The sequence below is a fragment of the Theropithecus gelada genome, chromosome 4 (genome assembly GCF_003255815.1).
Source record: "Theropithecus gelada isolate Dixy chromosome 4, Tgel_1.0, whole genome shotgun sequence".
Classification (NCBI taxonomy): Eukaryota; Metazoa; Chordata; class Mammalia; order Primates; family Cercopithecidae; genus Theropithecus; species Theropithecus gelada.
Genome location: NC_037671.1, coordinates 86,088,626 through 86,344,589, shown reverse-complemented (window position 1 = coordinate 86,344,589; position 255,964 = coordinate 86,088,626). Strand labels below are relative to the sequence as shown.

General features: G+C 38.9%; 4 protein-coding genes, 1 long non-coding RNA gene and 2 pseudogenes across 7 annotated transcripts; 2 read left to right on the top strand and 5 right to left on the bottom strand.

The window, feature by feature from the left end:
- Window positions 1-7,541: 7,541 nt before the first annotated feature.
- On the bottom strand, window positions 7,542-10,185 carry LOC112623755. The gene is made up of 2 exons (XR_003119197.1): window positions 8,937-10,185; window positions 7,542-7,847 (listed from the first exon to the last, which is right to left on the bottom strand). It is a non-coding gene; the product is annotated as an uncharacterized LOC112623755 (long non-coding RNA).
- Window positions 10,186-42,633: 32,448 nt separating this feature from the next.
- On the bottom strand, window positions 42,634-63,284 carry C4H6orf163 (chromosome 4 C6orf163 homolog). Its single transcript, XM_025384364.1, has 5 exons — window positions 62,895-63,284; window positions 59,201-59,295; window positions 57,602-57,709; window positions 51,009-51,211; window positions 42,634-43,129 (listed from the first exon to the last, which is right to left on the bottom strand). Exons 1-5 carry the CDS (start codon window positions 63,040-63,042, stop codon window positions 42,694-42,696), a joined length of 990 nt encoding a protein of 329 aa, XP_025240149.1. The 5' UTR covers window positions 63,043-63,284; the 3' UTR covers window positions 42,634-42,693.
- A 2,541-nt stretch (window positions 63,285-65,825) lies between these two features.
- Window positions 65,826-79,567, bottom strand: SMIM8 (small integral membrane protein 8). Of its 2 annotated transcripts, XM_025384366.1 has the most exons (4): window positions 79,529-79,537; window positions 77,476-77,496; window positions 71,138-71,295; window positions 65,826-67,993 (listed from the first exon to the last, which is right to left on the bottom strand). In XM_025384366.1, the coding sequence occupies exons 3-4, from the start codon at window positions 71,276-71,278 to the stop codon at window positions 67,835-67,837; spliced, it is 300 nt and encodes a 99-aa protein (XP_025240151.1). In that variant the 5' UTR covers window positions 71,279-71,295; window positions 77,476-77,496; window positions 79,529-79,537; the 3' UTR covers window positions 65,826-67,834. The 2 variants fall into 2 exon arrangements, with proteins under 2 accessions (XP_025240151.1, XP_025240150.1); XM_025384365.1 differs by lacking the exon at window positions 77,476-77,496 and having other exon boundaries at window positions 65,826-66,914; window positions 79,529-79,567.
- A 14,791-nt stretch (window positions 79,568-94,358) lies between these two features.
- Window positions 94,359-96,041, bottom strand: LOC112622622 (annotated as a pseudogene).
- Window positions 96,042-102,845: 6,804 nt separating this feature from the next.
- On the top strand, window positions 102,846-110,872 carry GJB7 (gap junction protein beta 7). The gene is made up of 2 exons (XM_025384474.1): window positions 102,846-102,901; window positions 109,783-110,872. The coding sequence occupies exon 2, from the start codon at window positions 109,810-109,812 to the stop codon at window positions 110,557-110,559; it is 750 nt and encodes a 249-aa protein (XP_025240259.1). The 5' UTR covers window positions 102,846-102,901; window positions 109,783-109,809; the 3' UTR covers window positions 110,560-110,872.
- Window positions 110,873-131,530: 20,658 nt separating this feature from the next.
- Window positions 131,531-237,432, bottom strand: ZNF292 (zinc finger protein 292). 2 transcript variants are annotated; one of them, XM_025383459.1, is made up of 9 exons: window positions 236,931-237,432; window positions 236,534-236,730; window positions 177,883-178,037; window positions 177,610-177,688; window positions 175,276-175,411; window positions 160,080-160,282; window positions 151,720-151,856; window positions 149,708-149,849; window positions 131,531-140,583 (listed from the first exon to the last, which is right to left on the bottom strand). In XM_025383459.1, the coding sequence occupies exons 2-9, from the start codon at window positions 236,699-236,701 to the stop codon at window positions 133,429-133,431; spliced, it is 8,175 nt and encodes a 2,724-aa protein (XP_025239244.1). In that variant the 5' UTR covers window positions 236,702-236,730; window positions 236,931-237,432; the 3' UTR covers window positions 131,531-133,428. The 2 variants fall into 2 exon arrangements, with proteins under 2 accessions (XP_025239244.1, XP_025239245.1); XM_025383460.1 differs by lacking the exons at window positions 160,080-160,282; window positions 175,276-175,411; window positions 177,610-177,688; ... (1 more) ...; window positions 236,534-236,730; window positions 236,931-237,432 and adding an exon at window positions 146,019-146,173 and having other exon boundaries at window positions 151,720-151,858.
- Window positions 217,748-218,997, top strand: LOC112622128 (annotated as a pseudogene).
- Window positions 237,433-255,964: the final 18,532 nt, after the last annotated feature.

The following is a 255,964-nucleotide window of genomic DNA, read 5'->3' as shown; positions in this document are numbered from 1 at the left end:
AATAAAAACCTTGTGTTTCTCTTATATTTTTTAAAAGCCAAATGAAAAATTTATATATAATATGACTTAAACTATATTGACATACATATAATGCACAAAAAGTGTATAAGTCATTTTTTCAAAATCACAGCAAGGAATTAGATCTAAGGATGGAATTATAGGTAAAGTATTTTTATTTCTTTATACTTTTCTGTTTTTTCTAGATTTTTCCATAATGAGTATATATTGTCTTATGATCTATAAAACAAAATTTTAAAATACTAGGGAGATGAGAACTGGCTATTTGTAGAGAATGAGCCCAATTTAGATATACAAATATACTGTAAGTATACAAGGTAAAGCAACCAAAGGAAGGTGAGATAGCAAAATTTTAACAGTGGTTGTATCTTTGTAATGGCTTATGGCTGATTTTTCTTCTTTGTACTTTAAGATAGCTACCAAAATGTCTTCCATGAGCATATATTATGTATTAGAATATTAAATATTTTTTAAGATGGTAAGAATCATATCATCATATTAAGTATAGTTTTAAACTAATGGGCAAATTCTGGCACAAATACTCCCTATGCTTGATACTGTTAATTCCTACTTAATGTCAATGTTTTCTTCTCTTTTTATTACTAATTTAACCCTGTGTTGGGAATGACAGTGTTCTCTTAAAAAAAAAAAATCTCTCAACCTCTTTCTCAGTGAGCGTGGCCTGTGACATGGTCTGGCCAATGAGATGTAAGTATAATCTCTGGATGAGGTGTACTTCCATTTTATGTCTGTTGCCTTTCCTTTTCTTCCTACTTGAAATGAGAATATGTGGCTGAAGCTCCAGCAGCCTTGTTGTGAACATAAACATGAGGGTCACATCTTAAGGATGGTGGAACAGAAATGAAAAAGGAACCTGAGTTCCTGGTAATGTCACGGAACAGCCCTATCAGCTTCTTGACTGGCTATCTCCAGACTTTGCATGAGAGAAGATAAACCCCTATTTTATTAAGCTACTGTTATTTGGGTTTTCTGCTACATTCAGCCAAACTGAATCCCTGACTGCCACAATGGGTATGACTTTGGAAGTATTATTGAGCGTTTTGTGCTACATTGAATTACTCTACCTAATCCTTCATGCCTCTTAGCATCCACACCCTTGCCATGGACTTTGGTGGGTTATACTTCCCCAGTCCTTGATTTTGAATTTAGCTGTGTGACTTGCTTTGACCAATGGGTTGTGGTGAAGTAACAGTGTGCCAAATCAGATCCAAGGCCTTAAGAGACCCCATATTTCTGCTTTCTCTCTTGTGCCTGTGTCATTGCCATGAGAAGTACATACCCTAGCAAGCTCTTTGGTCCCAGAATGACATGCATATGGCACAGAATTGCCTGAACCGATCTTTTAGTAAGATGCAGAGATGCCCAACTGGGGCCCAGGCCTAGACCCGCCAAACTCCAGTCAACCTGTAGATGTGTGATAATGAATGAGTATTGTTTTAAACCAGTGAGTTTTGGAGTGGCTTATTATACAGTATAATTGTGGAAAGAGTTCATTTATAAACCTTTCAGTGATCTAAACTTCTCATTTATGAAACAGAGAAAACAATGGCATCTATCTCACAGAGTTGTGAGAGTAAAATGAGATAGCCCTCATGAAGCACTTAGCACAGCATCTGACATAGATAAAAGGATTCATAAACTTTACATACTAGTATTTTGTGACCTTTATCATGGTTATTATTGACAACATCAACTATGACAATATATTTTATACTCCCATGGTTTATTGGACTTCTAGTCTTTGTAGAACTAATTATTCCTAGTTTTAACATGGCAGCAATGGCATTTAATTAAAAAACATGGAGGAACCAGAGTGCATCCAGAGAATGATAAGAAAAATGTTGTCAGAATAAGATAGAATTGGATATATTTACCTTGAGAAAAAGAAGGCATGAGAACTCGTCTCAGTTTTGTTAAAAGAGAAACCAAGCTTTATGTTGTTTCAGAACACCAGATTACAAATCTACATAAAACAGTCTTAAAATACAATTGTGATAGAAGTCTTTCTAGAAGAAGTGAACCCCATTTTATCAAATGTTTTTTATCTAAAAGCTGAAAGATTGCCTTTAAGAATATTGTAGAATTAATTTCTTCTGATTAAGTGACTTTAGTATGTCACAAACTATTCAACTTTTAAAGAGAGAGTTACATATTTTTCCTTTTCCTAAGACTTTAAGAAGTTTTAAGCTCAGATGAACTGAGCTTCTTAGCATGTTTAATAATTTTTTATTGAGTCGGACGCGGTGGCTCACGCCTGTAATCCCAGCACTTTGGGAGGCTGAGGCAGGTGGATCGCCTGAGGTCAGGAGTTTGAGACCAGCCTGGCCAACATAGTGAAACGCTGTCTCTACTAAAAATACAAAAAATTAGCTGGGCATGGTGGCGGGTGCCTGTAAACCCAGCTGCTCAGGAGGCTGAGGCAGGAGAATTGCTTGAACCTGGGAGGCAGTGAGCCGAGATCGCGGCACTGCACTCCAGCCTGGGCGACAAACCGAGACTCCGTCTCAAAAACAAGCGGCAACAACAACAACAACAAATAATCATTTTTTAATTGAATACTGGACATTGTGAATTGCATCCTTGTTGAGTGTCTGAATTTTATTGTCCCCCTTTAGGAAGGTTGTGCCTTTTTTTCAGCCAGTTATTTGTGGATGAGTTTGATTCATTTGAGGACTGTTTTTAAGCTTTATTAGGGTAGGTCTAGAGTAGTCTTCATTCCAGGAATAATTTGGCCCTACTACTAATTAATAACTGCTCAGAGGTCTTCAATGGATTCCTTGGTTTTCACTGAGAACTTTTCACTCTGGCTGGTCAGAGCTCAAATGTCTTCTCATCCTCTGTGAGCTCTAAGAATTATTTAGCTTATACTCCCTGGTCATTCTGTGCTTGGCTGTATGGATTGACAGCTTGGCTGTATGGACAACCAAGTACTTAGCAAAATCTCAGACTACCAGTTTTAAAATTTTATTTATTTATTTATTTGTATAGCTTCATCCTTTCCAAAACTCTGCCCTTCAATTTCCACATCTGTGAACTCTGATCTCTGTCTCCTCAACTCAATAAAGTTCCTAGACACTGGGTTTACCTTTCTATGCCCAGGATCTGGAAACTGTCTCCAGGCAGAAATTTGGGGGCAATAATAGCAAACAGTTGTTTTATATATTTTGCCCAGTTTTCTAGTTGTTTGTGGCAGGAAGTCCAGTCCTTGTTATTCCATCATGGTCAGAAGTGGAACCTTGGGTAACCTTGGAGAGAGCCTAATAGGAAATACTCATCTAGGAGGGTAGAAAAGTGGGCTTACTAGAAAATTTCAGTAACTTTCAGTAATTACTGAGAAGTAATGAATGTGTATCTGAATGTCAGGATCATGAATTTAAAGTGAAAGCATTTTGCCATGTTAAGTGATTTTCTTTGGAAATTATTCAGCAGCTCAGGAGCAAGCATGATCTTGAAGAATATATGGTTGGCTTGGCCAGGAACTAGTGTATTGCCAGACTAGCATTATCATGCTAGACCATACATTTAAACCAATGTAGAGCAACAAAAGCAATTTACCAGTTGTTTTTTGTTTTTTTGTTTGTTTTGAGATGGAGTCTCACTCTGTCACCCAGGTTAGCGTGCAGTGGCACAATCTCAGCTCACTGCAACCTCCGCCTCGTAGGTTCAAGTGATTCTCTTGCCTCAGCCTCCTGAGTAGCTGGGACTACAGGCATGTGCCACCACGCCCAGCTAATTTTTATATTTTTAGTGGAGACAGGGTTTCACCATGTTGGCCAGGCTGGTCTTGAACTCCTAACCTCAAGTGATCCACCCACCTTGGCCTCCCAAAGTGCTGGGATTACAGGCATGAGCCACTGGGCCCAGCCAGAAGTTCTTTAGATATTGAAAAGACCTACGCTAAATTTTTCAATTGCTAACAAAGATAGATAATTAACATTTGAAAGAGTACTTTGGAGCTTACAAAGCTATTTCACAGATAGATAAACTCATCTGTTCCTTAAAACAGCCTCATGAGAGTCAACATCATTATTTCATTTTACAGATGTAGAAATCAATATTCAGCGAGCAAGAGGCTAGTCTAAGACGGCAAAGCTACTAAGTTACGGAGCCGTCTTAAGTCTTATTGCTCTAATAAGTACTTAAAATGAGGGGAACTCTTTTAAGCTTCTGAAAAGTTCTAGACTCTTTTTCCCAAAAAATTCATAAAGCCTCTAATTTTAAATATAATTTCAGATAATTCACAGATTCCCTGAAGTTCATGCAAGTGGCAGTGTACTCTTGGTTTAAAATTTCTAATTTTTTCAGCACTGTAAGACAGGGTGGGAAAAAAAAGAAAAAATTTCTAGTTTTTAACTTGCATCTAGACAGTAGTTATATGGGTATTCACTTTATAATTTTTTTCAACTGTATATATATACATATATACACATACACACATATGTATATATACATATAAACATATGCATATATACATATACACACATGCATATATACATATACACACATATGCATACATACATATACACACATGTATATATACATATACACATGCATATATATACATATGCATATATACATACACACGCATATATACATATACACAAGGCATATATGCATATACACACACATATATATACATATACATATGCATATACACACACGTATATATACATATACATATGCATATACACACACGTATATATACATATACATATGCATATACACACGTATATATACATATACATATACACATACACACATGTATATATACATATACATATGCATATACACATACACACACGTATATATACATATACATATGCATATATGCATATACACGCATGTATATACACATACACATGCATATATACATATACACGCATGTATATACACATATATACATGCATATATACATATACACATATGCATATATACATACACACATGCATATATACACACATGCATATATACACATATGCATATATACACACATGCATATATACACATATGCATATATACACACATATGCATATATACATACACATATATAATATGTGTTACATTGACTTGTCAATGTATATGTTTTATCATAAAAAATAAAGGCTCAATAATGTAGAACTTCTCTACTTTTAGTTGTGCTTTGTGGATGTTAAGCATTAAAATAGAGCTGTATTTCTAAAAAAATCCTGAAAAGTTAAAAAAATACTGTTTACTTTGTTTTCCTTGTCCTTCTCCATTATTATCCATATGCTTCACAACAGTTCTCCTATTGTAAAAAAAACACAACCTGTATATTATATGTAGTGCATTGATTTTGAAACTGTGAAAGTCAGAGTCCTAGAATTAGCTGACAATCTCCTTTTCCAGTTTATCTTTCCTTCTCCACAAAAAGGCTTGATAATGGAGAAGGAAGTTGAGTTTTCAGGTCAATAATGAGAAAGAAATTTTGGAACAAGCAAGACAATGCGAGTCACCCTTATTTCCGTTTCTCTTAGGATAAACATGAGCTATTTTCATGTACTTTCCCATATCCTTTTAGTCAGGAGTATCCCAAGATTATTCCTTAACCATCTTCTCCATGCAGATTCTTTTTCAGATGTTACTTACATGGGCACAGATACAAAAAGGCAGAAAAAAAAGAAGATAGTTTCATTTCCTGATACAAACATAGCATAGCTTCCTGAGTTGAAGGGTCCTGTCTGACCCTTAAAAATCTACTTTTCTTTGTAATTATCAAGAATCTTTTTCTTTTTTCTTCTCTTTTTTAAGAGACAGATTCTTTCTTTGTTGCCTAGGCTGGAGTGCAGTGGTGTGAATCATAGCTCACTGCAGCCTTGAACTCCTGGGCTGAAAGGATCCCCCTGCCTCAGCCTCCTGAGTAGCCGGGACTACAGGTATGCACCACCATACCTGGTGAATTTTTAAATTTTTTTGTAGAGACAAAGTCTTGCTATATTGCTCAGGCTGATCTCCAACTCGTCGGCTCAAATGATCCTCTCACCTTGGCCTCCCAAAATGCTGAGGATTATAGGCATGAGCCACAGCACCTGGCCAAGAATCTGTAAAGGTAAGATGAATGATGAAAGAAAGCCTTAATTCTTCATTTTCCATCTCTTTCTCCATCGCATGAATCAGTCAGTGGAGAAATAAGGGACCTTAGCATTGGATTTTCACAACCTAAATCAGGGAGGGTAATTGAGGCATTTAAGGAAGATAAACAAGCATAGGGATTTTTTATATATTACAAAAGAAATCAAAATTATAAGAGCACAAAAATGAAAAAAAAAAGAATCCGTGATTTCTACTATAATCATCAAGCTTCTATAAAAAGTGGGGGCAATAGTGGTTCTTCTTTCTTAGAATTATAAACCAGGTGCAACTTCATATGCATACCACATGGTCCTAATTAGGAAAACAGGATTGAAAGCATCAACATCTTCGCTACTGTAGCATGTGTGGCAATGATTCTCAACTCTAGAGAGTGAAGGACAGCATATCAGCAATGCATTGGCAGCCCACCATGAGCAACTCTGATAATGTGCTACTGATATATTTTGTATATGTGGAAAATGTCACTGTGTAGCTTTTCTTAAAGGTGAATATCTCCCTGTCTTTTGCTCACCCACCATCTACCAATCCTTAACTAATGACTAAGTCTTTATTAACTTTTCTTGAACCAACTTGCTTTCTCCATTCCCACTTCTTCCACATTCATTAAAGCAACTGTCTTTTCTTGCTTAGATGACTGCAATAAACAACTAATTGAGCTCCCTGCCTCCAGTGTTGTACTCCCCCAATTATTTGCCTATACTCATCTTTCAATAGAAATCTGATATAGAAATCTGAAATAGAAATCTGATCGTGCCATTCCCTGCTCGACACCTCGTAAAGGTTTCTCAGTGGTCTCTGGGTAAGTCCAGACTCCTTGACATGGTATACAAAGCCCTTTATGTCAACCTCAGCTCTCACAACTGCATCTCCTCTCCTCGCAGACCGCACTGTTGCCATTCTCTGGCCATGTTGAATTAACTTCCAGTTTTATCTGGCCTCCAGACCTTTGCCTAGAGGTTACTCCATCTATCTCTGAATGTCCCCTTTCCTCTTCATCTGATTAATTCCTCCATGTCTTCAGAAGCCATCTCTCCTATGAAACTGTCTCTGACCTGCAATATTGGGTTTAGGGTCCTAAATTTTTACCTCTAACTAGTTCTAAAACATTTATCACCACCCCAAAAAGAAACTTCATACTTATTAAGCAGTAACTCCCCATTTCTCCATTCCCCCACTACTTACACCTGACAAAGCTCTCAATACTCTATGGAAGTCTATTTTCTTGTCTGTCTCTCCCACTAGACTATAGCTCTTTGAAGACAGGGAACATACCTTGTTGGGTTCCCCACACCTAAGAAGAGAGCCTGGGATGTAATACTCACAGTTGACCATTAGTGTTAAAGAGGTGAGTACAGAAGTGAGTGGGTTAAAAAAGGGGGCGGGGGGAGAAATTTTAAACATCTTTAAATGTCTTTACTAAAAGGTTAGAATGATTTCAGAGGGAAATTACAATTTTGAAGGGAAAGGAAAAGACATTGAAATTACAGGTTTCAGAAGAAGAGCTTCCTTTGACTCCAGCTTTGGCTCTTCTGCCTTAGTATCCCCAATCTGCCCCCAAGCACCCTTATATGCATTCCTCAGGAAAAGGGGTGTTGTTCTCAGTCTCTTCCTCTTCCCTCTGTGCCTCAAACTAGCAGCTTCCAGTGGTGCCCTGGGCTTCAGAAGGTGGCCACTGAGCTGACCTCTAGGCTTGCAGGCTTCTTGGGAGAGCAGGTAGTGGAGGTGGGTATGGGGGGTGGTGACTGGGCTCCAGTTTGAATTTCATCTTTATGATTCCCTCTTACTATGGGGAGCATTACGGCATGAATCCCAAGGACAAATTTTAATTTGGGACCGTCTAAACCCTTATTAAAGTCATACTATTTTCTCAATCATCAAGAAAACTGCCTTTCTCTATAGTCCATAAGTCCTCAATTTTGTGGGGAGGAATTTATTTTTTACTATTATTTATTTATTTATTTATTTATTTATTTATTTTTTTGAGAGAGTCTCACTCTGTTGCCCAGGCTGGAGTGGAGTCGTACGATCTCACTGCAACCTCCACCTCCCAGGTTCCAGTGATTCTCGTGTCTCAGCCTCCCAAGTAGCTGGGATTACAGACACAGGCCACTATGCCCGGCTAATAATTGTATTATCAGTAGAGACAAGGCTTCACCATATTGCCCAGGCTGGTCTCAAACTCCTGGCCTCAAGTGATCCCCCACCTCGCCCTCCCAAAGCACTGACATTACAGGCATGAGCCACCGCACCCAGCTAAGAAGGAATTTTTTGGATCTCCTTCCACCTTTGCTGAAATTCTAAAAAAGCTGCATTCCACTTTTAGCAGCTGTTTTGTTATGGCTGAATAAATGCCAGAGATGCCATCAGATTATTTTAATTCAATTGTCTCTCAGTTGAGGAGGGCTAAACTGTCAGGTTCCTCTTGGCACAATGCAAGTAGAAAGGTAAGTGATAAGCGGTCTGGTGCAGTGGATCATGCCTATAATCCCAGCAATTTGGGAAGCCTAGGTGGGTGGATCACCTGAGGCTAGGAGTTCGAGATCACCCTGGCCAACATACAGAAACCCCATCGCTACTAAAAATACAAAAATTAGCCAGGTGTGATGGTGTGTGCCTGTAATCCCAGCTACTCAGGAAGCTGAAGAAGGAGAATCACTTGAACCTGGGAGACGGAGGTTGGGGTGAGCCAAGATCACGCCACTGCACTCCAGCCTGGGAGACAGAGCGGGAGACTCCATCTCAAAAAAAGAAAAAGAAAGAAAGAAAGAAAGATAGTAATAACTCACCTGAATTTCTCGTCGGCACTTCAGGATCATGATCTCTAACGCTCATCTTCCCTCTGTCATACTTAGGGTTGGGGTCCAGCCCCAGCTGAGGTCTGAGGACAGTGGGTGGATGTGGGGCAGGGAACTGGAAGAACACTCAAGAGACAGCAGGTAAATGAGACATGGCTTTGTTCAGCAGCCCCTTCACAGGGTCCGTGTTACATTTATACACTACACAAACATTAGTGGCTGAGAGCCAGGTGGGGAGCTTCTCTATGTTGTGTCTACATGGCTATGATTGTATAAGACATGGGGCTGTGTACTTGCACCCCAATCCTGCTGAATCATCAAGGCTGTTTACCTCGGCCTGTACTTGCTTCTCTATGCGTGCTTGGTGACAGCACAACCATGTTCCTTACACTCTCCAAACCTGTCCCACTCTCTGCATTCTTTATGGGATGAATTGGCATTGATTTAATAGCTGGCTCAAACCTGATCCCATTTCCCCCACTCCCTCTCCCCTCACACTCAGACCTGTCACAAGCCTGCCCAGCCCTTCTCAGCAAGCCTCACATCCATTTCCTACCTTAATTACTAATGCTCTCACTCAGGCAGGTTATGGGAATCTCCTAACTGTATTATCTGCTTCCAGGCTGGGGCACTCCCACAGGTAAAGCTGATAATAGTACTGCCTGTGTACAGCCCTTTCTGCAGGCCACAGAAGGCCCTGCAGAAGAAAATTCAGTCCTCCTCAATGCATTGCAAGACCCTCCTGCAACTGGCCTCTATTTATCTCTAAACCTGCACTGTTCAATATGGTAGCCACTAACTGTTGAAGCTATTTAAATTTAAATTAACTAGAATTAAATGAAAGTTAAGATTCAATTCTTCAATTGTACTAGCCAAATGTGGCTGGTGGCTACCGTATTGGACCGTGACGATATAGAACATTACCATCATTGTAGAAAGTTCTGTTGGATACTTACCTTACCCCTACTGCATCTGAACTCAAACTTTCAAATGACCCACACCTTTGAGCATATGGTGCTTTAGCTGAGGCAACCTCCTTTAATTGGATTACTTACCTTGCCAATTATGCCCTTCAAAACACAGATCAAATGTCATCCTATTCAGAGAGACCTTTCCAACCAGGCCTCCTATTCTTGTGCAAGTGATCACTTCCTCATTTGGATGCCCATTGCACTCTCTGCAGACTTCTACCAGAGCGCCCCTAACACTCCATGTCATCTAGTGTTGATGTCTGTTTCCCTTTACTACAGTATGAGCCGGGGCTGGGGGCAGGAACCCAGTCTTATTCATTTTTCTAGCCCCAGCTCTATAGTAATGCCTGACATATAGGATATGCTAAGAACTATTTTTGGGAATGAATAAATATTACCAATAAATATTCTAAGGTCAAAATTTTATCAGATTTCAGAAACAAGAGAATGTCCCAAATCAAATGCCTCACTGACAGGTAAAAACCTTGAAAAAGAAATATATTTTCAGTCAAATCAACAAAATACTGGATATGCTCTTTTAAATCGCAATCTCATGCTAGAGTTGTGTTCCATTTACAACTAACCCACGAGAGGCATGACAATTGGAGTGGATAATTGAGGTGGTTTGACAGGTATAGCAAGGTGTGGCTGACTGCACACGAAGGAAATTCTGGCTTCAGCAATTATTAGATACATCCCTGTGATATTAAAAGCATGAAGATTTGGCTAGTCAATTCAAATATTAAGTGTCTAGGCTTAAAAATAGTTTATTGGGACATTTTCCATTATAAAAATAACACACTCTCTTTATGAAAATTTGGGAGTACAAATCCACCACCAATAGTTTCATTAACAAAGGATTAATATTGTTAACATATTCATGTAATGACTCATTCTATTGTACCTTATCTACATTCTTACCATATCTTCTGTTACCCTTTTACACTTAACATTACAACGCAGACATTTTTATATCTTATTATTGACTGTATTTTTAATAGCTGTATAATATGCAATTGAGTTCATGTGTCATAATTTACTGAAGTATTCCCACTATTTTGTAGCATATTTTCAAGTTTTCACTATTATAAATAACACTGGAATTATTTCAGTATAAGAATTTTTTGTATTGCATGTAATTTATTCAGATTCCCAGATGTGAAATATCTGAGTTTTTAAATATCTGCTTCATTTGCTACTTTATTCCTAGTACCTAGAACAATGCCTATCACATGGTAGGTATTTTATTAATAATTGTTGAATGAATATGAGATGTTAATTACGTGCAAAAAAGCTGGCTTGATATGTAGACACCAAAAGCATGTCATAGGCATGTCTTGTGATAGGTTCCAGGGAAGACTTTGTCCCTACTTTTAAAAAAATTAATGAATTTTAATTTTTAGAGCAATTTTAGGTTCACAGCAGAACTAAGCAGAAAGTACAAAGTTCCCATCTATCCCTATCCCCACACACATAACCTCCCTGGCTATCGACATCCTGCACCACAGTGGCACATATGTTATAATCGATGAACCCATCATTATCACCTAGTCCATAGTTTAGGATTCACTTTTGGGGCTGTGTAATTTATGGGTTGGGACAAATGTATAATGACAGGTATCCACCATTACAGTGTCATACAGAATAGTTTTACTGCTATCAAAATCCTCTGTGCTCTATCATCCCTCCCTTCCCCCAACCCCTGGCAATCACTGATCTTTTTACTGGAGTAAAATTGTTGAACCACATGGTAAGACTATGTTTAGTTTTGTAAGAAACTGCCAAACTGCTTCCCAAAGTGGCTGTACCATTCTGCATTCCCACGTGGCAGCAGAGAAAAAGAATTCCAGTTTCTCCACATCCTTGGCAGCATTTGTTGTTGTCAGTGTATTGTTTTGGCCATCCTAATAGGTATCTAGTAGTATTTTGTTGTTATTTTAATTTGCAATTCCCTAATGACATATGATGTTGAACACCTTTTCATATGCTTAATTGCCATCTATATATCTCCTTTAGTGAGATATCTGTTGACATTTTTTGCTCATTTTAAAAGTTGGGTTGTTTGTTTCATATTATTCAGTTTTAAGGGTTTGATTTGGGTAACAGTCCTTTATCACATACGTGTTTTGCAAAAATGTTATCAAAATCTGTGGCTTGTGTTTTCATTCTCTTAATGAGGTATTTTGTAGTGCAGAAGTTTCCAATTTTCATGAAGCCCAACCTATCCATTTTTTATTTTAGGGATGATGCTTTTGGTATTCTATTAAAAAGTAACCATCAAATTCAAGGTCATCTAGTTTTTTTTCTGTTATATCCTATAGGTTTTATAATTTTGTGTTTTACATTTAGGTCTGTTATCATTTTGAGTTAATTTTTGTGAAGGGTATAGAGTTTGTGTCTACATTTTTTTTTCTTTTTCTTTTTTTTTTTTTGCTTCCGGATGTCCTGCTATGCCAGCCCCTTTTATTGAAAATATTATCATTTCTCCTTTGGATTGCTTTGCACCTTTTTCAAAAGAATTGACTATGTCTGTGTGGTTCTATTTCTGGACTCCTTATTCTGTTCCACTGATCTATTTATTTATTCTTTGGCTTATACCACACTGTCTTGTAGCTTTTTAGTAAGCCTTGAAGTCAGGTAGTATCAAGTCGGTACATTTACTTTTCATGTCTTTTCCCTCTCTTACTGTTCTAATTAAAACTTCCAGTTCAATTTTGAATAGTAGCAGTAATATGTATGAGTTCCACTAGCTTAAAATAAATGCTTGCATTACCCCTTTAAGTATGACGTTTGCTGAAAATGAAAAAATAAATATCCTTTTTCTGGTTAAGGACATCCCTTGCTCTTTCTTTTTTTTCTTTTCTTTTTCTTTTTCTTTTTTTCCTTTGAGACAGAATCTCACTTTGTCGCCAGGCTGGAGTGCAGTGGCGCCATCTCGGCTCACTGCAACCTCCGCCTCCTGGGTTCAAGGGATTCTCCTGCCTCAGCCTCCCAAGTAGCTGGGACTACAGACATGTGCCACCACACCTGGCTAATTTTTTGTATTTTTAGTAGAGATGGGGTTTCATCGTGTTAGCCAGGATGGTCTCATCTCCTGACCTCTGATCTGCCCACCTCAGCCTCCCAAAGTGCTGGGATTACAGGCGTGAGCCACCGCGCCCAGATGAAAATTTTCATTTTAACAAGCATTCCAGGTTATTCTAGTGCAGATGGTCCAGGGGTACACACTTTGCAAAAGTAGCTAATCTAAAATACCATGTTCAGCAGGCACCTTTCCATTTTTCAATATTATATACACATTCTGTCTTTGATTCTGATGGACAATGATACATGTGTGCATTAGGCATTTAAAAAAATAGGTTACCCTGTCAGCAACTTAGTAATAAAAATGACTTGAAATACCAAAAATGAGAGCATAGTTTATTGATACTTATAAACTTTTTAATCAATGTAAGTGTTGCAGACTAATTCGTATGATCTGATCATAATTTAGTCACGTGGGACTGAAATCTGCAGTGGCCCAGATTTGCTCCATTTGTGGATTTTCTCCAACAGTACCCCAGAATAGAGGATTCTGGCAAACCTCAGATCGATAAGGAGAAACAGTATGGGACAACGGGTCCAACTGGCCAGAATGGAACTGAGATTACCAGCTATAGAATTTCAACAGGTCCACTTGATGGAAAGAAAGAGACTAACTGGTGTTCTACTTATTTCTGATATGAAATGAAGCTGACGTCTGTGGAGTCTAAATATCAAGGAATGGTAAAATGAAAAGGTTCCTGGTGGGTTATCCATGCCATTACTACAGTTGTAGCATAATTTTGTAGTAGTTAGAAGTCCAGATTGTGATGTCTACAGCATGTATGAATGAGGTACTGTTAAAGCTGAATGCCAATCTTTATGAGAGAAGTTGAGGGAACATGTACTGCCAAGGATCTGACCTTTACTTCCAGAATAATAATCAGATTGTCAACCTCAAGAGGTAAGGATAGGTCCTAAGAAGGAAGAAAGTTCCTTCTGCTGCATTAATGTCATCTTTCATACAAAAATCAATGTGAAGAATTGCCTCCATGTTCAGCCTCAATGATATACAGTATGTGACAATTACTCAAGTGACTGAAATGACTTCCTATACAGACCACAGTGCCACTTTTCTTACATATATGTAAGGGAGCCACCTACTGTCAAAATAGGATCTTACAGCTACAGATTCTCCCATTGCCCCACCCCCCAACTATACAACTGCATAAACTTAGCCGCAATAATTTAAATGAGAATTTTGCAGAATTCAAGAAACTGACATAAAATAATTTTGGGGGTGGGAAGAACAATCCACACTGCCCTGTGTTCTTTACAAGTTGGAAAATATTCATTAAGCAGTTACCTGTTATGCATTGCAAGTCTCAAAGAGAATCCTGGTATGCTGGAATTAGTGAGACAGTTTGTAGTAACAAATGCCCCTGCCAATTTCTTTCTTAGTATTTTTGGTAATGCTATTTCTTCCTGAACGTGTCTTTGCCTGTCTCAAGCTTACCTAGCCTGCAAACTCAGCTAAGTCTTACCTCCCCCATGAAGACTCTGCATATCTCCAGCCTGTTGCAGCCTCTCCTGCTTGGATCTCTGTTGCTCTGCTTCATCCCAGAGGCACAATCCTGTGGGCATTTCCTCATACATACACTGCTTTGTGGTGATAGCAATAGCTAGCATTTACCATATGTCGGCACTGTTGGACCACTTTCCTTCTATTAACTCATTTAATTATCATATTAACTCGATGACGTGATTACTTTTATAATCCCCATTTTTTAAAAGAAGAAACTGAGGCCTAGAGAAGTTTAAAAAAACTTGCTCAAGGTCCTTAAGGTTATTAAGCAGTAGTGTCAAAATTTAAACCCATGCATCTGCATTTCCAACTTATTTGTAAGCACTTGGTGGACAAGAACTATGTTCTAAAATTCTTTTGAAGTTCCCACATTGCCTAGCCTAGTGCTGTGATCTTAGGGACTGAAATTCTTAGTTTTATTACAGTTTACTAATTTTCCAGGAAATCAGAAGACCCAAGAAAGAGGATAGTTTTCCCCCCATTAATCAGGCTGATAAAAAACAAGTTTGACAAGATACTACAGCAATAATAGGGAACTTGTATTAACCAGGTACTATAAGCCTGGCACTGTGCTAAGCATTTTTATATATTATTTAATTCTTACAATAAACCTTTTCAGAGAGGTACTATTATATATATATATCTTACGGATGAGAATGCTGAAGCACAGAGAGGTGAAGTAACTTGCCTAAGGTCCCACAGATTCTAGCCTATGTCTAACCTATATGCTATCATCTCGCACCTACTGTGTTAGAATGCTTATTTATGGCGGGGACAGTGGCTCACATCTGTAATCCCAGCACTTTGGGAAGCCAAGGTGGGTGGATCACCTGAGGTCGGGAGTTCAAGACCAGCCTGACCAACATGGAGAAACCCAGTCTCTAGTAAAAATACAAAATTAGCCAGGCGTGGTGGTGCATGCCTGTAATCCCAGCTACTTGGGAGGCTGAGGCAGGAGAATCGCCTGAACCCGGGAGTTGGAGGTTGCAGTGAGCCAAGATCATGCCACTGCACTCCAGCCTGGGCAACAAGAACAAAACTCTGTCCCCAACCCCCCAAAACAAAACAAAACAAAAACCTATTTACAAGGGGGTTTAGAAATTGCCGTGAATACACCATGAGGAAGATGGCCTTCTCCCATAAAACAATGACTCCTAATTTTGTAGGATTGGTACAGGAGGGCGAATGTCCACAGAAGGATTGTATATTCCCAACTATTGATGTCTCTTTCCCTTGGCGAGTTCATGAGTTACTGCTGCCATCACAGAACTGACCTCATGGGGGCACTGCTCCCAAACCCACAGCAATCCTGAGGCAAGGCTGGAACATTTGAAAAAGGATTTACTCAAGTCCAGGGTAACAGGACAAGTACACAACATAGAGCACCACAATCTGGTTACAAGATGTGGCTCGCTCTCCAAGTCTTGAACAAAATAAATATTTTTGATCTTCCTTCCTGCAGTGGCTCCATTCTTATGTTTATGACAGAAGAGCAATCACCTGGCACCTTTCTCTTCAGTCAAGCCCCTAGACAGCTGGGTACAGGAGGAGGTGGAAGTTTCCAGTGGTGTGAGAATTTCTATTTCCTTTATCAAGGCCTGGCACTTCTACATATGATGGCATTGTAGATGACCACTCTCTTGGGGAGATGCCTCCCCCTTCAGCTACTAGCTCCGGGAATGAGACCTGCTCTTAAGACTTGCTCCTTGCTATGGTCTGAATGTTTGCGTCTTCCCAAAATGCATATGTTGAAACCTAATCCCCAAGGTGATGGGTTTAGTTAAGTAGAGTCTTTGGGAGATGATTAGGTCAGGACGGCTGAGCCTTCATGAATGGGATTGGTACCCTTATAAAAGAGACCCTAGGCCAGGCACAGTGGCTCACACTTGTAATCCCAGTACTTTGGGAGGCTGAGACGGGAGGATAATTTGAAGTCAGGAGTTCAAGACCAGCCTGGCCAACATGGTGAAACCCTGTCTCTAGTAAAAAATACAAAAATTAGCTGGGCATGGTGGTGGGCGCCTGCAGTCCCAGCTACTTGGGAGGCTGAGGCAGGAGAATCGCTTGAACCCGGGGTATGGAGGTCACAGTGAGCCAAGATCATGCCACTGCACTCCAGCCTGGGTGACAGAGCAAGACTCTATCTCTAAATAAATAAATAAAAGAGGCCCCAGAGAGCTGCCTTGCCCACTTCTACTATGTGAAGACACAGCAAGAAGATGCCATCTATGAATCAGAAAGTGGGCCCTCATCAGATACCAAATCTGCTAGTGCCTCGATCTTAAACTTCTCCAGAACTGTGAGAAATAAATTTCTGTTCTTTATAAGTTTCTCAGTTTATGTTATTTTGTTATAGCAGCTGAAACATTAAGACATACCTCAAATGGACACCATAATGTCTAACTAGTCTATATAACATATTTACATGTACAATAATAGGTACAAGTAATAGCTGTCCACAAACCAACTCCTGTGGACAGGGTTTCAAGAGATGAAAGGAATCCTTGCACCCAGATGTCTAAGAGTTCAAGAGAAGCCAATAAGGTGAAAGGGCTCTTGCTAGGAGCACATCCTGACAATGCCGTATGCATGTGCACATGGGCCTGTGAGTGTGGACGAGAAAGGTGGTACATGTATTTTTGTTTCAAGATATTGCCTCTTGGGGTGCTAGTGACCGGGAGATCACTGAGAAGACTGCATGTGGAGACAAAGTGGAGGACAGTGCCTTCGGGATCCCTTCTGCTGCCCTCCAGCTGCCTTCTTTCTTGCCCATTTCTCTTTTTCCTCTTGTCTTTCCTATTTCTTTCTTCCGTCTTCCTGCCCGCACTGCGCCCATCTTTTCCTCCCTCAGTTTGGCCTGAAGGACATTACAGGTTGAGCATCCGCAATCCAAACCTGTCTGCCTACTAGTGCCAAGAACCTGACTACCTTGTGGAGACCCAGACCCATGCTTGTAGGAGCTCAAAAGGCTATTCACTGATTTATATTAAGTGCTTGATTGATGTTTTTATTTTTATTTTAAAAAATAAACTATTTCTTCATTAGGCAACAATGCTTTACCTAGAAATTTCTTTTCTAGAGCTTGACTTTGGCATCAGTTTGGTCTTTGCCCTCTACTGAATCCTCAGCTCAGCTAGCCTTAAAATATAAAGATTCTTACATGCTCCAGCAATTTCTTCTGATAATGGCACACGTCAAAACTATAAGGCATTGTAGGGTCAGTGGTCATTGGTGAGAAGAGACAAAACAGTTTGTTCCACTTGAAAAATATTTCCTTCCTGATCACTTAGATGGGCCAATCATCAACAAAGATATCAGTAATATCTTCAAATAGAGCAACATTCCACAAACCAGCCCCTGCCTGTTTCTGTATGGCTTGCAAGCTAAGGATGATTTTTAAAAATTATTAAATAGTTAAACAAAATTGAAAAAACAGTAATATTTTATGATATGTGAAAGTTATATGAAATCCAAATTTCAAAGTCTGTAATAAAGTTTTATTGGAACACAGTCATGCTCATTCATGTATGTATCATCTCAGGCTGCCTTTGCTCTATAATGGCAGAATTGAGTAGTTTTGACAAAGACTGTGTGTCCCACCAAGCCTAAAATATTTCCTATTTTGGTCCTTCACAGAAAAAGTTTGCTGACCCCTGACATAGTGTAACAGACTCTCCTGTGTTGATACATGTGCTATGTCTTCATCCTTTTCTCAAATCATCTCAGTGGTCTTATTTTACAGATGTAGAAATGAGAAGCTCAAAAAGGTATAAACAGTCTGAATAATACAGAGCCTGAACTGAAGCCCTTGGCCAGATTACTTCAGCTCACTTAGCTTTCCCTACATCACTTATCAAAAAAAAAAAAAAAAATAGTGTTGACCTCATACAATTGTGGTAGAGATGAAAAAAAATAAGACCATAAGGGGTTTAGTGCAGTGTATGGCATGCCATAAGTGCTTAGTAAATGCAGGTATTTTTGTTAACTAGTAACATTATTACTATTAAAATTCAGATACTCTGTTTCAGCCCAGTACTCTTTTCACTAAGCTAAATAGCACATCTCTTTCCCACACTGAAGAAAAAAAACAGGAACAGGTTATATAATGACTGATTTAAAAATATTATTGGTGTTTTATCAAGACTAAAGGTGGTTTTCACTCACTCCCCAGACATCTGACTCACTCAGATCCTCAACTTTTTCTTTCTTCCTCTTTCTTTCTTTCTCTCTTTCTCTCTCTCTTTCTTTCCTTCCTTCCTTCCTTCCTTCCTTTCTTTCTCTTTCTTTTCTTCCTTCCTTCCTTTCTTTTCTTCCTTTCTTCCTTTCTCTCTCTTTCTCTCTCTTTCTGTTTTTTTTTTTTGTTGTTGTTGTTTTTGAGACGGAGTTTCGCTCTTGTTTCCCAGGCTGGAGTGCAATGGCGCGATCTCGGCTCACTGCAACCTCCACCTCCACCTCCCGGGTTCAGGCAATTCTCCTGCCTCAGCCTCCCAAGTAGCTGGGATTACAGGCACACACCACCACGCCTGGCTAATTTTTTGTATTTTTAGTAGAGACAGAGTTTCATCATGGCCAGGCTGGTCTTGAACTCCTGACCTCAGGTGATCCGCCCGCCTTGGTCTCCCAGAGTACTGGGATTATAGGCGTGAGCCACCGCTCCCGGCCAGATCCTCAACTTTCTACCCAGATGACATCAAAATGGCCACAGATGATCCTTTGGGAGATGGATATCCCTTACTTAGGAAGGCCTTACAGCCATTTTATCTCTTCTGCTCTGTAAAATGAAGATAAGAATGTTCATCCTACGTAACTGGAAGCTCAAATAAGATGACAGATATGAAGGCACTTTAAAAGTGAAGTGTCCTTGCAGTAAAATTATATATGGAGAAAGCCTTTTGCAAAAGTAGATAATTCCTAAGATCATTATTCTTTCATAGGCTGTTGAGAGTCTTATCACCATGTGAATCAAATACAACCTTTAGGTTCTCTTTATTCTGCAAATCCTTGCTTTGTAGAGGAGCAAGCAGTATTCAGCTCCAAACAGTAGAGAATGTGCCAGTGATGGAATAAGGGAGAAAGCTGTCAGAGAGGGAAGTGAACAAATGAGAAACCTTGGGAAGCTTCCTGCTAGCTGTATGTCTAAGCATTGCCCACCCCCGTGTCTCTCTCCTGTGAGCCCTCTCTGCGGCCCTCCAGCTGCCTTCTTTCTTGCCCATTTCTCTTTTTCCTCTTGTCTTTCCTATTTCTTTCTTCCATCTTCCTGCCCGCACTGCGCCCGTCTTTTCCTCCCTCAGTTTGGCCTGAAGGACATTACAGGTTGAGCATCCGCAATCCAAAAGTCAAAGCAAAGGCCCACAACACAATTTATTCAGCATCCCCAAGGGAAAAAAGACCTTCAGCTGCAATATGTCTTTTCTGTGCATACCAGATATGTATGTCATATTTTTTACTAAGTACTTATGTATAAATAAGTATATGAAAATGATTATCAGCAGCGTATAATTTTTTTTTTTAAAGACAGAATCTCACTCTGTCGGCCAGAATGGAGTGCAGTGGTGCGATCTCCACTCACTGCAACCTCTGCCTCCTGGGTTCAAGTGATTCCCCTGCCTCAGCCTCTCAACGTAGCAGGGATTACAGATGTGCGCCACCAGACCCGGCTAATTTTTATAATTTTAATAGAGATGGGGTTTCGCCATGTGGCCTCAAACTCCTGGCCTCAAGCAATCCACCTGCTTTGGCCTCCCAAAGTGCTGGATTATAGGCATGAGCCACCGTGCCTGGCCTGAGCATATAATTTCAGAGTCAGAAATGATGGCGATGCCAAACAACCACAGATTGTCCAATGGATGGCTGAGATAGTGATGCGGTTCCTTCCTCAATGTGTACAAACTTTGTTGCATGCACAAAATTACTTAAAATATTGATAAAATTACCTTTAGCCTATGTGTATAAGGTATATATGAAACATAAGTAAATTTTGTGTTTGGACTTGGGTCCCATCCCCAAGATATCTCATTACTATATGCAAATATTCCAAAAGCCAAAACAATCTGAAATCTGAAACACTTCTGGTCCCAAGCATTTTGGATAAGGTATATTCAACCTGAATTTATTATAGTTTCTATGTGGATAAAACATTTCTGTTCCATGTCCTTAATGTCATATTATTCTTCCACTCATGTAAATTGTTTCATGTTACTTGAGAAGAAATAAATTAAAAAGAAATAAATTAAAAGAATAATAATTCACAAAGCTTTTTCATATATTATTTCATTAATCTTTCAGTTCTCTCAAACCTCATTTGAAAACAGCTCCAAATTACAACAGTGGACAAAATAACAAAAAGCTTTCATTCCCCCCTGCCCCCTGCTTTTTTTTCTTAATAGGCAAGTATCTCTTGACTGAACAAAGAGCTTCCTGCGTTGTGGATTTGCAGTATGACTTGGTTGATTTAGTTCTCTATTTCTGATTTTACTGTGGACATCTCTCGGGTCCATTTTGAAGGTGTTCATGATCATGTTGCCTGGCAAATAAATTCCTAATTCTTTTTCTGTTTGATTGTTTGTTTTTAAGAGATAGGGTCTGGCTCTGTCATCCAGGCTGGAGTGCAGTGGCTAGATCATGGCTCACTGCAACCTTGAGCTCCTGGGCTCAAGCGATCTTTCCACTTCGGCTTCCCAAATTGCTGGGATTACAGGCATGAACCACTGTGCTGGGCCTGTTTCCTAACTCTCTAGCATGGTATTGGAGAGCCTCCATGATTAACCCCTGACCTCTCTTTCCAGTTTTATTTCTCACCACCCCCTTTTATGTATCACTCTAAATTACATTTTCCTAACTGTACACTTCCTCATACATTTCTCTCTGGTTAGATTACCCCATCTTCTCACCAAATCTGTCCATTGAAACTGGAATGGTCCTTCAAGTCCCAGGTCAAAACTAGCCATTATGTTTCTCTGAACTCACACAGTCCTTTGTTAATACCTCTACTGGGGCATTCCCCAGATTTGGCATTGTGCTGTTATTGTTTTGTTTTGTTTTTTAATTTTCTATAAGTACTTTTATTTGCCACCACAGATAATGCTACAGTGAGCATCCTGTATGCATACTTTTATGTATCCTTGCTGGTATTGTACAAAATAGATTCCTAGATGTGGAATTGTTAAGTCAAGGGGTATGTTAAGATTTTTTTTCTCTGTTATTTCTTTTTTTTTTTTTTTTTTAAATTTTACTTTAAGTTCTGGGATACATGTGCAGAACGTGCAGGTTTGTTACATGGGTATACATGTGCCATGGTGCTATTATTGTTATTGTTTATGAACCTATCATCTCTTACTACTGTCTGATATATCTCTGTAGCCCCACAACCCTAGCAAAATGACTACACATAGTAGGTTTTCCATGAATGCTTATTGGATGCCTGAGGCTACTGTCTCCAGCCTGAATTCCCTATTTAAGACCTGAAAAAATCAGGTTTTTTAAAAGTTTCATTCCATTTAAGAGTTAAACCATTTTTCTTATTTAGTGCCAGATTTTTACTTTAGCATATATGACATGATGTTGGATACACCACAGTTCCATTTCTCTACCTCAAATCATAGTTCTGAGAAAATGAAAAATGTCTGCCGTAGGCACTTACTCAAGCACTGCGACTCGGAATCTGACGCCGACCACTAGAATGGCTTCAGGCTTTACATGACCTAACGCACGACCTCAAAGCTGGCTTTCCGTTTAAATGCCAGTAGTCCAAAAAACACTTTAAATTATTTATTTCTCCGCAGTGGGTCATAAAACGTGACATTAATGTTATAGAAAAACATTACATTTGAATCTATATGTAGCTGAAAGAGAATATGGTTGGCGGTATTTTTAGGAAGAGCTCTTCCTAAAGAAGAGCTCAAAGAAAATAGGAATAGGTTATATAATCACTGATTTTAAAATGTTTTTATTATTGGTGCTAAGATGTCTTAGATCGAGACATCTCATCGATTAGTGTTCTCAAGTGACATCATAAGGGCCCCTTATGGTCCTTCAGGAGATGGGTATCACTCAGGGAAAAAAAGCAGTGTATTTTCAGCTCATATTTTTTAGCAACACAGGAAGTTAATCTTGTTAAAATTCAAAAGCCATTTCCCCTTAAGGCTACTGGTTTGTCCTTTTTCAGGTTCAGCAAATTTGCCCCAAACTCAGACTTTTTCATATTCCTGTTAAAGATTGTTATAACCTCTCCTTATAACCATTTTATAAAATGGCAATCCTTCATTTCTCTGATAGGACTTTTTATGTTTAAATGGAAATAAATTTATATGGTAGCCAAAATGCTCAATGGAATTTATGTAAAAGAGAGACCAGCGAAGCAAGCTCAGTGTGGCCTTGGCCCTGGGATTACATGTACAGATGTGTCCGTGGTTGAGGAGAAAAGCACTGTCATCTTTCCTATCTACTCAATCACTTTTCCCTCTGCAGGGAAACTCAGAGTGTACTCCTGGTGATATCTAAGCACAAATGCAAGTGTGATAGTTGTCAGAATCAAAATGGAATTGCTAAAGTTAAGAAAACCCTGACAAATAGAGCTGGGAAGGCCACAAAGAGAGGGTTCTCATTCATGTATGTCTGGTAACAAAAACTGTCACAAAAAACTGTAAAACCCACAACCTTGCACAAAGGCCATTGCCACCTTACACAAAAAAATACCTCTGCAAGGACACCTGTCCCACAACTGCCTGTCCAACCTCAGGCTGGCATCACCCTTGTTGTTGATCTTTATAGCCAAGGATAATTATTTCAAAACAATGATGTAATCCTCCTCATTTTTTTCCTTTAAAAACCTTTGTCTTTCTTTTCCTCCTTGAATACTCACATAGTTTACTATGGCATGCATACTGCCATTGCAATGCTCTATCTTTAAATAAATATCCTTTCTTTTAGAGAGTCTGTCTCTGGTTGTTATTTAAGCTGACACAAGTATTCCTAAAACAGGGTCCCTGATGCTATCCTTTTAAGTAAAAATCAGGGTAAGTATTCAAGAAATATGCCTCTAGCTGAGTTCCTGGTTTCTCAGGAGGGATGAAGCATAGGTTAAAGCTCAGAAATACCACCTGTGAGTAAAACAGGTTGATTGATTATTCATTAAAAACCATGCCTGAGTTCTTCCTTCTCTTCAGTTGCAGCCTTTCAACACCCATTGCTCTGCCTGATCCCCCTCAACTCTTGCCCTCCCTTTGCATAGGTGAACAGCCAGATGCACATTTAAGTTTTATCACAGCATGAGGGGCATTTTTGATGAAAATTATATATTTGAAATAATTTAGAAGCTCACCTAATGGAGTTTGCTGGGGATTTTTAAAGCTGTAACACCAAACTATTCCTTCCAGGTACTCCATATCATCACTCACTCTTTTTGTCAATGAATAGTTTTAGGTTTTCAAGGCCAGTCAGTTTCTCTGAGGCGCTCTCTCTGTAATTCTTGCAGTTGCACACCAGAGTAGTGGAGCCTGATAGAAAACACAGGTTCACATTTTTTGTTTTGTTTTGTTTTGTTTTGTTTTTCTTGAGACAGAGTCTCACTCTTGTTGCCCAGGTTGGAGTGCAGTGGTGCAATCTTGGCTTACTGCAACCTCCGCCTCCCAGGTTCAAGCCATTCTCCTGCCTCAGCCTCCTGAGAAGATGGGACTACAGGCACCTGCCACCACGCCTGGCTAATTTTTGTATTTTTAGTAGAGATGGGGTTTTGCCATGTTGGACAGGCTGGTCTCGAACTCCTGACCTCCAGTGATCCACCTGCCTTGGCATCCCAAAGTGCTGGGATTACCAGCGTGAGCCACCATACCCAACCTATATAGATTTCTTATTCCTATTACAGAGATTCTCAAACTTTCTTGGTTCCAAGCATCTTTAGTGTTTCAGTAATGTTCTCATGGAAACTCTAGGCCAAAAGAAGTACCTAATTGTTCTGGACCTAGGCCAAAGCAAGTGCCTAATGGGTCTAAACAACTTAATAACAGCAATTTGTGTGGTAGCTGGCAAATGTCACCGTGTTCCCCTTGAAATTTAAAAATGTCTGGTTGCCTCCCTGTGAGTTCACTACAGTGCCCTGGAGCAACCGGTGGAGAGTTTGGGGGCGCCATCTTTATGTTTTAGGGCAGTTAGCAAACATTCCTTTTCCAATTCATATATGATGTCCTTATAAAAAATAAAAATTGCTATGATTTCATGTCTCTCTAGAAAATAAAACGGTGACATATGTCAACATGGAGAGATCAAATGCAATGTTAGGTAAAAAAAGGCAAGTTGCAGAATAATGTGTAGAAAAGAATAGCTTTTATTTAAAATTTATATCTTATCTATGCTGGAAGGATGCACACTCTCTCTAGGAGAGTGGTTATCTCTATGGAGGAGAAAGAATTTGACTGGAAGGAGAATAAAGAAGACCTACATTTTATCTGCACCATTTTAGATGTGTTATTAAAATATGCAAGGCAAACATGAACAAATGTTGACATGTGTTAATTCTGGGTGGTGAGCTATAGGTGTTTCTTATACTAATCTTTGGACTTTCCTATATTAAAAAAAAATTTTTAACCCAGAAAGTATTGAGCAAGAACTAAAATGGTAGATCAAGTATTAGTTTTCTTTTCTACATATGATCAACCCTTATAGCTATTTAATTTAGTTTGGGGTCATAAAATAATTCTAAATTTTTTCTGGGGTCAGAAATAGCCAGATGATGAACTACATACTATGTGTTCAAAAACCCCAGCTGCTGTGTTTTACAAAACCAGCTGCTTGCTAATCCTAACAAGGTGTAACTTTTGCAACTAATTAGTTCCAAAAGGCAAATTTAGATTTACATTCAGATTCAACACATTATCATGTCGAAGAAGAGACCACATCATGTAGGTTTTTAAAAACTTTCAGTATCTTGCTGGGCGTGGTGGCTCACACTTCTAATCCCTGCACTTTGGGAGGCTGAGGTGGGCAGATCACCTGAGGTCAGGAGTTCGAGACCACCCTGGCCAACACAGTGAAACCCCGTCTCTACTAAAAATACAAAAATTAGCTGGGTGTGGTGGCGCGCACCTGTAATCCCAGCTACTTGGGAATCTGAGGCAGGAGAATCTCTTGAACCCGGGGGGTGGATATTGCAGTGCGCTGAGATCGTGCTATTGCACTCCAGCCTGGATGGCAGAGCCAGACTCCATTAAAAAAACGAACAAACAAACAAACAAAAATTCAGTATGTTATATATGGTAGGTATTCAATGAATGCCTTTGGAATTAGTAAAATTAATTTATCTTTACTTAGCATTTTAAAAAAATTAACAATAAAAAACCATTAAGGCACAGCTTTGTGGCAGCTTTATAATGTGGCTTATAATTATTATTATTATTATTATTATTATTATTTTTTTTTTTTGAGACGGAGTCTCGCTGTGTCGCCCAGGGTGGAGTGCAGTGGCCAGATCTCAGCTCACTGCAAGCTCCGCCTCCCGGGTTTTTACGCCATTCTCCTGCCTCAGCCTCCCGAGTAGCCGGGACTACAGGCGCCCACCACCTCGCCCCGGCTAGTTTTTTGTATCTTTTAGTAGAGACGGGGTTTCACCGTGTTAGCCAGGATGGTCTCGAACTCCTGACCACGTGATCCGCCCGTCTGGGCCTCCCAAAGTGCTGGGATTACAGGCTTGAGCCACCGCGCCCTGCCAATTTTTATTATTTTTTAATGCTATTTTAATTTTAAAGTTCATATGGTTCAAAATTAAAAGATTTAAATCGATATGCCATGAAAAATAAGACTCCATTTAACCCTCAATCTCCAGCCACTCAGTTCTCTGAGAGGCAACCAAAGTGACCAGTTTTTGTGTCTATGTTTAGAGAAGAGGCATTATATATATATACCTATATATGTATTTTATATATATGATATATACGCACATGAATATATATACACAAACAAACATAAAAATTTGTTTTTAAAATAGTAAATATATGTCATATTCATGGCTCTAAATACCATCTATGGATGACATTGATTAGATAATCATTTGGATGTCTAATAAATATTTCAAATTTTATTTGAAACAAACATATTTCAAATAAGCTCCACCTGTAGCTTACGCATTCAGTTGATAGCAACACCGGCCTTCGGGTTGTTCAGGCACCCTTGACTCCTCTCTTTCTTTCACGCTACACATCTAGTCTGTCAGGAAAGTCTGTTGATGACTTTGAAACATTTCCAGAATCTGGCCTCTGCTCACCACCTCCTCTGCTGTCACCTAGTCCTGGCCACCAGCATCTCTCACAGGGACCACTGCCTTACCATACTCTCTACTTCCACCTTGTCTCTCACAGTCTGTTCTCCACCAAGCACAGAGAGAACCTTTTAAATTATAAGTCATAAATGCCACTCCTCTCAAAACCCTACAATAGACCCAGTGCAGTGGCTCACACCTGTAGTCCTAGCACTTTGGGAGGCCGAGGCAGGTGGAACGCTTGAGCCCAGGAGTTAGAGACCAGCCTGGGCAACATGGTGAAACTGTCTCTACAAAAAAATGCAAAAATTAGCCGGGCATGATGGTGCCTGCCTATAGTCCCTGCTGAGGAGGGAGGATGCCTTGAGCCTGGGAGGTGGAAGTTGCAGTGAGCTGAGATTGCACCACTGCACACCAGCCTGGGCAACAGAGCAAGAACCTGTTTCAAAAACAAAAAGCAGGCTGGGCACAGTGGCTCACGCCTGTAATCCCAGCACTTTGGGAGGCCGAGGTTGGTGGATTGCTCGAACCTGGAAGTTCAAGACCAGGCCAGCCAACATGGCAAAACCCTGTCTCTACTAAAAATACAAAAAATTAGCCAGGTGTGGTGGTGCGCACCTGTAGTCCCAGCTACTAGGGAGGCTGAGGCACGAGAATTGCTTGAGCCCGAGAGGCGGAGGTTGCAGTAAGCCAAGATGGCACCACTGCACTCCAGCCTGGGTGAGGTGACAGAGCAAAACGCTGTCTCAAAAACAAACAAACAAAAACAAACAAAAAAAAAATACAAGCAAAACCCTATAATTGTTTGCTTTTACTCAGAATACACTTCAAAGTCCTGCATTGATGAAGTCCTGCATGTAGGCCCTGCATTGATCTGCCTGCTTTATCTTCCTTGCCTTCATGCTCTGATTCTTTCTGGCTCACTCTGCTCAGCCTTGCTGGCCTCTTCTGTTCCCTGCATTCACCAGACACACTCCTGCCTTAGGACCTTTTCTAGCTCTCTCTGCCTGCAACTCTCTTCTCCCAGATCTTCTTTTGGCTAACTCTCTCATCTCCTTCAAGTCTGTGTTCAAATCTTGCCTTCTGAGGCCCAACCTGACCACAGTTTGGTTTTTTTTTTTTTTTTTTGAAACGGAGTCTTGCCCTGTCGCCAGGCAGAGTGCAGTGGGGCAATCTTAGCTCGCTACAACATCTGCCTCCTGGGTTCAAGTGATTCGCCTGCCTCAGCCTCCCCAGTAGCTGGGACTACAGGCACATGCCACCATGCCCAGTTAATTTTTGTATTTTTAGTAGAGACAGGGTTTCACCATGTTGGCTAGGATGGTCTTGATCTCTTGACCTCATGATCCACCTGCTTCGGCCTCCAAAAGCGCTGGGATTACAGGCGTGAGAAACCACACCTGGCCGACCACAATATTTAATAGTGTCTTCCCCACAGGCAGCACCTGGATCTCCCATGGCCTGCTCTACCTTTTCTTTTAATCATAGAACTTACCAGTTTCCAATATACTATATATTGTTCATGTTTGTTGTTTATCGACTGTCTCCCTTAACAAGGTGTAAGCTCCACTATGGTTGAGACCTCTGACTACTTTACTTATAGATTTATCCCTCCAATGTGATGCTTGACACATAGCAGATGCTTAAAGGTATTTGTTGGATATGTGAATGAATAAATAAATTATACTCTGTATATTGTTTTGTGTCTTTTTTTCACTTAATGATGTATTTATTCAAAAGAGGTATCTTGAAAATCTTGGAAATTTCTTATAAGCACATTGTCTCAGTCTATTTAGTACTGTTAGAATACCTGAGGCTGGGTAATTTATTTAAAAAAAGAGATTTCTTTGGCTTACAATTGTGGTAGCTGAAAAGTTCAGGATTGGGCAGCCACATCTGGTGAGGGTCTCGTGCTGCTTCAACTTGTGGCAGAAAGTGGAAGAAGAGTGGGCATGGGCAAAGAGATCACATGGTGAGACAGGAAGCAGAAGACAGACACCGAACTGAGGAAGCCAGACTTTTAACAACCTGCTCTCTCTGGTACTCATCAATTCCTGGAGAGGAAGAGCTCACTCATCCCCATGGGAGGGCATTAATCTATTTTTGGGAGTTCTTCCCCATGACCCAAATACCTCCTACTAGTCCCCGCCCCTCAACACCCTCACATTGGGGATCAAATTTCTTTCTTTTCCTTCCTTCTTTCCTTCCTTCCTTCCTTCCTTCCTTCCTTCCTTCCTTCCTTCCTTCCTTCCTTCCTTCCTTCCTTTCTTCTCTCTCTCTCTCTCTCTCCTCTCTCTCTCTCTCTCTCTAAGGTCTGGCTCTGCTGGAAGTGCACTGGCATGATCTGGGCTCACTGCAACCTCCATCTTCCAGGCTTAAGCCATCCTCCCACCTCAGCCACCCAAGTAGATGGGACTACAGGCACGTGCCACCACCCCAGCTAATTTTTGTATTTTTTTGTAGAGATGGGGTTTCGCTATGTTGCCCAGGCTGCTCTCAAACACCTGGGCTCAAGTGATTCACCTGCCTCAGCCTCCCAAAATGTTAGGACTATGGTTGTGAGCCACCGTGCCTGGCCTGGGGGTTAAATTTCAATACGAATGTTGAGGGGGACAAACCACATCCAAACATAGTACACATACTATTTTTTCTCTCTCTCTTTTTTTTTTTTTGTAGAGACAGGGTATCCCTGTGTTACTCAGGCTGGTCTCAAACTCCTGGGCTCAAGCAATCCTCCCACTTCAGCCTTCCAAGGTGCTGGGATTATAGGTATGAGCCATTGTTCCCAGCCCATTCTTTTTTTTTTTTAATAGAAACTTCTTATTCCACCGGAAAGTTGTATCATAATTTATGTAACTAGCTATATTTAAATCGTTTAGTCCTTTTTTTTAAACAAATAATACCATAATGACAATCTAGTCCATATGTTATTCTGCATATGTTAGAATATCTGTAGGATAAATTCCTGGAAGTGGAATTTCTGGTTCAAAAGGTATATATATGCCAAAGATATTGCCAAACTGAATTCTATACTTTCACCAACACAGTTTTATAATACTATTTTTTGCCAGTCTCAGATTTTAAAAAGTCTTCTCAGTGTAGTTTTAATTTGCATTTATTTTGAGTGATTGAAAAATCTTTCCTATTCTTCAATGATGTTTACTTATTTTTATATTTTCTATTTAAATTTTAATCTACTTTCCTATAGGGTTGTTAATCTATTTTTTATTGATGCTTAAGAGTTCCGTATATAGTCAAGAAATAAGCCCTTTGTCTGTGATAGGAAATGCAAATATTTTTCTCAGGTTTGTGGTTTATCTTTTGACCTTGCCTGTAGTTTTTCTTTCTTTCTTTTTTCTGTTTTTAAAAATTTTCTTTTACAGCAACATTCCACTGAAGCCTATGATTTTTGACCTAGACGCTTTTAAACAAATTTTTATGAAGTTGAAGTCATCAATTTTTTATTAATATTGTTTCACCCCTGGGTTTTGTGTCAAAAATAGACGGTCTTCCTCAATCTGATTTATGTAAAAATTCTTACATGACTTCTTTTCATACTTTTGCAGTTTTATTTTTACTTATAAACTTCGATCTAGTTGGAATATATTTTGATGTATTACGAGAGAGGATTCAATAATATTTCACCTCAATAACTCTCCAGTTGCCTTCAAACCATTAACTGAATGTCATGTTTTTTTCCACTACTTTGAAATGCCATTATATTGGTTTGTTTTCTGTTGCTTATAACAGAATATCTGAAACTGGGTAATTTATAAAGGAAAGGAATTTACGTCTTACAGTTTGGGAGGCTGAGAAGTCCAAGGTTGAGGGGCCACAGCAGGTGAGAGCCTTCTTGCTGGTGGGGTTCTCTACAGATCCCAGGTGGTGCAGGGCTTCACAATAGCAAGTGGGCTGAATGTGCTGTGTATGCTAGCTCAGATCATTCTTCCTGTCCTTTTTTTTTTTTTTTTTTTTTTTTTTGAGATGGAGTGTCATTCTGTCTCCCAGGCTGGAGAGCAGTGGGGCGATCTCGGCTCACTGCAACCTCCATCTCCTCAGTTCAAGCGATTCTCCTACCTCAGCCTCCTGAGTAGCTGGGATTATAGGTGCCCGTCACCACGCCAAGCTATTGCTCTTCTTTTAAAGCCATCAGTCCCACTCTCATGCTAACCCATTAGTCCATGAGTGGATGATGAGATCGCTCATCATCTCCTCTTTTTTTCTTTTTCTTTTCTCTCTGTTTTTTTTTTTTTTTTTTAAGACAGAATCTCCCTCTGTCACCCAGACTGGAGTGCAGTGATGTGATCTCGGCTCACTGCAACCTCTGCCTCCTGGGTTCAAGAAATTCTCCTGCCTCAGCCTCCCAAGTATCGTATCTGGGATTACGGGTGTCGACCATCATGGCCAGCTAATTTTTGTAGTTTTAGTAGAGATAGGGTTTCTCCATGTTGGCCAGGCTGGTATCAAACTCCTGACCTCAAGTGATCCACCCGCCTCAGCCTCTCAAAGTTCTGGTATTACAAATGTGAGCCACCGTGCCCAGCCCCAATCTCCTCTTAAAGGGCTCACCCTTCAATGCTATCACATTGGGGATTAAGTTACCAACACACGAAATCTGAGGGACACATACAAACCACAGCAGCGATCTTTGTCATATACTAAATTAATAAATGCATAAGTGTATTGGTATCTCTTTCTGGAAATTCTATTCTGTGCCACTGATTCTTGTGTCTCCTGCCCCACAACTACTGCTTCCATTTCTATTGGTCTATAGTGAAAAGGCTAGTGCTCTATCATTGCATTTATTGTCAGAATGTCTCCAGATATTCTTGCTGCTTATTTTTTAACCTGAAATTTATAATCAGCTAGTTTAGTACCTTGCAAACAATATCAATACCAAAACCAAGATAGAGACAAAGACTAAGACCAACAAAAGCAACAACCACAACGCTGTGGTATTTTGTGGGTTCCTATTATATTCATACTCTTCAGCTCCAATCTTAGCTATCGCCTTTAGCATATTTGAATTATGACAAACAAAGTCGATTTCTGTTTTGTCTCTGAATCCCTCCCTTTCTTCCTTCCTCCCTCCCTTCCTTTCTTCCTCCCTCCTTTCCTCTCTTCCTCTCTCTCTTTTTCTTTCTCCCAGGCTGGAGTGCAGTGGTGATCTCAGTTCACTGCAACCTCCACGTCCTGGATTCAAGTGATTCTCCTGTCTCAGCCTCCCGAGTAGCTGGGATTACAGGCCCAGGCCACCATACCCAGCTAATTTTTGTATTTTTAGTAGACATGGGGTTTCGCCATATTGGCCAGGCTGGTCTTGAACTCCTGACCTCAGGTGATCCACTTGTATTGGCTTCCCAAAGTACTGGGATTACAGGCATGAGCCACCACGCCTGGCCAATTCTTTATTTTTTTCTTTTTTTGAGACAGTGTCTCACTCTGTCTCCCAAACTAGAGTGCAGTGGCAGGATATCGGCTCACTGCAACCTCCATGCCTGAACTCAAGCCATCCTCCCACCTCAGCTTCCCCAATACCTGGGACTACAGGTGCTTGCCAACACCGGCTAGCTTTTTAAATTTTTTGTAGAATCAGGGTTTTGTCATGTTGCTCAGGCTAGTCTCAAACTCCTAGGCTCAGGCAATCCAGCTGCCTCAGCCTCCCAAAGTGCTGGGATTACAGGTATGAATGACCACACCCGGCCCGAATTAATTCTTTCTGAATCAACTTCTGGTTGTGGCTGCTCTCTTAGTTTCTCCTTCATCATTGGTTTGGACTGTTGTTCTGGGTTCTGTGCTTCAGCAATCCTGATATCCTTCTATTCACTTTTTCTCAGTTCATGCTATAGCATAATTTAAAGCAGTTTGTTCAAAATTGTACTTATAAAGGACTTACCAGAACATACCTTTCATTCGCTTCTTTTAGATAGAATTCTTATACTCTTGAAACAATCTTTCAGTCATTTCAATTCAAACTGGAGTTTGTGATTCTAACCTTTACATTTTTAAGTATGCTTTCCACTTGAGTTCTTCAAGATTTAGACAAACAACCGGTTTCTATGCAACCACGCAGGTGAAGGGCATGTTCTATCTTGCAGCTTTCCATTCCTTAGCAATGTGCTTCCATCTGTAGTCAATAAATATACTCCACAGGGAAAAAGAGAAAAACATGAATTGTCTAAAATAATTCTTACATTAAATGTCAGCAGGCATTTTATAAGATTAATTTTTTAAGCTAAAATAAAAGTTCTACCCACCATTGACTAAATATATTTTAAAGCCTACAGGCATAAACTATACTTCACAGACATCTACATGAATACATAAAAGACTGAAGAAACCAAACATGATAAAATTGGCACATTTTAAAAATTAGAATAAAAGCCTGGAGAATCTGCATGAGAAATGCAGAACAATATATGTCTTGTGGGGATGAAAAATAATAACCAACAGTTGGTGTACAGATGCTCCTTGACTTATGGTGGGATCAAGTCCTGATAAATTCATTGTAAGTTGAAATTATTGTAAGTCAAAAATGCATTTAATACCTAATACACTGAACATCACAGCTCAGCCTAGCCTACCTTGAATGTGCTCAGAACACTTCCATTAGCCTGCAGTTGGGGAAAATCGTCGAACACAAAGCCTGTTTTGTAATAAAGTGTTGAATATCTCAGGTGATTTATTGAATATTTTACTGAAAGTGAAGAACAAAACGGCTGTATGAGTTCTACGGAATGCATATTGCCTTTTCACCATTGTAAAGTTAAAAAGTCTTAGTGTGAACCATTGTAAGTCAAGTACAATGCTAAGCATTCTATTGAGTCCATGTCACGACCCTGTGGACCAGGTGCAATTATTATCCTCATTTTGTAAGTGAAGAAACCTGAGGCTTAATAAGCACTTTGTTGAAAGCCAGCCACTTACCAACTGGTAGACCAAGATTCACACGTAAGCAGCCCAATCCCAGGTCACTATACTGCTACTATGCAGAAATCCCAAAGTGCTGGGATTACAGGTGTGAGCCACCGCTCCCGGCTTATGAATGATTTTTTGAAATCAGCTTTATTCGGTTTAATAGACATAAAATTCACCAATATTCAGTGCACAATTAGATGCATCTCAAAAGTACACAGTAGTGTAATCACCACTGAAGTCGTAATATAGAACATTTCTGTCATCCTGGAAAATTCCCATGCCCCTTCACAGTCGGCTTCTCTCCCATACTCTCTGACTCTTGGCAACCACTCATTGGTCTCTTTTCTGTCATGAGAGTTTTGCATCTTTTAAAATTTCATATAAATTGAACCATATGGTAGTAGTCTTTGAGGATGAATTTTCAAATTTACATAATGCTTTTGAGGTTTATGACGTCACATGTATGTTACTGACTTTTAAAAAAGAGACAGGGTCTTGTTCTGTTGCCCAGGTTGCAGTGCAGTGGCACATCATAGCTTTTACTGCAGCCTCAAACTCCTGGGCTCAAGCAATTCTCCTGCCTCAGCCTCCCAAGTAGCTAGGACTACAGGCATGTACCACCACATCTGGCTAATTTGTAGAAATTTTTTTTTTTTTTTTAGTAGAGATAGGGTCTCACTCTTTGCCAAGGCTGCTCGTAACTCCTGGCCACAAGCAATCCTCCAGATTTGTCCTGTTATTCTTTTTTATTGTTGAGTAATATTACATTGCATGGGTGTGCCACAATTTATTTATTCACCAATTGATGAGCATTTGGGCTGTCTCCAAATTGGGGCAATTATAAATAAGGCTGCTATGAACATTTGTATACGAGTCCTTGTATGGACAAATGTTTTAATTTCTCTTGAGTAAAGTCATACTAGAAATATGACTTCTAGATTCTATGACAAGCAATACAAAATAGTTTTGTAGGTGAAAATCATGAGGATGGTATGCAAATAATTGCCTTTTGTTAACTGATCCCCATGAGCCTACGAAACCATATTAATGTAAAATGACATCTTTTATTTCAGTTAATTATTTCAATGATCACATCTTTTATTTCTTTCATTTATTTGTAGTTAAAAGATACCAAATTACTTTTTAATTAATTATCCAGAAATCAAGGGATAAAATTGCAAAACAAAATGTCAAATTTCTAGGTGGACCTTGACCCTCTTGAGATCCCTGGAACTGGTGACCACAATTGTAGGAATTTTTTTTTTTTTTTTTTTTTTAAATCTCCCAAGGCCCTTCCCAAAGAGTCTGGAATTGTCTGCATTCCAAAGAACCCAGAGGTAGTATTTTCTCAGGTACAAACCTATTGTCCTGAACCAATAGAGGAAACAACCATTATCCTGACCATCTGAAATCTTGAGAAGAACAAACATATGAGAACTAGGAAAACTTGTCTTTGACACGGTAGAATCCACTTTGTATGCTGAAATCAAATTTTGAATCAAGCCATTCCTTCACTAATGTGGAGAGGACTTAGCACTAAGCCAGAATAAGTTAGGCTAGAAGGCTACTGATTCTAAGTGTTGGCACCCACCAGTATAGTATAATATCAACTAAGTGGTGCTACATGCTTATTATTGTTTTTTCTCCAGCCCTCAAACATAATGATATGGTTTGGCTCTGTATTCCCACCCAAATATCACCTTGAATTGTAAGAATTCCCACGTGGTCATAGGAGGGACCCAGTGGTAGGTAATTGAATCATGGGGGCAGATTTTTCCCGTGCTGTTCTTGTGATAGTGAATAAGTCTCATGAGATCTGATGGTTTTATGAAGGGGAATTCCCCGCACACACCCTTCTGTCTACCATAATGTAAAACGTACCTTTGCTTCTCCTTTGCTTTCCACCATGATTGTGAGGCCTCCCCAGCCATGTGGAACTGTGAGTCCAGTAAACCTCTTTCCTTTATAAATTACTGAGTCTCAGGTATGTCTTCATTAGCAGTGTGAGAACAGACTAATACACATAACAAGTGTGTTCACTGTCTTACTATCCACTTCATTGAGTTCTCTAATTGTAAGGACTACTCCTTATTTTATGTACTATGAACACAACCATCTTCACCTGACATATGGTAGTTTGCTTCTTGATGCATGTTGAATAAACAAAATCAATAATTAATATCTCATACATCGAATTAAAAGCTGCAATATAAAATTAAAAACTATAATGTAATTAAGAATGACATCTATAGAATTAGCTAATTCTATTATGTAACTAAATAATATCTTTAAAATAGGCAAATGAAACAAATAGCACCACTTGGAGACACTGAGTTGGGGTGAGGGGATGAGGTATACCTGTGCAGCATACAGTAGTATATCAAGAATACTGCCTGGTCTTGGGGTTCAGTTTGGGTCCTCAGCAGAGGAAGTCCCTTATGGTCTTAAAGTCCAATGATGGGAAATAGATACCCAAAGTAGGTAAAATGGAAAGTTCCTAAGGTAAATAAGAAATACTGTATGTGGTTAAGAGTAAGGCAGACAGATGGGCTTGAATTTTGACTTTGCTACTTACCAGCTTACTGGGCTTAGGGAAAAACACTGAGCCTCTTTGTTCCTTAGTTTCTTTATCTGTAAAATGGGGGTTATAATTGTACTCATGTCATATAGTTGTTGCAAGGATTAAATGAGTTAATATAGTATATGATAAATACCTAGAGTGCTTTGTCCATGTAAGTACAGAATACATATTAGCTTTTACAATAAATACAGAACAATATAGAGCTAGAAGTACAGGAGGATATTTGGGGATGGCATCCATCATTTTTCAGCTGTGTGACCCTAGGTAAGTTAATCTTGATAAATTTTAATTTACTTCTGTATAAAGCAAGAATAATTAATTCTTACCTCTGAGGATTGTTGACAGAATTGCAGACAATGTGTGTAAAGCCAGTGCCTGATGTGAAGCATTCAACATATAGGAGCTATACTGTCCCCTCTTTTATGTCTAAGAATGTAAAATTTGAGACCTAACATGCAGTTGCTCTATATTAAGGGATACTTTTAACTTTATTCAATTCAATATAAAAGTGTTTCTATTCAGAACTAACTAGAGAAAAAAGAACAATTTTCAATGCTGCAATTTAAACTCAGAAATAGTTGGTTCTGCAATTTTCAAACAGAGTGGCAGAAATTGGAACCAGGCAGAATACTACCCTCAAGTGCCTGAATGCCTTTATCTGGTGGCTGTGATGCAGCAGTTGAATAATGCAGGTGGAGCACTCACATGCTGTCTGGCTTACTATTAGCAGACAACAAATGGCAGTACTTTTTTCCTTCCTTTTCTAAGTGATCCCAGACAAGCACAAATAAAACTTTATTAGAGGTAGCAGAGTGTCTAAATCCTCTCTCTGTAAATGAACCTAACTTTTGCCAAATAGTGTCTACATGATGTCAGTGGAAATAAGGCCCCTAAAGCTAAAATATGCAAGTTTTATTTTTATTTTTTTTAAGACAGGGTCTCATTCTGTTGCTGTTGTGGTTTGACTGTGTCCCTACCCAAATCTCATCTTGAATTGTAGTTCCCGTAATTCCCACGTGTTGTGGGAGGGACCCAGTGGGAGATAACTGAATCATGGGGGCCATTTCCCCCATACTGTTCTCATGGTAGTGAATAAGTCTCACAAGATCTGAGGGCTTTATAAGGGAAACCCCTTTTACTTGGTTCTCAATTCTCTTTTGTCTGCTGCCATGCACAATGTGCTTTTTACCATTCATCTTCCACCATGATTGTGAGGTCTCCCAGCTACGTGGAACTGTGAGTCAATTAAACCTCTTTTTCTTTATAAATTATCATCTCAGGTAAGTCTTTATCAGCAGCATGAAAATGGACTAATACAGTAAATTGTGCTAGGTAGTGGGGTACTGCTATAAAGATACCCAAAAATGTGGAAGCAACTTTGGAACTGGGGAACAGGCAGAGGTTGGAATAGTTTGGAGGACTCGGAAGAAGATAGGAAAATGTGGGAATGTTTGGAACTTCCTAGACACTTGTTGAATGGCTTTAATCAAAATGCTGATAATGATATGGACGATGAAATCAAGGCTGAGATGGTCTCAAATAGAGATAAGGAACTTGTTGGGAACTGGAGTAAAACTATGTTTTAGCAAAGAGACTGGTGGCATTGTGCCCCTGCCTTAGAGATCTGTGGAACTCTGAACTTGAGGGAGATAATTTAGGGTATCTGGCAGAATTTCTAAGCAGCAAAGCATTCAAGAGGTGACTTGGGTGCTGTTAAAAGCATTCAGTTTTAAAAGGGAAACAGCATAAAAGTTTGAAAAATTTGCAGCCTGACAATGAGATAGAAAAGAAAACCCATTTTCTGAGAAGAAATTCAAGCATGCTGCAGAAATTTGCATAAATAACAAGGAACCAAATGTTAATCACCAGGACAATAGGAAAAATGTCTACAGGGCATGTCTCTAGAGATCTTTGCGGAGCCCCTCCCATCACAGGCCCGGAGTTCTAGGAGGAATAAATCGTTTTGTGGTCTGGGCCCAGGGATCCCCCTGCTCTGTGCAGCCTAGGGACTTGGTGCCCTGCTTCCCAGCCACTCCAACCATGGCTAAAAGGGGCCAAGGTATACCTCAGGGCATGGCTTCAGAGGATGCAAGCCCCAAGCCCTGGCAGCTTTCACATGGTGTTGAGTCTGCGGGTGCACAGAAGTCAAGAATTGAGGTTTGGGAACCTCCACTTAGATTTCAGAGGATGTGTGGAGATGCCTGGATGTCCAGGCAGAAGTTTGCTGCAAGGGCAGGGCCCTCAGGGAGAACCTCTGCTAGGGCAGTGCAGAAGGGAAATGTGGAGTTGAAAGCCCCCCACACAGAGTCCCCACTGGGGCACTGCCCAGTGGAGCTGTGAGAAGAGGGCCACCATCCTCCAGACCCCAGAATGGTAAATCCGACAACTTGCATTGTGCACCTGAAAAAGCTGCAGATGCTCAACAGCAGCCTATGAAAGCAGCTAGGAGGGCGGTTATACCCTGCAAAGCCACAGGGGCTGAACTGACAAAGGCCGTGGGAGCCCACCTCTTGTACCAGTGTGACCTGGATGTGAGACATGCAGTCAAAGATGATTTTGGAGCTTTAAGATTTGACTGCCACACTGTATTCTGGACTTGCATGGAGCCTATAGCCCCTTTGTTTTGGCCAATTTCTCCCAATTGGAATGGCTGTATTTACCCAATGCCTGTACCCCCATTGTATCTAGGAATTAACTTGCTTCTGCTTTTATGGGCTCAGGTGGAATGGACTTGCCTTGTCTCAGATGAGATTTTAGACTGTGGACTTTTGAGTTAATGCTGAAATAAGACATTGGGGTACTGTTGGGAAGGCATGATTGGTTTTGAAATGTGAGGACATGAGATTTGGGAGGGGCCAGGAGCAGAATGATATGATTTGGCTGTGTCCCCACCCAAGTCTCATCTTGAATTGTAGCTCCCATAATTCCCACATATTGTGGGAGGAATCTGGTGGGAGATAATTGAATCACGGGGGTGGTTTCCCCTATACTGTTCTCATGGTAGTGAATAAGTCTCATGAGATCTGACAGTTTTATAATGGAAACCCCTTTTACTTGGTTCCCAATTCTTATCTGCTGTCATATAAGATATGTCTTTTGCCTTCTGCTATGATTGTAAGGCCTCCCCAGTCACGTGGAACTGTGAGTACATGAAACCTCTTTTTCTTTATAAATTACCCAGTCTTGGGTATGTCTTTATCAGCAGTGTGAAAACAGACTAATTATAGTTTTTCAGGCTGGAGTGCAGTGGCAGGATCACAGCTCACTGCAGCCTCAACCTCCCAGGCTCAATCAATCCTCCCACCTTAGCCTCTTGAGTAGCTGGGACTACAGGTGCACACCACCACACTCAGCTTGTTTTTTGTACTTTTTGTAAAGAAAGGGTTTCACCGTGTTGTCCAGGCTAGTCTTGAACTCCTGGGCTCAAGTGATCTGCCCACCTCAGACTCCTAAAGCGTTGGGATTACAGGCGTGAGCCACTATGCCTGGCCTAAAACACACAAGCCTTAAATAAGTCAGATGAAATCAGAGTTGGAGAAAGAAACTATCAGAGTGACTTCTTGGTGATATAAAAGTCCAGTGATTACTAAACTGCCCAACTCCTTGTGCTTTGTGATTAGGATGGAGGCTTCTCCATCTGTCCGAGTGGTGCTATACATCTGTTTCGTAGCGCACAAGTTCCTTTACTGCAAAAAGAAAGTTCATGTCTTGGTAGCATAAATTCCAGAAAATTAAACTGCAGTAATTTCTTAAGAGTCCTCAGTCTTAGAGGCCTTCCCAGATGGCCTCCAGGAGTTAACACAGCTTCCTAATTACCAGAAACCATGTGAACTGCATGCACTCTTACTGTACAGGTAGCATCTAAGACAACTAAGATAAATGGACTTCTTTAAGTTCTCTTTAAAGTAACTCTGCAAAATGTTTACAACTTTAATAATTTATATGGGGCATAGTATCTAAGGTCTATAATGGCCTCTCTAGGTATTGTACTCAAAGGAGAGTTATTATTGTTCTCTGTCAAATTATGCTAAAAATTGGTTCACTCGGGGAATTTTTTTTTTTTTTTTTTGAGACGGAGTCTTGCTCTGTCACCTGGGCTGGAGTGCAGTGGTGCGATCTCAGCTCACTGCAACCTGCGCCTCCTGGGTTCACGCCATTCTCCTGCCTCGGCCTCCTGAGTAGCTGGGACTACAGGCACCCACTAATTTTTTAAATATTTTTAATAGAGATGAGGTTTCACCGTGTTAGCCAGGATGGTGTCAATCTCCCGACCTTGTGATCCACCTGCCTTGGCTTCCCAGAGTGCTGGGATTACAGGTATGAGCCACTGTGCCCAGCCCACTCGGGGAATCTTTTTAAAAATAGTCTGACTTAATCTCTGTCTCTGTCAAGTTTCACTTGAAAATCAGGCATGAGGGTCCCAATGAAATTTCAAAAATATAACTCATTTTCAATTTTCACTTGACTTTGCTATTTCACTTGACTTTGCTATTTCACTTGACTTTGCTACAGGCAATTAGTCTCTCTCCAGAACCCTGAGGGCAAATCTGTCTTTCCTGACATTAGGATGGTGGGAGGGAGCTACAGAGTGTACCCCTCCACACATTTACCCGTGAGGCTTGGCATCAGGAGAGTACATCCAGCATGTTCAGGGAAGGGCATCCAGTTCTGCTCCCCATCATTCTTGGCTCCCTGCTCATGTCTGCTGGAAGGGTTAGGGTTCTGAAACCACTTTTGCAAAACTTATGACAGTGAGAGAAATCTAACATAGCAGACTCCATCTTGCTTCTAACCTCACAAGCTTATTGCCCTTGCTCATTCCTGAGTGTAGGCCAAGCTAACTATGGGAGGAATTTATTGTTTAACATTAAAGCAAGGAAGATAATTGCCCCTTCCCAAAACTACCCTCCTCCTAGTTCAGGCATTAAAACCACCTTTGCAAACTGAATGAAAGGCCAATATGTTAGAATTATGGGAGGAGCCTGAATTCTGCTAAGACGTATGCATAGTTCAGTGATAACCAGCCATGTTCCCTAGCTTGCTTACTACTCAGGAGTCATGTAGCCAGAGGTCACAAGAGTTGTAACTTTCTCAATTGTTCCTACAGATAACATCTCTATTGTAAAACCTAAGATTGTTGTTTGAGATCTTTTTCAGACATTTGCATTCTGATGAACTGACACCACTTGGACCCATGACTCATACCAAGGAAATGAATCAACTGGTCCTGTAACTCCCACCCAGAAGCTGACTCGGTGTGCGAAGACAGTTCCAGCACTCCTGTGATTTCGTCCCCAACCAATCAGTAGCACCCATTCCCCAGCCCCCTGTCTGCCAAATTATCCTTTAAAAACCTTACCCTCTGAGTTCTCAGAGAAGTGGATTTGAGAAATATCTCCCACCTTTTTTTTCTTTTACAACTGGCAAATATAAGTGAGTCTGTAGCCATACCAGACCAATCTGACCCAACTTTTATGTAACAAAGTAGTACATTGTTTTCCAGTTGCCATGGACCCTCAGGTCATGTAACCTGAGCATGCCCAGATGGACCAAGTGTTCAAACACAGAGGGAACTAATTGCTCAGACTCAGGAGTGGGAACTGAATTAAAGAAGTGGACATTGCATGGCAGGATCCAGAATCCAACTGGAGTGAGCTTTGACATCACCCCATGGCAGGATCCATTTAGATCATGCCTTCCGACATCCCCTCATTACAAGATCCAATCAGATCATGCCTTATTACCCTATGCTTATAAAACCTGACCCAGCCCCCTGCTCAGGGAGACACTGCTTTGGGGACTATCCCTGGTATTCTCCTTACTCCTTATAAATAATAAAATCCCCTTGCTAAATCTTCCTTGGTTGTGGTCATTGGGTTGACACCCACCAAGTGACCAAACCTGCCTGTTGTGTGGGCAATAAGTCCTTCCTGAATTACTTTATATGGGAGTCCCAGCATTTAAATTTTATCCTACTGTATGTGAGAGAAATTGCTTTTTTAAATTCACAATGCTACTGCATTCACCAAATGATAATCTCTCTACTGGAACTTAGCACACCTGCCCAAAACAGGAAGAACCTAAGGACACTTCCTTTACTTGTTTTCTATGGCAATAAATACTGAAATAATTAATTATATGTCTGATGTAGAAATGAATAAAGACAGATACAGAAGCGTGTTTAGGCTTCATCCAAGAAACCTTTCCCCTCTTAATCAGTTTGCTCCCTCTCACAGTTTTTTCTTCTCAGACTTGGCTCACTATAATCTGGAACGTACTTTTTAATATTTTGGTGTTCCATGAAAAATCTTACAGCCCAATAGTACCCTGCACAAGGCTGGGAAATCAATAAATGGTTTTTGTAATGAGTTAATTTATTTAGTCTAGAATGATGTCTTTTGCAGTGAAATTTCAGTTGAAGACTTCTAATCAAGAGTTGTTTTGTTCTCCTCAATAACAAGATTAGAAGGTGTTTTCTTTCTTTCTGGCAGAATAAAATCTGCATGTCCTGGTGAAAGCTTAGGAAAGGTATAATTGATGTATTTTTGAAATGCCATCCTGGTTTCCTGTAATTCCTCCTCTAGGAAATCTTTCCAATTTGTCATGATTCCCAGTTGTTTTGCTATAGACAGCAGCTCCCCCTGGGTGTTGGCCAGTGTATCCATCACATTGCCAAGAGTGGCCTGATGTGTTTTCTCTGCTTCTTGAAGCACTTCCTGTACCTCTTCTTGCTTCTGCCTCTGAGCTATGCCATAGAGGACGTTCATTTCATGTTCTTTTTCCCTCATCAGTTGGGCCACACTGGTCTTCTCATCCTTAGTAACTGTGATACCAGTATTCACAATTTCCTCCGTGGCTTTGCTACAAAGGATAATATGGATTTGTAAGTTAGATGGATTGGCCACTAAAAACAAAATAATTTCATCTTTAAACACAGATGACTGAGTAATTGTTGAGATGAGCCACCAGCCTGAGACAGGCTGATACAGATGAGCTTTTGGATTGCATTAGCTGTTAACAAACAAAACATGTTTTCAGAGCAGGGACGCTTCCTATGTACTTACCTGCTGTGGGTTAGGGTGAGGCCACAATCTAACATCTAATGGCAACTTTAGAAACCTGAGACCACCTTTTTCAGGAAAATATACATGCATTGTGCTTAAAAATGAGGAGATAGGATCAGAGTTCCAAACTCTGTAGAGAAAGTATTTCTTTATATTAATCCAGCTGCTGACCTTTAGCCAGAGATGAAAAAACTTTATACTCACAGGATAGATTTAGCTTTAATCTTGATTTTTATCTGAGAAATACTCTATGACAGTCACCTCAAACTTTTTGGTCTCGGGAACTCTTTACACTCTCAAAATTATTGAGGAAACCAAAGAGCTTTTGTTTATACGAGTTATAGGTACTGACATTAACAGTTATATAAACTAAAAGGGAGACATTTTAAAAATATTAAAAATCTCTTATGAAAAACATTTTCCAAAACGATGAAATATTTCATGAGAAGAATGGTATAATTTAACTTTTTTTTTTTTTTTGAGACAGTGTCTTGCTCTGTCACCCAGGCTAGAGCACAACAGCCTGACCCTGGCTTACTGCAACCTCCAGTTCCCAGGTTCAAGTGATTCACACGCCTCAGCCTCCAGAGTAGCTGGGATTACAGGTGTGCATCACTACACCCAGCTAATTTTTATATTTTTAGTAGAGATGGGATTTCACCACGTTGGCCAGGCTGGTCTCGAACTCCTGACCTCAAGTGATCCACCCGCCTTGGCCTCCCGAAGTGCTGGGATTACAGGTATGAGCCACTGCACCCAGCCTAATTTTAATTTTTTTTTTTTGCAAAACTCTTTAATCTCCAGCTTAGTAAAAGCTGAATTTTCATACTGTTTCAATTTATTGTGATATCACATATCACAAAACCCTGGAGAACACTATTTTATATTCATGGGAGACTAAGAGTGAAAAAGGCAAATAAAGTCTTAGTGTTATTAAGAAAATAGTTTTAATCTCATGGACTGCTTCCATAAAGAGTCTCAGGGACCTTGAAGGGTCTCTGGACCACACATTGAGAAGCACTGCTAAATGATTAATAGACTTCTGGCTATAATGTAGGGAATTATATATAATTTATAGCAGCCAACCATGTTGACCTCTTACCATGTCCAAGCAGGTTAATGAGCATTCTATGCCTACATTAATTCAATGAATCCTCAAAAACAATTCTGTAGTGTGGTTCCATTACTATGCTCTTTTTATGAAGAAGACATTGAGCTCAGGGAGTTAAGTAATTTGTCTAAGTTTGCTTAATAAGTAAAAGAGGCAAAATCTGCAACACAACTCAGGCAGTCTGAGTCCAGGACAAAAGCTCTTAGCCACTGTGATACATTTCCAGTGGATTTCTGCAGTTAACACACTCTGAGCAGAACCTCAAAGATTTGAGGTTTTAAGATCTCAAATGTATGATTGTTAATAAAAATCCTCCCCCTCTGCCTCCCAGTCTAATACAGCCTTTCCAAGATTTACCACTGGCCCAATCTCCTACGTTCCACCCTCCAAGATGCAATTCTCTCATCTTCTCTGAGTCTTTCCACTTGACTTTCAAACCTGACAGACTTCCCTAGTCTTGAAGTAAATCACATCTTTCTTTAGCCTCTGTAGCCACTAAACTATTTCTCTTCTTCCTTTTCCCACCAACTATTTCCAATATTAATAACAAGGGTAATGATTATTGAGTGCTTACTGTATTGCAGGAACTGTGGTAAGCATTTTACATGCATGATATCTCATTTAATTTTCACAATAACCCATTGAAGCTGATATTTTATTTATTTATTTAGAGATGAATCTTGCTCTGTCATCCAGGCTGGAGTGCAGTGGCACCATCTTGGCTCACTGCAACCTCTGCCTCCCAGGTTCAAGTGATCCTTCTACCTCAGTCACCCACGTATCTGGGATTACAAGTGTGCACCACCACACACGGCTAACTTTTGTATTTTTAGTAGAGACAGGGTTTCACTATGTTGGCCAGGCTGGTCTTGAACTCCTAACCTTAAGTGATCCACCCTCCTCGGTCTCCCAAAATGCTGGGATTACAGGTGTGAGCCACCGTGCCCGGCCTATTTTTATTTATAACCTGTGACTATTCCCTTGTAACAGGTGGGAAATGGAGGCTTAGAGAAGAGTGAGTTGTTCAGTGTCACACAACTGAGCAAGCTGGAGAGTTCCTGCCCTTAATCATTACCTGCTTCAAGCTCGAGTGGGCACTATAAATTTTTTTGTCAGGAGGGCAGCACAATGAAAATAACATTTTAGACTTGTTATTCAGGTAACAGTGGGTGAACTGAATCTTAGTGGGGTGAGCTAGAGAGACCAATTGTATCATTTCATAATATTCTTGAGGTGCAACGATGAGGGTCTGAACTAATGACAAAAGAGAGGGTTGGGAAGAGGAAGAGAAAGGGTTAAGCCTAGGAAATATTAAAAAGTCATAGCTGCCAGAATCTGTGCCTGCAAAGATACAGGGGATGTGGGAAAAAGAGGAATCAAAACCAACTTGCTAATTTTCAACCTGGGTCACAGGGGAATGGAGGTTCCATTAATAGAAGTGATGCTGTGTATAGAGTGGGCAGTGTGCATCGACACACATTCTTAGGATTTAGTCTGATGTCTGATAACATCCTCAGGCTGTCGATGAGATTGTCAGGGTGATGACCAGGGACCAATCTCCAAAGAGGAAGCTGTGCTCCCTGTGTCCTCTGACACAAGCAGGCATGAGTTTCCTGCCAGGTGGGGCTGACTTTCCTCTCACTCAAATGGGAGGTTTCATTTATGGGCTAACTGGAAGGCTCTACCAGAATTGAGCTCAGGTAAAACTGATCCAATAACGTATATCTCGGATGACTCCAGCTCCCAGCCTCAATGACAGTCCCTTTCAGACTCCCTGATATCAAAATATCTTACTGCTATACAGAATCTGGTACTTTAAAAATCTTTCCAACTTTTCTTTCTTCTCGTTTTTTTGGTTTTAAACAGGGTCCCACTCTGTTGCCCAGGCTGGAGTACAGTGGCACCATCTTGACTCACTGCAAACTCTGCCTCCTGGGCTCAAGCAATCCTCCCACCTCAGCCTCTGGAGTAGCTGAGACTACAGGCATGTGCCACCATGCCCAGCTAATTTTTGTATTTTTTGTAGAGACAGAGTTTTGCCATGTTGGCCAGGCTCGACTCAAGTGATCCTCCTACCTCGGCCTCCCAAAGTGCAGGGATTACAAGCACAAGCCGCCGCGCCCAGACCCAACTTTTCCCAGCCTGCCTTAGTGCTTGAATATTTGATCCTTTGGTTTAAGGTCTGAGCGACTCTGAATTTCATTCTGATGAGTTCCCTGAAGTTGTGGAATTAAAGCCAGGAGTGGTGTGGGATGCAGTGCATCGAGGGTGTGACCTGGAATGTCCATTTATCTTTGTATCTCCCCTGCCTTGCGTGGTGCCCGTTGTGGATACAACAGGCAATCAATAAATGTATGAATGAATAAGTGGGTAATACAGATGAAGTTCTCTCTAATACATGTTGTGCTGAATAACACTAAATTTTAAAGCAGATATGTTGGAACATTACAAAAGCTTAAAAGAATTCATGAGGCTGGGCGCGGTGGCTCACGACTGTAATCCCAGCACTTTGGGAGGCAGAAGCAAGTGGATCACCTGAAGTCAGGAGTTCGAGACCAGCTTGGCCAACATGGAGAAGCCCCATCTCTACTAAAAATACAAAAATTAGCTGGCCATGGTGGTGAGTACCTGTAATCCCAGCTACTTGGGAGGTTGAGGCAGGAAAATTGCTTGAACCTGGAAGGCAGAGGTTGCAGTGAGCAGAGATCGCATCACTGCACTCCAGCCTAGGCAACAAAGCAAGACTCTCTCTCAAAAAAAAAAAATCATGCTTAAAAAGGATTCTTAACATAAGCGAAATATTTGCCATAGGAAAATAGCCAATTCTTGGGATATGTGTAAAATGTTTTTCAATGTACATAAATTAGTCTACCTGTATTTTTTTTTTTTTTTAACTGAAAGAGGGCCTAGAAAGCTTATCATACGAGAAAGAACTGTGAAAGAACTAGGTATTAGTACATTTTGGTTTTTCCTTCCCTTCTTCAAATTAAATCTTGGACATATTCTCTCTCCTCAAACATTTGAAGGATCACCATGCACAGAGGAGCAGCAGGGCCAGAAGCCAAGGGTAAAGGTGAGGCCCAGAGTTTCTGGATCCACATAAGGAAGAACATGACAAGTAGAGGTGTTCAGCATGTGGACCAACCACCTCAACCAGCAACATCAAGGAGGCTCACCAATGACTGGCTGGCGGAAGGAATGGCATGTCCAGCTCCATAACCCCCCCAATGCCCATTCCGACGTGAAGTGAATGTCTATGCTTTCTGTAAGCAGTGAGGTTCTTCTGCCATCTCTATCTTTATGAGGCTGTACACTTGTAATTTTGAAATACACACCGTATTTCAGGGTGGCACTGGCCAGAAAAGTAACTATTTTCAAAATAGTTGTAGTGTGTGTCCAAATTTACAGGATTCAGTCTGATATTTTATAAAACAGACTCTTGGAGAATGAAAACAAGTTACTAAATAAAATCATAATCTGATATGTAATAACTCAATCTTAACTGATAGGGAAAAAATAAACCATGGAAAATCCATACTAGCAATTGATCCTTTGCCTGGTTAGTCTGTAAATAAGCTATTAATCTACTTTTCATTAGAACTATAGGACTGTTAGCACTATTTCAATCAGGTACAAGCATTGTGCTTACCAGTAACCTATATTCTGATTTTCTACCTGGGACATGGGGAACTCCTGGCGCTCTGGTCTGGCAGGAGGCTGCAGGCATTTCAGAAGTTAGGTAGGTGAGGGACATCTCCAGATGCCAGCATTCAGCAGTGCATTTCTATCCCCGGGTTATTAACACTCTTGAACCTCCCCTTGGTGCTGCCTCATTATACATCACGCTTTCTCCTTCCATGTCTTTGCTCATTCTGTTCTCATTCTTTTGCCTCTCACAGGTGGGACCTCCTACCTTCTCTCTAAGGCCCAACCCATGACAAACTTCCTCCAAAAAACCGACCTCACTACATACCCCACCCATACTGCTTGATCTTTCCAGGACTTTGAACTCTTCCAGCACCTATGTGCTATTTGTACCAGTCCATCCAGCCTTGCTTGTTGGGGGCAGCCATGCTGTAGTGATTTTACACAGTGTTGAGAAAGAGCCCTTAATTTGTGCCACATCCACAGAAGGTACTTGAGGAGCTGTGTTGAAGTGAACAAACCCTCTAGAAAACTCACATAGCTTCTCTATCTCTAGAGCAGGTAGCACAATGGAGGGTCATAAGCTTTGACATCATAAAGGCCAGGGTTCAAATCAGGCCCTGTCACCTCTTTCCTCTGTGACCTTTGGCAGTTTACTTAGTTTCCCTTTAAGGCCTTAACCCTCCAGGGTCTTTGCCTGAAGATATGTAGGATGATACAATCTCCTAGGAAGGGATATGCAGATACAAGAAGGAGTATACAAAAGGCCTTGCATGTGCTGGGTATTGAATAAGGGAAGCTGTCAGTAGGAATTACAGCCATGACCACAAAAAGTCCTGAGTGGTTATTTCATTCATGCCTTGCCTTGGGCTAGAAAACAATTAGAACCTTTACAAACAGAGACTTTTTTTTTTTTTTTTTTTTGAGAGGAAGTCTCACTCTGTCGCCCAGGCTGGCGTGCAGTGTCGAGATCTTGGCTCACTGCAAGCTCCGCCTCCCGAGTTCACGCCATTCTCCTGCCTCAGTCTCCCGAGTAGCTGGGACTACAGGTGCCCGCCACCACACCCGGCTAATTTTTTTATATTTTTAGTAGAGACGGGGTTTCACCTTGTTATCCAGGATGGTCTAGATCTCCTGACCTCGTGATCCACCTGCCTTGGCCTCCCAAAATGCTGGGATTACAGGCCTGAGCCACCGCCCCCAGCCTTTTTTTTTTTTTAACTTTAAGAGAAAGAGTCCAGTGTCTCCTGGGCAACCTGTTTAGAATCTAATCACCTCAATCCACAAAAAAGTTTTCCGTATAGTTAACAAATTTCTCATGATATATAAGTGTTCTGAATCCTTAAGTCTTGATGAAAGTTTATAAGATCTGGTGTGCTGAAGAGTGGCTTCGACTAACTGCAAGAAATTTAAACCATTTGTTCAATAAATATTTCAAGAATGCCTACCATGTGCCAGACTTTCTTCCAGGCACTTGGGAAACATCAATAAACAAAATGGGCATTCTAGCTGGATATATTTTAACACCACACATGGCAGTTCCTTAATCCTAGTCTACGGATTCAATAAAAGGCAGACATTGAAAACCTTCCATCAAACCTCACAGAGGAAAGGGCTGGAGGGGGTGCAAAAACAATCTAGCAAGAGAGGGAGGAGACCGCAAGTGTGTGTGAGGAGGGGACCCAGAGGGTCCCACGGGTGCCTGCAGAGCTCCTGCAGATGCCCGGCAGGAGAAAAAGGAAAAGAGGATCCACCTTCCAGTGCATTGAGCCACGACTCATTCCCTAACCCCCTCCTGGTATCCCCTCTCATCTTCGTCTTCTACCTCCACAATGACCTGTAGTCTATGCAGGAAGAGAGGTACCAGTTAAACTGTCACAGCTGCAGCTCTCATTCTCATTTATCTGTACCTCCTCCAGGATCTTACCTGTGTCCCTGTTCTAAAGAGTTCTAATGAAAAAGATTTTACCCATTAATTATATAGAAATGGATTTGTTTGTTAACTCAAGCAGCAAAGCAAAAGGGACCAGTCACAAAGGCCAAATAGGGAGGTCTCAGTCTCAGCTCTGCTGCTACAAATCAGTGATCGTGGGCAGGTAAATGACCTGGTACAAAAAAATCTGGAAATTACGTTTTTTCTCTTGCCCCTGACAATCCCTGAACTCCTAACTGCTGTCCTGTTCCAGCAAATAATCATTACATATATAGAAATAGTTACCTTGGTTGTCTTAAAATATATATATGTGTGATCTGATCTGTGATTATGCACATACATATGGCTGTAAACACATCAAAAGGGCATGGAAGGATATAGACTCTATTGTTTAAAATAACTGTCTCTGGGAGGCAGGGAGGGTGCAGGGGAAGAAATGCATCAGGACTTGCAATTTTGCTCTATGTATTTCCATAATGTCAATTTCTTTTGCAACATATATTACTTGTATAATAAGAAAAAGACCAAAAAGTAACACAAACATAATAGTGTATGATCTAGGCTAGAGAATGTGAAGATTGATTTTAATGATGTGTTTATGGGAAACGATTTCTTGATTCCTGTCCTTGGTTTCTTAAAACTGGTGATACAGAATGAAAAATACCATATTTAGAGAGTAGCTATCTTTCAAGCAGGGACAAGAAGGAGATATGATTGAGGAAGAACACATGAGAGCTTTAGAAAACAGCAATTTTCAATCCCTTAAGCTGAGTGGTAGGTTTTTGAGTATTTACGTTATTATTTTTCTTTAAGCCACACACATACTCTACAATATAAATTGCTCCCTATGTTTGGTATTTTCCATAATAACAATGTAAAAACACAAAAACTGGGCAATATCTACCTATGTGCTGTAACCTTATCTGTTTCTCCAGGTTGATTTTGATAAAGGAAGATACTAATTTGCAAATAAGTTCTCTGGAATACCTTTTCTGGGCCTGGATTGCTTTCTGGGCGATGAGTCTTTCTTCAGCCCTGGCTTTCTCCACAGCTTCCACCTTCTCTCTGTGGCATTCCATCATAATCCTTTGGATTCTGTGGACCATGCGCTGTTCTGCAGCCAAGTGCTCTCTCTTCATTTCGTCATCCATGTTTTGATACATCTCTGTCTTAGTTTTAGCTGTCACTTCCTGAAGCAATGGCAAAACTAGGTTTAGCTATTACAGATTTGATGTCTAAAACCACACATTAAGAGGCTATTTAAACCATAGTTTTATCTATCTGCTGGCAAGTGTACCTGTTAACACTGATGATTTAAAAGAAGAGTGTGTATGATATGGAAAACTTTTATTTATATGATGTTAGGTAGAACCAAAAATATACAAACAATGTAATATAAATATCTACATAGATAATATTGAAAGGGAATATGGAAAAAAGAAAATAGTTGGGTTAGAGGGGTAGGGTTAAAGGTCTTTTTTCTTGATTGTTCAAATATTCTAGTATCATAGTATCATTATGCATAATTACATAATGCAATTCTGCTTTAGTAAGCCAGTCCTGGAAAATGGCAGAAATAATTATTATGCCTCCTGAGTGTCTCCTGGGTGGGAGAGAACCTGAGGTTCAGGCAGAAAACAATTGCACGATATTACAGTCACAGGAATCTGCCCACCTGTCCCCACCATTGTTTCAGCATTCCAACTTATTAGTGTTGAGGGGCCATTTCTCCTTCGCGGAAGGGACAGGAATAAGTGCTCCATTGTTCCAGGAAGGAGGACCTGAGGAGGGCCTTCAACCAAATAAGTAGACGAAGCACTAGTCAAACCAACACCTGTGGAAAACAGACCCACAAATTGCACTCAAGGAAAACCCTGCCACCATTTTGGAAATGCCTACTAATACCACAGTGTGCCTGGCACTCCGAGGCCCAGATGCTACATACACAAGAAGGTGGGGATCTTGGTCCTCAGGGGATTCACTGTCTAGTGGAGGAGGCCAACAACCTAATTGTGCAATACATGTTACAGAAATATAACAATACGTAGAAATATAACATTATAAAGAGGAGGAGCAAATCATTCTGTCCACGTATTTTAAAATTTTCACTTAAAGGTAATTTTTTTTTTTTTTTTTTTTTTTTTTTTTTTGAGACAGGTTCTCATTCTGTTGCCCAGGCTGGGGTGCAATGGCACAATCACGGCTCACTTCAGCCTCGACCTCCCAGGCTCAGGCAATCCTCCCACCTCAGCCTCCTGTGTAGCTGAGACTATAGACACTTGCCACCATGCCTGGCTAATTTTTCTATTTTTTGTGGAAATAGGGTTTCACCATGTTGCCCAGGCTTGTCTTGAATTTCTGGGCTCAAGTGATCTGCCCATCTTGACCTCCCAAACTGCTGGAATTACAGGCATGAGCCACTGTGCCTGGCCCAAAGGTAAATGTTTATCTCTATTTGGGAAGACATCAAAAGAACATAGAGAAATTAAGTTATTTCACATAGCACATCAATGGAAGAACTAGGGATAGAAGCCAGGGTTGCTGACTGCCAGTTTCTCACTTCATTCCTGGCTGCGATGCTGGAGTCTTTCAAGAGATTCATCAATTGTACAGTCTTGTAAGACATAGTACAGTGGGTTTTCTTTGGTTTTCAATAGCTGCAGAATCCCTTCTTTAAATGAAATCTTACCCAGAATAGAAAGGAATAAAACCAGTAAGAGTTCTCCTGGCTGAAGATTGCTCAACTCCCTTTAGCACCATTTCTACGGGAGCCCCTGAGAGAGCCAGCTGTTTACAGTGTCCAGAGAGATTCCTCAGCTGAAGCTGAGAGAAAGTCAAGAGAACTCTAAATTATAATGGAAACTGAAATTGCTTCAGCTTCTCAGAAGATTATTTCAACAATTAAAATATTTGTTAAGACAGACCTTTCAGCTTTTTCAAGAGAAAAAGTTCTCAATTTCTCACTTTGGCTACTTCAAGGGTGAAAAGTTAAAAAATGAAACAGACACCAGAAATCAACTTTAAGAATCTCTCCAAAGTGGCCTCAGTTGATATATTTAGAAAATCATTTTAGGAAAACATTGGCCATTTAGAAATGCTAGCTGGGTTTCCTACAGAAGGCTTTGTCTTCCGCTAGCAGAAGGCTTTGTCTCTTAAATTACTAAAATTTTTTTGGACAAAATATTTTGAATGGAAATGTTTCTAAATGTCTTTAACACCATAAAAAGAACATTATGAAACAATCTAACACTTTCTTGATGATCCAGGCTTGGTAGATAAAGATGAATGGTTGTACTGGGCCAAAAACTTCATGTGGCATTTAATAATTGTTGAAGTTCATAGAGCCACTTGTTATCTGTCATAAATGACCCCAGATTGTTTTGCTTTTTGAAATTTCATCTTTGTTCCTTGTAGGTATCAAATCATATTTTTCTTTTCTTCAAAGAACAGGAAGATTACTTGCCATCAGGCTGAGGATGCTGCTGTAGCTGCTATCAGTGAGCCCCTTTTTGTTATTTTTACTTTCCAGTATTTAATCTATTTCCAATTTGAAAAATCAAGCAACCTTCCTGGGTGTGGTGGCTCATGCCTATAATCCCAGCACTTTGGGAGGTTGAGGAGGGCAGATCATTTGAGGCCAGGAGTTCAAGACCAGTCTGGCTGCCAGGCCAACATGGCAAAACCCTGTCTCTATTAAAAATACAAACTTAGCTGGGTGTGGAGGTGCACACTTGTAATCCCAGCTACTCGGGAGGCTGAGGCAGGAGAATCACTTGAACTCAGGAGGCAGAGGTTGCAGTGAGCCGAGATCGCACCACTACACTCTTGCTTGGGCTATAGAGAGACTCCATTTCAAAAGAAAAGAAAACAAAAGAAAAATCAAGCATCTAAGTCTGTTGGGTTTAGGTTGTCAAATAAGCATAATGACATCTGAGTGGGGGTGAAGAGGTTCTGCTATGTGTAATAAGCCTGAGTTACTCTCTTGTAGTCAGAGGCCTTTATTTAATTCCTTAGGGAGATATTTTAACTTACTTCTGGGTTTTCAAGTACATTCTCAGTAATTCAGACTGCTGGGTGATGATTGAGCTTAAGACAGGTGAAGTACTACCACAATATATTCCTATATGAATCATTAATTTTTTTCAGAATGAAATGTATTTAATAGAACTCTTGCAAACATCTGTTGAAGAAGGAAAAAAAGTCAGTGTCAATAGGGTGGTGTGAGACTGTTGTATGCCTGAATTTTTTTGGCACAAAGTGATTGTGTTTTTGTTTTTAATTTTCAATTTTTGTGGGTGCATGAGGTATTTTGGTATAGGCATACAATGTGTAATCATCACACAAGGTTAAATGGAATATCCCTCACCTCAAGCATTTATCCTTTCTTTGTGTTACAAACAATCCAATTATATTCTTTCAGTCATTTTTAAACATACAATAAATTATTGAATCATAGAATTTAAAAATGACATTCCAGCCCTTTACTTTGGCTGGGTTCTGAAGCAGGTATTCAGATAATTAGAAATTATCTGATTCCTAATTACTAACTAGGAATTCAGATAATTGAACTCAGTCCCTCTTTTATGTAATGATTTAATAAAACCGAAATTCATTTACTGTCTCACATAGCATGTGGAATATATATTTAAAGCTCCAAAAATAATTAAGTAACCTGCTGTTTGTTGGTGTTCTTATTCAATGTAAGGAGGCCTTACATTGCTTTTACTTTTAATGAAATGCTTTTACTGAAATGCATCTTGAGTGAGTCACCCCACATTTTGAGATATTGTAAGAAACAGATTCATGGACTCCATCGTATTAACTGTACAGATGTTTGACAGGCATTTTTACACAATGTCCCCCTCAGGAGATACTGCTCTGAGGTTTCATAGCCAGGAATATCTGAGCCTCTCAGGTGCCTAATTTGTCTGTACCTTATGGGCATGGTGAGTCACAGCATTTCCCTCTTTGCATTGGCTGCCAGAAAGCTCAAGGTCCAATCAGTGATAACTGCACAGGACATCATGGCATATATACATTTTTAAGTTTTAAATTTACCTATGACTTTATTATATTTTCTACTCTAGTTTTTCATTTATTTTTCCTTTAGCTTTCATCTTCTCATTTACTTTTTGATATTATTGTCTTTCAATAATATAAACACCTTTTCAAAACATTACCTATCCATCAAATAAGATCTAGAAATTTTATCTAACAGCATGCATTTGAAACACACCAAACTCCTTTTTTTTAACACTTTAAAAACTTTATTTATATAAAAAACTCATTTGTTTTAAAAAGCATTAACAAGTCAGAAAGAAAAGAGAAAAGGTATGAAGCAGAACACAGGCCCCTTAGCAGTGTTCGGTGGGAAGGTGGGATTTTTGGTTCTCTGGAATTGAATGTTTAGTGTTTTTATAAACAAAAGAAAAAAAAAAAAGTTAAAAGTCCCCAAAAGCCCATGGCTGTTCTATTACCCACACCCCACAAGAAAAAAGAGCACCAGGAAAAGAGCAGAAGAGGACAAAAGAACTCAACAGTGGAGCCAGGTCTGGATGGGGCAATTTCCCCTGTGCAGGAAATACACCAAACTCTTTAGAGCAATCCCTGGTGGTCTCGACACATCAGAATTGAATATTTTGTTCTAGAGGAACTTGGTTTTCTGCTATATATTGGTAATCTCAAACTTTAATATGTGTGAGAATCACTTGGGCTGCTAATGGAGTCGGTAGGTCAGAATGAGGCCCAGGAATCTGTATGTCAAGCCCCCACGTGAATAGATTCTGATGCAGGTGGTTCACAGACAAGCCCTGAGAAGCAGTACTGATGTCTGTGTCTTAGTATCCTGCAGATATAACAGGCTGAAATAACCCCACACACTACTCTAGACTAATCATTCCTTCATAAATAAAAAATACCTGAAATGGTGGTATAAATGTAAATTCCCAACCCCTGGACAATTATTTCAGGAAGGTCAATCCCCCTTTAACTATCTACCTTTAACTTTTCTTAGGGCTTCTTTCTACTGAAGCACTAAGTGCATCAACTCCACTCAAAGGCTATGTGGGGTACAATAACATTATTTAAAGAAAGACTTGCATGTGAACCTTGAAACAGGCATCACATCTTCCTCATGTCTTTACAACCTAATGCCAGGAAGGACATTCAAAATGTGTATCAACCAGCACAGTAGGGCCCACCTATCTGAATGGCCTCTGGCTGCAGCATTATAGCAGGGAACTAGAGCCCCTTGCCAAGCCATGAGTTATCCTTTTTTTTTTTTTTTTTTTTTTTTGGAGTTATCCTTTTAAATTGCTGGATTGGGAGAGGTCCAGGAGTCTGCTGGGGAAGCAACCAGGGTGACCAAGGTGATAGAGGGCTTAGCGGGTGACTAGTTATCAACTGATAGAGAAGTATTTTAATACTTTAATTGCCAGTATGGCCATACTTGTACATAGCAACTGAAGAGCAGGCCTGACTAAGACATGCCATAAGTGCTCTTCACATTTTAACTGAAATGGGGAATGGGCAGTGGGCCACCACAGCCAACCCCTCAGGCACCATACCAACCCTGGCTGAGGCAGGCCACTGGAGCGAAGCCTTCAGGAGCCCTGGGGAGGAGCTCCCCTTCCTGCCAGCAAGTCCTCTCTGGGTAAAGACAGTTGATTTTTCTCACCTGGTACACATCTAGTATATGGTAGGTGCTCGTTGTTGCAACAATGAATAAATTGGCCTGCAGTCCCTGAACTGCATTAGTGTTCTTAAGTTAGGCCAAACCTGGGGCTGGACCTCTGCCACTTTCCTCCAGCTTCTGCCCATGTATTGTCATACCTGTACCTTATCCTGTCCTGTCCCTCCCTTGACCAAAATGTGAAAATAGATCTGTAACCTTTTCCTTTGAGCAGATTTTGTAATCCAGTTACTGAACTAACAATGAATACTAGGGTCTCCACCTGAAAGTTTGTAAGTTACCTAGAGTCATGTACCTGAACAGGCTACAGGTTAGTATCCTTCATCTGTGACATCTGGCCCTGCATTAAATTCTTGAGGGACAGCTCAGATGTCCCTCTTGGCAGCACAGTAAGTGCAAACTTTAGAAAAAAGGAAGAAATCAGAGGAGAACAGCCTGCTTCACTTGTTCAACTATTTGAGCACCTACCAAGTCAGGGAATTATGCTGGGCACCAGGGCTAGTCCAGTGATGAGACAGACACCCCTGCTGAAAGCTGCAGTCATGTGGGGGAGTCAGACATTCAACAACTAACCACACAATCATTTATTTAATTACAGTGAAGACTGCTATGAAAAAGATCAGGGTGTCATGGACAGTGTGTGGGTGGCAAGGCAAGGCTGGTCAGGCAAATCTTCCCTTGGGAAGTAAGCTATGGGTTCTTCTTCACCCATTCATCACTGCTCTAGAGAGCTCAGCATCTCTTCTGAGAACCTCCCAGGGATCCCAGCTAATGGCCATGAAACACCAACCTAGATTTTCTTATTATTTTTTTCTCATTCCCTTGCCAACTTTTTTTTTCTTTTTACTAATATAATTACTTTTAAAAGACAACAAGCCACTATAAAAACCTGTAAATCTTTTTGATGTTCCTCTTTCAAAATCTGAATTTCAATTTTGTGTCTGTCATTTGCTTCTTCAAGTGCTTTCTCCACTGCTTGTTTTTGACGTTCATTAGCCTTTGAAAGAAAGAGTCCATTTATCTATTAATGTAGCAGAATAAGCACAGGGCAACTTGGCTTATTCGGGATGTTAGTAAATCAGGTTTTCAAATTTACTGAAAATTAGCAACCACCATGGAGTCCCTAATTTCTTGCCCCATTCCCATCTCAAACCTCCCACATCAAACTGTCTGCCTTAGCCAGAGATGCTCTAACGCATCCCAATCCAGGGCTAGCCTTGCCGTTTCTGGAATCGCTAAAGGCAAGGCAGCTTTACTATACGTAGGCTGCTGGGTTGCCTTTTCTCTTTGGCACTTTATTTCTTGCTTGATTGACTCTCAAAGTAACATATGTGCATTGTGGAAAATCTGGAAAACACAGTGAAGTGAAAAGATGTACAAAGCTAGAAGGAGCCGAGTAAAGAGGCAGAGTACCATCCAGGTCCCCCGCATTAGGTCCTCAGAAAGAACTTCAACTCTATTTGAAAAGAATACACAGAACACTAGACCAACTTACATTCAAATTGTAGACTATTTACAAAAGCATCACCTTGTATAATTGATGTATAATTGATGGTTCACAATCAGTTTGAATTTTACCACTAATAAAAATAGATGACTACAAAGATTTTGAGATAAATCAAAATCTGGGGTATACAGAACTGGAGTATTCATACAGAACTGGAGTATTATGTATGTTCAAAACATTTTCATAACAAGCTTTTGCTGGCATTAATACTGAACAATGCTAATACTATTTGCTATAATGTCTATTTTATAAAGAAACTGAGAAACATTGTTCTAAGCACAGTGGCTTGTTCTGCTCTCAAGAAGCTGTAATTCTCTTTAGGAAGTTATTGATGTCATTCTATGATTGGAAGAAGTGGGGCTACAGGATTGAGGCTTTGCTTCAGTTTGATGCCTTGGATCCCAATGTCAGCCCTGATATTTAAATTGCCCTTATAGCGCTCAGCAGTCGTATGGACAAGGTATTAAGGATTTTGGAGAGAGGGGAGGAAAAGGGGAGTAGGCCATAGAGAAGCATTTGAAGAAACAGGAGTGTTACATGCTCCACAAATGGATAGTCTATATATTAAATGTTAGGCCATAAGAAACAACTATCAACAAGGAGTCTTCTTAGTTATTTTTTTTTCTTTTTAGTTCTGGTTTCAATCAAATGAAAATAAAGGGAGCAGGAGTCCTCCATACAGAGAGGGCAGCTGAGAAGGAAGGAAGCTCCTGATGATGCCAGCTTCTTACTAATCATCTACTGTATGCCAGGCATATTATTTCATTGAACCCTCCCAACTATCCCACGGAATGGGTACTATTATTCCTCTTTTACAATGAAGAAACCAAGACTACAGAGGTTGTAGAACTTGCCCACGGTCCCACAGCTAGCCAGGATTCAGTCAGTTCTGACCACTACACTATACAGTTGTTTCAGACAAATCCAAAATGTGAAAGAATTGTAAAGATGGACTTTGGGTTGACATGTAACTTCTTTTACCTGAGCCCATACTTCAGCTTCTGCTTTTGCAATGCGTTCTCTGAGTATATCTTCTTGAAACTTCTCTTCTTTTTTCAGAATATTTGCCCCAATATCTGTGTATGTGAAGAGCAATGGTCACAAACCTCTACCGATTGCTTCCTGGCTTTCCTTTCCACCATTATGTAGTTATTTATGAGGGCTACTTAGGAGATACATCCTTTTAGGAGATGTCAGTATATATATTTCAAAGATACCCATTGAAAGAGTAAGTTTTTCTCTAATTAGGAGGGAATTCACAGCACTGTCAGGCCTGGATAGAGTTGGTCATTCCTCTCATCACAACCAGTCCACAACCAGCAGACAACTGGGGAGGTGAAATAAATGCCCTGAAGAAAGGGACACATTTTGTACACTCAAAGTAGAATGATGAGTGAATATTCAAGAGGTCTTAGCACATTATACAGCTCTCTCTCTCCCCCTGTTCCTATTTGGGTGCTAGTGCTAGCATCAGGAGAGGCGAAGTGGAATGCCTTCAACACATTACATGCCTTTCTTTAGTCTGTGGTTCTTTGTGGGTTTAACTGCTTCAGTATGGAGTGAGCTAAGGGGTAGAAGTTTACTATTTTTCAGCCAATGATCTAATTTGATTTCCAAATAATAACGTTCCCATAATATCCTCTCTACCCAGACAAGGTAATAAAAGTCTAGAGGAGGTTAGAGGACCATGCAATATCAGATAGCCAGGTCTTTCTCCACTGGTATTTCTTTCTTTTTCTTTTCTTTTCTTTTTTTTTTTTTTTTTGAGAGGGAGTCTTGCTTTGTAGCCCAGGCTGCAGTGCAGTGTCGCAATCTCAGCTCACTGCAACCTCCGCCTGCCGATTCAAGTGATTCTCTTGCCTCAGCCTCCTGAGTAGCTGGGATTACAGGCGCCCACCACCATGCCTGACTAATTTTTGTATTTTTAGTAGAAACGGGCTTTCACCATGTTGGTCAGGCTGGTCTCAAACTCCTGACCTCAAGTGATCTGCCCACCTCGGCCTCCCAAAGCGCTAGGATTAGAGGCGTGAGCCACCGTGCCTGCCCTTCCTCTGGGATTTCTATGCTGAAGGTAATAGATTCTTAGAGCTATCTTGATCCACATTCCTCCTTTCCCAGCGGCTGGAGTAAGTCTAGCTGCAGCAGTAAACCATTAAGCCAACTCACTAAAAGGGTAAGCATGGACAGACTGAAAGCCTTGATGCCAGATTTCCCTTGGGTTTCTCTGTTAAAAGAGTCAAGAAATTCCATTTTATGCAATCTATTCTGAGTTAATGTTTCTGTCACTAGCAATTAAAAGTATATGTTTGATGGCAGAGAGTCTCCTACTAGTTCATCAGTGAATCTTAAAAACACAGGGCAGCATATATTACAGTAGAGATGGACACATACTGCAAAAGCCCAACATTGTATAGAAATAATTAGAAAAGATTTTCTAGGACAAAATGTGACTAAGCATGGACCATCAATGTATTGAACTTCATAAAAATGTGATACAGGCGTAGGCTACCGCTATCGTCTTTCATGTTTAAATCCCATTGGTTTTATTAGTTGTTTTCAACCCTGATTGTACAACAGGACTCCTGCAAAGCTTTTAGTGCACGTACTGTAAAAGGAAAAAACTATTAATAAACAACTTGGATGAATCTCAAGGGCCTTATGCTGAGCGAAGAAAGCCAATCTCAATGGGTTATATAATGTATGATTCTTTAGATAGCATACTCAGTGATAAAATTATAGTGATAGAGAACAGATTAGTGGTTGTCAGGGGTTCAAGTTTGGGGAGAAGAGAATGACAGCTAAGGGGTAACACGAGGGAGTTCCTTTGTGGTGATGGAACAGCTCCATGTTGTGATTGTGGTGACGGTTACATTAACATACACAAGTGATAAATTTCATAAAACTATATGCCTGGGGGGAAAAAGTATACATAAGGTCTGTACCTGAGTTAACAGTATTGTTTCAATGCCAATGTTCCGGCTTTGACAAAGTGCCAGGATTACATAATATATCAATGGAAGCTGGATGAAGAGTACAAGGGAACTCTGATATATTTTGCAACTTGTGAGTCTTAAACTATCTTGAAATAAAAAAGGTTATTTAAACATGAAGGAAAAAATATACATGCTTAATCCTGACTGTAGAGGTCCTAATTTAGTGGCTCTGTGTTAGATTAGTATTAAATCCAGTGGGTCTGTGTTTGGATATCTGTATTAATGTATTTTTCAAAGTTCTATATAGTGCACTGCCAGGATTGAGAACTATTGTCCTATGAAATACTCACTAGCTCTTCTATGGACATTTCAACATGCTTTTGAACTTACTTATAAAGAACAGAGAATTTCAACTTTTTTTCTTTTTAACTTAAAACGGTTCAGCGACAAATAAAGGTCACTGAATAGAAAAGATTAATTTCTAACAATAGATTTAACTTATCCACTTAAGGTTTGGGTTAGATATTCCATAAGGCACAAGGAAATCAATCATTAAGGTATATCTAAGAATGGAGATACACTGTCCTGGGTATGAAAAGTCACTTTAGAGATTATAATGAATCATTCATACTAAGCATTTACTAAATGCTAAAAAACAATTTTGGTATTGATGTTTTTAGAGGATGATTCCAATTTGATCTCCCCCTACATTTTAGTTTTTTTTCCCAAACACCTCTCCAGCTTCTTATATTTTCAAATATCAGAAGTGAAATGAAATCACCTCAGTTTACCATTTTAAAGGAAGAGAGGATCAGAGGAGTATTTTGAGAGTCCTTAGGAAAATACTTACAAGGCTCAAGGTCAGATTGAAAACTCTTATGAGAATAAAAGAGAGACGGAAACCTATAGCACAATTTGATTTGCTTATGTATTATACATATGTATATACAGTAAAAGTCCTCATGTTATCTATATGTATCTACTTTTATGCCACCAGCTACTATTTAAAGGTTATAGTTTCTTTTACCCATTTATTAGGGTACTGTAAATTTTTTTTTTTTTTTTTTTTTTTTGAGGCAGAGTCTCGCTCTGTCACCCAGGCTAGAGTACAGTGGCGCGATCTCAGCTCACTGCAACCTCCACCTCCTGGGTTCAAGCTATTCTCTCACCTCAGCCTCCCGAGTAGCTGGGATTACAGGCACATGCCACCATGCCTGCCTAAATTCTTTTAGTAGAGACGGGGTTTCGCCATGTTGGCCAGGCTGGTCTTGAACTCTTGGCCTCAAGCGATATGCCCACTTTGGCCACCCAAAGTGCTGGGATTACAGGTGTGAGCCACTGTGCCCATCCAATTAGGGTATTATTTAGAGATAATATTTCCTCTCCTACACATACTGAAAGGTGCCCAAGTATGGCCAAGGGCAAAATGAACTCACATTTACTATTATGTGCTAGGATTTATAATAGATACGAATACTTCATTAAAGTCTCATAACAATCTGTAAGACAGGTATTAGTATCTTTATTTCCACATAAGGAAACAGATTGAGAGACTAAATACCCTGCCCAATACACACAACTATAAGTGGAGAAGCTGTATTCCAACCCATATTCTTCTCAAACATCCCTGTACAGACAAGCAACTCTGAAGAGAAAAAAGCTGATAAAAGTCTGTGTACCAGAAAGAATGACACATAACGCTATGAAGTGTTACAACAAAGGAAAACAATAAAGTCACTTACCTAGTATGTCTTTGTGAGTGTAAAAGCGTGTCTTCAGTGGCTTGTATTCATGGATCCGTTTGAAGGTTTTTCCAAAAGGGGCTGGTGGGATTATTTTATTACAAACAGCACAGCAAACAAAGCTGTTGTAATCTGAATTTCTGATCATAGTTAAATTTCAGATGTCTTCTCCTATTTACAGTTAAAATAATCTTAGAATCAGAAAAAGTCGTTTCAAGAAAAGCTGACAGTTTAAGAAAGCTGGAAGAGTTCAGGGTTTTAGGATGTTAGAGGCTGGTAAGGATTAAATGGTTCACATGATTAGGTAGTGGTTATGTGTCTAACATTAAAGAATGGTACTAAAAGCCCCTGCCATAGAAGGTATGGGCACCAGATTTGGGAAGATTTAAGCAGTTGCTCCTTCCCAAACTCTAGCATTAAGTTGTTAACTTACTTAGCAACTGTTGCTAGGTAAGACAAGCTTTGCTCATAAAAGCAACTTCAAATAATGACAAAAGGGAGCATGATACAGCCATTCATTTTCCTGATACTTTCTATATTAGTTTCCTATTGCTGCTGTCTTACTCTGTTTTCTGTTGCTTATAATAGAATGCCTGAAACTGGATAGCTTATAAAGAAAAGGAAATTATTTCTTACAGTTTATGGAGGCTGAGAAGTCCAAGGTGGAGGAGCTGCATCAGGTAAGAATCGTCTTGATGGTGGGAACTCACTGAAGAGTCCTGAGGTGGTACAGGGTATGACATGGCCAGGGGCTGGGCTCACATGCTAGCTCAGGCCTCTCTTCCTCTTCTTATAAAGCCACCAGTTCTCCTCCCACGATAATCCATTAATCCTTTAACCCATGAATGAATTCACTCACCTCTTAAAGGCCCCACTTCTCAATACTACCACATTGGGGATTAAAGTTCAACATGAGTTTTGCAGGGCACAAATATTCAAACCATAGCACCACTGTGACAAACTAACACGAACTTCATAGCTTAAATGTAACACAAATTTATCCCCTTGCATTTCTGGAGATCAGAAGTCTAAAATGAGTCTTAGGGGCTAAGATCAAGTTGTTAGAAGGGCTGGTTCCTTCTGGAGGCTTCAGAGGAGAATCTCTTTCCTTGCCTTTTCCAGCTTCTAAAGACCATCCATATTCCTTGGGGTCATGGCCTCGCATCACATAGCCTTTCCCCCCAGTGCTTCCATAGTGACATTGTCTCTTCCTCCGATCTTCTGCCCTGCTTTAAAGACTGTGGTGATTATATCAGCCTCATCTAGATGATCCAGGATAATCTCCCCATCTCAAAATCCTAAACTTACCCGTATCTGTAAAGTCCCTTTTGCCATATAAAGTAACATATTTACAGGTTCCAGAGATTCGGATCTGGACATTTTTGCAAGAAAGGAAAGCATTAGTCAGACTACCACACTTTGTTTTAAATTGGTTTTTAAAGAATTAATTTCTTTTAAGGCCAGCAATGGAGGTAGCTTAATTTCTTTAAGGTTTTTAATAAACGTGATGTTTTGGTGCCATGGTAATAAAACGGGGAAATACCATGGTATCTTGAAGAAGAAATTACTTTCATTAAGTCAGCATTCAAAATTACTAAGCCTGGTTTTAACAATCACGTGGTTAACTAATTTGTTCTTCTAATTTTAGATAAACAGCCATAGAAATTCTGCCTATCACAAAAATCTGTGCAACTGATTACACCAAATAACTGAATTTTTAAAAATTGCCTGACAATGTCATATGCTGCAGCTACTTGGCAGGACTATTTTATAATAAGTGAATACCATCAGTGAAATTAATTTCAACAATAGGACTCCCATAAGGCCCTGAGCTAAGTGTAGCACAAGTTACTCTATAATTTCTATTGACACATATAGCCTGATAACTGGCTGAGGACCTTAAGTAACTATCAAATTGTGCCAGATCTGACTTCAAGAAAAGGGTTACCTGGGACTTGGAGAGGAATTAAAAACAAAGAGATGAATTAGTACTAAGAATGGGGATTACTGCATCCACACAGTTAATTATCTGCATTGGGAACTGAGGCTACTTGTGCCAATGACTTTCCTATCTGTTACTAGAAATTCTTGCCCAGATGAGAGGATAACTAACTGGCCTTGATTTGCCTGGGACTGTCCCTGTTTTAAACTGAAAGTCCTGAAGAACTTCCTTAGTGTCTGGCAAATTGGAAGAGTTGGGCCCCTATGGAAGATAAGGCTGTAAAACCAATAAGTAATTTCAGTGTTTGCCCTAGGAAATCCTTGAAAACAAATTTATCAACTGGACAGCTTGCTGATCTAGGCAAAGAGCTCTTCCATCAGAAGATTAGATTACTCCCCTGGGCAAAGAGCTCACTTAACATTTATTGAACAATAGCTTACTAATCAAGACTTGCTTCAAGATCTAATCTATTATGTCAGGTGTCTTGCCCATTCTCAACCAGATTCCTGCATTGAAAGACCCTTCTTTATCACCTGAACTCAGACTTCAAAACACGTTAACATCTTCCCCTGACCATCCCCTTCTTAAATACAGCTAACTTTGTAAAAGTGGTATTTCCCCTTAGTGCAGTAGATTCAATAAGCTTAGTTTTGTTTGATCATCAGGTTGTTCTGATGGTCTTTTGAGGGAGCTGGCAGTTAACAATCCTTTACATAATTCTGTTTTAAAGTACAGGAGTGTTTCTCTACTTAAGATCTAAACTTATTTTTAAGAGCTAATGTGGCTGCTTTATTATTATGTGGACATTTACACATAGGAGGTGGTATAGTATGGTGAAAAGATCCCTAGACTTTAGAGCAAGAAGATACAGGTTCTAGTCCTGAATCACCATGATCTTTGGTAAATCTCTTAGCCATTCTCAGCCTATTGTCTTAACCATAAACTGACACGACTGGATCAGGTGAAGTTCAACGTTCAGAATCTTCGGACTATTTGAAAGGTATTTTATTTTTGATGGTTATACCCTCATTCAAAAGAGAAAGGATGAAAACATCAACACATAGCCAGGCAGCCATTGACATCAGCACACACAAAAACTGTCCTACAACTTGTAGCCATTCTGTAAAACGTATCATAGTCAGGTACTTGTTCCTAAAATTCAGTATGATTCTTTCCTCACACTACTTTTCACAGCTTTGTGTTTGACTGACTCTAGTTACTTTGGCTGATTCACACAAATCTTACATGAGTTAAGTCTGCACCTTGTACAGTTTCTGTTGCCCTCCTGCACTGCAATCTCTTGACAGTTCACGCAACTAATATCTCCTCTGCCACCAAACATCAACTTATTCTGTTAAATAGTAAAAAATTCTAAAAGATGGCAATGTGTCATTAAATGCATAAGTTAAAAACAGAAGAACCCTAGTTTTTTGACAGCCAAAATACACAGGGAAACCAAAAACAAAAGACAGTCTTTAAAAGGGATTTTGTATCACTGAAGTGCATTTTAAACTATATAAAGTACATTATACAGAGAGGCACAGCAAATAAATATTTGGGGCTCAGTAGTAAAGATTTTATTTAGTTGCATGTAAATTCAATTAGCTAAGTTCTTTAACATCTACAAATCACACATAATTACATATTCATATACCTTACAAAACGACAATGAAGTATGATAAATTAAAAACAACATTATGATAAACTCTGCCTGTGCTGTTATTATTACTTGGTAATATTAATAGCAACTGAAGCAAAACTTTAGAGGTGAGATTTACTACTGAGGCCCAATTACAATGATTTGGAGAATTAGGTACATATCTAGAAATGAAACAGGTCCAGAACCCTTGTGATAAAGATTTGAATTCTATAAGGCAGAATCTGGCCAGACACCGGGGCCTAGCCTTGACCTCTGTCCTAGGCCCCTGGGCCAGGTGCCAGGACAACCAAGGCCATTCTGCTGCTCGGTGCTGACAGTGGGGCTCGGCTTTGTTTACACTCATTTTTACCCCCTTTTCTGTCCCCACTTCCATAAAAGACACTTCAAAATGCTGATGCTTCAGAGAATAAGAAACATTCTGAAAAGAAAAAAAACAAAAAGGCCTGCTGGCATATAAACTTCAAAAGAAAAAAAAAGCATGTAAGGTAAACCTGGTACAATAAGGAGACCTTATCTATTTCTTATCTATTGAGTAGTTGTAGTTTTTAAATAACTATAAGAACACTTGGTCTTATGTTTACAACATTACTGTAACATTAATTTACAAAAACTAAAATAGATAACATTTAGTTGTAGTCAAAATCATCATACCTCAGTAAAACATACTTTCTTTTTTAAAGAAAAACTCCAATTACTCTGGGATATTCTTATTTAATCTTTATTTTAGCAGCTGAGTGGAAGGATCTTTTCCATTAAAATAAAATTCTGCCCCAAAAATAGCTAAAATGGAAACTGAAATATATGAACCATTTGTGATACTATGAGAACTACTTGTCAGAGCCAACTCAGTTTCTCATATCTCATATTTTTAATATTGACTTCAGGCTTTAAATTTTCTATTTATCTTTCTTTAAAAATATAGGTTCTATGCCAGGGACAACATGAACATTTCCTTTGCAAGTAGCAAAACACAACTAAACTTTCACGACAGCTGCACCAGCATAATTCATCTTAAATATTTAAAACATCATGCAAATTTAACAGCATGGGTACTTTTACTATACAGAATTTAATAATTAACAAAGACAATTTCCATTCTCATGGCACTTTTATAAGAGGCAAGGAAAGAAAAATATTATGAAGCTCGCTCTGTGGAAAAAGAATGAGATAACGGCTGTGAAAGGACAAAATTTACGACAGTTGTCTGGTTGCAACTGCTATCTTCTGTCTTCATTAGCATGTTCTAGAACAAGAAATATAATACTGTACACTCACAAGGTCTTTCAGTTGAAGATTTCAGAACGCTTAATAAACGTCCATCTGCAGTAACCAGCACTACTAATCCCATTTGGATGTTTTCCGCCTCATGTAACTGTGCCCCTCACTATCAATAGCTTCATAGAGGTCCTTTTTATTCTCTTGTGTTGCATGCAGATAACCAATATATGCCACGCAAAGTGAAAGAGTTACCAATCCGAAAGCCATTACAGGTTTGTTCTGTCAAAGAAAAAAAAAAGTATAAAGCTTTAGTAAGACTAACAATTTGAGGAGACCCAAATATCAGTTGCATTTTCCTCCTGACATGCCACATCTTTATTACAACACTAGCATTACCATGGCAATATTTCAACTATAATCATTTATTCAGTTCTTTATTCAATTAGCTAAACTACTGATTATCCAGAGATTATAGAAGACTCTTGCTTCTCCTCTCCAGTCTTTCTCCCATCTACACCCTGGACATCTCAGACCTCTACCCTCAGGAAGGTGACAGCTGGGAAAGGAGTGGGGCAGGAAAACTGGCCTGGTACCCAGAGTTTTCAATGTTATCTGTGTGAAGTGGAGGAGCTGCTTAACTTCCTGGGTCCTGGGCCCAAGTCCCTCCATTTGCAAACCTCAAATTAGTTCATTTTATTAGGAAGTGAGGATTGAAGTACACACGCTATTCTTCTTGCCCAAGTCATGAATAACTGGCAAAAAACCTTTTATATATTAGGCACAGAAATGATGATGATGTATACACTCTTCGCTGGGAACCTACTCCATAACCTCAAGAAATTTAGTGACTGGAACAGCTATTATGCTGTTAACCTTGATTTACTCTTGGACAATCCAAGACCATAAGAGGCAAAGTTATGTTTTCAGCTTCACACACACACACAGAAAAGCTGTGTTGTTGTTGTTGATGTTAAGAGACAGGATCTCACTCTGCTGCCCAGGCTGGAGTGCAGTGTGCAATCATAGCTCACTGCAGTCTCAAACTCCCAGGCTCAAGTGATTTTCCTGCCTCAGCCTCCCAAGTAGCTGGGACTACAGGTGTGCACCACCATGCCTGGCTAATTTTTTTGTATTTTTAATAAATACGGGGTTTCACCATATTGGCCAGCTAGTTTCAAATTCCTGACTTCAAGTGATCTGCCCACCTCAGCCTCCCAAAGTGCTGGGATTAACAGGCGTAAGCCACTGTGGCCAGCCTAATTTTAAATTTTTTTGTAGAGATAGAGTCTTGGTATGTTGAACTCTTGGACTCAAGAGATCCCTCTACCTCAGCCTCCCAAAGTATTGGGATTGCAGACATTAGTCATGATGTCCAACCCCCACACCCCCCCCAAAAAAAGCTTTTAAATACAGGAAAGATGTTCACAACTCCAGAAAAGCATTTTTGTTATTCCTGAAACTGTACCTTAGACCATTTTCTTTGCACGTTCACACTCAACGAATTGGCCTTTCTTAGGTCAATGTAAATGCACAGTAGTGATACAAGTAATAGTTTCTGCTTCTGTCACCTACCTGCTATACCACTACTGAGAAATAAAAGAAACTCTTTAACTGAGGAATGTGAGCCCCCTTTAAATTATCAGGCCCAGAGAGGCACTGGAATGAGCTACTAGTCACGTCTTGAGCTAAATAATAATTTTGAAGCCCTTGCTATTTGGGCTCTGGACTGACACCACCAATAGCTATAAATTAACCTTACAATGCCATCCACTAGACATTATAACTCATACTCTGTAATTCAACAATGTATAGCCAATTACTAATCAATGTCATTTCTGCAAACCAATGAAAATTACTGAAAAGCAACTTTTGTACTTGCCCCCTCTCCTGATTCACTTTTTTCCTGAAAAATTCCACCCTCTCCTTTGTTCTCCAGAGTGCTTCGCAAGGTTACTGTGAAGTGTTTCCCAGGTTGCAGTCCTCAACCTTGGCCCAAATAAACTCCCTACATATCTTAATTTGCCTCAGTTTATTCCTTTAGGTGACATTTCTATTTCAAAATAAGGGTCAAACTTTTTCACTTAGATGAACACCTAAGAAAGGACACGGACTCAGAGCAGTTTAAATTTATAATTCTTGAAATGCTTTTAGCAATGAAAAGAACACATTACTTCAAAGCTTTTAAAATATTTTACCTTGGGCCGGGCGCAGTGGCTCACGCCTGTAATCCCAGCACTTTGGGAGGCCGAGTCGGGCGGATCACGAGGTCGGGAGATTGAGACCACCCTGGCTAACACGGTGAAACCCGCTCTACTGAAAATACAAAAATTAGCCGGGCGCGGTGGCGGGCGCCTGTAGTCCCAGCTACTTGGGAGGCTGAGGCAGGAGAATGGCGTGAACCCGGGAGGCGGAGCTTGCAGTGAGTGGAGATCGCACCACTGCACTCCAGCCTGGGCGACAGAGCGAGACTCCGTTTCAAAAAAAAAAAATTTTACCTTGATTTAATGATCTGATTAAGTTGACCTATTTAACAGTTTACACTGGTAACTGTGTTACTAAAATTCTAATCAGATTCAACACACTTAAATATTTATCATATTTTATTTTAACTTGATTTTACATTTATTTTAAAATAGAATCTACATTTATTTAAAAATAAACTCAGCCAGGCGTGGGCTCATGCCTGTAATCCCAACAATTTGGGAGGCTGAGGTGGGAGAATTGCTTAAGGCCAGGAGTTCAAAACCAGCTTGGGCAATATACTGAAACACCAACTCTACAAAAAATTTTAAAAAGGAGCCAGGCATGAAGGTGTGCACCTGTAGTCCCAGCCACCCAGGAGGCTGAGGTGCGAGGATCCCTTGAGCCCAGGGGTTTGAAGCTGCAGTGAGCTATGATTGTACCACTGCACTACAGCCTGGGTGACAGAACCTCTAATGAATAAATGAATAAATGAATTTCATCAAATCAAATGTTTTGGAATTTTTCACAAAGTATCTGTAATATTGCTTAGATAAAAATATTACCTACAGGCTAGAATTGCAGTATGTAAGAATGGTCAGATTTTCATTTTGGTTTCCTTGCTTAAATGGAAGGTCTTATTTACCTAATAGTACTTGATCAAACAACAAAAGTTGTCTTCAAATTAATGCAACGATTAAAATAGTACTTTAGATAGTTTGAGAAGCCAATCCATTAAAGTGCAACCATTTTCCATTATAACTCTCAAATGCCCTTAAAATATTTTTATATGTGTATTTATATGTGAAACAGCATTTACAATCGTCCTTCCACCTGCTTTTATTCACAGGGAGGTCTTGTCAACATAAAATTTCCATGATAAAATCAATTACAAGAAAATCAGAACTTCCTGACAGTCTGGTTAGATTAAAAATAAAGTCTTATCCTGGATATATTTCTTACAGGTTTAATGAAGAGCTCTGGATTCACAGCACGAAATAAGGTTGTTGTGCGCACCCGTCTGAGCCCCGGGCTTTGAAAGTCTTTCTCTTTGGGTGGTTCCTTTTTGAATGCTGGAGGCTCAGGTGCTGAAGACATCTTCATCAATGATGAGTTATTATCTAAAAACAAAATAATATATTTTTTCCCTTCATAATTGTGCTTCTCTGATAAATTTCTTTAAAAAGTCATTCTTAAATTCTTTCTTTGAATTCCAACCCAGATACATACCAAAGGTGATTGTCAGTTATCTTATTACTTTGTATTATGCACTTTGTAAATGGTGTTTTAAGTTTAATTTGTTAATTTCATTCATTATTTTAATTTTCACCTCAAAATAAAAGCTGTGGGCAAAGGTTGTTTTCCTACTTTTACAGAAGACGGGAGAATTGTTTTTTGGTCTGAGTCACGTTGTATCATATGAAACCAGGACTGAGAGTAGGTGAGGCCAGTAGGTTATCTGTTCCTTTCTTTATTTCCTTGTTTTCACTCCTCCTCACCTTTCAACAGCCCCTCCAGAACCCCAACCTGAGGGAAGGATCAGCATTCCTTTGCTCATTATCTTCTCCTACAGATTCACTCCTGGCCAGTTTCCTCCACCGCTCCTCTGTCTTCCTCCATGACCACCCACGAACTCATTTTCCCAAGCAGTAAGGATAAGGAGCTGTTTGTACTCACTCCTCCTTTGCCAATTAGCAACTTTCTGGGTAGGACATGCCCTGCTATCTCCTTAATCTTAATATCCTTTTTTATCTTAGCTACTCTAAATCTATCCTATTAAATCCAAGTGTGTCTTTTGTCTTCTTGTTTTCCTAGCTGAAATGTCAGCACTTTGGGAATATTTTTCTCTTCTAGGTATTATTAGGCAAAAGCTTAGTTTATCATCTCTGCCATCTAATGCTGGCATGGGAGGTGAGGGTTGAAAGAGGGGAGGTAGAGAAAGAAAGCTTCCAAAGATAGACATAAATGACAATATAGTAAAATTATTTGGGGGAAATGCTGCAATCACTGTACAGTAAATGTTATTGGGGCTTTGTTTGTACAATTTTTTTTTTTTGAGACAGAGTCTTACTTGATTGCCTAGACTGGAACGCATGTGCAGTGGTGTGATCATAGCTTACTGCAGTCTGCAGCCTCAAACACCTGGGCTCAAGTGATCCTCCCACCTCAGCCTCCCAGGTAGCTAGGACTACAGGCATGCACCACCACACCTGGCTTTTTTTTTTTTTGGTAGGTCTCACTATGTTGCCCAGGTTGGTCTCAAACTCCTGGCCACAAAGCAATCCTGCTTCTGCCTCCCAAAGTGCTGGGATCACATGCATGAGCCACCACACCTGGCCAGTATAAGTATTCATTAAGCTTACTATTTTATAGACGTTATAAAATCAATATTTTCACAACTTCATAGTTAAGGAGAAAACTAGGAACTTGGCTTTTCAAAATACATTGTGTTGCAGTAGACACTGAATGTTCATCTATACCACTTGATCAGGTACGCACCTCAAGAGGAACATCTGCTTGAAGAGAAAGGAATGTTCTAAGCACTTTCTACACTTGCAAAGGCTTCAGAAATGTTCACTCTTGCCGGTTCAATCACTTATTCCTCATGCACGTCATGATTATCATTGTTGCCTTCTTCATCATTATCACCAACTTTCCGGTTCAATTTTTACATCAGTTAGCACTCCTGTAGCAACTTCAGGATTTGGTAACTTGGGAAATAAACTGCTATCTGTAGCCACACAGTCTTCAAAATCAAACTGGTTTGAGACATCAATGACAGTAGTAGTTGAGTGCTAGATTGGTTCAAACACCACATTTGGTTGCAGCCTTCTTACAGGAGGACCTCAGGGGATCCCACAGGAATCATGCCTGTGTTTTGCTAACATTTCATGACTACAGATAACTTTATAGACCACCAAGTCTCTGCAATCATGTCAATGGCTTATTCATGTTGCTTTTCTCCATTTTCTCTTCATTCTCTACATTTAGAAACTGCTTTCAGAAGTGAGCTTTCTCTGTGCCAATTACACCCTGATCCAATGGCTGCAGAATGGCTGTGTAGTTCAATGGGAAAAGCTCAACTCCTACATGATCCAAGTGTGGGAGTATGTTGTGGGCAGAGCAATTGTCTATCAGCAAGAGGATACTGTGGATTGCTCCTTGCATTCCCTTGTCAATCTTTATCAGTCATTCAGTAACACATTTCTCATTATTCAGGCATGTGTATTGGCTTGGTAATCACGGGGGGAACATTTCTGAAGTACTGATAGTTAGCTGACTTGCCAAAGACAATTGTTCCAGAATGCATTACAGTAGAATACACCAATCATCAATCTGTTTATTTCCTTTGCAAAGTCTACCTTTGGCATGAAGCATATGATAAGGTAACAAGAACATCTGTTTCATCAGCATTTAAAACACCATTCAGGCTGGGCGGGGTGGCTCACGCCTTAATTCCACTATTTTGGGAGGAAGAGGTAGAAGTACTGCTTGAACCCAGGAGTCTGAGACCAGCCTGGGCAACATAGCTAGACCCTGTATCAAAAACAAACAAAGAAACAAGCCATTGAAGCTGTAACCAGCAATTTTTGTTTTTGTTTTTAAGTTTCTCCTGCATGTAAGTTAATAATTTTCTCTACCAAAACAGTGTTTTCTTCACTACAGGCAACTTGTGAAACAATTCCAGAATATGCCCGAAGTTTGTTGAGGCAGCCCCCACTTGCTTGAAACTCACCATGGCTGACAAGCTCTGGATGTTTGTCCCTTCTAAATCTCAAGCTGAACTGTAATCCCCAGTGTTGAAGGTGGAGACTGGCGGGAGGTATTTGGATCATGGGGGCAGATCCCTCATGAATGTTTTGGTGCCATCCTTGTGGTAATGAGCAAGTTCTTACTCTACGAGTTCATGTGAGATCTGGTTATTTAAGAGTGTGACACTTCTTCCCCCTACCTCTTGCTTCCTGTCTCACCATGTGACATGCCTGCCCCCACTTAATCTTCCACCACAACTGAAAGCTTCCTGAAGCCCTCACCAGGGGAAGATGCTGGCACCATGCTTCCTGTACAGTCTGCTGAACTGTGAGCCAATTAAACGTCTTTTCTTTATAAATTACACAGCATCAGGAATTTCTTTATAGTGATGGAAGAAGAGACTAACGCAATGCCCAAGGTTGACAAAAATCCAATGCTTTCTATAGCACAGTTACATGCCCATTTCTTGCATGAACCCGATACCATGCAGAAACAGTGTTAAAAGGGGCCTCACATTCACTTCTGCTTTAGTCCCAGAATCCCTTTATAAATTTTCTCTTCAATCTTGGCTCAATCTTTCAAAAATGTGAACAATGTTGGGGTCGTGGTGTTAAATTCCTTTGCTATTTCTCCTTTATTGTGGCAGCAATCTACTGCTTCCATTACCGTCATTTTTTTCTTCTAATGAGAACTGCTGGTGTTTCATTTTTCTTCTCTTAGCCATGATGGTGTTTATAAAGGTATTTAGAATTTAAGCAACAAATGTTGGCCACCAGGTGCCTATACCAGGTGTCAGTGATGTTTCTCCCTGTGCTAAAAACTTGTTTGAGTATAAACGTGGGTACTATAGTTTGGATATTTGTCTCCCAAACCTCACGTGGAAATCTGATCTCCAATGTTGGAGGTGAGGCCTAGTGGGAGGTGTTTGGGTCATGGGGGTGGATCCCTCATGAATAGATTAATACCCTCCCTGAGGGAGGGTGGGGAGCAAGTGAGTTCTCACTCTATTAGTCCCCTGGAGAGCTGGTTGTTAAAAACAGCCTAGCACTCCCCTCTCTTTCTTGCTTCCTCTCTTACCATGGGTGGAGGCAACCTGAGCCCCTCACCAGAACAGATGCTGACACCATGCTTCCTGTACAGCCTGCAGAACCATGAACCAAATAAACTTCTTTTCTTCATAAATTGCCCAGCCTCAGTATTCCTTTATAGCAACACAAATGGACTAAAATAGGGAAAGAAAATGCAAAATGAAGCAGTCATTAAAGTGGAAGGAATATTATAGTCTGTCAACAGACAAACCTATAAGAAACATTAGGCAGAAAATAGTTAACCCATGGCCATGTTATTAGAACTGAATCTCAGCCTCAGAGTGTGCCACTACATGAAACTGAGGCATTAGAATAAAAATACTATAAAGGCCTGAAAAAGCAAATTCACAAAGGTAAAAGTCATTCTAAACAGAAACTGACATAAACAGCATTTTTCCATTTATTATTGGAAAACAGCTGCATGTATTTAAAACAAAGATAGCCTGTGGAAAACAGATTAAAGTTGTTCATTGGGAAGAAAAGGTAATGGAAAAGATGGGTATAGAAGTTCATATTGCAGAGCACAGAAGGGTCCTCAGAGCATAGTTTATTTACATATACTTTGTGTGGATGATAATGTGCCAGGAATTGAGGATGATGAACTACTCCATACCTGATGTCCAAAATTAAATAAAATTGTTATACATAATTATATATTAATTATAATATATGTAATTAACATAATAAATTATATATTAAACAATAATTTATTATAATATATAATTTACATTATATATTATTATTACTCTACTCCTGGTGTATATAAAATTATACACTGTATATAATTTTGGACTTCAGGTGTGGAGTGAGTTAATCATCCCCTCAGGGAGGGCATTAATCTATCTACAAGGGATCTGCTGTCATTTATATATATATATATATATATATAGGGAAGAGGAGAGGGGGAGAAAGAGAAAGAGAGACTAGTTACAGCTAACAAAAATGTCACTATTTTAAAATGAAACGGATGCAGTGATGCTGAGTGTTATGAAATTCAACCTATATGAAATATGTCTGTAAAAAACTATATAGCTAATTGTGATGACTTAAAGTTGTAAGATTGCTTGATCTCCTTTTTTCCTTAGCAGAACCTATATTTCCTTTACAATGAATCAATAATCAGGGTAGTATTGGTTATATTGCAAGTCCCAGACACCAAATTTACCTTAATAATTCACTGTTTATGTTAAACTCTTTGCTAGAAATGACAAAGAATATTTTGACTGGAAACTCACATGTATATTTTAAAAGATTTAATATACCCCAATTTCCACTGTTATTGACACTTTCTGGAAAGTATGAGAGTAACATTTTCTATTATTTATCATTCTTTTATTAGAAGTGGGATAAAACAGCTCAGTTTTATTGCTGCTTCTCCTTTATGAGCCACAGTCACTGATGATACAACAGTTCTCCCAAAATTGCATGAACTTATTCACACCATCTATCAAACTAAGACTTTTTAACAACCATCTATACTTTGTTAAAAAAAAATTCAGATTACTGAGACCAGAAAGGGTCTCAGCAGCCAATAATTTGTTATATATAACTATTTTAACAACAACAACAACAACATTTTCTACATAGGAGAAAATTCTTCTGTATTTGTTCACATGCCGGCCCACAGAGCTGTACAAGTATGACTGAAGCATAAATTCAAGACGTGCCAGTTGAATAAATAAAACAGGTAGAATGCAAAACCTTAAGTCATTTCTTCACAGATGTGTAAATTGTTTTGGGGAAAAAAAATCTGTATTTTAACAAGTAAACTTTTAATCCTGAAGTTTAAGTTGACTAGCTATTTTCAAGTACAAAACTAATACAAGTTCCAATTTTAAAAGCTGCAGAACTAATCATAAGGTCAAAGCATGGCAATAACTTATTCTGACATTACCACTCAGGTGAACTGCACCTAAGACAAAACCAGTTAATGTCTAGCACACTTTCATCAGAACTAGTCTTCCCACTAGTTTCTTCACCTTCTTCCCTTACTCTTTGTTTCCATTACAGCTGTCACTCACTTACTTACAGATGATATTGACCAATCTCTAGTTATTATCACTTTGAAGATCTATTTATTTTAAGCTGGATTTAAAAACCTCATTTACTGCGTTAAAACAGTAATCACATAAAACATACAGATTAGCAGGGATGCTGGGAACCTGGCATTACACTGCTCTTGGCTAAGTAATTTTGGGATTAATTTGTGTGAGGCCCTACCTGCAAAATAATTAAGCAGGCACCCCTGGCTGTGTAATCTGCCCCACTCTTATTTCTTCTTCATTTTTCCATCACCCACTTCTTGTTCCCTTTTCTATGCATGATCAAGAAACTGCTATTTATCTTTTCTTAAAAAAAAAAAAAAAGAGGAGAGTAGAACATTTCACAGCTGCCTGTATAAAAGGTCTAAACTACGCTGTATTTACTTCATTTGTTTCTCCCTGGTAACATGTTCTTTACCTTTTTCCCCTGTCCATCCTCCTGTGATGGAAGCGTGCAATGGAAAAAGAAGCGAAGATAAAGGACTGCCTATTTACCCAACTCCGTGAGAGTCATTTACATCTCAAAGCATAAGAATAGTAAGCCCCTGAAATTAGTAACACACAATGTGAGAGGTTGTACAGATGGTCCTACACCGAGAGTCAGGACTAGTCATTTTTGAATGATTTTCCCTCCTTCAGTAAAAGTCTTGCTCAGGGAGTTATTCCAGAATACATGACTACCTATTAATATATTGTACATGCAAATTAGACCAAGATATAAAGAATATAAGAATTACTTCAAGGGAAACAATCTTCAAATATATATTTTAGAAATAAGCACCTAAATAGAAGACAAAACAAAATGACCAGAATCATAAAATGTTAACAAGCAGGAACCTTATTAATAATGAAAGCCTTTCCTTTAAAAGACAGATAATTATAAAATGGGCAAAATATTTTAATGAAAGTATAATACACTTCTTAATAGTTTCACATGCCACATTATCTTAATACTTAAGAAACTAACTTGAAGTTTGGGGCAGAAAACCTTAAAAATAATTTAAATTAGTTTAAACAAGTTTGGGATAGAATCAGAGGACTTCATGGCTTGAGGGAATTAGCATAACCTCAAATTCTCACTTTGCTACTTATAACCTGTGTGTCTTTAGGTGCCAACTCTGATTTTCAGTTTCCATCTTTATAAAAGGGGCACTACTATCTATTGCATAGATAGGTACTAAATGTGTGTATTAAATAAGACGAATACATTTTAAAGGATGCAGATGTTCAATGAATGGTAGCTACTGTCATACTCACCACTTTGTCTAACTCCCCCTTCTACATCCCCTTCTGAGAAACCCAGACCCAGGGAGATGTCTTTACCAGGAGGGTGCGATCACCTAGGTCTCCCAATTTCCAGCCCACCAATATTTCACCACCTCACCCCATCTTACTTTTAAATTGATAAAAGGCCTTTGCATATATATTACAATATTTAAGAAACAAAATTATAATCACTTGTTTTAAAAACTGATTATATATATGTTGTTTTTAAGGTAAAATATACTTTTTTAAAAAGTATCTTTCCCGCCAGATTACAGGTGGCTCACGCTTGTAATCCCAGCACTTTGGGAGGCTGAGGCGGGTGGATTGCTTGAGGTCAGGAGTTGGAAACCAGCGTGGCCAACATGATGAAACCTTGTCTCTACTAAAAATACAAAAAGTAGCCGGGTGTGGTGGCGCACATCTGTAATACCAGGTCCTCGGGAGGCTGAGGCACGAGAATCCCTTGAACCCGGGAGGTGAAGGTTGCGGTGAGCTCAGATCGCACCACTGCACTCCAGCCTGGGCGACAGAGTGAAACTCTGTCTTAAACAAAACAAAACAAGACAAAACAAAACAAACAAAACAAAGCACTTTTCCATCTCTTGGATGTACTACGGTCCCTGAAAAAAGCAGAAAGGCTTTGCTGGCGACAGCCTGAGGACTGACAATCTGAGTCTTATCTGGCTTCCCCCAATGTCATGGACTACTGTTCGCTGCCGAAGGCTTACTCAAAGACGCACTGGAAGCCTCCAGAAGAAACTTCATTCAGTTAAGTTCTACACATTGTGTTGCAGGGCTGAAAAAGTACGCGTGTCCGCACAATGACAAAAGAAAAGGGGCATCTCCTGAAAACACCACCATGCTCCCCTAACTATGAGTCTGGTGAGCCAGGACACTAAGAAACTGGAGGAAACGAGAGAGTTCTAGGGGTGGGGGAGTCCATGGATGAAGCACCGAACAGACTGGCGCCCGCAAGATGAGTCCGGGAAATGGGATCTGTGGGGCCAGAGAGCTCCACCGACTTGGGGTGCGGGTACAGGGCGTCCACCGAGAGGCAAAGATTTGGGCTGCCCGAGAGGACGCTCCCTCCCTGGGGGGCCCGCAGGGCAGCCAGGAAGGGCAGAGACGGGAGCGTGATGGTGCGACCGCCCGGTGCCCTCCAGGCCGGCGCCCAGCCACTCCGCACCATAGCCGCCGCCGCTTACCTTTTGCGGGGTCACGTCCTCTCAGCGCCCGAGACGCCCCGCCCCACCTCACCGCCCCACCTGCGAGAGAGAGCGGTAGAGCGCGCCCGGCCTGGCGCCACAGCGTCCCCTATCTTCCGGAGGTTGCAGCGCGGGGCTGCAGGAATCCATCCAGCGCTCGTCGTTCCGGTTCTGAGGACCTCGCGCCCGTCCTTGAGGTCTGCGGGCTGGAGTTTGCAAGGGACGTTTTTGCTTTCTTCCCTTTTTGACCTTTAGTTTTCCACCTCCCAACTTCAAATTACCTTCCAGTTCCGTGTGTATGTTTGTATAAATAAAAGGAGACATCTCCTAGAAGTATGTTTATTTCATGAAAGTGGAAAGCATTCTGATTTGGGAAAGAAAGCTAGATCTGATCTCCTCCTACCCCTACTTTAGGGGCACAGTCATTTAAGTGTAGAGTTAATACTCTGCCATTACGTTAGGGCCTTGAGAGTCCAAGATGCAGATGTATGCAGGTGCAGTTGAGACAAGAATAGATATAGGGATGCTGGTTTGCACATACTTTGCTGATGTTTAAGTTTGTTGGGATACACGTGAAAACTGATATGGTTTGGCTCTGTGTCCCCACCCACATCTCATGTGGAATGATAGCCCCCTTGTGTTGAAGGAGGGCCCTGGTGAGAGGTCGCTGAATCATGCGTCAGACTTTCCCCTTGACGCTCCCATGCTGAAGTTCTCAGAAGATCTGTTCGTTTAAAAGTGTGTAGCACTTCCCCCTTCGCACTCTCTCTCTTTCTGTCTCTCTCCTGCACCATGGTAGGACGTGCTTGCTTCCTCTTCTGCCATGATTGTAAATTTCCTGAGGCCTCTGGGGCCATACCTCCTGTACAGCCTGTGGAACTGTGAGCTAATGAAACCTCTTTTCTCTGTAAGTTACCCAGCCTCAGGTGGTTCTTTCTAGCAGTGTGAGAAGAGACTAATACAAAAACCAAAAATAAAATTCTAAGCACCACCACCACCCACCTACCCCCAAAAGGAATGGACCTCTGTCTTGGCCAAGGTAATCTCAAAAAACCCTGAAAAATGAGTTCAGGCCCTGATGGGAAGGGGTGGGTGGTTGGACATGCCTCATTATACCCTCCTCCCATTGGAGTTTAGACACAACTGACCAGAATTAACATTAAAACGGAGATCTTAAGACTGATAAAATATACTGTAGCAATAAGAAAATTCCAACCTGACTCTGGAATAACATCACATGACACATAGTGGGACCTGAAAGAAATAAAAATATGTTACCCCAAAATATATTTATTCAACATATTTTGAAATGGCCTTGAAAAGCTGTCTCTTCCGGGGAAAATTTACATTCTATACAGAATCACTTTCCCTTACTAGTTTTTTTTTTTTTTTTTTTTTTTTTTTTGAGATGGAGTGTGGGAGTGTCACTCTGTCGCCCAGGCTGGAATGCAGCAGCATGATCTTGGCTCACTGCAACCTCCACCTCCTGGGCTCAAGCAATTCTCCTGCCTCATCCTCCCAAGTAGCTGGGACTGCAGGTGTATGCCACCATGCCCGGCTAATTTTTGTATTTTTAGTAGAGACAGAGTTTGACCATATTGATCAGGCTGGTCTCGAACTCCTGACCTCAGGCAATCCACCTGCCTCAGCCTCCGAAAGTGCTGGGATTACAGGCATGAGCCACTGCGCCTGGCCCCTTACTAGGTCTTTTCCAGAGAGTCTGACATCTTCTAAGGTCTGATAACAGATGTTCACATCTATTCTCTGAAGCCAGCTACCTGGAGGCTTTATCTACATAATGAGAACCTTGGTTGCCACAACACCCCCGCTTACCTTAGCTCAAGCTGGCTTCACATCTTCAGGCAGAGCTTAACTCTTTCAACTAATCGAAAACATGAAAAATTTTTCAATTCACTTTTGACCTGGAAGCCCTCTCCCACGCCCGCACGCTGCTTAGAGATGGGCCAAACCAACGCATACCTTACATGTATTGATATATGTCTTTGCCTGTAACTTCCATTTCTCTAAAATGTATACAATCAAGCTGTAGCCCGATCACCTTGGGCACATATTCTCAGGACTGTCTGAGGCTGTGTCACAGGCCATGGTCCTTAACATTGGAGAAATAAACCTCTAAAATGATTGAGACCTATCTCATAGACTTTCTGGTTTACACAAGTTATATTAAAATGAACAGAATAGTTGGAATGGAAGGTACCCATATTTTGGCATGGGTTTATGTAAAGTTTTGGTAAATATGTTTCGAATTTAAAACTTGTTCTCCCAAGCCAAATTAACTTCACATTTGATTTGAGGTTTAATTTTTAAAAAATTTTAATATTTATGTGTATATATTTATGGGGCACGTGAGATATTTCAATACAAGCATACAATGCATAATAATCACATCAGGGTAAATGGGGTATCCACATCGAGCATTTATCATTTATGTTACATTCCAATTATACTCTTAGTTATTTTTAAATGTACAATCAACTATTGCTGACTGTAGTCACCCTGTTGTGCTATCAAATACTAGATCTTATTTATTTTATCTAACTATACTTTTGTACCCACTGGAAATCCCCATTTCCCACTCCTCCCGCCCCCACTACCCTTCCTAGCCTCTGGTAACTATCATTCTACTCTCTATCTCCATGAGTTCTTTTGTTTTAATTTTTATCTCCCACAAATAAGTGAGAACATGCAAAATTTGTCCTTCTGTGCCTGGCTTATTTCACTGAAAATAATGTCCTCCAGTTCCATCTATGTTGTTGCAAATTGTTTTTTATGGCTGAATAGTACTCTGTTGTGTATATGTACCACATTTTCTTTATCCATTTATCTGTTGATGGACACTTAGATTGCCTCTAAATTTGGTTACTGTGAATAGTGCTGCAATAAACATGGGAGAGCAGGTATCTTTTTGATGTGTCGATTTCCTTTCTTTTAGGTATATACCTGGCTTGAAGTTTAATTTTTAAAAGTTCATTGACATCTGGTATTACAAGGCAATCTTCTGACAGAGTAAGTTAAATTTCAATTAAAAAGCTGTTACTGCAGTAGCTAAAAACAATTGCAAGGCTACAAAATATTATTATGTTGCATCCTAAGCAGACCCAAACTTTTTTCTTATCCCTTAGGGTTCTCAGTAATCTGTAACATGTCAGATGTCACTATGGAAACAAAGTACTTTTACTGTCATGATCAGTAGAAAGTGATCAGATGAAAGAATACAAGAAACATAAAAATGTGTAAGAAAAGAGCACAAGCCGTAGGTAAAGATAACAGAGAAAAGCCTGAGGGCCTTGCCCATTTCATGGATATGAATACAATGTGAATGATATGAATGATTTTGTTTATAATTCATTCCATTTTATGATGCTTTTAAGAAATTACTTTGAAGAGTGATGCCAATTGGATTCGGCTTTTGTAATCTTCATTTTGAGCAGGGCCATCAATATTTAATAATATTTCCAGGGGATTTTGCATTTGATGGGATTGCATAAAGCAAAGTTTAATCTGTGTGAAAACACATTCAGAGGGACCAACGATATCTATTTTAACCTGGGGTTCCCAAAGTGTGCTCTGAGAACAACACTGGCGGTCTGGGAGCCTTCTCAAGGGATCACCGATGCCACTAGTGCTTTTTAAAATTCAGGCAAGAATAGTTGATTGACAATATTTAATAAAAATCATACATGACTGGTATTTTGTCAAAGGCAGTTCTTTTTTTTTTTTTTTTTAAATAATAACATAAATGCTGGCGCTTGTTTTTTTTCCTAGCAGAAAGCCAAGCCAAAGCAGTTGATATGATCAATGTGAGCCAAGGATATCTGACTCCCTTGAATGAATTATTAGTTGACAAATGAAAAAATTAAACATGTTGTGGTAATTTGAAAAAAATCTTCCTAATCCTTCACCCCTCCCTATGTCCCACCTTTATCCATGCTCTCCCGCTCTGACTCTGGGGGGGTCACCCTTGTGATTTATTTTTGCTAACATGATATTAGCAAATGTGACACGAAATAAGCTGGAAAAACACCTGAACTGGTAAACATACTCCAGCTAGCCTGCTGGAGATGAAAAACATACAGAGCAAAGCCAAGTCATCCTAGTTATTCCAACTGAGGCCACTCGAGATTGACCAGTTAGGTGTGCACGCCTTGAGTGAGGTCAGTCAAGCCTGCCCAGATCTGCTGAACTCTGCAGATTTATGAACTTAAATATGTGTATTTTTATTTGCCACTGAGGTTCAGTTCGTTGTTGTGCAGCATTATGGTGCCAATAGAAACTGATAATATGCCCTCCATTGTAAATTCCTTGGAATCAAAGAGTATTTGCCTGGTAGTTTAAGGAGCGGTCTGTTTTCTAGTGGTGCTTGTAAGAAGGACAAACATCTTGCTATTTTTGAAAACTATGTAGTTGTCTGGCATCACAAGAATGTCTGACCTGGGAAGAAAATGAAATCTATGAAATGCTATGAGATATAAATTAGTAAAAAAAAAAAAAAAAAGAATGGGGAACTGATATTATTAGAGGATCACAATTCATTACTGTTTTTCTTCCATATGATTTTAGCAGAACTGTTTTTAATACTTTTCATGTCAGGTCATCATGTATTTACTTCTCTCACATTTTGAAATACTGGAAATAATAATAATTTATTCTATATTATTTAAAGTCTTGTGTGTTTTTTTTGTTTTTTGAGACAGAGTCTCTCTCTGTGGCCCAGGCTGGAGTGCAGTGGCGCAATCTCAGCTCACTGCAAGCTCCGCCTCCCAGATTCATGCCATTCTCCTGCCTCAGCCTCCCGAGTAGCTGGGACTACAGGCACCTGCTACCACGTCCGACTAATTTTGTTTTTGTATTTTTAGTAGAGACGGGGTTTCACGGTGTTAGCCAGGATGGTCTTGATCTCCTGACCTCGTGATCCACTCGCCTCGGCCTCCCAAAGTGCTGGGATTACAGGGGTGAGCCACCACACCGGCCTATTTAAAGTCTTAAAGTACCTTAAAAGTGATATGAGATGAAAACATTTTTATCCTAACTGTTATTCTTTTGAAAAAAGCATAAGTTTATTATCAGAGTAGTTAGGCTCAGGTTAGCAAGAAAATTTTTGGTTCATTCAGTGTGGCACATGCTTTCCTGGGCACCAGGAATTAAAAGATGATTAACACATAATCTTTGCCCTTAAAACTCTTAAAGATTAGTGAGGGAGGCCGGCCACCGTGGCTCATGCCTGTAATCCCAGCACTTTGGGAGGCCGAGGCGGGCAGACCACCTGAGGTCAGGAGTTCAAGACCAGCCTAGCTAAAATGGTGAAACCCTTTTCTACTAAAAATACAAAAAATTAGCTGGGCATAGTGGTGCGTGCCTGTAATCCTAGCTACTCAGGAGGCTGAGGCAGGAGAATTGCTTGAACCTGGCAGGCGGAGGTTTCAGTGAGCTGAGATCACGCCATTGCACTCCAGCTTGGGCAACATGAGTGAAACTCTGTCTTTAAAAAAAAAAAAAAAAAAAAGAAAGAAAGAAAAAAGAAAAAGATTAGTGAGGGAGACAAATATAAAACAGATAATATCTTGTGTTTTTGTTTGTTTGTTTGTTTGAGACAGGGTCTAGCTTTGTCACCCAGGCTGGAGTACAGTGCCGCGATCTCAACTCACTGCAATCTCCGCCTCCCAGGCTCAAGCAATTCTTGCACCTCAGCCTTCTGAGTATCCGGAATTACAGGCGTGTGTCATCATGCCCGGCTAATTTTTTTTTTTTTTTTTTTTTGTATTTTTTGTAGAGACAGGGTCTCACCATGTTGGTCAGGCTGGTCTTGAACTCCTGATCTAAAGTGATCTGCCCTTCTCAGCCTCCCAAAGTGCGGGGATTACAGGCGTGAGCCACCACACCCAGCCAGATACTTTAAATATAAAGTGATTTACACAAGGTTCTACAGAAGCACAGAGAATTATATGTTGTTTGGCCTGGATATACCACAGAGGATGGTATGTGGCTGATGACTGAGCCCAGAATCACAGTCAAAGTGATAACCAAGGCAAGGAAGTTAGAAAGGATGTTTCAGGTCAGAGGAGACAGAATGAACACAAACCTCAAAGCGTGAAGCCATATAGTGTGGTGTGGTGTGTTTCTTATTGCTAAAGAATGGATAATAAAATGGAACATAAGAGAAAATGACAATGGAGAAACAGATGGGGGCAGTCTAGGAAGGCTCGTATGCATCCATGTTTAGGGAATGAGTAGAGCAGAAGGAGACCACGAAAGGGTTTGAGAAGAAATGGTCAGAATAGAGTGAGGAAGATCAAAAGAGGAGTGTCTTGAAAGCCAAAGGAGTCAAGATGATTAAGAAAATTAATGCCCCAGTGGCTTTGCCACCAGCCAAGCTCCCCTACAAGCTATTGTCCTCCTTTCTAGAATACACATCTAATCATGTCACTCTTCGGCTTCACACTTCCTGATGGAACACTCTTTCCTGCACCTGTCCTTTGCCTCACTCCTACTTATCCTTCACAAGGATAATCAGGGGAGGCATCACCCCCACAGCTCAGCCCTGCTTGGTGTGTAGGAACTATATTTTCTGGGAGCTGACTTTTGGAGAACTGGAGCTATGCAAGAAAAAGAAAAGGCTAAGAAACTGAGATAATTTTATGAGGAGGGGACTAGAGCAGGACAATCCTGAGCTCTTGCAGAGACTGGGCACATGGATCCAGCAACTTCTGCCCCCACCCATTCAAAATATCTAGTGTCTATTGTAGGAGTTGATAGGAAAGGAGGTCGTTTCTTTCTTGGTTAAGCGGGAGGGAAGAGAGTTGTACATCAGCTCATGTATACAGAAGAAATAGAGAACAGCAAGTTTTCCTGTTCCTTGGCCAACTGAAAACAAGATCTGATCCCCGAAAGGGATGGTGAGCAGGAAGAAGCTGAAGAGAGAATTTGTTGAATATAGGGTCTTGAAGACTCAGCACACACCTGTTATTTCAGTTGCAAATGACAGAAACTTGACTGAAACTAACTCAAGTTCAAAAGGAGTTATGTTACCATATGTAATGGGAAGTCTACGGAGGAAATAGGTTTCAGCAGTGAGATATGGGACATCTGAACATGTCAATAGGAATGTCTTGTTTCATGTCTCCATTCTATTTCCTTTCTCTTCTCTTCTCTTTCTTTTTCTTACTCTGTCACCCAGGCTAGAGTGCAGTGGTGCGATCTCGGCTCACTGCAAACTCCACCTCCCGGGTTCAAGCGATTCTCGTGCCTCAGCCTCCCAAGCAATAGTAACTACAGGCACACCCCATCACATCTTGCTAATTTTTTGGGTATGCTTAGTAGACATGGGGTTTTGCCATGTTGGCCAGGCTGGTCTTGAACTCCTGACCTCAGGTGATCCACCCGCCTTGGCCACCCAATGTCTGGGATTACAGGTGTGAGCCACTACACCTGGCCTCTATTTCTTAAATACACTGATTTCATATATTGGGTACATCCCTGCTGGCAGCTCCAGGTTTCTATCCTGTTACAATACATCCAAGTGGAAAGGGAGCCTTCCCTATCATCCATACATCAAATATCATACGACTCTTTCGGCCTTGTTTGGGTTATGTGCCCTTTTTCAGGCAAATTGCTTTGGACAGGAGGAAAGCTATCACTGCTGGACAGGCCAGGGTTAAGGTCATATTATCAAAATTGCGGAGGTGCAGTTCTCCAGCAGTTGGGTTGGGAGACAGATGCTGGGAAGATGAAATCAACAGATGCCCACTTCACACAAGGGGTCGGGGGGAGGAATATGCTCCTGAAAAGCAGCATCCACAAAACAGCTCTTTTCCAGTGAGTGGTGCTTTTGCCACATGTTTGTGGAAAAGAAATGCCTTCTTCCAATGGCAGCTAATTAAATGAAGAGGCCAGAGTGGAAAGATAGCTGGGCCTATCTTTGCTCTGAGTACGCACGAGAGAGCTATTGTCTCTGAGTGCACAAGAGAGATTCCTGAGGGACTTAAAAAAAAGTTTACCATTTCCTGACATTATATGATTTATTTCTTTATTGTCCATCTTCTCCATTAGAATGTCAGTTCTGTGAAGGCGTGGATGCCCCAGGAAAGCTCCATGGAGCTCCATGCAAGCTCCGTTCCTAAATGTGTAAGTTTTGCTTACAGCTGGATTCCCAGATATATTGAAGAGTTCCAGAAATATTAATTGAAGGAATGTTGAGTAGACTAGGGAGATGTTAAGGAAGGAGGTGGGGTGTCATGGCGAAGTGAAGTTAACCAATGCATTACTTTGAGTCCGTAGACCCTGAGGGGCCAGCCACTTGCCTAGAATGAGGGTAGGAGTGAGATAATGTCAAAGAGGGCCAAGTGGAAGAGAATGGAATTGATCAGGATGGGCCTACAGCCTCTATCCATGTCCTAAAACATTCCGTAGCTTCTACCCACAGCACCCAGGGCTACTGAAACAACTTGTCTCAAGGTACTGAGGCACAGGTCTCTTATTTCTTCATAAACTTCATCCCATAACTGAAATAAAAACACAAAGAAACCCCTAAACTCACCCTTCTTCTCACTCTTCTACCCTTGCCCAAACCCACTTCCCAGAAAGAAGGGAAAACAGGGGGCCTCTGAGATAGAGAGGGGCCCACGTGAGGCTTTGTTGCAGATCTTTTGCACTAGCCACACCCTTGGGTAGGGAGGGCTAAGGTCCTAAAGTCTGCAGGGAGAGGCAAATAAGTCAGTGAAATGCCAGTATCAATGTTCTAGTGGCCTTATATTTACCCAGATACTAGAAAAGCATGGAAACATTTAGGTTGTACTAGAAATTGCTGCTCACCATACAGTGCCTGTGAAATAAAACAACTTTAATGTAGACATAAAAAGCTGTACATTATGAAATGTATAGCTATTTAGGGGAGACGTCCCGGAGCTTAACAGATGAACTCACAAGATTTCTTAGTGCTTCTGAAGACTTGTCAATTGGTCCAAAACATCCACATCTCCTCAGCATTATCCTACATGAGGAGTTCTCAAACTTGAGCATGCATTAGAATCACCTGGAGGATCTTGTTAAAACACAGGTTACAAGATCCCATTCTGAGAGCCTCTGATTCTGTAGTCTGGAGTGTGGGCCTGGGAATTTCCATTTTTAAAAAGTTCTGAGGTGCTGCTGCTGCTCCTCCAACCCCACTTTCAGAAACACTGACCTACATGATAAGGCAATTTTTTTCCTTTTCCATTTGCCAAATAAGACATAATTACTTTTTATTACCTAGTTTCTACTTTGGGGAGAGAGATGTGTGATATTTTAACTCAAGAGAATTCTCTGAAGATTTAAATTTCTGACCTAGTGAAGCCTCCAGCACAACAGACATAACAACCATTTCAGATGGTTGAGATCTGAATGTGATTAGAGTTAATAATAAATCTTTATGGATCAGGAATGGGGCAATTTTATTTGAATACAGTGACATTTATCCTGAGAACATACTTCACAAGACTTACAAGAAATACAGAGATTTTGGGGGAGATTAAAACTCTATTTTTAGCTCCATCCTTTTAGGGCACAAAGCAAATAACTGAGTTACTTAGATGCATTAGCTATAATAAAGTCCCTCACTGTAACAGTCCTAAAAGAGTGTCCCCTAATGCCTCAAACGAAACTGAAAAGTCTTAAGTTCAATAAGTAGTAGGAAGAATTCCTTCTCTTTTATTTTTGTCTATCTTTTTATCCCCTTTCTTCTCCTGTTCCTTGATTCATTTGAAAACTTGTGAGGTTTTCCTCAAATCATTGAGAAGTTGTTACACAATAGATGACACACAGGCAGGGTTATTTTTAGATTACAGTCATTGTTTTATTCACAGCAGAGCTGTGAATGTACCAAATTAAGATAACTCAATGCTTTTCTTGATTAATGATAGAAGTTGTTAAAAATGCACAGTGAAAAGACTGAAATCTCCAGGAGAGGACAGTCTCACATGGTAACAGGACTTTTGGGTTTTTCTAATCTGAACAAGATGCTCACCTTATTTCTGTTTCAGATCACTAAACCTCTACCACTCACTCCAAGCAACTAGGAATGCCCTGTCTCTTTCAGCCATGGCTCATAAACATCATATATTACACATTTTCTTCCTGAAGAAAGTAGAGCTTTGATCAATACAATTTGAATAGGGAGGCAGGTAAAGAAGGCTCTGCCATTTGCCCATGAATGTCTGATAAAATAAGGCAAAGTGGCAGCAGGTATGCAATAATGCAAACTGGGTGAATCAAGGCAAAAGGGATAATTGGATTGTATACTTGTGAGAGATTCTCATCTTTTGTTAAAATGTTCTTTAATACTGTTGTTGCACTTATTTTCAATAACATACTTAAGGTATAAACTGGTGCTAGAACTTAGGTCTTTGCCTTGACCAACTCCAGTTTTTAAATAAACTTTTTGTTTAATTGAAGTATAACTTATGAATGGAAAAGCATACAAATTCCAAGTCTACTGCTTGATGGATTTTCACAAGTGAACATACTCAGGTAACCAACATCCAAAATAGGAACTGGAATATCACCAGCATCCTAGAATCTCTCATGTCTCCTCCCACTCACTATCAATTCCCTCCCCTGGGAACTGACTTTTTTACTTCTATCACCACATACTAGTTCTTTTTTAATTTTAGGTTTTACAATTATTCATATTGATGCATTATTAGTTCATTATTCATTTCCGTTGATGTCTAGTATTCCACAGTATTGAGAATCAAAGGTACTTGCATCAGCCTGAACTTAACTATGGGACTGAGAGCTGAAATCACCTGTGTCAATATTACTGCTTTTATGCCTCAAGAAAGTCTTGCCAGGGAAAATGTGATTGCAGAACAATAAAGTACTATACTATTTGTATTGGGAAATTCTGCAAACCAATTTGTACAATCAGTTTGCTTACTTAGGTAAACAGCTCACTTAATCAGGACAATAGTTTGCTCTTCATAAAACTCATCTCCAGACTGTCGCCTTACTATGTCCACCAGTCCTAAAATACTGTGTCATGAACTTCACACATTCCTATCAATTCCCCACCTGGAAACACTTGCCTTAACCTTGTGAATCCAGAACCCCAAAGTCTGTATATATTCCTCTCTGATTTCTCTTTTTAGAGACACTAAGACTCTGTAAACTTTGCTTGGTCAACAGGTTTTTCTGGTGGTCTTTGTGAGGAGGTTGACAATATGAATATTTCCCAATGTATCTACCCATTCTAATGTTGATGGGCATTTGGGTATTTCCAGTTTGAGGCTATTATGAATAGTGCTGTTGTGAACATTATTGTATTTTGATACACATATGTATATATTTGGGATCGGAATTTCTAAGTCATTGGTAACCATATGTTCAATTTTAATAGATTCAATAGTTTTCCAAAGTGATTGCACCAATTTATACTCCCAGCAGAAGCAAATGCAAGTTTGTTTCTACATCTTCTCACCAATACTTAATAGTGCCAGTCTTTTTGGTATTAGCCATTCTAGTGGCTGTGTAGTGGTAGCACATTGTGGTGTAATTTGTATTTCCTTGATGATTATAATTATTCTCTTTTCATATGCTTATTTTTAAACATTTTATTTTGAAATATAGACTTACAAGAAGTTTATTCCTTATTTTCTCTTTGGCTCCTGCTTTTGGAATCATCTCTAGGAACTCTGCGTATCCCCAGTTTGTGAAGATTTGTTTCTGTGTTTTCTTCTGAAAGTTTTATAGTAAAATAACAGGTTTTACATCCAGATAGACGATTCATTTTGAGTCAATTCTTATACAAAGTGCGATGTTTAGGTTAAGGTTCAATAGTGTGGTGGTTAGTATCCATTTACATGCTTATTTTCCATTGGGTATCCTTTTTTACAAAGTACCTATTTTTTGGCTGTCTTCGATTGAGTTTCTAAATTTTTCTTGTTGATTTGTATGAATGTTTTGTTTATATTTTCCTTTTTTACTTCAATATGTTTTGGGGGAACATTACATGGCTAAGTTCTGCAGTGGTGATTTCTGAGATTTTGGTGCACCCATTACCCAAGCAGTGTACATGGTACCCAATGTGTAGTCTTTTATCCCTCACCCCCCTCCCACACTTGTTGTATTTTCTTATTAATTTGTATGAATTCTGTATAGGTGCTGGATACAGTTTTCTTGTCAGACACATGTATTGCAAATATCTTCTCCCATCTTCTGATTGCCTTTTTACTCTCTGATGGTGTCTTCTGATTAACAAGTTCTTAATTCTAATGAAATTCAAGTTATCAATTCCTTGAAACACTGAAATTCAATTTATTAGGCCTTATGATTAGTGCTTTTCATATCACATCTAAGAACTCTTTTCCTAAACCCTGGTAATGAAGATATTCTTCTTTGTTATCTTCTAGAATCCAGAAACTTTATTATTTTATCTTTCTTGATTATATCTACAGTCCTTCTAGAGCTGTATTTTGTGTATCATGTGAGTTAGCAATCAAGATGAATTTTTTTTCCATATGGATTTCCAATTGGCCCAGCATTGTTTATTGAAAAGACCATTTTCTCCCCAATTACACTGCAACATCACATAAAAAATTATGAACTATATAGGAAACGAGCCTGTTGCATGACAAGAGTGATGCATCTTGATGCAAAATTACCATGATGACTGATGTTTGACTCTTGCATACCAAGGTGTTCTGCAGCAAGGTCTTTAAACAATGCTCATAGCACAGACAACCCCTCATAAAGCTGCTTCTCTGACCTCTCCAGTAGTCACAAGTTTCAGCAAGAAAGTCTGAGGTATGACCAGCTGTACGTCTTACCATAAAAGCTTCCATAGAAAGGATACTTTCTAGAGGGTGGATGCAGGGATTTATTGTCTTACAGCCACCAGAAACATGGTTTCTGGTTGTAAGTCCCTATTAAATATTTTCTTTTTTCTTCTCTGATCAATACATCTCAAAACAGAAGGAAAAAAAAATCAATATTTTCTCTCTGAGAAACTGGTTTTTTCAGCCTCTTCCTTCAGCCTTTCAGCTCCCTTGGCCTTTGGGGGTAGGTTTGCATATACCTGCTCACCACGGAAGGGACTGTGTATGTGTGGGTCTGTTTCTGAGCTTTCAGAGAATTGGATTGTGCAATTGCGGGAGCTGGTTGAACAGTCTCTGTGAGGCTGTTGTCTCCACGTGTGATACTGGAGTGGAAAGTCCACGAGGCAGGCAGTCAGGCAGGGAAGACTCTGGAAGGCTGGAACTCAAAAGCACAAGCTGGAAATCCACAAAGAACTGAAACCTTTGTCTTGTTGCCTCTGACCTTGGTGACAAGGGTATCCTGCCGAAGCTTGTGCCCTTCATTACAAAGCTAAACACGTACCTGACCCAGGAGTCAGGGAAGATGAAGGAGGATCCAGGAGAACGTAGAGCAATTGCAGGCCCAGTTGCTGCTTCACACCAACAAGGTGAATTAGCATGACAGCAACAACACGTGTCAGCTGCCAAGGCTGTGGCTTGTCTTCCAAACCTCCCACATCTCTCCCTGACTGTCCATGCCAATCAGAAACATGCAAGAAAGGGAATTCGGCCCAGCCAGAGGGACACTTCCAGTATTTGTTACAGATGATTCATAATATCTTTGTCTTTTTTTGTCAGGAAAAGGAGATGGAGATGTGTTCCCTATACGATTAGTTTAATTTGGGTAAAGAATTTTAGGTTGCACTTCTTTTCTTTCAGCACGTCACATATGTCATTACATTGTTTTCTGGAGTCCTTTGTTTTTATTAATTTAATCAGCAGTTAGTCTTATTTTGTTTCTTTAAAAGTCATGCATCTTTTTATCTGGTTGCCTTTAAGGTCTTCTCCGTCTCTGGTTTTTAGTAGTCTTATTATGATATACCTCAGTATGTTTTCCTTTGTATTAATCCTCCTTGGGATTCATAAAGATTCTTGAATTTATGTCGTGATAACTTTCGCATGATTTAGAAAATTCTTGGCCAATAATCAAATATTATTTCTCCCTATTTTCTCTTTTCTCTCATTGTGGGACTCTAAGTATTTATATTTTAAACTTTTCATTATGACCCAAATGTCTTTTTCTTTTTTGTTAAATACATCTTCATCTTATTTTCTCTCAGTGCTTCAGTAGACATTTTCTACTGATTTGTTTTCCAGATTAATGAATCTTTTTTCAGTTAATCTGCTGTTAAAGCTATGTTTTGTAGTCTTAATTTTAGTTATGGGACATTAATTAGAATCTCTAATTGATTTTTTAAATGTATTTTCATCCTCTGGTGAAATTTTCTATCTTGTCATGTATTTTCTTGAATACATTAATAGCTATTTTAAAGTCTGTATCAACTAACATCAGTATCTGGATGCTTGTCAGTCTGTTTCTTTTATTTTTTTAGTTTAAACAAATTTTTATTACACAAAGTTGTCACATAATTGGATATTTTCCTACTTTGTATACAATTCTTACTCTCTACAGAAAGGCTGCTTAACTTTTCATCTGGTGATAGTAAGCACTAAAATTCTGACTTATAGAATAGTAAAAATACCTCTGTGATTTAAGTTGAAAGAAGTACATTGGTACATGGTGGTTGCACCCAATATCAGGAATGCACAAATGTCCTTTTATTCAAAAATACAAAATAAATTATCTGTAGGCATGGACAATGGCAGCAGTAACCCATTATATATTGTCAACTGAAACCAGTAACTGATGGTTATAGTGATTTTCTTAAACATCAGCCTTCAGTCATTTTCTCCAACTGACTTCTCTGAAGTTATTGGTGAGGAACACTGCCTTGAGCTTCCTGTTGCAGTTCATTAATAAAGCACTATTCTAGGAATAAGAACATCTCACCTCCCATTCCACCCACTGCACCCATTCCAGGGTTCTTCTCTTCTTTAGAAATTTCTATAACTACAACTTATGATGTAGTTAACAGAGAGTCCACCCCATTAGCACCCAGTAAAGCAGTTCTCACAATCTTTGTTGGGTCAATTTTTCCTTTTTCCACTATATTCATAATATAGCATCATCACCAACTGCATAATTTTCTCAACTATCAAAAATCCTTCAACACTTGCATGCTTAGCAACAGTAACTTCAGGATTTTTGAGTGTTCTTTTAATAACTTCTATACCAATTTTTAAATCTTCATTAGCTGGAGTTAATGAATCCAAGGCTCGAATGCCTTGGAGCAGGGCACAACCCCCTCCCAGAACAATGCCTTCTTCAACAGCAGCTCTTACAGCATCAAGGGCATCCATAACTCTTTCATTCATTTACTTTGACATCACCTGTCCCACCAGCCTTCAGCATTGCTACTCCATCTGAAAGTTTTGCCAGACATACATTGTTTTTCCTTTTCATATTCACTAGTTGTAACATCTAACTGCTCAATGATTACTTGAATACATTTTTTAATTTGAGCCTTAAAAGAAAAAACCTTTTCCTTTTAAAAGCATAGCATCATATTTGGTCAAAATGACCTCTCCATTTTTTTCTAAGTTACGAGGCTAAATAGCTTCAAGATTGAGGGCTAACCCCTCTTCACTAACCACTAGACCACCGGTAGCAATAGCTATATCTTCACGTTGGTTCTTTCTGTTGTCACCAAAATCTGGAGCTTTGACTGCTATGATCTGAAGACCAACTTTTAGCCTATTAAAAATGAGTGTACTTAGAGCTTCTCTATCAATATCTTTAGCAATTATGACCAAGGACTTACAGTGAGGATTGGCAATTTCAAGAGCACGTACAGTGGTCTGGACACTAGAAATTTTCATTTCATTCAATACAACATAGGTATCCTGGAATTCACATTTCTAATCTTTTGATGTATTGATGAAGTATGGAGAAATATAGCCTCAATCAAACTTTATGCCTTTAATAATTTCTAATTCATCATTCAGTGTTTTTGCATCCTTTACTGTGATGACACCCTTTCTTCCAACCTTTTATTTGCATCAGAAATGATGTTGCCAATTTCTTTGTCTCCATTTGCAGAAATCGTAGCAACCTGAGCAATTTCTTCAGGGGTTGTCACAGTTCAGACACCTTCTTAAGTTCAGCAATTACAGCATCAACAGCTAACATCACACTTCTGATTTCCACAGGATTAGCACTTTCGCTAATCTTTTCAAAGCCTTCCTTGGCAAAAGAGCATGCCAGTACAATAGCTCTGGTGGTGGCCTCCCCAGCTTCCTCATTTGTGTTATTAGCAACATCTTGAACAAGTTTAACTCCAATATTTTTATGTTTATCCTTTACATCAATTGACTTTGCAACAGTCACACCATCTTTTGTTACTTTAGAACTTCCCCAGTTGATCAATCATTGTTTTTGGCCCTACTGTAACAGCTACAGCATCTGCTAAAAAGTCTACACCTTGAAGAAATAAGGCTTGGGAATCTGCAACAAATTTTACATCTTTGGCAAAATCCCAAGTGAGATAAGGGGCTAGTACCCTAGACATCGGTCTCATCTGGCAAAAGACTGTGGGTAATTGAAGCATTTCTGTGGGATGGCAGTGGGGCGTGGGTGCGGTGAGGCAGGTCATCAGTGGCGAGTGAGGGATGAGTCTATTTCCATGTTTTTTATTAAATGGCTGAAATTATGCATTTTACACTATGGAAGTTCTTTCTAGATAATGCTGTTTTCCTCTTGAGAAGTATTTTTTTGTTTTGTTTTGTTTTTAGCTTGTGAGACACAGAGTAGGAACATATCATCTTCATCTGGTAAGGACTCCGTGTGATTTAGAGTTGGATTTCAGCCCTTTCGTTTCTTATTTGCCTACTGAAATTCTGGGGTGTATACCAGGAATTCTTTACGTTGGCAAATCCTGAAGACTAATTTTAACTCACTAGCACCAAGAGATGCCAATAGCTCAGCTTCAGTTCTCAACCTGACAGTATTCACTTTCCTCTTGGTTCTCCTCTTCTTGGCCTGTGCTGCTTCTATATCAGTGAAAACCTAAGGGAAATAGAGAAAGGGAATGTTGGGTTGGCTTCAGTGAATTTTCTTTCTCTCAGTGATCTTGGTTCCACAATTCCTGGTTACACTGGTGGCTCTCTGATGCCTTCAGACAATTTAACTTTGTTTTGTTTTTGTGTTATATTAGCCATTCTAGTTGTTCTCAGCTAGAGGATTGATTGGCCACAAATCTGTCATAGCCAGTAGGAGGAGACCCCTCCATTCCCTTTGATTCTGTCTCTGACTCCAGCCAATACCTGCCTTCAAGGACCAGAACACTTTTACTTACTTTTGATTGATCAAAACCTCTTTAATTCTGTTGACAGAGTTGTTCAAACACTCTTTATCTCCTCCCCTTGTCCAAGGCAAGCCCTTCTCTGGAGGATCATCATAAGAAAACCAAAGAGAAAGATGGCCCTGCATTCTAGGGTCAAGTGAACTGTTTACAAAATCCTTAAGTCCTCAAACCCAGTCTCCTCATTTGCCCTGACCCTGCCCGTCCAGGTGGAGTGAGGAGCAACACTAACTCAGTGCTCATCCTACTAGAAGCTCCTGCCTCATGACACTGTAATCATTTGTGGAAGCCTAGAAATGTTTCTATCATTTACTAGACTAAATTCCTTAAGGAACTTTTATTGTCTGTATATTCAATTGCCTTTTCATGTGACAGTAACTTTGTTAAATTTTCTCTAGAGAATCAACAAAGATAATTCAGTCATTTCTCTACTGTAGTTGTTTAAAATGTGCTTTTAATTATTAACAATTTTTAATTTTGTATTAATTTCTTTTTTCTGATTACTTTTTACTAATAGTATTTACACTGGAAATGATCAATTTGGGGAAAACTTCCATTAAGTTTCTCCATATTTGTAAGGTTTTTCCACAGACTAATATCTGCCTTGATATATTTCTCTTCCAAGCTCACATCCTTTTGATGCTGGGTATCACTAGACACATTCAAACTGCAATACGACATTGATCTCTGCTCCTTTGGTTACAACACTGGGTGAGTCAGCACAATGGGAGGTAGGATGATTCTTAGAAGCCACCCCCATACCATAACACATAGCCATAAATTAACTGTAAACATAAATGAATGTGAACCACACAAGTACACCTCACTAAATCAAAACAGCCCAAATTAGCTTACCCAAACCCTTAGCTAGGTCCTGTGGCCACTCCAACTCTATCTGACAGGAGGGGAAGTGCAATGAAGGAAAAATTACAGTAGAAACAGACAGCTGTTTTGACTGATTATGGTTAAAATGTATTTGCAGATTTTACAGAAACATGTTACTATGAGAACATACTGCCCGGGCCCTTCCCAGGGCCTTACGGGGGCCATGAAGCTTAAACTTCATTAGCTTCAGGGTAAATCTACCTTGTATTTAAATATTATTAAAGACCACCCCCTGCAAAGAGTTAACTAATTTAGAATGTGGGCTCTGAAATAATCATGGACCAAGAAAAGAGGGCTAGGTCTTTTCCCTTTATATAAATTCATACATAAGGTCTTGGAGAGATTCAGTACCACATCAACCCCCTTCCCCTAATAGTCTTATATCAATAGGACTTCCCAAGGGAACAAAAGAGCAATAGTTATTCCCCAAATCCTTTCTCTCTTTCCCTCCAAGTCTTCAGTCCAATACACTTGTAATATTATTTAATACTTTGCCTCTTTAACCTTAAATGGAACTAACATTCATCAAATACCTATTACCTGTCAGACGCTGTTACCCAATATCTTCACATTATTGCCAGATAATTAGGGCAACAATTCCTGAGGACATAATGAAGGTATAGTTGCAATGAGTCAATTCCAGTCACTGTAGATGGGAGGTCATTACTTATGTACATATTTATGTTTCATATATTAATCTACAGGTTATGTTTAAAGTATAAGGATTTATATAAATTTTCTAGAATAGGATTCTATTGGCTGTGTTTATGTCTTTATATAAAATTTAACTCTTAAAATAGGATTCTTCTTGGAGGTATGTGTGAAAGTGATTAAGAATTGTTTATTTGGTAAAAGTTGGTGGAGATCAGTTTGTTGTTTGTTTCCCAACACCTGCATTAACATCCATGTGCACACAGTTTTTTTTAAAGCAAATTCAAATAAGGAAGGAGCAAGATAAAATACTAGATTTATCTATCACACGACTATAATAACTATTATACTGTATATACAGCAAATACATAAGTCAGCTCTAAATGTTTTCTGATACTGCACACTTGTTTTCTTAAGATCCACAAAATGCTGATGAGTGAAATATGGCTTTTTATTTGTTGACTCAACAACCAGAAAACTAATTAGGGCTAGAGGCACATGCATTCATCAACTTAGAACCCTGTCAAACCCTGAAAGGTCTGAGGCAGTGGTAGCTAAATTGATGTTAGGAATATGTGAGTTCTTCTTTCTTAGGAAAAATAAGATCTCAAAACATTTCTTGGACATGGAAATTGCTTAGAACATATTTAATGCTTTAAGTGCAAATATTGAAAATGTTGCAATATTGAAATTCTATTACCGGGGAGGAGACATGGTATCTGGCTGGGACCAGAGTGGCGGCTCTGCTGATGGTCAGCTCTGGTGTGGGGCAAAGTCCTTCACCATGCCTGGCACCACTAGGTTGCCAGGCAGCAATGAACTGTGATTAAAATCAAGAAATCAGGACTCACATTTTCATTGGAAAAAGGCTGAAAACTCACTTCAGATATAGAAATGGTGCTAAAATGTGACCATTTCTATGCCCCTCAGATATTCTGTACCCACAGAGTATTTTCCCTCCATTCTTTCCTACATCAGTCAGAAGATGGATGAACCACCTATGGCACCAGAAAAGGCAGCAGCTGAAGGCACAGAGCCCTTCACCCCATTCTTCCCTGAACAGGAAACCTCAAAAACACTTGTCATTTGACAGAGTTGATGTCACAAATGTCAATCATTACTAAGTAATGTTTATTGTATTCCTGGAGTTGCTCTAGATGCTACAAATCATCTGTTACTACTGGTACAACTGAGAATTGCCAGTCACTTCCTTCTTCATGTGGGTATCTTATGTTTCCAAATTGTACCAAGAAGTAATTGTTCTGACATTTGGAGGCAGCCCTCCCCACAAGTGTTTTGCTGCCCAGTACAAAAGATAGTTGTGGGTTTTTTCCCCAAATCTATGCATACTTCTCTTATTTCTTATGCCATTTTTTTTTGGCCAGGAAATTATACAACCCAAGGTCAGTGTTGCTTTCAAAGATAATCATAGCTGCCATGTATTGAGCAGCTATTGTTTTGTTTAACCATTATAAAAACACTGTGAAGCAAGGAATCCTTTTCCCATTTTGAGACAAGGAAATGGAAGTTCAGAGAAGTCAAGCCTCTTGAGCAAGGCTACAAAGTAAGAAATAAGTCCAGGATTCCAAGCCCAGTTTGTTTGAACTCAGAGTCTATGGGATGCATAGATGGATATATATTGTGGGGGAAACAAACAAACAAACCTGGAATTAGAAATGACACCAAATTCTATTAAGTAACTCCCCTGTACCTTGCCTCTCCGGGATAAACATCTCAAATTGCTACAATCCTTCTTTCTATGACATAGTTAGAGATTCCTCATCCCTCTGGTCACTGTCTTTTAGACCTACTTGAGTTTGTCAAAGGCCCTATTCAGGCCAAAACAAAACACAGTGCTCCAACTGCCTCTAACCAGTGCAAAAAAGACCAGAACCCCCGGCTTCTCTTGGGAGGGATACTGCTGAGAAATAAAGGTCAAGTTTAAAGCACAGTTCTACATGTGTGATGGTTCCCAATGCATAGTAGTGCTTGTACTTTCATCACTGCAGCCAGCTCTGGTGCTAATGCTTAGAACCTTGACCATGTTCTTCTCATATGGCAGCTGCATTCAACACAACTCTGTGGTCTTTCTCAATAGAGTGATCACTCAGATGTGTCTTCCTGCAGCCCCCACCCTTGTGTAGTTCATTGAGGGGGACACACCAGTCATTCAATGGCTCTGGCTTACACTGCCTTTGTCTGCTCTGGGCTGTGCACTTTCTGATTATCTTGCAGGGTCACTTATTCACACTGAAGAGGCAGCTATTAAAATTGAAATCCAAAAGGGGCAGAGAAGAATGAGGCTCATAATATTCATCGCATTTCTCCAGTTCTGCTGTTCTTATTTCACTTTACCCTTAGCCTTTTGACTTCAATATGGTGTTATTTTCTATTACAATACTCCACTGTTTCTGTGGTCATTATTATATTTGTTTCTCCCAAACCAAAGATGGAGGTGGGAGAATTAAATCCCTTTGTCAAAAGTGTAGCAGAGGCACTGTGTCCATAACACGCCCATGTTCATGCCTCTCTTTCCATAAAGATCCAACTTGTATCCTGCTCTCCATAGAACCTCTTCTGATGGCCCCCAGCCCCTGGTAATTTCTCCTTCTTCCAGCTTCTGTGTGCGATACTGCGAGATACTGGAGGGATCTTTGTCTGGAAAATTACACCTCTGTCATACTGGATTCTTGCATGCTACCTTTGTTTGGGTTAGTGCTGACATTTTTAGAAGGCTGGGATCCTCTGAATCATCAGCACCTGGGGCTTCAGTACAGTAACCTTCAAGGTTGTGGCAACAACAAACGTCCTTAGCCCCGCTGCTCCTAGCAGAAGGTGTCTTAGCACAAACAGGTGATGCTTTAAGTTCACGGATAAAGTTTGGTGAGTGCCAATAATGAACAAAGGAGTGGAAACTGAAAGGGACGAACAATTCCAGAGACAAGACTTTGGGATCTTATCACGATGGTAACCCTTTGGGAACTGGGAACTGGATCAATATTCTGGGATCCTGGGATCTCTGTAAAACAAAACAAAACAAACAAAAACAAAACAAAAACTCAGAAAACAAAGCAATATTTGCTTTACTGGATATGGAGAAAATTTATCTAGCAATTGCCTAGTAACATAACTAATAATATAAATTGATGATTAAAAAAATAAACTGCAGGCCAGGCACAGTGGCTCACACCTGTAATCCCAGCACTTTGGGAGGCTGAGGCAGGCAGATCACGAGGTCAAGAGATGGAGACCATCCTGGTCAACATGGTGAAACCCTGTCTCTACTAAAAATACAAAAATTAGCTGGGCGTGGTGGCATGTGCCTGTAGCCCCTGCTACTCGGGAGGCTGAGGCAAGAGAATCACTTGAACCTGGGAAGGGGAGGTTTCAGTGAGCCGAGATCGCACCTCTGCACTCCAGCCTGGCGACAGAGCGAGACTCTGTCTCAAAACATAAATAAATAAATAAATAAATAGAATAAAAGAAAATAAACTACATTCTCCTTTGGATTTTGGATTGCGTATATGGATATATGGAATAATTCCAAGGGCTGTGAATATGAAGAGCAACCAGAGAGAACCTGCGCTGAAACTCACATGGTTTGTGGATGTGGATACCACAATGTGAAGAAAAGAGCCCTAAGACGTGGGTTTCATCTAGCTTCTTTCTATACTTTTCATGCTGGCTCTCAGTCCTAAAGCAGGTCACTCTCTGTGGTTATGTTTTCTCATCTCTAAAATGAAGGGATGAAGGTGTTAAATTTCATGCTGTCTAAAACATTTCCAACTGTAAAATTCTCTTTCTAAGCTATTCTCATTCCAGCAGGAAATCATTTTGTTTTCATTTCTACGTATCTTTAATTTTAGATAATCTCACGCCTAGAAATGGTTCCATAAAAGGATAAAGTACTTGAAATCACTCTCTCTCTCATCTGTTTTTTGTATACATAGAAAATGTCTGTTATCAGTGATTTCTGGGGTTGGGAAAGTGATTTTTACTTTTCTCTCTACTGCTGTGCTATTAGATTTTTTTAAAATAATAGCATACATTTATTAAAAATATGAAAATGAAAACTATGCCCTTTTACTTTCTGGATTTCCAAGAATAGGACATATGAAGTGAAGTTAAATTAAGCTCATCAAAGATAAATTAACTTAAATTGTTATTTTGTTGATTGAATTTTTGTAGGTAGTTTTTGATAAAATGTTGGAAAATCATTTAAAGAGATGAAACACACCCTCATTGTTCCAGCTTCTTTGTGTAGATGATAGCAAGGTTTTATAAAAAGGAATATTCAATGAACTGTGTGTATATGAGTGACTTTGGATTTTTTCCAGTTTCAGTTCTCTTTCAATACATATTGAAAACAGCAGAGACCCAGGAATTCTTATCTAAGTTCTGTGCCAAAACAAACGATCAGGTTACACCTGTTTGGCTTACACTACCTTGGAAACCACCGGGCTTAAAGCACTAGTTTGCTTTCAGGGAAACAATATAATCAACTCATGCTTTTTTAAATCAAATGAGTAACTGACTGGATCTCTTATTAATCTCCACATCTGTGTCAAGAGGTAAGTTAAGCTTATTTTTCTTACGATAGATTTTGTCTATTTAAAGGGAAAATTGCATTTCTTGTAATTGGGTAGTCATTACTTCTTTTTAAAAAGTTTCAGTGACAGAAGTTATCCAAATTATTGCAAATCTCATCATACTGCCGTTCAGTTTTGTGCCGCATCACATGTGCTCTTTCTGGATAAGCTGCCACGAAGTAAGGTTGCCTATGTAGAATGTGTGGTTGACTCTAAAGCTTTCAGAGAGTGTAGCTAAGAAAGAATGCCGGACCTGAGCAAAAAGTGTGAGGGCTGATGTGAATGAGCAGGACAAGGGGGCACAGAAGAGCAGTCCAGGACCCTCTAGGGACATTTTCTGTGTGGATGGAGGGCAACTTCAGCACTGTTTCTAATAGGGGATTCTCTAAAAATGACAATGCTTATACAGGAAATTTAAAAACCTTGCAAGTGGTGTGTATACACATATGTCGGCCTGTGTGGGTACTGTTCTTTCTACTCAGTATTTCATGGATTCCCAGTGTCAAAAATTATTTTGTTAAATATACAATTATTTACATGTATCAAACCTAAAACTGCATGTAGATTTATGGCTCTTATGCATCTACATTTACAAAATAAAAATTGAACATTACAAAACCAATACAATTAAAATAAAGTTTAGCAGACAGAAGATATGTTGCTGAAACTAAATCACTACTCATTGAGAGAACCAGCTACTGACTATAGAAGCCTGATTCTTTGAAGCTGGGCTCACCTGTTCTGTGGGCCAGGTGATGGCTTGTCTGTTGTCTACCACTTGTCTCCAATCAAACTACTAGCAGGCTTCATTCCTGCTGTACATCTACCCATCGTGCTTCATTTATTTGGCTTTCTCTTGAGCATACCCATTATGTGTTGTTTCTCATAGGCTGAAATAATTAAAGTTCTGGTACTTGGTTCCAGTATGATTTTAAGTACTATGTAAATGTTTTATGCAAAGGGCCAGATAGTAAATATTTTAGGTTTTGAGGGCCATCCTGTCTCTGTCGCAACTACTCCACACTGCAGTTCTAGCATGAAAGCAGCCATCAACAACAGTAAACATTTAGGCATGGCTGAGTCTCAAAAAGTGTTATTTACAAAACAGGTGGTGGACTGGATTGGGCCTGAGTGCTGTGTAGTCTGCAGAATGCTCATAAATATGAGTGCAGAAATGCTGACATCCTTTGGCAGTCCTGAAATACGAGCTGGTCATTCAGCTTTTTTGCTTTTCTGTTTGTTTTTTAAAAGCTTAGGAATATGAACGTACATATAAACGTCTTGTAGACACTTGAGAATATAACAACAAACCCTCAGGGGACCACAGATTGGGAAACAATGTTTTAGGGATTTTCCAAATAGGCCATCTTCAAAAATAAAAATGCCTCATTCAAACAGGGAATTAGAGTTTGCTAGCGTCAGCTGACACAACAGGACTCAGAGATGGAAAGATGCCTGTGGGAGGAAATAGTTTTCTTCAGGGGTTAGATGATTTGTATGCAAGGCAGAACAGAGTTATGAATGGACCAGAGAATCCAGCACTCAGGGGACAGCAGAGACTAGCCATGTAGAACTAGGGTTCTTCTACTGCTGGATTTGCTAGTGACTTATTGGGAGTGTTGGATGAGTCTCATACCTCTCTGAGTTTTTCAGTTTTTCCATCACTGAATTGAAGGTTGTACCATACATCCTGCTCACTACTGAAGATGGAGGTAAGCATTGGATGAGATGCTGTGAAATGCTGCAGAAATGGTCAAGTGCCCAAGGGTGAGCATTATTGTTACTAAGAGGTGAAAAGAGCTGGGTATGAAGGCTGATGGATTTTTCAGGGAGTGTCGCTGGCGTCTGCAAGGCAATTGGAAATCCAGTGCTCCTCAAACACAAGTTTCAAACCAGCACTTTTGGGGAATGACGAAGCAGCTCTCTGGCTCCCAGCAGTGCAAGGGCTTTTTGGATAGTATTTATGCAGGTAGCCTTGCCTGTCTTCCTCCCAGAGGCCAGCTTGACATTGCCTGAACCTCGCAGGAAGTAAAGCCTCCAGTGTTGGGCGAGAAGTTGCTGGTGTGGCAAAGCTCATACTGCAATAAAAGAAGAAAAGTGGGTTGCTCAACAGGGGTCTCAACAGTGTCACCACAATCAGAACTGGCACTCAGTTCCAAAAGTTCAGAAAGTCAGGCATATTGTTTACTCAGAGTTCAATCTATTCTAAGGGATTCATCCACATGAGCCAAGCCCAGGGACCTGATTTATAAAATGCATCTCCAGCAACTGGAACTCTTGTGTCTAATTTCAGGAGGACTTCCTTGCATAGCATAAACCATTTCAGCAAGAAAAAAATTATTACTCAGAAGGCTGCTTGCTAAATTGGCATAATGAGAATCAATTATTTTGTGTAGTATCTGAAATTCAACATTTCCTGTGCATTCTACACTTTTATTTGCTTCATCTGGCAACTCTAGTTCCTTCTCTTAAAGAACATGTGGTCTGTAAAGACATTAATCACAAAACAAGTACATGATTACAACTTATAAGTGGCATGAAGGAAAAAAGCCAACATAATGAACAAGAATACCAAGGAAGACCTAATTTAGATTAGTGGGGTCAGGGAAAGCCACTCTGACTCAGATTAAGAGGACCAGAGTATTGTAGGAAGGAGGAACAGAATGGATGTACTGTGTAAAGGAGAAACCAAAAGAAGGAAAGCATGTCTGGAATTCAGTATCCTTTGGAGATATGTAAGACAAGGTTGGAGATGCAGGCATGGGCACAACTACACAGGCTTTTGTTGTCCAGAAAAGAGTTTGGCCTTTTTCCCCCTACCCTCAATGCAACAGAAAACCATGGTAGGGCAGAGAAATGAGAATACACAGTCTGCATTTTAAAAGTTAATCTGAATGGATAATGGGTTGGAGGGGCAAGAATGAGAAAACGAGTGACAGCTAGAAAGCTGCTATGGTGTCTAGGCAGGAGATGAAGGTGGCTTGGATTAGAGTGGTGCAAGTGCAGATGAAAAGAGTGAAAAGTTTTGCTATGTATTTTAAAGGTAAAAACTTTGGCCTTGAATGTAGATTAGATGTGGGGTTTGAGGCAGAGAGAAGGATGAAGAATGACTTCCAAGTTTCTGGCTTCGACACTTGGGTGGATGGTGGTGCAATTTACTGAGGCAGAGAACACTGAGAAGGATCATTGCTTTGGCTGGGAGGCAGAAAGTGAAGAAAGTACTGGCAAGATTTCACTTCTGAATATTTTAAGTTTATGAGATGACATCCTAGTGGAGATGACAAGAAGGCAGCTGAAAGTCAGAGATGAGAGGTCTGCACTGGAGATACATGATTTGGGAACATTGACATATATGTAGAGGCAAGAAAGATTTAAAAGGATTCACTATATGATTTTTCTACATGGTAATCTTCCAGATGTCTGTTAATTGGCTTGCTTTGTAAACATTATTCTATAAACAGCTTTCTCCAATTGTTACAAGAACCAAATATATACGTATGAAAGAGTGATAGGTCTCTGATTTCATAGTGTTTCTTATTAGGTTTTCTTCAGATTTAATTTTTATATTCTTATTGTAAAGGATAAGAATGCCATTGTCTTTCCATCAGCAAAATATCTGAAAATAGGGGCCAGGCATGGTGGCTCATGCCTGTAATCCCAGCACTTTGGGAGGCTGAGGTGGGCAGATCGCAAGGTCAGGAGTTCGAGACCAGCCTGACCAATATGGTGAAACTCCGTCTCTACTAGAAATACAAAAATTAGCCAGCCATGATGGCAGGCACCTGTAATCCCAGCTACTCGGGAGGCTGAGGCAGGAGAATCGCTTGAACCCAGGAGGCGGAGGTTACAGTGAGCTGAGATTGCACCACTGCACTGTAGCCTGGGCAACAGAGCGAGACTCCATTTGAAAAAAATTTTTTTCAAATAGGATGGACACTTACCAGATAAGTCATAATTATGACATTTGATGCCATCATCCTCTGATTCTATTCAAAGATCAGTCACTTTTTTTTGTTGCCTTTCTTTTAGCAACACAGTATCTTACCTTCCTCCTACCTCTAAAATGCCCAACAAGGTACTTTCAAATGTTCAGTAAGATTACATAAATATCCTCTTGAGTAATATGGACAAACGCCCAGTGATACATGTCATGGGGAAACATAATATTTTTTTCCTTTTTAATCTTTGGGGCTTTGTTTTAATAATTCATAAAGACATTAACCTTTCCGGTAGGCTTAAGAATCCTTTTAATTTAATACAATTTTGTTTGTGTCCTGAAAACAAGGACATTGAAGTATTTATTCCCTGCTGAATAGGGCATTGTGTACATGTAGCTTTGTTTTCCCTGAAAATACCTCTTAGCCTTCATGTGTCTTCTCAGGGCTCTGGAATGTGGGCTTGCTCTATATTGCTTCCTCTGTAAGAGAATATGTATTATGCTCCCAACATGCATGCTGTTGGAACATCTCAGTTTTCTTAACTCCCTGTTTCCCCTCACATCACCATTTCCATGATTCTCTTTTGGCTGAGTCTATGCAGAAAACAAGTAGTATTAATTATTGTAATAGGAAACACGAGCTGAAAAGGCAAAGCTTTCACCTGAGAAATTATAAAGTAAATTAGTGGCAGGCCTGGAGCTCTAGCCCATATCTACTAGTTATGGTAGAAAGTTTAAAAAGTGGCTCTCGACTGGGAAGATTTTGTCTCCTCTCTCCCGGGAACATTTGGAAATATATGGAGACACTTTTGGTTGTCACAGATGGTAGGGGAGCTGGTTTCTAGCTGCTAGCGGCCAGAGATGCTGCTAAACTTCCTACAATGCATAGGACAGCTGCTGAAACAAATAATTAATCAACCCAAAATGTGTATGGTGCGAATGTTGAGAAACCTTGCTGTCAGATAATGGAAATTAGACTTGAGCCCTGCTCTGCATCTTACTTTGTGACCTCGAGAAAGTGGCTTCATTTCTGAGTCTGCCTTTTCATTTGCAAGACAAAACCACCACCATCATAAGGCAAACAAAGACAAAAAACAAAACAAAACAAAACAAAAAACCACCTTTCGGAGTGGTTTTGAGAGATCAATTCAAAAGCACAGAACAGAGTTCTGAGCATATCATGGACCCAACAAACAATGAATCAGGCCCATCCCACGGAGTTCAATGATAAGATGGAAGCAGTCAGTGCCAGAAAGAAAATGTCACTGAAATGAAAAAGAAGGCTCTTCAGATCCTTATTAGCTTTTATTGGGAAAAGAGCAAGAGATGCAAAGAAGTTTAAGAGAATTAAATAGCATCGAGGATGTACTAGAAGGTGAGGGGAGGAGATGATGAGACTGGAAATAGAACCTAGTGACAGTTGTAGGAGTGATGAGATTTCAGCAGTGACCTGGAGATGGATTTGAGATGCATTTAGGAGGAATCTGAAGAACTTTGTGGACAATTAAAAAAGGGTTATGAGAGAGGAGTCTAGGATGAATATGAGATTTCTGATGGGTGCTTTGATGTTGGTGATGCCATTCAATAAGAATGAAATCGAAGGGCAAGGAAAAGAACAAATTCAGTTGTAGATGTATCAAGTTCAGAATTCTTGTGGGACATTTAGATGATCACCACGAGGCAGGGAACTATGTAGGTTTATGGAGAGTCAGGAAGGTGAAAGCAGAAGTCGAATCCATGGGGATGAGTGAAATTTTCTAGGGAGAGCATGAAGAGTAAGAAAAGAGCAAAGGACAGAATTCTTAAGAGCTGGACAACAAAAACGAAGATGAAAGAATCAGGAGGAGTGAAACAAGAAGAGAGGGTAGAGTGGTGTAGAACTCAAGTCTGAAGAAGTTTCAGGAACACAAGTGCAGGCAACAGTGTCAAATGTTACAGGAAAATTACATAAAATTCAAGTGTCCACAAGATTTGGCAGTTGCATGACGGTGCTAACTTTAGCATAAATGTTAAGTACAATAATGAACAGAAAACCTAGACTCAATGAGTTGAGGAGTAAATAACAGTTGAGGAAGTAGAAATGAGGGATAAAGGAAGAAAGACTGTCAGCAAGATAAGCTATGAAGATTCTCCCTCTCCCCCACTAAAAATGGACACTTAAGCATATTTGTAGGCTGAGAGGAAGGAGACAAGGGAGATTGAAGACCACAGAATACAAAACAGGGAAAACTGACAGATCAAGAATGGGATATAGAGTGTGAATGATTATTTTGGGGCAAGAAGAGGGAGACTCTCCCTCCAAACTGGGTAAAGAAGGTAAATTGGGTGTGAATATGTCAGTCTGGAGGGTGAGGGAGAGGAAGTTTGTATTGGAGAGCTTTACTTTTCATTATCAAATTGGTGGCAAGCTGAGCTGCTGATATGGGATATGCGAAACAAGAGGAAGTAGGAGCAGGTAATAAACCTCAAGGATTGGGAGGGGCATTAACGAATTAGAGAAAGTGAGTAGAGACTACAGTGTCAACAATCTGGCATGTGAAGGACATCTCAAGATACCAGGATCACCTTGATATTCATATCTCATTATCTTCATATGAGTAACATGACCCATCCATCTTTAGAGGGAAGCAATAAACTAGAAAGATTTTGCCAACCACAGAATTGTTTGCAAATGGGGTAGTGGGCAGTGGGGTAGATGACCAACCAAATCTCAAATTAAAGTGGACATGGGATTAATTATGTCCATGGACCAATTGTATCATCTCCTTATATGTAAGCATATCCTTCGGGATTCTTGGAGAGCCCTAAACCACCAGAGTTGTTGTAATGCAGAAATTGTAATTTATCTTACATAATCCCTCAAATAGTAGAAATGATCTGTAGAATAGAAGTAAATGAATCCTGATGAAATTGTTTTATTTTGCAGAGTCTTGCCTTCTTTTGAGCCTAAGTCATGAGTTGGATGTTCCTCAGAGATCTCCTGAGTGGAGTAAATAAATACTCCACTGGGATTGGACGGATTTGGCTGGCTGTCGTGTTTGTCTTCCGTTTGCTGGTCTACATGGTGGCAACAAAGCATGTGTGGAAAGATGAGCAGAAAGAGTTTGAGTGCAACAGTAGACAGCCCGGTTGTGAAAATGTTTGTTTTGATGACTTCTTCCCCATTTCCCAAGTCAGACTTTGGGCCTTACAACTGATCATGGTCTCCACACCTTCGCTTCTGGTGGTTTTACATGTAGCCTATCGTGAGAGTAGAGAGAAAAGGCACAGAAAGAAACTCTATGTCAGCCTAGGTACAATGGATGGTGGTCTATGGTACACTTATCTTATCAGCCTCATTGTTAAAACCGGTTTTGAAATTGGCTTCCTTGTTCTATTTTATAAGCTATATGATGGCTTTAGTGTTCCCTATCTTATAAAGTGTGATTTGAAGCCTTGTCCCAACACTGTGGACTGCTTCATCTCTAGACCCACTGAGAAGACGATCTTCATCCTCTTCTTGGTCATCACCTCATGCTTGTGTATTGTGTTGAATTTCATTGAACTGAGTTTTCTGGTTCTCAAGTGCTTTATTAAGTGCTGTCTCCAAAAATATTCAAAAAAACCCCCAATTCCTCAGTGTGTGAGTGCCACAGCCTCAGACATGTTGAATGTGGTAGGAGAGGGATCCTACTCCAGAATCATCATTCACACTTGGCCATAAACATACTCCCACCACCTGAAGCAAAGCTACTTGGTGACACACAAGAGGGTTACACAAAGAAAACCTGCATCCCTCCTCAGCAAGGCCTAAGCTGAGTTGGAAGACAAAGCATGTCAGCCTTAGTATCATTTGGGAGGATTTTTTTTACATTGTCAATATGCTTTCAGTTATGAGCACTAGACAGAGGTCTCATTGTTTTGTTGTAGGGTTCTCCAGTATGTGGATAACATTAGTTGTTTTAGAATAGGTAATTGCAAATTAGTCTGAAGAAATCTAACAGGATTCTTTTAAGAGCTTAGATTTTTCAAGAAAAAACAAAAAAAGAAACCCTGTGTCAGTTTTCTGTTTTTTCTAACTATCTCATTACAATTTGTGCACAATGAACTGGAAAACATTAAAAGTGACACTTTAGACAAATGTGATGGCCTTCGAGCTGAAATGAAGGAACTGGCAATCTTTCCAAAGTGGCAGCCAAGGCCCCACTCCCTGTCCTACTCAATCTCTGTAGGGAAAAACTGTGGGATAGGACATTAGCCAGATGGAGACACACAGAGGAACATTCAACAGGAAGATCTCCAGGCCTTTTTCCGATTCAGGGATCCTTGGATGTAAGAGGACTAGAGGAGAGGGAGGAAAGCTATCATTTCAGTGGTCTCCAAATTAAGTACAAATATTACTGGGAGGTATCCCACTTAAGCCTGAACCAGCAGATGTTCAAAAGGGTCACTCTAGAGTCAGAAAGGCAGGTCCCCCAGAAGGCAACACATTCATAGGAAATGGAGGCCACAGAAAAAGAATGTGCCCACTTGACAATTACTTAAGATTTCTATTTAACCAAAAGAACATTGAAATACTTTGTAAATATTCATATTGTTGAATCTTTCGTAATCAGGAATTCCCTATGTACTATATAGTATGTATGTCCCAGTTTGCCTATAATTTAGTAGTATATCTCCCTCTAGGACAAACAGTAAAATGTGTACTATGTTGTTACAGTGGTGCAAAAATGTTTAAAAAGTTTATCACCTGTTTTGAAGACTAGAACTTTCTTTACTTTTCTTTATTTTTCTAGAAATTCACAGATACATTCTCTTTGGATTTAATACTCTTATATACACTTCTTCAGAATAAAAATAAAGGTATTTCACAATGCTCTTTGGCTGTCATTGGTATCTTTGCTAGACTGTAGTGGGTATAATTACTCTGTGAAATAAAACATGTTCTGACAACTTTAGAACAGGATTTGCAACACTGCTTGGTAAAGATAGCTCAGAAATTCTTCTTCTCCCTTGGGAATTTAACAGAAAATCAGGGCATAAAAATGTAATTTTAACTAAAGACCAATTATGTCTTCCATGCCTTGCCCTCTTCAGAATATAATCTCATTACAAGTCATATGCAATGAGGGTTATTTGGGTGATTACGTGGTCTACAGACTATGTCAGCAGCAGTGGTCATTATCTCTATCTTAAAGACTGTGTTCTAGACAATGGAAAGAAAGGTGAAATTTGTGGTTTACCCCTTTTTTCAATTTATAAGACAGATCACTGCTGGACTTGAGCTTACAACCATGTACTTTATCATTGAACATGAAAACATCTACCCTGCACGAATGCAGGTAATTATGAATTTTGTGTGTGTATGTGTGACAATAATAGGTGGTTAAAAGAAATTTAAGGTTTTTGAGACCCTGATTGTGGCACAGAATCTAGAAAACAGGGTTTCAGAATGCAGAACTGGAATGGAAACAAGGGATTTTGTCAGTCTGAGGATGAGTTTGATGCCAAAAATGTTTTGGGGGAGCTCAGTCTCTTCATACCAGTTATGGCAAGTTCTGCCTAAGCAAAAAAGTCCAACTGCTTGGCCATATATTCTTTGCATTTCCACTTTGTATAGAAAAGAAACTGAAAGGTAATGTGAGCAAGGGTAATGGCAGCGTAGATGTTTAAATAGGAAGGTGAGTGATTTTTGTTCCTTGAGTCTTGCTGGTAGTACCTTAATTTACAAGTAAGTTTCCTATGAGAACATTCTGATGAGTTTCTTGGGGTCAGTGAGGACCCAAAGTATTTGATTGAAATTGGCAGTTAATTTGTATCATATTTATTGTTTCTCTTGTTGGTAAATTAATATTTATTGAGCACCTGGGAGCAAGACACTGTGCTATGTACCTCCCAAGATTTAATGCATAATTCCTGCTCAAGAAAATGTCCACTTCTGTTAAGGGTCATGGAGGATGGAGTATCTTACACCTGTGTCTTGGTCTCATTGGCCCACCTCAACTGTTTCACCCTGAAACCTTCTGGTGCCCATAGAGCAGACAGTAACCTTGGAGATGAGGAAAAAGCAGTCACTTTTCTTCAGGGACATGCAACTAGTACAGGCAGACTGAGCAATCAACCATAGGTCTTCCCAGATCACTAAACAGAGGTCTCCCTAATTTCATTTAAGCCACTCCCAGCTTGCAGTGATTATTCTGACTGCTCCACACTTGTCCCATACTCTTTCTAGTTACAGACCTTGTTCCTGGCCACAGGAGTTCTCATTAGAGCTGGCAGGAAATGTTTTCAAGCACTTGTACAAAAGAATGCCCAGAGCTCTAAGTGGTTGTAGTTCCAGTCTTCCCAGTGGAATGAAGCCAATCTAAAAACAAGACTGTGAAGATGAGAGAGGAGGGGGAAAAAGGCAAAGACTTGAGGATGTTTGAACTCCTCAATACCATTGTCCCTGAGCCTGGCTCTACTCCTAACCTTTCTGTGGTTAGTCACATGAAAGATAAATTCCTTTTTCCTTAAGCTGGTTCAAGTTGGATTTCTGTGTCTTATAACTGAGAGTCCCAATAAAGCCACATTCTTCATAAATTTATTTCCTGTATAATACAAAATTTTAATAATTTAAAAGCCTATAGTACCCTGCCTCTCCTTATTCTAGCTCATATCTCATCACATACATGTAATGCTTTTCTTAAATACTGATGCCATTTATTTCTAGTTTGTTTGTATATTTAACACTGCACAGAGCACAAAAGTGAGGAGCACTTCATAGCTCTTTAAAAGACTAATTAGAGGGCAAGTGCAGTGGCTCATGCCTGTATTTCCAGCACTTTGGGAGGCCAAGGCAGGAGGATCCCTTGAGCTTCGGAATTCAAACTTGAGGTGGGCTATGATCGTGCCACTTACTGCATCCAGCCTGGGTGACAGAGCAAGACCCCGTTTTTTTTTTTTTTTTTTTTTTTTTTGAGATGAAGTCTTGCTTTCTCCCCCAGAGTGGAGTGCAGTGGTATGATCTTGGCTCACTGCAACCTCCGTCTCCCAGGTTCAAGTGATTCTCCTGCCTTAGCCTCCCGAATAGCTAGCATTATAGGCACCCACCAACATACCCGGCTGTTTTATTTTTAGTAGAGATGGGGTTTGCCATGTTGGCCAGGCTGGTCTCGAACTCCTGATCCACCTGCCTCAGCCTCCCAAAGTACTGGGATTACAGGCCTGAGCCACCATGCCTGGACAAGACCCTGTATTAAACAAAACAAAAACTAATGAGGAAAGAAAGAAGCAGTGGTGGAGCACGTAGAGGCAAAACATGTCAGAATTCAATTCAATTTTTATAACAAAAGCCCAAGGAAGGTGTTCTAGGTCTAGAAATACCTGCCAGAAGCACTTTCTCTAATATAAATCGGGCTTCTTTTCACAAAGCAAATCTTCCTTTGGCTGTAAAAGATATTGGTGACTGTGAGGAGCTCTGAGAATTTTCCACAGACCCATCTTGTTTCCCCAGTGTTAGACAGTCTAACAACTTTCTGAGATATCTTTTAAAAATTCTATGTTCCCAAATATTGTTTGAAAGCAAAGTAAAATGAGTTCTGGATTTTACTGACATAGGTCAATATTCCCATCTATTTAAAGGTGAAGTATCAAATCCTTCCCCGGCTACAAAGAATTTTTAATTTTTTTTTCTATTAAAAAGGAAAAATGGGCTGGACGCAGTGGCTCACGCTTGTAATTCCAGCACTCTGGGGGGCTGAGGCGGGCAGATCACGAGGTCAGGCGATTGAGACCATCCTGGCTAACACAGTAAAACCCTGTCTCTACTAAAAATACAAAAAATTAGCAGGGCGTGGCGGCGGGCGCTTGTAGTCCCAGCTACTCAGGAGGCTGAGGCAGGAGAATGGCATGAACCCAGGAGGCAGAGCTTGCAGTGAGCGAAGATTGTGCCACTGCACTCCAGCCTGGGCGACAGAGCAAGAAAAAAAAAAAAAAAGGAAAATGTTGTTCAGAAGAAATATGTAATTTCTGTTAATACTTTATCTCAAAAAACCTTCAGATAGTAATGCCTCCTGTCAAAGTAAAGAGAGAGAATGGTTGTTGTGTAGAATTGGGGATGAATCAATCACAGGACACTGAAAAAGTGGACTTGATTCCTCTTCTTTTGGAAAAGGTCACCATTAAACTCTGTGCTGTGGATTGGGGCCAGAGCAGACAAATATTAAGCAATACAACTACCATATTGTTGGTATAAAAATGTTAACGAAATAGATGATAAGTAATCTCCTGTGATTAAAAGAGGTATTAATCACTAGGTTAGCCAAGCGTTTTCATTCATGTTTATCTCAAAGAAAAGTGCAGTAACTTGAGATCTGACTTTCTGTGGAAGATAAGCAAACCTGATAAACCAATCCTCTTAGAGATTGCTCCTAATTACATTAATTTGATATTTAAAATTAATGACTGTGACTACGATCGACTTTGTCTTATTCATCTCTTTATACCCCTATATCCCCATAGGTTAGGTTCCTTTGTGCTTAGGAACTCAAAAGTTTCTTGGAAAAAAACGTTGTGTTCCTCTTCCCTCTCCACTTAACCCTGATTTTGTTGGGGATGTCAATGTGCCCAGCAAAAAAGGTATATTTTAAAGTCTCCTCTGCATGTAGAGATAGCTGTGTGACTATCTTCTTGTCAAAGCAACAGGGTGCTTTGGGGAAAGTTGCGTAAAAAGTGTGCTGACCTAGTTTGCACGCATCTTTTTCCCCATGCCCACCCCTTCCTGCCCGAAACATCATAGCTTAATGTTGCCGGGAACATCTTTCTGCCATGAGGTGACTCTGAGGATGGATGTGAGACCTTCTGAAGAAGACAGGCAAGCTTCTGGGCCACTGATGCCATTATGAAATTGCCTTATCAGCCTCGAACTGCCTATTCTCCTACTGTCTGCTTGTTATTATGTGAGAGACAACTTAACTCCTACCCCATGTAAGTCACTAACTCGTTAATTTCTTTTACTTACTGCTCCAAACAGTTCCAGAGTACATTCACATTAGTGACTAGGATGAAGACACAGAAGGCATGCCTGTATCAACTGAAGACAAAAGAAATGCCTAGTATTTGAAACATTTAAAAAATTGAATTGAAACATTTAAAACTGAAACATTTATAAAACCTCAGCAGGGGAGAATTTTGTGCAGAATTTAAGTCAGGTGAAATGGAACAAGCAATCATTCTGCACCAAGATTTAAGATTTTAATATGAGACCAAGATGATATTAGTTCACAACTTAAATACCTTGGAATTTTAGCTGTCCACCACCTTAACATGAGCAAAGTATAGTATGAGACTTTTTTTTAAAGTTCATTTATACCTGTATTAACAAAGGTTTGTGTCCAGACTATAGTGAATTATTTTCCCAATGCTTCAAAGACAAATAGCTTATTTTGTGTTTCAAAGTTGTAGAACCAGGACCAATGGCTGAAAATAAGAGAAAAAGATTTTTAACTAATATTGGAAAGTTGTATTAATTTGAACTGCCTCAATAAAATGGTTGCCAAATAAAGTGGTGAGATTCCCTAACATTGAACAAGGTGTTCAATATTATTTCTGGATTATATAGAAGGTATAGCTAGATGATCTCCAAATTTCTTTTAAACTCTTCAAGATCCTATGGTTCTAGTAACTAAATATTGGGCAATGGCAAAATAAGACTTTGTATTGGCGGTATCACTATATAAACCTGAGTCCACAGAAAGATCTCTGATGAACAGAATCATCTTTAAAAAACAAATTTCACGTGTAATGACAGGACAGCTCATTAAAATAGACAATTTAGGTAGTCCCAAAGAACTGGTTATAATAGGATTCATCTTTAAAATCATGGCTTTATAGTTAGTAACTGTGAGGTACTTAATATTTTGTGTAATTTAATTCTTCTTTTCTCCACCTTGAGAAATTGTAAGGCTTGGATCAAATATTTCATCAGAGAGCAAAATGTGATGTAAAATGAGGATAAGTAAAATACATATCTCACAGGGCCACTGTACAGATTATATGACTCATGCCAAGCATGGCATGTAGAGATTATTTTAAAATGTTAGGTATTGTAATTAACAATACGTGGCTTTATCATATCACTTATCTCTATGTTATTTGCTTATATATTTGTATCTCCCTCTAAATGGTGAGCATTTTGAATGCAGGGAAGAACTATGTCCTTCATCATTTTACCTTCAGGGGTTAACCCACAGTAATTGCTCAAAAACAATGAACACATTTCTGAATTTTTCAGCATAACTGTGTTGTATGAAGTAAAAAAAATCACAATATTCTGGAATTGGAAGAAATCTTAAAAATACTTACAAATCAGACTACAACCTAGAGTGATACAGTGACTTGCCCAGTTACCTGAAGCCACTGAGCAAGAATTCAGTTTTTTAAAAGTTCCAAATTCAGTCTTCCAGAAGTTTCCTGTAAAACATTTTTTCAAAGATCTTTGGAATACTGGCATATCCACATAATGACCAACTGTGTTACTTTTCTTTAAACCTTATTAGATAACTAAATATGTATAATCAAAGCATGATGGATTTAGCCTGTTTTCATTATGAAGGCTGATCTATTCATCCTAAAATGGACCAATAGCTAATGTGTCAGTCATCTCCCAATTAAAAAAAACTATAATTGTTTAACTTATAAGTACCCAAAAATATAAATGACTACCACATATTAGCCCGTGTCCCCTGTAAAGTATAAATAAAAAATAATGGGACGGTAATTTCTGGTTCAATTTTCAGACCTTAACTGTACATACTCCTTCCCAGTGTCAGTTTGCCATCTTGTGGCCTCTTAATCCTGTGCAATTCAGTAACTAAGTTAGCCTATGAAACTGATGAGCTTTATAGGCTCATCACACACCTCCACTTTTAAACCTACTTCATATGCAGCCATGTAAGCTACTGCACTTCCAATTTCACTCCAGACCAACTCCAGCTACAAGTGAAGCAAATCACCTAATTAAAAAATATTCTGAGAAAAATGCTCAAAGAATATCTGAATATTTATTGATTATGCCTACATGTTTGCTGAAAAGGAGTGTATCTAACTTTTTTGACGAAGCCAATACGAACATGGCCTCTGATAAAGAAGAGAAAGCAAGGTAATAACAGGATTTGAATGTAAATTTTGCCAAATGGTGATATGGTCTTTCTCACTAACCTGACAGGATTGTAAAATCTACCACAATGTTTGCTTTGTTGAAGGTGTGTGTATATAGTGTGTATATACACACACACGCTATTGACTACTATACACATTTTCCTTCAAGCAGTATCTAGGATTGTTAACCTGACTCAGCAAGAAAACACTGGTCTCTTGGAATAGTCAGATGGTGATAATACAAATAAGACTGAGTTACCTCCAGTGGTAGCGAATTCCTTTCTTAGTTATGAGAAACGAATTGCCATACAAAGAGCTCAGAACAGTTGCTGACACATAATGATTTATTAAATATTACCTATTGTTCTATCTAGATAGAGCCAGTCCTCAGCCTTGGGCTTCCCAAGCTTCTCTTCCAGGATCTTTGAGCTCAGCACTTTGTAATCGAGAGCCCAATTCTGTGTATGAGACTTGAAAACTCTGAGAGAGCATGTCTGCCCTTTGCTTCAATGTTGCATTTCTGAGGAAAGCTGCCTACCTAGAGGTTATAGCTTGGTCAGTAAAAATAAAAAGAAGAAGAAGAAAAAAACAACAATGTAGCTAGGCCACAGGAATGCCGGGTTCCAGGTTATAGTTTTAAAATCAAAATTCAGTTTTTCTCTCATTGTCAGGGGTATCAGCTTAGAGAAAGGCAGGCCGAACAACACACACCTAAAGCTCAAGGATTACACAGAATCAACCAGCCTCTATTTTGTGCTGCTAAGGTTACATCATTATCACACAGAGCATTCTAGGTTTCTAGTCTTTTCACTTCTGGCAGAGCAGATATTGCCTTTCATACCAGTCTCGTCTGCCTTGGCTGGGAGCTGCTATGGGAACAAGATTTTGTGGAAAGAAACTAGAATTACTTCAGTTTCTCATTTTATAGTGGTAGACTTTTTAAACTGAAGACATCAATGTATGACATGACATAACTTCTAATTTTGCCATATTTACTGAAATGAGAACTGTATTGCACTACTTCCTGTATTTACAATGAAAACCTAAGAACCTTCCCTATATATTTCTGACAATCTCAAGCTTTATTCTTCTGCCTTGAAATAAATGGCAATACAGTCATCAACCAGGACAATGGAGAAAACATTCTGAACTAGGGGCCAGAGACCTATTTTATAGGTTTGCTGTTAAAAGTCTTTAAATTTTGCCATGTCACTGTCTTTATAAAATGGGGCTGCTAATTTTCCTCTTCTTATGGGGCAGGGGTGGTTTTGACGATCAAATTTTAAACTGCATAAATGAACACCCACCTGCCATACTTGATCAGAAATTCTCTTTTGAGAGTATACACGCTTGAGAGAAAATTTTGTAATGCCGCAGCTAAGGTTTTAAAATCTTCAAATAAGTAAATCTAATGAGCTGATCAGTTTTAACAGGGTTGGAAGTAGCAAACAAGGATTGCCAAGAATGACTTAAGCATTTGGATAATGTAAAAGTGTACTGAAAAAACGTAAAAGATTCTCTGTATATCCTTCTCCCATCCAAATCTTAAGTGTTAAGGTGTTGGTTAACATCTTAAAGCTGGCTGGGTGCGGTGGCTCACGCCACCCAACACTTTGGGAGGCCGAGGCGGGAGGATCACGAGGTCAGGAGATCGAGACCATCCTGGCTAACACTGTGAAACCCCATCTCTACTAAAAACACACAAAAAAATCAGCCGGGCATGATGGCGGCTGCCTGTAGTCCCAGCTGCTCGGGAGGCTGAGGCAGGAGAATGGCATGAACTTGGGAGGCAGAGCTTGCAGTGAGCCAAGATCGCGCCACTGCACTCCAGCCTGGGCGACAGAGCGAGACTCTTTCTCTAAACAAAACAAAAAAGAAAACATCTTAAAGCCTCCATATAAAAGCAGCAAATCTGACTTGGCAAGAAGGGGGCATTCCTCTTGTGAGGATGACTCACAGACATCTGTTTCCAGTGAAGAACTGCCTGGTGTGATCTGCTCCTGAATAGTTTGAAACACACTTGTGTCTTCAAAAGCCCAGTGGCTTCTTGAACACCTCACTGCTACAGAGGGACCTTGGGACATGAGGGCCATTATCATCCTTGTGTCCACTTCTTTTCTCCAACTTACCCAGAGGAACAGGGGGATCCAGGAGACCTATGGGTGGTAGCACTAAAGACAGTGTAAGTGCAGCTTGCACACTGAACATTCTTTTGCCATGTTCATAGCTATATTGGGGAAAAAAACAACCTGGTAGCAAACAAAACCTCTGACTACAAGTTTCAATTATAACCCTCCAAATACAAACTGACTAGAGAATTCTACTCTAGTCAGAATCCATTAAACTCCTGCATACTTGCTTCTCATTTCCGTTTCTCTCTTGGCTTCTCTGGTTTAAGAGTACACACTGCAGTGCAGATCTTCAGTAGTGCAGCCCCTTTGTTTTATGCTCCCTACCTTCATCAACACAGCCACTTCCTTCATGGCTCCAGAAGTTTATTCTTTTTTATCTTTGGAACCAATGTTAACTAAACCATAAGCGAAGGTGAATAGGTATACATATATACATGCACACATACATATTAGTAAATACTTGTTATTAAGGATAGTTTTGAAGTTTTCAAATAATCTCTCTCTCTATATATAAAAACCTGTGGGTCTTAAAAAAATAAAAATCACTTATTAATCAGCTCCTGACACTGCTTCCTAATCACCTAGAGATAATTCTTTTCTGATACTAGGATAATTTTTATGGAACCTCACAGCTAAAAACACTGAGCAACCTATTATCTCATTTGGCTAAGCTCTGGACTGTTTACCTGGTTTCAACTCTCAGCTCTGCCACATACTATCTGTATAACCCTTAGGTAAGACCTGTAGCCTTTCCTCATATTACTCAATTTCCTCATCTTAAAACAGGATAACAGCACTTAACTCTTAAGAGTTGGTATAAGAATAAGCAGAAATACAAGAAAAGTTCTCAGTGCAGCGCCTAGCAAATAGTAGCAGTCAACAAATGTTAACTATCACTAGCAGATCCAATGCACAGGGTCTAGGCAGGCCAGATTCCCTGGACTTGAATAATTGTAAAGTTTATCTTTTCTTTTGGCCACAAATACCCACAGTTTTTGTTACCTATCCTCCCATTCCTACTATTCCAATTCTTCTTCTCTGACTTCCTCGAAATATGCCTGCCAACATTGTTCATTATGCTCCCTAGGGTTCCCTCTATCCTCTCTAGAACTCTTGTTCTTTACTGCTTCACAGACTTATATACTGCAATTTCATCTTAACTGAACCTGGATCTACCAAGATGATACTCTCATGAAGCTGCTTTCCCAAACTCCTTACCTGTACCACACAGCCTATAGGTATGCTCTTAATCAATTATTTTATTTTTATTTTTATTTTTTGAGACAGGGTCTCATTCTGCCACCTACCCTGGAGTGCAGTGGTGTGATCACAATCCACTGCAGGCCTGAACCCCTGGGCTCAAGCAATTCTCCCACCTCAGCGTCCTAAGTCATTGGAATTACAGGGATGATCCATCAGGCCTAGCCCTGCTGAAGCAAATTTAGGACTTCAGTACTTCTTACACTGGTTTCTACTAAGGGCATCTTCTGCGTACAGTCCATCCAATAAAATGGACCAAAGTTAATCTACATCGAATTCAGGAATCTATTTGTATGGCCATTTCCAGACACTGTGAGCTGTATTACTCCTAAAATCATAAATTTCAATGTCCCAGTCTTTCATACCTAATTTTTAGCCTTATTCCCACTATCCCCTCTTTGTCACCATTAAGACCTCCAGTTCCTTGACCACTCCCTTTTCATGTGTCCTCTTGGCTGTTTCCTCCCCTATCCAGACTCAATTCATCAACATGTTACTTCTACCAGGACTACACAACCACCTCCCTCTTCCATCCAACTGAGGAACACTATCAGATATACCATGTAATCATGCAGAGGGTGGTACTAAAATATTATGCTTTCCTAAATCAGCTGGGCCTTGAATGTGAGAAACAGCATATATTAGCTGATCAGTAATCCTTTCATATCCCCTACTCAGCTCTTCCTCCTATCTTTTGTTTCAAATGTTCACCATTCAAACCTTCATTTTCTACTTTCCTAAGGCTTGCTGTTGAGCAGCAATGTTGTTTCTTTCCTTCCTGACAAAGAGCTCAACATTTCTACTTAACAGACTTAGTCTAAGAGGTATCCTTCCTACTTTGTAATGCTAATACTCCCAACCTGTGTTTTTGGGACCAGGTTCCATCCACGACTTACCTACCTACCTAAGTAACAACTACCTGCTTTTACTTCCTTAGTTAGCTTATTCAATTAAACCAGAAAATAAACAGTATCTGGCATTATTTAAAACTTCTCTAAAGATCAATGACCACCAACAGTTAATTCTGGTAGAGTCTTTATCTTACTCTTAATTGATCTCTCAATGGCATTTGGCATGACCACTGACACTTTACCATTCTCCCTCCTCTGGCTTCCATAATGCTCTGTACACTCACCCCCTTCCTAGTTCTCACCTGACTCTTCCTTCCCAAGTCATCTTTGCTGGTTTCTTCTGCATACTAACTGTTGGTGTTCCTCAAGACTTTCGCCTTGGCTGTATTTTCCCATGTCCTTTCTGGGCATGCTGTCTTTTTCCTCAAACTAAGGTTAAAAATGGCTAACTCTCAGACTTGTACATTAGATTTAAAGACTGATTTTGCTTCTTCCTTGAGTTCCAGTAAAATGTAATAAACGCTAACTATACCCCAGATCCTGAGCTAAATGCTTTGGAGATAAGGCAGGCCACTTGCCCTCAAGAAATTTAAAATCCAGAACTGTAGTTTCAGAGTCTCACATAAAGTACTGATCACTAATTAGGCTTTAGCCCTGGGATGCAAGGTTGCTTCAACATTTGAAAACCAAAAATGTGATTGATCACATAAACAGAACTAAAGGCAAAAACCACATGATTATCTCAACAGATGCAGAAATGCATTCAATAAAATTTAACACCACTTTCATGTTAAAAAACTCTCAATAAACTAGGCATTGAAGGAACATACCACAAAATAATAAGAGCCATCTATGATAAACCCACAGCCAACATCATACTCAATGGTCAAAGGCCGGAAGCATTCCACTTGAAAACTGGCACAAGACAAGGATCTCCTCTCTCACCACTCCTGTATTAGAGTATTAGATAGTATAGTATTAGAAGTCCTCGCCAGAGCAATCAGGCAAGAGAAAGAAAGAAAGGGCATCCAAACAGGAAGAGAGGAAGTCAAACTATTCCTGTTTGCAGACATGATCCGATATCTAGAAAACTCCACAGTCCGGGCCCAAAAGCTCCTTAAGCTGATAAACAACTTTGACATACTCTCAGGATACAAAATCAATGTAGAATAGTCACTAGCATTCCTATACATCAACAAGCCGAAAGCCAAATCAGGACACAATCCCATTCACAACTGCCACAAAAATAATACAATATCTAGAAATACAGCTAACCAGGGAGGTGAAAGATCGCTACAAAGAGAACTACAAAACACTGCCCAAAGAAATGATTGCCCAAAGAGATGATTGGGCTGGGCGCAGTGGCTCACAACTGTAATCTCAGCACTTTGGGAGGCCAAGGCAAGCAGATCACCTGAGGTTGGGAGTTCGAGACCAGCCTGACCAACATGGAGAAACCCCGTCTCTACTAAAAATACAAAATTAGCTGGGCATGGTGGTGCATGCCTGTAATCCCAGCTACTCGGGAGGCTGAGACAGGAGAATCCTTTGAACCCGGGAGGCGGAGGTTGTGGTGAACTGAGATTGCGCCATTGCACTCCAGCCTGGGCAACGAGAGGGAAACTCCACCTCAAAAAAGAAAAAAAAAAAAGAAAAAAAAAAAGAAAGAAATCAGAGATGATACAAATGGAAAAATAGTCCATGTTCACGGATAAGAAGAATCAACATCGTTGAAATGGCCATACTGCCCAAAGCAATTTATAGATTCAATGCAATCCCTATTAAACTACCAATGACTTTCTTCACAGTACTCGAAAAAACTATTTTAAAATTCATATGGAAACAAAAAAGAGCCCAAATAGCCATGGCAATCCTAAGCAAAAAGAATAAAGTTGGAGGCATCATGCGACCCAAATTCAAACTAGACAATAGGGCTACAGTAATCAAAACAGCATGGTACTGGCACAAAAACAGGCACACAGACCAATGGAATAGAATAGAGAGCCCAGAAATAAGGGCACACACCAAAACTATGTGATCTTTGACAAAGCTGACAAAAACAAGCTAATGGGGGAAGGACACCATTCAATAAATGGTGCGGGATAAGTGGATGGCCACATGCAGAAGATTAAAATAGGACCCCTTCCTTAACTCAAGATGGATTAAAGACTTAAACGTCAAACCCCAAACTATAAAAACTCTGGGAGGGCAACTTACACAATATCATTCAGGACATAGGCATGGGCAAAGATTTTGTAACAAAGACTCCAAAAGCAATTGCAACAAAAGCAAAAATGGACAAATGGGATCTAATTAAAGAGCTTCTGCATTGCAAAGGAAACTATCAACAGGGTAAACAGACAACCTACAAAAGGGGAGAAAATTCTTAAAAACTTTGCATCTAACAAAGGTCTAATGTCCAGCATCTATAAGGAACTTAAGCAAATTTACAAGAAAAAAAAAAAAAAAAAAAAACTCCTAAAAAAAGCGGGCAAAGGATATGAACAGTTTTCAAAAGACATACATGCAGCCAACAAACCTATGAAAAAAAGTTCAGTATCACTGACCATTAGAGAAATGAAAACCGAACCACAATGCAATACCATCTCACACCAGTCAAAATGGCTACAAAAAGTCAAAAATAATAGGTGATGGCAAGGTTGCTGAGAAAAAGGAACACATACACTGTTGATGGAAGTGTAAATTAGTTCAACCATTGTGGAAGACAGTGGGGCAATTCCTCAAAGACCTAAAAACAGAAATGCCATTCAACCCAGCAATCCCATTACTGGGTATATACCCAAAGGAGTATAAATCATTCCGTGACAAAGATACGTGCATGTGTATGTTCACTACAGCACTATTCACAATAGCAAAGACATGGAATCAACTTAAATGCCCACCAATGGCAGACTGGATAAAGAATATGTGGTACATACACACCATGGAATATTATGCAGCCACAAAAAGAATGAGATCATGTCCTTTACAGGAACACAGATGGAGATGGAGGCCATGAGCCTTAGCAAATTAATACAGGAACAGAAAACCAAATACTGCATGTTCTCACTTATAAGTGGGAGCTAAATTATGAGAACACATGGACACGGGGGGCGGGGAGGGGAACAACAGACACTGTGGCCTACTGAAGGGGAAGGTACGAGGAACAGATCAGTAATAATAACTAATGGGTACTAGGTTTAATATTTGGGTGATTATTAAATAATCTGTGAAACAAACCCCCACGACACAAGTTTACCTATGTAACAAACCTGCACACGTACCTCTGAACTTAAAGCAAAACAAAACTGATCACTATATATCTCTGCATGGATGACCTACATGAATCTCAAACTCAACATTATCCTTTCTTCGAATCCAGTTCCTTCTATTATTATCTTGGTAAACAGCATCAACATTAACAAATACTAAAGACAGAAACTTATGAATTTTATAAGATATGCTATTCCTCACATCGTAACCTCTACCAAATCCTTTCCATTGGCACTTCAATCTATTCTATTTTGTCCATCATTTTAAGAACTTTGATTAAATTCCACGACATCTTTCAGCCACCAGTCCATCTTTCCTTCCCCTTCACAAACTTTCCAAAAATAGGTGTTTAAACTTGCTTCCTATAAGTCTCAACCTTCTTCTGGCTTCCACTAAAACTAAGTAATTGCAAAGTCACTGGTTATTTTCTTACCACTAAATCCAAAGGATACTTTAAATTCTTATACTGACAGAATGTAACAGAGCTGAACATGCCTCCTTTAAATACTTCCATCCTACTGTTGCCATGATTCTCCTATTTTGCTATTAATCTACTTCTAAGTACTGAGTTCTTCTGAATTCAGCCATTTTCTATATTCTTTCCCTAAGCAACCATCCATTCATAAAACTGCTCCTCTTCATCTTAGCTACCTGAAGAAATGGTGTGTCTTCAACCATTTATTTAAACGAAAAACCTCACATTTCTTTTCTCTCCCTCCTTTCCCATAATCCTTAATGGTCAGGTCCTGTCCAATATTTTAGATCTCTCAAGTCCATCAACTTTTCCCCCTCTCTGCCAACACCAATCTACTTTAAGTCGGTATCTTCTTTCCTGGATGACTTGGACAGGCTTCCTAACCAGTCTTCTTCAATTCCCCATTGGAATGCTTCCCCTCCAGAGTAAACTTTTAAAACTTCAAGTATAAGAAATCTCATTCCTCCACTTAAAAACCAAATGTGAACTCATTACTTAGGATAAAGTCCAATACAATTAGGTCTAAGACACTAAGTGATCTGGCCCTTGCTTATCTTCCTTCACTTTAAATTTATCCTTAGCAACTTTCTATCATTTCCCCAAAAGCTATTCTTATCAGAGCTTTTTACACGTTTTTCCCTTAGCCCGAGTTTTCACTGCCTTCTCTCCCCTAATTTTTATTTATTTATTTGAGATGAAGTCTTGCTGTGTCACCCATGCTGGAGTGCAGGGGCATGATCTCGGCTCACTGCAACCTCCGTCTCCTGGGTTCAAGCAATTCTCCTACCTCAGCCTCCCGAGTAGCTGGGATTACAGGCACCTGCCAACAGGTCCAGCTCATTTCTGCATTTTTAGTAGATACGGGGTTTCACCACGTTGGTCAGGCTGGTTTTGAACTCCCGACCTTGGGCGATCTGCCTGCCTCAGCCTCCCCAAGTGCTGGGATTACAGGCATGAGGCACTGTGCCTAATTATTACTTTTATAGGTAAGTCTTTATTGCTGTCCCTCACCAGAGTATATAGGATCATATTCTCACCCTATATATCCTTAGAATACCCTTATTCCTTTATAGAACTTAGTAAAAAATAAACATATTTTATTCAAAGTGCTGTGGGAAAATCATGAGTTTTCCTCCCTTTGAAATTACTTGAAAAACAAAAAAACAAAAAAACAAAAAAAACAAAAACCAATCTATCTGCTTGGTGGGGAATATTCTGAAAGCAAGCCAGTAGGGAGGCTGTTAGAGCAATTTAGGCAAAGTATGATGGTGATTTGGATTAGTTATGATGACAAGAAAGGTTCCTTCCTACTTAGAAGATAGAAATGATGGCTGGGTGTGGTGGCTCATGTCTGTAATCCCAGCATTTTGGGAGGCCAAGGCGGGTGGATCACAAGGTCAGGAGATCAAGACCATCCTGGCCAAAGTGGTGAAACCCCATCTGTACTAAAAAATACAAAAATTAGCTGGGTGTGGTGGTGTGCACCTGTAGTCCCAGCTATACAGGAGGCTGAGGCAGAAGAATCGCTTGAACTCGGGAGGCAGAGGTTGCAGTGGGTCAAGATCATGCCACTGCACTCCAGACTGGTGACAGAGCAAGACTCTGTCTAAAAAAAAAAATAATAATAATAAAATAAAAAAATCAGAAGGTAAAAATGACAATTGTGACTAAACAAAGAGAAAGAACATGAATTAGTACGATGACATCATCTAAAATCCTAGCTTCAGAAAACCAGGTAGTGACTTCCCTTATCAAGATAAGAAATACCGGGAGAGGAACAGATTGAAAGTAGGGTGAAGGACATAATGGTTTGGACATGATATACTTAACTATGAAATAGGCAGTTGAACATACAAGCAGAGAATTATGAAAACTCTGGTCTTCAGAGGTATAAATACGGGTAGGATAGATACATTGATGATACTGAACTCCACAGAATAATGCAAAGAGAGTGTAGAGAGAAATAGTGACCCAGAGGTCAGGTACTCGAAGTGGAGCTAGGGATGGAATCAGAAATGGAGCATCCAGAATAGGTAAGGAGAAAACCAACAGAATATTTCAAGGAGTCATCAACCTTTCTGCATGCTCCTGAGGCAGTGAGTGGGGGCAGAAAAACAAACAATACATACAGCAGCATGGAAGACAGTGGTGATCCTGACAAGAAAAAATTGTAGGAGAGTTGTGGGAACACAGAAAGTGGCAGTTAAGTGAGAAGTGAGGAAATGGAGCATATATGAGCAGACAAGTCACACTGGCTGTAACTGGGACCAAATAGGGTTATAGCTGGATGAAATAAACTGTCTCCCGCCTATGTTTTCAAGAATAGTAGTTACTAGAGTCTATTCATAAACTGTTGGAAAGGACCAAGTAAAAGAAATACTGATCAAACAAGAGAGCAACAGAAAGTTCTTAAGGAGATGGGCGGGGGGGTGGGGTGGGGGGGCAGGGGGTGGAATCCAGAAGAGGAAACTGGTTTTTGCTAAGTAGAAGAGTGCAAATACAAGCAGGTTTATTGATTTGGTGGTGAAAAGTTGAAAAAGTTCATGTCATTTTTCTTTTTCCTCAGCAAAATGTAGTTAAATGATCACAAAATGAGGGCTGTATGTCATTTAAGCTTGTGGAAGCAAGTTACCAGAAAACTACAGAAAAACTGCCAGGTAGTGCTGAGTCTACTTAAGTTTTGAGATTACCAACCTATCTCCCGGAATAATTTTCTTCCATTCCACTGCTCAAGAGTAGACAGAATGTTTGGGATTCTTCCAGATCATGACAGAGGGAGAGGTGTATGGTCTGAGGATATTTGCAAAGGAGTGCTTGTAACAATGGGATCTAGTTTCTAAGCTGAACAAGTTGAGGACAGGAGTGAGCTGATGAATAGTCAGCAAGTGGTAGTAAAAGGTAGAAGTATTTTTTTAGCGGAGATATCTTGAGCAGGTGAGCTACAAGTTTGTGGCTAGAAAAATTAATTGAATTCAAGATTTGGAAGTGATATGGGGTTTGATTGTTGCAAAGTCATTGAAGAACACAGGTATTATTTTCTTCATTGACTGGTAGTGTTGAAGATATAAAGTATTTTTAAAAAATCTATTGTAAAGAATGGGCATGTGAAACTTTATGATCCGGGTGTCCCTCCGATGAGGTGACATTTAAGCTGTGAACTGATGTTTATGAAGTCAGCCATAGAATTAAGAGGAATAAGCATTCCAGATAGGCTTTGAAGTGAGGAAGGAAGGTTACTGTGTTCAATGAAATGAGAAGAGTGGGAAATGGGAAGTAGGATAAGAATGTTTAGAGGCAGGGGCTTCTGGTAAGTATGACAACTGGATTTTAATCAACGTTTAATCACAATTACTTGAAATTCAATGAATATTACTTGAATACCCGTTTAATCACAATTACTTGAAACTCAATGAATATTACTTGAACACCGGGAAATATTCAAAACATTAACAACCAAAACAGCAAAGGAATCAACCGATTGGGACATATAAATTAACAATCAGAAAAATCACCATTTGCAAACAGCTGATATAATTGAATTGGTGTAGACATGTTGGTTATCAGTTCTGGTTGAATAAACGCTGTTTAAGATCAGCATTTCTCAAAGTGTGTTCTTTAGAATGCCAGTTCAGTGGGATATAACTAAGTATTAACATTAAAAGAAGAAAAATGCTCTCACAGTCAATTAAGTCTGACTTTTTTAACTTTTTACATATTTACAGAACTTGTGTCTTTAATATGCAAACATGCATTAAATTCTTTAAGAGAGGCCAGGTGTGGTGGCTCATGCTTGTGATATCCACACTTTGGGAGGTGGAGGCAGGTGGATCACTTGAGATCAGGAGTTCAAGTCCAGCCTGGCCAACATGGTGAAACCGTCTCCAGTAAAAATACAAAAATTGGCCGGGTATGGTGGTGTGCACCCACTTGGGTGTGAGGTAGGAGAATCACTTGAACCTGGGAGGTGGAAGTTGCATTGAGCCGAGATTGTGCCAAAACTACAAAATTAGCTGGGTGTGGTGGCATGTATCTGTAGTCCCAGCTACTGGGGAGGCTGAGGCAGGAGAATCAATTGAACCAGGGAGGCAGAGGTTGCAGTGAGCCGAGATCACGCCACACTGCACCAAGCCTGGGCAACACAGCACGACTCTGTCTCCAAAAAAAGAAAAGAGACAGAGAGAGAGAGAGAAAACTACAGAACACAATTTAGAAAACTTCATCACAGCAATACTCTCACTATAATAAACATGCTGAAACAGGCTGCCTTAGCCATTACTTATTAGTATTTCTCTTATCCATTAGTCTCTTTCCCAACTTCACTGGCCTTTCTTCTGTCTCCCATCATTTTTTTCCTGGACTATTTTAGGTTCCCCTAAGTAATCTCCAAGTTACTCAATTTATCCACTATACCATGACAATTATCTAAAATTGATACTGATTAAATTGTTCAATCTGCATGCATCCAATAACAATTTTCAAAAACGAAAATAAAGACTTCATACAGCACACAAGAACATTCCTGATCCCGCCACCCATCTGCCTCCTCAGCTTCACCTTCTTCAACTTCCTATCTTAACAAGTGGCCCACTGGCAATACTGCAATTATGCTTTACCTCCAAGCCTGAAATTCTCTTGTCCCCCTGAACCAATGAGCATTCACTCATCTTTCAAAACTCATATTTTTTACAAAGACTTTCACACCTACCTACCTCCTTTTCCAGAAAAATAGGGCATTCTTTCTGATGTCCCTGGGTATTGTATTATTGTCCTTTCATCTTATTATCTATAGCCACTGTGACTGCTTGATAAAAATTTGCCTTAAAAATCTGTCTAGCCCTTTAAAATAACATATGTATGTTAAATTTAACACTGTTGAAAATTTCAAAAACCGTTACATTTCACTTAAGACGATGTATTTTGAATAACACAATTCTGACCTGTAATACGCAAACTTTGGGGGTTCAGAAGAGGAAAAACTCCTACTTTTTAATGACAAAACTTTAGCAAATTTAGGCTGCAGAAGATATCTCAAGACAATAGGTGGGGAAAGTATACCATGAAAAAAATATATTTTATGATTCTTTTTTAATACTTAGACATTACATTCCATATCAAAATTTACCAACATGCTGTTCTTTAAATTCATTTTTTTTTTAACCATAATTTGATTTTTCTGTTTCATGCTTAAAAAGCCCACTCTCTCATAACTACCTTTAGCATACATTACCTGGAATATAAAAATTTCATTAAATGTTGGCAAACTCTTCCCTATGACATGTAGAACAATTACAGAAATGTCTAAATTTTTTTAAGCTAATGAGCAAAAGAAAAGCCCCAATACACTGGCATTTTCACTTAACAGCGGCTCATAGTTACAATGATCAGAAATAAACCTACTTGCTACTGTGCTATATGAGTAGTTTTGCCAAGTGCCCACCTTTAATTTAAGAGCTAGGTCAACTTCTAAGAAAACTGTATGGAAACATTCAGTTGTTAACAAAAATTTAATATTAAAATTACTCAGTTATTTAAATTATTGTTAATTTAGGAAAAAGAAAACCCATGTATTAATCACCCATAAAATAACTTTTATTTTAATAAATAACAGTGGGCTTACCAAAGGGCAGGGATTTTAACGTGTCAAGTTTTATGCTTATTGGTAGTAAGTCTTAAAGAGGTGAAATGAACTAGTCAATAAAACCCAAAAGGCCCTAAAAATAAAATTATACTTTAATAATAAAAATTAAAAAGAAATTTCCAAAAGAAAATAGTTCACTCCTTGACCATGCTTATTTATTCAGAATACCAGCGATTTCAGTAAGTGCTTCATTTTTCCTGCAAATCTGATGTTGCACAGGGAATGTACACATTTTCATACCATCACAATATCATCAATATCTCAGGCCAATAATATTGTGAATGCAACTGTTTTATAACAAACACAAAATAAAAAAACCAATGTTACTATTTATGGCAAACAGAAACAAAAGTAAATATTGCAAGGATGTTTTCTTTTGTTTCTAGTACTGATTTTAGTTGGACTTTAAATGAAGGTCATCAACTCTCCTGGAATAACCTCTACCTCTGGCTGTGAATCCACAGTATAAATATGGTGAATAAAGCTAAACTGTAAGAGCTAACTATATACTGAATAACCAAAATAATTGTAACTAATACTGCTCTTGAAGACCAATCTAATGAAAAAAGTATCATTAGATATGGTGAGAAATACAGACAAATCTGTACAATCTAACATCTATAAACAGTAAAATCAAAACATCCAACTTCCTTATAGAAAGTGTTTTATCTATGTAATTATAAATGTTAAGGACTCTTGTATTTCATAAACACAAGATGGGCTCACTTTGATGATATCAATTTTAAGATTTATAAAAATGTTTAAAAAAATCTTTCCACAAAACTTTATACAGTTTAAAGCTATACACCAATCTATAAATCTCAGAAAATGGAAAACAAAACAAAAAATCTTTATAAGATCACATGTATAAAACAAGAAATGAAATGTGATTTTATTTAAGGCAATACTGGGCTACTTCACAAATCACCACCTCAAATATTTACACTGCTCCACACTACTAGTTTTCTATCACATTCACAAAGGATTTTTTTTTTTAATACCAAATGTTTAAAATCTTCAATGTAGTAAATTCTTTATTCACATTTCCATTATATTTCATGGACTCATAGTAACTATATCCAATTAGAAGCAATGAGGAAAAAAAACCAAAACAAAACCAAAACTGTAGCTATAGGAAACTGCTAAAGAATCTGCTTTAATTTCACATGAATACCACCCCAAAATCCTGGATGGCAAATTTACAAAGCAGAGCAAAGTGTTGATATAATGTGCCTATTTTGTGAAAAGTAATCTTGATATCATCTTGTAAATAAATGTTTCATGTAAAAATCAATGAACTATGGCAGAGTTTCTGGTTTTAGTTCAAAAAGTTCTTAATTTAAAACAATAAAAGAACAATTTAAAAAACTTGATCGCTTAGTTAAAAATTAAAATTCCAAATATAAATGTGTCATTTAATAGTTTAGACTTACAGACTGCTGGTGGCAGCACATGATTTACAATAATAAATATATACAAAAAAGGTATCTACAAATAAAGAGTACTGTTATACATGAGCAGTGACCTGGTGAAACATACCAATCACACAGATAATTGTTTAGTTCATGAAAAGGGCAATTGGGTGATAGAAATTTGAGGTTTAGCTATTTACAATAACTGAAGTACTGATTCTGTTCCTCAAGTCCCATAGGGATAAAAAAAAAAGTTTTACATGACAATGTCATGTTTTTTTTTTTTTTTTTTTTTTTGGCCAGGTTAATTCATGACAACAAAAAATATAATGAAAGTTCCACAATTCTAGCATGCTTGATGGCTTCCTATTTAAAATAAAATGGTAAATGATGTATTTATACTACATTAATTATCAGTACTGACCTCTGCCTGTGGCTTTACCTATACTGATATCTTTCACAACAGACATATCTGGATCATTTGAATGTACTTCAAGTTTTTTCAGACTGACGGTAGGTTTCATTTCCTGAAGCTGCTTTAAGACAAGCTCAGTGCAATCTTTAAGATTCTTGTCTAAAACAATTTTTACATTATCACTGCACTGAAGCTGTGATGGATTGGCAAACTGTACAAACGTTTCGCTTTCTTTACAAGGACATACATGATTTCCAATAGTCACAGCAGTCTTATCAATATTTTTTCTTGAATTTGAATGGGATCCTTTTTTGTTTCCAGTATTTGGATGGTCTTTGTCAATATTTTTCTTCTGCTTCACTGCAGACTCCTCAAGAAACTTCAGAAATGATACTTCAAATCCCATTGGCTTAAAAGAGCTCCAGTCAAAAGATGCAGGATGCTCCTCAGTGGTTTGAATGGCAACAGCAGTTTCTTCTTCTTTACGCACGCTACTTAACTCAGCTGCCGATGCTGGTTCAGCTTTTTCAACTTTCCTTTTTTTATTTTGTGAGACATTTTTTTCTTTATTAACTCTCTTCAAATTACTTGCTTTCTGTCTTTCTGACTGGCAGGGGTTATCTTCCTGAAAATCGTTACTCACATTTGAAGAAGTAATAGCCTGGGTCTCTACACTTGTGCTATCTTCATTTATTAATTTTGTAATAAACAATTCTGTTAGTTCATCCATTTCATCTTTTTCATTTTTTTCAACTTCCTTTTGTGAAACTGTAGCTGTTGTTCCTGAATTATCATTGCTCTCTGATACACACGTATCAGAATCTTTCACGTCATTCTTAGCACCTTCTTGCTCAGACGTTTCCTTTACTTGTGAGTTGCAACACCGTTTGAATACAATAAGAAGATTTCGGTGTTGTGATGTAAATGCCTTAGATAATTTATGGCACTTATAATGTCTAATTATATTGCTTTCACTTGTAACAACCGAAGTACATCCCTTTATCATACATGGATACTGGGTTACAAATCTGCTTGTACACTCAGACAGGGCATCATTTCTAGCCTTTATAGAATATACATGCTTCCCACGTTTCAGAGAATAAGGCTTATTTTCTTCAATCTGCACAATCTTTGCATTCTTGTTTTCTAAATTATTTTTTTTCTTTCGTTTGGTCTTGGGCATTTTTATTCCTTCCTTTCCACATCTGCTGTGTTTCGTCCCCCGATGTTTAGACTTTGATTTTTCCTGGTTTGCCTTGCTTGACATATTTTCCTGGCCAGGTGTTAATCTTCTTGGGCGAATCAAATGAGCCTTATGTTTGTCATTATGCTTATTAAAAATGTGTCGGAGGAGATTTGACCGGGTTGCATATATACGGTCACAGCCTTCACAATCACATTTGTATACACCATCTTCTTCGGTTTTACTTGCCCTTAGTCCAATTCCATGGTCTGCCTCTAGATGAACAACATAGTTCAAATATGTAGTAAATGAAGATTTACACTCTAACTGGTCACACGGAAATTTCCCAACATCCACTGAAGCAGTCATACTTTCAATTTCTTCAGGAGTCATTTCATGAAGTTTCATGTAGTGTTGTATTAGGCCAGTAATTGCTTGGAAAATTCGGGAACAGTCACTTACCTGACATCGAAATTCTTTCAAAGTTTGTTTAGTTTCAGTTTCTTCACTTTCTTTACCAGCTTCACTTTCCTCTTCGACCTCTGCTGAAAATGCAGGTAGATCTGATTTGTGTACAGCCTGGTAATGGAGAATCAAGTTTTGCTGTATCGTAAAGGCAGCAAAGCATCCCTGGTGAACACATCGATAAGGTCTGTAAGGACTGTATCTTGTTGGAAACTCAAGGGATTGGGAAACTGGCTTCTTTCGTTTTTTCTCCTCCTTTTCTTTTTTATGCCTCCTAATTTTCCGTCCTTTGGTTTGTATGTTTGTGAGTGCATTTGTATTACATTGTTCTGAAGTAACTGTAATCACCTGTAAAGAACTTTCTGTTTTGTCAGGGCTTTTTTTTTCTACAAGTTGTTTTTCTGGGATCACTGCTACATTACTGTGGGTAGTTTGGGTCTCTGCTCTCAATTCTAAAGCAGGCTGAGATTCCTTTTTATTTTCCTCTGTCATAGCTAGCTGTTTTTTCACTTGTGTACTTCGTGGGGCCGACAAATTTTCACTCTGAGATTTTCTTCCATAAGGCCTTTTAATTTTTAACTTTACCATTTCTTCAGTTGTAAAATGATGCACCAATTGACAGTGTGCCCGGAGGTTAGAATTTCTTGTAAATGTTTTTGTACATGTAGGTACTACACATTTAAAGGGAGCAAATTTCAATTGATTCTTCTTAATTTCAAGAATCATTTCTGGAGTGTACTGATGAATTTTACCATAGTGCTTAAATAGTGCATCCTTTGTCATAGCACTGTAGTTACAGCCTTGGTTTTGACACACAAAGGGTTTATTAACTTTGTCATTAAATTGAATGTTTATCATTTCAGAAACTGGCTGAACAACTGTGACATCTGCAGTTGATTTAACAGGCATGGGAGTCAGTGTCACTGATGTATTTATCAGTACACACTGGGATGCCGGAGGGGACAGGTCATTTTCTAATTTTAGTTTCTGTAAGCCTTCTAAAATTTCCTGTATTTGATCCTCCTTATGTGATACGTCAGACTGAGGAATGTTACTTTTTGTTGGTATGACGCTTATAAAGGAGGAAAACTGAGAAGAATCAGGTAATTTGTTATTTTGCACAGTGTTTACTGAAGGAAGCTGAATGTTATAATTTATTTGAGCATTTTGTGATGTTTCACCAGCACCCTGAGATCCACTTTTTACCTCAAGTATTTGAGAATTCATAGCAGTTTTAATAATTTCAAGAGTCTTCTCAAAGTTTTGTATAACATTGTCTTCAGAAATCTGCAAATCAGAATTTATTGAAGTTGTGCATGAATTCAAAGCCATCATTTGGGAATCACCATTTTCAGTTTTTAATGTTAAAGGGGCTAACACTGTATGGGACTCAATACTGGTTTTAAAATTCTCTTTTACATCAGTCATAAATAACTGATTGTTAACATTATTTAACTTCTGTGTTAGATTTTCCACCAAACTCTGAGGTTCACAACTTGGAATTACATTTGAGTGAAGGTTAGTAGTTGGGATTTCAACACTCTTTGCTATGAGTCCGATTGTTGTTAAGTCACTTGTTACCAAGTTTTGGGAAGAATTAGGTGCAATTAGTGGAGGAGCAACTTTCTTTCTTCTCTTAGAAGCACTGTTTCCCTTTTTATTTAAATGACTGGATCTTGTGTTCTGAGGACCACTTATAACAGAAACACGAGAACTGTTACTGGTAAAATTTTGTGATGGCCCACCAGAATTAGGAAATGAACTAGAGCACAAACCATTTTCAACAGTCTTCAGTAGTAAGTCATTCGTTGGAAAAACAGGCAAGCTGCTACATTCCTCAATGGAGGAAGTTTTGGAGTTTGATGTCCTATTCTGGTTGGTCAGCAAAGTGTTTGGATGGCATACAGTCTGCAACAGGGGTGGCACAGTTGGATTTGGCATCACTGTTGCATTTACTTGTGGTGTATCAGAGACACAACCTGTTGAAACATGAGAAAGCATCTCGGCACCCTCAAATGTACTGGGAATGCCAGCAGTTTCCAAAGCCTGTTTAATAATTTCACTACCTTCTTGACTGACACTGGTATTAAAGTTAGTCATGCCAGGTCGAGGAAATGTATTTGGTAAAAATGTTGGCGAGCGATTTTCAGCAGCAAGCAGCTGTAGAAATGATGGATCTTTAAAGCATGCTTCTGGATTGAAGGTAGATTGTTGTGGCTGCTGCAAATTTACTGCATTTGTGGAGAGAATCATGCTGGCAAGAAGAGAAGGCTGTCCATTACTCTGTAGAAGTTCTTGAGCAATTTCGGCTCCATCCAGTGGTTTACAGTAAGATCGCTTGGATAAGTGCCCACCCAGTGATCTGGGATTAGTAAAAGCCCTGTAACATCTGCTACAGATAAATTTCCCATCTCTGATAATTGCAGGCCATTTAGCCCTTTTGTTGTGCTTAGGTTTTCTTTCCTTCCCATTTGGGCCCCGCCCACGGTCTTTTTTAACTTTTTCAGGTGCAGACTGTTGGTCATTGGTGCTACTGAAGTTATCTGCAACATTCACTTGTGAAGGAAAAACTGCATTTTCACCATTACCCCCCTTTAGAAAGGAGGAATTAGTGTTTCCTTCCATCTGTGAGGAATAATGATTTGTATTATTTTCCAGTTGGGAAAAAACAGAATTAGTCCCACTATCTGCTGGTGAAGGGAAGAGAGACATTGAACTACTTTCTGCAGGTAAAGGAAGGAAAGGATCTGAGCCACTGTCAATATTCAAAGGCAGAACTGTTTTGGTTAGATCTTCCATTTGTGCTGGCAAGGCAGTATTAGGTAAATTTTCCATTTGGGAACATAACATACCACCTTGTTCATTTTTATCCTGAGAAGTTATATTTGGATTTATGACACTTTCCATTGAGGACAACAATGGAGTTGACACACTTGCTAAATGAGCTGGAAAAATGGGAGGCGAGACATGCTGCAACTGGGCCGAACAAGTAGGATTCCCATTGGCTTTGGTCTGTGATGTAAAAAATGCATTATTTGAGCTGTTCACCGGTGATGGCAAAAAATAAACAAACTTTCCATTATTTGGTGTATTTAAGTTGTTAGCTTTCTGACCTTTTTTATTTTTGCGCTGCATTTTAAATGCAGCATATTGGTCAGGGTGTGCTGTCTTCATGTGTTTCCCAATACTCTGTGAAGAGTTATAGGTTCGAGTACATCCCTCGACCTGGCAGCTGAATTTCTGAACTGGAGCTTTTGGAGGCACTGATGGGGTTCCTAATGAATTACTTAGATTGGGCTGTGGCGGAACAAATGCAATACTTTCTAATGTCTTAAGAGGTAAATTATAAAGATTGGATGATGTTTTAACATTATCTCCACATTCAAATTTGGAAGTTGGTAAATTGTTTTGAAATCCTGCCTGATTTTGCACAGAAAAGGTCATCAAGTTGTTCACTTGTCTTTCTAAGTTTTGTGGGGTAAGGTCACCTATTTTGAGAGTTTCTGAATTTACTAAAGAATTCTGAGTAACCTGGGCTTCATTAAAGCAATCTTGTTCTTTTCTCTCCTGGAAACCTGGATGACATAAATCATTACAAGTATCTTCAACTGGTGTATGTAAGTCTGTGACCAGAGATTCACCATTGCCTTCCACAGTTGAGTTTTCTTGCTTTCCAAAGTTATCCTCAATCCCCTGATTGAGAGACACCTTAATGGACACAGCTACTTCACTGGATTGAAGCAGAGGAGTAGTAGCAGAGTTTTCCAAACCATTTGACAACGGTCCATTAACTTGCCTGAGCTCAGAGGCAGAAATCTGGTCTTGTTTGGTCACAGCTGATTCTGCTTTGCTTTTATCCCAAGCATCACTTCTATCTGCTAGTAAGCTGTTTTCAATGTTATTTTCTGAAGGAAGCACAGATCTTTCTTTCTCAGTATTCTCTGCTGTGTTCTGATTCACTTCAGAAGGCTGAATGGAATCTCCAGATGAATTAAGTTGGGCTTCAGGAGGCAGCACTTTTTCAGGAGGAGTACTGTGATCATCCAGATGCTTTTCCAGCTCACCCTGAGAACGATAAACTTTGCCACAACCTGTGAACTTGCAAGTGTACGTATTATAATGTTGTGCTTCATGATCATACAGTAAATAAGCTTCTGAAAAAATTCTTCCACATTTAGGAAACATACATTTTGCTCTAAAGACTTGATGCTCCTTTCGGTGGGTTAAAAGCTCGGCATAACTATTAAAACCAGCTTTACATTTCATCTGTATACAGATATATGGTTTACTGCCACAGTGCATCTGTAAGTGATCATTGAGATGAGTAACACTCACAAAATGCCGCCTACAGTACTGGCAAATAACTTTTTTGCTCTGCATTTCAAGAAAGCGCTTAGCATCTTCATTATCTTTATGCCCCTTTACATGAGCAATTAAATTTTTAAAGTACTTAAAGCCCTTTTTACAAAAAGTTACAGGGCAATTAAATTCATTAACAGGTACTGGTTTCTGGACTGGAATCACTTCTGGCTCATAGGATTTATCTTTGTCATCATTCTCATCGTCTGAACCATCATTGTCATTAAACACTATAAAATCTGTTGAATAGAGACTATTCTTTTTTATAGGTCGCTGCTCCTGTTTAGCCACAGTATTAGTCTTCTGATTTTCATTGGCAGTTGTGATCTTTGGAGGCCTTCCCAATCTTCTTAATGGTTTCATAGCTGCTAGTCTCTCTTTACTAGATTGTTTAACATGCAGTGTGACATGAGGGACAAAAGTTTCTTTAGAATTAAAGTTCTTTGCACATATGGGGCAACTATAAATTCCATCTTTGTAATGTTTCTGAGCATGTCGTACTATTCTGTGACCAAGGAATTCTTTGTCACACAACACACAATACTGCATGTAGGCTTGCCAATTCCTAAACCTAGCAGATATAAATCCCCTCTCTCTTAACTGTTTTATCTCTCTCTTCTTCTGCTTTTCATCACCAATGTCTTTAAGAAGGCCAGAATTAGCACCAACTCCACCAGAAAGTCCATTCATAGAAGTTTCTTTACTCTCTTCTTGGTAGTCTACTTTTTCATATACTTCACTGTCATTCAGTTCATCTATTGAAGACACAATGGATGCTTCTTCCCCCATTAATGCAAGGCATTGCCGTTTCAAGGTTTTCCAATCCCAGAATTCTGGATCAAAGGGCCACTGAGTTTTCAATACAAGTAACAGCTCACAGCGTAGAGAATTTGGTATTGGAAGATTCTCTTCATCATATTTCTGGTCTGGCTGATTATACAACATTTCCACAGCATAATACGCATCTACTGTAGGCTCAATAAGAAATTCACTCAGTTGACAAGCACGTTTTACTTCCAGATCATCAGGCAACAAACATGAAATGGTCTTGCAAATAGATATTTTCACTTCAGTATTTTCTGTAGACTCCAAGCGAAGAGCTTTTACACACAGTTCTATACAGGTAGCAAGTCCAGCCCCTTCAGTCTGTGAAAAAGCAAATAGGAAATGTTAATTTAAGCTACACTAATCAACACTAATTTATTTCAGAATTTAGTTAAGATTGAGATTTTTCTCAAATCTTGCAATAGCAGCTTATGAAAGGATTACCCTTCTAAAGCACTGCAGCTTAGTCTGTTATGTGTGTATGTAAAATGAACTGCATAGAATGGCAGAAAACGCATAAGTATTAGAAGCTGAGACCTGGGTATGAAATTATTTAATGGCTAGGCAAACTTGGAAGTTAATTTAACTTTTTTGACCTTTCATATCCCACTTATAAAACAGAGGTCAAAACAGCACTTAAACTTCATTAAATTGCTGTATTAAAGGAGATTAAGTATGTGTTATAGTTTAGTATAATGTCTGGCACATAGTAAATGATCAATAAATGTCATCCTTACTGTAACTCTTCCTGTTTGCATAAGCAATCTTTCTGAAACAAAACCCTCCTAATCTAATTATGAAACTGAGAACATCCCCATATTTCCAAACTTATCAGTACTGAAATAGTTTGCTTCTATAAAATAAGGTACTAATCCCTAATAGTGGAGATTCTAGTGCTATCATAAAAGCGAATGTCAAATTACCTACCTCATAGCGGGACCAGCTTAAGAATTAGAAGTAGGGGTAGACATAGCCCAACATACTTTTTCTTTTGAATTAGCATCTTAAACTATTATTATTAGATAGCAATAACAAAGGTAAGAGTCATTTGAAAGACACATAGGGTAAAGAGATAAAAATAGGTTTTAAAGACAAGAAGGGAACAAAGATAAATGAGAAATAAGATAGCCACAGGATGTGGCCACATTCATTGGAATAAAATATGTATGATACAGGATCAAAAGGCAACAAAGAAAATAGGTAGAGAGAACTGATAGGGCCTGTATTATCATAAGTTAAGAAGTAAATATTACACCAAAACAAGCTTAAACTTGTACGGCAAACGTATTTTTACTTAAAAGGAAAAGGAGCCTCGGATACTGAATTGGCCTTGATTTTAGAAACAGCAAGAGCACAATGACCAAAAAGAAAATGAATAGAAAGAATAGCATGATGAGACCTATTTTTAAAATGATAGGCTAGGCTGGGGGCGGTGGCACATGCTTATAATCCAAACACTTTGGAAGGCTTTGAGGCAGGAGGATCACTTGAGCTCAGGAGTTCGAGACCAGCCTGGGCAACACAGGGAGACCCCATCTCTACAAAAAGTACAAAAATTAGCCAGGTGTGGTGGTATGCAGCTGTAGTCTCAGCTACCTGTGCGGGTGAGAAAGGAGGATCACTTGAACCTGGAAGGCTGAGGCTGCAGGGAGCAGAGATCACACCACTGCAATCCAGCCTGGGTGACAAAGTGAGACCCTGTCTCCAAAAAAACAAAAAGGCTGGGCATGGTGGCTCATGGCTTATGCCTGTAATCCCAGTGCTTTGGGAAGGCAAGGTGGGAAGGACTGATTGAGGCCAAGAGTTTGAGATCAGCCTGGGCAATACAGAAAGACCCCATCTCTACCAAAACAAACAAACAAAAAATTAGCTGGGCATGGTAGCATGTGCCTGTAATCCTAGTTACTCAGAAGGCTGAGGCAGGAGGATTGCTTGAAATTGGGAATTTGAGGCTGCAGTAAGCTAGGATTGCACACTGCACTTCAGCCTGGGCAACAGAGCAAGACCCTGTCTCTTAAAAAGAATAATAATTTTAAACAAATGACAGGGAAGATGAAAACTGGGAACGAAGTGGGACCATATGGGTGTCTCTAGATTTCATATAAACTTGTATATATTATACTATTCCTAGATAGATCTGTGCCTTAAAACTTGTACAGTAAAACATCTGCATCTCTGTTACATGCCTTATGGGGCTGCTAAGGGTGAACAATCAGGTCACTCCTCTATTACGATATGCAAGAAAGAAAAAAATTACCGGTGGTCTGTGAAGCTGCATTCTACACACGGAAAGGCACAAATAAGTCTGGGAGGACTTAATGGCCAAGTAAACCATAAAGATGATTAAAAGTAATACTGAAGGCACATATAATAATGTCAGAAGAACTGGTACAAGTTCTTACTGGTGAAAGTTCTGAGAAGGGGTGTGATTCTTCAGAAATTCAGGAAATGATGGAGAAATAAATGAATTTAAAAAAGGATTCAGAGAGGCCCGGCATTGTGGCTCATGCCTGTAATCCCTGCACTTTGGGAGGCTGAGGCAGGTGAATCACCTGATGTCAGAAGTTCGAGACCAGCCTGGCCAACATGATGAAACCCAGTCTCTACTAAAAATACAAAAAATTAGCTGGGTGTGGTGGCGGGCACCTGTAATCCCAGCTACTGAGGAGGCTAAGGCAGGAGAATCACTTGAACACAGAAGGTGGAGGCTGCTGTGAGCTGAGACTGCGCCACTGCACTCCAGCCTGGGCAACAATAGCGAAACTCTTGTCTCAAAAAAAAAAAAAAAAGATTCAGAGAATGAAGGATTTCTGGATGAAGGGTATCTGTCTTGCAGAAGATAACTATCTGTATTATATGAATGTTGAGCCTCTTCTCCAGGAATGGCAAAAGCTGATAAGAATTCTACTTATTGGCCGGGTGCAGTGGCTCACGTCTGTAATCCCAGCACTTTGGGAGGCCGAGACGGGCGGATCATGAGGTCAGGAGATCGAGACCATCCTGGCTAACACAGTGAAACCCGGTGACTACTAAAAATACAAAAAAATTAGCCGGGCATAGTGGTGGGCGCCTGTAGTCCCAGCTACTCAGGAGGCTGAGGCAGGAGAATGGCGTGAACCCAGGAGGCGGAGCTTGCAGTGAGCCGAGATTGCGCCACTGCACTCCAGCCTGGGCGACAGAGCAAGACTCCATCTCAAAACAAAAACAAAAACAAAAACAACAAAAAAGAATTCTACTTATTGCTCACAAGACACACCTAAACCATTTAAAAGGGGAATTCCACTGACATTCTATTCTAATCCAGTCTGCGACTAAATTCGAAGGGTCATTTCGATTCATTAACGGTGAGGCGCCTCAATAAATTTGCTTTAAAAACATTTTCATGTTGTAATTAAACCTGAAACCTTTACATAATGTCAAAGAAACAAAATAAACTATATTTTACAATTTTTTTTCTTCTGACTTTTCATGTGTGTACTTGAAAATAAGTGAACAGGCAACATTCAAATCATAAACTGGCTATATAGCAGGTAAGTTTTAAAAGTTGAATTTGAATTCACAATAATTTTCTATAAAGACAATGTAATTAAGTGATTTGCCCAGAAAAATCTACTTAATTCATAAGTTAACATAAATACTAATAGCACAAGCTTAAATTTATGAGTCACAAGAACAGAAAGCTAAGTGACATGAATTCAGAGGAGGAACAGACACTCAACTCCTTTCCAGGAAAAGAACAGCACCAGACAAGTTCTGGAAAACAGAAAGGTTTGTCTTTTGTACCTTCTTCCCATTGCCTTTTCTGTTCCTTTCCTCTGGCTGCCTAGTATCCTTGACCTAAAGCTATCCAAGGCTTACATGTTGCTTTTAGTTTCCCACGTAACATCCTATCCAGTCCTTCCCTACCCACTCTTAACATCACGTTTTACCCGGTTTTAAAACTCTTTGAATAATTACCACATATTTCAGAATAAAATACAAACCTTAGTGTGGAATACAAAAAGGACTTCACAGTCTGAGCACTGCCTCATCTGTTCTAGTTTCCTCTTTTATCTTTCCCTCCACTCAAACAACTGAGCTACCTGTAGTTACCCAAATATTCCATTCTCTCATTTGTCTTGATACTACTTTATGTTTTTTTTCTGTGACTAGGAACACTCTCTCCTCCCTCTTTAGTCATTACTAATTGAGTAGTGAAAATAGACAAGTGGGTTATTATGGCCCACTTCTTTTATTCATTCAGAATCTACTTTTATACCAGGAACTGCACTAAGTAATGTACCCTCACCAGATCAAGATTCCACTCTAGTAGAAAGACTCATATAATATTGCTATTGGTTTTGAGTTTCCATCAACAGACTACAAAATCCTTAAAGGCAGGGATGTATTTTTTTAACTCTTAAACCTCAAGGAGTCTAGGGAAGAGTATATTATATGAATAAAAAGATCCCAAGCTATCTGCTCCAATTCCTTTGCAGATCTCAATTAGGATTTAAGATGTTAATTACAGTTGTCCTTCAGAATCTGGGGGCACTGGTTCCAGGATTCCTGTGGATACCAAAATCCACAATGCTCAAGTCCCTTATATAAAATGGCATAGTATTTGCATACAAACTATGGACATCCTCTCACATAATTTAAATCATCTCTGTATTACTTATAATACCTAATAAATGGCTACATATTACTTCATTTGCATAGATTCAACATAGTACGCTTGTGGCAAATTCAGGTTTTGCTTTTTGGAACTCTATAGAATTTTTGTTTCCTTTTCTTTTTTGACACAGGGTCTCACTTTGTCACCCAGGTTGGAGTGCAGTGGAGTGAACCTGGTTCAGTGGCATGATCTTGGCTCGCTGCAATTTCTGCCTCCCAGGCTCACGTGATCCTCCCATCTCAGCCTCCTGAGTAGCTGGGATTACAGGCACACCACTATGTTTGGCTAATTTTTTTTTTTTTGGTAGAGATCGGGTTTCACTGTTTTACCCAGGCTGGCCTCAAACTCCTGGGTTTAAGTCTTCCAAAGTGCTGGGATTACATGTGAGCCATCACACCTGACCCCTAAATATTTTCAATCTGTAGGTGGTTGAATCCACTGATGTGGAACCCATGAATGTGGAGGGCCAACTGTATTTTAAATTAACATATGAGTAGCTGGCTGATAGTCTTCAATTCCTGGAGTTTTTTTTTTTTTTTTTAGGGTTACCAGTTGGCTGGGTGTAGCGGCTCACGCCTGTAATCCTAGCACTTTGGGAGGCTGAGGTGGGCAGATCACCTGAGGTCAGGAGTTCGAGACCAGCCTGGCCAACATGGTAAAACCCGGTCTTTACTAAAAATACAAAAATTAGCTGGGCATGGTGGTGTCCACCTGTAATCCCGGCTACTCAAGAGGCTGAGGCACGAGAATCGCTTGAACCTAGGAGATGGAGGTTGCAGTGAGCCGAGATTGCACCACTGCACTCCAGCCTGGGCAACAGAGGGAGGCTCCATATCAAAAAGAGAAAAAAAGGGGTTACCAGTTAATCCAAATCACTACATCGAGGTTAACCTCTATGTGGAAAATGAAGAGAGTTATTACACCAAAATCTAATCACTATAGCTTAACTTTAAGGTCTCTTCAGTTCTAAAATAATAATAATCTATGATTCTAGTTTTAAGATAAAACCTCTGCTTGATCAGATTTCAGAAAGTAAAAAAACAAAGGGAAAAAAATTTCTTGCAACAAGCAGCAAGGTTTTTGGGCAAAGAGCAATTACCATGGTGCATACTATCCCTGTCAAGAAGGCTGCTGCGAAGGTCACGTGTGGTGGCTCATATCTGTAATCCTACCACTTTGGAAGGCCAAGGCAGGGAGAATTGCTTGAGCCCAGGAGTTGGAGATAAATCTGGGCAATATCGTGAGACCCCATCTCTACAAAAAATAAAAAAATTAGTCAAGTGTGATGGTACACACCTGCAGTCCCAGCTACTTAGGGGGCTAGGTGAGAGCACTGCTCAAGCCTGGGAAGTTGAGGCTGCAGTGAGCTGTGATTTGCAGCACTGCACTCCAGTCTGGATGACAGAGGAAGAGTCTCTCAAAAACCAACCAACCAACAAAAGCAACAACAGAAAAGGCGGCTGCTGCCACTGCCAACTTCCAAAGCTATTCATACTTTTAACTGCTTTTTTATATACTCTAATTCTGAACCCAAATTCTCTGCAATAGTGTTACCCGACAGAACTATTAGTGATAACGGGAATGTTCTATATCTGTGCTGTCCACTAGCACAGTTCTATATCTGGCATAGCCACTAGCAACATGGAGCTACTCAGCAACTAAAATGTGACTACCATAATGGACAGCGCAGCTCTTGTCTAGTATTTTACACCCCATCCTCTGGCCCACCATGGTCTCTTTATGAGTAGGGAGTAACACTGAAGAAGGATGGTCACTTTTACCTAACCTCCTCAATTTGTCTGATTTAGTAGTAATGAAACCTACAGTGATTAAGGTCAATTCCAAGTCAAGATTTATACCCAGTTTGGATTCTAGTTTCAACTTCTTTCTACTCTACTCTGTCGTGCTGTTTTTAAGTTAGTGGCACAATCTATAATTTAAAACTGCATAGTAGTTTCATAAGAAATTTATTATTGGTCCCTTTCAGGTTTTTGTTTGTTTTGTTTTGGAGACAGGGTCTTGCTATGTTGCCCAGGCTGGTCTTGAAATCTGGGGCTCAAGTGATCATGCCCAGCTACTTTCTTTTTTAACTGCAGCACCGCAATATATAAATGAAAAATCAGGACAAGTTAACAAGGGTGACAGAGGAAAAACTGGAAAGCAGGATTCATTCATATTCTTTCCTCCTGAAAATGAAGAGAAATTATTTTTAGGAGAGAAAAATGAAGATACAACTAAGACTTACTGACCAATGACAGATTTTAAAAGGTACTTATAAAAAGGAATAGAAGAGTATCTTTTGGTCCTTCCTTTCAAAAACAATTATACATTCATTTAAAAATACTTCTTAATCATGCTGCATCTCAGTTTTTAGATTCTACACAATGGTAGCACCTTTGGAAGGTGTTTTCTGTGTACATTTAAATGGAAACCAACTGCATTTCTACAAAGGTTACTATAAGAAAATCACTAACTTTACGAAACTGGAATTCTGATTTATTAATATTTAATAGTAATAAATAAATGGAAACACATATGCAACCTCTACTCATCAACTCACTCTTCAGTTGTGTCTAATCTGTATAATCCACCTGTTAAAATTTTCATTTAAATAACTATATATGTTTATTTCCAAACGTTCTTTTGACTCTTTTTACAATGCTTGGTCATTTTGATACTGTCTTTCTCATACTTTAATTCCTTATTTTAAGTGTTTAAATATATACACTTCCCAGATTTTTCCATAATTATATTATTTAAAGTATTAGGCAAGTAATCCTATTATTCCTTTGCTGAAAATCACTCAGGTCAGATAGTTTTGTATCTTTATAAATCTTAATGGTGAACTCATGTTAAGCAGGGCTTTATGAAACACCTGTGTTGACAGTATGTCCCTCCCAAAGCAGTTCGGCATTTCCTTCTGCAGGAATCTTAGGTATTCATCCTCACCTTCTTAAACATTAACTTACTTGGCATAGGGATTTCTGAACTATACAGCTAGGGTAAATGTGGCTCCCAAATCTGTACGAGGGTAGACTTGTAGTTATAACTTCCTAAAGAATTTCTTCCTCTGACCCAGAGTCCAGTTGGACACACCTAAAATTCCCTACCATCCATCTGTGTTAGACAGTATTATTTTTCTAGTCTACCTTTTCAATAAAATTATAGAACTTCACAGTTTCCAGCTTTGTGTAGTGCTCGTGTATGCATGCGTGTGCACGTGTGTGTGTATGTGGTGAGGGGGTGGTTGTTTCAGATCTACCTACCCAAGCAGACAAGTAGAGCTGGCCCAAGATCTTTTTTTTTTTTAAAGACCAAGTCTCACTCTGTCTCCCAGGCTGGAGTGCAGTGGTGCAATCTCGGCTCACTGTAACCTCCGCCTCCTAGGCTCAAGCGATTCTTGTGTCTCAACTTCCAGAGTAGCTGGGACTACAGGCACCTGCCGCCATGCCCAGCTAATTTTCTGTAATTTTAGTAGAGCATGGTTTTGCCATGTTGGCCAGGCTGGTCTTAAACTTCTGGGCTTAAGCGATCCACCCAGCTTGGCCTCCCCAAATGCTGGGATTACAGGCGTGAGCCACCACGTCCGGACTACTTTTTGTTTTTGAGACAGGGTCTTGCTTGTCGCCCAGGCTGGAGTGCAGTGGTGCAATCTCGGCTCACTGCAACCTCTGTCTCTCAGGCTCAAGCCATCCTCCCACCTCAGCAGGGACTACAGGCAGGCGCCACTTACTTTAGTAGAGATGGGGTTTCATCATGTTGGCCAGACTGATCTCAAACTTCTGACCTCAGGTGATCCACCCACCTTGGCCTCCCAAAGTACTGGGACTATGGGCGTGAGCACCCTGGCCTGGCCCAAGATCTTATCTCCATATAGCTATCTCCTGTCCCTGTGTAAATATCAAACTTCCAACTACTTAGTTACTGCAAGTAGCAACTTATCCCAATCTCCAGGTTAGGTGAGGCTCAGTATCAGTTCAAGCTTTCTGTTCCTGTTTTTAGGTTTCACCTTTTGAGCCCAAATATTCCTGCAATCTCAGCTGCTACACAATAAAAGAGATGTTTGTTTTATTTTATCACGTATTTGTGGCTGTTTGTAGAATTTTAGATAATGTAATCTTCCCTTCTGCTAGCAAAGGAACGTAGCACTATATATTCTTCTTTATACTTTTTAAATTTCTTTTTGTTAGTTTGTTTGAGATGGAGTCTCGCTCTGTTGCCCAGGCTCGAGTGCAGTAGCGTGATCTCGGCTCACTGCAACCTCCACCTCCTGGGTTCAAGCAATTCTACTGCCTCAGCCTCCTGAGTAGCTGGGATTACAGGTGCACGCCACCACATCTGGCTAATTTTTGTATTTTTAGTAGAGACAGGGTTTCACCATATTGGTCAGGTTAGTCTCGAACTCCTGACTTTGTGATCTGCCCACGTCGGCCTCCCAAAGTGTTGGGATTACAGGTGTGAGCCACTGTGCCCAGCCTACTTTTTAAATTTCTATAGTCAAATTATTAAAGTAGTGTAACACCTAGAACCAAAACAAAGAATGATATAATTTAAGTATTACATATATTACTTTTCTTTTGGGTAAGTAAGAACAAGCCCCTGGATCTCAACTGCATTTTTAAGTCTTTCTGTATCAAGTATCTTAAAGGACTAACAAGAAAATGTTCAAAGGATTAAATGAAACATTTTAAAAATCACTGAAAAGGGTGCCAAAATCATAAAAGTTATAGTCTTTTATTAATGATAATGTATACATTTTAACCTTAAAAATATTCTGATTATTCTTACCTCTGAATTAATAACTTTAATCAGGAAGAAAATGTGATATACTGTTTTCGTTAACAAAGAAAGTTGACGACACCTCTCAAGGTACACTTGTATAGATGGTTCTACTCTTTGTTGTAATTTACTCCAAAAGAGAGTAAGTTCCCTTAAAAAAAAAAAGTTACAGTAAGAAAAGTTGGAGCAGTAATGTAATAATCATGGACCACATTAGTCCAGTCATTACATTTGAAATTAAAACTGGTTTTATATTCCAATCCTATATGCATGCTTAAGTTTAAATGCAAGAAAACAGATCCCAACTATCTAAATACCAAATAAAATCAGGATATGATTAATCATTTTATTAATATTTTTCAGTCCCAGAGAAGCATTACCTTTTACTAGGAAAGCATCTAACATTTTTTTTTTGGAGGCAGTCTCACTGTCACCCAGGCTGGAGTGCAGTGGCGCAATCTCCACTCACTGCAACCTCTGCCTCCCAGGTTCAAGCGATTCTTGTGCCTCAGGCTCCTGAGTAGCTGGGATTACAGGTGCGCACCACCATGCCTGGCCAATTTTTTATTTTTAGTAGAGATGGGGTTTCACCATGTTGGCCAGGCTGGTCTCAAACTCCTGACCTCAGGTGATCCGCCCACCTCAGCCTTCCAAAGTACTGGGATTACAGGCATGAGCCACCTTGCCCAGCCAGCATTTAACATTTAAACGAGTTATACAGATGATAACTTTGAGCAACGTGTGAACTTTATGTAATAAGAAAGCTCAAGATACGTGTGTGTACGTACGTGTATGTGTGTGTATATATATAAAACATATCAATGACATGATTTTTAAACAGCATTTCTCTTTTATCTCCTAACAAATTTAAAATTGATAGTAAGGTTATTATTATTAGATGAATATAAAAACCAATGCTGACAAAAAACCCAGAAGACACTAATCTATGTCACAGTAATTTCCCAGTTGATTTACTGGCTTTCCAGTTGATTTTCTGTCTGAACTCTGTACTGCTACTTCCTTGTCCAACTCTGCCCTCACTATTGAGTCGTCAATCAACTCACAACTGCTTATCTTAAACAGTGTTTCTTGAACATAAACTTCTATGTTGCCCTTCAAGAGCTTATAATGGACTGCTTTTGCTTAGCATATGAAACTTAGCTTTTGATGCCTTTGTAAAAACCAGCATAACATACTAATTTTTTAGTCATCACTGATTTTCTGGTAGTATAACTAGAAAACCTATTACACTTGTCCTGGATAAATATATCTTACTTATTCTCCCTTCAGAATCTTTCTGCCTTTCATACCAGTCCTCTGTATTGCATATACTACTTTGCCTTCACAACAAGGCTCAATGCTTAGAAATCTTTTATAAGCTTCAATCTTTATTGATTACACAATCATTGATTTACCTTGCTGTTCTATTATTCATTTGTATGCTGTCATTTGGTAAATATTCTTAAATGTTGGAATTTTATAAACCAAATTTTCTTATGTGTTCCCATAATATGAACACAACACTGAAGAATTATAGTGCTGTTGACTGACCAGATAAATTGTCAGTGTTAGCGAAAGCTAATTTAAGGCAGATGATCTTCAGTTTTTTCATTAACTGAAACCAACATCTCTGTTTCTTGTAGCCTCCCAAAGGATTACATATAACAAGCTATGCCCAGCTGAAAATGTACCATAAGAAGAAATGTACTGCTTACATATCTAAAAAATGTTATGGTGGCATTGGACAAAACAAGTCTTTCTTTCGCTTTCTAACACTTAAAATTTTCCTGACCAAAGATAATTACTGGTATGCATGCTAAGGAATTGTGTGGCCTTTAATACACAAAGTTTTTAGAGTTGTAACAACTACTTGATAATAAGTTTGCCCAGCATGTAATATCTAAATATAAGCCTTTTGTCTTAAAAAGATTTTAAATTATGTTCCTAAGTCCTATGAATTCTCACAGCCTATTTTGTATTCTTATTTAACAAAGATTTCTTAAAAAATAAAATCAACTCACCAAGCGCAGTACATATCTCCTTGTTGGAGCTGACGTGACAAAAATGCAGTACATAAGACAAGAGCGCTTTTTTCATCACCCTCAGATTCTAAGTTACAGATCATTTCCAGTGCATCTTTGCAATCAACTTCTGAAATCTAAAGAAAAAGCCAACAGAAATATTCCACGAAACGGTTTTATATTAGGATACAGAGCAATATACCTTTGGTTTTTTCATTAGATATTTACAGATCGTTTTCATGAATAAAATACCATTACTTCATACACTATCAAGTCAGTCATAATTTGTCATTATGGGACAAAGACTGGCTGCAGTTTAAAAAAAAAAACAAACACCTTTCTTTATAGCCAGTAGAAATTTACATAGTAATTCTGAGAATATTAACAAACACCTGAGAAATATTAGGAATATTAAGAAACACTATTTAAGAATTTACAAGCATTTATATGTAACTAACTGATGATAACTATAAGCACTCTCTACCCATTCAATCAGATCTGATCATGAAAAAAAAACTACAGTACTTTTATTTTTTCCCCTTTTATCCACTGATTTAAACAAGCATTAGAATCAACAGAGAGACACAGAGAGGTACACTGCGTATAGACTGATAAAATATGTATCTATTCATGAGGGAAAAATATAGTGTTAAGCATTTTATGTAACTACGACTTTTAAAATTAGCTCACCTCAACTTTCTATAAATCTCCACTATTTTTCTTTTCATATAAATATACTCCATCTCAAAGCTTGCCAAAAGTCATGCATGTGTACATATAACCTAGATGAAGGCAACTTGCTTCATTTAATGATGCACTTACATCTATGATTTTTTTTTTTAAATTAAAATTTATTACTTCATCACAATGATGTACTATATAAAACGAAGAGACTTTACCTGTGATTGCTACAAGCATCTGCTATAAGACAAGGGATGTGACAAACAGCATACAATCACAAATTACCAGTGTTCCAAAGAATAGAAAGATTAATTCCAACATGGTACAACTGACAGATGGCAAAAAGAACTGAAGACAAAACAGACCATTAGCACTCACGTACCACAGAGGAGACTATGCCTCTCCTAGTTGATTTTCTCTCTTTCATATAATATTGAGTAAGCAAAAATGTGCATATGTGTAAAATGTAATGTGTTTAGGAGTCAATAATTATGTAAATGGAGAATGGGGGTAATCCTGAGGTCAATTTTTGATAATGAGGATAAACGCTGTGGGGCAGTAGATTCACAGGTTCTATTTTACACATTAAATCAGGCCTTTTTAGAAAACACTAAGGGAGAAACAAACAAAAAAAAACATCGTGTGTTCAAACATAAATGACTACCTAAAGCAATTATGAAGTTAGTGGAAGAGTTAAGACTGAAATCTAGTCTTGTACTACCCGGTACAGTGCTCTTTCCACTACTCCTCTGTCTGACTCTTTTTCAACAAATCTTTACAAGCAGCTTGATTTAAGCAAATTAAAAAAAGACTGAAGGATATATATTTATAAAGTAAAGATTTAAAAATATCTACAATTTGTTAAACACATGGTCAGACATTTTATGTATATTATTAACCATAACTTTCCCACTAGGTAGGTATTATCACTAACATTCTATATACAGATGCTCTGTGACTTACGATGGGGCTACATCCCAATACACCTATCCTAAGTTGAAAGTGCATTTTTGACTTAAGATATTTTCAATTCAGAGTAAGTTTAACTAGATGTAACCCCATCATATGTCCAGAAACTTACTGAATGTGTATCACTTTCACACCATTGTAGAGCTGAAAAATACTAAGTTGAACCATCATAAACTGGGGGACTATCTGTATGATGAATGTGCTAGTTGAGTGGTTGAGCCACAAATCAAATCATGTCTGGCTGACATCAAAGATGCAAGCTCTGGCCAGACACGATGGCTCACCCCTGTAATCCAAGCACTTTGGAAGGCCAAGGTGGGTGGATCACCTGAGGTCAGGAGTACAAGACCAGCCTGGCCAACATGGGTGAAATCCCATCTCTACTAAAACATACCAAAACTACCTGGACATGGTGATGCATGTCTGTAGTCCCAGCTACTCAAGAGGCTGAGGTGGGAGAATCGCTTAAATCTGGGAGGCGGAGGTGGCAGCAGTAAGCTGAAATTGCACCACTGCACTCCAGCCTGGGTGACAGAGCAAGACTTGGTCTCAAGAAAAACAACAACAACAAAAAAAAAACCCAAAAAACCAAAAAAAAAAAGTTCTTTCCACTTCATCACAATATATTTTATTCAAAGTTATGTTAGTTTTAAACAATTACCCTGTCACACTCATGCAGACAAACTGCATTGCCTCCAGACAAACAGCTTGCCTGGTAGATGCTACCTACTACTTTATTATTTATTTATTTATTTATTTGTGAGACGGAGTCTTACTCTGTTGTCCAGACTGGGGTGCAGTGGTGTGATCTTGGCTCACTGCAACCTCTGCCTCCCTGGTTCAAGTGACTCTCCTGCCTCGGCCTCTCGAGTAGCTGGGACTACAGGTGCGTGCCACCACGCCCAGCTAACGTTTTGTATTTTTAGTAGAGATGGGGTTTCACCGTGTTAGCCAGGATGGTCTCGATCTCCCGATCTCCTGATCTTGATCCACCCGCCTCGGCCTCCCAATGTGCTGGGATTACAGGCATGAGCCACCATGCTCAGCCAATGCTAATACTTCTTTTAAAGAAAGAAGGCCTAAGACACTAAGTTGCTTGCTCAAAGTTACGCACTTAGTGGCAAAGTCAAGATGTCAACCTAAGTTTAGCTTCAGAATCTGTGCTCTTTCCAGAATTCCACGTGCACAGGCATACTAAGGCCATATATTCGTATGCTGCTAAATATGGATTTTTACTTGTTCAGGTTTAATAAAAATCCTTATTTCTTGAAAGTCTGATTTATTTTTAATCTTATCATTTTTGTTGTTCTTCTAAAACCTAAGCCACCCTTAGGCCGGGCCCGGTGGCTCACACCTGAAATCCCAGCTCTTTGGGAGGTCAAGGGGTGTGGATCACCTGAGGTCAGGAGTTCGAGATCAGCCTAACCAACATAGTGAAACCCTGTCTCTACTAAAAATATAAAATTAGCCAGGCGTGGTAGCAGGTGCCTGTAATCTCAGCTACTTGGGAGGCTGAGGCAGGAGAATTGCCTGAACCCGGGAGGTGGAGGTTGCAGTGAGCTGAGATGGTGCCACTGCATTCCAGGCTGGGCAGTAAGAGCGAAACTCTGTCTCAAGAAAAGTAAAAAATAAAAAATAAAATAAAATAAAAAATAAAACCTAAGCCACTCTTGCTGAGTGCTCATATGGTACCAAATTTATCTATTATGTATAAGGAAAGAAATTTACTTCCCCAATGTTATTACTATCATTAGCTTACTCTTTTTTTTTTTGAGACGGAGACTCACTCAATCACCCAGGCTGGAGGGCAATGGTGTGATCTTGGCTCACTGCAACCTCTGCCTCCCAGGTTGAAGCGATTTTCATGTCTCAGCCTTCCGAGTAGCTGGGATTACAGGCAAGTGCCACCACGCCTGGCTAATTTTTGTATTTTGGTAGAGACGGGGTTTCACCAAGTTGCCCAGGCTGGTCTCAAACTCCTGACCTCAGGTGATACACCCGCTTCGGCCTCCCAAAGTGCTGGGATTACAGGTGTGAGCCATTGCACCCGCCCGGCTTACTCTTAATATTTAAAAATATAAATGTGTGATTGCCTGTGTGTATTTTTTCATATACATGCAATGTACCAATGGAAACATTTGCTATATTTACTAACACAGCAAACTTCATTTTTCATAGGCATACTAATGAAACAATTTTTATGGTGTACTTGGGATCCTTCATTTCTCTGATTTGCCACTAGATGGCCGTCTTGAAAAAATATGACATTAAATAGAATGTAGGAATAAGGAAGTCATATATAAAGTAGTAAATGACTGAATTAAAATTATGAAAAGTGAAGCATAGCCACCAATGAACAAGAATTATTTAAAAATTCAAAGAAGCAAAGTTCAGAGATTATCAGTATATTACCTATAGAGGGACTATTCTCTATTGCTTTGACAAATGAGCAAAAATTTAAATACCAGAAAATTTAGAACTCTTAATAAAATACTTAAAACCAATTAGGATGATCTGTTTGCTAAAGACACATTATGCTGAATAAAGTCCCTTTATAAAGCATAACAATTATTTCAAAGATGTAAATAATAATTTGTATGTTTTAACATGGCTCTTTATGCCAAACATTCAAAAAACATAGAACACTATCAACATTTTATATGAATTTACAAAGCATGCTTTTAAAAAGTATTGGCTATAATCACATTTCAAAAACAGTTTCGGTTGGGTGTGGTGGCTCATGTGCATAATCCTAGCAACTTTGGTAGGCCAAGGCGGGAGGATTGCCTGAACCCAGGAATTTGAGACCAGCCTGGGAAACGCAGTGAAACCCTGTCTCTACTAAAATACAAAAAATTAGCCAGGCATGGCAGCGTGTGCCTGTAGTCCCAGCTACTTGGGAGGCTGAGGCAAAATTAATTGAACCCAGGAGGCAGAGGATGCCATGAGCTGAGATCACACCACTGCACTCCAGCCTGGGCAACAGAGCAAGACTCTGTCCCCCCAAACAAACAAACAAACAAACAAAAAGTTTAAAAAATAACTGATTTGCTTATCAAAATAATATTGCTTTCCATATAGAAAATAAATGTTAAACCTGTCATAACTAAGAAAATATAAAATCAAGAGTTAATCAAAATTAACTTTTGGGCTAACAAATATTTAAGACTAATAATCTCTAAGAAGATATTTCACATATTGTTTTTGGAAACATAAATTGCCATAATCGTTTCTGGAGGATAGTTTAAACCTATCAATTTAAAATGTGCTGATTCTTTGATCCAGCAATTTCACTTCCAGAAATTTACCCTACCAGTACACTCCCCACAAGGATACACAGATGTATGCAAAAAGCAACAATATAAGTAAGTGTCCACCAATCTGGTTAAAGATATTACAAATCCATACTATGGAATTATGTAGCCATGAGAAATAAGGTTGATCTATATGGAATGATATGGAAACATGTCCACAATAATAGCGGGAAAAGTGGCCAACAACCAGGGAGTGTGTATGTGATTTTAAGTATTAAAAATGCATGTATCTGCATAGAAAAATGTCAGAAAGATTATATATCAAATTTTAATCTTAATAATAATTACCTAGTGGAGTGTTAAATGGGGAAATGAGACAGCTACAGAGATACAAGATAGAAAGTTTTAGTTTTTAAACTTCTATATTTATTTTAATGATAAAATGAATAGAAATATTGGATCTCAACTAGACACTGCTAACTTTATTTTTTACTACTATACCAAGAATCCAGTTCATTCCTTCCAGAAAGGCCAGATAAACACTCATCTCTCCCAGCCCCATTCCTCTGCCATCTACCAAGGCTAGCTGCTATTTCTTTTCTTTTTTTAAAACAACCTATGGGGTATCAACTAGCTGCTATTTCTATCACACTGAAAGGGTCCTGGGGAACAGTCAATCCCTTGCCTCACTTGGACAAAGATCTCAGAAAGATCACTACCAATCCAGGCCATTGCTGACTCCTTCTAACAGTCTATTCCCACTATCCTTTAAGGAACACGTAAACAAAACCAAACCTCAAATACTTGTAAGGCAAGTAACGTACATTAATGAAGTGGACAAAGAGTAGGGTGGGCAAGTGAGACAGGACACAGTGCATACCTCTTCCAAAGGGGGCAATGTCTCTGGGTTGGGGACAATAAATCAATAAATCTTAATTCACTCACCTCATATGGAACAATGAACAAGTTTCTAATGTGTTTGTAACAGAAACATAAAAGAGCAAGCAATCTCTAAGCAAAAAAGGATTTTTAACAAAGTAATGTTGTTACTTTGTAACAAGGGACTTTAAACAAAGTAATGTTACTATATATGTGTAGACTTACAACTATCTGTCCTGTTCTGCAGTATATGATCTAGTTTTTTCCTGGGATGGAGTATACAGGCCTTAGTGAACCCTATTTATGAACATGAAAAGTCTTAATTCTACCTGCTTAACATGAGAAGTGGGGGGAGGGAAATAGTTCCACATGACATTAGAGGTACCCAGGGTCTTCACAGAGAATTTTCCTGATCACATCCCAGAGCAGGCTGGACTGTTGTTACTCAACTCTGGATAATTAAACCAAGAAGGAACTTAGGCTCAGTATTGCAAGACTGGATTATTCAGAGAGCTGGAAATACAGATTTTCTTTTTTTTTTTTACTGGATTTTTACTTGAGACACAAATTCATAGTCTTCAACGTCAAAGCTAACCCAACCACTCTATGTTTACACAGTCAGTTTCCTAATAGGAGATATGCTTCTTTAGTGAAGGGCCTATGCCTTATTCACCTTTAAATCCCACCTCCCGTCAATTTCCCACCAATGCTTATACAGAAAAAATCATTCACTTAATACAAATCTGTGGAAGTGGAAGGGAGGACAGATAGACTTTAAGGGCAGGGACTGAACTGATAATAAAAGCTTTCATGGCATTGAAAAATATGAGATGTAGCAGCACAATAACTAATGATTTTTTTTAAAAAAGTTACACACGTCAAAGGTGATTTCAATAAATTTTATACATCTGCAAATTAACTTATCTAGTTATTTTGAACTAATAAGAAAATGTCAGTCTTCTATTTTGCTCTCATATATAATATCAATTAAAAGGTCAATTACCTGCAATAAAAGAAATAATAAAGAAAAACATATATAGACTAGTCGAAGTCCAAACTAATAATGATATAATATCCTATGCTACAGACCATGATTCTACTCCATCTAGCCTACAAACTGTCTGACATTACTCTTCCCAGTACCCTCAATATCCTCACATAAGAAACCCAACAGGTTTATTTCTAATCTTGGTCCAAGCCTACCACTTGCCTTCCTACTTGTCTATTCTCAAGGAAAAAAATATTACACAATCATCATTACAAACCTCATGTGGCACTGAGCTTTCTGTATGAGCTATTCTGCTTTGAGACTGATGACAATACCTCTCGGTCTAAGAGGATCATGCAAGCTCTATTAGTTTACTCCTCTGTCTTATATCTCAACTTTTCCCTTAACATATCCTTATGTTTTGCCTACAATCACTTTGTTTTCCTCTCTATTGCTCTGGAGTCAAAGGGTATGTATATTAGAGATATAAGACACTTGTACACAATCAGTGCCCACTGAACACTGATCAACTTACTATAGGTGTTTTTGGTTTTTGTTCTTGTTTTTTTCAGACAGAGTCTCACATTGTTGCCCAGGCTGGAGTGCAGTGGCGTGATCTTGGCTCACTGCAACCTCCGCCTCCCAGGTTCAAGCAATTTTCCTGCCTCAGCTTACCAAGTAGCTGGGATTACAGGTGCCCACCACCATGCCCAGATAATTTTTTGTATTTTTAGTAGAGATGGAGTTTCACTATGTTGGCTAGGCTGGTCTCAAACTCCTGACCTCGTGATCCGCCTGCCTCGGCCTCCCAAAGTGCTGGGATTACAGGCATGCCACAACACCTGGCCGATCTACTATAGTTTTATCTAAATTTTTGAAATATACATGCCCTGTTTCTTGATCAACAACTTTTAATTCTCCTACCCTGTCTCCAACTTCCTTTTGAAATTGTGAGTCCCCCAAAATGCAAAATTCCCATTTGGATCATGATTCCACTCTCAGAATTTTGTAGTCATAAACTATACAAATATGTGAATACTATGCTTCATACCAAACTAGAAGCGAGAACACAATGTCTAAGAGAGAAAATAAGGTTTTACATTAAATATGCAAATAAATATGTACTCAAAATTATATATAGCATAGATGTGCATATAAAATATAAAATTTATATGACTTATCTCCAAGTATTCCCAGAGATAAGTCATAAAATTTCTACAAAGTTACTTAAATTAGCCAGTTTAAAAGATCTTCAAGTATCTTGAAGTCAGACAAGATTGAAGTTAAGGCCCAAAGCTGACAAATCTAGATATTCTACTAAACTGTTAAGCCACCACTATCTTTCCAACAATTTAGCCAAAGCATTTAACAGATGTATATTATTTAAAACAGAAACTAGGTGCAATCAGTTTACATATAATTCTAAAAGTTGCTTAGAATCATGTTGCCATCACTCAGGAACATACCAAAAATGTAAGATTGACAATGATCTCTTCACTATCTAAGAGAAAAGGAAATCAAAGACATTCTAATTAAAAATTAATTTCTCAACTTAAAAAATAATTACTAATGAAAGAAAACATACTCACCTCTTCAATTAACTTTTCATTTGGTGATGATGTACAAAGACAGACAAGGTAAGTTTGCTTAAAACTACCTTTTGTACCAATCTCTGGATGGTCAGAACACAGCTTTGCTAGAGCAGTTGCTTGACTTAACTGATGTGTTTTGATTAGGTGTTTAATTCTCATATCCAACAAGATGGGACCCTCAAAAGCTAAAAATTCATTCACTTTAAAAAACAAGACATAATAGATTATCAACATTTGGTAATAATTCATTTGCAATACAAACACTTACAAGAAATATTTTTAAACATAGGAACTAAAATGCTTCTTTTTTTCAATTTTCTATTATTGCTAGTAAGGCTATCACAAAAGACTTGACCTTATAAGCAAGAAGAGATTATACTGCTAACTTTGAAAAGTTAAGTACTTTTGGTCCCTTACATAAGGGATCATTTAGAATGAGCTGAATAAACTTGATGATGAAAATAATTCTGTGTTAAATTCTAATAGTCAATGTTATTAAAATTACACTAAATTTTTTTCCTACAGCAGTTATTCTTCAACACCAGCAGCTAGCATCCCTAAAATCTGTAATGCTAGGGCATTACAACCTTACATGATGAGTAACCACAAAAAGCTATTGGAACATTACAGAAGAAGAGATTCAACTAATATTTTGTTCAATATTGATGGTATATTTTCCATTTTACAAAGCTGGAATCTAACTTTTAAAAATAGATGTTTTAGAATGAACCAAAATATCTATAGAAAAATAAATAAGATGGGAGAAAAGTTTGCCAAAGGATAAAACTTCTGTGGGTTTTATGTCGTTATTTTTAAAACGTCAATGAACAAACTCAAAACAGTCACTTATTTAAAAAACAATTCTACTTTGTTCAAACCTCTGACTATCCCCTAGTGCTAGTTTGGTCATCTACAAATAAGAATTAATATTTTTATTTTTCGTACTTATGAAGGAGAATTTAAGTTTTAACAAGTGCAAGTTTAAATTTTTCCCTAAGTGTTCTTTACCAGAATAGAAATCATGTTTAAAAATTTATTTGGCAATGGCTAGCCTGAAACCTTGGGAAGGCTTTTAGTAATACAATTTAAAATGCCCTATGAATAAAACACACTATCTTCTCTGCTTGTTAACATACTGAAAGATACGTCTGGTAAGTAATTTGCAGGTTAGAGGATAGAAAATGAGAAAAGATTTCCTTTCCTTCTTGTAATATCCTTTGTTTCCCTCTAGTACTTTTATTTTTACATCTAACTGTACTCCACTCTACTATGAAAAGATTCTTCTATAAAATGCTATGATCATGGCTCCTCAGTATTAAAACCATAAACATATAAGCAATATAATACAAGATCTCAAATCTAATCCTTTTCTTGAAGTCTAGACCTTTTTACCAGCTACCCTCTATTCTTTACATTACACTAAATCAAAAGGCATAAAGCATAAGCACAGATAAATAAAGCATATGTTTCTGGTGCCTCTGACTATTATGTCTTTATGAGATAAAGGGCATTACTTTTCTTTTTTAAAGTTGCATTATCCTATTAGGACAATTATATTGCAGTTACAGTTTAGTTCACTGACAAAGCAAAAGATGCTAAATATAAGATTTAAAAAAACAAAGTTATAATAAAGTTATTCTGGCTATAAACACCTTTAGTTTCCTAATTCAACAATTTTCTCCAAAGGAAACTCTAGAGATATAAAGTCTGGGAATTACTGCAATGGGAATTACTGCAAATATTTCCACAAAAAAGTCATAATCAACAGACTCTAAAAGATCATGGTGAATAAATAACTTAAAGGTGGGAAGTATTTAACAAAACTGATGGTCCCAATCTCAAATAGGCCCTACATTCTCAAATAGCAGCATTTAAGTTAGAATGACAAATTGTGTAATTTCTGCATTAAATCAATGCAGAAAAATATTAATATTGCAAATTTCAAAACCATAGGCTTTTGTTTGTCTCTTAATGATGGGAAACCACTGCCACACTTAGGGCAAAATGGATTTCAAAAATACACAGAATATTTGAGTAGAAGGAAATTTACAGATCATTTTGTCTGTTCCATCATTTGGCAGATGAGTAAACTGAGGCTCAGAGAAGGCAAGTGACTTCCTAGGGACATAAAGCCAGTTAATGACATAACTAGGAGTAGAATGAGTCTTCTAACTTCTAGCTTTATACAGTGTGAGATACGAAAAGAATTTTTTTTTTCTATTTGACTACTGGGTCTACTTCTCATTAGAATGGCAGCTTTCAGCAGTAAAAACCTCTGAAGTAGCATCAGCCTTTAAAGGAAGATAATTATATATTCTGAAGTTCATGATTCAAATGGATCGAAAGTGGATTACACTCAATTCAGTCCTATTGAAAGCTCACTTCTATCCCTCTACTTCTTCACTACTTTTTCCCCCACTTCCCTGCATCTTTCTCTATTTCTCTGCAATCCAAGATGTTTTTCCTTATAATGTTACAATATTGCAACAAAGACTGTTTTCATGCTTCTCAGACTTATCTCTAAGTAGCCAGCATATCAAATTTCACTCCCTAGCCTGCTTTTCCCACTGGCATCCCACAAAAGTATAAAATATTTGTAATTTTACTGATGTGGCACCTTTTCATGTTTTCTCCATATTCACAGACTTCAACAGAAAAGCAGGCTTTACTATATTTGGGCCTATCAAGAGAGCTATGTGACACAGATAACGCTACTTCACATGGCAATGTAAATAAATGATATTTAGCCAATTTGATTAAAAATGTAAAAGAGCCTTCTTTATGCCACTGTCTTTTTTTTTTTTTTTTTGGGTACGGAGTCTCGCTCTGTCACCCAGGTTGGAGTGCAGTGGCACGATCTCAGCTCACTGCAAGCTCTGCCTCCCTGGTTCATGCAATTCTTCCGCCTCAGCCTCCCAAGTAGCTGGGACTACAGGCGCCCGCCACCACGCCCGGCTAATTTTTTTGTACTTTTAGTAGAGACAGGGTTTCAGCGTGTTTGCCAGGATGGTCTTGATCTCCTGACCTCGTGATCCGCCCACCTTGGCCTCCCAAAGTGCTGGGATTACAGGCATGAGCCACCGCACCCGGCCATGTCACTTTCATAATATTAAAAGGAAACTACTAATTCCTACATTAAAGATAATTAAATACAAAATATGAGTTGATTTTCTGTGAGAAATAATTACACAAGAATTAACTGTGTACTATGTACAACAGGTTACACTAGCTCCTAGATTCCCCCTAAAGTGGGGTCAACTCATTTACTGGGTTTCTATTCTCATGCTCAGATTTGCACATTATTTCCTCTGCAGCATCTTTAGCTGTTTGAAAAGCATCTCAAACTCAGCATACGAAATCTCTACACCACAGTATGTGTCATCTCCACATTTCCATCTATTCAGTTGTGCTCAAGGCAGAAACCTGAGTCTGTCTTAAAAATGCTCTCTCCTACCTCCTTTCTACCCAGATGTCAATCTATCATCTAGTTCTGTCACTTCCAATGCCTAAATACTCAATTCCATTAACTCTTCTCCATCTCCACTTCCACACTGTTCCCCCAACGCAACCCAGCCCAAATCACTAATCAGACTATTTCCTAGCAATCTGCTAGTCTTCTCCATCTACTCTTAGCACCTCCATCACTTCACTAGAATCCAGGGTGATTTTGGCATTACCTTAAAGCACACACTTGATTGTCTTCCCTGTTTAAAACCTTCTAGTGGCTTTCCCTTGCTTTCAAAGCAAGGATCACTTATCCCTTTTAAAAACACTTAATCTGTATTCTCTCTTAGAAATAATTCAGCAATTAGGCCAGGCACGGAGGCTCACGCCTGTAATCCCAGCACTTTGGGAGGCCAAGGTGGGCAGATCACCTGAGGTCGAGAGTTCGAGACCAGCCTGACCAACATGGAGAAACCCCGCCTCTGCTAAAAACCCAAAATTAGCTGGGCGTGGAGGCGCATGCCTGTAATCCTAGCTACTTGGGAGGCTGAGGGAGGAGAATTGCTTGAACCCGGGAAGCGGAGGTAGCAGTGAGCCAAGATTGTGCCATTGCACTCCAGCCTGGGCAACAAGTGCAAAAACTCAGTCTCAAAAAAAGAAACAATTAAGCAATTAGGCAAGAAAAATAAAAGACATCAAGATTGAAAAGAAGTAAAATCATCTGTTAGCAGATGACATGATCTTATATGTAGAAAGTCCTAAAGATCCCATTTAAAAACTACTGCAACTAATAAGTCTGGCAAAGTTGCAAGATGTAAAAATTCACATAAATATCAGCTGCATCTATACACTAAAAATGAACAATTCAAAAAGGAAATTAAGAAAATAATTCCATTTACAATTCCAACAAAAACAATAAAATAGGAATAAAGCTAACCAAGGAGGAGGCAAAAGACCTGTAGACTAAAGATTATAAAACACTGCTAAAAGAAATGAAATGCATAAATAACTGGAAAGTTATCTTGTGTTCATGAATGATGAGACTTAATATTAAGATATCCAAACTAGGCAAAGCAATCTGCAGACTTAACACAATCTCTATAAAAATCTCAATGGCATTTTTTTTTTTTTGGCAGAAATAGAAAAATGCATCCTAAAATTCATATAGAATCTTTAAGTCAAAATAACTGACAAAGAACAACAAAGTTGAAGGTCTCACACTTCTTGATTCAAGATATATTACAGAGCTCAAGTAATCAAACACTGATGATAACTGGTATAAAGACAGACATGTGGACCAATGCAATAGAAAAGAGTCCAGAAATAAACTCTATCATATATGGTCAAATGATCTTTGACAAGGGTGCCAAGGTGACTCAATGGGGAAAGAACAGTCTCTTCAACAAATGGTACTGGAAGAATTAGATACCTAGATGCAAAAGAATGTAGCTGGACCCTATTCCTGCACCATATAAAAACATTAACTCAAAATGGATTAAAGACTTAAATGAGAAAATTCAAAATTACAGAACTCCCAGAAGAAACCATAGGGAAAAGCTTCATGACAACGGACTGGCAATGATTTCCTGGTTATGACACCAAACATGTCACAGGCAACAAAAGCAAAAATAAAACTACATCACACTTAAAAAACTTTTAGGCAAAGGACACAATCAACAGAGTAAAAAGGCAACCTTTTCACCAGAGTGAAAAGGAATGAGAGAAAATATCTGCAAATCATATCTCTGATGAGGGATTAATATCAAGAATATATAAAGAACTCCTTTAACTCAACAACGACAAAAAACAAACAATCCAATTAAAATATGGACTAATAACCTGAATAGATATTTCTCAAAAGATAACATACAAATTGTCAACAAGCGTATGAAACATCACAAATCATCAGAGAACTGCAAATGAAAACCACAATGAGATATCACCTCACACCCATTAGGATGACTACTATGAAAAAAATAGAAAACAAGTGTTGGTGAAGATGTGAATTAACTGGAAACTTCATACAATACTGTTAGGATTGTAAAATGATGTACCCTCTGTGGAAAACAGTACAGAAGTTCCCCCCAAAATTTAAAATACAGCTACCATATGATCCAGCTATCCCACTTCTGGGTATAAACCCAAAAGAATTGAAAGCAGGGTCTTGCAGAAGTGTTTGTACACCCATGTTTATAGTAGCACTACTCACAATAACCAAGAGGTGGAAGCAATCCAAATGTCCAAATACAGCAGATAAATGAATAAGCAAAATGTGGTATAAACATACAATGGAATATTATTTGGCCCTAAAAAGGAAGGAAATCCTTTCACATGCTACCACACGGATGAATCTTGAGGACATTATGCTAAGTGAAAAAAGTCAGTCATAAAGAGAAAAATATGGTATAACATTTATATATGGGATCTAAAGTACTCAAAATTACAGAAACAAAAAGTAGAATAGTGGTTACCAGGGACTGAGGGGTAAGGGAAAAGGGGAGTTGTTGTTTAATGGGTATAATTTTCACCTTGGGGTTCAAGATCAAAAAGTTTTGAAATATGTTTACAGCAACGTGAATATATTTGACATCACCAAACTTAAGAATAGTTAAGATGGTACATTTTACCTTGTGTTTTTTTTACCACAATTAAAAATATATTAAAAAAACACAATTCAGCATCGTTGGAATCCAAATTAAGACATTTAATTAATCCAAAAAAATCCAAATTAAGACATTTAATAAAACACAATGCTTCAAGCTCTACAATACTGGTTGCCCACAGAGTCTAATTTAATTGGTATGAGGTAGGGCCCTGGCACTGGTCTATCTAAAACCTCCCCAGTTAATTCTAATTATAGCCAGGATTGAAACTACTGCTCATGGTAACTTCCAAATGACCAATTAGGGATAATCAACCTTGACCCCACCTCTTCCCCTTTCCTGAAGAAGGATGTCACATTTTCAGGAAACAGAATTAACTTTTAAAGATTAGAAAGTACTTCATATCATAGATGAACCTAGTCAGTATGCCACAATTTTTTCACAAAATGAGATTTAACTATGAGTGTCAGATTTAACTAAATTCTGACAGATTTTTCCACATGACATTATAAAATATACCCATTAAGGCCGGGCATGGTGGCACACGCCTGCAATCCCAGCACTCTGGGAAGCCAAGGCAGGTGGATCACCTGAGGTCAGGAGTTCGAGACTAGCCTGGCCAACATGATGAAACCCAGTCTCTACTAAAAATACAAAAAATTAGCCAGGCGACGTGGCGGGCGCCTGTGGTCCCAGCTACTTGGGAGGCTGAGGCGGGAGAATGGTGTGAACCCAGGAGGCGGAGCTTGCAGTGAGCTGAGATCCGGCCACTGCACTCCAGCCTGGGCGACAGAGCGAGACTCCGTCTCAAAAAAAAAAAAAAAAAATTAGCTGGGCATGGTGGCGCATGCCTGTAGTCCCAGCTACTCGGGAGGCTGAGGGAGGAGAATCGCTTGAACCCAGGAGGCGGAGGTTGCAGTGAGCCAAGATCACACCACTGCACTCCAGCCTGGGCAACAGAGGGAGACTCTTAGCTCAAAAAAATGTATATATATGTATTTAAAAAATAATGTACTTGTCTGGGATGTTTAAGAAACCAAAGGATGTGTTTAAAAATCCTTTTTAGTAAAAATGAAAACTTTGCGTCACATAATTAATTACTTATATTTAATTATAAAATAGTAGGGTATAATCTGCATGTAATCAGATCTGACCTTACCCTATTTACCTGGGCAACATTAGTTATCGTTAGCTCTCTCCTCCCATCCCCTCTCCTGCTAAAATATTACTGCATCTTAGGTATGCTAATATCTAGCAAAGAGCAATTTCTCCATGTTCACTTTAAAATGCAAAGTTTATTACTAAAATAAGGGCTTATTTCCGACAAAACCATGAATGATTTATGAGTATCACGGAAAATCTTAAGCTTTAGAAATTTCCTTTGAAAACAAAAGAGTTCTGGGGTGGGGGAAAAGAGAACTGCAGTGCTCAAGATGCAAGAAAGGACTGGCAAGCTGACAAAAATGCAATTTACGCAATTGCAAATTAACCCAATATAGAAGTAGAGGGAAAGTGCCTAAAAAATTCAGTGTGACTATAATAGGGAGTTGTCTCAGAGCTTAGATTTTAAAATAATACATACAAAAGAAGGAAACACAGGTTTAAGACCAAGGATGCACCATGAGTGTCAGACACCTGGTGCTAACAACCTATGCAAAATGTTAATAAAGCTAAAACCCAAGATGATACCTAACTCACCAAAAATGCTGAGAACAATACAACCGAGCATGGTGGGACCTTCTTGGGAAAGTCTGCTACTTGGGTCTGATTATGTACTATTTATGATAGCAAAGAAAAGCATATTTCCTCTACTCTTACTCTACTCCTTCTTTGATAAGCTTAAGATTTAAGAGTAGAACAAACCATAGAATAAGTGAAAACAGATGGCAAAATGTAATTTTCAAAACGGGGCTGATGGTACTTCTTGCAAAACTGTAGAAACAGCAACAGATGTAATCCTGAATAAGAGTTTAAAAATTAATTATATTAAAAAGATGGGTTGTGATTGTTCAGAAAAAGAAGTGTGACTAGTAAGAGCCAAGACGAATTCACTAAACATAAATTAAGTTACACTTTTCACAGAAATTCATCTCAAAATGGATCATATACCCATATGTAAAATGGGAAATTATAAAATTTCTAGAAAAGACCATAGAAAAATCTATATGGCCTTGGATTTGGCGATGAGATTTTAGATAAAATACCAAAAGCATGATCCATGGAAGAAAAAACTGGGAAGTTGGACTTTATGAAAATGTAAAACTTCTACTCTGTAAGTTGCTCTTAAGAGAAAGGACAAGCCACAAGAGAATTCTTTCACAAGAGGGAAATAAAAGATTTGCAAAACACATATCTGAAAAAGAACTTGTACCCAAAATATACAAAGAACTGTTAAAACTCAACAATAAGAAAACAAACAACCCAATTAAGAAATAGGCAAGAGATCTGAACAGATGCCTTACCCAAGATATACAGATGGCAAATATGCATATGAAAAGATGTTCAGAATCATTTGTCATTACAGAAATGCAAATTAAAATAACAATGTGATATCACCACATGCCTATTAGAATGGCTAAAATTCCAAAAACAGACAATACCAATTGCTGGTAAGGGTATGGGGCAAAAGGAATTATTCATTGCTGATGAGAATACAAAATGGTACAGGCACTTTAGAAGACAGTTATTTTTTCAAAGTTAAACACAGTCTTACCATATGACATAGCCATCATACTCCTAGGTATTTTCACCCAACTGATCTGAAAACTGACATTCACACAAAAACCTGCATGCAAATGTTTATAATGGCTTTATTCAAATCACCAAAAACTGGCAGCACATACATCAAAAACTAGCATCCATTACATGGCTGTACCACAGTTTGTTAGCCATTCACCTTTAACAGGTGAATGGATACTGTGGTACAGCCATATAATGGAGAATTATTTAGTGATAAAAAGGAATGAGCTAACAGCTCATTGGTTTAACAGACACGTAAAGCCCTGGATGAATGTTAAATATACAATGCTATGTGAAAGAAGCTTAAATGAAAAGCTTTAATTAGATGACATTCTGAAAAAGGCAAAACTATAGCGGTGGCAAACAGATGAGTAGTTGTCAGGTGTTTGGGAGAAAGCTGGATAGGTGAAGCACAGTTGATTTTTTTTTTTAGGGAGTGAAACTACTATGTATAATACTGTAATGGTGGACACATGACACTATTCATTTGTCAAAACCTATAAAACTATACAACACAAACAGGGAATCTTAAGGTATGCAAATTGAAAAAAAATTATTTAGGAGGTTCAGGAAGCCCAAGATGGAATACAGAATGTAACAAAATAACTGTATTACAAATGTATGAAAACAACCTCACTGAAAGGAATGGAGAAATAAGGTGCTGACCTAACTAACTTTGGAAATGAGTGGAGAATGTAAGAATAAAGTAAAAAAGAACTGTACAAAAGCACTGTACTGTAATTAAGAAAGCTTTTCCCTATAGGGGTATAACAGGAGTAAGTAAATGGATGGCCAGTGCTGGAAGAAGTTAGTCTGAAAGGCTACATACCGTATGATTCCAATTATATGACATTTTGTTGAAGTGGGGGATTACAGATTAGCAAGGGAAGGAGGCTAGAATGATCCTTGTGTTAATGAATTAGACTTGGAGACATTAGTAAGAATTCATATTTAGTTTAATATAGATCTTGGTTTCTAACACCATTCTCCAATAAAAGGAGCAAGTCCTCTCTAGAGAAATGGGTGATTCCAGGACTCAGGCAGGAAATACACCAGATGAACCTGGAGCATATTATGGTGCCAGAAAGCAAGGAAGTGGTCACACAAAAAACAAAACCCATGACGAGGGACACAAGAGTCAAAGGAAAAGAGCTCCCATGCCAAAGCTGGAAGAAATTGAGCAACAAAATAAAGTGCATCAGATTATGACCAAAGTATAAAATAAATATATATAAGGCCATACTAATATAAAAGACTGATTTTAAAAAAATAAATAGGGAGGAGACAAATCTCCTGTGTAGAATTCCAAATAACATGTAGATACTGCTTCCTCAAGGAGGTGCAGCATAACTTTCCACTTCAAGTATGGGTTGCACATAGTGATTTCATTCTAAAGAATACAGCATGGAAAGGGAGGAAAGAATAACTTCATAGTGGAGAAACCTGACAGACGCTACCACAGCTAGGTGGTCTAGGTTCACACAAACAGTGATAAGTCGGCTGGGTGTAGTGGCTCATGCCTGTAATCCCAGCATTTCGGGAGGCCGAGGCAGGTGGATCACTTGAGGTCAGGGACTTGAGACCAGCCTGGCCAACAAGGTGAAACCCCGTATCTACCAAAAAATACAAAGAAGTTTAGCTAGGCATGGTGGCACATGCTTGTGGTCCCAGCTACTCGGGAGGCTGAGGTGTGAGAATCGCTTGAACCCAGGAATTGGAGGTTGCAGTGAGCTGGGATTGTGCCACTGCACTCCAGCCTGAGTGATGGAGTGAGACCCTTTCTCAAAAAACAAAAAAAACCCCAAAAACCCAAAAAACCTCAAAACAGTAATAAGTCATGTTGACAATATATACGCTTTATATGATGTGATGACAATGGTACTTTACCTTTCCGGTCTTCCTTCTCAAAACCCACAACCCCAGTCTAATCATGAGAACAACATCAGACAAATCTCAAATGAGGGACACTCTACAAAATACCTGACCAGTACTCCTCAAAACTGTCAAGGTCATCAAAAACAAGGAAAGTCTGAAAAACTGTCACAGCCAAGAGGAGCCTAAGGAGACATGACGACTAAATGTAATGTGGTATCCTGGATGGGATCCTGGAATAGAAAAAGGACATTAGGTAAAAACTAAGGAAGTGTGAGTAAAGTATGGATTAATTAATTAATAACAAAGTCTAAATACTAGTTTATTAATTGTGACAAACGTACCAAACTAATGAAAGATATTAATGATAATGAAAACTGGGTGTAGGGTATACGGAAACTTCACAGTTTTTCTATAAATTTAAAACTATTCTAAAATAAAAAATTTTATGTAAAAAACAAATTAGGTCAGACTAACCTCAGTATTGAATAATCTTACATAAGAGAACTTTAGGCAAACACTTGTCAAAAACAATGAAAGTCTGAAAACCTGTCACAGCCAGTTTTTCACAGTCACAAACACTTGTTATGGTCTTTCACCAAATCCTTATAGATAGAAAAGGAGAATCATGGGCCAGTATTATGGGAAAATAGGTATATTTGATAAAACAATAATAATCAACGGATATGGATGTAAGAACTAAAGGCAAGCAGAAAGATTTTTGTAAGTATCCCAGAAGCTTGATTTCTGGACATGACCTTTTTACGGTTATGATGAAGAACCTGGATGCCAATATGGTATATGAAAATGAAGTCTACAAAATGAGAGGATATTGGGAAGGACAAAATCCTTGAATAACAACATCAGGATTAAAAAGAATCTTGACAAGTTGGGGAGACAGAATGGATCTAATACAGTAAAATTAAACAGGAAGGAAAAGGTAATACACTTGTACACCAAAAGAAAAAGTATACAAATGTAGATTGAGAAGACATAATTAGAAGTTAGCATTTATTTTTTTTAAATTTTAAATGATTTTAGTAACCTCATTGAGTTGTGAGAATTACATGGCTGCCCAAAAAGGTTATGTCATCTTAGGTTACACTAACTTAAGTATAAATTGTTAGCATGAAGAGAAAGAGGATACCTGTGACCTCAAAACTGGCCAGATCATATTTAGAGTACAGATGAAGTGCTGAGATTTACACATTTAAGAGAACTACAAAAACATAAAATGCACTCAAAAAGGAGGAATCACGATTGTAGATTTATAATCAAGCCACATCAAGGTTTTTAGTCTACAAAAGAAGACTCCCATAAATATATACACCTGCTATATATCCACAAAAATTAAAAATTAAAGAAAAGAAGACTAAGTGTAGACATGATGGCAATCTTTAAAAATCTCAATTGCTACCAAGTGAAAGACAGATTTATACTTTACTATGGCTAGAGGCAGCACCAGGTCCAAAAGAAGGAAACTCCAAAAATTAGTTTTCAGAATTTTCACAATGAAGATTTTCTAATTGCAGGCTAAGAATAGACTGAACTACGTAAGTACCATACTCTAGAAGTGTTTGAGCAAAAGCTAATTTATCAGTGATGTTTTAGAGGGGAATTAAAATTGAGTAACAAATAATTGAGCATTAAGTACCTTTCCAATCCCAAGATTATGACCAAAGAGAGGCATAAGTAATATTTAAGTATGCCTAAAGTTCCTTTGATATTCAAAACCATCTACTTGACTTGTATTGGTTTAGTTATTAGAGCTACCTCACTCTAGGATACTCAAACGTTGAAGTGAAACCACTATCTCTGAGTCCTATCCACCCTTACTCTCCCAAATTAAAGAGTATTTCTTGGTTGAGCTGGGCTTTAGTAGCTCCAAAATCAGTCAACTGAAAAAAATAAACTAAAATAACTCAGAATTAATCAGATTATTCACTGTTCAAATACTACATCAAAACTTCAAAAGGCTTCACTATAAACAAACTAATGAGTATAACCTATAGAGGTATACTCATTTTCTGAGCTCTTATTCTTCTCTTCAAACTTGCTGCAGGCTAGATTATGGCTGCAAATCTCTCAATCATGTAACATCTCTCTGGTTGCTTCATGAGCTGTATTGTATTAGTTTGGCTACCTACAATCCATCTAATTTGTGGAAACTCCTCCTGGCTGCATAGTCCTAATTATTCCAGTGGCATGACAGATGAAGGTCAAGAAATAAAGCAGCACAGAGATGGGCAGAGACATTGGTTAACAGATACAATGTTAGGCACATTTAAACAAGTAAAGAAATCAGGCACATTATCTTTTCAAATAAAGTTGACATCTCTGCTAGGATAAAGGTTCCTTTTTCCCACTTTAGCATAATATGTGAATTTAGCAAAATGCTGTTCAGAAATTGACAATGGGACAACAGGGCATAATAGGAAGAGGCTGAGGTCTGATTTTAATTCCTGGCTCTGCCTCTCATCACCGGTAATGTGGTATGGAAAAAATACTCATCTTTCTGAGCCTCTATTTTCTCATCTGAAAAATAGGGACAATAAAGATTCTACCTTTTTCACAGCATTCACTATGATGGTTAAATAAAACCATGCATATAAAAGCACTTTCCAAACTGTGAGGAACTTGTAATTTGATATTATTACTAATATATCACATCTAATATTTCTAAAAGTTGACAAGATCAGAAAGTATAAGTTGGTGCCAGAAGTAAAGCATACTGGTATTAATCTATTGGGAATAAAGTTAATATGGCAAGGCAAAAAAAAAAAAAAAAAAAATCTAAGATTCTCAACTTTTTTTTTTTTTTTTGAGACGGAGTCTTGCTCAGTCGCCCAGGCTGGAGTGCGGTGTCGGGATCTCAGCTCACTGCAAGCTCCGCCTCCCAGGTTCACGCCATTCTCCTGCCTCAGCCTCCCGAGTAGCTGGGACTACAGGCGCCCGCCACTACGCCCGGCTAATTTTTTTTGTAATTTTAGTAGAGACGGGGTTTCACCAGGTTAGCCAGGATGGTCTCGATCTCCTGACCTCGTGATCTGCCCGTCTCGGCCTCCCAAAGTGCTGAGATTACAGGCGTGAGCCACCGCGCCCGGCCGATTCTCAACTTTTAAATTTATTGTTAGGCTGGGTATGGTCGGTCACGCCTATAATCCCAACACTTTGAAAGGCTGAGGTGGGAGGATGGCTTGAGCCCAGGAGTTCGAGACCAGCCTGGGTAACACAGGGAGACCATGTCTCTACAAAAAATAAAAATACAAAAATTAGCTGAGTGTGGTGGCATATGCCTGTAGTCCCAGCTACTCGGGAGGCTGAGAGGATCACTTGAGCCTGGAAGGTTGAGTCTGCGGTGAGCCATGATCACACCACTCAACTCTAGCCTGGGCCACAGAGCAAGATCCTGTCTCAATAAATAAGTAAATAAATAAATGAATTACTATTATTAAGTAATGAAAGGATCTCCTTCCAAGGTCTTGAGAACACTGTAGCTAATTTTTGGATATCCATGAAGACAGGGGATAAAGATAAACCTCTTGTGAAAGCTAAGAAACAGGTACACTACTAGAACAATCAAGAAAACATGGAGAAAATGGTGGAGACGGAAATCTAGTAGGAATAACCAACCTAAAGAGAAGTCTGAAGATTGGCTGGGAAGGCTTTGGGTAAATATCAAAGTACCAGAAGAGCTCACAAGCAATAGACTTCACACTCCCTTCTCATGGCCTTCATAACTTGCTATCACATAGCAAAAATTCCTAGAATTTGCCACTGATCAACAAGAAAAGCAGCAATAAATGATGGAAGAAGCTTACAGTGGTAAATACAAGATTTTTCCATTAGATATATTACAATTATTCTAAAAAATTTACTTCCCAAAATACCTTGGGAAAGGTTAGGATGATATTTGGGCACACTTTCCTAAATAATCTCAAGAAAAGTATCTAGAAGACAACTGTACTTTTCTTCAGGGTCTATACAAATTTTAAACTCTAAAAAACATTAAGCGCTATACATATAAGTAATTTAGCCACCTACTTTCAATAGGATACCAGGCTGAGTTCATATAAGAAAAACACAGGGGATAGAATAAGACTGAGCAATAAACTGAGAAAGCATATTAATCTCAGAGACAAAAGACTTAAAGAGTTCTAGCACTGATTTCTTATTCTATTTTGAGGAAGGGCATTTAATCACCCTATTTCTGTTTCTCCAACTATCAAATAAATTATCAAATATAAACTGGACTGCCACCTGTCAGAAGTTAGAGAAGGAATTCCTCTGTTAAAAAGATGTTGGGAAAAAATTCTACTTTATCTGTTATTCTATGATTCTATAATCGTATAAATACATCTTCCCCAAAATAAAATAAAGGCGCAGGGCCTCAAGCACACCTCAGAAGATATTTAATTAAATGGTCCTTCTTTGGAATATCTTGAGATAAATTATATCAAAACAACTTTAACACTTATTTTTTCTAGTCTAATTATTCTTTTTTTTTTTTTTCTCTCTCTCTCTCGAAAATTTACCTTTATCCTTATCCAATGGTTCCTGGGAAAGAATAGTGCACAGTACCGGGTTTTTCCACACCCCAGTCTCTTGAGCTAGAGTAGCTAAAAAATGCAATTCACAGCTGCCATTCTCCATCAGCTTTTCATGAGCTACCTATAAATATTAAATAAACATCCAAAGAATTACAACAGATTTTTAAAAGCAAGCTTATCAGGCTTTATATATAATACTAAACTTCTGAAAAGACTTTTATCTTAAAACTTTCACATCACATTAAAAAGTACTCAATTCCTTTACTTCTAATATTTAAAGATGAATTTCAAGGATAAGAAATAAATCATTTACAAATCTTAAATAAATATAATGTATTTACAGAATAAGTCTATATTTTCTTTTCCCCAAAATCTAAGCCAGGAGTAACGTTATTCCTCAAGGAAGCAATCAGAATATCCATACGCATAAAAGAACTTACACATTTTATATCCTCTGTGTTTAAAAAAGTTTTCCTCCAAGTCTACCATTAATCAAAAGATTCACATAACGAACTAAGTGACAACTTATGCATATTCCAATAAAAGGGAATTACGAAAAGAAAATAACTAAATGCACGATTTTTTTCATTTATTCATTGTATAGTTCTGGCAGTTTCACATTAAAGCTGACGATGAACCTTGCCTGCTAGTTGTTTCCAAGTGTTCATGAAAGGGGCATAGTCTTCAGTCCACAGAAGACTAACAGTTTTTATTCAATTCAGAAACTGTATATTGAAAATTTCTATGAACAAAGTTCTAGAGAAGAGAGCAACTAGTCCCTGACTTTACGGCGTTTGTCCTCTAGTGGGGTAAAGAAATGTTTAAATAGTTAAAACACAGGGAAAATAAATGCTGTTAGGCATAAACTAACCTTGAGGAAGCTCTGAAATGGGAACAAAGTGTTGTAGAAACTCAAAGCTGCATGCTATTTTCAAACAAAAAGTCTAAACCTCAAAGCCATACAAATATTCCCATTCCAACAAGTTCAGGTGCTTTATTAAGTTTTAAGTAACTGAATGTAGAGGGATGTAAAGAGTTATTTCCTTCATAATCCATCTAAAAAGGTATTAACTAGTCCTTTTGTTTCAAAAAGGAAAGTGTAAAATTTTATCTTATGTTGGCAAACAAAATCAGTAGCATTTAGAATTCTGGTTAAGCATATTAAGTCTGTAGTAGGGTATATCTGAATGGCAAACGGTAAGTTTCAAAATAATTTACCTAAAAATACTTTCTGGAAAAAAAAAACCTAAGATACAAGTTACGGATATCTGAAGTAGAATATGCATGATCAAAAAGTTAGTTGCAATGTGACAAACAGGACAAGACACTTTCATTTCAACAAACAGTTATGAAGCATTTGTTATATGTAAGACATTATGCGGAATCCTATGACATTAAATAAGATGAATTCCCCCTTCAAGGGCCTGTTGCATTTGATGTAGATTTTAACGTTTAATATTAAAATAGGAAAGTTTATTTCTCTGCTTAACTATAGCTTATTCTACATGCTTCTAAAATTTAAGGCTATACCTCTTTAACAAATTTCTTATAGAAAATCTTAAGGCCTAAAGATATTTTAAGAACTCTGGATAGAGAAATGGAGAGAAAGAGAGCTATAGCTTTGAAACTAGCTGGCAGGAGCATTCTTTTTAACTAACCAATTAATCAAAATTTAATTGAAGCCATAATACATCCAGCTCTAGTGCTTGAAACAAAATTTAACATTCTTGAAAATACTCCAAGACAACTAACTGCTAAATTGTGTAGTATCGCATGTAAGCAGAATAACAACACTAAATAAAAGAGACAAAGCATGTGTTTTCAGGCCGGAGAAAAAGCATGGGCTTTGGAATAAAGAACCTTAGTTTGAATAACTACTATGTGATATTAGCTATACAAGTTTGGGCAGATAATTATTTTAGAGTATGAGCCTCAGTTTCCTCACCTTTAAAATGGGGAAACCATACCTACCCACACAAATTTTCATGAGGATTAAATGATATATGTGAAATTCTTATAAAGCACATTGAAGACTTTCAGAAACCAGTTTAACTGTTTCTAAATCCAAATGAGGGCACTTCCTTTTGTGTTCCCTTGCTGCTCTTACAAAGCCCTAATTATCTGATCATAAAGATTATTCAATCTATCTTATTTAGCAAACACTTGTTGAGATCTACTATATGTAAGACACTAGTGTTAATAAGATCAGTAATTAATGTCTGTCATTATTGAGATGTCTTAAAACTTAACTGAATAATTTTTTTAAGAGTAAGGAAAACTGACATAAGATATACCTATATTAAATCTAAAGATTCTCACCTGCACCAGTGACTGAAATTGTTCCCACTGTTTATCTGATAACTCAACAGGCAGACACAGTAAAAGTTCAACACAGCTTCTAAAAAACAAAAAATTGGTAAGGAGAGGAATAATTATTAAAATTCAAAGGAAAATAGAACCAGTAATTCTAATATCATAAGCAGACTCCCCATAACTAATCTATTTAAAATTAAACTATAAGACTTGAGATTTAATGTTTTTGTGTTCTTTTTTAAAGCTAAATCTAGTTTATTTACTCAAAGGTCTACTCACAATGCCAAGCGTTCCAGAACCAAGGCTACATTTTCACATTCAGAGGTAAGATAAGGTCGGGCTTTAACGTAACTTTGGATAGCCACTGTGTATACCTCCAATAAAGGTAAAGGATCTTCTGAAGTTTTCCATTTCTCTGCATATTCTAGGAGTGTCTGTTTTGGAAGGAATAATAAAAAGTATTCAAAACGTAAATCAAAATATACATTGACTCATCAGCTGTGTTTCTGAAAAATTTTGAAAAATACAAACTTTTATTTATAAAAACAAAAAGTTTATATTGATTAAAATATTAAATGAAATATAGTCATATTTTTGGCAGCTCTCTGTAGGAGAAAATATTAGTATTAATTCATCCAGCAATAGCATCATTTCATCAAGGCTAGTTTTAAATAGTGCAAGAGTAGCTCCTCTATTCCCTAGTAAGTTTTAAAAGTTATTTTAAAAAGACATCTGGGCAAGTAATACTTGACCAGGCATGCAGTGAAGAATTTCAAATAATATCTGTCTTCTATTTTTCGTAAAGCAGCAGAAAATTCAATACTGAAAAACAAAATGAATCATGTATGGTAAGCAAAGACATGTCCTTTTTCAGTCCATAAAAAAATAACAGTACATACAAATTAATAATTTTTTGACAAGCGCTAGCATTTAAAAAGTCATCCAAAGACTTTCAACATATAAAATCAACATTAAAGATATTAAATAATTATTATAAGATTAAGTAATTTCTATAATAGTTTTTTAATTAAAAATATTTCTCATCTTTTAATTAAGTAAATATTTTAAATTTACCTCATCAGAATTTCTTTAAAAGATGCTATTTATCTTACTGAATAAAGATGGGAGATAATGGAAAGAGAAGTTACACAGAAATACACACGTTAAGACTCTTATCTAAAAGGTTCTATAGTTATGCTAAATGAAGAGAGATTCTAAATAAATGTTTTTATAACACAGAAGCCACAATTGGTCCTCTCCACATTTCAGGGTTTAAGACTCATTTAATCAAACATATGGAAATTCAGGTGTCTTTTCCTAGAAAATAGGGCATTGAAGAAAAAAAAATTTCCTGAGGGCCCGTATCCTCTGGCATACAGAAGCAGATTTAAAAACTGGAGAGAGGGAGGAGGGAGAAGGGAGAGGGTGGGGATTGTATTCTACTACCAAAGCACTTACTACCTTGTCCTCTCTACTAACTTCCAACTAACAGAATTAGTAAGTGATCAGACGAAAGCAATAGAAAAAGTAAGCTGGTAAACTAAAGGCAACAAAACAACCACTCACCTACTGACTAGCCACATATTCACAGACCTTGGCTCTCACTAATCCCTTCCTTTCCTTTCCCCCTAAGAAGTGAGGGCAAATACTAATTCCTAGGGAGAGAAAGGACAGAAAACCTGCAGCCACAGTGCAGGATGTAGGGTGGGGTGTCAGGGGATACTCAACTAGGTTCAAAACCAACTCCACAGCAAAATTTCCCAGTAAAGTTGAGGTAGAAAAACTTATTTCTCAGATATCCAGGAAAAAACACCCCAATCTTTCCCAGATGAACGCTGAAACAAATCTGCTCTCATCCACACTTTCACCTCACCTCACAATCCCATTATATCCCAAACCTCCATGGCACAAAACAGATTCTATGTGAGGATAAAAACAATCAGAGATAAGTTCCCTAGCTCAATCCACATGAAGCCCAAAGGTAAAGCTATTCCTGATCTTTTAAGTCCAAGCAGGGATAGAGATGCTGGAGAAGAGGGGAATCCGTGTTTCTGTACCCTCTTGGCATTGTTAAATGTAATGATGAACAAATGACATTGTAGCTGGTCAACATGGAACATGAGATGAAGCTGCCTACATTATACCCAAGATGATTCAGCTTCGACGTAAACACAGAAATTAAAGCCTTTTATTTGCCTAATCATGTCACTATTATACATATAATCCCAATCAGAGACTCACTTTTGCAGGTGTCGGGGCTCAGAAACTGATACCCCAAACTGTGGCACTCTGACATGCTGAGGAAGAAGCCTCAGAGTCTCTCTGACCTTCCCCTGTTCCTTCCCGTCTCTTGATCTTCTTTCTCCCAAAGCACAGTTTGAAGTTGTTCTGTGAAGTTTCCTTATCTGTCTAAAGTCCAGATCCACCAAAGAAGAATAAAATTAACTTTGATCCTGTTAAATATAGTGAACCCCAAGTTTCTCTTCAAAGAATCAGTATGTCAGTATGTTCACCTCTCTTATTCTTTGATTCTCCATTTTAAAGTTCAACTCCCTGGTTCTCTTCACCCCCTTACTTCTAAGTTTCAGTAAACAACTTTCTCGCCAGTCCTCATCAGTAGTTCACATTTGTTCCCTGGTCTCCTGGTCGGTCCTGACTCATCCCGGTCACCTGCTTTATCTGAGTCACCCCGGTCACCTGCTCTGACCTAAGTCACCTTTAGTTACCTATTCCTAACCATCCTTCCCACCAAACTACTCACCCTACCACTATGGCTCATATCCCCTGCTCTTTTTAAAATAGCCAATTGGAATTAGCTCAGACTGTGTGGGCCAACCCTAGCCAATACAGGAACGACACAGCAGCAGGGGCTACCTGCATCAGGAACAAGAACTCCTTCCCCTCCCCTGTCCAGGTGTGGTCTCACCATTGTTCCATCTGCGAGGAGCACCTTTTCTGCAGAAAGTAAAAATTGCCTCACTGTGAAAATTAAATTTATGTTTGAGTGCTATTTCTTTGTGGCATTGGGAACAAGCATTTCTAACAGTTCCCTCCCTGAGTTTTTATTAACTGAACTCATAGGGCAGAAACTTTTGTCACAAACCACTGAGTGCTTTGCAGGCTCAACAGACTTTGTCTCAGGCCACTGTATCTTCTTCAAGCCCACTGAATTCCCCTAAAAATAATTTACAACCCTCCTCTAAAATCATCCACATTTCTCCACCTCCCTTTCATTAATAAATTTGTATGCCATTTCAAATCTGCTGTTCATCAGTTGATTTTCAGTGAACCTTCAGAGGATGAAGGGGAAGTTTTCTTTAGGCCCCTACCCAGGAGAATTAACTTTCTTCTAAATATCCATCAAATAAAGAAGAACTTATATTTCTTACGGATCTGAAATGGTTATACTCTCCAATCTTTTGACCAGCTAGATGATTCAGAGGACAATGACAGAGAACTATGGACTACTAGAAATGAAAACATTCTCTTACACGTGATTTTGATTAGAGCAATTAAAACCTGGGATTAGTTCCTGGTTGAACCAACATGAACTAGGAATCAACATGAAAAAGAAAATTTGGAATTCGATGATGCAACCATTCAATCAAAAGGGATGTTAAGATTCATGATCAGTCTTTGAATTCAGTTTGTGCCACTGGCAGGCATACAAGTATGGTATAATAAAAATAACTGATCTTTGTCCTAGGTTCCTAGCACAGAGCTCCTGAAACCCTTGAAATCTACATACGTGTCTTTTTCATGTTAATGAGATAACATTAGGCTGAGGAGCTTCTAGATAGCTTTAAGATAGGGACTGGTCACTAGAAAGACCATGCCATGATTAGAGAGACGGAGCTTGCAGCCCCACCCCCCAGTCTTGGAGGCGATAAAAGGTCATAGAGATTGAACCCAATCGCCAATGGCCAATGATTTGATCAATCATGTCTATGTACTCCACAAGACCTCCTAAATAACAGTAGTCTAAGAGCTTTTGAGTTGGAAAACACATCCATGTGCTGGGAAGGTGGCACATTGCAACTCCACAGAGACAGGCTCTGGTGCTTGGAACCCTTTCAGATCTCACCCTAGGTACTTCTTCGTCTGGCTGTTCATTTGTATCCTTTATAATACCTTATAATAATAAGTATAGCATTTTCCTGAATTCTGTGAGTTATTCCAGCAAATTACTGACCCTGAGGAGGGGGTTGTGAGAACTCCTAACTTTGTAGCCAAGTTGGACAGACTTGGGGACCTGGTACTTGAGACTGGCATCTGACCAAAGTCCTACACTTTTTCCCCCATTAAACCAATGGTTTTTGTTCCCACACTCTTTCAAGAATGAATGAATTTGTCTATACACATATATTTATATTTATACACATATGAACGGACAAAGATAAAAGTCACTGTAATCTGGTTTGAAGATGAGTTTGGGGGGAGATGGCACAGAGGGGAAAAGACAGGGAACAAAACCTAAACGTCTTCCTGCAATGCACCATATTGCTTCCATTAATGAGTAACCTGTACGCAAAATAGGGTGAGAAAATTTAAAACTGTTTTTTGATGAATGACTGATGGAACTAGGGATGCTTAATCTGGATACTAAATAATATTTACTGAATACTTACCACATGGCTAGGTGTTGTTCTAAGAGCTTTACATGTACTACCTACTCAGTAATTAGGTAAATTATAGTAATATGCTTATATTAAAAATTAACAAACCAAGGCATAAAGTAGTGAAATAACAAGCCATAAGGTCACAGAGCTAGGAAAAGGCAGAGAAGGTATTCAAACCCTCATAGTCTGACTTCAGAGTGTTCATTCTTAACTACTATGCGATACATTTCTGGAGAAATAAAAATTAACTTGTAAATCTAATTTTTAAAATTTGGATTAAATTACATTAAATTAGCCAAATTCACAAATCTAGAGGCTTGTCACATAAGAGAGCAGTTAATTTTATTCTGTGTGTCTCACAGGTCATACTAGGACCACTAGGTTAAAGTTTAAAAGAGACACTCCTGTTTCTGATAAGACAGAACTACCAAACCATCAGAGTAAACCAAAAACAGAACAAGTTGGTCTCCTGAGACAGGTGGTGGCCCATCAACTGAAGTTTTTCAAAGAGGAGCAAGATGATTCAGAGTTGAGGATGCTGAAAGGAGTCATACATTAAAGACACACTCCACCATACCAGAAGAGACTACACTAGTATGTGTGTCTGTTCATAAACTAGTGGCTCATGGATGTTTTGATGTGCACATTGTTCAAAAAATATTTGAATTAGTTTCTAATATTTAGAAGTCATATATTTTATATAAAAACTTGGGTTTCTGGCTTTTCTTTTAAAAAAAAAAAATTGGCAACTTTGGGCCCACATTCCAGCATGGCAACTAGCTAGGGCTGAGTGAGACCCAAGGTCTCCCACTGAGATCAGACACAAGCTCTGTGGTTGCTACATGCCTCACCTCCTTAAGGGAGCTACTAGATCCCTACAAAGTTATTTGTGGCTACTGCATCTGTTCTATAGTGTGTGTTATGGGGCAAGCCTAGGATAGAAGAAATAAGCAAGAGGTTAAAGGATCTCTAACACAGTGTTTCTTGCGGTGGTTTTCATTGTTGTCCCCTCTTAAGGAGACCTTTGACTTTTTTTTCCTAATTGTTCATCATCCCCAATGAAATTTTGATACCACAGATTAAACTATATATTTGTTTACATGTAACAAACAATTTAAAAAACAACTTTTTTCTTTAAGAGCCAATTTTTACTCCCTTGAGAACAAAAATGCACACTTTAACATTTGGCTCTTAAGTTGATTTCTCATTATTTAAATCAGCAGAGTCTAGAACATATATGCTTTAGGGAGAAACAGTATAGATTAACTTCTGGTAGCTTCCTTTAGTTGCCCTAAGGATTACCAGGAAGGAAAATAAAAGAGAAATAAAACCACAGGGGTGTTACATTTAATAAACATGGGGATTAAATTACATTACTGTCCTACGTAAAGATAAGACTAGTGGAGTGTTGGTTATGTTTATATTATTACATTCATGTTCCACTTCCAATTTACATCTAGGGTTCTCCAGAACAGAAGTTGTCAAACATTTTGATCTCATGACTCTTTACCCTCTTAAAAATGACTGAGGAACCCAAAGAGTTGTTTATGTGAGTTACAACTACTGACATTTACCATATTCAATATGAAAACTGAGACTTTTACATATTTATAAACAAGTTTAAAATAACAAACCCATCACATAAGATATTTTTAATAAAAATGCATTTCCTGAAAAAAGTGAAAAGAGGCATTGTTTCACATTTTTCAAATCTCTTCAAAGTCCGACAAGAAAAAAGAGTGGGTTTCTCATATTGGTTTATACACTTAATCTGCTGCAATACCACACATTAGGTATCTTTGGAAAACTCCCTGTGCACGACTGAAAGGTAGCAAATAATATCTTACAGTTTTGACCTTTTACCCTGAAGAGCCTTTGATGAATGTGAAATACTCTTTAAAATTTCTAAGTTATTAAAATGTATTTTAAGGTTTTGTGTAGAAATGGTAGACTGGACACATTTATTTTGCACCTTACTCTCTTCTCCCCAAACCTCACTGAAACTACAGTAATTTTTTTTAAAGTGGCATAAACCCATAAGAATAGGAACATGGGAATGGAACAAACAGAAATAAAATCTTAAAAGCTGGAAAGCATATGTAAGATTGACACTCCAAGAAAAGTGACTCCTAAATAGGCTTTAGGTAAAAACAACAAAAACAAACAAACAAGCAAAACCTACTAACTCTGCATAATCACCAAAGGGCTCAGGAACTGGGAGCACCAGATGCCTCTGAAAATGGGGGGTGAAAGTGGGGCTAAAAAAGAGAAAACTGGTTGAAAAGTCTATTTTAGGAGTTAAGCCTCCCTGATTTCCTCCTCACTCTCCACAGCTAGAAAATCCAAGCAAGGTACTGCCACTCTTCCTCAGTAAAGAAGTTTAAAAAGAGGTGTTTGGACACAGTTGAGAAGAAGTATCTTACTTTTCAGGGCAATAAGTCAACTTTACATACTCCCTATAGACAGCAAGCCCCTTTTTTCCAACTCACTGCCTGAACTTCCAGGTCCCTAGCTGAGTCTTTTTCTGGGAAATCAAAAAGAAAAGATCCAAGAATCTGACACCAAGCCTTCATCAGGGAATGAAACAAACTAGACCCCTTATTTGTGAAAATCACAACAAACGTCATACATGAACTTGGAGCTCTCAATCACGTTTTTAGCAGTATACCCTTAAATACGGTATTTAAAGACCAGTAGACATTTTTAAAAAGCTTCTAACGTTGAGAGAAATCAAAACAAGGAGGAAAAAAGCAATTCTGAATAAACAGAAACTATGCAGGGAGAAAATAAAATTTCAAGAAACTACCATTGATATTCTTGGATATATGAGAAAACACATTACATCTATGAATAAAAACACCATGTTATAAGAAATAGTTATGGGAAAAAAGACTAATAAAAATTACAGATAGGACAAAAAAGATTTTAAAATTTAAAGAATAATGCTAGAGGTCCCATAATTAACAACAGGAGTTCCAGGAAGTCAGAATAGAGAAATTGAGGTGAATAAATAAAATACTTAATTGAAATTAATTTTCTAGAACCTAAGAACATGAATTTTAAGAATGAAAAGGCCCACTGAATGTCCAGCACAGTTACTGAAAATAGAACTGTACCAAAGTACTTTCTCATAAAATTTCAGAACTCAAAAACAAGATAGGATCAAAATAAGATTGGAAGGGGATGAGGCAGCAGACTTCTCAACAGCAACACTGAAGCAAAAAGAAAATGAAGCACTGCATTGAAAGCTATGGGGAAACTATTTATATCCAACGATTGTAACTATTAAAACAAAAAAGTCATTTTTGGACATATGTGGTCTAAAATTTTTTACCTTCTAGGCACATTTTTTCAGGATGTTACTGAAGAAGGAATTTCACCAAAATGAAAAATAAACCAGGAAAGGAGTCAGAATGATACACAGAAGAAAGGGAGCTCTAACATGAGAGAGATGAATGAGGTAAGATTCCAAGAAGACAGTTGTGCAATGGACCTGGAAAATAATTATAGCATATTAGATGGATTTTGGATAAATTTCTTCAAGATGAAATTGATAGGGAACCCAAGGTGCTTGAATAAGCTTAAGAGGAGATTTAAACAATTGAGGGAGAATTTGGATTGAATTAGTGATAAACACACAGAAAATTAAGCTAAGAAAAAAACATGATAATTTACGTCTACAGAAACAGGACTCTCCAATTAGAAAATGCACACTCTTCACAAACACAAGTAAAACAGTTACAAAAATTGAACACAAACTAGGCCACATAGACAGTCACATGAAATAAAGAATATGTTCACATTTTTTATATTTTTTCCACATTTTTCCACATTCTTTGAATATAATGCAATAAAGTTAAACACTTAACAAAAGAATACCCTAACAAAGAAAACCACAAACTTGAAATTTCAAAGTGTACTTCTCAGTCTGGGGTAAAAGAAACCATCATAGAAATCAAAAAATACTTACACTTGAATTATAGCAAAAACAACCTATCAAAATTCGTAGGATGCAGCTAAAGCAATCTTAAGGGGGCAGTTTTAGATGCAAATGTTTATACTGTCACTTCTGTTACAGCTTTAAAAAATACATATATACACATTTGTTCCGACACAACATTAGCAAAACATGAATTTCTCATTTGCTTATATACTATTTTTTGGTGGGAAACATTAGGTGAAAGCAGAGAATTGTACCCAGATGAACTGAGCTGTTAGAATATGCAAAATGCACACACGCACGCAAATCAAACATGTACCAGCTACCTCAGTTCACCATAAGTGTTATTAGTGATAACCAATCACACGTGGTGTTACAACTTTCTATCCAATTTCAGAGAACTCTCCTTCTGCTAATTCACATTAACTCACAAACTACATCCCTTCTGACACCCACTTTCCTTCTGGTGCTCACTTCCACAAAGAAACTTCAGATCTTTTTCAAGGTAAAGTACCTATGCATTTTTTAACTACTTAATAGGTATAAAACTGCGCTACTGTTTCAATAAGGTTCTCTGTGTGTGAGATGACGTTTTTGCATGCTGTGTCTCTTAAGTACATTTTTTCAATAAGCCCTGGGATCTTTAATGTGCAATTTTACATGTCAAAGAGATTGTTAGGAATTCATATATTGTGATAAAACAAATATCACATTTGTTTTGTGATATTTGTTTGATAAATGGCTGCATTTAAAAAAGAGAAAATAAAGAATAGCCAAAGAGGATATTATTGGGACAAATGGAGAAATTTAAATACATATCATAATTAGATAATAGTGGTGTGTCAATATTACATTTCCTGAGTGTGATGATTGTGTTGTGAGTATACAGAAAAATGTCTTTGGCCTTAGGAAATAAATGCTTAAAGTACATAAGGGGGGCAATGTCATAACACTGGCTAACTCTTAAAAGATTCAGACAAGAAAATAAAGTGTGAGATAAAGCAAATACGGCAAAATGTGAATGAAGGAGGAATCTTGGTGAAAGCTATGGGGGTATTCATGGTACTATTCTTGTAACTTTTCTGTTATAAAGAGTTTGGAAAAGCAAAGTATTGAGGGTGGGATGTGTGGTAGATTGAATTTTTAGCACCTCTCCTTATTTCCATGTCGTTCGTCACATGACTTTGGAGTACTTCTCATAATGGTAGAAAATATTTTCCTAACCCATGTGACTTGTTCTGACCAAGAGAATGGGTCAGAAGCGATAGTAGGACGGCTGTAAGTTTAAGCATCTCGCTTTCTTTCATGCTTCTGCCCTCACAATGAGAGATACATCCAGATTAGCCTGCTGTTCCCAGCAGGGTAATGAGAGGCAGATGTCATCCTGTTGCTCCAGTTGAGTCCAACACGTATCAGGTAACAGCCAATCTGAAACATATCTATCAGTCCAGCCAAGATCAACAGATACTTAACCAGACCTCAGATGAGTAAGCGATAATGCTTATGTTAAATGCTATTAAAGTTTTTGCAGTTTATTATGCAAAATTTGGTGAAAATAACTAAGTAGCCAACTTAAATTGGAAAAAGAACAGGATAAAGTCAAAGAGTATAAAAACGTAAAAGTAATAAAACTAAGATGAGAAATAAATGACAAAAAAAATAAAGGCACAGATTGTGGTGAGGATGTTTAAAAAAAGAAAAAAATAAGAAAACACACAGAGAGGGTCAACAAAACTAAACCTAGTCATCTGGCAAAGCTGGTCAAGAAAAAAAGAGCACAAATCAACAGTACTGGAAATGAGAAAGGAGTCATAACTAGAGAAGCAATAAAGATGTTTTAAAATCAAAATATATTGAATAATCTTATTTGAAATAAGATTATTGAGTAAGAATCATGTTATCTGAAAATAACTTAAAAATCTGAATAAAATGGGAATGGTTAGAACATTACTAAAATGATCTCACAAAGAAATAGAAAAAAACAGTCCTTTACCTATTAAGAAACTGAATCCAGGTTAAGAAAAAAAAAAAAAAAAAAAGAATTATCAGACAATTTTTATAGAAAAATCCAGCAAACAGGCTGGGCATGGTGTCTCCTGTCTGTAATGCCAGCACTTGGGGAAGCCAAGGTGGGGGGACAATATGAGGCCAGGAGTTAGAGACCAGCCAGAGCAACACAGTGAGACTTCATCTCTACCAATGATTTTAAAAATTAGCCAGTTATGGTGCATGCCTGTAATCCCAGCTACTTGGGAGGCTAAAGCTGGAGGATCTCTCGCGCCCAGGAGTTCGAGGTTGTAGTGAGATACTGCACTACAGCCTGAAGACAGAGAGATATATTGTGTCTGGGGCCAGTGGGGAGGGGGGAAAAACCCCAGCAAACAATCCTTTAGGAAACAGATAATCTCTTTATTACAGAAGCTTTTGGATGAAAGGAAGAGTGGGAAAATTCACTAATTCATTGTTTGAGGCTACTATAAACTTGAGAATAAAACTCGGTACATACGGTATGAGAAAGGAATAATCACAGGCCAATCTCAGACATAAACAGCAATTTAAAAATCCTAAATGTGGCCAGGCGCAGTGGCTCACGCCTGTAATCCCAACACTTTGGGAGGCCAAGGCAGGCAGATCGCCTGAGGTCAGGAGTTCGAGACCAGCCTGGTCAACATGGCGAAATCCCGTCTCTGCTAAAAATACAAAAATTAGCTGGGCATGGTAGAAGGTGCCTATCATCCCAGCTATTCGGGAGGCTGAGGCAGGAGAATCGGTTGAACTCAGGAGGCGGAGGTTGCAGTGAACCAAGATTGTGCCATTGCACTCCAGCCTGGGCGATAAGACTGAGACTTAGTCTTAAAAAAAAAAAAAAAAAAAAAAAAAAAAATTCCTAAATGTTACCAACCAAATCCTACAATAAATAAACTTTAAATTTTTAAAAAAATATTTTGAAACAATCACAAAGTTACAGAAAAGTTGGAGATACAGTACAAAGAAATTTTTTTCCTAAGCTATTTGATAGTTAGTGGCCAACCTAATGCCTCATTACCTTCAAAGAGTATGTATTTCCTACACAGGAGTACATTCTCCCACATAACCACAGTATGACCATCAGAATCGGGCAATAAACACTGATTCATTACTACTATTTAATCTGCAGACATTCACGTATGCCAAATTATCCCAATGACATCTTTTATAGAAAAAGATACAGTAGTAGTACAGTTTGCGTTTGTCATGTCCTAGTCTCCTTAAACCCTAAATAAGACTTGAAAGACTCAGGACCCTGGCACCACTGGAGATTATTATAGGCCACTCATTTTGTAGAATGTCCCTCAATTTGGCTTTAGTATTTTCTCTTGATTAGATGTATGCTAAACGAAAGAGCTTTAAAATAGAACTACATATGAATGAGAGCATGGTATACAAAAAAGTCCCATTAGAAACCAGTGAGGAAAGTACAGACTATTCCATAAATAACCTGAAACAACCATCTAAACGGGAAAGAAAAATTATAACTATTCCCAGCATACAACAAAACTATATACTATATGGACAAGTAATTGAATGTGAAAAGCAATACTTTAAAACTTTAGGATGAGGCTGGGCACGGTGGCTCACGCCTGTAATCCTAGCACTTTGGGAGGCTGAGGTAGGCGGATCACTTGAGGTCGGGAGTTCAAGACCAGCCTGACCAACATGGAGAAATCCATCTCTACTAAAAATACAAAAATTAGCTGAGCGTGATGGTGCATGCCTGTAATCCCAGCTACTTGGGAAGCTGAGGCAGGAGAATCGCTTGAACCCGGGAGGCAGAGGTTGCGGTGAGCCGAGATCGCGCCATAGGATTCTAGTCTGGGCAACAAGAATGAAACTCCATCACAAGAGAAAAACAACAACAACAACAACAAAAAACTTCAGAATGAAAACATAGGAGAACACCTTAAGACCTCAGGGCAAAGAAGGTTTTCTTAACAAGACAAAAAATACACACCATAACGGAAGACAGTAACTGCAGCTACAACAGAATTAAAAACTTGTTTTCACCAAAACCCCATAGAAAATCAAATAAAAGGCTACAAACTGGGAAGACATTTTGTATCTCATATTCACAAATAATACATAGTGCCATATGCATAACACAAATTTCATAACATAAAAATAAGTCTACCTCGGAATCTCAGGGTTGAGCTTGTCCACCACTATTTTTTCTTCTGAGTATGTTGCCTTTATATCATCTCTCTCCCAAATTGTAAGAATTCAGGAGACTCTCACTTACTTGTGATGAAATCCAATAATCTTACTTCCCCATTGTTCTGGTTGAGACACTTGTTTCCCCATATCTCAGTATACCATCCCTGGCAAATGGCTCACTGCAGTAGTTATTTTAGTAGTAGTTGAGCATTTTCAAAGAAAATCAATTATGAATTTAACATGATTCACATTCCCATATACTCAGTGCTAGGATATGAAATAACCATTCACAAAACTGAGTTTCTGATAGCTTTGAATCCCTAAATAATCTCCAATATGGATGCTGTAACACAATCTCCAGACTTTCTGAGAATTCTAAAACTTCTGGTTCCAGGGCCTACTCTCTTTGTAGCATTTTGATGGCATGAACCAATTATAATCCCAAAACTTCCCTATTCCCTAGCCTGACATGGCATGCCCCATAAGTTCTCTGTTCTTGTATATTCTTTGCTATAAGCTAGGTTTACAGAAGCAACCACATCAATGCCTTGGCACAAAGGGTTTCAATCTTGGAAAAACATGAGCATGTTTGATGCTAACCTAATTCCTAAGAAACCTGACATTAATGGGAGAAGAGGTTTTTTTTTTTAATGTCTAGTACATAATACAGAAATGGAATGTTTTTAGGTTTCATCCACTGAATTAATTCTCACAATGCTATGTAACTGTTTCTCTGTAAAAAACACTCTTAAAAGGACACTTCTGACTTCAGCTTAGTCTCCACAGTATTTCTGGCTTTGAACTTACTTTCCAAAAATGCTAACATAGTATGTCTGGTTGATCTGTACCTTTACATTTTGACTCCCATAGTCAAGTAGTCATAATGAAGGTAAATACATGGCTCAAATCTGAAGTGAAGACTTTAGCCCAACATACAGCCAAATATCATGTGGGAGGTCCAAAATCCTTAAGCGTAAACCCCTTACGTAGAATGTAACCCCTAGTAACTTCAGAGACCTACAAGCTCAGTATGTACACAATCAGATTCAAAGAAAGACAGTCTAGCTGCCATAAATAATTATAGCATGAGTCTCAATCTCAACTTGCTGGGGATAAGCCAGAAAGGGTGCCACAGTCTACTGTGCATGTCTATCATGGGCCAATTGGCACATACAATACATCCTTACTTTAGGACATGAAATACAATGGTAGGAAACCCAGCTTTAAAGGTGATTGATTCCCTTAATTTCTATATTCTCTAGTAACTGCTCTGAATAGAAATAAAATTCAACAGAAATAGGTTTTCCCTTAGTAATTTATACTCATTGTATAAGTGACTTTGATAAAAAAGAAATTAAAAACATTTTCCTAGAAACAAATGCTAATATAGGCTGAACCAGAGGGCATGTGATCCATTCTCAGCACAGGAAATGGTACTGAAACAACTGAATATCCACATGCATAAAAATGAAATGAGATGCTTACCTTACATCATACACAAAACCCAAAATGGACCATACTTAAATGAAGAGCTAACCCTATAAAACTTCTTGAAGAGTTCTTAGAACACCAAACATGATCTATTTTTATAAAGTTCATAAATTGGACTTCAACTCATCAAAATAAAAAACTTCTGCACTTCCAAAGACTCCATTAAAAAATGAAGAGCCAAGTCATAGGTTGAGAAAAAAATGTTTACAAATGATATATCTAACAAAGGGCTCATATCCAGAATACAGAAAGAACTACTACAACTCTATAATAAAAAGACAACCTTGTTTTTAAAAATGGGCAAAAGACTTAAATGGACAGTTCACCAGAGAAGATAACAAATGGCTGAAAATGCACATGAAAAGATGTTCAATATTACTAACCATTAGGGAAATATGAATTTAACTATGAGATACCACATCCACTAGAATGGCTATAATTTTAAAAAGACAATACCAAGTGTTGGTGAGTATACAGAGAAACTGGAACTCTCATACATTGCTAAGGAGAATGTAAAATGGTAGTCACTTTGGATAGTCAGTTTCTTACAAAGTTAAACATAAATTTACTATTCAAACCAGCAATTCAACTCCTAGCAATCCACCCAAAACAAATATAAGCATGTTGGCCAAAAGAGCCTAAAACTAGGAACAAGCCAAATGTCCATCAATAGTTTGAATGGATGAGCAAAATGTAATAAACCCATATGGCTGAATATTTTTCAACAATAAAAAGGAATGAAATGTTTGATAGGTTTTGTCCCATTTAGTGAGAATATTTATGTATTCTGCTGTGTTTATGAGATGCAACCCAAGGACCCTCTGAAGTTATTATGTAATACAGTATATGCACCATATTCTTTTTTGAATGCAGAACATTTTTGAATTCTGATTCACATCTGGCTCAAAGTTTCAGATAAAGATTGCAAAGTTCACAGAGAATTAATAACTTCCCCAAGTCTAATATATTTAAGTACTTCATATCTTATAAAACCTATTTTAAGTCTCATCCATTTCCCAACTACAAAGTAGTTCTAATGTTAATATTTTCTAAAATGACTAACATGGAATACATAAACATGCAATGGTGACTTGGTTATGTCAGGATTTAAATTTTAAGCTAATTGGTGTCATTGTTACACAGACCTCTAGCTATCCGCATATTCTCTCCAACTCATCAAATTTTATAGAATCAATTTGAAACTGATGAAAAAGAAAATACCAATCAGTATCTATTAAACATTGCTTAAAACAGCAATGATTCAAATCATATTACTTTTATCTTCAGGAAAAGTTAACTACATTTCAGAGGGACCTGTTCTTAAGATACATAAATACTCTTGAAACAGAAATGATCTAAAAATCCCTTTAACTGTAGCACCCTCATAACCCAGAATCAAAGATTGAAAACACATACTGTTGAAAGCTAGAAATGAAGGTACATCTTTCAACTAAAATGGATACATCTTAGATAAAAAACTGAAACTCTAGCTCTACTTAATGCTTATTTTTTTGAAACAGTCTCACTCTGTTCCCCAGGCTGGAGTGCAGTGGCATGACCTCCGCCTCTGGGGTTCAAGCAATTCTCCTGCCTCAGTCTTCTGAGTAGCTGGGATTACAGGTGTCCACCACCAGGCTCGGTTAATTTTTTTGTATTTTTAGTAGAGATGGGGTTTCACCCTGTTGGCCAGGCTAGTCTCGAACTCCTGACCTCAGGTAATCCACCCGTCTTGGCCTCCCACAGTGCTGGGACTACAGGCGTGAGCCACTGTGCCCAGTCTTACTTAATGCTTTTTTTTTTTAAAAAAACCCAAGTGTTAAAAATCTGATATTCTAAAATTGTACTCTGGTTTCAAAAACATTTATGGTACTATCTAACCTACTGCAATTAAATGAAATACTAAATTTTCTACTATGGGATGGATTTCCAGAAGAGCAACTGCTAGGATAAAGCAAACAGATATGCTGTTTTACTGACAGATTTACTGGCCAGATTGCTTTCCCAAAAGGTTGTTTTCTCATTTCCACCGAAGTTTGAGTGCCTTTCTCTATATTACCTCTAGCAAGAAATCATATACAACCCATTAAATTCTACAGTTTCTCTAATCTGCACTTCTTTAAATAATAATGAATCTGACCTCCTTTCTCATTTGTTGTCCATTTGGATTTGTTTTGTCTGTTGCTCTATCACACTGATGGTCTCTTTTCTTGTCACACCGCAAGAATTTTATATATTACAGAAATTCACCTTTTGTTCATCACCAGTTTTAGAAATAATTTTCTGGATCTACTGTTTTCCCTGTTGGCTTTGTTATTTTAAATTCATTTTTATGTTATGAAATATGTCCATCTTTTTACACTTTCTGGGAATAATATAAAGACTAGAAAGTCTTCATTAGGAAGGACTAAATACGTAGTCTCTCAGATTATATTTCAAGTTTTTTTTGTGTCTGTGTGTCATGTACACAAGCAGTCTTTGCTTTTGCACAGTTCTGAAATACACAGGTACCAGTCATCACAGTTTAAATAATAGTCCCCAACAACCTGGTTCAACTCTGTTACCACAGTGTATCAACTTTGAGTAAGTGCACAGTTTCTAGATGTCTGGTCCACAAATCACTAAGTAAATAAGAGATGTGCATCATGATCAGTAAGCAATCACATAACTTTTCCCAAAATTTGACAGCAACTGGTTACTGGGTACCTGTTTGTATACTCAGTATATGCACAAACAGCAAAGTGTGTAACTGTGTTGTCTTCCTGTCTCTCAGTGATACACTGACTTGACATTTTACAAAAGGAAACAGTCAAAAGAGGGGACTGACCAACAAAAATGGAAGTGCAGCAAGGAAACAAAAAGTGGCAATGCTGAAAGTGGAACTGGAAACTGGTTATGACCAAAAGATGAAGATATCCCAGAGGAAAAAAACTTCACATTAAAAGAAGTCTCTGAAATATTTCATGACTTTGGAAATGCCAAGTACTATATAAAATGTTGAAAATTAATACAAATTTAGAAAAGAAAATGATAATTTGGCAAGGCACAGAAGAGATGCTTGCTCCATATCTTAAGTTATACAATTAGAAGGCAAGCACCATTGAAACTATTCTCGATAAGCTTTTTACAATAGAACATCCTCTCAATTTTTTTTTTCTTTTCTTTTTTTTTTTCCCAAGACGGAGTCTCATTCTGTTGCCCAGGCTGGAGTGCAGTGGTGCTATACTGGCTCACTGCAACCTCTACCTCCCAGGTTCAAGCGATTCTCCTGCCTCAGCCTCCAGAGTAGCAAGGATTACAGGCATGTGCCACCATGCCCAGTTAATTTTTGTATTTTTAGTAGAGACGGGGTTTCCCCATGTTGGCCAGGCTGGTCTCAAACTCCTGACCTCAGGCAATCCACCTGCTTTGGCCTCCCAAAAGTGCTGAAATTACAGGCGTGAGCCACCACATCCTGCCTAGTTCTCGATTTTTCTAATGTTTCAAATTTTTAGATAATTTTAAATAATTATTTTCTATTTTTTGTATTTTTAGTGTATTATTTTAATTCTTTTCCTCCATTTCCCAATACATTTATGACCAGTGATGGGTATTTTTAATAGTTTAATGAAAATTTTAACAGTCACAGGAAAACTATGAAATTTCCAACTGATAAAGTATTAAATAAAATTGCTTTGCAGTTTCAGCTCTCATCGTCACTTCTGCAACACCTCAAAGTGCACCATGCAAATGAAGGAATACCTGTATTTACATCTTTATCTAAAAAACAATTTTGTATGTGATGTGAGGGTCCATTTTTATCTTTGGACAGCCAGTTGATACCAAAATCCTCATATTAAACTTTTCTCATTAAATTCAACACTGTGTTGTTATACACTAACTTCACAATTTGTACCAGAATTTTTTCACTCTCTACTTGTTCTAGTAATATACTTTTCTATTCCTTAAATGTTTACGTATTGCTATAATCTAAATGTGAAAAGGCAAATCTTCCTTTCACTATCTTTTGCACAGTTATTTTAATCTATTCTTCAACATTTTACTTTTCTTAAACTACTAACACTATGTTAAATAAAAATAGTATTAAAAGGGATTCCTATCTGTAACCTGTTTACAATGGAGAAGATTTTTTTGTTTTTATCACTTAAAATTATGTCATTAGTTTCTAAAACTTAGTCCCTATTACATTAAATAATTTCTGTGTATTCCTATTTTACAGAGTTTTTATTGGGAATGGTGATTTTAACGAAGGTCATTTGTAGCATCTACTGCATACAGGTGTTTTTTTTTTTTTTTCTCAAATGAGCTTTTCAATTTAATATAGTATATAGATATTTTCAGGTACAGAACCAGCACTGAATTCCTGCAATACCATCTGTTTTGTTAAAAGGATTTTTTGTATATATTGCTGGATTCTATTTCCTAATATTTTATTTAAACTTTTGCATATATATTCTTTCACATGTGAAACTGGCCTACAGTTTTCTTTTTAAATATTATTTATTAGGTTTTGATATTAAAGTACTTTGTAAAATAAATTCGGAAGCTTTCGATTTATAGGCCATAAATTACTCTTTTCAGTTAAACTGAGAAAAGAGTAATTTATGGCCTATAACAGTTTTAACAATAGAACTTGTATTCATTCAGACTTTTCTTGATTCAGTTTCAGTAGTTTGAATTTTAAATGGAAGTCCACCATTTCTTCTTGTTTTCAAATTTGGTGCTACAGAGCAGCAAACTTAGTTCTTGCCCCCTAGATCCACAGTTGTCTCCTTATTCCTGATTTTGTCTACTTCTGCTGTCTTTTTTTTCACTTAGATGTGAAAAAGAGTAATCTTTTTCAAAGAATTCATTTATTTTTAATTCTATTTTTTCTGCTTCATTAATTTCAACTTTTTTCTTTTTTCTGATTTAACATAAATGTTTAATTTCATTTTTCACGCTTTTAAACTAAAAAGTCCTTGTAAACAGCATTTTTATGTCTAAGAGTGAACTCAAATTATTCACATTTAATTTTATTCCTTCCATATTTATCATTTAATCTCCCCTTTCCTTTTCCCTATTTGTTCTACCAAGTTTGTTTTTATTGTTTTCCACACTTATTTAGAAGTTCTAAATTCATTCTGATAATGAATGCTGTGCCTTTTCTAGACATATGACATGAATAAGTTTCCACACTGAATTTCCCATGCTCCAATTCTCCCTAGTTACCCATCTAAAGGATGAGACCTTTAGGTTCTAGGGTTAGAATACTTCTATTTCCCCTGTTCTTGTTTTTCCTTTTCCTCTATTCGACCTTTAAGATGTTTTATCTCCCTCCTCTATCTCTCCTCATCTTAGTTCCTAGATTTTGTTAAATTAGTACAGGCAGAGTATCCTTTATATAAAATGCTTGAGATCAGAAGTGTTTCAGATTTTTTCAAATTCTGGAATATCTACATACACATTAACGAGACATCTTCAGTATGAGACCCAAGTCTAAACATGAAATTCATTTATGTTCCATGTAAACTCTACACTTAGCCTGAAGGTAATTTTATATAATGTTTTTAAATAACTTTGTGCATGAAACAAAGGTGCACACTGAGCTGTCTTATTACTCTTGGAGGGCGCACTTGTGTGAGAATCTGAGCATGTATGTGCAGAAAAGATACATCACAGTTGAAGGGCGCAGGTTGTTTTTTCCCTTGGGGACACTGAATAAACTGTGTTGTGCCTGCATTTTTTTTTTTTTTTTTTTGGTGGGAGGGTCTCTCTCACTTTGTCATTCAGGCTGAAGTGCAGAGGTGCGATCTTGGTTCACTCTAGCCTCAATTTCTCAGGCTCAAGTAATCCTCCCATCTCAGCCTCCCGAGTAGCTGGAACTACAGACGTGCCACCGCCTGGCTAATTTTTGCATTTTTGATAGAAATATTTTTCGCTATATTTCCCAGGCTGGTCTCAAACTCCTGAGCTCAAGCGATCTGTCTGCCTCTGCCTCCCAAAGTGCTAGGATTGCAGGCATACCACCACACCCTGCTGTGTGGCCGCATTTTAACTGAGACCTGTCACATAAGCTCAGGTATGTTTTCCACTTGTGGCATGATGTCGGTGTTAAAAAATTTTAAGATTTTGGAGCATTTCTAATTTAGGGTTCTCAGATTAGGCAAGCTCAACCTGTACTTAAAATTACCCTCATCCCCGATACTTGGAGACTAGGGCAGGAGAATTGCTTGAGCTCAAAGGTGGAGGCTGCAGTAAGCCACGTTGCCATCGCACTCCAGCTGGGGCAATAGGAATGAAATCCTTTCTTTAGAAAATAATTTCCTTATATTTAAAGTTTTTTGCTTCAAGAGTCTTTATATAACAGTAACTGAACTCATTCCTGGTCAAATCTATTCCTTATCCATTAAGATCCCTGGAAATCCAGCCCACTGAAATAAAAGTACCAGTATGTATGAACTTAAAATACAGGCACGTGCAATGCAATACTGTTCCTGATGGTCAAGATCTCACAAAAAAGTGAACATTCATCAGTAGAGAATTAATGAATAAACTGTGATACAGTTACTCTGTGATTCTCATGGAAACATTCACATGAGCCATTATTTAATAATTAAATGCAATGAAGTATATAATTCCATTTTTGAAAAATCAGGACTGACAAAGGCATTTTCTATGTGTGTGCATGTATCTACGTGTGTGTACAGAATTACAAGAGCCTTAAAACATTATGGAAGGGCACAAACCTAAGTGAATAAGGGTTTCCTAGAGGGGTTTGGGTATGTGGAAGAGTGTCCATGATTTAAAAAAAAAAAAAAAAACCATGTAAAATCATCCTTCCTGTGCAAAATTAACGTGTATATTGGAATGTGCAACATGAACGAAAGCACAATAACTGACTTATCAAATAATGGTCGAATTCTAAGAAACTTACCAAAAAAGTTATTTTCACTAGGGTTAAAATAAAAATCCACCCTCACCCTAAACAGTGCATCTAGATTTATATTCACTTTTTAAAATAACAGAATTGTTCCAGTAGCTCTAGAAAGACTGTTGAGATATTTTATTGGACCTTCTTACATATAACAAAAGTTCCAATGATAAATTGCAACTCAATCTCTGATAAATTAACCCGTGAACCATAAAAACAAAGTTCTCTGTTAAAAGCATTTTCTCCCCGTCTGTTGTTTGCCTTTTGTGGTTCCCACCATAAAGAGGTTATAAACGTTTTTGTAGTCAAATCTGTCAGTGAATCATCAATCATTTCTAAGTTTGTGTTACCCTTAGAAAGGCTTTTCCATCACAAAGCAGACGTCTATGAGAAACAAATTCTCAAACCTCCCCAGTATCAGGCACATAAAGATTAAAAGTGCCAGGCATGGTGGCTCACACCTGTAATCCCACCACTTTGGGAGGCCAAGGAGGGGTGAATCATTTGAGGTCAGGAGTTTGAGACCAGCCTGGCCAACATGGTTAAACTCCATCTGTACTAAAATAAAAAAATCAGCTGGGCGTGGGGGGCACTCCTGTAACCCCAGCTACTTGGGAGGTTGTGCCAGAATCGCTTAACCCGGGAGGCAGATGTTGCAGTGAGTCGAGATTGCGCCACTGTACTCCAGCCTGGGCGACAAAGCGAGACTCCGTCTCAAAATAAATAAATAAATAAAATAAAAGCAACAAGGAGACATGATTTCACCCTAGAAAATGGTAAAAATTATATAGCTTCAAAAACAAGTATTGTAGAATGTTCATCAGTGCAGACTCTTGGAGGTCAATTTGGGAATGCAAAATACTAGTTCCAGAAAACAATTCTAACCAAGTATTGCCACATACATGTAAAGATATTGATATTAATATAAGGGTATCTTGACAAAAACTCTAACCAAAACACTGTTAACAATCTAAGTGTCACTAACAGAAGACTGTTTAATAAAAGCTTGTCCAACCCATGGCCTAGGATGACTTTGAATGTGGCCCAACAGAAATTTGTAAATTTTCTTAAAATTATGAGTTTTTTTGTGATTTTTTTTTTTTTTAAATCTCATCAGCTATCGTTACTGTTAGTGGATTTTATGTGTGGTCCAAGACAATTCTTCCAGTGTGGGCCTAAGAAGTCAAAACATTGAACACTCCTGGTTTAATACATTATGGAATGTCCGTATTATGAAACATTATATTTAAGAATGTAGTAGCTTTGAATACACTGACATGGAATCATGACCAAGATTTATCATTAGGTTAAAAAAAAAGTATGGTATAGAATATTATGTATTATATGATCCCACTATTTAAATATAAACATATAAATACAAATGAATTATATCTGTGTGAATGCATAGGAAACTGTCTAGAAAGAATACTCAGGTTTTGTATAGTTACCTCTGAAGAGTAGAACAATTTAAGGAAGATAATATTTGTATTGCTTCATTTTTAAAGAAGAATGTTACATTCATAACTAAAGAAGAAATAGTAAAGAAAAAAATGGAAAAAGACTATTAATACTCTGTACCGGAGCGGTAGCTTCAAAGATGTTTATTAACTATTTAATTCCTTTGGAGAAATTTTTCTCCAGTCTTCTTGAAAATACATATTCTGGGAGGCTAAGGCGGGCAAATCACCTGAGGTCAAAAGTTCCAGACCAGCCTGGCCAACATGACGAAACCTCATCTCTACTAAAAATACAAAATTTAGCTGGGCATGGTGGCATGCATCTGTAGTCCCAGCTACTCGAGAGGCTGAGGCAGGAGAATCACTTAAACCCAGGAGGCAGAGGTTGCAGTGAGCCACGGTCAGCACCACTGCACTCCAGCCTGGGTGACACAGCAAGACTACATCTCAAAAATAAATAAATAAATATAAATATAAAATTAAAAATGAAAATACATATTCACTGGCCTAAGAACTCCATTTCCTGATACATTTCCCTGTAAGCAAGCATAGGTAATCTTCACTGCTCTAATAACTTAAAAATCTCCTAGGATCTTTCTTAACGAGGTTCACTTCTAAGACAACGTTCCCTAATGCTTCTGAAGTACCTGAATGAAGAAAGCTAGCAGTAAAGCATAAACATAATACATTTTGTTAGTTATATGGTATTATGGTCAGCAAGGATATAAAAATGGAAGGTTGTCTGTATATCAGACTTACGTCTTACAAATTTTCTTCTCAATCAAAAGACTAGAATATCCCTCTAATACACACATATGCATACACGCACACACACACAAAGGTTAGGGAATATATCAAAGGGATATACAAGTAAAAGAGTTCCTGTGGCCAAAGTTGGAACAATTTGAGCAACAAAATAAAGTGGTGTTGGATTATTAACCAAAGTATAAAACAAATATCCATGAGTCTATACTGACATATATAAATGACTGAATAAATATAATGTGGTAGAAGAAAAATTTCCCATGTAGAAGAATCCCAAATAGTTTACCTAGATTCTGCCCTCAAGGAGACAGAGCCTAACCTCTTAAGTGTGGGCTACAAATAGTGGCTTCCTTCCTTCCAAGTGCAGTATGGAAGGGGAAGGGTGAAGAATAACTTTACAGTGTAGACTCTGACAAACAGTATTAAACCAGCTCATCAACTGTGCTAAGTCATGTTGCGAATATACATCTTTGATGATGGCACTTTATCTCGGTGGTCTTCTTCCCCTCTCCCCACCCCTATAAAAAAAAAACATAATCCCAGTCTAATAATGAGAAAAAATTAGACAAATTCAATATATTCTACATACTACATGGCCATTACTCCTAAAAGTAAAGTTTGGAAAATAATCTTGCTCAGAGCAGCCTAAGTAGACATTACAAATGTAATGTATATCCTAGATGGGATCCTGAAACAGAAAAAAAAAAAATTAAGAAAAACCTAATGAGATCTGAACCAAGTATGGACCTAGTTAACAATAATAATATATTATGAATATTGGATCATTAATTGTGACACACACTATGTGAATATAGGATCTAATTGGAAACTGTGGCTATATGTGAATTCACTATACTATCTTCCCCATGCTTCTACAAATTTAAAACTATTCTAATAAAGAATTTATTTTGAAAAAGACTTATTTTTTATTTCATTTATATTTACTTATTTTTGAGTCAGAGTTTCACTCTGTTGCCCAGGCTGGAGTGCAGTGGTGAGATCGCAGCTCAGCAACCTCTGTCTCCCAGGTTCAAACAATTCTCATGCCTTAGCCTCCCCAGTAGCTGCGATTACAAGTGCCTGCCACCACACCTGGCTAATTTTAGTATTTTTAGTAGAGACGGGGTTTTACCATGTTGTCCAGGCTGGTCCCGAATTCCGGACCTTAGGTGACTGGCCCGCCTTGGCCTCCCAAAGTGCTAGGACTACAGGCACCCGGCCTGAAAAAGACTTTTTAAAAGCCTTCATTATGATGTTCATTTTAAAACCTCTAATAATTTATCTGCATTGTATTTTTAAAGTCTTATTTAGATTAATATATAGCCAGCCATAGTAATTTTTTTATTAAAGCTTAATTCACTGTTGTTTTTCAAGTAAAAATAGCCAAAACAACAGTGAATTAAACTGTTTAATAAAAAAATTACAATTAGAAAATTACAATAAAAAGTACAATTAATACAATGCAGAAAATTAAATAAGAAAACTGACATTCTAAAACTAATTTTAACATAAGCATCTTGTAAGAACTTTAAATAATCATGCAATTTTCAAGTTAACATGGTTACAAGCTAGTGTTATCTGATTTGCTCTCCTCTATCCTTCCACTGAAATACTCATAAAATCACTCTTGGATATATACAATGTTTATATAGTTCTGGAAGCTTAGAATACTGGTTAAAAATCTGAGATCTCAGGATAAATTAAACAAAGCATAGAGGCCTCTAATAGAAATATAAGGCCAGAAAAATAGTAAGGGATTTCTACATTATCTGTCAGTTGGGTATCTTTACCTTAGTGATTTCTCTTTGCTAAAGGTATCAAAACAGTCTGAGTTGTTTCCCTTCCCTAGCCATGCTAACCATTTGTACACTTATTTCCAAATGCATTCAGAGCTGTACAGTTTCCAGGTACGTGAATGATGATGAAAGCACAGAGACCACGGTAGAATTAAAGAATCAAAACTCACTATGGGAGAGTTGTTTTTCATGTACAACTGGCAAACTACAGAATGCTCAAAATCTCTAAGAATAAATTCCCCAAGCATGTTTTATTTGGCTCAGTCTTTTGGGGTCTTTTTCCCCCAGATATTTTGAAATCATTGCCGATATTTCATAATTGAGACATTATACACAAGCAACTGGACCTAGTTCTCACTGAAAAATCAAAAGACTCAGCAAACACCGGCCAGCATTCCCATACAGCAGTAATAAGCAGATAGGTAGCAGTTGGTGAATTACGGTGAGAGCTCTCTTGTTCCCCACTGTCCTTTCTCTACCCAAGTCATTAATTTGCATGCCTGGTGTCGATAGGCATTTAATGTTGCAACTACTCATATAGTAAAACAGCTAAGTAGTAAACACAGCTTTTAATCTAAGAGCATCAAACTACATTAAGTCAACAGTAAATATCAAACTTTTTTTTTTTTTTTTTGAGACAGAGTCTCACTCTGTTGCCCAGGTGGAATGCAATGGCACAATCTTGGCTCACTGCAACCTCCGACACTTGGGTTCAAGTGATCCTCCCACCTCAGTCTCCTTAGTAACTGGGACTACAGGCATGCGCCACCATACCTGGCTAATTTTTGTATTTTTGGTAGAGATGGGTTTCACTATGTTGGCCAGGCTGGTCTCGAACTCCTGACCTCAGGTGATCCGCCCATCTTGGCCTCCCAAAGTGCTAGGATTACAGGTGTGAGCCACTGTACCTGGCCAAATAGCAAACATTTGACCACAGAATGGGTTCATCCAGCCACTCTCCAGTTTAAGATCTGGCTGTAAATATGTATGTTTTCAAGCATTAAGATTTAGTAAAGTGGCCGGGTGCGGTGGCTCATGCCTGTAATCCCAGCACTTTGGGAGGCCGAGGCGGGCGGATCACAAGGTCAGGAGATCGAGACCACGGTGAAACCCCGTTTCTACTAAAAATACAAAAAATTAGCCGGGCGCGGTGGCGGGCGCCTGTAGTCCCAGCTCCTCAGGAGGCTGAGGCAGGAGAATGGCGTGAACCCGGGAGGCGGAGCTTGCAGTGAGCCGAGATTGCGCCACTGCACTCCAGCCTGGGCGACAGAGTGAGACTCTGTCTCAAAAAAAAAAAAGATTTAGTAAAGTGAGTTACTGAACAAGATTTTCTTTTAAACTTTACTGGTATTTATCATGAGTACAGAGATTTAGTAAAGTGAGTTACTGAACAAGATTTTCTTTTAAACTTTACTGATATTTATCATGACTGACCTGGACCCATAAGTAATAGTACTTGATATACATTTAAGTCAGAGAAGACTGACAATATTTTCTAATTACTGCAGAAATTTCTTTTTTCTAAAAATTTGGATTACTATTTGTCTTAAGATTAGAAATTAAACATAATGTCACTTAAGTGAGGAAAAAATTAATTTACTAGCTCACATATTAATAACTAAAAAAGACTAGAATGATGATATACAACTATAGTCCTGAACTGAGAAAATCATACACACCAAAGGCTCTAGTCTTACCCTCCTCATTTATCCCATGAACCTTTGCTGCTAATGTAATATAAGTAGTTGGAAGAAAAATTTTCAGTTCACGCATTGAGAAACTTTAAGTTCTGGAATACAGGAACAACTATAACAAAAGACTGGACACAGGAGCAACTGGGAGCCTTCCCTCTTTGGAGATCCTTCCACTCCAAATTATCCTTCCTCCAAATCACCTGTACTTCTCTGCCTGTTTTTTGAGACCAGGTCTTGTTCTGTCACCCAGGCTGTAATGCCGTGGCATGATTACGGGTCACTGCAGCCTCAATCTCCTGGGCTCAAGTGATCCTCCCACCTCAGTCTTCCAAAATGCCGGGATTACAGGCATGAGCCACTGTACCTGGCCATTTTCCCATACTTATTATCTACCTGAAATCGTATCTATTTAATGCACGTTCATACAGTATCATAAATTAGTTCATATTATTTTCTTTAGCAGCTAACTGAGCTCTCCTATATTGAAGGAATAGGTTTGAGTGAAGATGCAAAGTGTACTCACAGAAATATGAGAACGTCGGCTACTTGAGAAAGAGGACTGGGGAAGGAACAGGGAATGAAAATGAAGTGATAAGGCATTCCCAAAACAAAACTCTGAATTTGACAGTGGTCTTTCCTGCACAGTATCCTGTTCCTAGAATATAAAGTAACATTACAATTTTACTGTGAATTTAAAAAATACTTTTTGTAACTAGTCTGGGAATTTCACCTCCATTAATAACCTAGAAAAATATGCCTGAAGGCTTCCTTGTATATTAATGAGTTGACTGATGGCTGGCAGCCCATAGGTAACTTCAGGACAGGGGTTGGACACCAGAAAGGCCAAAGCATGACTAGAGGGTTGAGACTTTTATCCCCACCTGCCCCCCAACCTTTGGAGAGGGGAGAGGGGCTGAAGACTAAGTTGATCACCAATGGCCAATTATTTAATAGATCATGCCTAAGTAATGAAACCTCCATAAAAACCCAAAAGGACTGGGTTCAGGAATTTCTGGATAGCCAAATGTGCATGAGGTTTCTGGAGGGAGGTGCACCCGGGCAGGGTGTGGAAGGTCCCTGAGCCCCTTTCCCCCATATCTTGTCCTATACGTCTGTTCCTGTCAATCCTTTGTAAAATCCTTTATAATAAACTAGCAAATGTTAAAAAAAATTTTTTTTAAATAGGAAAAATACAGAGGGCCGGGCGTGGTGGCTCATGCCTGTAATCCCACCACCTTTGTAATCTACCCTTGGGTGGGTAGATCGCTTGAGCTCAGGAGTTCAAGACCAGCCTGGGCAACATGGTGAAACCCTGTCTCTATCAAAAATACAAGAAATTAGCTGGGTGTGGTGGCATGCACCTGTAGTCCCCGCTGAAATAGGAGGAATCACTTGAGCCCAGGAGGTGGAGGTTGCAGTAAGTGAGATTGTGCCACTGCACTCCAGCCTGGGTTACAGAGCGAGACCTCATCTCAAAGAAAGAAAAAAGTATGCTTAAAGTTCTAGAATACAAATGGTAAACCAAAAGAATTAAATTACTATATTAATTAAATTGTGACGCTGGTAACTAAAGCAGTGCTCATCAGAATCCCAAAACACACAATCCTAAATGTTGAAATCCAAAACATCAAAATCCCAGAAATCTAAAATCCTGAAAATCGTAATTCTGAAAGATTAAAATCTTGAAATGTCAAAATCCTGAAAGTCGAATTCTGGGGAAAAGTTTAGTGCATTTTTCGGTTGTACACAGCATATTTGCATCATATAAGTTGTATCATGTTAGGTGGAACTATTACTTTGTTAATGTCTTTATTTGGAAACTAAGTATTAGTTCCAGGAAATGCATATGGGCACATGGTCAAGGGGTAGACTTATGGACTTAATTTTAGGTGTCAACTTGACTGGATTAAGGAATACCTAAAAACCTGTTAAAGCACTATTTTGGGTGTGTCTGGGAGGATGTTTTCAGAGGACATTATAGTGTAAGTCTGGGTGGACCAGGTAGGGAAGATCTGACCTCACTGTGGATGAGGACCATCAATTGGCCAAAAGCCAAGAGAGCAAATACAGAAAATGGATTGGTCTCTGAGAGTTAGGAAAAGACTTTTCTTCTGCTTCCTTGGATATGAGAACTTCAGGCTCACTGACCTTTGTACTCCAGGACATACACTAGTAGCCCCTCAGGGTCCTTGAAGCTTTCAACCTCCCACTGGGTCACACCACCAGCTTCCTTGGTTGAGGTCTAAGGAACTGGACTGAGCTTTGCTACTGCAACCCCAGAGTCTCTGGCTTGCAGATGTCCTATTGTGGAACTCTTCAGCCACCAGAATCTCTTAAGTCAATTCTCCTAATAAATCTCTTCTCACATATCTATATACATATCCTATTGGTTCTCCCTCTGGAGAACACTAATACAGACCTAGTATTGAAGAAGCCAACCATTCCTTCTTATGGTATTTCTTACAACACAATGGAAGACACCTACGGAATTGTTCCCCCCCACCAAAAAAAAAGAAAAGCTATGGTAAGTTGAGCACACTAAGCTCCTTACTGGTGAAAGACAGAAGTTTAAAAGCTAATTATTATTGGTGATGTGAAAGCAGAAAAATGCTTAATTGCAATGGCCAAACAATAACCAGACTTCCAAATGGACAACATATACCTACAAAATGTGTAGAATACACCACTCTCCAAAAGTTCACAGAAGTGAAAATGCAGGCAAAAAGTAGGAGAAATCTCTCATGCCAAATTATTCAATCATGAATTACTTCTGCCCCTTCACACATTGTGCCAATTAGCTATGCTATCTTTCATCTTCACATCATTTCCAATACTGGAGGTATAAATTATATAAAGGTTTAGAGAGTTTTAATTTGTCATATGCATTTTAGTAAATATGACTCTTGTACAAAAGTGTATTATCACAACATTAACTTTGTGTGTAAGCACCGTGTGTATACGTGAAAATGTTGAAATTTCCTCAATAAATAGAGATGTCCTTTTTTTTACATCTGTATTTGTGAAAGACAAAATCTCTTGAGATCTTGGCTCTCTGGGCAACTGCATATGTGGAGGTGAATCATTATGGTTTTTTGCTGACCTCATCAAAAGACTTAGCTGTCCATCACGGTATTTTAGATGACTGTGATCATCTAAATTATAAGTTACATACTTTACATACTATATAAGTTATAATACTGGGTGTATACAGTTGCCAACAATAGTGATATGTATTTACACATTTCACTTTGTGACCTATTTCTTTACGAATATGGCTTATCTGCTCATAACTGTTATACCCATGTGACTATCCTTAGTATATCTATTTAAACTTGCAAAAATATGTATGTCATTACTGCCTATTTTATGGTGTAAAGTGGTTTATGTTCTGTGGTAATTTATGATTCTCAAATCCCCTTTAAAATGTAAATAAACTCTTTTTAAATGTTTTTAAAAATTATTTTTTCCAGAATTAATGGAATTTCAATCCTCTGGGATTTTAGACATTAGGGATTTCAATCTTTCAGGATTTCAACATTTGGGATTATGGTGTTCGGGATTGTGTCTTTTAGAATTATGATCCAACCCCAACTGAAGGGACCATTTTATTTTTTTTAAACAGTAACTTCTTAGATACAACATGCTTGAATTTCAAGTTACATTTTCCTGCAGGGGCCAGCCTGCAAGAGGAAAGTATTTGATAGCAATATGTATTTTAAATTATTTTACTCCCTGTTACTGTAACTGTTGCAAAGCACTCTGTTTGCCTTTAATATTATTAGATGCAGCCCTTTATAATTATAAACTTCCTCTAGTACTTAACACCCTTACTGACTCTAAGGTGTCAAAGACTGGAATGAGGCATCATTCTTTCACTTGCAGGGGGAAATGACTATTTGTAACTTTATTGCAAGCATTTTTTCTTTTTCAGCAACATTCACTGTAAACACAGTCATTTATAACCTAAGTTTAAAAAAACTGACTCCTACACAGAAGTCATCACTGCTTTTAAAAATTTATGTAAAATACTATCTCCATGAGTGTTTCATTGGGAAGATCACCTACAGAGTCAGGGCCATCAGTTTTATCTTCAATAATATCTCTCTATACAAAGTTGTCACAAACAGTGAAGTTAAAGCAGTAGGACTAGGAAGTAGAAAATCTCTCAAAAAGATTCTGGTGTCCTGCTGTTTTACTGATTTATTAAAAATAATGTAATTTACTTAATATAAAATGCAGGCTCATTACTTCTACACTAATGTAAAGGCTACTGGATATAGCAAATTTAACATGATGCTATGGAATCAATAATATGATTGTTAATTTGCTTTTATTCTTTCTTCTTTCAATTTCTAGAAACATATCACCAACTATTTTTACACATATAACTTCAAAGGAAAAGTCAAATATGAAAACGAACACAATCATATTTAGATGTCTACAAATGAACCATCTATTAGTAACAAGTTAGCACTAATAAATTAGTCACAATAGCTCATCTTCTGTCTCTCTGCCTCACCAACCCCACATCCTCTGAAAGTGTAGGAGTGCTTTTCTTTTAACCCAGCCTTCTACTTGGGGAAATTTTTAAAAGATAATTTACATGACTGCCATTTGCTAATTTACTCAAAAGGAAATAACCAGGTGGAAATTTTTTAAGCTACCAAGCATGACAATAAAGTAATAGAATTGAAAAGTTCTCATTTGACGTTTCTTAATTGTTTAAATTAAAATATAATAGACTTTTAACTATGGAAACACACTCACACAATTATTCCATTCTCTCAACTCAACCATTTTGGGGATCAAAATGACTTTTAAGGGCTACTCCTGCATAGTAATATCCCACTAGAGTGAATAACTGCATTTACAACCATGGTATTTTTTAATAACAAAGCTAGTCACTATGGACGAGCAGTGACCCAAATATGCCCTGTATATGAGCAGTGGGGGAGGAGGAAGCATTCGTACTAATCTTCAGTTTTCAAGCACAAAGATAATATGTAATTTAACTCACTTTAGCCCACTGCATCTGGTAGGATCCAATTAAAAAAATGAGAACCACCGGGCACCTGTAATCTCAGCACTTGGGGATGCCGAGACGGGAGGATCACCTGAGGTCAGGAGTTCAAGACCAGCCTGGCCAACATGGCGAAACCCCATCTCTACTAAAAATACCAAAAAACTAGCTGGGTGTGGTGGTGCGTGCCTGTAATCCCAGCCAGTTGGGAGGCTGAGGCAGGAGAATCGCTTGAACCCAGGAGACAGAGGTTGCAGTGAGCCCAGACAGTGCCACTGCACTCCAGTCTGGGGTACGGAGTGAGACTTCATCTCAAAAAAAAAAAAAAAAGAGAACCACCCCCTAATTTGAACAGGGAAAGTTTAATACACATGATATGGGTAGAAGAGAACAGATCCCCAGCAAATGCCCCACCCTCAAGTCTGAACACCAGTGGCGCTAAAAGAGGGCAGGCATTCCTGTTTTTGCGCCCAGAAAGTTGCCTTTTGGCCCGCCACTTCCCCCATCTTGCCCCCACTTAACCCAAGACCTTAGAGGGCACACACACAAACTGCTGAATGTCAACAGGAATAGTGGAGAGCGGCAGAGAGCAACAGGGCGGCACGGCAGAGAAGGAGGGAAGAAGCACCTGAATGCTGAAAGGAGTTCGGCTGACCACAGCTGAACTCCAGGGGAAGACTATATCCCCCATCCCTCCATCTTCTGGCTCTCCATCCATTTCACTGAGAGCCACCTTCACTATTCAATAAAACCTTGCACTCATCCTTCAAGCCTGCGTGTGATCTGGGACACTGGGGAAGAGCTTGGGATACAGAAGGCTGTCACAATGGCCTTCTTCCTTGCAATAAGGCAGAGGGTCCATTGAGCTGATTAACACTCAAAGCCGTCTGCAGATGGCAAAGCTGAAACAAAGAGCTTTGGAACAGTGTGGGTGCAGGCACTCACCCCTAGACACTACCATAGGGCCAAGAGCCCAAAGCATTCATCCTGGTCTCTGCACCTACCAGTCTGCATGCTCCCCCTAGGGGCCTGAGCTGTGGGGAACCAAGCAGGTAAGCCACACCCGCCACACATCCTGCAAGGGAAATCAGGGAACTCGTTACAACTATTAACTGTAATTGGAAAATAACTATCAATGTGTAATGAAAACTCTGAAGAATACCCAAGGGCTGAGTGAGGGTATCCACGGGAGGAACAAACTTAGAAGAGGGTCCCCTCCCCCAAACTAGGGTTCAGGCCTTATTGGAAGTATGGTTGCTAGGCTTAAGGGGCTGGGCGTTGAGCACACACAGTCAGTTGGGACATTGAGAATCTGATTACCAGCAGGGCCTGCAAAAGGAAAGCTCTCCTGAGTGTAAGCAGACATGCAGGGGAAGTTGGAATATTGGCAGCTGGTTCTCCAGAAGGCAGGCATGAGGTCTGGGGTGTGCAGCCTCATGCTGGGAAAACTACAGAAAGGAGGTCACTAAGCTGAGGCTGGGGCTGTGAGCTAGACAAGGGTCTGTCTGCTCTTGACACAGACCTGGGGCAGAGGACCCCTGGATATCCACAGCCACACTACCGGCAGCCATGCATTCACAGTAAGAAACAAAACCATAAGCCCACCTTTGTGCACTGTCCTTCCAGCACTCTCTACTCACAAAATTAACATACAAAGAAGAAATGCTTAAGGCAAGGTTGTTCAAAATGTGGCCCTGGATGGCTGTGAATGTGGGCCAATGCAAATTTGTCAAACTTTCTTAAAACATTATGAGGTTTCTGTTTTTTTTTTTTGTTTTTTTTTTTTGCGATTCAGTTCATAAGCTATTGTTGGTGTATGTTATGTGTGGCCCAAGACAATTCTTTCAATGTGGCCCAGGGAAGCCAAGACATTGGACACCCCTGGCCTAAAGGGTTAGGCTTCAATATTGCAGATCAAGTAATGAAGAGGTAATTTAGAGCTGGGAGAGAATCTGATAACTCACACACTCAATACTCGGGGATCTTCATAAAGAATAAAACATGGCAGAAGCAATAAACTAGAAATACACAGTAAATTAAATTTGACTAAAAGATAGTATAAAAAAATCTGAATGGGCTGTTGCTGTAACTTCTCTGTACATGGAGGAAACGGCAAATAAATCAGGCACTTATTTAATAATGTATTATTAGAAAACTTCATTAATCATAGCACTATAAACTAGGGATTTACAAACAGAGGACGTACACTGAAGTACAGTAGGAAAAAAATTCTATTAAATTTTTCTAAATCATAAAATTATATTATAAACAGACCTGAAAAACTACATAAGCCGAAATAGTATATATATTTATACTTATGATTTATAATTAGACATACTTATATTGAAGTTTCCTATTCAAATGTTTGCTGGTAAGGTACCCAATTAAAAAATTTAAAGACCACTACTGTAGAAAATAGCCCTATTTCTCTCTACAGATTTTACATACTCCTTTACACCATATAGAGTCCACATTGGCCAGGCATGGTGGCTCATTCCTGTAATCCCAGCACTTTGGGAGGTTGCTGTGGGCAGATCACCTAAAGCTGAGAGTTCGAGATCCACCTGGCTAACATGGTAAAACCCTGTCTCCACTAAAAATACAAAAATTAGCTGGGCATGATGGCGCACACCTGTAATCCCAGCTACTCGGGAAGCTGAGGCAGGAAAATCTCTTGAACCTGGGAGGCGGAGGATGCAGTGAGCCGAGATGGCGCCAGGGCACTCCAGCCCGGGCAACAGAGACTCCATCTCCAAAAAACAAACAAACAAACAAAAAAACCAAAGCCACATATATCACAACTACAGATTTGTTTTTGTTTAATCCAATAAAACAAATAATCGTATATTAATATGTAAAGATTGGGAAACAATGTCTTCAACAAATTGCTATCACTATAGTTCATAAATACGTATTGTTCACCCTTCAAGGACCTACACATCACTCAAATTCAAAACTAATGAAATTCCCACTACTATAGAACAAAGAACCCTAATTTGCACATTGTTAAATAAGGGTATTACTCAGACTCCACAAGGGTAAAATGCTCACATTCTGCTTTCCTGAAACTTAGTTTCAAAAGATTAAAGTTTTCTTTTATAAATTCCTTTAGTACCCTAAAGCAAAATTCAACAATCACACCTACACACTGTCCCTAAAAAAACAAATAAAATGTTTTATTTAGTTTGGGTTCTGATTTTCTTGCATTGTTAAAAACTCCTAGTTACTTGACTTGGGCAAGTTATTTTACATCTCTGTGCCTTAGTGGTCTCATCAATAAATAGGGATAGTATCACCTATTTCAGAGAGGTGCTGAGGACTAAATGAATTATTTCCCTCTCTCTTACACACACAGGCAGACATACACAACACACAAATGTAACAGTTCCTGGCACATAACTTTAATAAATGTAAGCCAGTAAGAGTACTACTACTTTTCATACACTCACATTTGCTTTATAAGAACTGTTTGATCACACTGAATCCTTGCCCTGAATATAGATATCCAATTCAGAAATGAGATGAAATAAGAATAGTCAAAAGTAACATAATTTCAGTAAAGAACAACTTCTTAAACGCACAAAATTCACCTTTCTTCCAAAAACTGAAACCACCTATCCAAGGAGAAAACCATTCAACAAGATTTACTTACTTACAATTCAGCAAACTAGGCAAGGTCCCTCTTTTTAAGGAACACCAACTTGGGAGGTAGAAGAAAGAAACACAATCATAATACAAAGAAACTATGAAAAACATACACAGTTCAATAAAAAGAATGAGGAATACATAATTAAATCCATTTAGTAGCATAGGAAGGCCTAATGAAAAATGTAGAATTTGAATAGCCTTACCATAGACTAAAGCAAAGAGATCTGGAAAAACCAAGTCAATTAAAAAAAGAAAACACTAAAGGAGAAAGCTAAGGCAAATGCACAGAAGTGAGGGAGAATACATAAGCTGTAGCATAAGAATAGACTACAAAGGCCTAAGACTACAAAAAAATTAGAGATATGGTGCCAATCAGTCAGGATGGGGCACTGGAAGCATGAAAGATTCCTGAATGTAAGGTTAATGAGCTTGAATTTTCGTTTTCATGGAACAACAGCATTTTACATGGTGCTTGTTAATGTGATGTGCACTGTACTGATGCCTCACTTAATCCTTACAAACCTATGAAGTAGACATGACTATTATCCTTATTAAAGAAATTAAGCAAATGAGCCCACAACTAGTAAATGGTGAAGTTGGGATTTTAACTCATGGTGTTCAACCCAGAATTTGAATTCTTCGACATAATGTAGTCTTTTAAAATCTTTAAGGAACAAATATGGTATCTGTGCTTTGGAAAGATAACTAATAATCTTAGTGACAGTATAGAAGACAGATTTAAAAAGAAGTGAATGGAGGACAGAAAAGTACCTTCATGAAAAAATAAATATTTGTTACTTTCCCATGGCAAGAAACTACGTAGCCAGTAATGACTTACCAAATTTAAGCAGCAAGGGATACAGGAAATAGTACAGGAATAAAATTGACAAAACTTGGTAACTGGCCTGTGGAAATGAGAGGAGGAGCTAAAAATGACTCAAGGATTCAAAACTTTTTTTTTTTTTGAGATGGAGTTTCACTCTTGTTGCCCAGGCTGGAGTACAGTGGCGCAATCTCAACTCACACCAACCTCGGCCTCCCAGGTTCAAGAGATTCTCCTGTCTCAGCCTCCTGAGTAGCTGGGATTATAGGCATGTGCTGATAATTCTGTATTTTTAGTAAAGGCAGGGTTTCACCATGTTGGGCAGGCTGGTCTCAAACTCCTGACCTCAAGTGATCCACCAGCCTCAGCCTCCCAAAGTGCTAGGATTGCAGGCGTGAGCCACCGTGCCTGGGCAGGATTAAACAGGATTAAAAACATAAGTGTGTGTGTGGGGCACGGAGGGAGTGCGGGGCGGGGAGGCGGTGCATTAGGAATAGCAGCAACAGGCTTTCTTATTGGTGGGAGGATGGAGGGAAAAGTGGATGAGTTCCATTTCAGACATATTTAATTAGAAGTACTTACTGAACATCCACGAGGAGGAGTTCCACAGGTGACTGAAAATGGAAGCCAAGAGCTAAAAGTCTATAAAAATAATGGACACCTGGAAATCCCATCCAGAGTGAGCGATGGGAGATACTGTCAGAGTGGATGACTACTGAAGACGATTATGTAAAGCATGGATTATCAACCGGGCCATCAGGAACCACTTTCTGAGGAGAAAGTCCTGCCTCAGACATAATGGTAAGTTGGGAAAAAATGCTTGACTGTTGCCAGTGAAGAGTGAAAGAAGAAAACATTGAGGGTGATAGGGTTCAGGAAATGCTACCCCAAAATATGGCACCTTGGCATTTGAGAAAGTAGCAGAAACAGGAAGGTTTCTGATCTCCTCCCACCCTTCTCCCCTGAAACAGGCCATAAAACAATTTTCTGACCTTCCTCTAAACTAGGTCATAAGACCCTCATTTCAGAGGTGTCCTCACTATTCCCTGAGGAAAGGAATGTCCTTATCTCTGAAAACACAGGAACATTAAGGATCTGCACAAACAGGCCTTGCTAAGTTCCCCTCCAGTTTATTACCATTAGATCCTACCTGCTTTGTCCAATCATATTTCCCCACCACTGTCTATTCTTCATCAAATCTAAGCATTGAAATACACAGGTTTCCCTGTATCTTTGGGTCTTCATTTCTGAAAACTTCCAGGTCATGTAAAACTTTTATTAAATAAATGTGCGTTCTTTTCTCTTGTTAATCTGTATTCTGTTAAAGGTGACTCAGCCACGAACCTAATGACAGATAGGAAAAAATACTTTTTCTTCCCTATGAGGGAAAGCCCCCCCACCACACACATACTATAAACTTTTGGATCTAGTCCTCTTAAATATATTAATAATAGCTACCATTTACCTTCCAGAAGGTGAAAGGAAGAGTGAGTAAAGACAATAAACAGTCACAAATGTAGAACCAGGAGCCTAGTGTAAATAAACTGAAGGTAAGTCTAGGTGGTGTCACAAACATTTTAAACAGCCAAGAGGGGTTGGCCAGCAAGCCATTTCAGTCCAGAGCCAGGCATTAGTTCAAATATTGCCAGATCTTCTGATCTTCCAAAAGCCCTAAACCCTCATTTCAATATGAGTTTATGATTTTTTAAATGCTGACAAAATTTCTTTAAAACCATGTACAGGCATATGACATAGTCTTTGAGCTGCAATGTTGCTATGCAGGTCTACAAGTACTGCAGATATGCCAAGCCGAGTGACCATTAAAAGAACATTTTCTTGGCCAAGAGTGGTGGCTCACATCTGTACTTCTAGCACTCCGGGAAGCCAAGGCACGAGGATCACCTGAGGCCAGGAGTTCAAGACCAGCCTGGGCAACATAGTGAGACACTGTCTCTACAAAAAAGTTATTAAAAATTAGCCAGGCATGGTGGTGTGGGCCCGTAGTCCTAGCTACTCAGGAAGCTGAGACAGGAGAATCACTTGAGCCCAGGAGTTCAAGGCTGCAGGGAGCCATGATTGCACCCACTGCACTTCTGGGCAAGAGTGAGACCTCAACTCAAAAAAAGAGAACATTTCCTTTTGTGTGGTGAGGAGTAAAATCCAAACTGCAATGAAAGGTAAAGAAATGAAGGCAATAAAAACAATACCTTTCCAAGACGTCTGGCAATAACGATGAGGTGAAAAAAAGAATTAAGGAAAACCTTTTTTAGGAAGAAGAAGTTTCACATAAGGAGAGAAGAAGTCAGAGGAAGGGGCAAAATCTGAAGAGAGATGACCAGTGAAACAAGAAGATGAGAAAGATATGTATACATCTATACGCTAAAAGACAGAAGCGTGAAAAGTGATTAAGATTCAAAAGAGTGGGATGGTTCTCTGAAGCGGTGGGGATCAAGTACACATATGAAAAGATGTACTTTGGAAAGGGAACAGCCACTTCTTCCTTAGGTTTCCAAGGAAGGAAATGAAAAGTCCAGAGAAAATTTAAGAAGACGACTTGGGGAAACATGTAAGATAACCTCAGTCTTCTCAATAAATTTTTAGAAACATTAGCACTGAGTATAGTTGTATAAATTTCACTGTTTTTTTTTTTTTTTTTTTTTTTTGAGACGGAGTCTTGCTCTGTAGCCCAGGCTGGAGTGCAGTGGCCGGATCTCAGCTCACTGCAAGCTCCGCCTCCCAGGTTCATGCCATTCTCCGGCCTCAGCCTCCCGAGTAGCTGGGACTACAGGCGCCCGCCATCTCGCCCGGCTATTTTTTGTATTTCTTAGTAGAGACGGGGTTTCACTGTGTTCGCCAGGATGGTCTCGATCTCCTGACCTCGTGATCCGCCCATCTCGGCCTCCCAAAGTGCTGGGATTACAGGCTTGAGCCACCGCGCCCGGCCAATTTCACTGTTTGATATTATTGTTCCTCTGATAAAGTACATTCCCCTATTCATACTATATACACATCAGTGCCGTGATTCCAGAGAAATATATTTAAAATCTTAGGTACTAAAAAAATGAGTTTAATGTGCCTTAGTAGGTAAGACAAGAATAAGCAGCATAAGTCTTTAAAAACTAAATCAAAGGTATGAAACTCTTCAGTAATGGCTTCTTTATGTTTCTAAGAACATTCACTATGTTAGTACAGAGAAGAAAGCAGTAGAAAGAGGAAATAGGAGGAAAAAACACCAGTTTAGGAAGAAAATACTGTCAGAAGAGAACTACACTTTAACTCCCTTCACGATCCCTGCCAATAATGCTGTTATATTCTAGAGTACTACTTGTGAAACTGTTCTGCAGCAGTAACTTTTCTATTTTATACATCAAGGTATCAGGTAAGACTGGGGAGAAAAGGGAGTTTCCCTATTTTTTTTTTTCGACTGTAAAACCACTATCTAGATGACAAGAAACTAAACAGTATTTTATTAACACTAAGATTAATGTTCTTGGACAAGCCACATGGCTGCAGGTTGCTCAGAGGCGCTGTGGCTGAAGATGCACGATCCCTGCCAATAATGCTGTTATATTCTAGAGTACTACTTGTGAAACTGTTCTGCAGCAGTAACTTTTCTATTTTATACATCAAGGTATCAGGTAAGACTGGGGAGAAAAGGGAGTTTCCCTATTTTTTTTTTTTTCGACTGTAAAACCACTATCTAGATGACAAGAAACTAAACAGTATTTTATTAACACTAAGATTAATGTTCTTGGACAAGCCACATGGCTGCAGGTTGCTCAGAGGCGCTATGGCTGAAGATGTCCTTCCTCTCCTAGAGCTGCCGACCTATCCTGCTGCTTGGATGCTGGTGAATTGAATAGTCGCTATTCCTGCCTGGTGGCCCAGCCAAAAGCACATCACTCTGCTACCTTAAGAGGAAATACAGGCCGGGCGTGGTGGCTCACGCCTGTAATCCCAGCACTTTGGGAGGCCGAGACGGGCGGATCACGAGGTCAGGAGATCGAGACCATCCTGGCTAACACGGTGAAACCCCGTCTCTACTAAAAAATACAAAAAAAAACTAGCCGGGCGTGGTGGCGGGCGCCTGTAGGTGGCGGGCGCCTGTAGTCCCAGCTACTCGGGAGGCTGAGGCAGGAGAATGGCGGGAACCCGGGAGGCGGAGCTTGCAGTGAGCTGAGATCCGGCCACAGCACTCCAGCCTGGGCGACAGAGCGAGACTCCGTCTCAAAAAAAAAAAAAAAAAAAAAAAAAAAAAGAGGAAATATACCGGCATTGCAGAGAAGGTCAATGTGAAGCTCCTGCACTATTCTGAGAGCCTTTTGGGTGTCCCCATTGCATATAACATCAAAGTTGTGGTGAACTGGGAGATATTTATGATGATCAAGAACACATTAATCTTAACATTGAAGTAGATTTTGTTATTTTCTGCCCTGAACCAGGGCAAAAGGTACAGTTAACAAAGTGTCTTATAGTCAGACTGGCTATTTTGTACAAAAATATTTTAGTATGTCCATCCCTAAACCTGAGATGTTAGCTGACCAGTGGCAGGCCCTGGAGATATGTGTGGGTGATGAATCAGAATATGAAATGTTTCATCTAGATTAAGATGCTGCTGAAATATTCCGCATTTAGGGAAAACCACCACTAGTTGACAATCCAAGAACTCTGAAGTTTCTGATAAACCAGCACTGAAGAAGCTTTTGAAAAACTTCCAAAGAAGAAAAAGAGAAACCAGAAACACCTAGAGATTAATGAAGTGGATGATGGTACCACAAGCTAGCAAATTTTGCAGATGTCACCCCAAAGGAAGAGTTAGACTTACAGGATGATTGCTAATGAGAATAACCTCTGGGAAGATGAGCCAAAGAAGAAGAAAAAGAAAAGGCATCAGAACTAGGACCCTGTTTTCCAAGGTAGTGACTCCAGCGGTTATCAAAGTGACCATAAAAAGAAGAAAAAAAAAGAAAAAAATACAGTGAAGAAGCTAAATTTACCCCACTTTTGGAATGCTCGCCTAAACAGAAAAGAAAAAAGTAATCTTCTTTAGGGAATTTTAAATATGATTCAGTTTGACTTACACAATAGATGAATGTTTTGAATGACATGGAATGCCAGTGTACATCAGCAGTTTACGAAACGGAACGCCTGATAAGGAGTTGGATTTTTTTTGGGGGGGCCAAAATTACAAAACTGACAATAAATTAATCCGGAGAATTCCAATATTATTAAAGTGCCATTTTATTGTATATAGAAAAAGAGCTGCTGTGACTCTCAAGTCTTCCATCTTTCCAGGTTTTATGCTACATAAAGTTATTTCTATAACCTTAAGACTACCAAAAGGACATTATAATATGATATTATTCATATTAAAGAATGAGTTAAATATAGGTTTTTAATTTTATTTGTAACAGATTTCACCTTTAATCATTACATGCCATTTCATTTTTTAATTTAAATTTTTCTTTTTTTTTTTTTTTTTGAGACAGAGTCTCATTCTGTCACTCAGGCTAGAATGCAGTGGTGCAATCTTGGATCACTGAGACCTTGACTTCCCAGGCTCAGGTGATCCTCTCATCTCAGCCTCCTGAGTAGCCGGGACTACAGGTGTGTACCACCATGCCCAGCTAATATTTTGTATTTTTTATAGAGATGAGGTTTTGCCATGTTGCCCAGGCTGGTCTCAAACACCTGGGCTCAAGTAAGCCACCCGCCTTGGTCTCCCAAAGTGCTGCGATTACAGGTATAAGCCACCATGCCTGGTCCTATTTTAGTCTGCATTTTGAAAAACTCAGGGCATTTATTGGTATTAGGTTTTCCTTTATCATGACTACTATAGTACTTCTATTGTTTAACTTAGAATGGTTAAACATTCTAAAGAATGCTTAATTAGTCTCCAGGGTGCTAATGAACCATGCCTCTGACTTGACTCCTGGGGAACAATACTCACTATTCTTTCCCACCAGGTGCATATATATTGTTTTCTTTTTTCTTTAAGTCTAAGAGGTTGATGAAAAGAGCTGTTCTCTTGTTACTTGTCCATTTGTGCCTCAACCATTCTGATTCCGGTGTGTCGTGGAGGAGGAGTTGGATGAAGGCAGGATAAATGTGATTCTGACTACTGGGAAATTTCCTGATTACTTTTTAATGATTGGGGTAGGCTATCATAAATTGTTCTAAAGAGAAAACAGCTGTTCACTGCTTTTACTGAGAAAATGTAGCAAACAAGGTGGATGCAGTTCCTTTCCTCATCGGGTGTCATAGGGGAAATAGTACACAGTATAAAAGATTACAGAAAATTAGTAACTGTGCTAGGTGCTATGAAGAAAAAGAAATTACCCATTCACAGTTACCTTTGTTAGTATTTGCAAACACATAAATGGTTGAATTGAACTCTCCATGTCAGGCATTTTTGTTGCCATTTAACTAGTACCAGACATAGTGCTAATCTCATAGTTTAATGTTCAACAATAAGTATGGTCCGCTAGTGGTATATCTTTATTTAAATCTAGATGATAGGATATAGAGGTTGGAGAGTGGCAGACATTCACACTGGTTTACAAGTAGATGTGCCGACAACAAAAGGGTGCAAACCAGTATATTTCATTACAATTGAGATTCATGTGAGTATACATACAGCCCTTGAAATGTAACTAGTCCAAGCTGACATATGTCATCAGTATAAAATACATACCAGACTTTGAAGATGTACAAAAAAAGACTATAAACTATGTCAATTTTTATGTTGGTGAAATTACAACATTTTTGATATAGTGGGTTAAATAATTTTTTAAAACTAATATCCTTTTATGAGGGAACATTTTGGATCTACTCCTCTTAAATGTATTAATAGCTAACAATTACTCTGTAATTCTAGCACCATAATAAGCAAAGCACTCAGCAAACGTTATGCCTTAATCACAACAGCTTTAAGCAGGTATTATTATTATTACCTCCAGTCTATAAGTAAGAACAGAGATTTAAACATATACACACACACACACACACACACACAACCCTGAAGTCCTTCAGGAAGTGCCAGAGTTGGAATTCAAATCATAGTTCAAAATGTATTCTTTTAGTTACTGTATAATCCCAGCTTCTCTCTCATCCCCAGCCTCTCAAATTCTAGTTTAAAATTTTGGACAAAGGAAAGGTTTCAACTATAAAGCCACTAATCTTCTCCCAGTACATTCACTCCCATCAACTAACTCCAAACCCTCCACCACACACACGCAAAAGGATCTTTTATAAATTACTATAAAGTCTAATCCTACTCTCTTCAAAATGCAGGCTTTAAACAAATTAATAAATCAGTAATTTAACATTTTTAAAACTGATAATCATGGATAACTTTGAAAACAGTGGAATTATTAATGTTTTAAAATTATGCTAGGTCATATCATACATAAAACATCCAAAGTGTTTCCAAAGTAGTCTAAGTGTAAATGAAAATGTTACTTTATATTACAACGATCATTTAAAATATTTATGGCTTTCATCAGTTCTAATAACAATCACAAAAGGTCCCCATTTCAAGGATAAAGAAACAAAGAAATGCTGTAAGTGGCATGCCAAGCTCACAATAAACAGTATGTATAAAACCAACATCCTTAGAATCCCAAGATTTTAATTCACAGTATCTAATGGGCTGTCAAGCAAACTATACATGGAAGACAAAATCTAGGATATAGTTTCTTTTGGTCAAATAAAACAAGATCTATAGAGGAGGGTTTTCATGGAGGAAAAAATTCACACCACAAATATTTTCATTGAATTATAGGTAAATCCTCAAAGGTCTTTTGGTGTTGAAGATAATTTCTCCTTAGGCAGAATGTGCAACATCAGGTAACCTTTTCAAAAATACTTCATAAATGAGTCACAACACTGGATATACTGATCAATTTATTGCCAACATATTCAACTTCACTTACTAGGGTTAATTCTTAATTGCTAAAGAAGCAGTTTTATAATACATGCATTCAGAAATGCTTTCTATAAAATATCTTCATGCTGATGAACTTCATAGTCAGTTTGAGGATATAAATTTTATTGACAATGTCATTTTATGCAATGTGCACTATCCTATTTTAGGGAGGCAATTAAAAAAAATCCCAAACCAAGGTTTAAAATAAGATTATACAAATATGAATAGGTTAAGTCATGGAATAAATCACCAGATTCAAACTACTTAAGTATCAGTCTTTTATGTTTTAGTCTTTTAAAATAATATAATAATCTTGTAGAAGTTGTTTTTTAAAAACTAAAAATTTGCATTATTCCATAATATAATGTTAATGCTTTTGAGTTAACGTATAGTGATATTTTAAGTTTTATATATAGTGAAATCTATCACATTTGCAAAAAGTAGGGAAAGATCAGCAATACATGCACATGTTCATATAGAAAAATGCAAAATGTAAACTATTTTGAGTATATACAAATTCTAGCCTGGGCACGGTGGCTCATGCCTGTAACCCCAGCACTCTGGGAGTCTGAGATGGGCAAACTGCTTGAGCCCAGGAGATCAAGACAAACCTGGGCAACATGGCAAAACGCTGTCTCCACTAAAAATACCAAGAATTAGCTGGGCATGGTAGTGCACATCTGTAGTCCCAGCTATCCAAGACGGCTGAGGTGGGAGGATTGCTTGAGCCTGGGAGGTGGACGCTGAAGTGAGATCTGATGGCGTCACTGCATTCCAGCCTGGGTGACAGTGAGACCCTGTCTCAAAAAACCAACAAACAAACAAACAAAAAACAACTAAATGCTAATGGCTCATCTTTTAAAAGTAGCATAATCATTCCTATTTACTGGAAATAATTTTCTCAATATCACAAATAACTACTTCAATTAACTGTAGTAAATCAAAATTAGTGCTAGACTTAATTTAGATTATTTATATCAAATAGTTTTCTGATATCTGTATAACACTGTCTGCAATGAGGAGCCGAGCCAACGGTTAATTACAGGGGGCCCTCAGTATCCGTGGGTTCCATATCCACAGATTCAACAATCTTCGTTGGAAAATACATTTAAAAAAAAAACAAAAAAAAAAGCAGACCGGGCACAGTGGCTCACATCTGTAATCCCAGCAATTTGGGAGGCTGAGGTGAGCGAATCACTTCAGGGTCAGGAGTTCGAGACTAGCCCGGCCAACGTGGTGAAACCCTGTCTTTACTAAAAATACAAAAATTAGCCGGGCATGGTGGCACGCCTGTAACTGCAGCTACTCGGCAGGCTGAGTCACGAGAATCACTTGAACCCGGGAGGTGGAGGCTGCAGTGAATGGAGATAGTGCCACTGCACTGCAGCCTGGGTGATAGAGCAAGATTTTGTCTCAAAAAAATAAAAATTAAAAAAAGCAATAAAAAGTAACAATACAACAATAAAAATACAAATAAAAAACCAAAACCGTATAACAACTATTTACGTACATACATCTACAGAGAAAGCATTTGGGAGGATATGCTAGGTTATATGCAAATACTATGCCATTTCATTTAAGGGACTTGAGCATCTGGGGATTTTGGAATCCAAGGGGGTTCCTGGAGCCAATTGTCTATGAATACCGAGGGATTATTGTACTATCTTTAAACTTAATAACCTCTTTCTAAATATAAAACCTGTAATCAGCTGGGCGCGGTGGCTCACACCTGTAATCCCAGCAATTTGGGAGGCTGAGATGGGCGGATCACCTGAGGTCAGGAGTTCGGGACCACCCTGGCCAACATGGTGAAACCCCGTCTCTAATAAAGATAGAAAAATTAGCCAGGTATGATGGTGCGTGCCTGTAACCCCAGTTACTCGGGAGGCTGAGGCAGGAGAATCACTTGAACCCAGGAGGCAGAGGTTGTAGTGAGCTGAGATCGTGCCACTGCACTCCAGCCTGGGTGACAAGAGCAAAACTCTACCTAAAAAAAAAAAAAAAAAACTATTATGAAGCTAATATATCACCTCCTATATCAGGCATCAATAAGGATGCCAAATGTTCCACATGAAGACATTTTCCAGGTATTTGAAATTTCATTTTTTAAAGCACTGCTTAGTTTTAGCCATTTAACCCTATGCCTCAGTCTTCCTAAATAATCACTTAATTTTTGATGACACTGGGTCACACTGAGCAAGTATTATATAGTAGTAATGGTGAGGTCGTAGGAGGCAATTTAAATTAACTTGGATACTAAAACAAACTAAATGGTTCTTGAATCCTATGATCTCATAGGCCTTCAGATTAAACAATTAATCGTTAGTAAAGCATCTAACAGTGCCTGTTCTGAATACTGATTCCCTGTCTCTTCAATCTGGTTGGTCTTGCCTCTAACTCCAAGGTTCCACCCATTTGCAGATTATGGAAATTAGGTAATTGAATTTCCTAACTTGTAAGTAAAACAACGTTACTGATTTTGGACAATGACAGTCTGAGTGAGGATGGGTGCCTTCAGTCCAAGACAATGGAGAAGCTTCACTAAGAGTCCTTTTGGTTCTGCCTTTACAGGTAAAGAAAGGACTACACTCTGGATAATCACATTTGGTTTAACTTTGAATGCCAGTTAGGTGGCATTTTCTGAATTAGCCAAGAATTCCTACACAATCTTAGTTCAAATTACTTTCTCAACCACATAAAGAGCAGCAAAATATATCTAACAAACATAGCTCTCCTCAATCTCATAATCTCAAAAGTATTTCAGGAAAACTAAATGTACAAACAGCAAGGTTGTCATTGAAACAGAAGTTTTTTGTTTTTTGTTTCTGAGATGGCGTTTCACTTCACTCTTGTTGACCAGGCAGGAATGCAATGGTGCGATCTTGGCTCACTGCAACCACTGCCTCCCTAGTTCAAGCGATTCTCCCGGCTCAGCCTCCCAAGTAGCTGGGATTACAGGCATGTGCCACCAAGCCCAGCTAATTTGTGTAGTTTTAGTAGAGACAGGGTTACACCGTGTTGGTCAGGCTGGTCTAAAACTCCTGACTTGAGGTGATCCACCCATCTCATCCTCCCAAAGTGCTGGGATTACAGGCATGAGCCACTGCACCCGGCCTAAAACAGAAGATTCAAGAGTCAGTTTTACTTTAACTGAAAACGAAATGTACTGAGGGAAAAAAGATTTCAGGACTGACTTCAGAAGTTTAACTTTTGCAAGTTTTTTGCTAAAGTGACAGCAAATTTTTCCTATACCAATAGTACAGTGTCTGCCACGAATTAAGCACCAAGTAACTGCTAATGGAATAAATAAATGATTCTTCCTGCAGTTCATTTCCTAGTTTATGGAAATAAATAGTAGTATTTTTACTATTAAAGTAGTTTTTTAACACTACTGCAATAAAACAGTATAACATATTTCAGGAAGAGTCAAGTAACTCTTTTAACAAAAGAACACGGGAGACACAGGCAGCAAAATATATTTAATTTGAACCTGGGGGCTAACCATATCCTAACTCTGGCACCTTGGGCAAATCAAAACTCAAAAGTGTTAATATTTGAGGACAAGTAAAGCTCTGAGAAAAAATCTCAAAGAAATACTTACGGAGAACTTACTACATCAAAGCATTGTATGTCCAATGAAGGAATCCAAAATCTACTGAGGACATAGAGCATGCAACAAAGAAACAAAAGGCAACAAATGCACACATATTTATGACTCATGTATATTTTCCTAACCAAAACTGAAAAAGTTAGAACAAATTTTCAAACATTGAAAATAAAGTTAAATCATACTGAAAAATCCATGCTATACAAGCAACATAACATAGTCAATGACAGAAGTCAGAAGTAACTCTCAGAGCAAGTGCAGACCAGAGAAGGGTATACTCGGAAAACACGTAATCATCCTGGGCTTTAAGGTACAAGTAGAGTTGAGAATGACTCAAAAACTACTTGTTCATGATGTCTTCCTTATGCCAGATACTGTGCTGGGAGCCTTCACCAGTGTCTCCTACCCTCTATGGGTAGGCATTTATCATCCCTTACCTCAGCCTTATTTTTTCAAAGAAAGCATGACTTATGGAGCTGAATATTTCTCCCAGATTGTGGGGGAGCTGTTAGTTGAACTCAAAGCCATTTGGCTTTCCACTATTGTAACATTGCAAAGTTATCTAAGCAGTCACAAAGGCAGTAAAATGAACAGGTATGCTTGTGAGGAATTAATAAACTTGGAGCAGAAAGTTCCTGTAGAATAATAAAAAGTAATGCTGAAAAAAGTAGGAGGGAGAGCACTGGGTTCATGCTTAAATGTAGGTTTTTTCCTACGCATCAGTATTTCTCAAATTGGGTTCTGTGAACATAATGTTGGGTTTCTAGCATTCACTTTAAGAAATGTAAAACTGGCCAGGTGATGGGGCTCACGCCTGTAATCCCAACAGTTTGGGAGGCCAAGGCAGGCAGATCACCTGAGGTCAGGAGTTTGAGACAAGCCTGGGCAACATGGCAAAACCCCGTCTCTACTAAAAATACAAAAACTAGCCAGACTTGGTGGTGCCTGCCTGTAGTCCCAGCTACTCGGGAAGCTGAGGCAGGAGAATCGCTTAAACAGGGAGGCAGAGGTTGCAGTGAGCTGAGATCATGCCATTGCACTCCAGCCTGGGAGACAAGAGAGAAACTCTATCTCAAAAAAAAAAAAAAAGAAAAGAAATGTGAAACTGTATTTTAATTTTGATGCTTCTAAATAAAAGAATGTTCTGGGCCAACTAGACTAAAAGACTAGCTTAAACATAGGGACTGCCTACTTTTTTACTTACTACTGAATTGAATCCCAGTAACCCTCTAAAAGAGTATTTTTCAAACTGTGGGTTATGACCTATTGGTGGATTATAAAATCAAGAGTAACATTTTAAAATAAGTAAAAACAGAATGTGTCACACAGAGTAAGGATAAGTATTGTTTTGTGGTCATTTTGTTTCAGTGTGACAACTAAATAGTGAAGTAAAATAAAGTTACATCTTACTCCAGGTTGAGTATCCCTAATCTGAAAATGCTTGGGACCAGAGTGTTTACCATTTCAGATTTGGAATGTTGAACCTGGATAAGCTGAGGTGAATAATTTGTAACTCTGAGATCTACAGACTTACTCTCTTTGATTTCTGCAAACTGAAGTTTGAGAAACACTGTTACAAGAAGTAGTCTGCCACTGAGAAAGACAAAAGCAGGACTTTGGAGAATTTCACAAACTGAAAGGAATGTTAAAAGCAAGTTCATTGGGACAAGAACTAGGATGTCATTATCAGACTATACAAGGTAGAGATAATGCAACACAACAAATTCAGACCAGGTTTAATATCAAGGTAAAGAACCATGGTAAATAAAGAGGTCATTCTAGCCACGCAAGGTGGCTCACGCCTGTAATCCCAGCACTTTGGGAGGCTGAGGAGGGCGGATCAAGAGGTCAGGAGATCGAGACCAGCCTGGCTAACATGGTGAAACCCCATCTCTAATAATACCAAAAAAAAAAAAAAAAAATTAGACGGGCGTGGTGGCACATGCCTGTAGTCCCAGCTACTTGGGAGGTGGAGGCAAAAGAATCACTTGAACCTGGGAGGTGGAGGTTGCAGTGAGTCGAGATCACCCCATTGCACTCCAGCCTGGGCGAAAGAGTGAGACTGCATATCAAAAACAAAACAAAAACAAAAACGAGGTCATTCCACAAATATTCTAAAGTCTCAGTCATGGGGTGAGGATGCCTCTTTTCTATTTAGAGACTGAGATCAGAAAGCAGGAATGGGAATGACTTTTGCCAATCAGATGGACACAGATGTGGTTAGAGAAGATGAGTGACAAGAAAGAAAGCAGAGGCAATAGCAATTGAGAGTAAAAAATTAAATTTGTCCTATAAAAGTGCCTCACACTGCAGTAGGGAATAAAGGGAAATGGGACATGTAGTAGAGTGTTACAGAAATGGTCCCTAAAGAATCACATCTCCCTGTACCGATAGCATGTGTGGTCCCCTTCCCACAAAGAGGCTAAGTTTGACCACTTAATTGGCAGTAGCCAACAGGACATCAGCATAAATATGACACCAGGAGGGGCATACAAAGTAAAGCATGTGTGGAAAAGAATTTACTCTCTTGATGCCATGTAAAGAAATCCAGGCTACCTTACTAGAGAAGGCTAAGAATAGAGAAATAAGCCAGCCCAAGTGAAGCCTTTAGACCAGCCTGACAACCACCAGACATATGAATGAAACCATCTGGGACCATTCAGCCCCAGATAACCTGAGAGCTGACAGCAGAACCACTCAGCCGACCCACTGACTTGCGAACAATAATAAAAATGGCTGTTCTTTTAAAGGCAGTAAGTTTTTGGATAGTCTGTAACATGACAGTAACTGATACAGGATACTTGGGGGGGGCGGGGTGGGGGAAACAAGGGTTGTAACATTCTGAATTTAACTTTTATTTCAATGCCTCAAACACAGAAGGATGAGTCTTTAGGCCATGTAACCATAAATCTATGCTTACAAGATTTATCAAAACTTCTTGGCTTGGCATCCTAAACTCTTAGTCTGGTTTTAATCTATCCTTTCAATCCTATCACTTGACATTTTTCTCCAAAAACGCCACTTTGAATAGTTGGTCCATTTATCTGAGCTTTTATTCTCAACCCTCCCACTTCTCTTTGGTTATCCAAAATCCTTCAAGATCCAATGTAAATAGTGTTTTCCTTTCCTGCTCAATTTTTGGCTACAATAATTTCAAGATGCTCTACTTCTCTGAATCCATACTCATTACACCGCTAGATGCCTTACTATCTAATACTGTCACTTAACAGTTAATACACACTGTTGATTTTGTAAGCTCTTTAAGGTAGAGGTCCACTCCATAATTCTCCATAGCTACCTTAGTGTTCCCACATAAGAGCAATTTAAACATCTGATTAGAATAAATCAAGAAAAGATACATATAACTGAAATGTATGTGTGGGTTTTTTTGTTTTTGTTTTTGTTTTTGAGGCGGAGTCTTGATCTGTCGCCCAGGCTGGAGTGCAGTGGCATGATTTAGGCTCACTGCAAGCTCTGCCTCCCGGGTTCACACCATTCTCCTGCCTCAGCCTCTGGAGTAGCTGGTACTACAGGTGCCCACTACCACACCCGGCTAATTTTTTGTATTTTTAGTTGAGACGGGGTTTCACCGTGTTAGCCAGGATGATCTAGATCTCCTGACCTCCTGATCCGCCCACCTTGGCCTTCCAAAGTGCTGGGATTACAGGCGTGAGCCACTGTGCCAGGCCTTATGTATGTAACTGAATTTTAACAAATCTTCTTAGCTGAACATGTTTACTTAGAGACCTTTAGTCTTTCTTTTTAAAATGTAAGTCAAGGGGGAAAAGGTAACATTTTTCTTTTGAGATACATTGTGCAACTGCCAATGCCAAAACAAAAACAATGAATCAAGAGGCTCTCCTGGAAAACAATACATTGTTAAAAGTTGCAGTGTATGCTGACAAACATACTAATGAAAGCAAACTTTCCATTTTACAACTATAAGAGGATACTCACATTGATTGGTTAATTTTATAAACTGAATTTATCTGTAGGAGTTGGGAAAAATAATGTAACCTCTCATCTTTGACAGAAGCTCAAGAAAATAAGTACAGCAGCAGTTTTACAGATAAAAACCTATGAAAATCCTGTTTGGCAGGTTATTATATGTTATGAAGTACATCTGCAAAATGAATGTTCTCTTCCCTCATTTTAATTTAGGACCAAAAAGGATAAGAAGGGGACAAGCACAGCTTAGTAAAGTTTTCCCCTTTGCTAAAATTGATATAAGCATATTTTGCAAAGTAGAATTTATTATCTCTTAACATGCAATCACACTAATTATGAACATTTAAAACATTATTTCCCCTGAGCATTATCTAAACTTCTAAAAGTTTAAATGACTTATTGCTCCCTCAATACCTGAAGTAATTATCACTAATTAACAAGCAAGCTATCTTTTCTTCTGATTTGAAGTGTCCTACAAATTAAGACAGCCTCTAATAGTCAAAAATAAGAGTCTAATTTTTAAGGAAAATGCTTAGTTTCAAAGCTCTTGCAGTTATAATTAAAGCTAAGCAAAACATGTATATAAACAAAAGAATCAACTTATATCAAACTGATGAGACAAAAAATATACAAAGAAATGTCTAAATATGTAACCTACACATTCTGTAGCTCTAACAGTTTTAATTTGGTTTTTATTTCTTATACCAATCAGGCACCACTAATGGCTAATAAAGGTAATGAAGACTAGCTCAAATAGTACCTTCTTGGTAAAGCCTTCCCTGATACCCCAGCCTGAAGTGCTTACTACCTACTTTGAACTCTTTAAGTTACTATACATAAAATTAACTTACTCTCCCAAATATCCACTGATAATGAACTGATTAATCAGACACAGTCATAGACTAGAATTACTATACACTATACAACAGAAAGCCATAAACTTACATGAGCAGCTATGGAATGAGCTAGAAGATGCCTCTGGGGGGAGGGAAAGCAAGATGCAGTGTAGTTATCTTTATTTTCTTAAAAAGAGCAAACTAGTTCTGGAAACTATTAGGGGATTTGTCTTCATGGAAATGAGACCAGAACTCTAGAATGGGAAAAAGATCAAGTTTTCATTGTATGCCCTTTCTCAGGGTGAATTTTTAAAAACCATTTCAATTAGTACATTTTCAATTTAAAACAAAACAAAACAAACAACAAAAAAGCAAAACCAGGCTGGGTGCAGAGGCTCATGCCTATAGTCCCAGCACTTTGGGAGACCAAGGTGGGAGGACTGCCTGAGCCCAGGAGTCTGAGATCAACCTGGGCAACGTAGGGAGATCTTGTCTCCACAAAAAATGTTAAAGTCAGTCAGGCATGTTGATGTGCACCTGTAGTCCTAGCTACCCGGCACGCTGAGGCAGGAGGATCACTTAAGCCCAGCTGGTTAAGGATGTAGTGAGCCATGACTGTGTCACTGCACTCCTGCCTGGGTGACAGAGTGGAGACCCTGTCTCAGAAAAAATAAATAAATAAAATAAAAATAAAGCAAAACGAATTTGTTAGTTAATACACTGCCTTTTGACATCTTTTCAGCTGTCATTTTGAAGTTATATTTAAATATTATCTTACTAATTTATATCCCACTAGTCGCCCATATCTTTTATTTCCTGTAACATCTAAATCTAGGTCCTTGCATATAAATGCTTAAAAGTATGGAATTTGTTACACCAAAATGTCAAACCTTTGCTTTAATCAGGATAATTATGCTGAAGTTGCTGCCTTCTTTAACCTAGTAAGAGTTGTTTTACTAACTGTTTAAGTAATTGCTTGTAATTTCTGCTAAGAAAGTAGAAAGCTTCTTGACCTCTCATGGTCAGTACAAATTATACTTAAATATAGTTGAATATCATTTACCTGAACCTGTTCCAAATTAACCATATATCTGGAGCTTAACTATCTCAATATGAAAAGAGTATAAGGACTAAAAAAACAAAAAACAAAAAACAAAAAAAAAACCTTCTAAATATATTATTTTTCTTTCTGTTCAATGTTTCTGAAAAGGGCACTGCAGGTATTTAGACAGAGGGATTATGTTTCCATTTGTTGGGACTGTCCTGATCACTTCAGAAAATTTAGCATTCAGGGTCATGGGCACTAAATGCCAGTACCACATCCCTAGTCATAGCAACATCCAAAAGCCTGATCCTACATATTTCTAAGTGCCCTTGAAGAGATAACTGGAGGTAGGGAAAGTACTATGCCCAGTTGAGAAGCACCGCTTATATGAACTAAGAAAATTTTATATATATACACACACTTCATATATATGTATATACACACACATATCGTACATATGTATATACACACACACACCCACACACACATACTTTTTTTTATTAGTCTCTTGTATCTTATATCCTCTGTAACATCTAAACCTAGGTCCTTACACATACATATACACACACGTGTATGTGTGTGTGTATTATACACACACACACACGACTGCAATTCAACCCTTTAAAACAACTGTCAGCCACCAGATTACTACTGATCAATGGTCAATAACAGTTACAATCAACCAGTCAGTCAGTCCAGTATATAGTGCTGTCAGTAAATATCATACTCCAACAAATCAACTATTACAATGGCCAATTCTTCCAACCATTATTTTAAAATCTCTTTAGAACAACTCCTCTGTTGGAATGCTTCTTTTAAAACTCCCAAATAACCTTCCTCTTTACTGTACTCATCTCTGCAATAAAATATATAAATCACAGTTTACGATTATCTGTCTACCTTCCTCCAGAGACTATAAACTCTTTGAAGCCAGGGACCATGATCATGCTTGCCTAGCCTGTATACAGTAGAAATGTTGAATGACTGACTACTGGCCCAGTCTAATACAATTAACTAGTCCAAAAGATTCCAATTATAACCAATTTTTTATATAATAAATACAGTAATAATCCTAAAACAAGTAAATACAAGAAATTACTTCTGGTTATTCTATATACTTATTCTAAGTCAATTTTAAGAAAATGAGTTGGTTATATTGCCCATATTAAAGCTAACTTTGAAAAGATACAAGGAAATTTAAGAGCTGGGCGTGGTGGTGTATGAGGTCTCAGCTACTTAGAAGGCTGAGAAAGGGCCGGGCGTGGTGGTTCATGTCTGTAATCCCACACTTTGGGAGGCTGAGGGGGGCGGAACCAGCCTGACCAACAAGGAGAAACCCTGTCTCTAGTAAAAATACAAAATTAGTCGGGCATGATGGCACATGCCTGTAATCCCAACTACTCGGGAGGCTGAGGCAGGAGAATTGCTTGAACCCAAGAGGCAGAGGTTGTGGTGAGCCCAAATTGCGCCACTGTACACCAGCCTGGGTGACAGAGTTAAACTCCAACTCAAAAAAAAAAAAAAAAAAAAAGAAGGCTGAGACAGGAGGATCACTTGAGCCTAAGAGTTTGAGGTTGAGATCATACCTGGGCAATGTAGCAAGACCCCATTTATCAAAAAATAAAATAAAATAAGGAAAATTTAAGATTTATGACAGGCACTCTACCATGCCCATCCTCCACTTACTCTTCCCTCCTCCCACTTAAGCTTTAAGCAAATTCTCATTTAAATAAGCAAAGAGGGGGGCTTATTTCCAGAAAGAGCAAAACAACACTGTTAAGAAAAGCATTTAATGCCTTTCGTTTCTATTCTGCTACTCAGAATTTTAAAAATCTATTAATCTCCTACCTCACTCAAAAATAAAACTCTATAAACTAGGGATCATAAGCAACTCCTATTTCTGTGGGTTTCACCACATTCTCCAGAAACTTAACTTTTGTTCATAAACATTACATAGAAAGTAAACTAATTCATTTTTTAAAGTAAATGCAAAAATAAGGGTTACACAAGCACTAAGCATCAACACTGGCAGAATATTAATTCTGAAGCCCATTAACTTTGACAAACGTTTATTCATCTTTGCCTTCTTGAAGCATGTGACTATCCCAGTTTTACAGGAAAAGCTTAAATAGAAAAAGTTAAACAATAATCTCAAGGTTAGAAACTAACAGATAATTTCTAGCTCCTAGTATCCCTGGCACTCACTATATTTAGATTGTGCCAATAAATTCTACAATTGTTAAACACTGCATCACTCCACCTCGTATCAAAATGCTAGGTAGTAATTGCTAAGATACAATTTTACTTTTATTTTTTATTTTTCTGAGCCAGAATCTTGCTCTGTCACCTGGGCTGGAGGTGCACAGTGCACAATCTCTGCACACTGCAACCTCTGCCTCCCTGGTTCGAATGATCCTCCCACCTCAGCCTCCCGAGTAGCTGGGACTACAGGCACTCGCCACGGAGCCTGGCTAATTGTTTTGTTTTGTTTTCTCTATTTTTTGTAGAGAAGGGGCCACACCATGTTGCCCAGCCTCAAGCAATCCGCCCAACTTGGCCTCCCAAACTGCTGGGATTCAAGGCGTGATCCACCTCCACCCCTGTAAATAAACATAAATAAAACAATGGTTTCAAGTTACCTCCATTTGACAAGATCACTAACATAAATAGGTTACCTGAAAAACAAAACAAAAAACCCCACCCCAGAAAAAGTTCCAGAGGAAATTAGACACACTCTGTATCGTTTCAAATGGAGATTGCTTTTAAGTGTACTTAAATTATTCTGAGATTACAGTGTATGAAATATTTTATAATTTTTGAAATCCACAAATCCAGCCTTCGTTTCATTACTGTTTGATGTTTTTTGTCAGTAGCATCAATAACAATTTATGTGTAAGACTAATCATTTAATGAAACTAATGTAGGAAATTATTTTCATTCTGATTTTTAAAATGCTGTTTCACTCATTTAAAAACTCTTGTAAGTCTGGCGGGGTGAGATGGCTCACACCCGAAATCCCAGCACTTTCGGAGATGGAGGCAGGTGGATCACTTGAGGTCAGAAGTTCAAGACCAACCTGGCCAACATATAGTGAAACCCCAAACCCCATCTCTAATAAAAATACAAAAATTAGGTGGGCATGGTGGCGCACACCTGTAGTCCCAGCTACTTGGGAAGCTGAGGCAGGAGAATCCCTTGAACCCGGGAGACGGAGGTTGCAGTGAGCTGAGATCGCACCACTGCACTCCAGCCCGGGTGACAGTGCAAGACTCCGTCTCTCAAAAATAAATAAATAAATAATCTTTAAGTGATAACTTTACAACCTCACACACCCACAAAAAGGGGGGGGTCTAGCTTGCATGAAATTCTATTTTCCCAGAATTATTAATCCTGCTTAAAAATACTGCTGACAAAAGAGAATTTACAGTAATTAGCCTTAAAACTATCAGTGGACACTATTGGGGAAAAATGTCTTTCAGCAAAGCTAGACTTTAATAGTTCTCACTGATTATTATATAAAAACTGACTCGACTTACTAACGAAATACTTCCTATTATAGGTATCTTAGAGAAATTTTTTTCTCTCTAAAATAAATCTTTAAAGACCAATTAAGAATGAGTGGGTACTACAAGGTAAAGAAACTGAGAAATTTCAACAATTTTTTAATATTAGAATTCAAAGGAATGAGCCTCTAATTTTGCCACAGGTATTCACCAGACCTATTTACCTAAGTAGGGAGCTTTCAAATTGCACATCCTCCTAGACAAGTCACCACCTGATCTCACAGTTTTTGTTTTTAAGATTTTGAACAGCCATCAAATAATTTGTGACAATAAAGTGCATACAGCGGCGGAGATTCTTTTGTATATGATCACGTAAACCCGACATTATAATGGAAAGATTTCAATATTTGGAGGCTAAAAAATAAGTGAAAATGTAATCTACTCAGCTAAAATGGTCAACCATTGTTCTACGTTAAGATCAATACTTTTCCAAAACGAATTCTCTGTAAAGATACATTCACAAGTTAACTCTAAATATGACCTGTGTAAATCGTGTCTTCTTTTTCCTCCTCAAGACAATCCAATCAAAGTCTTCACCAGAGCCAGCAACACTACCTTGAAATTTCAAACCTAAGTGCAAGGCTCGTAATGAAGTCCAAATGTTGTCCCAAACTCTCCGATTTTCATCAAGGATGAAATTATTTTCATCACTAGCAAACAGTGTTATTAACATTCCAAATTCTGATTAGAATGCAGTCACTGGTGAGAAGCGTCCTTGGGCAAGCAAAGAAAAGATTTGAAACTACCCAAAGAACAGATCCACATGAACCTGTCTTCTCCCACTTCATCAGGAAGCCAAATAGGGAGAACTCCAAGAAACAGGGGTGAAGGGGTGATCGGTAGAGAAAGGATAGTGGAAATCATACTCCTCGAAGGGTGGAAGCAAACGAGAAACGGACTCTGGAAAAGCCGTCCCAAAGGGCCATTCAATCTGAGACAGATGTACAGGGACAGCTCCTCCCCACTAAGGAGATCAAGCTTTACCATGGGTGCACCAAGCAAGCAAGTATGGGCAGGAGGGGACAACCTCCGCCAAGCACCCCCTCCGGAACGTCTAGCTCAACTAGAAGGGGTCGGCGGGGACTGCTCCTCCGAACATCAACAAAGGCCCCTTCAGTCCTAAGGCGAAATTCGAACAACAAAGGCCCGGAGACAGCCAGGACAGGGCCGGGGCTGGGGGCGGGACGGATGAAAGCAGGGGAAGGCAAAGGAATCAAACCAGTGGGGGCGGAGGCCCGTCGGAGTGGGAAGCAGAGAGGCGCAGAGGCGGGAGGCGCGGTAATCCCCAGTGCACAATAAGAGGAGGAGGAAGAGAACCTGGCCTCCATTCTCCTCCTACTCTCTCCAATCCGCACCGTCTACATTTCCTCAGCCGCGAGGACCGCGCAGTCCCGAGTTCAGGGAAGGAAAGGGGAGGGGGGATTTTCCGCCTTGACCACAACTCCCTTCCCCCAGCCAGGAGCTGCAGACGACAACAACCGCCACAACTGCAGCCACACAAAGGCGCCTTCCTTCTACTACCGCTCCCACCCGGGCGGAGGCGCCGATGATGCCAAGGAAGCGGCGACCACCTCTCGGCCGCCTGGCGCTCGCTCGCCCTCTTCCCCTTCTAGCTGGGTAAAGGGGGAGGGGACCACCGGGCGCCCTCACCTGGCACAGCTGCTGACAGTAGTCGGTGGCCGCTTCCACGGCCGGTACCCGGCTCTCCCGCAGCTGTCGCTCTAGCTCCTGGAGCTGCTCGCCCAGGCGCTGCAGCTCCGCGACGCAGCCGCCTTCGCCGCGACTCAACCTCTCCTGCTCGGCCTCTTCGTCCGCCATCTTCACACCCCGCTCCGTCGCGTACGCACCTGGGTCACGTGATAACACAATGCCACGTTCGGCGGGGTCACGTGCCAGGCGCGCTTGCACGCCGCCGAGCACGTACAAAGGGCCCGATGGGGAAGATAGGGGGGTGGGGAGAGTGGCGCGAGAGAACCCGAGGGAGGTGAAGGCAAGGGGAAAGGAGAAGGGCGGGGTTGGGGCGGTGCGGAAAACCGCGGTTACTTACCCCGAGCGGGAAGTGGGCAGTAGCGGCCGAAAGGGGCGGGCTGGTGAAGGCCTGCTCTCGGTCACGTGGGCGCCGCGACGGGAAAAAGCCTAGGGAGGGGCGACCCTCTCCGGCGTCCCGATCCCAGCGTGGCTTTCCCCAGTCCCCGAAGTCTTCTACGGACATATCCTCCTGTTCCCCAAGAGGATGGCACAGGGAGAGTTCTGAGTGGCCTCGGGCAATGGCTGTATTTGCTGTTGGCCTGTAAGCAGGCCAGAAGCAGAGGAAGAGAGAGAAGGTAAAACCCGCCCATGGACCGCAAGCGTGAGAGCCGAGGCAGGACTATGAACTGTCAAAATTGTCTCTGACTTCTCACCAGGCCGGAGAGGAGGGATCTAGTGCGTGAGGTACCAGATCTCGTCTCACTTGACTCTCCTCCTCTTCAGCCCCAAGAACGCCTGTCCCCTGGAAACACATTCTCTAGGGGGTGGAGGCAACAAAGGAAAAGAACAATTGGGTCAGAGCAGAATGAGGTTCAATCCTCAGTCTGGAGAATGAAGCAAATTCATGAAAAGCATAGTTTAAAAGAAGTCGGAATATGAACAGACCAGATGATTTTTAAACCACGAAAACATTTCTAGAGTAAGTAATAACTAACTACTCTGTTTCACCGTGATTTAGACTCTACTAGACTCTACAGAAATCACCAACAATGAAAACAGGCTATATATGAAAGCTATTGAAAAGAAAGTAGGTCAAGGAAAAAAACACCAATAAGGACTCCATTAAAAATCATAACGGAGGAGAGGAAATTGATGCTAAAATAAACCAATGTTGTGGAGAATTATTATAAATACAGCATTTTTTCCTAATGCTACAAATAGAGGTAGCATTCTGAACCACATTCTACTTACAAGCTGAAAGGAATTAATACTTGTCACTTGAACAAAAGAGTAGAAGAGGTGCTACAAAAATCCAAGAGCTTAACCCTAAAGTTCTTAATAAAACTAATATTTTGTTACCGTTAGAGCATTAGACCCGTCACAACTGAATGGTCTACAGAAATTTAGAAACAATGATATTGATGAGGCACCCAGTCTTATCATTTACTCTGAGTGAAGTATATTTTTCTAGTACAAGCATCTAAAATAAAAATAATTCCCATTGTGGGCAGTGTCCTCTTCAAGAGATTTCTAGTAATTAATGGAAAGTGTTCTGCATACTATGTTGTCCAGAATAAATGTTTTATAACGCATCAGTGATGGTGATGTTTTTAAAGCAGCTTTATATAAGGTGACCAGGCACAGCTAAACCCCTTATGAAAAACAGTATCAGTTAATATTACATATTAACAAGGTAGAATCTTCAAATGTTTAATCTTCAAATGTTTACTCATGGAAGAGACTAGGAAGTACGTTCAAAGGCTGAGGAGAGAGGATATAATGGTATCACTGAGTTGAAAAAGCAACAATTAAGGCAGCTAATGATTTTTAATATTTGCAGCTCACTTTCCCAAGTATTTTAGATACCTAAACCAGGTTTCACCAGTTTATGTTATCTTAGGATTCCAGTGAAAAATGTAAAAAGGGAAATATGAGATTAGCCAAATGTACCAGTAAATCCAAGGTAAGGTATCACAGGTTAGCAAGCTCATTTCCACTGTAAGTATAATGGTTTACACCACACCTAATCTATAGAAAGGAAGAAAAAATGGTGGTTGAGGGGTGGGAGAGATATATATCCAGATATTGATTTTTAAGAGAATTGCCTGATACTGTAGGTCATTCCTACCTCTTCCACATAACAACCCTAAAACTAAGGAGACTTGATTAGCAAACTGATTCTGAGCACCATTACTATCTGGGAAATATCCATCAGCATTGATGGCCGTGTCTTTTACTTTTATTTGGTATCTGTGAACCCTATCTCCGCATTCCTCCATTGCTACTCCTTTGCACACACAGAAATATTTAGAGCCTACAGGAAATGAAAGGATTGGGGGTGAGTAGTGTAATTAACACTCATTTATTGGGTACTTGATATTTGCAGGCATTACTTGGTTTGGGACAAGTCAGAGGCGAATAAAAGGTCTTCCTGCCTTGAAGAAGCTTACAGTTTGGTGGGAAAATGACCTGCAATGGGAATACATACGATATAACAAGTGTTCTATTATGAAAATTCATGCCTATATTCAACTTAGAACATCATAGTAATCTAAGATACTAACAAGAATGTCCAACAAAAATCTACAGAAGTGCAGGCTTTTTTTTTTTTTTTTAATTAAATGAGAAGGATTGAAAATACTATCCCGTGACAGGTCAACCTTGTCTTGGAAATCTCAGAAATCTCAATCTTATCCATGGAAAAGGCATGACTTCTGTGCCTATGTCCATTTGTTCTTTAAATACCAAACTGTCAGCTCATAGGAACCATTTACACACACACACTGACACACACAAACACGCACACCCCTACTTACTGAGATGTTCCTGGGGAAATTCGAAGACCTGTTCCATTGAGAAAACAAGAATAAGCCCCTGGGGCAAAAGACTCCGCATCTCTGGGGAACTCAGTATCCGCGCCGCGAGCACCCATGCCCATTTTGAACACAACGCGACTGCTATGGACGTGGTATAATCATATGGACCTTCACTCCCAAGAGACTCGATTTCAGAGAAAATCTGGGAGACAAATTTAGATCCCTACCCCCCACCCACGCGATCAATAAAGCTGGGGAGACCTTTGGGGGAGGGGACAGATGTGCTTGCATCCGGGCCGTGCGTGCCTGCTTCACGGGTTTTCCGGGCAGCACCGGCCCGCACACGCCGGTGCACTCTTTTTCTGGAATTCTTGAAATAGCAGGGCCTGAGAACAGTAAGGGAGCTGGGTTGTGTCTGCTACAGACAAGCGGCGCAGAGCCTCGGGTCCAAGCCAGGGATGCAGGAAGCGCGGCGTTAGCGGATGACCGATAGCTCAGGGCTAAGGCCTGGCAGGTCCTTCCTACCCCCGACCCAGTACACCACGCAGCCCCGCCCTCGCCCCAGCACGCGAGGTGAAAGCGTGAGGCCCGGGGATGGCGGAGAGCGCGCGCCACTATCGGGGCACTGTTTGTCTCTTCCCCCGCTCTCGCCCTGGGCCGGGGAGCACAGAAGGTCCGCAGGCCTGGGGCCACGAAGGGCACCAGATCGGTCCGCTCTGCTCCGCTAACCCAGCCTGCGCCTCTCCACCCTGCCAAGGCCCTGCTGGGCGCTGCGCGGGTTGCTCGCGTCCTCTGTTGTCCGGGAGCCGTCGCCGCCCGCGAGCCAGCAACGCCGACACGCAGCAGCTGCCGACACGCAGCAGCTGCAGGCCCGGCGTTTGCCGCCGCGGTTTCTCCACCCAGCACTGAGGATCAAGCCAGCTGTAGCGTGGCTGCGACTCCCCGCTTGTGAGCAGAGGCCGCGTGGGGCCTCCGGGCCGAGAGATTTTGGAGCCTTTCCCGGGCGCGGCGGGGCGCGGGGCTCCGGAAACCCACCCCGGGGATGCTGGAGTCTGTCCTGCAGAGGCCGTGGCACGGGCACTGCTGCCTGATTTCGAGGAGGCTCCATCAGCCTACTCTCTTCCAAAGGGCTGGGCAGCCCAGCCACAGACAAGCAGCCTCTGGATCTCAGAAGTGGGGAACGGAGTCTATCCTGGGTTTGGTCCAGTGGAAACCCCCCACCCCCATCCCCAGAGTCTGGGAACCAGTGCTGTGCCCACAGATGCAAAGAGAAAGCATGGGTTAAAGCGCTATTGGGATAGGTTAGACACCACACTTTTCCATGGAAGACATTTTCTTCCAGAGGAACAGCAAAAGGAGTCAATGTAATGTTAAAAACATTAAGGCAGGTGCTGTGCCACGTGTTGAAGTGATTCCAAAAGCAGAGAAAACATGGGACTCACATTTAAGAGGATTAGTTGTAGCCCTTGAGTTTTTCCCAGAAAACAAAAAAGGATAGCATATATATTTATATATATTTATATGAACAGTTAATTAAATAAGGAAGGATTTTTAAAAATTGTCTATTTGGATATCTTTTTCCTTTCCATTTGAGGAAAAGCCGAATGCAAATAAGGAGAATAACATTTAAAGAAAATGCTTTTAATAGAGCCTCAATTATCCTAACTTCTAATTTAACCAAGATGAAAATAATTGTGAAATAAAGCAAAATAAAATCTTGGAAGCATAAATGTGGTATACATTTTTTTTTCTTTTTTTTTTTTTCTTCTTTGAGATGGAGTCTCACTCTGTCTCCCTAGGCTGGAGTGCCGTGGCCCGATCTCTGCTCACTGCAACTTCTATCTCCCGGGCTCAAGCGATTCTCCTGCCTCAGCCTCCCAAGTAGCTGGGATTACAGGCACCCACCATCATACCAGGCTAATTTTTGTATTTTTAGTAAAGAAGGGTTTCACCATGTTGACCAGGCTAGTTTCAAACTCCTGATCTCAAATGATCAGCCTGCCTTGGCCTCCCAAAGTGTTGGGATTACAGGCATGAGCCACTATGCCCAGCCTGTTTCTGTAGAGAATCCTGGAGTTGGTTCACAGCATTTCTCCGAAGATTCAAAGAGAAATATTTTAAAGTGCCTTTCTTTTCCTATATGTCTAAACTTTAATCACTGTGTCTCATTTACCTCATCAGAAATTCAAGGTTATTAAAAACATTAGAGGATACGAATTTTGTGGCATTTGGCTTTTTAAAGAAATAATACTGTGCAGATGTGACAAACTTGGAAATTCCCAGGTCTCTTCCCATTTTAGGACATCACCTTCTTAGTTTTGCTGGTTTCTGTGATTCTTATAGGTATGTTCTTCAATGTAACAACAATAATAATAATGTAAATAATATCATTTTGAGTAGTATTCTACTCATGTATCGGGCCAGAATTGTTGTTCCCACCAAGTGCTTACCCTCTATCACATTATCACATCTTTACAAAAATATCCTTTTTTTCTTTCTTTTTTTTTTTTTTTTTGAGACAGAGTCTCGCTCTGTCACCCAGGCTGGAGTGCAGTGGCTCCATCTCAGCTCACTGCAATCTCTGCCTCCCAGGTTCAAGCGATTCTCCTGCCCCAGCCTCCCGAGCAACTGGGACTACAGGCGCCCACCACCAAGCCGGGCTAATTTTTGTATTTTTAGTAGAGATCAGGTTTCACCATGTTGACCAGGCTGGCCTGAAACTCTTGAACTCAGGTGATCCACCCCACTCAGCCTCCCAAAGTGCTGGGATTACAGGTGTGAGGCGCTGCCCCCAGCCTTACAAAAATATTATCTTACTCATTGTTCCTCTCGTCAAATCCTCATCCTTGTGAATTTCTCTGTAACCAGGCTCCTCTGTGAAGTCTTCTCTGGTGTGCTCTGGTGGAGTATAATCTGGATGCAACACCTCTAAACAGAGTAGATTTGACTTATTTGTTCTGCTTTTCCTTAGGTTACCACAAATAGTCACTCTCCAAAGTTCCTATTGTTTAGATTTACTACTTACTGCATTTTTATTTGGAATCTGTCATTTTGCCTTTTATTAAAGTTAGTCTATGGATGAGCCTTGTTCATCATCCTGTAAGCCCTTCGAGGGTAGAACTGTATCTTATAACCAGCTTACCTCCTCTAATACCCTTTGGCAAATTGCAGTATAATAAGTAATTGATAAATGCACATTAAACTAGATTCAATTCTGTTTATACTTGGCAGTCATATATTGATTTATACTTATCCTCATTGTTATCCAAAATAATCTAGACTCTACAGAGAGATCAGATGCCTTCTAAACTTTAGGACCTTATTCATAATAGTCTTTCAAATATTTTAGGAGACCTGTGATTTATCAACAAAATTATCTATAATCAAATTTATAACACAAGTAAAATTAAAAGAAGACAAGATGTATGCTCAGTTATTACATTATAACAGATGAACTGCAAATACATGGTCTCTAGCTTTCTCTTTCACAAACTTAAGGGAAAAACTCATGATGAAGCTACTGAGAAAATAATCATGTTAAGGAAACAATTGGATGGAAATTTAGAATCTTTTGAGATGATTTTAAAAATCTATATTGTGACAAAATGTAAGAGAGATGGCAAAATTTTAAAAAGCACAGATTGAGTTTTTTCCTAACATCTAGCTCACTCCCTAATATGGGCCCTAATACCTTCCTAGAAATCTAAGGAGAAAATAAACATAAGGAGAATATCTCCAGATAGGACTTATTCTTCAGAGTGGAAATAACCTTAGAGCAGAGTTTCTCAAACTTAGTTTTATAAAGTGTACTTAGACAATTTGACTTCAATGCAGATTCTCAGGACACACCTCTAGAAAGTCTTATTCAGTAGACTGAGGTTGGGCATTGGAAACCTGCATTTCTAACTATCACTCCAGGGCCTTTCAGATTATACAGTTCTAGACCTGTGGTTGTCTAATTCTGTCTTCTCTTTTTTTCCTTCAACTTATGTCTCTTTCACCAACTTCATAAAAAATGCCTGAATAGCTTCCTTCTGGCTCCATCCAGCAATGGGCATACACAACTTTAAAACAATTAGAGCTAACTCTTCATAATTTCTTCAGATCATCCTAATTATCCCAAGCATTTGTTTTGTGAATCATTTGGACCCTAAACCCTAGTTCAATGCCTGGCACATAGTGGTTATGTTTTCAATAAATGTGCATTTTCCAATCCCTTCCTTGTGCATTCTCTAGCAAGATTACTTGCTGAGGATAATGATTACTTGCTGAGGATAATTACTTATTAACAGCTGTATCAGAAGAGGTATGCAGAGATAGAAGGAAGACAGTTCAAAACTTTTCCTGTATTTATCTGCTATGACAAAAGGCATTTTTCGTTTTATACATGTAAGGGTAAATGGAGAGGGAAGAGAGCCATTTAAAATTTTCATCTGTGAGTTTCAAATGTCCATGGTTTCAATAGTCCCTATGATTGAGAATCAGGTGTTACTACTTTTTAAATTATAAACATAATCTCTATTTGTGGTAAAAATTTCAAGCAGCAAAGGAAGACATAAAATAAAAAGTAAAGATTTTCTTCCTCCATTTCTGACCTCTAGTTCCATCCCATTCATTACACTCAGGAATATTAACAGTTGCTTGCTTGTCCTTTAATAATTTTTTTCTTCATATATAAATATTTATGGTTATATCAGCTTCTTACTTTCAGAAACAAATCAGCTCATACCTCCCCTTGGGCAGTTCTTCATCTTTCTTTTTTCCCTTAATAGTTAATTTAGAAATCTTTTCATGTCAGTATTCTTTCTAATGGCTGTGTAGTATTCCACAGTATAATGCAAGATAATTTAATTATTTTATTGGTGAGCAATTAGGTTAATTTCATTTTTTTAACTATTAAAAAAGATGTAGATGCAGTGACCTTCCTTGTGCACGTATGTGATTATATCCATGGAACAAATTCCCTAAAGAGGAGTTGTTAGATCAAGAGCAGTGTGTAATTTTTTTTTTTTTTTTTTTTTTGAGACAAGATCCTGCTCTGTCACCCAGGCTGGAGTGCAATGTCATGATCACAGCTCTCTACAGTCTGGATCTGCCGGGCTCAAGCAATCCTCCATCTCAGCCTCCTGAGTAGCTGGGACTACACATGTGTGTCACCATGCCTGGCTAATTTTGTTTATTTTTTTGTAAAGGCAGGGTCTCACTATGTTGCCCAGACTGGTCTGAACTCCTGTGCTCAAGGATCTTCCCTCCTTGGTCTCCCAGTGTGCTGGGTTTATAGGTGTGAGCCACCTCTCCCAGTTGCAAGATGTGATTTTAATTGTTAGATGGCCAAATTGCCCTTCCAAAATGTTGCACCAACCTATATTAAGAAAGCTGATTTTTCCAGAAACCCTTAATAAAACTGTGATTTATCAACTTTAAAAATAATTTCATAGTTTTAAAATATCACATTTTGATGAATGTTTCTCAAATTTTGGACCAAATTGAGCATCTTTTGACTTGTTCACTGCTACTACTAATTTTTGAAAGGTATACATAATTAAAATCAGATACTATTTTAAGTAACTGTTAACATTAATATAAAATTACATGAATATACTGTGCTTGAAATTATTAACTTTGATGTTAAAATGTATCTTTAAAATGTATCTTTAAAAGGATAAAATGTATCTTTAAAATGTATCTTTAACTTCTTCCTCTCCTCCTCCTTCTTCTTTCTCCCTCTCTTCCTTGTCCTCCTTCTCCTCCTTCTCCTTTCTCCCTCTCTTCCTTGTCCTCCTTCTCCTCCTTCTCCTCCTTCTTCTTTCTGAAACACAGTTTCACTCTGTCGCCCAGGTTGCAGTGCAGTGGCAGAATCTCAGCTCATCACAACCTCCACCTTCTGGGTCCAAGCGATTCTTGTGCCTCAGCTTCCTGAGTAGCTGGGATTACAGACGTGTACCACCATGCCTGGCTAATTTCTGTATTCCTTTTTAAGTAGAGACAGGGTTTCGCCATGTTGGCCAGGCTGGTCTCAAACTGCTGACCTCAGGTGATTCTCCCGCCTCAGCCTCCCAAAGTGCTGGGATTACAGGCATGAGACACCATGTCTGGCCTAGATAACTTACTTACCTAAGTCAATAGAGGAATATGAAAATAGGGCTAATGTTTCTTTCCTTTTTAAATATTTCCACCAATAAAATAGCCTTTGGGTGTATTTTTCTCCATATAAATTAGTGACAAAAGGTAAAATGGGGTACTTATTTTATACAGAAAATAAACAGTGAAACAAGGAGGCAATTTCTTTTACTTCTGCTTTAGGATGCCCATATCTTGCTGTCATTTTCATTCTACTGTAAGATTTCTTTCTTTCGTGCTTTGCACTATTTCAAGTCGTAGAAAGGAGCAAAACACTTAAAAGCACTCAACTGTCTGTAGCACCGGTATGTCATTTAAAAAGCAAAAACCATTTTTCGCCAAGCACTGACTGGCACCACACAGCAGGGGTGTAAAGCTGAACGGAGAAGCCATGAGAAATTTATGTTTCCCTTTTCTGTGAAATGCATAAAACTAGGACTTCAAAATGAACCACATGTGCTTCAAATGAATTTTCAAGATTAAAATCAAAACTTTTCGTAACTTGCAAAGATCAGTATATGTTGCTGCTCACAGAATGATTAGAAACTGCTCTGTACATATTTATTTGAAGTTGTAAGGCTATAACAGAAGAGACAACGTGATAGCAGCCCTCACTCTTGGCGCCTCCTCGACCTGGCATCCACTTTGGTGGCGCTTGAGGAGCCTTTCAGCCCGCCACGCACTGTGTGAGCCCATCTCTGGGCTGGCTGAGGCCGGAGCCGCCTCCCTCTGCTTGAGGGGAGGTGTGGAGGGAGAGGCCCTGGCGGGAACCAAGGCTGCGCCTGGCGCTGGACGGCCAGCGCAAGTTCCCGCAGGCGCGGGCGCGGGCTTGGCGGCCCCGCACAGGCAGCGGCCGGCCGGCGCTGCCAGCCCAGGGCAGTGAGGGGCTTAGCACCTGGGCCAGCAGCTGCGGAGGCTGCGCAGGATACCCCAGCACTGACGACCAGCATGCACCACGCTCGAATTCTCACCAGGCCTCAGCCGCCTCCCCGTGGGACAGGGCTCCGGACCTGCAGCCCGCCATGTTGGAGCCCCCACTCCATGGTGGGCTCCTGTGTGGCCCGAGGACAGGGTCCCATCCACCGCCCAAGGGTTGAGGACTGCAGGCGCGGCTCAGGACTGGCGGGCAGCTCTGCCTGCAGCCCTGGTGCAGGATCTACTAGGTGAAGCCAGCTGGGCTTGGGAGTCTAGTGGGCACTTGGAGACCCTTTATATCTAGCTAAGGAATGGTAAATACACCAATCAGCATTCTGTGTCTAGCTCAGGGTTTGTAAAATACACCAATCAGTACTCTGTGTCTAGCTCAATGTTTGTAAATACACCAATTGGTACTTTGTATCTAGCTAACCTAGTGTGGACTTGGAGAACTTTACTGTCTAGCAGTCTGTGTCTAGCTCAAGGATTATAAACGCACCAATCAGCACTCTGTTAAAACGGACCAATCAGCTCTCTGTAAAATGGACCAATGAGCTCTCTGTAAAATAGACCAATCAGCTCTCTGTAAGAGGGACCAATCAGCAGGAGGTGGGTGGGGCCAGATAAGGAAATAAAAGCAGGTTGCCTGAGCTTTACAGCAACCACCCAGTCGCGTCCAATTCCGTTCAGATAAAGTTTTGTTTTTTCTTTCTTTACAACAGATTTTTTTTTGCTGGTGGTCGCTACTTAGGTTGATGCCACCTTTAAGAGCTGTAACACTCACTCTGAAGGTCTGCAGCTTCATTTCTACAGCCGGTGACATCACGAACCCACCGGGAAGAAAGAACAACTCCAGACGCATCATCTTTAACAGCTGTAATGCTCACGGCTAGGGTCCACGGCTTCGTTCTTGAAGTCAGCGCGACCAAGAACGCACTAATCCGGAGAAATGACTGTCAAAATTAGTGTTATGATGATCTCAGCCTTTTGGAGAATTTTGCATCTTTCATTTAAACTATTTTTATGGAAAGCAAAAGACTTTTTAAAAAGAGTAATTGACCACCGTTACTTCCGTGTATGTTTTTTGCACTGTGAACTTTCACAATTACTCCAAATAACGCTGCCTGCAAAGCATAATAAAAACAAAGCACATCATTGTGTTAAAGAGGTCTGTGTGTTAATATACTTGGCTTTGGGGTGTGCCGTGCAGGATGCCTGAAAGTTTGCAGTGAGTGCTTTCATGAATTGAAGCCCAGGCTCGTCATTTGTACCTCTGATTTCATAAGAGCGTTTTCTGTATAATTAGTTTGGAAAATAACTTCCTGGTGAAATATTTACTGTTGTGTTGTAGAACTGTTAAGTTTCTTTTTGGGGGATATATGTTGTAAGACCTGACTTTGTGTCTGGGTAGCTAAAGATACTGAGTGATTTTTTTCCTTGTTTTTGTCTGTAGTAGCATAATATGGTTTTATTTTTTATTATACTTTTAAGTTCTGGTGTATGTGCGCACAACGTGCAGGTTTGTTACACAGGTATACATATGCCATGTTGGTTTGCTGCACCCATTAGCTTGTCATTTACATTTGAAATTTCTCCTAAAGGTATCCCTCTCCCTGCCCCCTACCCCAAGCAGGCTCTGCGTGTGAAGTTCCATGCCCTGTGTCCAAGTGTTCTCATTGTTCAATTCCCACGTAAGAGTGAGAACATGCTGTGTTTGGCTTTCTGTCCTTGTGATAGTTTGCTCAGAATGATGGTTTCCAGCTGCATCCATGTTCTTGCAATGAACATGAACTCATCCTTTTTTATGGCTGCGTAGTATTCCATGGTGTGTAGGTGCTACATTTTCTTAATTCAGTGTATCATTGATGGACATTTGGATTGGTTCCAAGTTTTTCCTGCTGTGAATAGTGCCACAATAAACATACATGTGCATGTGTCTTTATAGCAGCATGATTTACAATCCTTTGGGTATATACTCAGTAATGCAGTCACTGGGTCAAATGGTATTTCTAGTTTTAGATCCTTGAGGAATTACCACACTGTCTTCCCCAATGGTTGAACTAGTTTACAGTCCCCCCAACAGTGTAAAAGCGTTCCTATTTCTCCACATTCTCTCCAGCACCTGTTGTTTCCTGACTTTTTGATGATTGCCATTCTAACTGGTGTGAGATGGTATCTCATTGTGGTTTTGACTTGCATTTGTCTGATGGCCAGTGATGATGAGCATGTTTTCGTGTGTCTGTTGGCTGCATAAATGTCTTCTTTTGAGAAGTGTCTATTCATATCCTTTGCCCACTTTTTGTTGGGGTTGTTTGTTTTTTTCTTGTAAATTTGTTTAAGTTCTTTGTAGATTCTGGATATTAGCCCTTTGTCAGATGGGTAGATTGCAAATATTTTCTCCCATTCTGTAGGTTGCCTGTTCACTCTGATGGTAGTTTCTTTTGCTGTGCAGAAGCTCTTTAGTTTAATTAGATTCCACTTGTCTATTTTGACTTTTGTTACCGTGGCTTTTGGTGTTTTAGTCATGAAGTCCTTGCCCATGCCTATGTCCTGAATGGTATTGCCTAGGTTTTCTTCTAGGGTTTTTATGGTTTTAGGTCTAACATTTAAGTCTTTAATCCATCTTGAATTAATTTTTGTATAAGCTGTAAGGAAGGCATCCAGTTTCACCTTTCTACGTATGGCTAGCCGGTTTTCCCAGTACCATTTATTAAATAGGGAATCCTTTCTCCATTTCTTGTTTTTGTCAGGTTTGTCAAAGATCAGATGGTTGTAGATGTGTGGTGTTATTTCTGAGGACTCTGTTCTGTTCTATTGGTTTATATATCTGTTTTGGTACCAGTACCATGCTGTTTTGGTTACTGTAGCCTTGTAGTATAGTTTGAAGTCAGGTAGCGTGATGCCTCCAGCTTTGTTCTTTTTGCTTAGGATTGTCTTGGCAATGTGGGCTCTTTTTTGGTTCCATATGAACTTTAAAGTAGTTTTTTCCAATTCTGTGAAGAAAGTCATTGGTAGCTTGATGGGGATGGCATTGAATCTATAAATTACCTTGGGCAGTTCGGCCATTTTCATGATATTGATTTTTCCTATGCATGAGCATGGAATATTCTTCCATTTGTTTGTGTCCTCTTTTATTTCATTGAGCAGTGGTTTGTAGTTCTCCTTGAAGAGGTCCTTCACATCCCTTGTAAGTTGGATTCGTAGGTATTTTATTCTCTTTGTAGCAATTATGAATGGGCGTTCACTCATGATTTGGCTCTCTTATTGGTGTATAGGAATGCTGTGATTTTTGCACATTGATTTTGTATCCTGAGACTTTGGTGAAGTTGCTTCTCAGCTTAAGGAGATTTTGGGCTGAGACGATGGGGTTTTCTAAATATACAATCATGTCGTCTGCTAACGGGGACAATCTGATTTTCTCCTTTCCTAATTGAATACCCTTTATTTCTTTCTCTTGCCTGATTTCCCTGGCCAGAACTTCCAACAATATGTTGAATTAGAGTGGTGGGAGAGGACATCCCTGTCTTGTGCCAGTTTTGAAAGGGAATGCTTCCAGTTTTTGCCCATTCAGTATGATATTGGCTGTGGGTTTGTCATAAATAGCTCTTATTACTTTGAGATACATTCCATGAATACCTAGTTTATTGAGAGTTTTTAGTATGAAGCACTGTTGAATTTTGTCGAAGGCTTTTTCTGCATCTATTGAAATAATCATGTGATTTTTGTCATTGTTTGTTTGTGTGACAGATTATCTTTATTGATTTGTGTATGTTGAACCAGCCCTGCATTCCAGGGATGGAGCCGACTCGATCATGGTGGATAAGCTTTTTGATGTGCTGCTGGATTTGGTTTGCCAGTATTTTACTGACGATTTTTGCATCGATGTTTATCAGGGATATTCATCTAAAATTCTCTTTTTTTGTTGTCTGTCTGCCAGGGTTTTGTATCAGGATGATGCTGGGCTCATAAAATGAGTTAGGGAGGATTCCCTCTTTTTCTATTGTTTGAAATAGTTTTAGAAGGAATGGTACCAACTCCTCTTTGTACCTCTGATATAATTCGGCTGTGAATCCGTCTGGTCCTGGACTTTTTTTAGTTGGTAGGCTGTTAATTATTGCCTGAATTTCAGAACCTGTTATTGGTGTATTCAGAGATTCAACTTTTTCCTGGTTTAGTCTTGGGAGGGTGTATATGTCCAGGAATTTATCCATTTCTTCTGGATGTTCTAGTTTATTTGCATAGGGGTGTTTATAGTACTTTCTGATGGTAGTTTGTATTTTTGTGGGATTGGTGGTGATATCCCTTTTATCATTTTTTATTGTGTCTATTTGATTCTTCCTCTTTTCTTCTTTATTAATCTTGCTAGCAGCCTATCAATTTTGTTGATCTTTTCAAAAAGCTCCTGGATTCACTGATTTTTTTTTTTTTTTTCTGAAGGGTGTTTTGTGTCTCTATCTCTTTCAGTTCTGCTCTGATCTTGGTTATTTCTTGCTTTTTGCTAGGTTTTGAATTTGTTTGCTCTTGCTTCTCTAGTTCTTTTAATTGTAATGTTAGGGTGTCGATTTTAGATCTTTCCTGCTTTCTGTTGTGAACATTTAGTGCTGTAAATTTCCCTCTACACACTGCTTTAAATGTGTCCCAGAGATTCTGGTATGTTGTCTTTGTTCTCTTTGGTTTCAAAGAACATCTTTATTTCTGCCTTCATTTCGTATTTACCCAGTAGTCATTCAGGATCAGGTTGTTCAGTTTCCATGTAGTTGTGCAGTTTTGAGTGAGTTTCTTAATCCTGAGTTCTAATTTGATTGCACTGTTGTCTGAGAGAAAGTTTGTTGTGATTTCTTTTCTTTTGCATTTGCTGAGGAGTGCTTTACTTCCAACTTATGTGGTCAGTTTTGGAATAAGTGTGATGTGGTGCTGGGAAGAATCTATATTCTGTTGATTTGGGATGAAGAGTTCTGTAAATGTCTGTTAGGGCCACTTGGTGCAGAGCTGAGTTCAAGTCCTGGATATCCTTGTTAACCTTCTGTCTCATTGGTCTGTCTAATATTGACATTGGGGTGTTAAAGTCTCCCATTGTTATTGTGTGGGAGTTTAAGTCTCTTTCTAGGTCTCTAAGAATTTGCTTTATGAATCTGGGTGATCCTGTATTGGGTGCATATATATTTAGGATAGTTATCTCTTGTTGTTGAATTGATCCCTTTATCATTATATAATGGCCTTTGTTGTCTCTTTTGATGTTTGTTGGTTTAAAGTCTGTTTTATCAGAGACTAGGATTGCAACCTCTGATTTTTTTTATTTTCTATTTGCTTGGTAGATCTTCCTCCATCCCTTTATTTTGAGCCTATGTGAGTCTCTGCATGTGAGATGGGTCTCCTGAACACAGCACACTGATGGGTCTTGATTCTATCCGATTTGCCAGTCTGTGTCTTTTAATTGGGGCATTTAGCCCATTTACATTTAAGGTTAATATTGTTATGTGTGAATTTGATCCTGTCATTATGATGGTAGCTGGTTATTTGCCCATTAGTTGATGCAGTCTCTTCGTAGCATTGATGGTCTTTACACTTTGGCATGTTTTTGCAGTGGCTGGTACTAGCTGTTCCTTTCCATGTTTAGTGCTTCCTTCAGGAGCTCTTGTAAGGCAGGCCTGTTGGTGACAAAATCTCTCAGCATTTGCTTGTCTGTAAAGGATTTTATTTCTCCTTCACTTATGAAGCTTAGTTTGGCTGGATATGAAATTCTGGGTTGAAAATTCTTTTCTTTAAGAATGTTGAATATTGGCCCCCACTCTCTTCTGACTTGTTGAGTTTCTGCCGAGAGATCCACTGTTAGTCTGATGTTCTTCCCTTTGTGGGTAGCCCAACCATTCTCTCTGGCTGCCCTTAACGTTTATTCCTTCATTTCAACCTTAGTGAATCTGACAACTATGTGTCTTGGGGTTGCTCTTCTCGAGGAGTATCTTGTGGTGTCCTCTGTATTTCCTGAATTTGAATGTTGGCCTGTCTTGCTAGATTGGGGAAGTTCTCCTGTGTAATATCCTGAAGAGTGTTTTCCAACTTGGTTCCATTCTCCCCGTCACTTTCAGGTACACCAATCAAATGTAGATTTGGTCTTTTTCACATAGTCCCATATTTCTTGGAGGCTTTGTTCATTTCTTTTTCCTTTTTTTTCTCTAAACTTCTCCTCTCACTTTATTTCATTAATTTGATCTTCAATCACTGATATCCTTTCTTCCAGTTGATCAAATCAGTTATTGAAGCTGGTGCATGTGTCACGTAGTTCTTGTGCCATGGTTTTCAGCTCCATCAGGTAATTTAACGTCTTTTCTACAGTGTTTATTCTAGTTAACCATTCGTCTAATCTTTTTTCAAGGTTTTTAGCTTCATTGCGATGGGTTTGAACATCCTCCTTTAGCTCGGAGAAGTTTGTTATTACCAACCTTCTGAAGCCTACTTCTGTCAGCTTGTCAAACTCATTCTCCGTCCAGCTTTGTTCCATTGCTGGTGAGGAGCTGTGATCCTTTGGAGGAGAAGAGATGCTCTGGTTTTTAGAATTTTCAGCCTTCCTGCTCTGGTTTCTCCCCTTTTTTGTGGTTTTATCTATCTTTGGTCTTTGGTGCTGGTGACCTAAAGATGGGGTTTTGTTGTGGATGTCCCTTTTGTTGATGTTGATGCTATTCCTTTCTGTTTGTTAGTTTTCTTTCTAAGAGTCAGGTCCCTCAGCTGCAGGTCTGTTGGAGTTTGCCGGAGGTCCGCTCCAGACCCTGTTTGTCTGGGTATCACCAGCGGAGGCTGCAGAATAGCAAATATTGCAGAACAGGAAATATTGCTGCCTGATCTTTCCTCTGGAATCTTCATCCCAGAGAGGCACCCACCTGTATGAGGTGTCAGTCAGCCCGTACTGCGAGGTGTTGCCCAGTTAGTCTACATGGGGGTCAGGGACCCACTTGAGGAGGCAGTCTGTCCATTCTCAGAGCTCAAACACCATGCTGGGAGAACCACTGCTCTCTTCAGAGCTGTCAGACAGGGACGTTTAAGTCTGCAGAAGTTTCTGCCGCCTTTTGTTCAGCTATGCCCTGCCCCCAGAGGTGGGGTCTACAGAGGCAGCAGGCCTTGCAGACTTGCGGTGGGCTCCGCCCAGTTTGAGCTTCCCTGGCCACTTTGTTTACCTACTCAAGCCTCAGCAATGGTGGACACCCTTTCCCCTGCCAAGCTGCTGCCTCGCAGGTCGATCTCAGACTGCTGTGCTAGCAGTGAGCAAGGGTCTATGGGTGGGGGACCCACCAAGCCAGGTGTGGGATATAATCTCCTGGTGTGCCATTTGCTAAGACCGTTGGAAAAGCACAGTATTTGGGCAGAATTGTCCTGATTTTCCAGGTACAGCTTCCCTTGGCTAGGAAAGGGAAATCCCCCCACCCCTTGCACTTCCAGGGTGAGGGGATGCCTCACCCTGCTTCGGCTCACCCTCCGTGGGCCACACCCACTGTCCAACCAGTCCCAATGAGAGAAACCAGGTACCTCAGTTGGAAATGCAGAAATCACCGTCTTCTGCATCCATCATGCTGGGAGCTGCAGACCAGAGCTGTTCCTATTTGGCCATCTTGGAATGGAATCAGTATGGTTATATTATATTGGATCTTTGATTTCACTAGAAACTCCTTCAGGCTGTTAATGTTTTTCTAAGTTTCTGCTGTCAATCTTCTCATTTTACTTTCTACTTTGGCAGTTTCATCCATCTTTATGGCTTTGGTTTTGTTCCTATGACTGTGACTCCAAATCACATCTCAATCCCAGATCTCCAATCTGAACTTTTGCCTGATCTGCAACTTCACATATCTAATCGCCTGTTGGACAGCTCCACCTAGATGTTTTGCCAGTGAATTTATCAAAGTTCCTTCCTACCCTTGCCCTCACTCAAGCTAAGCTTTCTCCTGACTTTCCTGTTTCTGTTCAGGGCACTGCTATCTTTCCAAGTTTTAGGTACCAAGTCTTAAGTCCAGCTTTGACTCCTTTTCCTTTTCTTCATATGCCATCAGTTGTTCAGATTTGCCAATGAAATCTTTGTGTTACTTCTCTTCCCCATTCCCAGTGTCAACCCCAAGTGGTTCTCTGGATCTCTCCTAAGGAAAGTTTTCTTCATGTTTGTCTTTATCCTCTGGCTTTTCCTACCATGACATCTTTTAAAGTTGAAATATATTTTAGTCCAAAAATTAGTCTGGGAGGATATGATAAATTACACTAAATACTGGAGTTATGTGGAAGTCCGATTAATGGTCCCCATAGATATCTATATCCTAATCCCTAGAACCTATAAATATGTTAGCTTATATGGCAAGGGAGAATTAGTGTTGCAGTGGAATTAAGGTGATTATTCCAGAATATCTGTGTGCGTATAATGTAATCACAAGTATCCTTTAAATATGGCAGAGGTAGGTAGTAGAGGAGGTCAGAATCATTCCATATCAGAAGGACTAGACCAATCATTGCTGGCTTTGCACATGAAGTGTGGCCATATGTTAAGGAATACTGCAACCTCTAGAAACTAGAAAATGCAAGAAAATTTTCTCCTAGAGCCTCCAGAAGGAATGCAAGTCTGCCAAAACCTTGATTTTAGCACAGTAAAACCCATTTGGGACTTCTGATCTCCCAAGCTATAGGATAAACTTCTATTGTTTTAAGCCACTAAGTTTGGAGAAATTTGTTACAGCAGTCATAGGAAAGTAATGTAAGTGCTAGTGTCATAAAAGGAAGGAAGATATTCTCTAAACTGGTTAATTTTAGTAAAATTAGGAAACTTTAAAATGGACATATTCAAGGCAGATGTTAGAAAAATAAGAATAATTTGGGCTGGGCATGGTGGCTTACATCTGTAATCCCAGCACTTTTGGGAGCATGAAGTGGGTGGATCACCTGAGGTGAGGAGTTCGAGACCAGCCTGGCCAACATGGTGAAACCCTGTCTCTACTAAAAATGCAAAATTAGCCAGGCATGGTGGTGCATGCCTGTAATCCTAGGTACTTGGGAAGCTGAGGCAAGAGGATCACTTGAACCCGGGAGGCAGAGGTTGCAGTGAGCTGAGATTGTGCTATCGCACTCCAGCCTGGGCAACAAGAGCAAAACTCTGTCTCAAAAGAAAAAAAAGAAAGAAAAAAAATAAGAATAATTTGATTCATATAATAATTTATCAAAATTAGCTGCTAATATGTCACTGCTGAAGGTAATTAAAGGATGCCATATGAAATACACAAGAGATCCTTGATTCAGAGAATATTTCCAAATTTGTTGAGTGTCATATAGTTGGAAGGCAAATAAGCCTTTGTATCAAATTATTTGTGCTTTGTTTCCCTTACTAAAACAAAACTTACTGGAATGATGTATATGCCCATCAGAGTGTGTGAAATTCAATCAACATAGCTGCATTTAGAATTTGAATATCACTAGCTGTATCAGAAAGTTCACCTGTATAACCGGCTTCCCCTGGGGAGTACTGCCTTCCTATGTAATTTGATTGCCATATAGAATGAGAACCTGGCCTCTTGAA

Excerpts from the sequence above, each read along its gene's own strand:
- C4H6orf163 (XM_025384364.1), bottom strand. The coding sequence starts at position 63,042 with ATGATCAGAAATTCAGATTACAACAGCTTTGTTTGCTGTGCTGTTTGT. Across the intron at positions 51,212-57,601 it reads AACATCAAAAAGATTTACAG|GAAGTGACAGCTAAAACTAA; the intron begins GTTTTTATAGTG and ends CCATTGCTTCAG. Across the intron at positions 43,130-51,008 it reads GCAATCCAGGCCCAGAAAAG|CAAAGCCACGGAGGAAATTG; the intron begins GTATTCCAGAGA and ends TATCCTTTGTAG.
- SMIM8 (XM_025384365.1), bottom strand. The coding sequence starts at position 71,278 with ATGAAGATGTCTTCAGCACCTGAGCCTCCAGCATTCAAAAAGGAACCA. Across the intron at positions 66,915-71,137 it reads CAGAGCTCTTCATTAAACCT|AATGTTTCTTATTCTCTGAA; the intron begins GTAAGAAATATA and ends TTTTCTTTTCAG.
- GJB7 (XM_025384474.1), top strand. The coding sequence starts at position 109,810 with ATGAGTTGGATGTTCCTCAGAGATCTCCTGAGTGGAGTAAATAAATAC.
- ZNF292 (XM_025383459.1), bottom strand. The coding sequence starts at position 236,701 with ATGGCGGACGAAGAGGCCGAGCAGGAGAGGTTGAGTCGCGGCGAAGGC. Across the intron at positions 151,857-160,079 it reads ATGAAAAGTTAATTGAAGAG|ATTTCAGAAGTTGATTGCAA; the intron begins GTGAGTATGTTT and ends CTTTTTCTTTAG. Across the intron at positions 140,584-149,707 it reads TTAAAGTTATTAATTCAGAG|ACTGAAGGGGCTGGACTTGC; the intron begins GTAAGAATAATC and ends GCTTTTTCACAG.